Source organism: Molossus molossus, unplaced genomic scaffold (genome assembly GCF_014108415.1).
Source record: "Molossus molossus isolate mMolMol1 unplaced genomic scaffold, mMolMol1.p scaffold_m16_p_18, whole genome shotgun sequence".
Lineage (NCBI taxonomy): Eukaryota > Metazoa > Chordata > Mammalia > Chiroptera > Molossidae > Molossus > Molossus molossus.
In genome coordinates, this window is record NW_023425353.1 from 32,875,689 (window position 1) to 33,164,046 (window position 288,358).

A 288,358-nucleotide genomic window follows, 5' to 3' on the forward strand; every position below is an offset into this window, starting at 1 on the left:
AACGCTGCCCTCCAATTTTCATGAAAATGCATTAGGTTTGTACAATACAATAAAGAGAATGAACGCATTCTGAATAAGAGATAAAGGACTACCAAGAGGGAATTTAAACTTTATGAGAGAACCTGGTGAATCTTCATATCTTCTTCCCCACAAAGAAAGTGCTAATTCAGCAAAATAAACCATTAACAAAATGGAAGGGGAACCCACTGAATGGGAGAACATATTTGCCAATGATACAGCTGATAAGAGGTTAATTTCCAAAACATATAAAGAACTTATATTAAAAATGAAACTACACCATACCATCAACTTACACCACATACAAGAATAAACTAAAAATGGATAAAAGACTTAAATGTGACTCATGAATCCATAAAAATCCTAGAAGAAAATGTAGGCAACAAAATTTCAGACATCATACACAGCAGAATTTTTACTGATACATCACCTAAGGCAACAGAAACAGAAAATGAACACATGGGACTACATCAAACTCAAAAACTTCTGCACAGCAAAAGAAACAATCATCAAAATGGAAAAGCAACCCACTGTATGGGAGAGCATAATTGCCAATGATTTATCAGATAAGGGGTTAATTTCCAATATATATAGAGTGCTCATACAACTCAACAAAAGGAAGACAAAGAACCCAATTAAAAAATGGGCAGAGGACCTAAAGAGACACCTCTCCAAAAAGGACATACAAATGGCTAAGAGACATATGAAGAAATGCTCAACATCACTAATCATCAGAGAGATGCAACTTAAAACAATAATTAAGTATCACCTCACACCTGTCAGAATAGCCACCATCAACAAATCATCAAACAGCGAGTGTTGGCGAGGGTGTGGAGAAAAGGGGACTCTAATACACTGCTGGGGGGAATGCAGACTGGTGCAGCCACTATGGAAAACAATATTGTGTTACCTCAAAAATTTAAAAATTGAACTTCCATTTGACCCAGTGATCCCACTTCTAGGAATATACCCTAAGAAGCCTGAAACACCAATCAGAAAGAATATATGTATCCCCATGTTCGTAGCAGCACTATTTACAATAGCTAAGATCTGGAAATAGCCCAAATGTCCATCAGTAGACAAATGGATAAAAAGCAGTGGTACATATACATAATGGAGTACTATGCAGCTGTAACAAAGAAATATCTCTTATCCTTGAGATGACATAGAGGGACCTGGAAAGTATCATCCTAAGCAAAACAAGCCAAACAGAGAAAGACAAGTAACACATGATCTCACTTTTTTGTGGAATATAATGAACATAACAGTCTGAGGAATGGGGTAGTCCCAGAGACATGGAAGTGGGGTACAGACTGACAATCCCCAGAAGAGGGGGTGGTGGGGGAGAGTTAAACCACAGAACTTATATGCATGTATGCATGAACAATGGACATGGACAACAAAGCTGGGGACAGGGCAGGGAGGGAGGAGAAGGGGGAAATCAGTGTGGGGAAAGGAGAAACATCTGTAACAAAAATAAATTAATTAATTTTTATAAAGAACTTATATCACTCAACACCAAGAATACAAACAATCCAATTTTTAAAATGGGCAAAGGACCTGAGTAGACACTTTTCCAAAAAGGACATACAGATGCCCAATAGATATGAAAACATGTTCAGTGTCACTAATCATCACATAAATGCTAATTAAAACCACAATGATATATCACCTCACACCTGTCAGAATGGCTGTCATTAATAAATTAATAACAAGTGTTGGCAAAGATGTGGAGAAAAGGAGACCCTTGTGCAGTGTTGGTGAAATGCAGATTGGAGCAGCCACTGCAGAAAGCAATAAGAAGTTTCCTCAGAAAATTAAAAATGGGCTCTGGGTGGATGGTTCAGTTGGTTGGAGCATCATTCCATACACCAAAAGGTTGCCAGTTTGATTCCCAGTCAGGGCATGTAACTAGGTTGTGGGTTTGATCCCCTGTAGGGGCACATATGGGAGGCAATTGATTGATTTCTCACATCTCTCTCTCTTTCTCCCTCTCTCTCAGATCAATAAACATAATCCTCGGGTGAGGATTAAAATAAAATAAAGTTAATTAAACATGGAACACAGACAACAATGTGGCGATAGCCAGAGGGAAAGAGGAGTCAGGGGTAGGTGGAAGTGGGCAAAGGGAGGGGTCATGGGGAGGGAAAGAGACTTTGCTTGGGTGCACAATCAGAGTGCAGATGATGTTTTCTTGGGTTGTACACTAGAAACCTGTATGATTTTGTAAACTAATGTTACCCAATAAACTCTGTTAAAAAAAAAAAAAAAGGAAAAATACGAATTGCTTACCCTTTCTTTTAGCCTCTAAGAAAAATGAGAGAAATGGAAGGAAAGGTGCTGGGCCAATGCGTGAAAGACTTTTCTGTTGTCAGGCTGTGTGAATTTGGACAAATCACTTTACTCCTGTGATCTTTCTTCATTTTCCTCTGTGGCAAAGTGAGCTCTTTAGATCAGTGTTTCCCAAAGTGTATGACTTGAGATGTTATGACTGTTAAAGGAAAAAATTTTTAAATTTTGATTAGTGTTACAAAAAAAGAAACCTGTCACAACAAACTCATGATTCATATAGAATGAGACTAAAGTGAAAAAAGATGAGTCAACTTAAATATATATATGGAGAGAGAGAGAGAGAGAGAGAGAGAGTTATGTGCCCCTGAGTCAGCTCCGACTTCTGGAGACCCTGTGAATAAGTGATGTCCACAATGACCCATCCTCAACAGCCCTGCTCAGCTCCTGTAGACTCATGTCTATGGCTTCTTTCATGGAATCAATCCATCTCATGTTTGGCTTTTACTTTTTGCTGCTGCCTTCTATTTTTCCCACCATTATTGTCTTTTCTAAAGAACCATGCCTTCTTGATTGTGACCAAAATTGTGAAGGTGATATTTAAAAAAGAAATCTTGGCCAACTCTAGCCTTCTGTCCCATATCAAAGGGCAGGAACCAAGACCAGCACTCAGCCTTCTCTTTTATTTTCCTCCTTGACACCCCTCTTCTCTGTCCTCCCAGCCTCCATCAGGGCTTCCCATCAATGTATTGAGAAACCTGCCCAACACAAACATTCCACTGATTTGCAACCCTTAGGTATAAAACTGTAGTTTGCACAGTGATCATGTCATCAATTGCAGCTCACAGATAAAATTCTTAGTAAGGTAATTTAGCATTTCAAATCTCCTTTAAAATTTTTTACAAAATTATCAAATCTTGCTCACAAGTTTTTGTCCCTTAGCTCTTCACTGATTTGTGATTAGTTAGGAACAATCTATATTCAAACTGAGGGTGGGTTCTAAAGTTAGAAGAAGAAAGAGGAAAGGAGTAAATTTTTGAGCAGTTCTATAAAAGTTGTACCTAAAGTAGGGACTGGGAAACTGAAAGGCGTTGGAATATCCTGGTATTGCCTTAAACATAAATATTGTGAGCAGTAACTTTTTGTTTAGGTAAAGCTTTGATTTTCCCAGAAAGATGTGACAAATGCAAACTATTATTAATAAGCTAATGCAAAGCCACTTGGTATACTGTGATTGATATGCAAGCATTCCATGTAGAATGAGCAAGCAAAAACCATTGTTCTCATCTTAAAGCAAAGACACAGAAGCTGGGAAGATTGAAAGAATCTGGCCGAGGAATTCAGGAAGACAATAAGGGTAACAGATTTACTAAATCTGACAAGGGGCAGGAGAATGAGAAAAAGGATTTGGGAAATAGTTCTCCTTTCCCTTTCCAACACATTATACCTTCAATTGCTAAGCTCCCTGGCATAGGAGGCCCTGCAGAGTGAGCATCATGAAATAAGCCTGGAAAGGAGCTCATCTGGTTGGCTATGCAGGAACTCTGTGTCTGCGAATGTGCCCCCTCCAAATCTGTAATGATTCAGGATTAGCTCGGTGATGTCCTGGTCCCTGGCTGTTGTCTGTAAGACTTAGAAGCAGCCTGTGAAACTTGGGCCAATAAGGCTGAAGCTGTGTTTGCTCAAGTAGTAAGAGGACTCTGTCCACAGTGACAGAAGATGCTGACTGGTTTAGATTCCAAATATTCTATGCATCTACCTAAGAAAGGGGAAATATTGCAACTACTCCACGTTACCCTGATATTCTACGTTTTCATTTTCTCTTCTTCCCTGGTCTTGTCCCCAGCTGTAAATTCTGTGGGTCCTCTGTTTCCTCCTTTATACACCTCCAGTGAGTGCTTGACTTTACAGATAGTAGTGGGCAGACAGTGAACATGGGTACAGCAGTTCTACTGTGAGGGCTGTGAGCCCTTGGATGAGTCAATGTCTCTGAGCCTCAGTTTCCTTCCATGTGAAATGGGGTAACAGCAGTACCTACGTCCTGGTGCTTTGGGGAGAATTTAACAAGATGGAGTACCTAGGGCACCTCACATGCTTCTTTGCACTGAAAGCTCAGTTAACATTCATCTAATAAGCAATTATGGTTTCCTCTTACTGTGAACAGAGTACATCTCTCCAGGGAAGATGGAGACAAATTTTCAGAGTCCTGGAAAGAAAATGCATTCAATTAAAACATATCCCTAAAACACATTTACTGAAAGAAAAAGGAATCTCATTTAATTCACTAGCTGAGATGGTTCCTAAACATGGTTGACAATGTTGGTTTTCCTCTCAGTCACTGATTTCAAAAAAATAAAAATTTTACCTATTTGCATCCACCAATCCAGGCACAGGCAATGCCCCCCAGAATAAAATACGAGTTTCCTGACTTCTTTTTTTGCATGTAAGCCAATGACTTCATTAAATAAATGGTCTGAGGCTTGGTACTCAGGCTCCGGTTTCCATGACAGGCTAGTCTTCCAGGCTCATCCGATCATACTCCAGATTTTGCTTCTTTCAGTGTCTTGGGTTTCTCCTAGTAAGACAGTCAGAGCGTCTGATTCTGCCAGGGGCAAGAGTATATGAGTGAGCTTGATACCATCAGTAGGGAACTAAAGTGTAATTATGAGGACTCTCATGATTAATCATGCCACTCCCTTTATCGTCTCTTTCCCACCATGTTCCACTGGTGGTGGTGTGGAACCTTAGCGAAAGGGGTCTAGTTTCCCCTGGGTGCTGACAATTAGCTGCCTGTTCAGAAAAGTAAGGAAGCCGAACTATAAAGTTGTTGACAAATACATTCGTGACTTAAAGTCGTTTCAATGTTTCCCCATTTCAAGCTAAAGAAATGCTGTTTTTTTTTGACATCTAGTTGAAATTCAGAGGATGACCAGAAGACAGAAAAATAATACATATCCCTTTGGGTCTCAATTCAAATAACTTTTTTCTTTCTGAGTTTGTCCTATTTTTGAGCCCTCCCCAAGTAAAAAGGGTGAAATCATAATAGTAATTTTCTTTTTGGTAATAGTTTGACACAAATCAAGTTTCCCTCTTTGCCTCCAGATTATCTCATAAAGGGACGAGGGCTCCTTCTCTCAGCGGGCTTGGTCATTCAGATGTTCATTGATCGCATTACACTTTGGTGGATCGTAGAGATAATCTAATTTCTGTTTTCATTTTTTTTTTAATGGAGGACAAGAACAAAATGTCCCTGTTCTCTGAGAGTTTACATGGAAGATCGAGAGACAGACATTCTTGGTATGCTAGTAAAGCTCCAGAAGAGGCCACTTGCAGAAGGATGGGGCTGTGGCAGAGGGAGACCTAATCACAAGACTTGTCTTCAGATTTGCTGTTGAAATTTCTCTTCCTAAAATAAAATACCCAAACCCACTTTCATTATCACTCGTGTCACCTGTTTATGGTAAAAGATGTTTTCTAGAAATGTTGGAGCATCTTCAACCATCTGCAAAGAAGCCGGGGTTGTTAATTTGACAGCAGAATGACCTCCTGATGCCAATCCTATCTACCTTTCATAGTGGCCATGAACACTGCGATAGCTGTGTGGTATACTTTGAGTTTTGCCAAGTCTATGGCAACAAGGCAGAGCTGCCACAGCAGCTGATGGGGAGTCATTTGTATTTGTTTGTGCTCACATTAGCTAAGGGTGTAACCTGTTTATACAAATACATAAATGGCTCATTGAAAACCATGAGTATATTTGGATAGAGAAAAGTTCAGCTCACCTCTTCTACAGATGACACACCTTCAGGCCTTCAGCTTTTTTTCTTCTCAATTTCATTCTCAAAGACAACTCAAAGCAAGCAGATTCTTCTTATTAGGTGTAAGTATCACAGACACTCCAGAGAATCCAGGAAGGAAAAAGCAGTGGTAAAGAGAAATTCTAAAATGTCTACCAGGTGTCCTCTCATTCAGCTGATTTATACCATAAACATTCACTACAAATATTCTGTACAGTTTGCGGTAAGAAATGTACACGAGGCAGTTCAACTTCTGACTACACTGTTAATCCTTTACCCTCATACTCAATTTGTTTGATTAAAAATTAAATGAATGACAACATGCATTACCACAGTGTAAGGGAGACCAGAAAGAAACCAAAATGACAAAGAACGATGCTGATAATTTATGAAGACCTATGAAGGAAATTTCTGATCTGACAATAATGTTCACATTTTATAAAGGAAAACTAAACATGAGAAGAAGAAGGAATAAGAAAGGGAAAGAAATTAGTCTTCAGTGTGGAGAAGCTCCATCCTGTGGGAATGCATTTTTTTTTTCTTACTTGTGGAAATCATCACCAGATGTTGTTGGTTAATATTGTCCTTGCTTAGGTCTGTAGATTTCCAATCACCCATTTGAATGACATTAAAACAGGAGTTGACACTACATCACCCCTTTATTTGGGTGAATATGGAAAAAGTGTCTGTCATTCTGGTCACCCCTTTATTTCAAGAAAAGTAAAACCTAGTTTAAAGTAATCTTCTCCACTTGGAAGTCCCCAAATGACAGTACCTCTCATTTCTTACTTCATATGTGTTTATTTTACTACACAATTATTTAGAACTGGCAACGTTTAACACAAAAGAGTTGATACTGCTCCTACCTTGACTGAGCAGAAAATCCTGAGGGAAATGTGAACTTGTTCATACCCATAACAGCTATTTTAATGAAACAATGCATTATTGACCCGACATCTAACTATACATAAGAATTCCTCCTTTGGTACATTTCTATGTTACAGAAAGGTTTTCAACTGATAAATGTCTTTCTCTGGCATGCATATTTTACAGAAAAATAATTGCATATCCTCTGCATATAATCTTTTAGGCATGCTGTTTGTGCTCAAACTGCAGCAAGAATGAAAGGTGAATATGGTTAAAATTTTGCCCTAAAATAATAATGTTAAATTGTCAGGGATACCTAAAAACAACAAAACCTTCTTCTTTACCTATCTTTGCCTATTTTGTCTCAATCGCACATTATTTTAAAGAAAGAAAACTTCATTGCATATTCTAGCAAAGTGTATTGGTAGGAGAAGGTTTAACAGAGCCAGAGAGAATGTGCAAGGAGTGAGAAAGTGAGTTGATGGATGGATGGTTAAATGAATATAAATGAACTGACACCTTTACAGGAAAATAACATTTCTTTTCTTTTTTTATTCTATAGATCAGTGGGTTTTGTATCTGTAATTCTTTCATATCAGCAAAGAGGAAATAAACTCTCATGTAAATCATTTTCTCCCCATCTGGAGCATATTAAAACCATGCCTTTTTTTTTTCTTCTTTTAAGCAGACTCCTTTTTCCCTATTTGCTTATCAGTTCATCCACCATTACATTTTAAATGAAATTGCAAGACCCTTGTCCCTCCCCCAAATTTCAGCCTGATGTAGGAAAGTGGGAAGCAGACTTTTCTTGCTTTAGAATAGTGACCTAGATTCAATTACAGATAGATCCAGAAGAGAGAAGTGACACCTCACAATTTTCTTAGAGGTCTTGCAAAAATTAGAAATCCCAAAACAATGCTTAATAAAAAAGAATCTGTTTGTTTTCCCATTATTCCGTCCTACTTTTTCTCTGCCTTCATTGCACTGTCTTGGTAAATTTAATTCTTTCTGCTATAACATCACAGTAGGTTTCCCAAGGGATATTTACAATAATAAAAACAGGCATTTCAGAGAAATTTCTGAATTTGGTTTTTGAGAGTGGGTGTCTACATATGGAGTGTGGGTAATCCTGCAAACTGAACCCAAACAGATGAACAAAAAATAATGGCATAAGGCTATTTTTTCATAGATCCTTAAAAAAAAAAAAAAAAGGCAAACTACATTACAAAAGCACCCTTATTACAATTGCATTGCGGACAAAGCATTGAACAAGGAGAAAAAAACAGGGACACATATATTTTACTGTTTTCCCAATTACTGTGGGAAAATGTGATCAAAATAAATAGAAGAGAGAATCCTGTGATTCTGCTTATTGAGTTTTATCACTAAATTAAGCATATAAATGACCTGAACGGGTGGCTTGGTATATTAAATTAAAAAAAGAAGAACAATGATTCTCTCTTCCTTTTCCCTCCCTCTCTGATCTCAGCCTGAAAGGAGTCTCGGAGAGATAAGAACGGCGGGATTCGGTCCCCGCTGCCCAGGTCGGTCCTGCTTATCCCGTGGCAGGGAGGCAGTTGCCTTCCGCGCAGCATTTCTGTTCGGGGCTCACAATAGCTCTCTCTGGGGTGGGTACATCCCCCTCTATCTCCTCCGCTCCCCAAACAAAGAAGGCAAAATAGACTGTCCCAAGACCAGTGCGTTTGGGAAGATTTGAGGTGCGTTAGGGAGAAGCAGGTTGCTGTGGGCGGGAGTGGCCACCTCAACCCTCGCCGCGGGTTTGGAGCTTCCCACCGTAGGAAGAGGGCAGAAGTGGGCTCGCGTCTATGCGGGTCTCCAGTATCACGAAGAAATGCAAACTGCGCAGAAGTCCGGGGTAAGGTGCTGAAAACAGAACAGGGTGCCGCCTGGGTTCTGAAACACCTCTTGGTGGATGGGTTTTTCCGCAGAGATGATTTCAGACCTGGGAGATAGGGTTCCGCTGGCCGCTGGCCGCTGGCGGAGGCCCTGGGGACGTGAGTGCGCGCACCGCCCTACAGAAAGGGTCTCCCCGGCCGCTCGGGTAAGCGCAGCCGGCTACCAGTCCGGGGGGAGCCGGCGGAGGATTGTTTCATTTCAAAGTGAAAATCTGCAGGCTTTGGGAAACGATATTCAAAAAAGTATATAATCTCCATATGCCGCTCAATGGAGGATCCTCATAATTTACAGCGGGAGATAAGGCTAGAGGGTGTAATAAAAAATCTGAAGCCCTCCCCTCCCCCTCGCCGCCTCCTCGGAATTGCACCTTGGGCAGCGGAGCAGAATCCGGAATGTGAACTTCTCCCGACATATGTTTCCCGCAGATAAGTAAACAATCTGGACGTGAAATGGAAATGGTAATTAATGCAGTAATGCTGTTACACCTCGAGTGTGCAAATCCCATTGACTCGCCGCGCCACGGGGGGTGCTGGGCGAAAGGGGACCAGCGACGTGCGCCTGGGCCACCGGCTCCCTCCCTCCCCTCTCCCGCCTCCCTCGGTCCTCGGGCGGGGCGGCCGGAGAACCCACCCGGGCTTGGCTCTACTGCAGGCAGTCGGGAACCGCTTAGCGGCTCTCGGGACTCCCGGGTCTCCGCCCTCGCCAGCCAGGCCGGTGCACTGCGCTCCCCTCTTCCGCGGTAGCCAGCGCGTGCCTCACACCCACTTTCCCTCACTCTCGGCGCGGCAGAGCCTCGGGACTCAGGTGCGGCCGGGCGCGGAGGCATCCAGGAGAGGTTGAGCTCTCCAACAGGGAGCAGCTAGCAGGTGGAGCCGATAGGGATCCCCTAGAGGCCGAAGGGGATCCCCGCAACCATAGGGCGGTGGGTCGCTCGGCAAGCGTAGGTCGGTTCTGTCTTCAGTTTCCTCCCTGCTCCCGACTGAATGCAGCCCGGACAGCTGTCAGAGTTTTTCTGAAGTTCCTTCCATCCCCGGCCCAAGGCATGGATCCCGTTTGAATTGCTTCTCTTCCCGACCCAAGAATGAAAAAGTTTGGAAATGGCTACTGGCCATCGGAGTAGCGCAACTTTTTCACTTTGTAGGAAAGAGAAAACTTTCAGACTCCTTTCGCTCTCTGTCCTTCCTGGGCACCCGCTCTCTTCCCCAAATCCGACCAAACTTGGGGCCTTTTGGGGGTCTGAGGGGATACTCGGAGCGGGGATCTGAGAGAGGAGGGTGGAGAATCTGTGGGAGCCGCCCAAGAATGTCCTGGGCCAAGGCCCTTCCTGCTTTCGGAAAGCTTGGTTCCCACAACCTGGCCCCGGGGACTGGCCAGGAGTCCGCGGGTGACTGTTAGCGGGACGAAGAGCTGGGGGGGGGGGCGGCGAGAAGGGGGTGTCAAGGCTCTCTCTTTTCACCATCAGCCCCCTGCCCAGTACCAGGGCAGACATTAACAAGCTGTGGGCCCCAGGCGCGCACAGCCAGGGTTAGGCAGGGCGACCTCGAGTCTCCAGTAATGTCGACACCCCAGGATTTCCAGTGGTCCCCATTCACCGTCATTTTCATTATTTTCTTAATTACTCTGTAGCGGCCCAGTGCCAACTCGTCTTGTTACAGGACAAGGCTTATCCCATAGCGCCAAGAAAGAAACCAGCCTAAGTAGAACTCTCAAAGCCGGTTCTGCGAGGGTCTCCGAGGACAGAGGCTAGGAGGGTGCGCCCATCTGGAGAGGCAAAAAGCCTTGGCATCTCCTGCACTCAAACCTAATGTGCCCCTTCTGCCTATGTCTTTCTTCCTCTCTCACACTCGTACACACACACACACACACACACACACACACACACAATCCACTCAGCAAATAAAGAGATGAAATTCTTAACAGGAATTTTGTGAATTACGTGATATTCAAATTCAAATGATTTGAAATTCATTGTCCGCTTGAACAATGGTAACAAGGCCTGAACTGGGGAGGAGCGGAAGGAATTGAGAGTCCTCCAGGGCAGTGCTGGCACCATCGCTTGCCAAGTTTTCCAGGTCCTGGCAGTCTTAGATCTCCAGAGAAGCTGCCCGCGCGGGAGAAGCGTCCCTAGAGGGTGCGACGTAACCCAAGTCCCCAAGGGTCTACCCTGACTGAAATACCACCCTGATTTAGATGACCAGAGATTTCTGGAGGTTATCTAGATTCTGTTTTAAAATGCAAATGTTAATGGTCTCAGATGTCAGTCACTCACACCTCAGTATAATTTAGTCTAAGTTTTAAGTTAGTGGTTCTAAGAACATTGATATTTAAATGGGAAAACCCGGAAACTGGAAGGAAATCAAAGGTTTTTGGGGAAGCGCATGAAAGGCTGCAGAGGCCCTCAATGAAAGGTCTGGGGGGGGGGGGGAGTTAAGGATTCCGCATCTCCCAGATGTGACCAGTGTGCCCCTGAGCCAATGGTTGCCAAGGTTTAAGAAAGAAAACCTAAAACCCAAACAACTCTGCCCCTGCCGCGCCAGCGCCGCCCGCTGCCACCCCGAGCAGCGTGTTGGTTAGGTCTCGGTGGTCCTAAAGTACTCAGGAAAGGAGAGTCGGGGACAAATGCGGCACGTATTTAGGTAAATTTTTTTTGTCCCGGTAGGCGAGAGGCCCGGGCCCTTCAAGCAGCCCCTGCTCCAGGGAGACCCAGGCTGCAGGCAGAAGTCCGGGACCTCTGGCTGCGGGACGCGCGAAAAGGGCAGAGGTGTAGACAGAAGCGCCTCCTGCAGGGTCCCCGGCGCCCCGCGTGGAGCGGGAGTTCGCGTTCTCCCGACCACGCCACGTCTGTCGAAGGGCACTCTTGGCTGCTCTGGGCGGCGCGGCGCGCGCTGGGGAGAAGCGGTTCTCCTCGACTCCAGGCGGGCGGGGCGCTCCTCTCCCTATAGGTTTGCTTTAATGATTTTCTTGAAAGAAAGAGACAGTTGTGAGCAAACAGGTTTGACAGGGACTGCTCCCCCCCCCCCCCTCCACACACACACCCCAGGGGATTTCTTTTTGTCTGCGCCTGACTTCAAAGTCAGTAATAGGCCCCTGTCATCGGCTTGACGGGCAGGATTTGGGCTGTTTGTTAGGGCGAGTCTCGGCCGCGCACGTCGGCAGGGGCTCTGCGGCCCCGGGGAGCAGGAGGCTAGGCTGAGGCAGGCCCTTAGGGGCCGAGGCGGGGGCCAGGCCTAACGAGGGCAGACAGCCGGACAAAGCCCGATTGGGATGGAAGAAGACGAGGTGAGCTAGACAGAAACGGCCCAAGCCAGGTCCGCGGCGTTAGGTCTCGGGACCTTTGCTGGGTCTCCTGCTCTCTGTTGGCTGGAAAGAAGTCTCAGATGCCCAGCCGTGGGCGCACGACGCCTCCTTGCTACAGTGCACCCCAGTTTCCTAGAACTCTCTTCCGAGTTCCCAGGGCCAGGCACAAGCTAGAACCCTCGTTTCAGTTTTTCAGCTTCCGCCGCTGCCCAAAGCCTTCCCCAGTAGGACACACCTGGTGCCCCTAAGCCTGCCTCGCAGTCGCCTGGGTGCCCTGGTGGAGCCGAGCGCTCGGGGTTCCTCCCGGGCTGGAGCACTCTGTGCTTCCCGGGCGCTGGAGCGCCGGCCTCCGCAGGGAGACACCAAGACCCCTGTAAGCTTCATCTCAGGAGATGTTAAGGGACACTGAGCTATGAGGGAGCTCAGAGCGGCTGACAGCACTGTCAGTTGGGGTTATATCAGACAGCAAAACCGCGGCGCCTCCGCCCTAGGCCTCCTGGGCTTCTAGAGAGCCGGAGGAGGAGCCTTCCCTAAGCTCCCAGAGCCCCCAGACGGGACTGCCACCAGAGGCAAGTCACTTCCTAATTGTCTCGATTTGTAAGAGGGTTTTGTAATGCTAAGTAAGCGTGGCTCAGCCCGCCCGGCCGCCCCCAACCCCCCACCCCCTTTCCCCAGCCCGCCTTTGTTTACCTTCTCCTGATCGCTCATTTATTTATCTATCTATTATTTATAGGCGTCCCCTCTTATTCAGCGCCCGTGTATGTTAATTGTGTTATACCATTTAATTCTAACATCGGTCTCAAAAGAGCTCTTAATGAGAAAAGCATATACAACACGGATCACTTTGCTATTCAGCTCAGCCAGATGGACAACTGCTAACTTTCTTTTTTTTTTTTAAATAATGAAAATCCCCCTTTGACAAAGGGGCTCGGATGAATAGGCTCCAAATAACACCTCAAACACTTCTAATTGTTTTGAGGACAATATGCTAATCCATGGGTTTTGGCTTTAGAGTCTGTTGACAACGTTTCCCGTGCACTTCCAGCCACTGGCTCCTTTGGAAACGGCAGAGGCAAGCGCACAAATCCCTCAGCAGCAGCAGAAAGCAGACGCGCCACTAGGATGCCCCCCCCCCCGCCCCTTCCGCACCATATCAAAGCCAGTGGGAAAAGCACCGGACCTATAGGAAAACCCGCGTGAGCAACGGATGAGACTGGGGGAACACGAGGGCTGAGGGGAGCACCCTTTGATTTGGAGAACAAGTTCCAAAGAGTTGTGCTGAAGGCATCAGAAGGTTCTTCCTCCCACGAAAAACAGCAATGTTCAAGCTAACATTCACCCAGTGGGGAAAGAAAGAGGTTCTTTTCCTTATTTGTTAAACTTCGAGGGATACGAGTTACGATTTTTATGATTTTGAGCGTGTCACTAAGGCCTTCCTTTTCCCCTTTGCCCCCGCAGGGTCTTAGCAAAAAGTCTCCTACTGCGTTTCTTAGAGTTTTAATTTTTAACTTAGGAACCAGTATTGAGTCCCAAATCCCCACAAGAGCCAGCAGCAGCATTTTCAAACACCTTTCAAAAAAATCGTTTCCACCGGTCTTCCCCTAATCATTGAACTTAAACACCCACCGCATGACGCGATGCTCCTGCGCAACTGGTTTCCCGGTAGAGTCGCGCTTCTCTCCATTCCTTTGGAGTTGGGTTTAAAAAAGGAAAATGCACCCAGATTTCAGAGGTCTGGGTTGGCCTTTGTCTTAGCTCATTCGCTCCCTGAAGTGGTTTGACCACTTTGTGAAGAACACAGGGAAGGAGTGAGGTCCCAGGGACCAATACCTTTGTCCAGCCTCTAAAGGCAAAAAGCGGATCCAGAGGATATGATCCGGGCAAATTACAGACTCTAGCTCCCTTTGCACCTGGCCTGAAGGCTACCACGATTGGCCAATGCAGGCCAGCCGCCAGCTGCCACTGCTAAAGTTGTTCTGTGCGCTCTCAGCCTCCCAGTGACCCAACTCCCAGCCCAGACCTTGCCTCCTGACTTCAGAGTTTATGCACATCAAAGGTTACTTTTTGCAATGACAGATTGTCTTTATTCAAAACGTCTTTGTTCAACAAATGAACAGAATAAAGAGATGAAATCCTTCTAGGTACATTTCCAAGACATCGTCAAAACATTTACGATCGTTTAGGATGTTTTTATTTTTTTTTAAATTTTGTTCACTTTCTACTTCCTGACTTCATAACCCGACATTCTGTCTAAAAGTAAACTTAGGTCTCTAGGAGCACTGCTTTATACAAAGTAAATAACCATGTGGGTCCTTTGTATTACCTTTAAAGAAGCAAACACTATCATAGCATGATTTTAAATTGAAATGTTTTCCTTCTGTAGTTTTAAACTTTTAAGCCTTTTCCCACACATGAAGAGCAAATGGCACCTAGTTGTGTCTGATGGCAAAACACAGAGCTAACTCTTTTCTTCAGGGTGCAAAAGAAAAAAAAAATGCGTATTCTAGATATAATACTGGGATCTGAGAGTTCTGGAGTCCAAAGCCCATCAGAGGAAAGAGAAGAGGACATAAATAAAGCAAACTGCCTCCTTTTTTGTCCAAAGGGGGTACAGATGGAGATTTGATTTGGGACAGTTGGGGAGGGGCAACTGTATATCGGTCATAGTGTTCGAAAGTTTCTGGCACCTGTCTGCGTCTTGGGTCGGGTAGGACGCCCCTATCTGGGGTAGGGTAGCGGCCGCTGGCAGGGCTGGCCCCGAGGCATCTCCAGGCCCGGGCTAGGCGCAGAGGACAGGGTGCAAACCCCGATTCCAGGCCACCCTCCAGGTCTGGCCGGGTTGGGGGTTACATGGCTGTGGCGTGGGCTGACGAATAAGGGTCTATGCCAGTCTTGGTCATGCCCGGGAAGAGGATGTAGGCGACAGGGGGCTGCAGGGTGGAGGCAGACCAGGCGGTACAGTTACAGGGCACCACGTAGCCCGGGTTGGTGGGGGACGGGTGCGTGTGCGTGTGCTGGCTGGGGCAGCTGAGGCTGCCGAAGGCGCCGTTCTGGTAGCCCAGGGTGGAGGCGTAGGGCAGCGCGCCGGTGGCCAAGGTGTGGGGCACTTCACCCATCTTCTGGATGGCGCTCGAGCTAAACTGCGCGGGGTCCAGCAGGGAGTAGGGCGCCGAGGCAGGCGGCAAGAAGGCCCGGGCTTTCTCGGGCGCGCTCAGGAGGCCGTCGGAGGCCCCCACTGGCAGGCCGGCTGCCTTGAGCGGGTCCGTGTCGCCCAGGTAGGGCAGGGGGAAGACATACCTGTCCTTCTTGAGTAGGTTCTTGGGCTTGCGACGTGGCCGGTACTTGTAGTCGGGATGCTCCTTCATGTGCTGGGCGCGTAGCCTCTTGGCTTCGTCGATGTACGGCCGCTTCTCTGCTTCGGACAGAAGCTTCCATTCGGCGCCTAGGCGTTTGCTGATCTCTGAGTTGTGCATCTTGGGGTTTTCCTGGGCCATTTTGCGCCGCTGGCCTCGGGACCATACCATGAAGGCATTCATGGGTCGTTTGATGTGGTCTGATGGTTTAGACATGATCCCGGAGGCTAGGCAGGTGGGGGTGGGGAGTGCAGGGGTTCTGCCAGCGAGCTGGGCGAGGTTGTCTGTCTGCCTGTCTGTCGGTCCTGGGCCGGGACTCTGCGCTCCCCTCGCCTCCGCACCGCTGAGGGGATGCCAGAGAGAAGCGCTAACCCCGCAAAGTTCAGCTGATCATGCCAGTCTCCGCACTCAGGCAGGCCCCGAGGGGCAAGCGGGGGTAGGAAGGGCGGGGGAGGAGAGGGTGGCTGGCTGGGGTGCTGCCGACTCTAGCTGGGGCCCAAGTACCAGAGTCTCTGGGATTAAGTGGCCAGGTAATTTGTTGGAGAAGGCGGGAAGCTCCTTTCTCCCGTTCTCCACCTTCGCCTTCTCTGGTTCTCTTCTCTCCTGTGTCTAAGGCCGTGGCTCCCTCCCCCCTCCTGTGGCTTTCCCGGAGCTGCCTTGCCTAGCGCAGCACCTGGCTGAGAATGCAGGGAGGATGGTGAACGAGAGCCAAAAGCGGCGAAGTTCAAAGGCGAGGTGGGCCGGACCACACGCACTCTGACATAAGCGCGGGGCGGTGACTCCCCAACCTGGGCTCCAATCAGCAGCGGAGAAGGCGAGGGGGCGCACCTGCCAGCGCGCCAGCGGAGGCCGGAGGGAGCGCGACTGGTGGGGGCGGGGAGAGGTGCGAGGGAGAGACTGAGGTGGGGAGGAGAAGACAGGGACCAGCTCAGGACTGGGGACTTGGATTCCACATTGTTTCTGGCACTGTCAACAAATAAAACTCTTCGTATCTGTTTCCTTTCCGGTGTGCAAAGGAGAATTAAGGCTTCGAATACAAAGACCCGGGGAGGGACAGCAAAGGGATTCAGCCGAGAGCGCAGGTTGATAAATAGGACAGCCTCGTCACGAAATGCAAGGACAGCACTTTACCCCCCTTGTCAAAGATCCTTGGAAGAGAAAAAGAATATATCAAACTCGGGTTAAAAGCGATATAAACTTTTCGCGCCTTATCCTCGGCAGTCCTTGGGCTGTGTTTTCACGGGATGCCCCTGCGGGCCGCCTCCACCCCTGCCCCGGGATGCGGCGGTGCGTTCCCAGACCTTGCCGGAAGGCCTCCAGTCCCGCAGTGCAGAGGTTACAAACCCTGGGTGGTGAGCCTTGTGGAGCAACACGATCTGCTCTTCACTTTCTGGGAGGGGGCAGGAATGGGATTTCCATTACGATTCCTATTTATGTTATTATTATTTAGTGTTTATTTAAATCTTTAACTTGCTCTCCACACCTGCCCGCACCGGAAAGGCAGCATGGAAGCCGGCAGGCGCCCAGCGCAGTGTGGGGCTTTCCCGTTGCCCCTTCTGCAGCGTCCCTGAAGCGGAGTCTCTAGGTTTGTCCCTGGGTGCCTCTGCCCAAGAAGCGAGAATGTGAGACTCGTTTCTTGCGTCAGATGAGCATTTTCGGGTAAAGAGGACGAAATAACCCGCAGAGCAGACCTGCGCGCCTGTTTCCTTTGAATAATTGCCTGCCCAACGTGAAATGCCCTTGGGGGAAATATTTATTAAATGGAAACCATTGTCCCAGGCCCAGCAGGACCTGCGTGTGTTCCAGGCTTATTGGCTTTTACACTAGCCTCTCTCGGGAGGACCAACCAGAACGTGCACCGCTCCGCAGGCTTGGAGGGGTCGGGGGTGGGGGAGAACCAGGCAGAGAAAGAAGAGGAAGGGAGAGAGGGTCTTTCTTTAATATGTAGCGCATCAAGTTGGAGGCGAAGACTTTGCTCTTCTTTCCATGGTCAGAAAGATGCGTGGTATTTCTCATCTCAGTGTGCTCTTCAGAGAGGTGGACACTATGCCCATTTTACAGATTAGGAAACTGAGGTTAAAAATCGAAGTGATTTGCAGAAAGTGACTCCAGTGGGAAGTGGTGACACCGGGTGTGCAGGATTTGAAAACCCTAATTTTTTCCTACCCTACACGGTGTCACTTTGGATTTGCTGGTGCTGCAGTCAAACGCGGGACTCTCAGCGAGACCATTGGAGCCATGAAATCAGCCACACAGATAAACCGCACTGGAAGGATAATTGTCATGCCAGCTCTTGATTCACTTAGGCTCTGGTCAGACCCTGGCCACCTTGACTGCACACCTGGGCATGGGCTCCTGAATAGGTGCACGGTCTTTACCTTGCTCTCAGCCCCAGCCCTAACCTCCATCCTGATCTATATCCTTGTTTTTTTCTGCAGGTTTGATTTAGATGCACTTTTCAGCCCAGTCCCGGGAGGGTTTCCAGGAATCACAGACACCCCTTACTGAGGTTGAACTAGTTTGCAGACTGAGCCCTGCTTTCAGAGCTTGGAGATCTCCTTGGTTTGGGGAAGGAATGACCTATCTGCAGAGAGGTCCAGCATCTGGCGAGGATCCACTAAACTCTCACACCAGAACCTTCTGGGGACACTAAGCCCACACACAGAGGTTTGGGTTAATGCAAACCAACCTCTTGGAACTGCTCAAGGAGGGGATCTGGCACAGAGTCATAGACCCTTTGTCTCTTCTCAGCTTCCAGGCCAACTCATTCTGATTGCTCTGAGGCAGCTCGAGCAGGTGTGCGCTCCTTCAGTCCCCCAGTTCTTCCTCTTCCTATTGCGGGGGCTTCACTCCAAACATCTCATGCTCAGCCCTAGTTCTCAATCCAAGCTCTGGAGTAGATTAGTATCAAGGGCTTGAAATGGTGCGGTGGCAGTTTTTGAACGGGCACTGCCTGAACTCCTAGGGTTCTGGAGCCCCAGGGTGCCTGGGTCAGATCCCCCTGCACTTCTTGGCTTTGAGACTTGAATTTAGCTGCTAGGCGTTTCCTAGGCGAACATCGCAGCCACATACACCCCTTACACAGTGCTGATTGGCCACGGGTTTATTCAGGACTCCTTAGAGTTGGGCCCCACACAGGGGTTCTCTTGATCCCTGGGTCTGACCTGGTGCTGTCTCCAGCCCAGGCCTCTATCTTCTTTTGCGTTGCGGTCCCTCTGAGCTCTGCCTCCGCAACAAGCTTAGGCATTGAGGCGGGCATCCCGGAGAGGAGACCCCTGGGGAGAAGCAGCAGTTTTGGTCAAGGCTGGAACAAGCCTTAGGACAGAAGTCGCCTACGTGCGTCTCCTACTAAATCAACAGCCCGAAGTGCGGGCTTTTGGACACCAGGCCACCCTCCAGGGCTGGGAGGTCCCTGGGATACGGCCTTTCCAATGCTGCACTTGTCTGGAGAATTCGTGGACAGCGTCAGCACCCGCGTCTTTACGTGCTCAGTGTCAAGGCACTCAGAGTGCTCGCCCAAGCCTAACGTCTGTACTGCTGAGCTACGGAGATTCTGAACCCACAGGGTTCCAATAGGAAGATGTTAAGAGGAGGTCACAACCTCGAAGGTCACGATCCTATCTACTTCTTGCCCCTGCTCGCTGTCCCAGGAGCCCCAGTAAGGTCCTTGATGCACGTTCCTCTTTTGGCTCGGGGCCTTTGTATGGAGCCTTCCCCTCTCCTCCTGCCCAACCTCAAGTCTCTTTAAAGACTTCACCTCCTCTGCGGAGCCTTCTTTGATTCCCAGGCTGGGCTAAGGCTCTTCTATGCTCTCACTCGCTCTCACACCCTCTCCTCCTCACGCCCCCTTCCCCAGACTCGAGTCGGAGCCATGTCGCAGGCGGTGCAGTCCACCAGACGTGGCGCTCCTCGAAGGCAATAGCGGCGTGCTATTAATCTGAGTGCCCAGTGTCAGCACAACTCCGAGGAGCGCAGAGAAGACGCTAGGTAGTTTCCTTCTGCTTAGGCTTAAACTTTCCAACAGGCCTTTCCCTGCCTTGTAGCTGTGGGGACAGAACCCCAGATGCAGCCTGGTAGAGCCAAGTGCGAAAGTGCCCGGCTCCCAGGCCAGACCCACCTCTTGGCATCAACACTCTGCCCGCCCTCCAGCCACCACCCGCTCCTCTATAGTGGACCGAAGGTCACTGCCCAGCGCGTAGAGGAAGGTACGCAGACCTTGGCTTTGGGAACATGGGGTGGGGGGAGGGGAACTTGACATGTGGGTCGCACCCAGTGGTGTATCAGAAGAGAGCAAGAGAGTTGCCTGCGTCTTGACCAGCCAAGGTGCTGGGCACTGGCGACGCCAGTCCTCCCAGCTCACTGTCGCCCCTCAGGGATTCCGGAAAGGACCTGAGCAAAGTTCCAGGTGGGGCTTCTGGGAGCCTCCGCGTGCAGCCCCGACTTCGGCTCTCTGCTGCCGAGTGTGAACGCGAGACACACTGATTGATGTTTAGCTGCGGAGCACTAATCCGGTCCACCTCTGAGCGTTTACAACCCAGAAGCCAACACAGAGTGATCAAATAACCTTGGATAATAATGCACTTTGGTTAAATCATAAACTTTAAATGTTCTTATTAGCGGAAGTATTTTAATATTTGACAATCTTGCTTTTTCCTTTTTTTAAAATTCAGAGCCCTCATATATTCCATCTCTCTAGAGTGCCAGAGAGGACCCAGGGCTGTGGTACTATTAAGGCGTTTCCTGGCCATTGCTCTAGGATCTTCCCTCCAGAACCCAGCCCAACCCACTAGGAGAGTTTTTGTGTAAGACTCCACGGGCCCTCCTACAGATCGCTCAGGAGAGCTGGCTTCCAGCATGAAACAATAGTAAATGGAAAAAAACTGGTCCCAGAACAGACGCCTGCAGAGCCTGCAACAGAGCGCATTTGCCTACACCAGGCTAGCAGACCTCCTGGCTGGGCTGAAGGACACTTCTGTCTCCACACCCCGATGGCAGCCCAGGTAAGGAGACTTTTTCATACTTCCAACAGCCTTAACTTGAGTAGCTGGAGTCTCTTTTGCAGCTGAGATCACGTGATCACCAAAGTGGTACAAGTTAATAGATGATTGCATAACATCTATACACAATCCCAGAGAATGGAGGGGATGAAGCAGCGGTAGGGCTATGAAATCTTTTTTATTCATCGGTTGAAACAGCTACTTATTGAGCACCTACAATGTGCCAGGCTGGGTGCTAGCATACAGCAGTGAACAAAACCGGCAAGGTCGTTCTCCCTTGGTGCTTACAGCCTAATGGGAGGACAGAAAAACAAAACAAAAACAAATAAACAAACAAAAAAGAAGAAACAAATCCTGTGGCGATTCCTGGCTCTACCACCAAGTAGTTCCATCACTTCAGGTACTTACTTAACTTGTCCTGTCTTGGTTTCCTTGTCTGTAATGGGTGAAATGGATCATTATCAGGACTAAATGAGTTGCTATGAGGAAAGCCCTTAGAACAGTGCCTGGCATGTGAAACTGCTCAATAAATGGTCAGGTTATATTATGTTATCATTAAATAAAGAAGGAGTCAATTTTTGATGGTGATAAGTGGTCAACAGTGAATCAGGTTGATGAGACAGTGTTGAGATAAGAAGGCTGTTTACTTTACATTGATGGTGGTCAGGAACCTGGACACAGCAAAGAGCCAGCCTTGTGGAGGAAGCCGGGTAAAACAGGAGAAGCAGGAAATGCCACCACTTGGAGAAGAGACTAACTGAGGGTATGGTACATGAAGGAGCTAGTGCCATTGAAACCTGGCCATGACCCCAGTGAGAGTATAAGGAAAAACCTGGGTGAGGTTGGCAAGGCTCAGATTATTTAGAGTCTTGTAGATTCCATCAGCATTTGTTTTATTCACACGTACCAGGAAGTCATTGGAATGAGACATACCAGAATTATTTAACAGCAATCCCAGCTACAATGCACAAAAAATTATTAGTTTTCAGACACTATACTTGTGGAGGTCTCTCACCTCCAATTATGGGCCAGAAACCTTATAAATGGACAGATTTTTATTGGCCCTGGGGTCAGCTGCTTGACCATACCTTTTAGCAGTTCTCAACTTGTGGGTCGCAACCCCTTTGGGGGTCACAAGGGTCGCCTAAGACATAACAGTAGCAAAATTACAGTTATGAAGTAGCAATGAAAATAATTTTATGGTGGGGGGTTACCACAACATGAGGACCTGTATTAAAGGGTCGTGGCATTAGGGCGGTTGAGAACCACTGCTTAGAGAATAATGCCACCCTACTGAATGCTTTGGGCTCCTATCTCCTTTACCTTCAGGAAGCTGAGGACTAAAAGAAGAGGTAGTCATTCATAGCTGTTCATGATCCTAAAGCCATAGCCACTGATACTACGGTAGATGTTAGCAGCCCCATGGGTCCCTGACTTACTCTTCCCACTTCCCACCAAGTGGAGTTCTCCTACTTCCCTGTGGAGGGCCCCAAGTCTCTAGGTTGGCCCTATCTGGAGAAACTGAATCTATATATAGTCATCTGGAATATCTTTACTTTAGAAATATAGGATCTGTATATGAGCAAATGATGTTTCTTAGTCTTAAAAATAAATCCCAGTGGTTATAAGAACAGGAAAGACATTTTGTATCTAAGAATAAAAGCCAGAAGAATACCAGCATTGTATGCCTCTGCCTTGGGTTTTATTGTGCTCAGGTTTTTCACATGCATTAGGGATCCCCCACCCCCATTCTTCGAATGTAAGAATCCTTGGTCAGCTTTTATCATAAATAATACTCTTTAAAGCTCTGTGTTTGCTAATGCAATTGGCCAACTTATTGGAGCATACATTCTCTTGCCAATTTTATCACAAATTATACATTGCAGAGGATAAGACCAAATTCTGGCAACAAGCCCCAATCAAGGATCAGAATAACACTTCCTCTTTTTGTGGCATCTACCTTTGCCCACAACCTAAATAACAGGAAATATTAGGGCACCCAACAGTTGTAAACGATACCACATTAAATGCTTATTTTCATGTACCCAGTGTTTCTTTAAAGCATTATTTTTACATGTTCTGAAGCTCAACAACCCTTAACATTTTATTTAATAAGAAAGTTGTTGAAATATTTGTTAAGTGAATTGATGGATAAGTAGAAAGAGCTCTAAAAATAAAATTCAAGACGTAGGGCTTCTAATTATCCTGAGTCCTTGGGCAAATTACTTGACTTATCTTGGCCCCCAGTGTAACAATTGATCTTGAAACTTAGTGACTTAAAATAATAAACTTTTATTATCTCATATGGTTTCTGAGGGTCAAGAATCCAGGAGTGCATAGCTGGTTGGTTGTGACCCAGGCTCTCTTATGAGAGGGCACTCAAGATGTTGTTGGAGCTGCAGTCATCTGAAGGCTTGATTGAGATGGAGCATCTGCTTTCAGATTTATGTAGCATTTGGCAAGAGGCCTCTAGTTTCTCACCACATGGGCCTTTCCACAAGGACAGCTCACAATATAGTAGTTTGATTCCCCCTGTGCAAATGATCTGAGAGGGACTGAGACAGAAGCCTGGTATAGTGTGGGAGGAGACTAAACAAGAGTGTGAATAACCAGGAGGAGGGATCTTAGGGGGCTGTGCTGAGGGCTTTCTACCATAGGCTCCAACTGGTTAACAGAGGAGAAGAGCTTTGTAGGCAGCAAAATACCATCAGCCTAAGTTGCTGTCATTGATGCCATTTCTTCTAGACACAATCACAGCTAGCTAGCTGTTGGCAGAATTGTGCAGAGAACTTCATTTTGTCCTACATTCTACCACTTCCCCCTGTTAGCACATTTAGCCCTACTGGGTCTGGCTCTTTCCCTTCCCCAAATTTCTTTAACACCATTGTGTCCCTTAAAATTCTCATCCCCAAACTATGTCCTATTAAATTCTCTCAGTTGAATCTCAGCTAAGGAACCCGCTAATTATTAGCATGTCAAAGAAGGCTTGGGAAGCTGGGTTTTGAAAAGGACTGCTAAAGACCCCCAGGTCAGTGTGACCAGGATAGGAAATTATAGGCAGTGTTGCCAATACTCTGGGGCAGGGAGTTCCTGGCAGCAACTCTGGAATGACATCACTTCACTCTCATCTGCTTTTTAGCTAACCCTGATATCTACAGTTATAAGAAATGTAATAATAGGGGAAAGGACAGTCTCTTCAATAAATTGTCCTGGGATGCCCTGGCCAGTTTGGCTGAGCAGTTGGAGCATCAGCCTGCGGATTAGATAGTCCCGGGTTCAGTTCCCACTAGGGGCACATACAAAAAAGAAAAAAAAAATTGTCCTGGGGAAACTGAACAACCACATGGAAAAGAATGAAACTCAACCACTGTCTTGCATCATAAACAAAAAATAACTCAAATGGATTAAAGACTTTAATGTAAGATCTGAAACAATAAATCTCACAGAAGAAAACATAGGGAGTAAGCTCCTTTACATAGGTCTTGGTGATTATTTTTTAAAACCTGACACCAAGCCCTGGACGGTTGGCTTAGCGGTTGGAGCGTTGGCCTACGGGCTGGAGAGTCCTAGGTTTGGTTCCCACTAGGGGCACATACTAAATAAATAAATAAATAAATAAATAAAACCTGACACCAAAACCAAAAGCAACAACAAAAAAATAAATAAGTGGGACAACATTATACTAAACAGCTCTGCACAGCAAAAGAAACCATCAACAAAATGAAAACTCACTGAATGGGAGAAAATATTTGCTAATCATATATACTTGATAAGGGGCTAATATCCAAAATATTTAAAGAACTCACATAACACAATAACAAAAAACAAACAATCTGATTAAAAAACGGGAAGAAGATCTGAATGGACATTTTTCCTAAGAAGACATACAGAAAGCCAACAGATACATGAAAAGATGCTCAACATCATTAATTATCAGAGAAATGCAAATGAAAACCACAGTGAGATATCATCTCACACCTTTTCTCTACTTCCTTACCAACACTTATTTCTTATCAAAGATGATCTTGATAAGGATGCGGAGAAAAGGGCAGCCTTGTGTACTGTTCGTGGGAATGTAAATTGATGCAGACACTATGAAAAATAATTCAAAAAAATTCAAAAGAGAACTACGATATGACCCAGAAATTCTACTTGGGTATTTATTCCAAGAAAATGAAAACACTAACTTGAAATAATATATGTGTATACCTCATGTTCGTTGCAGTATTGTTTACAATAGCCAAGTTATGGACACAATGTAAGTGTACATAGATGGATGAATGGATGAAGAAATTATGGTGTGTGTGTATGTGTGTGTGTGTGTAAAGTGGAATAAAGAATAAAATCTTGCCATTTGTGACAACATGGATGGACCTTGAACTAACTCAGGCAGAGAAAGACAAATATCATATAATCTCTCTTATATGTGGAAGCTAAAATCCAAAACAAATAAAAACAAAAGCCAAACTCAGACAACAGATTGGTGGGCAAAAGGTAAAAAGAAAGACAAACAAAACCCTCCCAGTTAAACAAACAGGTGAAATAATAATAAAAAACAAACAGGGAAAGTATCTGTAAGTAAAACATTTATTAGCAATCAATTAATGAGGAGCCAGTGCATTGACTTAGAATATGCTGAGCAATATGACCTTTTGCTTTTTTGTTATTTAATTTTTTTAAATTGAAATGATACAGTCATACATTTTACTTACTTATTTTTTCGTGATCTGAGGATATTTTTTCATTGCTTTTCAGATAGAGTAGAAGGAGAGAGAGACATCAGTGTGAAAGAGACACCTTGACTGGTTGCCCCCCAACTCCACCTGGGGCTAGGGATCAAACCTGCAACCCAGGTACATGCCCTTGACCAGGATTCAAACCCATGTCCCTTTGGTTCACTGGCCAATGCTCTAACCGTTGAGCCAAACCAGCTAGAGCCATTCATACATTTTAAAACGTTAGAGAGTACCAAGGCCTGGTAAGTCTCTTGCCCCAGGACACTCCTGCTTTTCAGTATCCCCCAAAGAGCTTCTCTCCAGAGATAATCAGTTTTCATTCTTTCAAAATCTCTTCACATCTTCATATTTCTAAAGAATGTGCAGACTGTTATTTAGTGGTTCAATAGGTGAGGAGTTAGTTCTCTGACCCTGCCCTTGCCTCCCCTGCTTCCCCTCTTCCAGCCTCCCAATGTAGTTCTGTTATAGTTTTTCTTGTTAAATTAGCAGCATTTACATTATTATGCCTATGCAAATACTCTCAGTTGATCATTGCAGTGCATTATGACTGTTTCCATTTCTTACTTCCTACTAATTGTTCTATTTCCCACTTACTTGGTTTGCTTTGTAACTGTCACTGATTCTCCCCAATCTTCCCGTAGCCTCTCCTAATTTCCCGCAAGGTCAGGTAGTCTACACTTCTCCTCTCTTTCTTGGAGACATCCTTTCTGGATGTTACCTATTTCTAGGTTGACTTTCCTATTTTCCATTTCTCATATCTCCCCTTTTTATGTTCACTCCATGTTTTGTTGGAGTGTAATTTTCAGGATTTTTATCAGGATGAAGAGATGGCATAACAATGGCAATCGTCAACAAGAGCCTCATGAAATCCCGCTGCTCCAGTATGGAATTTTACTACTCTGCCTGGTGCCTGGGGTCTTCCTTCATCTCCATCCAGAACATTCCTTTCACTTCTGTGCTGGAGCTTCTTTTTTGTGTGTCTTGTCTCCCCCCTCAGATTTCCTCTTTCATGCTTTTGAGTTGTAGGAATGGCTTGTCCTTGCTTTTGTTCCTCTCTTTGGCTCTGGCCCCCTACCTCTAACTTTTGGAGCTCCTGTCTGTCTTACCTCTTGTCATTCTTTCTCCCCTGTGTCCAGGGGCCAGTGCCCTGACGCTGCCCTATGGCAGTCCTGTCCTCTTTGAAATAGCACATGCCACTGTGCTCTTATTAGAACTCTCCCTAAAACATACAAGGGAACAGTTATATCTGGGACAGCCCTGACCCAGGGTTCTGGAAGAGCTGACATATCTTTTTCGTTTTCTTTTCTTTTTTTTTCTATTTTAGTGCTTTATTTATTTATTTTATTTATTAATTTGTTTTTGTTACAGATGTTTCTAATTTTTCCCACATTGACACCCTCCTCCCCTTCCCCTCAACCCCATCCCCAGCATTGTTGTCTATGTTCATTGGTCATACACACATGCATGTAAGTTCTGTGGTTTATCTCTTCCCCCCTCCTCTGAGGCTTGTCAGTCTGTACCCCACCTCTATGTCTCTGGGTCAATTTTGTTCAGCAGTTTGTTTAGTTCATTATGCTCCACAAATAAATGATATCATGTGATATTTGTCTTTCTCTGCTTGACTTGTTTCACTTAGCATAATGCTCTCCAGGTCCTTCCATGCCATCTTGAAGGATAAGAGATCATTCTTTCTTGCAGCTGCATAGTATTCCATTGTGTACATGTACCACAGATTTTTAATCCACTCATCTACTGATGGACACTTGGGTTGTTTCCAGATCTTAGCTATTGTAAATAGTGCTGCTATGAACATAGGGGTACATAAATTTTTTCTGATTGGTGTTTCAGGTTTCTTAGGGTATATTCCTACAAGTGGGATCACTGGGACAAACGGCAGTTCAATTTTTAACTTTTTGAGGTAACACCATAGCATTTTCCACAGTGGCTACACCAGTCTGCATTCCCACCAGCAGTTACCAGAGTCCCCTTTTCTCCACACCCTCGCCAACACTTGTTGTTTGATGATTTGTTGATGGCAGCCATTCTGACAGGTGTGAGGTGATACCTCATTGTTGTTTTAATTTGCATCTCTCTGATGATTAGTGATGTCGAGCATTTCTTCATATGTCTCTTAGCCATTTGTATGTCCTGTTTGGAGAGGTGTCTCTTTAGGTCCTCTGCCCATTTTTTAATTGGGTTCTTTGTCTTCCTTTTGTTGAGTTGTATGAGCACTCTGTATATTTTGGAAATTAACCCCTTATCTGATGCATCATTGGCGATTATGGTCTCCCATATAGTGGGATCCCATTCCCTTTTGATGGTTGTTTCTTTTGCTGTGCAGAAGCTTTTGAGTTTGATGTAGTCCCATGTGTTCATTTTTTCTTTGTTTCTGTTGCCTTAGGTATTGTATCAGTGAAAATTCTGCTGCATATGATGGCTGAGATTTTGTTGCCTACATTTTCTTCTAGAATTTTTATGGATTCACGAGTTACCTTTAAATCTTTTATCCATTTTGAGTTTATTCTCATGTATGGTGTAAACTGGTGTTCTAGCTTCATTGTTTTGCAAGTAGCTGTCCAATTTTCCCAACACCATTTATTGAAGAGACTGTCTTGACTCCACTGTATGCTCTTGCCACCTTTGTCAAATATTAATTCAGCATATTGTCTTGAGTCAATTTCTGGGTTCTCTATTCTGTTCCATTGATCTATCTGCCTGTTCTTGTGCCAGTACCAGGCTGTTTTGATTACAGTGGCTTTGTAGTATAACCTGAGATCTGGTAATGTGATTCCTCCTACTTTGTTCTTCTTTTTCAAGATTTCTGTGGCTATTCAGGGTCTTTTTTGGCTCCATATAAACTTTTGGAGTGTTTGTTCTAGTTCTTTGAAGTATGTCATTGGTATTTTGATGGGGATTGCATTTGGGTAGTAGGAACATTTTAATGATGTTGATTCTTCCAATCCATGAACAAGGTATGTGCTTCCACTTCTTTATATCTTTCTTTATTTCTTTTTTCAATGACCTGTAGTTTTCCATGAAGAGGTCCTTTACTTCTTTGGTTAAGTTTATTCCTAGGTATCTTAATTTTTTTGCTGTGATGGTAAATGGGATTGTTTTTTTAGTTTCTCTTTCTGTGATTTCATCATTGGTGTATAAGAATGCCGTTGATTTCTTGACATTAATTTTGTATCCTGCTACTTTGCCAAATTCATTTATTAAGTCCAGTAAATTTTTGATGGAGTCTTTGGGGTTTTCTACATATAGTATCATGTCATCTGCGGATAATGACAGTTTCACTTCCTCCTTTCCAATTTGGATCTCTTTTATTTTTTCTTTCTTTCTAATTGCTGTGGCTAAGACTTCCAGTACTATGTTAAATAAGAGTGGTGAAAATGGGCATCCCTGTCTTTTTCCCATTCTTAAGGGGAATACTTTTAGTTTTTGCCCATTGAGTATGATGTTGGGTATAGGTTTTTCATATATGGCCTTTATTATGTTGAGTTATGATCCCTCTTTTCCCACATTGCTGAGCGTTTTTATCAAAAATGGGTGCTGGATTTTGTCGAATGCTTTTTCAGCATCTATTGATATGATCACATTTATTGATTTGCAAATATTGTATCATCCTTGCATGCCTGGGATGAAACCCACTTGGTTATGATGAATAATTTTTTAGATGTATTGCTGAATATGATTTGCTGACATCTCTTTTTCTTATGTGAGTTAGTGGCAAGAGGGAAAGTTTGGTCATGATCTAAAGCTGGTAGAGCCTCCTCGGACTATGTGTTGAGGGCCCAACAATACTTGATGAAGGAGTTGGGCAGAGGAGGAGCTCTGTTCTTCCAGGTCATTGTCCACAGGAATGTCAGTTAGATCAGTGAGGCAAGACAGACTCAGAATGTAATTTGAGAGCAGAAAACTGTAGCAGGTAGCAGCCAACAGTTACTGAATTTTTCTTTTCTCATCCCATGTACCGGGTGCTATGCAAAAACTTTTTACATGTATTATTTTATTTAATACTCAATAAGCCTAGGTGGAGAAATATATTGTTATCCCCATTTTGAAGATAAGGAAACTGAGGACCTCCCAAAATTTAGATAAAACTGCCTCAAGTCGCCCTAGCTTGTTTTCTCAGTGGTTAGAGCACTGGCCTGTGGACTGGAGAGTCCCGGGTTCAGTTCCCACTAAGGGCACGTGCCTCAGTTGCAGTTTGTCCCCAGCCCCAGTTGGGGTCATGTGGGTGGCAACCACCTGATGTGACTCTCTTACATCGATGTTTTTCTCTCTCTCTTCCTCCCTCTCTCTCATGCTCTATCTGAAAGATAAGTGCAAAAATGTCCTTGGGTGAAGATAACAAACAAACAAACAAACAAACAAAAACTGCCCAAGTCAAAGAGCTAGTAAGTGCTAGATCTAGGATTTGAACTTAGCTGTTGTCTGACTCAATTGCCCTTATTTTGCTATCCCAACTCCCCTTAGTGTGACCCAGTGTGAACTTGTATGGAACCTAAGCCTGGTACAAAGCAGAGGAGGACAGCACAGATCTTTGAGGGTACGATCTTAAAAGAAGGCTCCTTGAGCAGGGGCCTTGACCCTCCTCCTTCATGAAAGAATGGGAAGGTTTATATAAACTAAGAGGAGAAAAGAAGACACTTCAGGTTGGGAGTTGTGTACATTGGGGCAGGTAGAGAGATGGGATGAAGGACTCATTGTGACCTGGGAAAAGGTGAAAGGTAAGATGAACCAGATATCAATAGCATTCAATGCCAAAATGAAGGGCTGGCAATGTATTAGATGGACAACCAAACCAGTATGTTTTGGAGGTAAGGAGTGAGTGATTAAAAATGGAACTTCATGAAGTTCAGAATGAGTGTTATATAGATGAATGGAAAAAGGAAGCATTTGGAAGTTACCCTGTACTTATTTACTGTCCCTATTTATTCTGAGTAAGCATTTGCAATGTCTCTGCTAATGCAACATTTTTTTCCCCCAATAAATTCCCCTAAATTCTTACTTATATCAGAAAGCAGAATGTCCAGTTTGCTGATGAGGACTTATTTTGGTCTGTTATTATGGTTTTAACCAAATATATCTTGCAGCAATTCTTTGCTAAAAATATTTTTAGGTTTTTACTTACTATGCTAGAGTGGATTGATCCCCTTATCAACCTATGTTCAACAGCTACATTCAGTAGGATAATTTTAGCAATGATTAGTTTTGACTATGAATCAGGACAGTCCATTTATAATCCTTGACTTACCATTTAAAAGATAATCTCAATCCTTGTATTTCACAGTGCTTATTACATACAGAGATTCTTTGTTTATTAATCTCCACAATAGATACAGATTATGAGAGAAAGAAGCCAGCTTGGAATGATGTGGCAAGGGTCACTCATGTGCGTGCACGTTATGGGGCTAAGATTGGTACCTAGGTCTGTCTGATCCTATTCTACCAGACTGCCTCACTAAAATACTTGTTTAAAGATGTCCAAATGTAATGCATGTTTATTGGACATGTAAAGATGGTCTTGAGCTGAGTAAGTAGGTTTTACCTTGAAGTTCTTTCATGGTTCTGGCTGGTGGCAGACACCCCTCCTCATTTGTGATCCATCCTACTGTGATTCTCTGACTTGTGATAGGCAATGTGGAGGGTCCAGCTAATGTTCATTTCCCATATTCTCTCTTGTTCATCAGATCTTGATTTTTAAAAATATCCAGTATTTTTACTGAATTATCCATGGATTCCTTAATTAAACCTATAATAGGCTCTCCATCTGCTTGCCAGTGAGTGATTGATTTAACAGTGCACATGTAACCCAGTTTGGCCAATGAACAAAGTCTGCACTGGTGTGGGGTCCTGGGAGAAGTTTTCCTCACTCTTCAAAAGAATTGTGCAGGAGGAAATGATCCCAAGTTTTCCTGTTTGGGGATGTTGTTGTCTGCATGTCACCACTTCACCATTGGAAATAGGGTGGCCTTCTTGGGACTTTGAAGAGATGGCTGAAGAGAAAATGTCAAGAAGATGGAATATGGTAAAAGGGGTGGAGTCCCTCAATGACTTTGTCGAGTTGCTGAATAACCAACTTTGAGACCCAACTTTGAAACTTCTTGATATCTGAGATAATTCATTTTTCTTATTGGGCAAGTCCTTTCTGGCTGGGTTTTATGTTGGTGCAGTCAAAAGCTCCCTATGTGATTGCAAAGCCTCCCTTCTTCACCATCTCAGGTTTTGTCTAGAATTGGACTTAGCTGAATTTACACAACCATGGCTCAGCTTTTACACATAGAGTTTGAAGCTCTTTTGGTATGCACATCTGAATCTCCTTTTTATGGATTTTCTGTTCAGTTATACTCTATTTTCACATACTTTAATGTAGTAAAATTGTGATTATTTTTACTGACCAGTTTATTTGGGTTGGCATCTGCTCGCTGTATAAATAACCACTCAGTTTTGCAATCCAGGAGGAATAGAAATAAGCTGGGCTGAGTTTCTCCCTGTAACGATCTTAGAACAGTAGATACTTTCTACTTTACAGCTGCTAGGAAACATGGTGTGGTCCCAGCTTGACTGAGATTCTGGAGACCTCCCTCCACATACATTGTAGCTTCTCAGGTTCTATCCTGAGTCTTATGATTGTGCTGATTTTGCCAGTCCTATTGCAGTTGCATGACTGCTTAGGAGTCCCTCTATTCATGTATTGTCTGACTGCACTCCCTTTAGTGAGACTGCACTAAAGATTCATCAGACTCTAGCCATTTCCCTTGTGAGGTCTCTCTTATCATCTTTCCATATTCAAACTTGGCTGTTTCTTTCCCATCTTTCCTTTCCTCCCAGTCTCAGAAAAAGAGGTGCCCTTCCTTTTCTCCAAAGTTCCCATTACCACTGCATCGTTCCTCTATCTTCTTCCTGCTCTAGGGCCTGGGCCCTTCATATTAACAGGTTTCTGCAGAAATATTATCCTTTTTTGCCTAAAGATGGACTCTAGTTTCTCTTCTCCTGGGACAAAAGACAAGCCGACCGTGCTGCTCCCTCAATGTGCCATCCTGTGGTCCCTCTTCCTTCCACAAAATCTTTCTTGCTTTTGCATTCCAGGAGAAATAGGGGCGAGCCATGCTGAGTTTCTCCCTGTAATGATCTTGGAATAGTAGGTACTGCTCCAGATTGCTAGAGTGGAGAGTTCATGCCTTTGGTTCCATGTCTTTCCTGCACCTCTGGTCCTTAATACCCTCCTTTCTGTTCCCTGATTCCACAAATGACCAGAAGTGCAGAGCAAAGGCAGCCAGGCTCTCCTAATTACAAATGCACTATCTTTGCTGAGCCCTGCTTTCCCTTGACCATTTGTAGCAGTTGGCGATACAGTCCAGCCTCTAAACTTTTCTGTCCAAAAGGTTCTAACTTCAGTCCTTTGCCTCCTCTCTTCACTTTCTCTCTGAGAGAACCCCGTCATGTATTGGAAACACATCAGCTGAGTTCAGATGAGCTTCTCACCAAGAACATTCTGGTTAATCTTATACCCAGGATGCTTCAAGGTCTTGTATCTAATAGCACAACAGATGTCTACTCAATGGACTCAGACCTTTCTTCTGCTCTGACCTCTTTACCAAATTCTAGTCCTGCTTCTGATTCCTCTCTCCAAAACAGAAGGCATCTATTTTCCCTTCCATGCTAACTCCCCACTCTTCTTCCTGGTTTATTTCTGCCTGCATGGCATTATTCATTGGGACAGGGAAAGTTGGGGTTCTCACGAACTCTTCTTTTTCCTTTTTCTCTCACGTGCTGCCAACCACAATCCCTTGTCTAATCCTTCTTCTTAACACCTGCCCATTCATTCCTCCTTTTCTTTTCCCATCTTTAGCTTCCTTTTCTTCCAACAAGTGCACACAATAACCACCTTTCTATTTTAAAACCTTGTTTTTTTCCTGTACCAAGATGCCGTAGATAACATGGATGAGGTATCCGCTGCTTTCCTGGGTCATAGGGGAAAATCCAATTGGTTTATCTCAGACCCTCTTTGACTAGAGAGAACCTTTCCCTTCTGTCCATCTGCCACCCCAAGGGGTTGGGGCAGTTAAATGGCTGATTTTATGTAGATGATGGGGTCAATTGGAGCATGAAGGACCTTGGCAGTGTCCTCAGGTTGGTGACACTGAGCATGATTCAGCTTGCTCTTAGCTCCCTGGTCATCAAGGTGCAATGACTCTACCAATTCTTCTTAGAGTAGGACTGAATTTCCCCTTCCTTCCCATGTGTCTCAGTTGCCCCATGCTTCCTCCTTCTCCCCTTTCTCCCACTGGGTCTAACTTTTATTTGGGTAGCAGAAAAACCTCCCTGGGCAAACAAGCACCCAAATCCTCTGCGTTTGCTTTGAGGCACTTGGTCTTAGTTGCTTCCTAAGTGAGTGACTCTCACAACTATGGGAGTGGTTGGGGAGAGGAAAAGACCATCTGGACACTTGTGAGGGAGGAGCAGGAGGGCAACATGCTGAAACACAGTTATGAAAGAAAATCACTTTGCCACTCTTATATGATCTCCTCTGTCTTCAAATAAAATTTCAAATGTTTATTTGAGTTTCAGTTTCTTAAACAATAAAAACAGAGGCAATAATGCCTTCCCCACAGGTTTACGTGAGAATCAAAAATGAAATCCCATCTAAGCAACAGTCCAGGCTTGGAACAAATAGGAGCAGAATAAAGTGTTATCACTTCATTATCCTTTTTCCTCATCATGGTTCCAAACAGCCTCTCACTTTCACCCTGAAGTTACCTACATCACATCTGCTCCATTTCATTGTCCAGACCTGAGTCACATGACCAACATGGCTATCAAGGAGGCTGGGAATTGCAGTCTTTGTTTGGGGCAGACATATGCTGTCCTAAGTATTTTGTTGCTATGGAGAAGAAAGGATGTTGGGGGACAACCTGGGGTCTCTGCTATATCATCCTAGCTTTCTTTCTTTTTGTTGTTGTTCTTCTCCTCTCTTTTCCTTGGGCACAGAATTCTGACAAGGAATTCATAAGAATAACTTACATGAAAAGAGAAATACATATTCCATCCTCTTGTGTCTTGCTGACAAAGTTCACTTTTTTTTTTTTTTTAAACCTCACTTGAGGATACTTTTCCATTTATCTTCATATGGGAGTGGGGAGAGAAACATTGATTGGTTGCCTCCTGCATGACCCTGACAAGGGCTGGGACCAAACCACAACCAAGGTTTGTGCCCTTGACCAGAATCAAACCCTCAGTTCTTTGCTCTGTGGGCCGATTCTCTAACCACTGAGCCAAACCAGCCACAGCACAAAGCTCACTTTTTATTCTAAAGGCTAAAAATGGCAAATATGCTCATTTATAGCTTCCTTTGCATTTATGGGTGAGCATGACACCCAGTTGTGAATAGTAAAACCATGAGACAGCACATGGGGGCATCTGCTGAGGACTCTGATGAATAATTTTCCTCCCTCAGGTAAAGAGAACCTGCATTGGACACCTCTGGTGCACCACTGCAGCATCCCCTCGGCCCCTCTGCTGGGGCCACTGCCTCTGTGGGAGCCGGAGGCTGTCGGTGAAGGTACAGTCTGATGGGGCTGCACCTGGGCCCAGGCAGTGTGATTCTCACTTCCTGTTCTGGGGCTTCTCTGAAGAAAACCTGGTCTCTTTCCTCATGCAAACATAACCTAGAGGCGTGCGGAGCTTAATGCCTGAGAGGCAAATCTTGACTACTGGAAGGTTATAGGTGATAAATGCTTTCTCCTTTTGTTTCCTGAGTGGACAGGTATGAGATGCATTTTATATGCCTCCTCAGAAAGTCCCAATACATTTGAGCACCAGTTTTCCACAGTGGTGACAACATCAATAATGCATTCTGTATTGACTGTCTGTCCATTTCTATTTCATTGCCCATATCCTAAACTATTCTTTATTAGGGAATTACACTCCCTAACCAACTACTTGCACACAAATCTCTGTCTCAGGCTCTTCATTTAGAAATGCCTAGACAGAGAATCCTTTGAAGAGAATTGCCATCCCTTCCCCTTTCCTTCTCCCCCTGCCTGTCCTCCCATCCCCCTCTTCTCTTTCCTTCCTGTTGTCCTGTGGGGATGAAATATGTGGAGCCATAGCAACCACCTTGTAACTATGAGGAGAAAGTCAAGAGAATGGATGAGAAGCTGATCCATAGTCCTTACATTGGTAAGCCACTGAACAAATCCTGGAATGATCTACCTAAGATGTTTCTGTTATATATAAAAAGTAAATTACAATAGTTTAACTCATTTTTACCTGAATATTATGGAACTTGCATCTGAAAATTTTTTTTAACAACATCGGGTCCATATATTCATTTAGCTGTAGATTACTATATAATACAACCACTTATTTATTCATTCATTTTTCAAATGTATGTTAGTGAATTTCAAATTCATTTAAAAGTATGTAGTAGGCATCATTGTTTGCTTGCCCAATATGCATTTCTCCCGTCTTCTTTAAGACAGAACCCTGATCCACCCCTGGTACCCAGGTATGAAAAACCGACCACACTCCTAGCTCCAAAAGTGCACCTGAGCTGTTTCAGTTAATCCTACCTTTTGCTCATAATTTGTGCAGAAATGGGCATGTGTACATATTTAGGCCAATGAAAATTGAGGGGAAAGTTTCTAGGAGGCTTCCGGGGACAATTCGCTTTTTACAAGAGATAATGATGAGAAGACATGAACTTTCTTGCTTTTATGATGTATGTCTGAATGTGACAGCTGGAGTGCCCCAGCCACTGTGCTGCCAGTCTGGAGACAAAACCCACAGTGAAGCTGCAGCGTGGTGGATGGGAAGACCTGGGTCCAGGACAACAAAGCTGATCTGGTGAGTCAACCCTCTCTGAAGTCCTTCCTCTGGACTTTCTGTTGTATGAGATAAAAAATCTAACACCTGTATTGTCAAAGCCAGGTTAAGTCTGGATTTCTGTCTTGACATTGAAAGCTTCCAGTTTCACATTGTTACTGAATTTAGTGTTCCACATTTTCTCAGTTAACAAGTACCCAAAGCATATCCCCAATCATGCCAAGCCCTATGAAATATTTAGAAAGAGGTCTGTATCTGCAAAGAGTTTGGAACAGCTGTTCTAGAATATCTTTCAAGCCTATTTTACCCTTCGTTTTTTGGTTCTTATTTTCTTCTCTTTCCTTTCTGTTCCTCCAAGGGCTCGGAGAGTATTCAGGGTAAAGAAATAAGAAGAAATTAGCAAGGGCACTGTCAGGCTACTTTTGCCAATAAGAGGGGCAGGGCTTATCCAGAAGAGGGCAGAGTGGACACAGCATAAAGCAGAGCTTGGCTCTTGATGACCACTCAGTAATTAGCTGTTGAATTTAATGAGTTCTTAGAGTAAGGACAAGAGGGAGCCTGTGTAACTGCTTAGTGAAAAGAAAAACTAGCCCCAAAGATGAGGAGTAAACTGTTCATGGTGGAAAAATTCAAGTCAGTTACACTCAATTCAGTGAATTTGTTCTGAGATCTAATATGTACAAAGCATCATAGTTGGTGTGGCATGAGCTGCCACAGTATGTAGTTCATACTCTTGCCATCAAAGTCAAACAAGAGGTATGTCATGTACAAGATACCACATGCCACATGCTACTAATCCAGTTGATGAGTAAGATCTCAGCATCTGAAAAGCAATAAACTAGTGGTTCTTCAGACTGTATTGAAACCTTATTTCTACCTGGAGGAACTTTTGCTCAGTTGTCACCCTGTGGACTGACTAATAGAACTGAGAAGATCTCCAGATGAGGTGAAAATGGAATGAATGGCAGATATGGTCCTTAGCCCAGGTTTTCCAAAGTGAGTAGACACTGGCATCCATTAGATGTTACTAAGTGTTAAAAAAAATAAGGGTCCTGAAGTCCAATTCTCTTAAGAAACTCTATGTTAAAAGTAAATTTAAGGTTCCTTTACTGCGGGCTTTCTATGGCTTTTAGTGTGCCAACGGGCATTGTGAAACTTTAAGAGAATAATGCTGTATGAATCATTTCCCAAATTGATTTGACCAAGGAATTCTTTCTTCAGTGGTCTGATCTAGTAGAATATGTTTTGGGTATGACTGCTCCAGCCTAATGGAATCTAATGATAAGATCCATGAAAAACGAAGCACCTGCAACTGGAAATGATGGATTCTCTCTTGATAATGTAAAATTCCCATGTAAATGGAATTATGATCAACCTACTCTGTCCTCTCACATTTCTGATATTGTGCCTTGTTTAGAACTGACATCTCTCTTTTGGGAAAAGAGCTAACAATGGGATCACTTTACCTTGGGAGTAACACTTCAGCCAACCCTCCCTCTGTGTATGACCAGTGTGCTTTCTCCAGTGGCACTCTACAACTGAAAACCTATTTGTGGTTTCCCCAGTACAGTATCTGACACCCAACAGGAATGAATGTTCCTTTTGAGAAGGTCCAGACTTTTCTCCTTTAACATTGTCTTCTGATCACTAGAGGTCAAAGAAGACCTTCCCTCTAGATTCTCAGAGATTATGCCCCAAAGTGTGAGAAGTCTGGGTGTTCTGAGGATAGTGGTGAAACTCTGATTTATGTGGATGAAAAGCACATGATAAGAATGCAGATACCTAAACTCACCAACAAGTGTTTGGGCTAAATGAAACCACTGATTACACAATATACCTGCCCAAGTCAAGAAAGCACATAGAGTTATTGAATTCCAGGCAGGCAGATTTTGTGTAGTTACTTATAACCAACATAGCTGCCTTCTCCACGTTTTATGGGTGAGTGGAGGAAGCAAGGCATTGCCTGGGGAGTGAGGCAAAGCTGTCTTGCAGTCAGTGACTGTATGTATACTCAGCAGACCCACTCACCAGGAAATCAACCTCTAGGAGGATAGACCATGCAGAGGACAAGGGACTGTGATATGCCAGCTGATGTCTAGTCACAACAGTGGGTGTCATCACATTGGATGAAGAGAAGAGAAGGTAACGGAAGACAAGAGAAGGGGAGGGAAGGGAAGGGGAGGGGCTAGAAAAGAAGAAACAGTTATTCATGTTACCTAAAGTAATAGTTCCCAAACACAAACCAGATTTTTCTCTTGTGGGAAAATAAAAGAACTAGCAACAAAAAGGTTATGTGGTGAATTTCATATTTAAAATTTAAAGTATGAGCTTAAGCTTTTCATAATTTTTAAAAGCATATATATCCCAGTTAGGGAATGATAGTTAGTAGGTAGTAACTCTTTTTACTTTTAATATACTTGGCAAAATAAAAAGCTATTAAAGTAATGGCTTTAAATTTTTGTGTGTGATATTTTTCTTGTGCTTTGTTTACAATTATACTGCTCCAGATGTGGGAAACCACTGCGTTGCAGCATGCCGAAGGCTTAGTCAGGAGTTTCATGTTAGGTTGCAAGGTGATGACAATGGGGAAGAAAAAGCAATGACTTGGAGGATGTGAAAGTAAAGAAGAGTCCAACAAGGACTCTCAATGCATATTTGAACTATAATTTGTATTAAGACAATGTGTTTTAGGTAAGTTAGTCATCCAAAAATAATAATGATACAACTATGATGACTATTTCAGGGCAGCTATGATGGCCCAACTCCCTCAGGGATAGTTCTGGTGTACTAGCCTGACCAGATCCATGCTTACTGGCTTAAGGGCAAGAAGCCAGCTCCTATGAGTCACTAGAGACTTCTGAAAAATATCCAGGAATGTTACTAAGAAGATGATTACAGAATGAATTGCTTCTCTTTTAAGCACACAATTTTAGGTTGTTTATAAAATATTATTTTGAAAGTTGCCTATGATTCTACTTCCTAAGTGCCAGTTACAAGTTATAAAATCATATACTTTATTCCTGATAAAAAATTTATCTAAAATAGTGAGATGTATCTTTTAAAATCACAAGATAAGAGACTGCTGGGTTCAAGCTGTCAAAGTTTCATAAGCCATATTCACTGACAATACTAAAATACTTCATATATAAATGAGGTTTAATTATAAGAGAATGGGATTGATTTATATGTATAGTTGATGAAATTGCCTCATTTCTCTATAGTGGTACTTAAAAGACAGGAAGCAGAGTATAGTAACTTTGGAATCAAATTGGTTTTAATCTTTCAAGCTTAGGCAAGTCACTAAACTTTTCAGAGCCTCAGATTCTTTAACTATAAAATGTGGACAATAAAAGTTCCAACCTGAGGAAATCATATTCAATATGATGGGTTGAGGAAACACTAAAATCTTCCACTCATACACCAAGTCACCAAAATGAAATACATAGCCACGTTTTGAAACAACACAGGGGACTGTCTGTGTACTAGAAATGGAAAGTCCTTCTTAATGGAAAAAACAGAACAGGAACAAGATCAGTAAGCAGAGGCCACCATACTGCTGCTTATGGGCCCATGTGGCCTCTGGGCTTTGTAAATCTCTGTGAGTCTGAAATGGCTACCACTGTCCCACCCACCAAAAGGGGACAAACTATATGGCCGAACCACAAATAAACTAACCAGTAACTCAGGAAGGCCACCATAAAAAAGAGAGACAATGTGATAGGTTTTATTTCTAATTGGCTACAAAAGCATCTCCCATTCCACATTCTCTACTTATAACGTGACTTTGACACACCTTTCACTGAGAGTTGGAATCTATATTACTATCCCTTAAATTTGGGCAGGTTTATGACTGTGGCCAAAGTGGTTATGGGGACTTTCAAGGATAAGTCATAAAAGGTAATACAGCTTCCACATGGGTCTCTCAGACTCCGGCTCTTGAAACGAAAGCACGCCACAAGGGAACTCAAGCACTCCTCATTGAAGTCCACATGAAGAGAAACCAAAGTCCCTGATTCTCAGCCCAGGCTGAGCTCCCAGCTGATAGCAAACACCAACTGGTTAGTCATATCAGTCTATATTATCTATCTATCATCTATCTATCTAAACTATTGAAAAAAAGAGTTCTCAACTTATGATCTGAATAGCATATTGAACTAGAGGAAGAGTGAGTCTGTGAGTCAAAAAGTTGAGCTGAGCAGTTCTTCCAGAATGTTATACAAAGAGAACAAGTGATAAAAAATAAAGAATGGCAATGAGGGGGATGGTGCAGTCCTAGCTTACCTGAGGCGGAGATGCCAGCAGGACAACAGCAACCCTTACCTGTGGATGAGCATTCTGTGGGTGCGATCACAAGGTTTTATGGAAAATCTGTAAGTAACTTGAGCTTTCTCTCTGACTCCTACATAAGTGTACTTCAGGCTATACAGTTTTAGCCAAACATTTACCATGGACATAAAAATAAGTCTCACTTTTCTACAAAATGTGCTTGTATTTTCTATAAACCCTGTCTCACCTTTGTTCTATGAAAATCAATTTATATATGTTTAGTGTTCCTCTTATGTAAGTACCTTTCAGCTGTACTTTGAACTAAACTACGTATTTATTATTTGTCTAAAGTATGGAAAAAAAGTAAAGAAAAAATGGAAATATATAAGGAAATTAAAACATCTTTATATGAGTTCTAGGAAGAAAAAAATGAAGAGAATGTAATAAAGGCAATATAAAAAATAATTTAAAATTTCCCAATACCTGAGATGGTCATAAGGTTTTAGATTTATATAGCCCATAAAGTGCAGAACAAGACAAATAAAAAGAAACCCATACTTAGAGATATTGTGTGAAATGTCAGAACACTAAGGGAAAACAGAAATTCTAGATAATTACTAAAAGCATACTAACTACAATATGAATGACACCAGACTTCTATTTAACCACACTGAATTTAAGAAGACAATAGAGAAGTAGCTTTGAAACACTGGTGGAAAATAATTTTGAACTCATTTTTATACCCAGTCCAACTGTAATTCAAGTGGGCATGGTCAATAAGTAAATTTTCAGGCAATAAGGAGTCAGACATTTTACTACTACAGATCCTCACCAAAAGAACTTCTAAAAGATGTACTCCCCAAATAAGATGATTAAGTAAGATAGAAAGTTTTAGCTGATGTTAAATCTGATCTTTTTGCCTACAATTAAAAGGAATAGAAATTCATATCACCATTCTTCTTTTCACATTATTCATGTCTTAAATATAAATGTGATATGTGGAACTGCAGGAAGCATTTTATGACGTGAAGCTATGGGAAGAAAAGAAAGACCAAAAGAACCCAGGAAATGTAGATACTGATATCTTCAGTCAATTGTATCATCTCCAGCCAATCACCCACCTTCTTGTTATGTAAGAAAAATAAATTCCTATTCATTTAGGCCATTGTTCATTGAGTTTACTGCTACTTCACCTAATACATTCCTAAGTGACTTACTTTCTATTTTTCTTATCTTTAAAATATGAACTATTAGGATTAAATGGGAGAGTAGGTTAAAAATTTCAGTACCTGATACACTATCCAGTAAATATTGAGCCTGTTTTTAATCCTCCAAATTGTAAGCCTAAGAGACTATACTATTTTCATTATATTTGCATTCTGAATACTTAAGCAATTTAGACTAGTTCATTGGCTACTTATTGAATACCAATTTACAGGCTGCATAGATGAATAAAAGCTGCAAAAAGGTCAACAGGAATTAGTACTGATTGTTGCCTTAAATATTGTCAAATCAACCATCTACCTCTTCTATTTTTCTCTCGTGTGCCAACACAATGTCAGAAATATTCAAAAAAGTGCTTCTTACCATCTTTTGCCATCTTCCTAGCTTATTTGACTCTTAACATTCAACATAATTTTTAATTCATTCTGAAGAGAGCTATAAGTGGAGGGGAAGAGGGACTTTTATTATCCTCTTTTTACTGACCCAGATTTTGTCGATTTAAACTTGTTTCAAGAGTTGTGAACCCCTTGAATTCTCAAACAAATAACCAAAGGCAGCATATACAGAATGGAGGAGGTTTTTTTTTATTGAAATAATTCATACACAGGGACACAAAATGTTATGAGTGTTAGTCTTTGAAAAAGAAGTGTCAGGGAAAAGGAAAAGGAAAGGACGAAGGCTGAAAATCTATAAAAATACCCAAGAACATTATACACAAAGAAATGTCAAAGGGGAACCATACCCATAAAATAGAAATTGATGGAGGAGTAGATGAGGCTATTAAAAGAGGTTTGTAGAGGCTGCAGGAAATAGAATAATTTGGTCAAGTAGAGAAGTCTTACAGACTATTTCACATGAAAAACATCTGGAAATAAAAACAGAACTAAGCCTCAGGTTTCATATAAGAAAGGGACATGTGCCTAAAGCACAGGTATGGAGAAGAACAGACATGTCGACACTCAGTCTGTGACTGGCAATATAGCAGAAGATTTGGAAGTTGGCTGCCCATTAATATGGAAAGAAAATGAAGGTTTATTGGAAAAGAAACAGGACAAGGAGAAGTTTATAATTCCACTGACAGATGGACTGCCTGGGAGAGCTAGAAAGTCAAAATACGTACATTCATAATAAAGACTCAGGTGAGAAATGATCAGAGGCACTTGGTGTGTGAGCAGGGTACTGGACCTACGGTCAGATCCAGGCATGAACCTCCTAGGTCCCCTTACTAGTTGTGTGACCTTGGACAGGTCACTTACTCCTAAATTGATCTATAAATTGGTAATAAAAGTTGGTTATTGTGAGAATCTAGAGACAATAAATGTAAAAGATTTTTAAAATGATAAAGGTAAGTAGACTATGGAAAAGAGATGCTTGGAGAATATAAAAAATATTATTTTGTTAAGATAATGCTCAGAGTTTTGTTGGTGCCAGGAAAAAGCTGTATATACCAAAAACATTTTAAGAAACTTTTCTGTCCTGGCCAGTTTGGCTCAGCTGTTAGAGCATCAGCCCGCCGACCAGAGAGTCCTGGGTTCGATTCCTGCTAAGGGCACGTACCTTGGTTGCAGTTTGTCCCCAGTCCCTGTTGGGGTTGTGTGGGTGGCAACCAGTTAATGTGTCTCTCTCACATTGATGTTTCCCTCTCTCTCTTCCTCCCTCTCTCCCTCCCGCTCTATCTGAAGATGAATGCAAAAATGTCCTCGGGTGAGGATTAAAAAAAAAAAAGAAACTTTTCTGAGTGCTTACCACATATTAGAAATGATACCTAATGATTCTAATATAAAAGACAATCACTTGAAATTCCACATTTGGCATGGAAATTACCACATAGATGGTAAAGGATAATTAAATAACACGTGTAAAGTTCTATCATCTATGATAAATATAGTGTATGATATATGGATAGGTAACTGTAAGTAATTTGGATTAAGGAGTGGGAAGGTAGTTAGATGTATTAGTCAGCTATTGTTGAAATAATGATGTGTAACAAATCATTCTCAAAAGTCAGTGGCTTACAACAATTAGCACATAATTTTCTCATTCATAGGTCTGCAATTGGCAGACTCAATGCTGGGTTCAGCTGAGATTAGTTGCATTTAGCTTCAAAGGCTGGAGATTGAGGTCAGATCTTTCCCACATGTCTTCTTACTTAGGAACCAGAAGCTACCTGGGAGCATGTTCTTCTCATGGCAAATGGCAGGAATTTAAGGGGGATGAGAGGACACTTGTCATACCACTTAACATCTCAACTTGGAACCATCATACCATCACTTCTGCTAATAATCCATTGGTAAAAATAACTCATATGGCCAAGCCCAACATTAATAGGGTGGGAGGAGTATACTCTGCTACAAGGGGAGACACTGAAAGGTTGCACAGCAAAAGATGCCATTCTCTTAGTGTAAGTGAATGGAGAGTTGGAAGCAGTAATATCAACCTGTCCTATGTCCACGAAAAGACATGTATGCAGCATTATTCACAAGAACAAACACTAGAAACAACCAAAATATCCATCAGCCAGAGACTAGATAAACAAAATGTAGTATATCCATAGAATGGAATTCTATTCAATAATAATAAGGAATAGAATTTTGATACATTCAAACCTCAAAAATATGTTAAGTAAAAGAAGCCAGACACACACAAAACCACACAGTGAATGATTCCATTTATAAAAAATGTTCAGAAGGAAAAAACAGATAGAAAATAGATTAGTGGTTTTCTGGGGTTGAGTTTGGGAATAGGGAGTGAGGGCAAATGGGGATAAAGGGTCTTTTACTGAGGTGATGGAAATGTTCTACAATGACATTGTAGTGATGATTGCTGAACTCTAATTTTACTAACAGTTATTGGATTGCACACTTAAAATGAGTGAATTTCACAGTGTGTAAATTATACCTAATAAAAGTATAAAAAAAGAAAGACAATAGATTCATTCTTGGGTTATATGAAATAGTCTCTTATTCTATCTCAAGGATTCTCTTGAGGATCAAGTGAGGTAATGCTTAAGAAGCGGCTGACATAAGGGTTGGCATATAGCAGGTGCACAATAAATGATGGTCGTTATCATCATCGTTTTAGGTAGATGGGCCAACAATGAGTAAAGACTTACATGTGGAACAAGTCAGTGATTTGGAGTACCTGTGAGGTAGATCAGATGTGGAAGGGTAGAGGAAGCTGCCCCAGGTCACCAAGCGGGGAGGTGGGGGAGCCTTTAATGGTGACTTGGCTCAGTCTCAGTCTCACAGCAGAGTAAATGTCTGCCTCCTGGAGCATGTGTCATACGAAGTGCAGTTTGGGGAAGGCACCAGGTTGTAAGTCTTAATTATTGATCACTAAGAGAAAACAAAAGAATTTTATTTGTGGATGTTTGAATTTGTTTACAAACAACACGGAAACACTGTTTAACTCTGGAGGGAAATTGCAATGTCCTCATGACATTCAGAGAGAGAGGGAGCTAAAAGGACAAGCACAGACAGTACCACCTGTGATCACTGGCTGGAAATACCAATGTGGATTTTCTTGGAGGGGGCTAAAAGAAATTCTAAGATATTATGGTCCTCTGATTGCTACGGGCTGATTGCTAGGGGCTAAAGACAAAGGGTACACTGCCCATTGCCAGGTACACCCCTGCTCCGCCATGGACAAACAAGGCTGGGATATGGGAGAAACCAACATGTGCTCTAGAAGTGACTCATGATGTCATCTATGTTCAAATGGGACCCAAGCAGTGTTGTGCAGTATGGAAGCAGGGCCATAGCTTTCTGCCAAAAAGTGACATAATGACGGGAGGATAAGGCCACCTCTGCATGCTGCTCAAGGTCCCCTTGAAGCTTAAAAAAGATCATGTAGATCAATAGGTACTGATGAGGAAAGACACCCTTTTTATACAGTAGGGTGAAAGAAAGCAAGTTACAGAATCATGACTAGTATGATCTAATTTATGTACTAATGTGCATAGGTATGTGTAAATGTACCTTACCTCTGGCATACATGTTTACTTCTTCCCTAATTGTGTGCTCCCCAAATAGAATGTATATTCCAAGAGAGCTGGGACTGTGTTTTGTGCCTAGGGCATGGTGGGCACTCAATGAATAATTGCTGATTGAACCAACAATATTTATAAGAGCATACAGCACACTATTGTGTTATCTGTGGGGAGTGTGGTTATGCACATCACAAATATTTGTGTGTATTTGTATTGGGGAAGACTTTGGGATCAGCTGGCAAAGATTATGGGGAAGAGAATTCCCTGAGTCTGTGTCAACACTGAGAACTCAGGGGTTCAAAGGAACAAAGGAAGCAGAAGCAATACAGGATCATGAGCTGGGCATTTGGGAACAGTGGGACAGGGGAATTGCATTAGGGAAGAATCAGGCAAAAGAAAACTTACTCTGTTGATTAAACACACTGGGAACTGAAAGAGAAGAATGGAATGAAGGAAATAAATTAAATCAGAGAATATGTCCTGCATCCTCCTGCCTCTAGTCCTTAGAACATACTGTTTTCTTTTCCAGGACACTCTTCACCCTTATCTGTACTTCACCAACATCTGCTCTTCCTTCCACTGTCTGCTTAGATGTTTTCTCCAAAAAGTCTCTTCTGATCCCCCCTACCCACTTCCTTGACTGCATCTGGGCTTGGTCTCCTCCTATGTGTTCCTATAGCACCTCCCATGACTTCTCTGTAGTTCATGTCTCAGGGCATTGTAACCGCCAGCTGGACTTGTCTGTCTTGTTGACTATACTGTGAGCTCCTTGAGAGTAGGACCATGCTTTATTAATCTTGGTGTTCTAGAATCTGAACAGTGGCTGGTTCATAGTAGGTACTTCATAAATGTTGGAGAATAAATGAGTGAATGAATGAGTGGTATGAATTTGTGATGTATTAAACTGAGATGTAACTCTGGAAATAGAAAAGTTTTGCTTAAATCTTGACCCCTCCAACTTCTAACTCTATGACCACAGATAAGTCACTTAACCTGTCTGGGGCTTTGTCTTCTCAATTGTGAAAGATACTAAATTTTGCCAGCCACATCATCCTGAACATACCTAATTTTGTCCGACCATGGGTTCTTATGGAGATGAAATAATATTATGGGTGGGGAAGCTCTTTGCAAAATAAAAAGTGATTTTCAAATATGTCATTATTAGAATTTGGAATGTGTATATACACATCTCTCTGTGTGTATGTATTAATAGAATTTAGAATGTATGTATACCTGTCTCTATGTGTGTATGTGTATATCTCTCTCTCTCTTTCCTTCACTGTGTATGTGTGTGTATAGTTGGTAAAGAGATAAATTTTAATAATGTAAAAATATTTGTAATAAATAAAGGTAGCATCTCTGCCTCTGAATATTTTTAAGTGTTTTTGATAGTTTAGAACAGCACTGTCCATAGAATTTTCTGCGATGATGAGATGGTTCTACATTTGTAGCCCACACGGGGTAGAAAATGGAAGGTTTCAGGAACATAGGGACTTCAGTATATGATAGAAGCAGGGAGAAGATTGTATTGGTCATCAAGGCCCCACAGCTCTGACACCAACTCCGAGAACACTGGCAGCAAGGGTTTTCTGCCCCAGCCAGAGATTAGAGGACAGCAACATGCCCAGGAGTAAAGATGCACAGACATTGACAACTGGGAGTTCTCCTGCCCCTGCACAAGCACAGCCCACTCACACAGGGCTTCCTATTATATTTCAGTGCCTCAATCTTGAATATAAGAACATAGCCAAGGATCATCAGACATTTGAGGAAAACCTTTCATGTGAAGTAGGAAGATCAAAATGAAGAAATAGAAAAAGGGAAGTATAGAACATAGAGACAATGCAGAGTGAGTCAAAGAAAATGGACCAATAAAACCATGTGGCTAGCCTGGCTGTTGTGGCTCAGTGGTTGAGCATTGACCCATGCACCAAGAGGTTGCCGGTTCATTTCCCAGTTATGGCACATGCCCAGGTTGTGGGCTCAATCCCCGGGGGGGGGGAGGCATGCAGGAGGCAGCCAATCGACATTTTCTCTCATTGCTGATTCTATTTCGCTCTCCCTCTCCCTTTCTTGCTCTAAAAATTAATAAAGAAAATATATTTAAAAAACAAACAAAAAACCATGTGGCTAAATATATTCAAAAAGGTAAGGGAGATAGTGAATTTATGACACTAGAACAGATAAGGACAGGAAACTTATAAAAAGGGAACATTCAGAGAAGAAAAAATTCTTGGAAATTATATATGAAAGCAGAAATGAAAAACTAAATAAAGGAGTTGAAAGATAAAATAGTATAAATTGGCACAGGAGGGAAATAGAAAAAAAATAGAAGAAAAGTTAAAACAGAAAAAAAAAAGAGGAATAGGCCAAGAATCCAATATCCAAAGAAAAAGTCCTCCAGAAAGAGAGCAGAAAAATCAGATATGAGCAAATTATCGAAGAAATAATTAAGAACAATTTTTTATGACCACAGGGCATAAGTTTCTTGGTCAAAAGGATCCTTTGAGAACCTAGTTTAGTGAAAGAAAGAAAAAAAATACAAAGCTGATACAAAGTTGTATTATCATAAAAGTTCAAAACCCTGGAGACAAGGTAGCTTAAAAACTTCTGAAGAAGATAAATGGGTCCTGTAGAAAGGATCACAAATCAGAAGGATTACTTCTCAACAGCAACAAGATAAGCTAAAAACCAGTAGAGCAAAATGTTTTCCAATCTAAATTCCTATACTTAGCCAAATTTTCAAAAGTGTGAGAGTAGAACAAAAATTGTTTTCGTATTCAGGTCTCCACGTACCGTTCATGTGCTGTGCCACTGGAGGATGGGTTCTTCCAAAATGGGAGACAGGACCAAGAAAGCTGAAGACACAAGCTTCGGGAAAGTGAGAATCAACCTAGGTGAGAAGGGAAAGGAATTTTCAGGACAATGGTCCCACGACGATGGCTGTGTGGCAGGTGTAGAGAGCAAACAGCTCAGATTAGACAAAAATCCAGATGGCTTCAGGAGAGATGGGAAGAAAAGGTATTGCTGAAGTTCTGATTCTGTCTCAGTCTACTGAGACAAATTAGTGATGGTACATAGAAAACTAATCAGAAGAGAAAACAAGACAATTGTGTAAAGAGAAAAGAAATGACAATACATTTCTTAACTATGTACAATATTAATATCAGCATAATGATGTACATTCAGCCAAAATTTGTGATATTACCATAAAGAAAGGTTAGGAACAGGCCAATGGATTATGCATTGTGAATCTAATATACAGCATGATGACTGTAGTGAACAATACTGTGTTGTGTATTTCAAATTTGCTAAGTGTAGATAAGTGCACTCATCAAAAAAAAAAAAAGTAATCATGTGAGGTGATGGATGTGTTAATTAACTTGATTGTGGTAATCATTTCACAATATATACATATATCAAATCATCACATTGTATACTTTAAATGCATATAATTTTATTTGTCAATTAAACCTCAATAAGGCTGGGGAGAGAGGACTCTTCTCTGTCTTTAGGTACTCTGAATTTTCATAAAAGTGGCAGTCTATCTAAAACTTCATCAGTTCCTGCTTTCTTTCCCTGCCCACCATCTCTAGCCTCTTCTCTACCCTCTTCCCAACTCCTCTCTGTTGTTCCTACTTCCAAATCTATTCTGTCTCCAGTTCTGGATTATTTAGGTATTTACCTAAATCCTCCTGCTTGGTTGTAAGTTACTGTGTCTTCTAAAATTTAAGAAAGATAATATGGCTTAATATTTAATCTTCCATAGTAACCTAGTAACTCCTTTGTCTCTTAGAACACATCTCTTTTTAATTTGGAGATTATGTAATTTATAATTACTGGTATAAGTGAATTCTGAATCCTTAAAGAACATTTGTTTAAATCCACACCAGGTCTGTTCTCCACCTTCTCTCTTTAAATGCACTTCCCATGTGGTTTTATTTGTGTGCACGAATGTGTTTCTTAGGGCAGGAATATCCCTGAATTTTCTGGTTCCTGAGAACTGCAGGGAATTCTAGTTTGGTAATCCTCTCCAGAACATGCTATCTCCTTTTGCTGAGTCCAGGGCTGCAGGGCCCTGTGGTAAGGCTATTAAGGGAAGTCCATAGAGAATTAAACTGAAGGAGGTGCTGGTTAATGGGCCTGACCCTGAGACTCTGCAGGTCTTCCTCACCAGTACCTCATGGATGGCAATTGATGGATGGGGTGAAGATACCAGAGGTCTGTTTTGCTAAGCTTAAAGAAGTGCAATTGATTTACAACAGGACTGAAGTCTCTAGGAAAACTATATAACTCTTCTGGGGATAACATATCTATTAGGAATTTCTAATTAATTAGTAAGGGCAGAGGTCTGACATACAGTCTGGATTAGGAGCAAGAGTTAAAGGGGCCAGTAATATGTATGAAATAGCTGTAAGCGAGGCCAGCCTTCCTCAAGATTGCAGAGCATTGGTCTGTAATGGGAGACCGCTACTTCTTCTAGTATTATGACTTTATTATCATCAGCTTCTCTTTCCTCTCTTTTCAATCACATTTTGGCCCACCCCTTACATGTCAGCATCCCCGAGGTGTTCTTCTCAGAGCACCTCTTTTCTCAATCTGCAATCTCTTCAGTGGCTCTTACACATTTCGTTCCCAGAGCATGCTGATAACTGTATATTCAGCTGTCTGCCAGACTTCTCTTCTGATTTGCTCCAGCACCTTGACCTTAGTACATCAAAAGCTAAACACATTATCTGCTCTTCTCCTGACCTCAAACCTCTGTTCCTCCTGCATTTCCTATCTTGGATAATGACACTATCCTTTACTTGGTTGCCTAAGCAAAGATCTTTAGTGTCATTCTTGACTCTTCTCCCCAAGCTCTGTGTATTTTGCCTCCTGTTTCACTGCTATTCACTGACTTTCACAACTACTGTTATAGACCATGCCATTATTGTCTCCTACCTGGCCTGCCCTAATCCACCCTTACCATAGCTGAAAATCATCCAGTGGCTCATTATCATCACTACGATCAAGTATTTACCCCTTAACTTGGTATATAGGCTATTTATGATCTACATTCTGCTTATATTTCTAGCTTTATTTTTCCCAATGTCTTATACTCCAGCTCCATTTGCCATTTTTAGAACATATCATGATGTGTGTCATACTCATCTACCCCTGCACATCCCTTTGACATGTCCTCTTTCTATATCTATCTGTAAAGTACTATCTTTCAACACTCAACCTTCAAATCACCTCTTCTATGAAGAATTCCTGGATTACTGTTCCTCTCAGAGTTCATTGCTTTCTGCTCTGTACTACTGGTATGCCTTGTGCATATTTTTATTATACAATTAGTTACATTATATTGATATTGCCTACTTACTCTTTTGTTTCCTCCATAAACTTTGAGCTTCACAGAAGAGATCTTGCTGATTTAGTTTTGATATTCCAAATTGCATAGGTTCAGAGGAGGTCTCAGGGAGGCCAACCTAAAAAAGCATTAGCAGGAAGCCATAAAAACTGAACAGAGATATATCAACTCTAGTGCAGAGTAGGGGATACAAAGTTTTCAATTTGAGTCCAGGACTGTTAATTGAATAGTGGGAAAAAATATATACATTTCCCTTCTATTTACTCTTTTTAAAAGTTATGTGTCTTTGTTTTGTTTGTGTGTGAGTATGTGCGTGCGTGTGTATGTGTGTTTACCATTAGGTTAATGAAAAATAAAGTTTGATATATACAGTAGTCCTTTCTCTTTTGAACACATTAAATTGATTTCACTCATATGTGGGATATAAAACTAAAACTTATAGATATAGACAACAGTATTGTGGTTAAGGGGGCTTGGGGGCAATAAAGGGGGCTAAATATATGGTGATGGAAGATGATTTGACATTGGGTGATAGGCACGCAGTGCAATATGCAGATCATTTATCATAGAAATATATACTTGAAATCTATAAAATCTTATTAATCAATGTTGCCCCAATAATTTAAAAAATAAGAAAATGTTTTTAATGAAAGAAATATAATAATTTCTAAACTCAACCAAATCCAGAGTTGCTAGAGTATATTATTTACAACATCCAGTTTTCATCCAAAATTGTGGAGATGCAAAGAAGTAGGAAAGTGTGGTCCATACTGAGAAATATTCAGTAAATAGAAACTGTCTCTAAGAAAGACTAAATCTTAGATCTACTATGACTCCAAACAGCAATTATAAATATATTCCAATAATCAAGAAAAAATATGTTTAAAAAATTAAAGAAAAATAGTTATAATAAATGAAAATATAGGAATCTCATTAGGGAAGCGGAATATATTTAAAAATATGGGAGCTAAAAGTGCATCATTAAAATAAAAAGTTCACCAAATGAGCTCAAATGAAAATTGGAGATGGCAAAAAAACCCAAAAAATAAAAAGTGAAAAACCCAAAAAACCACCCAAAAAAGAAAAGAATCAGTGAACTTGAAGATGGATAAATAGAAATGACCTAATCCAAAATAAGAGAAAAAAGACTGAAGAAAAGTGAACAGAACTTCAGAGAGTGGTGTGAGGATGTGAAGTGGCCCAGGCCATGTCATTGCCACCCCAGAATGAAAGGTGAGAAAGAGACAAAAAATATTTCAGAAACAATGGCTGAAAACTCCCCAGAAGTGATGGAAAATACTGATTCACAGATGCAAGAATTTTAACAAACCACTAGGAGGATAAATATAAAGAAAACTATTCCTAGTAAACTACCTAGAAAACTACTTTGAAGTACATACTGGTTAAACTGCAAAGATAAAACAGAAATTTTTTTTTTATATGAATTTTTATTTATTTTTTTGTTACAGATATTTTACCTTTTTACCCCATTGGCACCCTCCTCTCCTCCCCACCACCGCCCCATCCCCGGCTTAGTTGTCCCTGTCCATTGGTCATGCATACATGCAAATAAGTTCTGTGGTTTATCTCTTCCCACCCCCCCACCCCCCCATCCCCTCTTCTGAGGGATGTCAGTCTGTGCCCTACTTCCATGTGTCTGGGTCTACTGTATTCCTCAGACTGTTATGTTCATAATATTCCGTATATAAGTGAGATCATGTGGTATTTGTCTTTTTCTGCTTGGCTTCTTTCACTTAGGATAATACTTTCCAGGTCCCTCCATGTCGTCTCAAAGGATAAGAGATCTTTCATTCTTACCGCTGCATAGTACTCCATTATGTATATGTACCACAGCTTTTTGATCCATTCGTCTACTGGTGGACACTTGGGCTGTTTCCAGATCTTAGCTATTGTAAATAGTGCTGCTATGAACATGGGGGTATATATATTCTTCCTGATTGGCGTTTCAGGCTTCTTAGGGTATATTCCCAGCAGTGGGATCACTGGGTCATATGGAAGTTCAATTTTTAATTTTTTGAGGTAGCACCATATTGTTTTCCATAGCGGCTGCACCAGTCTGCATTCCCACCAGCAGTGTATTAGAGTTCCCTTTTCTCCACACCCTCGCCAACACTTGTTGTTTGATGATTTGTTGATGGCGGCCATTCTGACAGGTGTGAGGTGATCCTCATTGTTGTTTTAATTTGCATCTCTCTGATGATTAGTGATGTTGAGCATTTCTTCATATGTCTTTTGGCCATTTGTATGTCCTGTTTGGAGAGGTGTCTATTCAGCTCCTCTGCCCATTTTTTAATTGGGTTCTTTGTCTTCCTTTTGTGGAGTTGTATGAGCACTCTATATATATTGGAAATTAACCCCTTATCTGATACATCATTGGCAATGATGTTCTCCCATACAGTGGGTTGCCTTTCCATTTTGATGATTGTTTCTTTTGCTGTGCAGAAGCTTTTTAGTTTGATGTAGTCCCATGTGTTCATTTTCTCCTTTATTTCTGTTGCCTTAGGTGATGTATCAGTGAAAATTCTGCTCCGTATGATGTCCGAAATTTTGTTGCCTACATTTTCTTCTAGAATTTTTATGGATTCACGGGTCACATTTAAGTCTTTTATCCATTTTGAGTTTATTTTTGTGTATGGTGTAAGTTGATGGTCTAGTTTCATTTTTTTGCATGTAGCTGTCCAATTTTCCCAACACCATTTATTAAAGAGGCTGTCTTTACTCCACTGTATGCTCTTGCCACCTTTGTCAAATATTAATTGAGCGTATTGCCTTGGGTCCATTTCTGGGTTTTCAGTTCTGTTCCACTGGTCTATATGCCTGTTCTTGTGCCAGTACCAGGCTGTTTTGGTTACAGTCGCTTTGTAGTATAACCTGATATCTGGTATTGTGATCCCACCTACTTTGTTCTTCTTTTTCAAGATTGCTGTGGCTATTCGGGGTCTTTTTTGGTTTCACATGAACTTTTGAAGTATTTGTTCTAGTTCTATGAAATATGTCATTGGTATTTTGATGGGGATTGCATTGAATCTATAGATTGCTTTGGGTAGTATGGACATTTTAATTATGTTAATTCTTCCAATCCATGAACAGGGTATGTGCTTCCACTTTTTTATATCTTCCTCTATTTCTTTTTTCAATGACCTGTAGTTTTCTGCAAATAGGTCCTTTACTTCTTTGGTTAAGTTTATTCCTAGGTATCGTAATTTTTTTGGCGCGATGGTAAATGGGATTGTTTTTTCAGTTTCTCTTTCTGTGAGTTCATCATTGGTGTACAAGAATGCCGTCGATTTCTTGACGTTAATTTTGTATCCTGCTACTTTGCCAAATTCATTTATTAAGTCTAATAGATTTTTGATGGAGTCTTTAGGGTTTTCTATGTACAATATCATGTCATCTGCAAATAATGACAGTTTCACTTCCTCCTTTCCAATTTGGATCCCTTTTATTTTTTCTTCATGTCTGATTGCTGTGGCTAAGACTTCCAGTACAATGTTAAATAAGAGTGGCGAAAGTGGACATCCCTGTCTTGTTCCTGTTCTTAATGGAAATGTTTTTAGTTTCTGTCCATTGAGTATGATGTTGGCTGTAGGTCTTTCATATATGGCCTTTATTATGTCGAGATATGATCCCTCTATTCCTACATTGCTGAGCGTTTTTATCAGAAATGGATGCTGGATTTTGTCGAATGCTTTTTCAGCATCTATTGATATGATCATGTGGTTTTTATTCTTCATTTTGTTTATGTGGTGTATCACGTTTATTGATTTGCGAATATTGTACCAGCCTTGCATCCCTGGAATGAATCCCACTTGGTCATGGTGAATAATTTTTTTGATGTATTTCTGGATCCGATTTGCTAATATTTTGTTCAGGATTTTGGCGTCTATGTTCATCAGGGATATTGGCCTGTAGTTTTCTTTCTTCGTAGTGTCTTTTTCTGGTTTTGGAATTAGAATTATGCTGGCTTCATAGAACGTGTTTGGAAGTCTTCCTTCTTCTTGAATTTTTTGAAAGAGTTTGAGGAGAATGGGTGTTAGTTCTTTTTTGAATGTTCGGTAAAACTCCCCCGTGAAGCCATCTGGGCCTGGGCTTTTGTTTGCTGGGAGAGTCTTGATTACCTGTTCAATTTCCTTAGTTGTTATTGGTCTGTTCAAGTTTTCTATCTCTTCCGGGAATAGTTTTGGGAGACTGTGTGTTTCTAGAAATTTGTCCATTTCGCTTAGATTGTCGAATTTGTTGCCATATAGTTGTTCATAGTAGTTGTTAACGATCTTTTGTATTTCCGTGGTGTTGGTTGTTACTTCTCCTCTTTCATTTCTGATTTTGTGTATTTGGGTTCTCTCTCTTTGTTTCTTGGTGAGTCTAGCTAAGGGTCCATCAATCTTGTTTATCTTTTCGAAAAACCAGCTCTTTGTTTCATTGATCCTTTGAATTGTTTTTTTGGTCTCTATGTCATTTATTTCTGCTCTGATCTTTACTATTTCCTTCCTTCTACTTGCTCTGGGGTTTTCTTTTTGTTTGCTTTCTAATTCTTTAAGTTGTGAGGTTAGACAGTCAATTAGAAATTTTTCTTGTTTTTTGAGGTAGGCCTGTAGTGCTATGAACTTCCCTCTCAGAACTGCTTTCGCTGCATCCCATAGAGTTTGTGCTGTTGTGTCTTCATTTTCATTGGTTTCCAGGAAGTTTTTAATTTCTTCCTTGATCTCCTTGGTGACCCATTCATTGTTTAATAACATGCTATTTAGCCTCCATGTGTTGAAATGTCTTTGCATGTTCTTGTTGCAATTGATTTCTAGTTTCATGCCATTGTGATCTGAGAAGATGCTTGATATGATTTCAATCTTCTTGAACTTGTAGAGATTTAGTTTGTGTCCTATCATGTGGTCTATCTTTGAGAATGTCCCATGTGCACTTGAGAAGAATGTGTATTCTGTAGTTTTGGGGTGTAATTCTCTGTAGATATCTATTAAATCCATTTGGTCTAGTGCTTCATTTAGAGTCTCTGTTTCCTTGCTAATTTTTTGCCTAGAGGATCTATCCAGTGCTGTCAACGGGGTGTTGAAGTCCCCTGCTATGATTGTATTGTTGTCGATTTCTCCTTGGAAGTCCTCCAGAAGATTTTTAATATATTTTGGTGCTCCTATATTGGGTGCATATATGTTTATCAAGGTTATATCTTCCTGTTGGATAGATCCTTTCAATATTATATAGTGGCCATCTTTGTCTCTAGTTATGGTCTTCATTTTGAAATCTATTTTATCAGATATGAGAATTGCTACCCCAGCTTTTTTTTGCTTTCCATTTGCTTGGAAAATTTTTTTCCATCCCTTCACTTTCAACCTATGTGAGTCTTTTGTTGAGAAGTGGGTCTCTTGTAAACAACATATAGATGAGTCATGCTTTCTTATCCAATCAGCTACTCTGTGTCTTTTTATGGGAGCATTCAGTCCATTTACGTTTAAGGTGATTATTGATATGTACTTATTTATTGCCATTTTTGTTTAGTGTGGTTCTATTTTTCTTCCCATTTCTACTGCTAATTACAGCAGTCCTTTTAACATTGCTTGCAGTGCTGGTTTGGTGCTAATGTATTCCCTTAGCCTTTTTTTGTCTGGGAAGCTCTTTATTTGATCTTCTATTTTGAATGATAGCCTTGCTGGGTAGAGTAGTCTTGGATTCAGATTCTTGTTTTTCATGACTTTGATTACTTCATGCCATTCTCTTCTGGCCTGTAGTGTTTCTTGTGAGAAGTCAGCTGAGAGCCTTATGGGGTTCCCTTTGTAGGTAACCTGTGCTTATCTCTTGCTGCTTTTAGGATTCTCTCTTTGTCTTTAATTTGTGGCATTTTAATTACTATGTGTCTTGGTGTGGGCCTGTTTGGGTTCTTCTTACTTGGGACTCTCTGTGCTTCTTGAACTTGAATGCCTTCTTCCTTCACCAAATTAGGGAAGTTTTCTCTCACTATTTTTTTGAATATATTCTCTATCCCTTGCTCATTTTCTTCTTCTTCGGGGACTCCTATGATGCGAATATTATTACGTTTCCAGTTGTCCCATAGTTCTCTTAAGCTGTCTTCCTGTTTTTTAATAGTTTTTTCCTTTTGTTTTTCTGATTGGTTGATTTTTTTCTACCCTGTCTTCTAATTCACTGATCCGGTCCTCAGCTTCCTCTACTCTGCTTTTTAAACCTTCCAATGTGTTTTTCATTTCTGATATGTCATTTTTTATCTGTTCTTGTTGGTTTTTAATTTCCAATTGGCTTATTTTCAGTGTCTCTATGTCCTTACTCATGCTGTTCAGCTTCCTCAAGATCATGGCTCTGAATTCTAGCTCTGTTAACATGCCTAATTGCTCCACATTGATCTCATTTTCGGTGGAGGTGTCTTGCTCTTTCATTTGGCTTCTGTTTCTGTGTTTCACCATTTTGGCTATCACTGTGGGCTTTGGAGCCTGTCAAGTTCTCCCTGTGGGTGTTGGTGTTCTGCTGTTTGTGGCTCCCTCTCCTGTGTTTATTTTATTTTATTTTTTTTATTGATTAATTTTTGTTACAAATGATTCTCCTTTTTTCCCCCAGTGATTCCCCCCCCCCTTCCCTCCCCTGACCCTTTCCCCCGATTTGTCCTGTCCATGTTCAGCCTACATGCATATAAATTCTGGTTCATCCCTCTCCAGCCCGCCACTCCTTAGGGGGATGTCCTCAAACTGTTATGTTCATTTATTCCAGAATCAGTGAGATCAATGAAATGTCTTTCTCTGCTTGGCTTGTTTCACTTAGGATGATACGTTCCAGGTTCCTCAGTAGTCCAAAGGATAGAGATTTTCTTTCTTACCGCGCGTAGTACTCCATGTGTTATGTACCACAGCTTTAATCATTCGTCTATGATGGGCACTTGGGCTGTTTCGATTAGCGATTGTAATAGTGCTGCTACAAAGATGGGGGGTACAATTTCTTTTGATGGTGTGTTCCGGGTCTTAGGGTTATTCCTAGAAGTGGATCACTGGGTCAAATGGGAGTCAATTTTAATTTTTGAGGTGACACCATATGTTTTCTATAGTGGCCTGCACCAGTTGGCATCCCCCACAGTTGTACTAGAGTCCCTTTTCTCAGACCCGCCAATACTTGTTGTTGATGATTGTGATGGCGGCCTTTGACGGGTGAGGTGCTACCTCATTGTGTTTTGATTTGAATTCTCTGAGATTAGTGATGATGAACATTTCTTAGAGTCTCTTTCGATTTGTATGTCTGTTGGAGAGGTGCTATTTAGTTCTTGCCCTTTTTAATTGGTCTTTGTCTTCCTTTTGGGAGGTTGAGCATCTAATGTATTGGAAATAACCCTTATCTGATTTATCATGGCAATTATGCTCTCCATACAGTGGTAGCCTTTCCGTTTTGAGATGTATCTTTCGCGTGCAGACGCTTTGAGTTTGTGTAGCCCATGTGTTCATTTCTCCTTGTTCATTGCCTTAGTGGTGGTCAGTAAAAATTCGCTGCATATGATGTCTATATTTTGTTACCTACAGTTTCTTGTAGGATTTTTCTGGATTCATGAGTCACGTTTAAGTCTTTTATCCATTTTGAATTTATTCTTGTGTATGGTGTAAGTTGACGGTCTAGTTTCATTTATTTGCATGTAGCTGTCCAATTTTCCCAGCCCCATTTATAAGAGGCTGTCTTTACTCCACTGTATGCTCTTGCCACCTTTGTCAAATATTAATTGAGCATATTGCCTTGGGTCCATTCCTGGGTTCTCTGTTCTGTTCCACTGGTCTTTATGCCTGTTCTTTTGCCAGTACCAGGCTGTATTGATTACAGTGGCTTTGTAGTATAACCTGAAATTGGTAATGTAATCCCTCCAACTTTGTTCTTCTTTCTCAAGAATGCTGAGGTTATCTGGGGTCTTTTTTGGTTCTGTATGATCTTGTGAAGTATTTGTTCTAATTCTGTGAAGTATGCCTTTCGTATTTTGATGAGGATTGCATTGAATCTACAAATTGCTTTGGGTAGTATGGGCATTTTAATGATGTTAATTATTCCAGTCCATGAACAGGTATGTTCTTAGTTTTTACATCTTGCTCTATTCATTTTTCAACGTCTGTAGTTTTCTGCGGAAAGGTCCTATCTCTTTGGTTAAGTTATTCTCGGTATTTAATTTTTTTGCGAATGGTTAAATGGTTGTTTTCCCAGTTTCTCTTTCTGTAGTTCCTTGTGTATAAGAATGCCATCGATTTCTGCGTTAATTGTTTCCTGCTACTTTGCCAATTATTTCTTAAGTTAGTAAGCTTTTGTGGAGTTTTGGGTTTTCTATGACAGTATCATGTCATCTGCAAATAAGACATTTTTCTTCCTCCTTCCAATTTGGATCCCTTTTTTTTTTCTTCCTGTCGATTGCTGTGCTAAGACTTCCAGTACTAGTTAGTAGGAGTGGGAAAAGTGGGCATCCTGCTTGTTCCTGTTTTAAGGGAATGCTTTAGTTTTGCCATTGAGTATGATGTGGCGTAGGTCTTCTATCTGGCCTTTATATGTCTAGGTATGATCCTCATTCCACACTGCTCGAGCGTTTTATCAGAAATGGATGCTGGATGTGTCAAAGCTTTTTCAGCACTATTGCTATGATCATGTGTGTTTTGTCTTCAATTGTTTATGTGGTGGTCACATTATGTATTGCGAATATTGTACCAGCCTTGTCCGGGGATGATCCCACTGTCCTGTGGATAATTTTTGTGTATTGCTGATCGATTTGTAGATTTTGTCAGGATTTTGGCATCTCGTTCATCAGGATATTGGCTGAGTTTCTTCTCTGTTGTGTTTTTTTTGGTTTGGAATTTGAGTTAGCTGGCTTCATAAAAGGATTTGGCAGTCTCCTTCTTCTGATTTTTTGAAATAGTTGAGTAGAATGGGTTATAATCTCTTGAATGTTCGGTAAAACTCCCTGTGAAGCCATCTGGGCCTGGGTTTTGTTGCTGGAGAGTCTGTTACATCTTCAATTTCTGTTTTATGGTCTGTTCAAGTTTTCACTCTCTATCTGATCCAATTTTGGAGGCTATGGTTTCTAAAAATTTGTCCATTTCGCTTAGATTTCGAATTGTTGCCGTATATTTTATATAGTGTTACGATCTTTGTATTCTGGGGTCAGTTGTTATCTCTCTGTTCATTTTTGCTTTAGTATTTGGTTCTTCCTTGTTTTTGGTGAGTCTAGTTTATGGTCCATCATCTTGTTTTCTTTTCGAAAAACCCGCTCTTTGTTTATTGTCTCGGATTGTTTTTTGGTTCTATGTCGTTTGTTCTGCTTGATCCTACTATTTCTTTTCTTTACTCTCTGGGGTTTCTTGGTGTTTACTCTCTAGTTTTTAGTTGTGAGGTTAGGTAGTCTATTAGAAATTTTTTCCTTTTGAGGTAGGCTGTGTGCTATTAAATTCCCTTCAGAAATGCTTGCTGCATCCCATAGATTTGTATTGTTGTGTCCTCATTTCATGGTTTCAGGAGTTTTGTTTCTTCCTTGAGTCCTCGGTGCCCCATTCATTGTTTAATTACATTCTATTTAGTTCCAGTGTTCCAAATGCTTGTATGTTTTCTTGCAATGATTTTCTAGTTCATACATGTGGTCTGAGAAGATGCTTGTTATATTTCAATTTCGAAACTTGTGAGACTAGTTTGTGGCCTAACATGTGGTCTATCTTTGAGAATGTTCCCTGGCACTTGAGAAGAAGTGTTCTGAGTTTTGGGTTGTAGTTCTCTGTAGATGTCTATTTCCATTGGTTAGTGTTCATAGGTTCTGTTTCCTGCTAATTTTTGTCTAGAGGATTATCCAGTGATGTGAGCGGGTGTTTGAAGTCCCTGTTCTGATTGTATTGCTATCGATTTCCTTTGAAGTCTCCAGACGATTTTTACTATATTTTGTGTCCTATATTGGTGCATATATGTTATCAAGGTTATATCTCCTGTGGATCGATCCTTTCACGATTATGTAGTGGTTCTTGTCTCTAGTTTGGCCTCCATCTGAAGTTGTTTTATAATACAGTGTGACCCGCTTTTTTTCTTTCCATTGCTTGGATAGTTAAAGATTGTTTTCCAATCCCTTCACTTTCAATAATAGATGGTAGAGTCTTTTGTAAGTGAGGTGGGTTTATTGTAAAACAGCATATAGATGAGTCTTGCTTTCTTATCAAATCAGCTATGCTGTGTCTTTTAATGGGAGAGTTCAGTCCATGACATTTAAGGGGTTAGGGTATGTGGACTATTTTGGCCATTTTTTGTTTAGGTGGGTCTTTTTTCTTTCCCCTTTCTCATGTAAATTACAGCAGTCCTTTAACATTTCTTGCAGTGTGGTGGTGCTAAGTACCCCGTAGCCTTATTTTGTCTGGGAAGCTCTTTATTTGCCTTCTATTTTGAACGATAGCCGTCGATGGGTATAGTAGTCTTGGATTCAGATCCTTGTTTTTCATGACCTTGATTACTTCATGCCATTCCTGCGAGACTGTTGAATGTTGCTTGTGAGAAGTCAGCTGAGATGCCTTAGGGGTTCCTTTGTAGTTAACTGTGCCTTATCTCTGGCTGCTTTTAGGATTCTCTCTTGTCTTGGGAATTGGCGTGTGATACTATGTGTCTTGGTGTGGCCGGTTTGGGGTCTTCTTAATGGGGTCTTGAAGCTTCTTGACTTGACTGCTCTTCGCACCAAATTTAGGAAAGTTTTCTGTCATATTCTTTGAAATATCTCTAGCCCTCGCTTACTTCTTCTTCTTCAGGGACTCCTATGATACGCATATTATTAGTTTCCAGGTGTTCCCACAATTCTCTTAAGCTTATTCTGTTTTTTATCTTTTTCCTTTTGGTTTTATGATGGTTGATTCTGCTAGCTGTTTTAATTCCTGATCCGGTCCTCAGTGGCCTACTTGCTTTTGACCTTCCAGTGTGTTTTTCATTCTGGTTATCATTCTCATTTCTTCCGTTGTTTTTCATTCAGATGGTTTATTTTCAACATTTCTATGTCTTTACTAATGTTGCTATGTCCTTACACATGCTGTGAGCTTCCGCAACCTCAGGGCCTAAATTCTAGTCTGTTAACTTGCTTAACTGCCTCATTTATTCATCTTTAGAGGTCTCTTGATCTTTCATGGCTTTGTTTTCTTTTTTCACCATTTTGTTTCACAGTGGGCTTTGGAGTCTGCCAAGTTGTTTCCAGTGGGTGTTGGTGTTTTGCTGTTTGTGGCTTCCTCTCCTGGTTTGGATGTACCAGGGAGGACCCACTTTAATCCTGCCAATGGCCCCGTTGTCCGGGAGTCTGTGTGGCTCAGCGGCGAGGTTTAGCAGGCTATAGCGTTAGGAGGGCCCATGCAGGTGGCAAGGGAACGGTGGGATTATTTGCGAGCGAGTTCCCTGGTCCCGCCCGTTTCCCCTTGGGGCCAGGAGTTGTGGGGCTTCAGCGTCTGCGGGCTTTCCGGGCCTTGCACGGCGGGGGGAGGCAGTTAGAATTAACTTTCCGCTAGTTCCCGGTCCCTCCGAGTTCCCTGGTCCCGGCCAGGTTGCCTGGGTGGCGGCGTTCTGCGGTAGAGGGCCTAGCCTAGCCGGTCTACAGGGTTTCCAGGCCGTGCACCGCGGGGCGGGAGGGGTAGTAGTCTTATCTCCCGCGGCGCGTTCCCGGGTCCCGACGAGTTCGCTGGGGGCCAGGAGTCTGTGCGGCTTCAGCGGCTACAGTGCCTTGCCTGGAGGCTGTGCATGGCCGCAGGAGTGGACGGCCGTGGCATAGAGTTGAACTTTCCGCCTAGTTCCCCAGTCCTCCGAGTTCCCTGGTCCGCCCAGTTCCCTGGGGGCCAGGAGTCTGTTGGCTTCCGCGTGAGAGCCTAGCCTAGCCGCTACAGGGTTTCCAGGGCGTGCACGGTGGGAAGAAAGGCGGTAGAGTTAACTTCCCCTCTAGTTCCCTGGCCCTGCGGACCCTGGGGGCTCTCGGTCCCTCTCCGGTCATCGCAAGCCTACCAGGACTGAGTGGGTGTGTTCTGGTTAAGTGGTCCTCCAAGGTGTCCTTCGGCTGCCCTTTCCTGACGGTTTGCCTTTGTTTTCGTTGTAAATCCAGTTTAGTCTTGGGAGACGGTCTGGGTCCCTCCATTCACTTCGCCGCCATTTTCTGTTCCGCCCCTCTCCTGTGTTTAGATGAGCGAGGGAGGACCCACGTTGAACACCACTGTCAAGTCTTACTTTCCTGGTTAAAGTTGCCAGCCCAGGAAACGTACTGTTATCCTCTAGCTTTTTGCCTGGAGGCTAGCAGTCTAGGTTATGATGAGTTTTGGGTTGTCAGTTGATTGAAAACTCCTCTGGTGCTCAGCAAGGGCTTTCAGGAGGGTGGGCAGATGCTGGTGTTAGTGAGCCTCAATTAGCATTTCATTGGCCCACAGGGTGGGGTTGGATCTCCGAGGGAGGGGCTGCTGCCTCTCCTCAGAGCCCTGGGAAGGAGCAATGTGGCTGCCGTCCTGGGTGGCAGCAACTCAGCCAAAGCTCTGAGTGCCCTCCAGATCCCGAGTGTCCCCACACAGTTCCAGTCCAGTCCGCCCTCCCTCTGCCGGAGCCCAAGGTGAGTGGCTGTGGCTGTTTGCTGCCGGCTGCCTGTGGCCGCCTGCGCGTGTGGAGCCGCCTGGTTGAGTGTAACCCGAGGGCGCTGCTCCCAGCTGAGGCCGCTGCCGAGCTGCCGACCGTGGGCTCCCAGCCCCCGTCTCGCGCCTTCGCAAGCCTACCGGGATGGAGTCAGTGTCCCTCGTTGTATGGTCCTCCAAGCTCCTTTTCTGTTGGTTTTTCTCGTCAATTTGTCTGTGTTATAGTTGTAATTCCAGTTTGGTTCTGGGAGACGGTCTGTGTAGCTCCGTTCACTCCGCCGCCATTTTTCGGTTAAAACAGAAAATTTTTATGACAACTAGACAAAGTGGTACATTCATAAAGGGGAATATTAATATGATTAAGGGCTGATTTCTCATCAGAAACAGTGGCATCCAGAAGATAGAACAACAAATTCCAAGTACTGAGAGCAAAAATTATCAATTAAGAATTACATATCCAATAAAACTATTGTAAAATAAAGACATTTTAAATATATAAACAAAAACTGAGAGAATTTACTGCCAGTATACCTGTGCCATAAGAAAAAAGGAAATAACACTAAATCTATAGGAAGTACTAAAGAAGGGAAAGGGTGGGGCAAAAGGTTTACAGTTGTTCCCATGGAAAATAATATAATAATTAATAAATAGTAATACAAGAATAAACTGTTTTTGTACTCATAACTGTAAACCTTCTTTTGCTTCACTATATTTATAATTATATATGTTATGTAATATATTCTATAATACTATAACTATTTAAAGCAAAAGTTATTACACTGTATTGTTCTGTTTATGAAGTTACACAACTGTATATGCCAACAACTGCACTAAGGATGGAGGATGTGAATGGAAACATAGTGTTGCAAAATTTCTAAATTATGTGAACTAATTCAATATTATCTCTAAACATATTGTGATAAGTTATAGACATAACTATTAAAAATAATAAAAATCAATATATTTAGAAAGTCAATAAAAATATATGGAACACTAAAAGGTTTTGGTTAACACAACAGAATACAGGAAAAGAGGAACAGAGAAATAAAAAATAAAAAAAATAAAAGAGAGCCCTGGCCGGTTTGGCTCAGCGGTTAGAGCGTCAGCCTGTGGACCAGAGAGGCCTGGGTTCGGTTCCCAGTAAGGGCATGTATGGTTGCAGTTTGCTCCCGGCCCTGGTTGGGGTCACGTGGGTGGCAACCACTTGATGTGTCTCTCTCACGTCGATGTTCCTCTTTCTCTCTTCCTCCCTCTCTCCTTCCCGCTCTATCTGAAGATAAATGCAAAGAAAAATGTCCTCGGGTGAGGATAAAAAAAAAAAAAAAAAATGAGACAGCCGTGGCCATGTGGGTCAGTTGGTTGGACCACTGTGCCATACACCAAAAGGTTATGGGTTTGATTCTCGGTCAGGGCACATACCTAGGTTGCGGGTTCCATCAGCAGTTGGGGCATGTATGGGAGGCAACCGATTTATGTTTCTCTCTCTCCCTCTCTCTCTAAAAAATCAATAAGAACATATCATCAGGTGATGAAAAGAAATGAAATAGATAAATAAATGGGACAAATAGAAAAACAGCAAAATGGCAGACTAAATACAACCGATAATTATGTTAAGCACAATTGAACTAAATATTCCAATCAAAGGGCTGGGTATGTTATGCAAGATTAAAATAAGTAAAAGCCAAATATATTCTGTCTACAAATGACAATCTTTAAATACAAAGATACATATAGGTTAAAAGAAAAAATATGAAAGATGATATTCCATGCAAACAATAAACAAAATAAAGCTAGAATGGTATTTATGTCTGACAAAATAGATATCAAGACAAGAAGGTCACTTTAAACTGGTAATAGGATTAATTCTTCAGGAAGATTTGACAACTATAAATGTATATACACTTAATAAAAATACAGAAGTAATAATAACTATTAGGAGCTTATCAGTTTTCAAAATTAAGATACTTTTTCAAAAGTGATTAAAGAGTATATAAAAAGCATAGGTAGTTAAATATTGTGGTGATATAAGGAACCTGTGTTATCTGGGCATAGACTCACTTGACCATTTCAACACAAGGAAAGTTCAAATCATCCTTCTAATGATTTCAGTAAAAACCATTCCTTATAAATCCATTACATTTAACATGCTTTTTCAATGTTTTTACATATTTTACTTATTTCTTAAAGCTTATTATTTATAGGTATTCGAAACCCAGGCAAATAAAGTTTATTTCTGTCATCTTTGTGATCTTTCATGCTCTGGTACAACCAGCTGGTTATTTCATAAGACAAAATTATTCTCTCCCTTTTATTTTATTTTATTTTTTTATAAACAGAAAGCATCAATTATCTCAAATATATATCTCCTTACCAGTACATTCATTCTTTTACATTTCTTCAAAAATGAATGTGAGCCCAGCTGGTGTGGCTCAGTGGATTGAGCATTGCCCCATGGACTGAGAGGTCCCAGTTAGATTCCTGATCAAGGCACAGGTGAGGGTTGTGGGCTCCATCTCCAGTAGGGGGCGTGCAGGAGGCAGCCAATCAATGTTTCTCTCTCACATCGATGTTTCTATCTCTTCCTTCCTCTCTCTCTAAAAAAATCAATGAAAAAACATTTAAAAAATGAACATTTATAAATATTAATAAAACTCAAAGGTATTTGTGCATTCTTTTTTGACATATTAACTGATGCCTACTTTAAAAACATGCAGAAAAAAGCTCAGCTGGTGTGGCTCAGTGGTTGAGCATAAACCCATGCACCAAGAGGTCGCTGGTTCGATTCCTGGTTAGGATACATGCCCATGTTGTGGGCCAAATCCCCAATGGGGGAGGGGGCATGCAGGAGGTGGCCAATTGATGTTCTCTCTCACTGATGTTTCTCTCTCTCTCTTCCTCTTTCTTACTCTCTCTCTAAAATCAATAAAGAAAAAAATAAATTAATATTAATTCAAAATCTTAAAGTTAACCATAAATATGAAAATTATAGGATTGAGTTCACATATAATATTAAAAAACTTGTATTAGCATAACTTTTTTTAATCCTCACCTGAGGATATTTTTCTATTTATCTTCAGATAGAGTAAGAGGGCGGGAGAGAGAGGGAGGGAGAGAGAAACATCAATGTGAGAGACACATCAACTGGTTGCCTCTTGAATGCCCCAACCAGGGCCGGGGACGAACCATAACCCTTGACCGGAATCAAACCTGCTACCGGTGGGTCTGCTGGTGGATGCTGTAATTGCTGAGCCAAACCAGCCAGGGCACATAACACTTCTAAGAGACATCTATTATTACAACTTCATTTAATTAAACATATTTTTATTATACCAATTTATGAAAGCAATGGTAATTTTGACTCATAAAACCAATATAGGTAATTTAGAAAAAGTTAGTCATGAGAAAATAAATTCTCCCTTGCATAATCTAGGGTATTGTACTTACATTGTTTCTTATAAGGTGGTATAAACAGGAGACACTGAGTTAGTTTTAAATTAAAATTATTAAATTAGTCTAATTTGTCCAAAGCATCTCAATAAAACTGTTACATTTAAAATACAATTCAAATATATTTGAATTTATAAACCAAGTTTTAATGATTCTTTAAATCATGTTAAAAAGCTCTTTCTTGTCTTGTATCCTAGTAACCAAGGCTATTAACTTAATTCACAGATAAACTTATTATTTTTCAGAGTTATAGAAGAAATAGAAATAGAATTTTTTCTTTTAGAAGAGCCCAAATAAACTAAATGTTGAGTTAAGTTTTTTTCTTTGGAAAACTCTTCAATTTTTAAAATTTATATAAGTATTTAATAAAATTTTCTGAAGACTAAAAGGGCAAGCAGGGATAGACAGAGAGTCTTTAGACTGCAGTGTAGGTTTGATACCTGTGAAAGGAGGGTGGGAAGGTGAGAGAATTCTGTATAAAGAGCCCTAGCTTACAGTACAACTCTAAAAAAGTGTCAGCCAGGCAATGGGCGAGTCCCAGAGCAAGACTTCCTGTCAGTGGAGTCCAGTGTTGGGCAAGAATTTCCAGGTACCCCCGCAGCACCACCTAGGGAAGGCATGGCCTTGACATAAGTGTGGTGGATCCTAAAAGTGGGACAGGTCAGCTGACTGTATTCCTTTCAATTCTTTCTAAAGAGAGATCTGAGCAGCTCAGTCTCATGGCTGCCAAAAAACCTCTCTAATGAATAGTTTTGGTTGCCATGGTAATTCCACATTGTCCTTGGTGAAGTTATGACATTTTTATTTTATTTATTTATTTAAATGTTTTTCTTTATTTATTTTTAGAGAGAGAGGGAGAGGGAGAGAAAGATAGAAACATTGATGAGAGAGATCATTGGCCGCCTCCTGCATGCCCCCCGGGGGTTTGGCCCACAACCTGGGCATGTGCCTCTTGTGCATGGGTTGATGCTCAACCACTGAGCAACACCAGCGAGGCAAGTTACGACATTTTAAAAGATAAGTGCAAGAATAAAAATGTGTAAGCCAAAGTTCTTCCGAAAGTTAGCACAACCGACATGGCTAACAGTTGGTTTGATCTTAAGGTCACGCTCATTTTAACTTCTGACTCAAGAAATCAGAAGCCTTTTGCAGGTAGAGTGTATGGAGAGAGGAACTCCCCTAAAGCCAAATTCTCATACTCAGACCAGTCTGAGAAATGTTCTACATAGGTTTTGGTGGTGACCCAAGGCAAATTTTATCTTTAAAAAAATGCCAGTTTATCAACACCTTTTCCTCAATCGTTTTCAAGGCTAGATTGAATGACAGAATTATGAAATCTATATCCATCTTCTCTCTGGATTTTTTTGTAAGACACACAATAAGAAGGTAATAGATAGGCATCTGGATGGTAAGTGGCAAATCATGGTTTTGGCTGACCTTCATATACTAAAAAGAAAGTCAAATCTTTTCTTTACACTTTTTCTAAAAGTTTTCAAGATCTTTTTATCTTTAATTCACTTTGAATTTTTGTGTGTGGGTAGATAGGAATTGAATGGTACTTCCTTTTCCTGGTAATAGTCATGGCCATCTTTATCATATACCAAGTTTCCAAGTATGCATTGGTCTGTCTTGCTCTCTTTTTCTTTTTGTTCTACTTACATATTTGGCAATTTCTGCACCAATGTCTATTCTTTCAATAATTCTAGTTTTAGCATCTTGAAATTCTGATAGAGCAAGTCATTCTGCATTGTTGGTTTTTTTGAAATGCCTTGGCCATTTGTCATGATCATTTGCTCTTCTATATAAATTTTCAAATGAGACTGTCAAGTTCAAAAAAGACTCTTGGGATTTAATTTGAAATTTAATTGAATCTATAGATCAATTTTGGGAGAACTGAAATATTTACAATATTTGATCTTCCTATTCATGAACATAGTACAACTCTACATCTCTTATAATGCCTTTCAATGTCATTTTATAGTTATCTATGGACCAATTAATTATACACATCTTTTATTAGATTTACCACTCATCTCTCTCATCTTCTCTCTCTCATTCTCTCTCTCTCTCTCTCTCTCTCATTTTTGTTTCTTATATTTTCTTTGGTTGATTTTAACATCAAGGTTATAATAATCTCACAAACTGAGGTAGGAAGTATTTCTTCTTTTTCCAGTCTCTGAAACAATTTGTGTAATTAATCTGTTCTTTAGAAGCTTGGTAGGGTAAACTGTAAAATTATCGTATCTGGTGTTTTATTTGTGGGGAGATTTTAAACTACTGATTTAATTTCTTTAAGAGATAATTATAAAGTCTAGTCAGGCTTTTTAGTTCTTGTGGAAACTGCTTTTGAAAGTTAAAGTTTTGAAAAATGTATACATTTTAGTTAAGCTTACAAATTTATTGGCATAAAAGTATCAGTGGTATATTCTCATTATTTTAAATCTCTGCTGATTCTGTGGTTTTTCCTTTGTTATTTTTAATATTGAATATTTGTGCTTTCCTTCTCTCCCCACCCTAGATTAATTTTACCATAAATTTGTTTTGTGTTAGTATCTTCAAAGAACAAATTTTGGGCTTTTTTCATTTTCTATGTTTTACTTTTGTTTTGTATTTCATTATTTTTGCTGTTATTATAGCACTCCTATTTGGATTTATCTGGATGTTCTTTTTCAAAGAACTAATTTAAATTTCCTTTTAGTACTTCTTTAGCTTCTCGCAAGTTTTATATGTAGTTTTTACATTATTATTCAGTTATAAATGTTTCACACTTTCATTATGATTTTTTTTTTTTTAACCAAGGAGTTATTTACAAGAATCTTTTAACATTTTCAAGTGTATTTTCTTTTGGTAAACTGTCTTCTGTTATTGCTTTCTAAATTACTTGCATTGTGGCACACAATGTGGTTAAATAATACTGATTTTTAAAAATTAGTTGAGCCCTGGCTGGTTTGGCTCAGTGGTTAGAGTGTCTGCCTGTGGTCCAGAGAGACACGGGTTCGGTTCCCGCTGGGGGCACGTGCTTCGTTGCGGTTTGTCCACGGCCCTGGTTGGGTCGTGCGGTTGGTGGCCACTCGATGTGTCCCTTCACGTCGATGTTTCTCTCTTTCTCTCTCTCCCTCCCAGTCTATCTGAAGAAAATATGGAAAGGAGTCCTCGGCTGAGGATTAAAAAAAAAAAAAATTAGTTGAGAAATTTTATTGCCTAGTATATAGTTTATATATATTCTATATGTTACTAAAAAGAATGGGTAGTTGTTGGGTACAGGGTTCTATATATGTTGAATATTAATTTGTTAATTGTGTAGTTTGTATTTTTTATGTATTTACAAATGTCTTAATCTGCTTGACTTTTCTTTAATCAATAGATGTGTAACAAAGTCTTAACCTATGATAGTATAGTATATTTGTCAATTTCCTTTTCTAGTTCCATCTGTTTTTGATTTATATGATTTGAGCATATTATTCAAAATGTATATAAGTTAGAATTGTTATATCTTTGAACTTTTCATCATTATATAGCAATATATGACTATTAAATTGGGGGGGTTAAAGTCTATTTTGTTTGATATTACTATAACTACTCTGACTTGCATTTGTTTTGAATTTTCTTATAATGCCCTTTCCCATCCTTTTACTTTCAGCCTTTTGAGCTATATGTACTGTTTCTTCTCTTGTAAATAATGATGGTAGATTTTTTTTTAGTGTAATGTGGTAATCTTTGTATTTAACTGATAAATTTATTTATTGTGGTTACTAATATACTTGGACGTACTTATGCTGGGAGACAGTTCTATATCTGTTTCTTCTGTTTCTGCATATCTTTCAAGAGAGGCACTGAATGCCTTTTGTTCCAAAAGATCTTTTCAAGGATGTTTGTCTAGTGAACATTTCAGAAGAGAGAGATAGTCTCTCCCTCTGGAGATAAAGATGGTATCTTTATCTTAAAGCCTTGGAAGATAAAGATGGTGTGTCTCTCCAGAGCAAAGAAAAAGAATGCTTACTGTCATCATAAAAGATTCAGGTTTCCTAAACTCAAGGTTTCTCTTCTGTGACAACCCTTTCTGTGTGTAAGTGCCACCTGGCCATCTTCCTGTTACACTTTGGCAGTTGTAGGTTGGAGAATAGACACAAACGTGCTGACACACTGGCTACTACACTGCTGTGAATACTAAATTGTCTATTGTCTTTGAGCCAGGAGTCGTGTGTCTTCCACCTGTGTTCATAAAATTGTGGCAGGCTAACTTGTTAGCTTACATGTAGGGGCAAATCTCAGACTTTTCACAATCCTGGACAATTTCTGCTATATTGCTTAGTTTTTTTTTCTTTTTTTCTTCTCTTTATTGATTTTAGAGAGAGAGAAAGTGAGAGGGAGAGAGAGATAGAAACATCGATGAGAGAGAACATTGATTGGCTACCTCCTGCATGCCCGCTGCTGGGGACTGGGCCCACAACCTGGACATGTGCCCTGACCGGGAATCGAACTGGCAACTTCTTGGTGCATGGGTCGACGCTCAACCACTGAGCCACACTGGCCGGACTGCTTAGGTTTTTGTTTTTTAACATTAGTTTTTCTTATCCTTTTTTCTTCCTTCTTTTCTTTAGGATCAAAGCATTCTCTATTCCCCTTCTTTTCTTCTCCACTGGTTTGAAAGTTAAATATTCCATTTCTATTTAATACTTTTCTCTTGGTACGTAGAACAATAAATCTGCTCACCCACTTCTGACATATAGGCAATTAATGTTAAATATTTGACTGTTTTGTGTTTTTTCTTAACCTCACATATTAAACATCTTTATCATCGTCATTTCAAAGAGTCAATGTTTGTTTAGGTTTATTTACAAAGTAACTAATTTGTTCACTCAACATTTTTTACATATCAGGTCTTCCTTTCTACCTTCACTTCTTAGTGAAATCACAAAATATCAGTGATAAGGAGAAGAGTTGAAAACCAGCCACAGAAAAATGGAAGGTCACTTTCAAGTGAATGAAAATTAGATGTGAATCCACATACACAGGAAACCCAACATATACTAAGTCATACAAATAAAAAAAAAAATCCATCCTTAGACATAGATCTGAAAATATCTTTTCAAAATGTCTTTATTTGATCCTCATTTTTGAAAGTTTTTCTAAGTATTCATTTCTAGATTGATAAATATATACATTTTTTTTTATCCTCACCCGAGGACATTTTTTGATATTTTGTTCAGATAGAGTGGGAGGGAAAGAGAGAGAGAAAAACATCGATGTGAAAGGGACACATTGAGTGGTTGCCACCCGCACGACCCAACCAGGGCCAGGGACAAACTGCAACTGAGGTACATGCCTTAAGCGGGAACCGAACCCAGGTGTCTCTGGAATGCAGGCTGACGCTCTAACCGCTGAGCCAAACTGGCCAGGACGATAAATATTTTTTGAACACATTGAAAGTATGGTTTCACTGCTTTCTGGGGTTAATAGTTGATGTTTAGGAGTGTGCTATTTGTTGTCATTTTTTTGAAGGTGATTTCTTTTCTTCTGTTGCTGCTTTTAAGATCTCTTTATCTTTGGTGTTTTGTAATTTCACTCTAATGTGTCTAAGCATGAACTTCTTTTTATTTATATGCCTTGTTATATGTTGGGCTTCATATAACTAGAGATTCATATTTTACAATAGGTCTGTAAAATTCATGTCTTTGATTTTTGCCTTTCATTTTTTTTTTTTTAATTCTGGAATTCTGATTAAACATACTGTCTTTCATACCTTTTAACCTCTCTTTTATCAGTTCTACTTCTTTTGTTTCTCTGTGCTACAAACTGGATAATTTCTTTAGATCCATCTTCCAATTTATTTTCTTTTCAACTGTTTCTTTTTTTTAAATATATTTTTAAACTTTCTTTTATCCTCACCTGAGGACATTTTTCGATACTTTGTTCAGATAGAGTGGGAGGGAGAGAGAGAGTGAGAAACATCGATGTGAAAGGGACACATCAAGTGGTTGCCACCCATACAACCCAACCAGGGCTGGGGACAAACTGCAACTGAGGCACGTGCCCCTAGCAGGAACTGAACCCGGGTCTCTCTGGACCGCAGGTCGACGCTCTAACCACTGAGCCAAACCGGCCAGGGCTTAATTTTAATTTTTAAAATATAATTAATTTATTTTTGTTACAGATGTTTCTTCTTTTATCCTCATTGTCACCTTCCTCCCATACCCCCAACCCCAGCACTGTTGTCTATGTCCATTGGTTATGCTCATATACATAAATTCTTTGGTTTATCTCTCCCCGATCCCCTGTGGGAATTTTATCAGTCTGAACCCTACTTTTATGTCTCTGGGTCTATTTTGTTCATTATATTTCACAAATAAATGAGATTATGTGATATTTCTTTCTCTGACGGGTTTATTAATCTGCTTTATAAATCCATCCAGTGAGTTTTAAAAATTGATTGTATTCCAATTTTAATGTTTTATTTGATTCCTTTATCAAATATTTTTATAATTTCTTAATCTTTGATTATTTAAAAGTTTTTAAATTTTAAAACATTTTATACAAGATCATTTATAAACTGTACCCAAAAATTCAATAATTGAAGTTCTTGAGGGGAGGTAGAATGTTTAAATCTGTGGTTTGTTATTGTGCTGAATTTCCCTCATGGTGGCTCGTGTCCTTGTGTTATTTTTTCATTTTTAATTGTAAATTCATGTTTGGTCTAACTAAATCTGTGTGAAACCTGAAAAGTTAGAGAGTGTTTCCTTTTGTTTTCATTTTTTCAGTGGTTGCACCACTTTGCAATCCTACCAACAAAGCACAAGATCCCACATCCTCACCGACACTTGTTGTTTTCTGTTGTTCTCTTGTACCCAGAACCATCGGAGAAAACAGTTTTTCCAGGCTCCCTTTGCAGACAGGTGAGTAACTTTGCCCCTTGTTTCACCAATGGCACCGCTCCTTTCAAAGATTTTTTGGCAGGCCGTGAAAATCGCGGGCATATTTCTCACATATTTCTTGAGCTGAAGGTTTATATTTTTCATTTCCCTGTACAATAGGTAACCCCAAAGCTTTGGTTCCTGAACTGGCATTTTTCTCTTTGGGCTTCACCAGATTTTACTCTTGGTTTATACAGTTTTTTGTTTGTTTTTAAATTTAGCTTGTGTTGTTTTAACTTTGGAAGGAATTTCTCTCATTTTGAGCTCAGTTATATGTTTCAATGTATATTTGTTGTAACATATTTAGGATCTAGTCATAATATAAATGAGAAGGAATTTTTGAATTTCTGGTCTGCTGGGTTGTCAGAAGGAAAGTCTGTGGCTTTATATTTTTTCATTTAATAAATCATGTCTTCTGTGTTAGTTTCTTTTTTGAATAACAATCTAGGATGAAATCATTTCAAAATCACTGATTTACAGTTTCCAGAATCTACCTTTATCGTCAAAAGTGAGACCATATAATTCCATTTCTAATCTCTTGATAACCTACCTGTTCTCCACAATTCCATAAAAATTGCCAGTTGGTAAAATTGGCATTTAACTCTCTGTTTTCTTATGCCTCTTCTATGTAATATGTTTGGATCTGGAAGTGTTCTCATGTTATCCCCTTGTCTGTCTTGGAATTCAGTTTTGTTTTACAACCTACTTGAAGATTATTTGTCTTAATAGAGAAGGTAGAAGTCTTGTTAATACATAAATTGTGAAAGAATTGGCAGTTGAAGCATTACTTTATGAGCGACTTATCTTGTCAAGATAAGAGAAATCCAAAGGTCTTATGCTCAGGACTCTAAATCATTTAACTTGGTGCATGTCCATTCTAACTTGACCTTCTACATGATGTTGACATTTGGGTGGTTTTCTGGGGCACCCGCAGCTCCCAGGCCTCCTTTTCTAGGCTGTCCCTGCTACTTCTTCGTGACTTTCTCCTAAAGGACAGGATTTTCCCAAAGCCTGGGCTCCATTGTCAAGCTCTCTGTTTTGCTACTGGAGTCTTGGGGGCTCTTGGACCTGGTCTATGGACTGGGGCTCCTGATAAGTGTTACAAAATCGTGGTCTGGGCCACAAGAATTAAAGCTTTAGGAGTAAAACATCTGTGTGGGGAAGCAGCCTTGGGCAAGCCCTGTAACACTGGGCAGCAGAGTAAGTTCAGAGTGGATCCTGGACTCTGAGACTGAGCCCCACCAAATTTCAGGTAGAGCCAGCCGCAGAGGTGCCTGGATACCACAGTGATGCCCAGAATCAGAAGTGATAGCACAACATCCAAGGCAGGAACTTCTTTGTTGCTTGACACCTGCTGTAGCTTTTAAGCTCATGATTTTTTAAAGTTTTAAAATAACTAATGCCTCTAGTTTGAAGCAGTGGCCACACTGGTTTCCTGGTGGTCATTATTCTTTAGCAGAGGCATCCTCTGTGGACTGAAGGGCGGATCAAGAGGTCTGGTCACTCCAGGAACCCTGGCTTCCTCTTGTCATCTTGTTATTACTGCCACAGAGAATTGGGCAGGGATTCTGCTCACAAGACCCCCAAAGGGCACAGTAAGGTAATGGAGGGAGCGTTTTCTTGAATTCTGCTGGGAAGGGATGACACTGGTAAATGGAAGGAAAAGAAGAGGAAGTGTTTTATACCACTGTGGTTTCTGTAGCTGTAACAGTAGATGTGTGCTGGTGTCTGGGCACAGCTCACATGTCCAGCAGAAAACATGGTATCAAGATTTTTGTGTGCTTGTCTGCCTTTATCTACTAGAATAAGAGTACTTTTAGAGCAGTGAGACTTTCTTCATCTTAAAGCCCTGACTATCCTACTCAAGGCAATTTCCTAAACCATCCCAAGTCTCAGTTTCCTTATCTGTAAAATTGGAACGAATACAACAGTCCTGACCTCATAATGTTGTTTTAGAGATCAGTGTACGTTGAATGAATCACACAGTGAATAAAGTGAGTTTTCCTTTCATTTTTATTCCCTTTCAAGAAGTTCAAGCTGGATAGATGGTTTTAATGTCATCAAACTGTGTGGGACTGTGTGCAATGGTCTGAGTTCTCTGGTCAGGAGAGGTTTGGAGAGAAGCTTGTGGCCCACACTTCCTTGACCTCCCCGACTCCCCCAGTGTTGGGAGTTGGGTGGGGTGGGGAAATCCCATCTGCAAAACTGCCTTTAAAATCTTCGGAACCAAAGGCAGGGAGCCAGAATCAAAGATTACCTTGTTTTTTGGAATATATCACTGGGTATTGTCCCCATCAAACAAAGCCCTTTCATCAGAGGTTCTTTAAAACACTTTTTCCCCCTCCTTTATTTTGCTTTGAAATAAGCTGGGCAACAATTAATTTCAGAGAGAGAGAGAAAGATAATTCAACAAGGATCTATTACTACTCTCAGCTTCTATTGCTGTAATGAAAATCTATTTCCTTTCCCTTTTGTGTTCCATATAATTTAATGCCCATTTTATTAATGGTCTGAAATAATTACCGAACCCTTTGTGATTCTCAAGTATGTTTCATTTAATTGTGCAATAAATGCCTAATCTCTTCCTCCATCTGAAGCTATTATGGCGTTAAAATTAACAATTATGCAGCAATGCGCCGGGGTCCATAGAAATCACTCCAGATAACTAGACATATATAAATCATTCATGAGAACAATTTCTGAAAAGAGACGGAGGGGAAAAAAATTGTGTTGAAAATGACATTGGGAAGCCAAGGGCCCAGCCTGTAAGAAGATAGTAACACCTTTAAAAAATCTTTCTCTTTCCTTTTTTTGTTATTATTATTTTATTAATTGTGTATGTGGCATAGCCCTCTCCTCCACCCCCACTTCTATTAGCCTGACAGATATTTTCAGAATTAATTAACTGTTCGCTCTGAGGATAAATTGTTCATTATCAATGTCCTCCCCTCTTTCTTTCTATTTCTTTCTTTCTTTCCTTTTATAGTTTTTCTTTTTCTTTCAGGCCAGCAATTACACTCCCTGCCTTTCTCCAGCAGCTCCTGTTCTGCACAGCTATCCAAATGGGGAAAGTGCTTTTTCTTTCAGCCCTATTCACTTATCCTCTTCTCCCTTTTGTGGGATTTAATAACCATGGCTGATAGGCTCACGCTGGACAGAGAGGTTAAGTTTGTTGTCTCAGCACTTTGCTGACAGGGGACAGCGCAAGAATTCTGTAACTTCTAACCAGCCATGTGGGACTGCCTATGGCCTGGCCCACACAGGCACAGCCTGTAAATAGTGTTCAGAAACCTGCAGCCCCAGACATCCTGCTTACCTAGGAGCACTTGCATTGCTGCTGCTAAAGCCCGCCTCTGTCTTTTAAAACATTCCTGAGTCCCAAGAGATTCCCAGCAAATATCTTCCAGCTCACACCCTCCCCCAGCATAGGCATGCGCGTGCACACACACACACACACACACACACACACACACACACACTGCATGCTATTGAGCAGTGGAACAGAGTCAGAAAACCAAGTGCCCACAGGACCAGGCAGGAAATCGAGATGAGTGAAGTGGACGGGATGGAGACTGTGGCAAACTGGAAATCCCATGCCCTGCCTGAAGGGGGCAGCTGTTACCCAGCTTGCAGGCATTGCTGTCTTTTGGGTATTTGGGCCCAAAATAACACAACTTTTGTGTTATTTCAAGAGAAGCCTGAAATTTTAATTCAGAACCTACCAAGTCATTGTTGATAATCAATTTAGAAAAATGTAAAACAGCATGGGTTAAATGGGCAGAACGGATTCTGGCTGGGGCTGCTACTTTTGGGCCCCTGTTCTAAAGGATTATTTATTTCAGGAATTTGGTCCAGCAGACGGTTCCTAGAAGGGACAGGCTTAGCACTCTGTCCCTTGGCTGTCCATGCTTTGCAGACTTCAGGCTTGGGTCTTTCGGTCTGAGGAAACCTGAGGTTGTTCTGAAGGCTGAGCTCCATAATGAAGGGGGAGGGGGAAGTCACATTTGATTTCCTGTCAAGTGTCACCACCTCCAAATCAACACTTTAAACACCGAAGAATCATCAGGATTGCAGTAAAGGGTGACTAGTTTATCTGTTCTCATGTTCCTGGTGACTCACAAGTGGTTTGACTAAGGGTTAATTGAGGGCTTATGGTGTATAGAGTCCAAATGTGCTTGTTATAATAATGCCAGAAATATGGGCTCTATTGACAATAGTTAACATAAATTGAGAGCATACTAAATATTAGGGCCTGACTCATGTAACTGATGATATTAGATTAATTCACTTAATTTTCTTCATGACCTTATTAGGTAAGTATTATATTCATTCCCATTTTGCAGGGGAAGAAACTGAGAAGTTAAGGAACATGTACCAGACAATTTATCATAAAAAGCAAAAGCAAGATTCAAACCCATGGCCATCTGACCCCAGAGCTTGAGCTCTTAACCACCATGTAAAAATACCTCTTTGTTTGGCCTTGGTAGAAATGAGCAAGATTAAACACAAAGGTAGAACATGACTGGAGAAAATTTAGTAAATGATAGCAATAAAAGTACATCCATACAAAACTAAACATTTTATAACATATTTTAATGTCCATTTTCTAACTAGGAGGTGTTTTAACTACTACAAATAAGACACTGATAAACATTTCAATAGAATTGCACTTCTATTTTTATACACTAAGATTTTTTTCTTAAAATTAAGTAATGGAGATGAAATTCTTTCATCAAATGATGTCCAAATTTATAAGAACTTCTAAAATATATTGTTGAATTGCCCTCAAGATAATTTATATTTCATATGTACACATTTATATAAATGTAAATAATTTATGTGTACATCCCCACCAAAAGGCCTGCCATAATTTTTAGTGGCTACATAGTATTCCTTCACTAAGTGGAGGTATACTAATGTCAAATTTCAAGGTTTCCATGTAGTTTTTATTTAAACCTTTCTTCTAAAACTAACTCCCACTCTTCTTCCCAAGTTTAAGTGAAAAGTAACCTTGGTTCATACTGACACTTTGCAAAAGAATAAAAGCATTTACAGGGCTGGCACTTTGGAACACAGAGGAAGTTTGACATCCAAATCCCTTATGAGTCTTTCAATATTCTTTAGTTACCTGCTTATATGAGTAAAAGAGTAGGAGTTAGGCTGCTTTCTTAATGCTTCTATCTAGTTATTTTACAATAGTCTTTGTCTTTTTTGTAAGTATCATTCCCAGTTCTCTTGGCCAGCAAGAAAGGAGCCTCTGCCTGTACGCTTGCATGTATGTAGCCTAGAACCACCTGTGGTAACATTTCAACTCAGAATTGTGTGATTTTTTTTTTCCTGGTCAATTGGATCTAAACTATTCCCAAAACAGCTTTATTCAATTTTGTTACAAAACTCCTGACCCAAATTCCAAGCTCTGTAAGTTTTAGTTAAAGATAAAATACCTTTTAAAGAAACACATTAAATGTTTAAACAGAATATTCACTTCTAAACAATAAATCACATCGAACCTGCTTTAGGTCGTAGAATATCTATCTCACCCCTGAAGACCTTTAAAAAGAGGATAATAATAAAAGCTGACACTTACGAGCACTTATGTTCTGTGAGGCCTGGTCTTTGCACTAATCTATTTGCTTTCATAATAGTCCTAGGAGGCAGTTTTTTTTTTTTTCTTTTTTCTTTTTCTTTTCTTTCTTCTTGTCTTTTTTTTTTTTTATTTATTTTTTTATCCTATTTAACAGATAAGGAACCAAAGCTTAGAGAGTTTAGGTAATTTGCCCAAGGTCACACAGGTAGTAAATGGAAGAGCCTGTATCCCCCACAAGCTGTCTCCTAATCGCTGTCAGAGCACAGTGTCCTGACTGGTGTGCAAACAGTCCCAGGGACAAAGGCATGGTGACTCCAGGCCACAGAGAATCCCACAGTGAGTGTACAGGCCCTTACCTAAGTGTAGCCCATGTATTTTGGGGAGTAGATTTGTGGTTTTGAGACCCATTTAACAGCCTGGCAAGCCACCAGCAAATGGATAGGAGCCCCTGGGCGGCCCATCCTAACGCAGCACAGACCTGGTGTCCACCGGGGGTTCTCCGAGCCGAGGCGATCTTGGGAATGGTAATACATTCCTCTCAGAGGCAGAATTCAGGGGCAACACGTTATTACCTTTCCTAGCGATTGTTTTGTTTAATTTCCATTTTAAAATTTATTTCCTGTGAGAACAAACTGACTGGAATTCATTTGTGCCAGGGAGGAAAGGTGAATTTCTTATTAACTCTCCCAGGTAATGGGCAGCTGCAGCTTGGGCTGTGGGAAGGACTTGAATTACTCAGGGCTGGGGAGGGCAAAGGGACCCTCAGAGAGGGCGTGATTGATGCGTGGGCAGCCTGGAGGGAAGCAGTGTGCGGTGGGCCTGGGCGAAGTGTTTGGAGGGCAGCATGCTGGTTGAAGTCATACAAAAATCTAGACGAGGCAATTTCTTGCAGTGGGAAAAGAATCCTGTCTTTTCTCCTGGCTGGAACAAAGACCATATTAAGGGGACAAAAAGATTTTGAGCAATTGTAAAAATCCTTTGTTTGGAAACAAAGTTTATCTCCCTTTCTGTGGTTGGCTGATGGGAAGCTGGTGTCGATTGCAAGTTGAGAGTTTTATAAAGGGGCGAAGCTGTGGAAGATGCCAGGACATCTTGCTCATCCCTCTGCTTCTGAACAAACGTGAGTGTAACCCTGGCCAACTGGACCTGTATTCTGCTGTGGCTTTGGCACTTCTTTCCCTAATATTCTTATTCTTGCTTAAGCTGGATGGCTCAGATCTAGTGGATTTAAAACCTCAGCACCTACCCTCTCAGCCCTGCCTTCCAGTGAGGGGTCAAGTGTTGTTCACCCTCCCTCACAGAGTACCTGATGTCCATTTACTCTCTGCAACTGTTTTAAGGTCTCATCTCCTCCTTCAAGAGACCTCTTTGTGAGTCCCCTGCCTCCAGCTTATGGCCGCTGAGGCTACCTTACCTGATAGCACCAGATTCATCTTCCCGAAGCACTGCTTTGATGGTATCTCACTTTTTAAAACCTTCTATGGCTTCCCTTGGGGTAAGACAGATAGCTTGGTATCTAATGATGTTTCAGCAACATTTTCCCATGATCTAGACTCACCTGACTCAAGGCAGCTGTTCCTTTTGCCAGTGTTCCTACAAATGTCCATAGCCTTCATCTTCCTAAACTCGGAGGCAGGAATGAAATATTTTCAGGGGCCAGGTAGACCCTATGAATGAAGGAAAAATGATAAATGGTATCCAACACTTGGTTGTAATTTAGGGGAGAAAAAGAAACGCTGTTGTGGACTCTGGAGAATTATACAACACATATCTCAGTAAGGGGGAGACCCAACTAGTGTTTCCAAGCAGGTATTCTTTTCCAGCATTCCTTAGAAAATGTATACGTTTCTCTGTATCCTGAATCCAGAAAAAATTAGTCAAGAAATCAGGCAAACAGGGACAAATATTACAATTTTGGGGGCAAGAATTACATTTAACAATTAAAATTGAGGCATAACTGATTCAAAGGGATCCACTGATGTCAAGCAGGAAATGCTGGCATGTGAAATAGAAGATTCAGGTTGACTTTTTAGGACATGAGCATATAGGAGAGAAGTGGTCAAGGTCTAATTAATCCTTATCATTTAATCAGTTACTCTTGCTTATACCTTGTGACTACCTTATAAGTTTGTGTTTGTGGCCCAGATTGCTGCTTATAGTGAATCAATTTTGCAAATAAAATAAATATTAAATTTTTATAAATAATATATTTAATATAAATTTTATGCATGATCAAAAAAAAAATCTTTGGAAGCAAAGTTGGTCCTTAGGTTGGCAATTTTGACATATGACTGTGTAGTGTTACTAACCTTGCTAGGAGATCTATTTGAATATTACCAATGATCTTCCCTGGTCTTTTCTAGTGTTTACTATGGCCTAAATTTATTTGTAAATACTGCTAAGTTTAATATTTATTATTTATTAAACAAAATATTTAAAAAATCCACAATAAAAAGTAATGATTATGATGAATTTTGAAGATATTTTAAAAGTAGCTTATGATTAAAAAAAAAAACAAAAAAGAAAAAACAACTAAAGCCCTGGCCAGTTTGGCTCAGCGGTTAGAGCGTCGGCCTGCGGTCCGGAGAGACCTGGGTTCGGTTCCTGCTAAGGGCACATACTTCGGTTGCAGTTTGTCCCTGGCCCTGGTTGGTCATGCGGGTGGCAGCCACTCGATGTGTCCCTTCACATCGATGTTTCTCTCTCTCTCTCCCTCCCACTCTATCTGTACAAAAAATGGAAAAATGTCCTCGGGTGAGGATAAAAAAAAAAAAAGTAGCTTATGATTTGGGGGGAATTTCTGATAATTCCCAGGAATTTCAATTTCTCTGTTTCATGAATCTCAAAGATTAATAATATGTAAGGGGAAATTTGAAACCTAGACTCGATTGTTGCCAGAAGGAATGAGGGTGGGCTTAGTACTGTTGGATATCCTAAATTTACAAGGGAAGTTAGAAATATGGACATTTACACGAATATCTGCAGAGTTTAAATTGGAATATTTAACTTTCATGCTCTCTAAACTGTTGATCTTAACTTTTCCTCTACTGAGAACACCTTTCCTCACTCTACACTTCTATCCCTACCAATAAAATCCTTCCCATCGTTCCTTCTTCAGGAGGCTCCCACTTTCCCCTCCACCCTCATCCTTTAGCGAGCCCTGGGCCATTCTCATGGTCCTACTAGGCATTTCTAATATCTGGGTTTACATCTAATGCAGAATTTACATTCTCACCTGGCTGGAAATGTGCTGTATTCACAGACCCAAACGCTGCAAGGACTCAGTAAATATTTGAGCAAACAAGTAAAAGAAAGTACCAGGTTTCTGGATTATAAACTCACACATTCTAGATTCTGACCCCCCAGGGTTTATCATCAGACAACATATAACATTTCAATCAGTGGCCACTTCCAGAGAATGAAGGTTGGCCAAAGGCCAAGCAGGGAATTGTAATTAGCAAATTCATGAATATCTTGTTTACATTTCAAACACGCTCATAGCATGATTTCTGTATTTAAAAGACTATGCTTTATTTATAGACCACTAATGACTATTAATAAGTGGAATTGTGGTTGAATTTCACAAATGTTACAATTGAAGAACAAACACAATCTACCTTCTTATATGGAAATTACTCTGATTAGAGCATAATGAGTAACTAAAGAGTTATTTGTCTATTTAGTTGCAGAGCAGAGAAGGGTAATGAGTTTACTGACTCAGGCTCCATTCTTCTAGGAGTCAGTAGGAGGGAACTTTGGTCCTTAGACACAAAGGTCCAGTTCTTAAGAAGTCTCAGCTGACTTCCCAAGAATCCACTCCCTGGACCCTCGCCCTATAAGAACAGGAAGTTAATCATCCTTGTTTTTCCCCCATATCCACCTCAGAGTGTTGAACTTAGTGGTTGTTTAAAAAACGTTAAAAAGAATCCTTCCATTTTTTATCCTCACTCCGTTATTTATTTATTTTTTCTTTTTTTAAATTATTTTTTATTTAATTTGTTTTTGTTACAGATGTTTCTCCTTTTCCCCCATTGTATTTTCAATAAAGTTCACTTTACTATATTGAAAAAAACAACAACAAAACACTATATGACATTGTTCAAGGGAGAAAGTTAATTCTATTAACAAAATAACTTATTTCAATTAATCCATTGTTGATATTTTCCAATTCAAATCTTCAGCATAGCAAAGTCTGGTACAGCCTAAGTGCCAGATAGTTGCCCAAATCTCTACTCAGGCCTTTCATCCTAATCCTGGAACTTTTTTCTTTTTATTAATTAATTAATTTTTGTTACAGATGTTTCTCCTTTTCCCCCCACTGATTCCCCCTTCCCCCTCCCTCCCTGCCCTGTCCCCAGCTTTGTTGTTCATGTCCATTGTTCATGCATACATGCATATAAGTTCTGTGGTTCATCTCTTCCCCACCACCCCCTCTTCTGGGGATTGTCAGTCTGTACCCCACTTCCACGTCTCTGGGACTACCCCATTCCTCAGACTGTTATGTTCATTATATTCCACAAATAAGTGTCACTCCCAGTTATTTAGATCAAGTCCTTACTGTGTCCATATTGAGTCTTACGTGCTAGGGATACCGAGAGAAATAGGATGTGGTCCCTACCCTTGAAAAGCTCACATTCTCATAAGGGAACAGGTGAACATATGGTGATACAAAACACAAAGCTCAGTGTGGTAAAGGTTAGAATGGCCCAGAACCTCATCTTGTTGAGCATCTCCCACTCTATCTTGTATTTGACTTTAATAAGACCTTCAGCTGCTCTGTATTGGAGTTTATTGTTTTCTCATTGGTTTCCCTCACAGTTGTAGTCAGATAAGGATTTCTATAAGGGTTGAATGAATGAATAAACGAGTGGAATGTTACACGTCTCTGACATTGCAAGCTCATGCTGCTTTCAGAGAATGGAAGTCTGCCAGGGATGGGGGCTGTATCCAAAAAGCATGCAAAGCCTTACAGGGAAACTTCAGTCAGAGAAGTGGACACGGTCTATGGCTTGAAGCAAGGTATGTGTCTCTAGACTGGGCATCTTGATCTGAAATGTTCATTTTAAATTAATATACCAACACCCTAGTGACTCTGGGGAGGTTGTGTTGTTGGCATAATTGGCTTCCCTGAAGCCCATCAATTCCTGCTCCTGGCAGATCAACTAGACAAGTCTACAAAGCTGACGACCAGGTTTTGGAGCCAAAAGGATCATGTGAGTTAGAGCTGCTTGTATTTCATCTTCCATTGCTGCCTGATGAAAGCCATTTGCAAGGGACAAGGCTGACAAACAAATAAAAGCAGAGTTAAAAGCTGGCTCCTTGATAACACTGTTTCTGGACCTAGTTGTCCATGAAAATAGCTATCCTTTGGACTCTTCAGTTATGGCAACCAGTAAATCCCTTCTCCTCCTTTTATTTTTTTTTTAGTTTAAGTTGAGTTTTTATCACTTGGCATCCAAAAGAAACTTGAATAATAAACTTCTTTATTCCTACTTCTAAGAACTTCTTCAACATCTTAGAAAATACCAGTATAGATTAAGACCTGTGCTTTGGAGTGAGACAAATCTGGTTTTAAACTCTGACCACAGCATTGTTGAGCCTGTCCATTACAGGAGCTTAGACTCTTACCCTAACTAATACATCAAGTAAAAAATGATTCTGAAGTGAGATGGTGGTATGTGAGAACAGAAAGGAGCCAGATTTAAGTACATTTAAGGAGCTAGAATGACAGAATATGATAGTTTATTCTAGGAGTGAGAGTGTGGCGGTGCGGGTTGGAGAGGGAGGAGTTGAGAAGTCTTGGTTTCTGGCAGACATTGGTACCCAAGGCCAATGTCATGGTCATGAACCCTCCTATACCTCCATCCCAGCTAAGTTCCAAATGGATTTCTCTGCTCCTTCCATTCTACAAAGACAGAGTGAACTTGAAATGTCAGAATTCTGGAAGACTCGTGACACTCCTGCTCTTTTATTCAGTCATCCATTCAATTCTTTTTTTTTTTTTTTAATCCTCACTAAAGGACATTTTTTTTTTTTTTTTTGCATTTATCTTCAGACAGAGCAGGAAGGAGAGAGGAAGGGAGAGAGAGAGAAACATCGATGTGAGAGAGACACATTGAGTGGTTGCCACCCACACGACCCCAATGGGGCTGGGGACAAACTGCAACCAAGGTACATGCCCTTAGCGGGAACCGAACCCGGGACTTTCTGGTCCGCAGGCCGACGCTCTAACTGCTGAGCCAAACTGGCCAGGGAAATCCATTTAATTCTTAATGAAAGGCTACTGGACACATTCTCTGCCTTCAATTTAATCACAGTGTAGTAGGGGCAACTGATGAGAAGACAATAAACTCCAATAACAGGGAAGATCTTAAAGTCACACAGGTCCTCACACTTGGTTTAATATTCTGCTATTGCTGTCTTAAAGTTCCTCACAGTTTTTGAACATGGGGTCCTACATTTTCATTTTGTACCAGGCTCCACAAATTATTTAGCCAGTTTTGTGTAGCATTTACTTAGAAAGGGCACAATGGCAGAAGTTTGGGGTGAAATATATTAGATTAGGTTTGGAAGTCTAAAGGTGGGAGGCTGACAGGTGTGGTCTGGGATGACTGGGTGATGACAGCAGTGGGATAGTCAGACTTCTAGGGTTTGGGATTAAGATTTGTGAATTTCTTGTGGACCAAGAGAATGTGGACCATTTGAGCTGTTGTAATGGAAACATGGGGATCACAATGCCCTTGTCCCCTGGGAGTGCTTCCTCTAGTTTCAGAAGACTGTATTGACATATAACTAGACGTGTTTACGGAGGCAGAGCAAGACAGGTAGGTCAAAAACGAAGCTCCTTTCTGGATGGAGGTTTTTAGAATGAAGGTTAATATTTTCAATATCTTGCACATAGAGATGCTGTGAAAAGAACAGAAATGACTGTCCTTAATCTGCTGCTATATCCTTTGGCAGATAATATTTTGTTTATTTGTTTTTTTTCCAGCACTTTGACAGTTTCACTGTGGACATTATATTGTACCAGCAACAGGACTCAAAGCAGTTCTATGCAGCTCTTTGGGGGGGGGGGGTGTCCAATATTTTATCTTGAGAATGAAAAAAACGACTTCTGATTGGTTTAATTTGTGAGGCAAAACATATTGGGGCATAGTGCAAAGGGTACTGGCTTTGAAGTCAGACATCTCAGGTTAAAATACAAATTCCACCAGTTGCAAGTGGAGTGATCTTGGACAAATCTCTGAGTCTGTTCCCTTACCTGTAAAGAATACTCACCTTGCAGAGTGTGGTGAAGTGAGAGCTGCAGGATGTTGAATGGTTGACAAAGCTGGTGAAAAATGAGTTGACGTATTTTAAGAGATCTGAGATGGTCTTGCTAAAAGGTAGCCAAACTGATATAAACATCTCCAACAGCCTATAAAATAGAAGTGTAGAGGGTGCCTTAAGGAATAATCTTGGATTGGAATTTGTAGGCAGAGAGGAAGCAAAGGGGGGGGGGGTCATGAATGCTTTTCTCCCACCTCAGCCAAGTGAGGAGTGACCCCCAAAATATTAGAGATATTGGGGGTACTAAAGAGGAAGGAACACCCTCATTTCGCTCATTGTGCTACTGGCAAAGTGTGGTGTGAGAGGGTTCTTGGAAGATCCTCATTGGTCATTTGAAGTTCAAGGGGCTTGAAAATACCGCTCAGAGAAATGAAAGGGAAGTCTAGCTGGAGACAGGGCAGCTGAAGGAGTGACTTTCACGTCATTCGATGGCCAAAGGTTAGTGAGCTTCCTTATGAGCTGCAAGAATGCCTTGGGAGGTGACCAAGCAAGACTCATCCTAAAAAGACCACTAGAAGGGGGCTATTTTGTGAACAGGAAGTTTGTTGAACACTACTGCTTTGTAATTGAAGCAAGAGCTTAGAATGTATTGCAAGAGGTCATCTAAAGAGAATATCATCTTCATTAGGAAATGAAGCTGCACAAGTCCTCACCTGTGTGTTGGGCACTCTGTGAAAGAGAAGGACAGGGTTTGGGCTCCTGCACTGACAAGGACATTGAACAACCTAAGGAGATTTACCAACAGCCCCATCTAAGTTAGAAAGGTATTTGCCTAATTAAAGCCACAATCAGATACCACCTCACACCTGTCAGAATGCTATCTTCAATAAATTAACAAACAAGTGTTGGGGAGGATATGGAGAAAAGGGAACCTTCGACCACTATTGGTGGGAGTGGAGCATTATGGAAAACAGTATGGAGGTTCCTCCAAAAATTAAAAATGGAACTGCCTTATGACCCAGCAATTCTACTTCTGGGTATTCACCTGAAGAAACCCAAAACACTAATTTGAAGGAATATGTGCACCCTATGTTCACTGCAGTGTTATTTACAATAGCTAAGATATGGAAGCAACCCAAGTGCCCATCAATAGATGAGTGAATAAAGAAGTAGTGGTACATATATACAATGGAATATTACTCAGCCATAAAAAAAGAATGAAATCTTAATATTTTGACAGCATGGATGGACCTAGAAGGTATTAAGCTAAGTAAAATAAGTCAGACATAGAAAAATAAATACTATATGATTTCACTTATACGTGGAATCTAAAGAGAAAAATAAATGAACAAACAAAATACAAACAGACTCATAGATACAGCGAACAGACTGATGGTTGCCAGAGGAGTGCGTGAAAAGGTGAAGGTTTTAAGAACTTCAGATTGGTAGTTACAAAATAGTCATGGGGCGACTATGTTTGGGGCCAGGTGGGTACTTGAAATATCAGAGGGACTTAGTAAAGTATATGATTGTCTAACTAGTATGCTGTATACTCGAAACTAATATGAAATAATATTGAATGTAAAAAAATAAAGAAAGGTATTTGTGTACTTCCCCTCTAATTCCTGATCTGACTCCAGGAAGGTTAGAAAGTGCAAGAAATTTTTAAAATTAAAAAAAAAATCAGATCTTAGACCTGAGCTCGCAGGTGGGGGACAGGGAGGTAGAGGAAAATATATAAATGAAATAATATTTAAAATGCACTAAAGATTTGATTAAAATTTGACTTCACTTTTTACTTTTAATTGTGGAAAATTTCAAATATATACAAAAGTAGAGCAAAGATGATAATAAACTCTCAAATACCTATCACCCAGCTTCAATAATTATTAATTTGTGGCCAATTTTGTTTCCTAACCACTCCCCATCTCCTGTATTATTTTGAAGCAAATCCTAGACATCATACCATTTCACCTTACGAAGTTTTCAAGTATGTCTAAGATATAAGAACTTTTTAATTTAAGCATTACTACAATATTGTTATGACACTAAAATATTTGACAATTCCTTAAAACAACAAATATCCAGTCAGTGTTTACATTTAGCCATTTGTCTTATAATTTTTTTATAGTGAGTTTGTTTGAATTAGGATCCAAATCCACATAGTGTAATTGGTTTATGGATTTTTGTATTAGTATCCTAGATCTGCTGTAGCAAAGTGCCACAAATTGGGTGGCTTAAACAACAGGAATTTACTTCCTCACAATTATGTAGGCTAAAAGTACAAATTCAAGATGTTAGCAGGGCCCTGCTCCCTCCAAAGCCTTTAGGGGAGGATCCTTCCTTGCCTCTTCCAGCTTCCTTGGCTTTGGCAACTTAAATTCAAAATCTACCTCTATCTTCATATGTCTGTCTTTCCTCTGTATGTCTCTGTCTTCTTATCTCTTCTTATAGGAACACAGATTGGATTAGGGGCCCACCATAATGACATCTTAACTTGATTCCATTGCAAAGACCCTATTTCTTAATAAGGTCACATAGGTAAGTACTTCAATATATCTTTTTTTTTGGGGGGGGGGGGGGAGACACAATTCAACCCAAAACAAGTCTTTTAAGATGTTTTTATCTATTGATTTCCTATCCTTTTTTCCCCCCTTTTGAACTACGTCTGTTAAAGAAACTGAGTGAGCCCAGCCGGTGAATTGAGAGTCATCCCATGGACTGAGAGGTCCGGGTCCCACTGAGGGGTCCCTATCGATTCCCAGTCAGGGCACATGCTCAGGTTGTAGGCTCCATCCCCAGCAGGGAGAGTGAAGGAGGCAGCCTATTGATATTTCTCTCTCACATAGATGTTTCTATCCCTCTCTCCTTCTCTCTTCTCTTTCTAAAAAAATCAATAAAAACATATTTAAAAAAAAGAGAAACTGAGTCATATGTTCCACTGAGCTTCTCACTGTCCGAATTTTCCTATGCATTCCCATAGTGCCATTTAGCACATTTCTCTAGAAACTAGTAGTTAGATCCAGAAGCTTGATCTGATTTAGGCTTGATTTTTCCCAAGAAGTTTGATTTTCCCTATATTGCACATCAGGAGACATGTGTAGTCTGCACTGGACTTTCCAATATCAAAATATATGCATTTTAATAGATGAAAGTCACTAGTGAACTGTGGAATCTGCCAGCGATGTTACAGAGGCTGAGAAGGAAGTTCTAACATGGAGTGTTTGAGGGAAGTGGTACAAAAGGGAAGAAAGTTGTTTCTGGACCATACCTTAATCATAGTATAGATAGTATAGAGCAAAGGCTCTACCACCAGCATGCTTGGGTTCAAATTTCAAAGCTCCATTATTTACTAATGTGTAATCTTCTGTAAATATTTTAACCTCTCTGTATTTCACTTTTCTCATCTGTGAGATGGAGATAATTATGGGGTTATTGGCAGGGTTGAGTGAATTAATATAAAACCTTTAGGACAGGGCCCAGCACATAGTAAGTACTATATGTGTTTGCTGTTGCTATTTGTAGTATTGTGGTAGCTCTTGTTAATGTGCCTGGGGGTGGTAGGTGTTCACAAATGATAGCTATTATATAACGATTTTTATAAAGTTTCATGTAAAATGATATTGGCAGCTCCTGTAAGACCCAAGGTGATTTGTACTCATCAATACTAAGTAACAAAGTAGAAGAGTTACAGAAGTTTATCTCTTTAACTTTCCCATCTTTCTTTCTTCCCCTCCCTCCTTCCTCCAACATCTTTTCTAATTACTAACATTCTTGGGCAGGATCTGAAGTACAATGTTTTATCTAAAAACATTATATAAACAACAAATTGATAAATACTATATAAAAAGGAACTTGGCTAAGGCCTGGCTGATGGGATTGCAGGTAGCAGAAGTGGATTTATAGAGAGTTGTTTACTAAATACCTGTGAATTATTTATTTCTAAGAGAAACGGATCCATTAAGTACTTTTCAATGTAGTACATTCCCTAGAGATTCTTTCAAAACCCAGACTCCTTGGTGATCTGTCCTTTATCAGCTTAGTTTTTAACTCCTGCTGCCCTTTTATTGATTCTGGGCATGTGTTATCTTATAGTAAGAGTTGGTTTCTGTCAATGTCCTCTCACTCATTGTTACTGGGACTATGTTTAAGTCCCAGGACTTAAGGACTGTGGGCCTGTTTGGAACCCACCGACAAATTCATAGAATAATTATACCTTCCTTGAAACCTCTGTTGCTAAGTGCCTAACAGAGAAAGGTAAGTGTTCTCTGTCTCAAAAGGCAGGTAAATCGCCACTGTTCATTATTGCATTTTTTGGGGACCCTTGATCTCATATTATAGTTTAGTATCAAAAACGGTCCCTGACAGAAGTGCAGGCCTCTGTTTGCAAAGTCCTGCAAAGCAAGGATATGGAAGAAATTCAAGTTAACTTAAGAGGAAAGAAATAAATGGTAGGTAAAGAGAGGATTTGAGAAAAACATATCAAGGATGAACTGCTGTATTCCCACAGCACAGGTTAAGTTATAGGACCCTAAGCAAGAATACAGAAAGGGTCCCCTGTGCCTTGGCAAAGAGGTGGCAATGGCAGAGCCGTGCTATCTGTAAAGATCGAGCATCGAGTGAACGTGAGCTACTCCTCCTGCCTTGGGCTCACTCTTTCACTAGTTTCTCACCTTACTAGTTTTTCATTTGTTAATATATAAGGTATAGTGCTAAATTCAGAATATAGTGATGAAGAAGACATGGCTCCTGCCCTCACAGAGCTCATGGTTTGCTTCTTGCATTTTTCTGTTTGCTTATGCATGGCAGAAAAAAGCTGTCTAAGAGTTGTTCTAAAGAATCCTACCATCAGGCTAGATAATTTAGCTGAAGTATTATATACATAGATAATATGCAGGGTGGGGACAATACAGGTTTATAGTTGTGAGCATGTAAAACATAGAGTTTATTCTTGTATTATTATTTATTAATTATTGTACTATTTTCCATACGAACAACTGTAAACTTACTTTTGCCCCATCCGGTATATAGACATATATTACTTATAACATATAAATATACTTTATAGCGCCTTATGACACTATAACCCTATAATTGTCTTTTATTGAATTATTGTCTCCACCTGCTCCCCATTAATTTACTCTGTTAATCTCCTGTGATATGACCACTGGAAGGTCATGGCTAATCTCCCAGATGTCAAATTCAATGACCTTTTCCAGTTCTCTATTGTCCTTGAATTACTCAGAGGACATGTTCTCGAAGCAGTGACTGTTGAACAGCCACTTCTTCCTAACCCTTTCTCCTTCCTGGCACTCCCATCCTGGTTAATTAACACCAGGGGCTTTAGCATCAGGCCAAACTCACTTTGAATCCCTGCTCTGCCACTTTCTGGCTTTATGACGCTGGAAGTAGTCACTTCAACTCTTGTGCCTCCATTTACTCATCCATAAAGTAGAAATAACATTGCTTTTTATCTCACAGGGCTTTACAGGGTGAGGAGTAAATGTGATAACATATGTGAAACAAGGTAATGAGCCCTCTGCTCAACCCCTTTTTCTTTCTTTCAAGTGTGTCCTATGTCCAGATCCCTGAATTTGAACCTCTGTCATCTCAGTCAATGCCCTGTCATTTGGATCTCATCCTTTTCTGTTGCTTTGTTTCCCCCTCTACGTGAATGAGGATGCCTCTCCAATCATTATCTCTAATTCTGACCTCTCACCCAAGAGCCTGTCCCACCTCACTACCCAGAGAGCTCAGTCTCAAACACAAGAACACAACTTTATTTTTCAGGAACAACCTAGGATACTGTTAATGGTTCACTCCCATTGTACAATGGTAGGGGAGGAAAAACCAGGCTGGGTAAGATGGGCTAGAGCTAGGGTGACCATCTGTCCCCATTTGTTCAGAGCAGTCCTGGATAATATATGTTGCACTAGTGTCCTGTCCAGTGAGTGACCCTTTTCACTCTCAATAGGATCACAGTTAGGAGCATAAGTTATTTGATCACTTTAGTTAAGGCTCACGTTTAAACATAGATGACTAGTTGAGTTAGTTTATTTATGTGTTTATGCATTTGGTCATTTAACAAATACTAAACTTTTCCTCTGGGTCAGGCCCTGAAGCCACAGAACTAAATGACATGTGATTCCCACTCAAGAAATTCACAGTCTAATTTATGAGACATATAGTAAACCAATGATTATAGAATAGTGTATCAGTGCTGTAAAGGGTTAGCCCAGGATGCCACAGCGATGCAAAGAAAGTGGGGGGGGGGGGGTAAGGAGGGAGAGAAGGAGAGGGAGAGGGAGAGGGAGGGGGGGGAGAGAGAGAGAGAGAGAGAGAGAAGAGAGAGAGATTGCCTGAGGGTGTGTGTGAAGGGACTGAAGGGTGCAGATGGATTTGTGGAGGACGCAGAAAGTTTTCCAGAAGAGGCTCTAGAAAACACTGTCATTATGAGGTCAATGTATTAGAGTAATGGTTTGGGGAAGAGGGAAAAAATTTGGGCATTTACAACAATTGGGTTTTTTTTTTTAAATGATTTTTTAGAGAGAGAAGAAGGGAGTGGGGAGGGGGGAGAGAAGCATCAACTGGCTGCCTCCTGCACACCTCCTACATGATATTGAGCCTGAAACCCAGGCATGTGCCCTGACTGGGAATCGAACCAGCAACTGTTTGGTGCATGGGTCAATGTCCAACCAATTGAGCCACTTTGGCCTGGGCACAACAATTGGCATTTTACCTACATCACATCCCAGGCTACAGAGAATCCCTTCGCAAAAGGAAAACAAAAAAACCCAAAAAAACCACAACCCATAACTCTAGGGGTATTTCCTTCTCTTACAAGGCTCTTCACCTCCTCCTACTTGATATTAATGCCCCCAAAGTTTTATAAAGAGACATTTAAAATGGCCTTCCAATTAAGACATATTTTCCACACCATTTGGAAATTTCATTAATTTTTTAATGTGGTTTATCATTTAAGGAGTTTTATTTTGCTGATTTCCTCTTCAGGGAGAATAGTTAAAATGAAATGTCTGCAGCAATTCTGGGTGATTATTGGAGGATAGATCCACAAATGGGGTTTTGTGTTCCAAATTAGCCAATATCTCACTCGTGGGTAGAACCCATGAACTGGTGGGGCAGAGACCTTCTGTCAGCACTCCTTCAACAGCCTTTACCCACCACCCCTCAGACAATCTTCCTGTTAGCTGTCTCCAGCTACAGAGAAATTTAGGGAAATGTTTGTAGGATGCTTAATCCCAGTTAATGAGGCTATGTATAACTCAAGCTTTCAGAGGGCATGTAGTTTTCTTGACTGACATTTTGTGGAGTTTTGAGTTTGTTGATTTTACCAGACAGAGTTCTTGATCTCAAATAAAACCGAAGCTAACTTAAGCAAAAAAAGAAGAAAAGGGAATTTATTGGAAGAATATTCGGTAGATCACAAAATCTACAGAAGGGCTAGAGAACTATACTTGAAAACTTGGCAACCAAGACCACTCTACTGAGTCTGCTGAGGACATCACTCTGGCATTACGGCTAACAGGGAGCGGTCTCTGACATTGGAATGCCCTCCTTCTGAAACTCACCTCTGTGATTCTGGACCCTGAGCTCAGGGTCCCAGTGAACTCATCCTTATTCTCCCTGTGCTTTTGTGGAACTCACTGTTAATTCAGCTCAGGCCAGCTCATCTGATGGTTGTCCATGAGTTACCTGTAGGCAAGCTGGTAGAGGAAACATCTTCTCTCTCTTAGGGTCTGTCTCCACTTGTCTTGGGGTCTCCCCCCAAAAAGAGGCCTATTTTTTTTTTTTATCCTCACCCGAGGATATTTTCCATTTTTTTGTACAGATAGAGTGGGAGGGAGAGAGAGAGGAAGGGAGAGAGTGAGAGAAACATTGACGTGAAAGGGACACATCGAGTGGCTGCCACCCACACGACCAACCAGGGCCGGGGACACACTGCAACTGAAGTACGTGCCCTTATCGGAAACCGAGGGTCTCTCCGGACCGCAGGCCGACGCTCTAACCGCTGAGCAAAACTGGCCAGGGCAAAAAAAAGAGGCCTATTTTGATGCAGTGGAAAGAAAAAGAAAAAAAGATAATTCAGATGTATGATAGACCTAAATATGAAAGGTAGGGCAATAAAGCTCCCAGAGAACTTATTTGTAAAAGTATCCTCATGACCTTGGCGTTAATAACGATTCCAAAAGAGAACACACAAAAAAGCAGTAACCATACAAATAGACTGATAAATTTTCAATAAAATTAAAAACTTCTGTTCACCAAAAGACATTATAATGAGACTGAGAAGATAAGCCACAAAGCAGGAGAGGTAGGATAAAATAGTTGAGATATTTGCTATACATATATTCAACATATATAAAGAACAAGTAAAAAGAGACAAACCACCCGCCCTGGTTGGGGTCATGTGGGTAGTAACCAGTTGATGTGTCTCTCTCACATTGATGTTTCTCTCTCTCTCTTTCTCTTCCTCTATGCAAAAATGTCCTTGGGTGAGGGGAAAAAAAGAGAGAGACAAACCAATTTTTAAAAATATGGTCAAAGACTTGAATAGGTACTTCACAAAAGGCAATATCCGAGTGTCTAGTAACATATAAAAAGATGCCCAACCTCATTAGTTGTCAGAGAAATACCAGTTTAAACCACAATGAAATACCACAATATATATCAGAATGGCTAAAATATAAAAGACTGAGAGCAGTAAGTGTTGGTGAGGATGTTGAGCAACTGGAATACTTACATTGCTGATGGGATTAATACAACCATGGTGAAAACAGTTTTACAGAACCTAATATACACCTACCTTATAACTCAGCAATTGCAGTCTTTTTTGTTTTGTTTTGTGTTTTTGGTACGTGCCCCTAGCGGGAACCAAACCCAGGACTAATTGGTCTGCAGGCTGACACTCCAACCACTGAGCCAAACCAGCCAGGGCAGCAATTACACTCTTAGGGTTATAGTCAATGTGTGCAAATGTCCATTGAAGACAAGTGTGCAAATGATTAGAGCAGCTTTAGCAGCTTTATTCATTAGAGTCCCAAACTGGAAGCAACCTAATGTTCATCAACAAAACGTGGAAATAAAATTTGGTACATTTATACAATATAGTACTACTACCTGGCAATAGGTAAACATACACAACATGACTTAATCTTACAGACGTAATATTGAGCAAAAAAAAAAAAAAAAAAAAAAAGCCAGAAATAAGTGTGAATACTGTATGATTTTAGTAATAATAGTTTTCAAAAACAAAACTGAACTGTAGTGGTGAAGGTTAGAATAGTGGTTACCTTTTGGGTATTGGGAGAGGCCAAAGGGAACTTTGTAGGATGTTGAAAATGTTCTCTCTCTTTACCAGATTTCAGGTTATACTACAAAGCCACTGTAATCAAAACAGCCTGGTACTGGCACAAGAACAGGCATATAGATCAGTGGAACAGGACAGAGAACCCAGAAATGGACCCAAGACATTATGCTCAATTAATATTTGACAAAGGGGGCAAGAGCATACCGTGGAGTAAAGACAGCCTCTTTAATAAATGGTGTTGGGAAAATTGGACAGCTACATGCAAAAAAATGAAACCAGACCATCAACTTATACCATACACAAGAATAAACTCAAAATGGATAGAAGACTTAAATGTGACTCATGAATCTATAAAAATCCTAGAAGAAAATGTAGGCAACAAAATTTCAGACATCATACACAGCAAAATTTTCGCTGATATATCACCTAATGCAACATAAACAAAGGAGAAAATGAACACATAGGACCACATCAAACTCAAAAGCTTCTGCACAGCAAAAGATACAATCATCAAAATGGAAAGGCAACCCACTGTATGGGAGAACATAATTGCCAATGATATATCAGATAAGGGGTAATTTCCAATATATATAGAGTGCTCATACAACTCAACAAAAGGAAGACAAAGAACCCAATTAAATAATGGGCAGAGGAACTAAATAGAAACCTCTCCAAACAGGACATGCAAATGGCCAAGAGACATATGAAGAAATGTTCAATATCACTAATCATCAGAGATATGCAAATTAAAATAACAATGAGGTATCACCTCACCTGTCAGAATGGCTGCCATCAACAAATCATCAAACAAGTGTTGGCGAGGGTGTGGAGAAAAAGGGACTCTAGTACACTGCTGGTGGGAATGCAGACTGGTGCAGCCACTATGGAAAACAATATGGTGTTACCTCAAAAAATTAAAAATTGAACTTCCATTTGACCCAGTGATCCCACTTCTAGGAATATACACTAAGAAGCCTGAAACACCAATCAGAAAGAATATATGTACCCCCCATGTTCATAGCAGCACTATTTACAATCTCTAAGATCTGGAAACAGCCCAAATACCCATCAGTAAATGAATGGATAAAAAAGCAGGGGTACATATACACAATGGAGTACTATGCAGCTATAAGAAAGAAAGATCTCTTATCCTTTGAGACGACATAGAGGAACCTGGAAAGTATTATCCTAAGCGAAACAAGCCAAACAGAGAAAGACAAGTATCATATGATCTCACTTTTTTGTGGAATATAATGAACATAACAGTCTGAGGAATGGAGTGGATGTGGGGTACAGACTGACAATCCCCAGAAGAGGGAGTGGTGGGGGAGAGATAAACCACAGAACTTATATGCATGTATGCATGAACAATGGACATGGACAACAAAGCTGGGGATGGGGCTTGGAAGGAGGGGCGGGGGGAATCAGTGGGGGAAAAAAGAGAAACATCTGTAACAAAAATAAATTAATTAAGGAAAAAAAAAAAGAAAGAAATTGTTCTCTCTTTATTTTATTTTATATCCTCACCCGAGGACATTTTTCCATATTTTGTTCAGGTAGAGTGGGACGAAGAGAGAGGAACAGAGAGAGAGAGAGAAACATCGATGTGAAAGGAACACGTTGAGTGGCTGCCACCCGCACGACCGACCAGGGCTGGGGACAAACTGCAACCGAGGTACGTGCTCTTAGCGGGAACCGAACCCGGTCTCTCTGGACTGCAGGCCGACGCTCTAACCGCTGAGCCAAACCGGCCAGGGCAATGTTCTTACTCTTGATCTTGAGCTGTGTAGTTGAGATTCGTGCACTTGATGGTATGTTTATTACATTTCAATAAAATATTTTAAAAGATTGCTCACAAAAATGATAAGTGCTCTATTTGTTTGGTTTTCATTAAATAAATATATCCACAAGGTAATAGTTAGAATAGTACAGAAAAATTTATGATGAAAGTTGTCAGTCTCTTGTTTTAACTCTCCTTATTTTTAGTATTAATTGCTGGATTTAATTTTTAAAATAATTTCTTCCTTTAATTCTCCTGTCATGACTCTAAATAATATGTTTACATTTTAATTTCTTGATCTACTTAAAATATATGGATTTTTCACTATGAATACAATATTTGGATCACATAGACAATTTCCCCCTTCACTGTACCCAACATTTTATAATTTTAATATCTTTCATGTCTTATAACTTGAAATAATAAGATAAACTGTTATATTTTGTCTTGTCAACATTTGACAGTAGTATTTCTCTACTATCAACTTTATAAAATAAGGATAATAACAACCCTACACTTTCTCCCCAATTCTGCTTCATTTCATCAGCTCACTCTTTCTTTTTTAATTTTTTTTTCTTTATTGATTTTAGAGAGAGAGAAAGGAAGGGAGAGGGAGAGAAAGATGGAAACATTGATAAGGGAAAACATCAATTGGCTACCTTCTGCATGCCCCCCACTGGGGATTTGGCCCACAACTTGGTCATGTGCCCTGACCAGGAATCAAACCAGTGACCTCTTGCTGCAATGGGTCAATGCTCAAACACTGAGCCACACCAGCCAGGCCATTCTTTCTTTTTTATTGCCAAGTTTACTAGTGTTTACATTTTGTCCTATAACCACAAGCAAGTCTTCTGTGCTTTGTCCAGGGAGTGACTCTAAAACATTAAGTAATAAACATTGTTTATATTATTACTGCATAAATATTGAATTTCAGGGGGCCAATCAGTGAGCTAGGATTTTATTTCCTTCTCTATAGATTCAATGCAATCATCACTGAGCTGTTAGATGAAGGCTACTTCTAGCATTAAAGTAAAAAAACAATAATTACATGCTGTCAATTGCTTTAAAACATGCTTCTTCTTTCAGAGACCTGTGAGCTAAAAAGAGAGTATGTCCCCTTCTATACCCAATTAACAATGGTGGAACACAAACAGAACAACCAAATACAAACTGTCCTTCAGTGAGGGGAAAACTGGGAGACAGCACAGACATGGGCCCATATGGAAATCCTGAAATCTTGTTGGTAGATGCTGCATGGGACCAGACTCCTGGGGCTGAGGAATGGTCCTGATTCTGTGCTCCCCACCCATTGTCCTCTATGGTTCTTTCTTTCCTCCATCCTTCTTGGTCACATCTGAAATGAGCATTGGAGAGTAGGTCCTCCTGCCCTCCTAGTGTTTCTGCATGTTTGCAACCCACTTCGTTTCTGTACACTATTGGAAATGATTAATTTAGGCCTTTAGTAACTCTCAATATTTTGGTCCAGGCACTCAGAGGCAGCCTACCTCTACCAGGGCAGTCCCCAGGTTCTGCCACCCTGGGGTCTCAGAATGTAGTGAGCTATATAACCTGTTACTAAAGCAAATTGCTGATGGGACATTCCTGTGGCTGTCATGGGACATGTTGGTGTGAAGAGGGTGGCTGCTCTTCCTCCCCAGATTCCTCAGACCACCTACAAGGACTTCTCTTGGGTGGAAGACAGGGAACCTGTACCGGCCAACAGAATGTGTGTTCTGTTCCTGGATGTACCACCTCTTCTTTCCGCACTGAATGGAATACTGAGTCAACATAGGGAAGAGCGAGGTGAGGAACTTGATGGGGAGGGGGAATAAGAAGTGAAGGCACAGTCACCTAAGGAAGAAATCCGGGAGAGAGAGGGCAAGCAGAGGAAAGCGTGGGTAGGAGGGGCAGTCCTACGGTCCTTATGGGGGTGTAAGACCCCTCTGTGCATTTCCTGTGGGTTGTCCTTGGGCAAACCCAGTAGCTTCAGGGCCTAATTTCTATAGCAGTTGAGCTGCCTGGAGCCGCTGTTGCTATTTATTTCCTCTGAGCCTTGTGTTTAAGGCGCAATGAAAAACAACCTCACAGCTGAGCACAACTGCCCCATATGAGAGACCATTAAGATAAAGTCCCGCGTAAGTGGCCCTCATAAAAGAAATTTATCACAGGACATGGAGAGGAAGGTGTCTTTATTCACTGGGTGAATAACACCAGGCATTGTCATCGTAGTTTTTCAAGGCTCAGAAATTATCATTCATTCTCCAAATTACCAACTGCACAAAAATTACTAAATGGTGCGTTATCACTCCCTCTCAGCGAGAGAATGTCTTTGTTTAACGTTGGATTACAAATGGCTTCCCTGTGATTATCATCAATAAATCACAGGTAAGTGTAGCCATGGCTGGGACCGACGCAGAAAGACTTCAGGAGCTGCTGGGAAAAGGAACAACAAAAAGCCTGAGATAGCCGACAGTTCAGGGAGGGCTGGACTTTTAGGACTCACTTTGTTGGGGCCTTGTGGGGATTTCTCAGAAGGAGAGCATCGCCTGTGTCCATTCACAGCAGGTGGGAGTTCTGTGGAGGCCCGATGATGTGCCTGCCTTCCCCCGCAACGTTTGCAGATAGTTTCATCTCTCTGAGGAGAGGAAATGTGTGATGAAGAAAGTGCATATAAGAGGGAGAAAGGTATTGGTATAAACAAGAAAGGGGACTTAGTGTAAGACAACACGTGGGAAGAGAAAGAGGAGGAAGGAGGGAGAGAAGAGGGGATGGGAGGAAACGGAAGGTATAGAAGTCAGAGGAAGAGGGATGAACGGGGTGGGAGAAAGGACAGAGGGAGGAGCGCTCTTTATACCTGACTTAACTCTGTATCCCAGGCCCATCTGTCTGCTGCCCTCATGCCCACTCCCTATTGACTCTTAACCCTCAGGTGCTTTTGCTTGTCTCCTTGGCTTGCCAGTTCCCGTCACCAGGCCCAGGCTTTGAAGATCTCCTTGTGTCTCCTCCACTTCTAGTCTCTTTTATTTATTTATTTTTTTCTTCCTTTTCAGTGATTCCTACTCCTCCTTCCCACGACCCTTCCTTTCCCCACACATTTTTCTTAAGTCTTCAGACATCTCTGCAGCTTCAGGTGAGAAATTCTCTCCTATAGCCTGTTCCCAAGAAACCCCAGAGGTCGCACTAATGCAGCTTGTAGTACAACTGGGTGCGAGGTTGAGTTGGTTGTGAGTTCAATTCCATGACTTGTGTAGTCCCCATAGGTGAGCCAAGGGCATTCTTGTGTGAAGACTGTGATGCCGGAGGAGAGCAAGCTCTAAGGATCCAGGCAAGCAGCGATGCCGATTACCGGAACACAGGAACCCTGTCTGCTGTGGAGGATAATGCATGGCTTGCTCTCAGCATGCTGACATCCTGGGAAGAGGAAGAACAGTTTGAGCAGAGGTGAGAACACATAAGGCATGTAGGAGAGTATGAGTCCAGAGGGTTCACTGTGGAAAATCTTGAGAAACAGATTGACAAGACTGGCTAAGGAAATTGGGATAACATTTTAGGAGGCCTTGAAGGAGAAATTCAGAAGATTGGATCTGATTACATGGGTCACTAAGAATCTTTGAGAAGAGAGAAAATTAAAGTAATGGGATTATGATGACTATTGTTAGAAATTCGGAAGATTAAAGGATGGTCTCCCTATTCTTTGGTCCATATTTTATTAATTCCTTCATTCATCCATTATTTCATTCAACAGATGCTTACTGAAGACTTACTTTGTGCCAAGTACTGTAATGGGGACATCATGGGGAAATAAAGAGGCATTCCCTGCCTTCATGAATCTTATGTTTCTGGAGGGAAACAAACAAACAAATGACATGACTACAGTTTGTAGTAAGTGCTATAGAGAAAATGAACAGATTAAGGACAGAGAGTAATAATAATTAAGAACAGACAGTGTGTGGAGAGCTACTAATACTTTGTTTAGAGTGGGCAGGGTGTCACCTTTCTAGAGAGGTATAATTTTGAACTGAGACCCTAAGGGTGAGAGCAACAAACCTCCCAATACAACATTTCCAAGGAGTTTGAAAGAAGAGTAAGGAACTGATGATGCTTTAGACTCAGGGCCAACAGTGTCATTCAAGTGGCAACCCACTATTTTGGAGGCAAAATTGAAAACTGGCTGGAATAGAATGAAGGAGTGCCCATCTGGCTACTGCTTTCTACCCAGATCTCTCCAGATATTCCTGGAACTAGGACATTACCCGTGTGGTCTGGCACAGGTATTTAACAGAAGGGCTTCATCCCAATTCACTGGTGCCTGCTGTTTATCTGGCTCTGCTATAAACATGCTCCCAGGCCCGGTTCAAATTGTGCTGCAGAGAGTACCAACCAGGACACTAGCTAAGGTGAGACAATTATTTTGCCAAATTAGCAAAATATAAACTCAAGGGGAAAAAAAGTCACTCTCCATTTGCTACAAACATTTATCTTAACCCTTTAAGTGTGAAAATTTGCCAAAGTGTTATCTGACTTTCTTAATGATTTCAGAGATTGTTGACATTGAATGAATAACTACCCATATATTAAGATTAAATTGTGGCCTAAACTCTCTGAGAACTCTTGAGGATTTAAGTTTGATGAGTGTTTATGAGAGAGACAGAAGAGGAATGGAAGAATGGAGAGTGAGATCCAAGACCCTACAAAGAGTGAAAGAAGGAAAGAACCAGGCTGTGAAAGAGAGACAAAGAGTGATGGCAATAGAAAAATGCAAAAATGGTACAAGAAGGGGTGAGAATGGAGGGAAAAGAGATTGAGTGAGAGACAGAGCCAAGGATGGGGAAGGGGGGAGTGGGAAGCAGGCCTGCTGCCAGTGTAGGGGACATCGTGGAGATTAAGATCTTTATCAGAGCTTGTGGCTGGAGCGATTACAGTGTATTAGGGTCCTGTCAGTGTTGACAAACACAGCCCCAATTAGGAATTAGTTCCACAAGGCATCAGATAGCCAGGCTGCTGTTGACCTGTAAATAGATGGGCCCTACCTTCCCTCTCTTTTATTCAAATAGTCACAGCTATTTTCTAGAATAGCCCAGGAAGCCCAGCCCTCTGTGGTTCATTCTACAGCAGTCACCAGGGAACAGAAGTGAATACCAATTACCTGGTACTCAGTTAAAAAAAAAAAAAAAAAAGAACTCCAGTATTCTGCTATATGTTCAACAAGCATAAGAGTTCATTCTCCCCACACTTCACCCAGCATCAATCTCAAATACATCTTTTTGCCATTATTTCAAAGACATGTAAGTACTGTCTACAGGAGGTTCCCAGTTAATGGCAGTCAGTAAGCAGTTTAACATTAATTTCTAGAGAGTAGATCAAGATAGCAGCTGAGTACACACTGTGAAGCCATCTCTCCCAAATCTGTGGGAATGATAGAAAAGGAGTAATTTCCAAAGAGAAAAATAAGAGTTGTCACTGATATATCCAAAACTATGGGGAATCTCAGAGAGATGAAAGACAGATGAAATCAGACAGAGCCAGAAATGTCTCCAAAAGTATACATGGAACCATAAAAGACCCTGAATAGCCACAGCAATCTTGAAAAAGAAGAACAAAGATTGAGGGAATCACAATTCCAGATTTCAGGTTATAAACAAAGCCATTGTGATAAAAACAACCTGGCACGGGCACAAAAACAGGCATATAGATCAATGAAACAGAACAGAGAACCCAGAAATCAACCCAAGACATTATGTCTAATTAATATTTGACAAAAGGGGCAAGAGCATAAAATGGAGTAAAGACAGTCTCTTCAATAAATGGTATTGGGAAAATTGGACAGCTACATGCAAAAAAACGAAATTAAACCACCAACTTACACCATACACAAGAATAAACTCAAAATGGGTAAGACTTTAATGTCACTCGTGAAACCATAAAAATCCTAGAAGAAAATGTAGACAGTAAAATCTCAGATATCACATGCAGCATAATTTTCATTGATACATTGCCTAGGGCAAGAGAAACAAAATAAAAAATTAATAAATGGGACTACATCACACTAAAAAGCTCCCGTACAGCAGAAGAAACTAGTATCAAAATGAAAAGGGAACCCACTCTCTGGGAGAACGTATTTGCCAGTGATACACCAGATAAGGGGTTAATTTTCAAAATATATAGAGTATTCATACAACACAACAAAAGAAAGACAAACATTCTAATTAAAAAATGTGCGAAGGACCTGAATAAATAGTTCTTCAAACAGGACATATGAATGGCCAAGAGACATCAAAAAATGCTCAGCATCACTGATCATCAGAGAGAGGCAAAATAAAACAACTATGAGGTATCACCTCACACCTGCCAGACTGGCTGCCATCAACAAATCATCAAACAACAAGTGCTGGCAAGGATTTGGAGAAAAAGGACTCTAGTACACTGCTGGTAGGAATGCGGACTGGTGTAGCCACTATGGAAAACAATATGGTGTTTTCTCAAAAAATTAAAAATTGAACTGCCATTTGAGCCCCTTCTAGGAGTATATCTTAAGAAGCCAGAAACACCAATCAGAAAGAATATATGCACCTCTATGTTCATAGCAGCGCTATTTACAATAGCTAAGATTGGGAAACAGCCCAAGTGTCCACCAGTAGATGAGTGGATAAAAAAGCTGTGGTACATTTACACAGTAGAATACTATGCAACTGTAAGAAAGAAAGATCTCTTACCCTTTGAGACAGACAACATGGAGAAACCTGGAGAATATTATGCTAAGTGAAATAAGTCAATCAGAGAAAGACAAATATCACATGATCTCACTTATTTATGGAATATAATGAACAAAATAAGCTGATGAACAAAATAGATCCAGAGACATGAAAATAGGAAACAGACTGACAAACCTCAGAGGGAAGGGGTAGAGTTAGGAAGAGACAAACCAAAGAACTTATATGCATATATGCATAACAAAGGGACACAGACAACAGTGTGGTGAAAAGGAGGGACATCTGTAATTTAAAAAAATAATAAATTATTTAAAAAAGAAAAAGAAAGCCCTATCATCAGGGCATTGGTCAAAAAATCAATCACAATCTTTAAAAATTGCAGTCATCTGAGATGGCAATACCCATTGGGGCAAACAAAAGACTTGCTAAAATCTTAAAAAGAAAATTTGGGAATGTCTATTGGGGACTTTGAAAAACTTTTTTCTGGGGGTCTAGAAGGCAACATATATATGTATGGGGCTGCACATCTCTCCCCTCTGGCTGACATTGAGGCTCTGTGCAAGCAGAAAGTGAAGGGTAAGCCAGAGTTATAAACTGCTGGCATATGGAAGGCATGCCGCCACACACACACACACACACACACACACACACACACTAAAATGCTCCAAAACCAGATATATTATTTTAGCATATTAACCAGTAAAAGCCTTAATTCGTCATTAGATTAGTAATTATATTACATGACTAGTAAGTTTTGAAAAGTTACAAGTTTGTTATTACTTTAAAACCTTATCTTGCATGTTAGGCAAACAGAACAAATATTATCTCTACTTCAGTGTTGGAGCAACTGATCTGCTCCCTCAAGTTCACACAGTCCACTTCTCACTAGTTTAGGGAAGGTGCTCTCATTCTTGACTCTAAACTCAAGGTTCATGTGAATTTCATCATTAAGTTACAATATAAAATTTGTTGACAGAATCAAACTTGTCTGTCACAAATGTGGAGTTGGTGGAATTCCTAGAGACAAAGAAAAACATTTTTTCTCCTCCCTAAATAATTTATCTGTGTGAAGATGGAGGGCTGTTGCCTAAATTTTATACCTTTTCTCTTCTTACTCATTTTTTTTTTTTTTTTTAAACGACCGTTTACTGTTGTAGACCTAGCCTGGCAAAGCTTCCTTTCTGAGAAGCACGTCATTCTCCGCGTGGGGTGAAAGCCAGGCTGTGTCATCCCTGCCCGTAGTCCTGGCGGATACAGACAATTTCTGGGCCAGGCTTTGTCACCAGTGGATGAATCATTCACTAGAAGTTGCTAATAGCCTGGGAAATAGCAATCGGATCGCGGTAAACGGTTGAGTGGTGTTATTTGCGAGTTGTTTACACTAGACTGTAGAATAACTCAAGGGCCGAATGGCCTTAAGTGAATTACTGACACAGCCAGCGTTAGGCCGGAGGGAGCTGCAATTAATGCATTAATCACACGCAGCCCCCAGAGGAGCCCCGCGTGTTAACACAGGGGATTTAGCAGCACTCCACTAAGTTGTTGATGAGGCCTGTGGCGGGATGAAAATCCTTAGAATACAAATGTGACATCCCATGCCCCTTTATTTGTTAGTCAATAATCTGAATAACCCCAGTTTCACAGCTTCTGTGTCGGATTTGCTGTTCCTTTCTCTCCTGCGCTAATCGCCAGCGAGGTGCGATAGGGTAGAGACTTTAACTTTGATTTGAAACCTCCTCCCCCTCCCCCTAAATAAAAGCACAGGTTTTTATCCACATGCGTATATTGCACAGACATCAAAGGGAGAAAAAAAGCCTCATGCATTTCCATTAAAGCCGCATGGACCAAGGGGAGGCACCAAGCTGGGTGCGGGCTTTTGAGGCGGTGGAAATTGATAAGGTTCATCTGCATACAAAAGGCTGAATGGAGAGGCAGCAGGGTGAGCGAGGTCGGACACCCAGATGGATTTTTTAATTCTGGGGAAAATAACACCACGCTCACAAGTGATAACTGAGCCTTTCTTCCCAACTCAGACCAAAATATGATTTCCATTTGTGCATTGGAGGAGAAGAAAATTATACAGAATTTCATTCTGCAGCATAATAAGGCTTCACACTGAATAATGCTACCATAAGGCAGTGTAATTACTGAGGGCAGAAAATACACTTTCAGTTTATATCTAATCACAATACCACATTGTCTGCTTTGGAAAAAAGTCTGGGGTGGAGGTTCAGCATGTTGCTAGACTGTGAGTGGGCCTGTGGGGAGTTTGTTGGTCCTGGGCTTATCAGAGTCCTGAGGAAAGGTGATGGTGTGGGTGACTTGGCGGTCTTATATGAAACTGGATGCATCAGGGAAGTATGGCTTCCTTCCTCTGAGGATCTGTAGATGTTTCTGCTCTTCTAAAATGACTTGTCCTTCTCTATACTGACCCATTAAAATCATGTTTCCTGCACACAATGATCAAATAAAGAGATGAGACTCTTCAGAGATGGAAAGAAAAATAATCAGCCAAATTAACAGTATTGTTTGATTGGCCTGACTATTGAAATGGCTGAAGACAATTTTTGGTATTTTCTTGAATGTTTGTACTTAGACTACAAATTATTCCTTCCATTTTGTGATCTATTTCCTATCCGGTCTAAAATAATATATGTTTATTACAAAATATTTGGAAACATAGCAAAGTCCAGTGAGAAAAAAACACTAATTTTTATATCATCCAGAAAAAAAACCAACTTAATATTTTGGTGACTTTTTCCTTGTGGTGTGTTTCCTTGGTTTTATTCCATTTCTTCCCGGATATTAAAATGGAGTTTCCACAATGCCAGAACTTGTTTGCATAGTAGATATTACAAATAATTTTTATCTAAAAGCAATATATTTTAGAGTTATATTTTAGTGTAAGGAGGCTCTAGACTTAATAGTTTCTAGCCCAATGGTTCTCAAACATGTATGTGCATCAGAATCACCAAAAAGGCTTGGTGCAACAGGTTGCCAAGCCCCACCCCTAGAGCTTCTGAATTTGTAGGTCTAGGGTGGGACCAAGATTCCAAATGGATAACAAGTTCCCAGGCGATGCCCATACTGGTTTGGATACCACACTTTGAGAACCACTGCCTTTGAGTGCTGGGTGACATGGTTGAGAAAAGCACAACAAAATGTAGGCTCCTAGGGCACCAGAAGAGAAATGCACAGATTTTGGGGAGGTCTTGAGAATAGTATTATTTAACTGCTTATGGAGCAAATTTATTGAGATAATTTCACCAGTAGGATGGTAGACAGAATAATGGTGCCCCATTATTGGTGCCCCAATATGTTCACTCCCTACCTCCAGAACTTTGATTGGTAAAAGAGAATTTGAGGTTGAAAATGGAAGTAAAATTGCTTATTAGCTGACTGTGAGATGGGGAGATAATCTTTGATTATGTGGATGGACCCAATGCAATCACAGGGTCCTTATAAATAAAAGAGGAAGATAAGACAGTGTTGGAGATTTGGAGATGCTAGAGATTCTGGCTTTAAATATGGAAGAAGGGGCCATAAGCCAAATAATGCAGGTGGCCTCTGGAGGCTGAAAAAGGAGAGGAAATGGATTCTCTCCGAGAATATCCAGAAAGGATGAAGCCCTGCTGACATCTTGATTTTAGCCCAGTGAGACTTATTTATGATTTTTGACCTCCAGAATTATATGTTAAGTCACTTAAATTTGAAGTAATTTGTTACAGTAACAATAGCAGACATACAAATAGCTAGCTAATCACTAACATACATACAATGTGGGTGATTAGGGAGGGGTATTCAGTGTTCAGGTGCAGAAGTCTTTGGCTTTGCTACCAGTTCTGTAGAATGAAAAATACAAACTCACCAAGATTTTGTTTTATAAAATAATAATAATAATAATAAATAAATAAAAATAAAAACAATGGACCCCATTATTGTTTCCTGAGCAACTTTCTTCATCAATTGGCATTGTTAAGTTCACCTAGTACCTAGTCCAGCCAGACCTGGGGAATAAACATTGGCTCATACATGTTATAAGAGAGGTGCTGAATGAGTAGGCCAAGCCAGAGACCCTCACTGAGACCTGGCATTTTTGGTGAGACCCCTGGGTAGGTCCAATGATGGGCTCAAAGGGTGGTGGCCCCTCTATCATCACCAGGAATGAGTAAAGTTGTTCATGAATATTTTCTTACTTAAGGGACACAAATGTCAGTAGGAGAAGATTTCTGCTTAAATCCTGGCGATCATAGTGCAGATGATACATTAAGAAACCTGGGCCAGAGTATACAGTTTGCCAAGGATTAGGGGAAGGAGAGGAAGGAGACAGTGTCATTTATTTTGGTCTCAGATGTCCCTAGAGACCTTCTCCAACATTGTTTGTAGTAAATAAACTTTGCAGATCTCATTGATCTATGTGTCTACCTCTCTGCCAATACCAATCTTGATTACTGTAACTACATAATGTCTTGAAATTCGATAGAGTAGTTTCTCCCACTTCATTCTTCTTTTTCAAAACTGTTTTAGCTATCCTCGTTTCTTTTCTTTTCCACATAAATTCTAGAATAATTTTGTTTATATCTACAAAAACTCTGGCGTGTATTTTGATAGGAATTACAATAAAACTATATATCATTTGAGGAGGATTGATATCCTTACTGTGTTGAATCTTCTAATCCATAAACTGATTAGTCTCTCCATTTATTTATCTATCTTTATTTTTTAATTTTATTTTTTTTACCAGCATACAAGCCATCTATGTATTTTGTTAGATTTACACTTATGGATTTCCTTTTATTTTGAGTGATTATAAATGGTATTGTATTTTTAATTTTGGTTTTCACATGTTCATTGCTTGTGTATAGAAATACAATTGATTTTTGAATCCTGCAACTTTCCTGAACTCACACTTATTAGATCTACAATTTGGGAGGAGTAGATTGTGTGTGTGTGTGTGTTTGTGTGTGTGTGTGATTTTCTATGTTGATGTCTATCCATGTCAGCTGCATGCAGGAAATTTTATTTCTTCATTTCCTGTTCACAGGTGTTCCATGTTGAATTGCAGTGGTGAGAATAGACATCTTGCCTTGTTTCTGATTTGGGGGAGAGCATTCAGTCATTCATCATTAAATGTGAAGTTAGTGGTGATTTTTTTGTAGGTACTCCTGGTGCTTTGGCTAGAGAGAGTGGGCTTTTATTGTCATCATGTTTTGTCTGTGCCCATTAGCATTTTCAGATTGTTGGCTCCTCTAATGCCCAGTGGGAAATGAGGCAAAAGGAAAACCCAAGGAACTTAGGTCCCAAGGTCTCTAGCCAATTTTCTTTCTTCTCTGCACCTTTCAGTCTACTTAAGGTTGTTTTATATAATATCCAGGGTGTTTTTGCTATACTTAATGGAGGGAACAGGAGGGAGTACATCTACTTCATCTTCCCAGAAGTAGAAGTCTTGGTGCGTTAGTATAAGTCATGGACAGAAAATTCCAATTTCTGTGTCATCTTAGCATTGGTGTCTTGATTTTCTTTTTCCATGTGAGTTGAGATTTTCCTGGTTCTTCTCGTATATCCTGGACATTTTATGCTTTGAGATACTGCATTTTGTGTATATCATGTGGAAAATGTTGATAATTTTGTATTAACAGGTATTTGACCTGTTAAGTTGAGGCCAGAACTTTAGATCTGCCTTCTGCGTGTATGATTTCAATGTCGGTTCAATTTACAAAGCCTTTACTGTACTCTTCAGATCTGTCCTGTGTGGCCAGTCTGGGGGTCTATCCTGCAATTCAGTTGTCAAAGTCTAGGTTTGCTGTTTAGGGTCAAATCAATACATACATCAATCATAGATAAGACCAGGATTTTATAAACAACTTTAAGGAGTCAATTTCCTGAGCTTCCCACTCTCTGTGATCTCCCTTGTTAGGAAATACAGAAAACTCTTCCTTCGGTCCAACCTCTACGGGCAATGCACATTTGGTTATTGAAAAAAAGACTAAGTTTTGGACATTTGCAAAATTAAAAAGAAAATTATTATTTTTTTATCAAAGAAAATCAGGTGGAAACAAGCGGATTGTTTTGTTTTTTGTTTTTCTTTCATTCTTTATCATGAACTAGGAAATGCATAGACAAATATTTCAGATTACAATGACAATTATATTGATAGTATAGAAACCATTTTAAGTTTATGTTTAAGGTAAAAAATGTATTGATTAGAAATGTGTTCAATTGCAAATATAAAAAAGCTCATTACTGTAGCTGAAACAAAAATAACTTTAAGGAAGAAAAATGGCGGCGGAGTGAATAGAGCTACACAGACCATCTCCCAGGATCAAATTGGATTTACAATGAAAATGAAGGCAAATTGTCAGGAAGGGGCAACCAAAAGACACCTTGGAAGACCACATAACCAAGGACACCGACTCAATCCTGGTAGGCTTGCGAGGATGCCAGAGGGGGCTGGGAGCCCAGGGTCCAAAGCGGCCTGGGCTGGGACCAGGGGGCTCGGCGGGAAGTTGCTGCTGAACTCTGCTGCCTGCTAAGCCCTCGGCTGGTGCCGCATGGACTGGCATGGTCTGGCTGTGACCAGGGGACTCGGCAGGACGCTGCTACCGAGGCTGAGTCCTGTGAACTCTGCGTGCTAAGCCCTCGGCTGGTGCCGCTAAGGCTCACGGGGACCAGGGGACTCTGCTGGAAGCTGCTGCCACCTCGGCAGTGTCCCGCTACCGCGGCTCAGTCCTGGGGTTTCTGCTGAGTGCAACGCCCTCTGCTGGTGCCACAGCTGCAGCCGCCCTTGGATGGAAGCAGCACCCTCGGGTTAAAAGTCCCAGGCGGCTCCACGACGCAGAGTCTAGACAGAGACTAAATTGGCAGCAGCCACTCACCTTGGGCTCCGACAGAGGGAAGGCAGACTGGACTGGAACTGTGTGGGGACACTCAGGTTTTGGAGGGTGCTAAGAGCTTTCGCTGAGTGTAGCCACGCAGGACTATGGTCATTTTGCTCCTTCCCAGGGCCCTGGGGAGAGGCAAAGGCCCCTCCCTCAGAGATTCAAACCCACCTGGTGGCCATTGAAATGCTAATTGAGGCCCATTAACAACCAGCAGCTGCCCCCTCCCTCAGGAAATCCTCTTACACTGAGCACCTGAGGGAGTTTTTCAGGCAACTCAGAAACCAAGGGTCTTCAGGTGACCTCTACTAATAGCCTCCAGGCAAAAAAAGCTAGAGGATAACTACCATTCCCTGGGTTAGCAACACAAACCAGAAAAACTAAGACTTGACTGTGGTGTTTAAAGTGGGTCCTCCCTGGCTCATCCAAACCCAGGAGAGGGAGCCACAAACAGCAGAACACCAACACCCACAGGAAAAATTTGGCAGACTCCAAAGCCCTCTGTGATAGCCAAAATGGTGAAAAACAGGGACAAAAGCCAAATGAAAGAACAAGAGACCTCTATGGAAGATGAGATAAATGAGGTGCAGTTAAGCAAGTTAACAGAACTAGAATTTAGAGCCATGATGTTGAGGAAGCTCAACAGCATGTGTAAGGATATGAGCACCATGAGTAAAGACAGAGAAATGTTGAAAATCAACCAGTTGGAAATTAGAAACCAACAGCAACAGGAAGAAATGAAGAATGACATATCAGAAATGAAAAACACATTGGAAGGTCTAAAAAGCAGAGTAGGGGAAGCTGAGGACCGGATTGGTGAATTAGAAGACAGGATAGAAAAATTCAACCAATCAGAAAACCAAAAGGAAAAAATGATTAAAAAGCAGGAAGACAGCTTAAGAGAACTGTGGGGCAACTGGAAATGGAATAATATTTGCATCATAGGAGTCCTTGAAGAAGAAGAAAATAAGCAAGGGTTAGAGAATATATTCAAAGCAATAGTGACAGAAAACTTCCCTAATTTGGTGAAGGAAGAAAGCATTCAAATTCAAGAAGCACAGAGAGCCCCAAGTAAGAAGAACCCAAACAGGCCCACACCAAGACACATACTAATCAAACTGCCAAAAATTAAAGACTAAGAGAGAATCCTAAAAGCAGCAAAAGATAAGCAACAGGTTACCTACAAAGGAAACCCCATAAGGCTCTCAGCTGACTTCTCACAAGAAACACTACAGGCCAGAAGGGAATGGCATGAAGTAATCAAGGTCATGAAAAACAAGGATCTGAATCCAAGACTACTCTACCCAGCAAGGCTATCATTCAAAATAGAAGGTCAAATAAAGAGCTTCCCAGACAAAAAAAAAAAGGCTAAGGGAATATATTAGCACCAAACCAGCACTGCAAGAAATGTTAAAAGGACTGCTGTAATTACCAGGAGAAATGGGAAGGAAAATAGAACCACACTAAACAAAAATGGCAATAAATAAGTACATATCAATAATCACCTTAAATGTAAATGGACTGAATGCTCCCATAAAAAGACACAGAGTAGCTGATTGGATAAGAAAGCATGACACATATATTTGTTGTTTACAAGAGACTCCCCTCACAACCAAAGACTCACATAGATTGAAAGTGAAGGGATGGAAAAAAATCTTCCAAGCAAACGGAAAAGAAAAAAAAGCTGGAGTAGCAATACTCATATCTGATAAAATAGATTTCAGAATGAAGGTCATAACTAGAGACAAAGAAGGCCACTACATAATATTGAAAGGATCTATCCAACAGGAAGATATAACCTTGACAAACATATATGCACCCAATATAGGAGCACAAAAATATATTTAAAAACTTCTGGAGGACTTCAAAGGAGAAATCAATAGCAATACAATCATAGCAGGGGACTTCAACACCCCGCTGACATCACTGGATAGATCGTCTAGACAAAAAATTAGCAAGGAAAGAGACTCTAAATGAAGCACTAGACCAAATGGATTTAATAGATATCTATAGAGAACTACACCCCAAAACTACAGAATTCACATTCTTCTCAAGTGCACATGGGACATTCTCAAAGATAGACCACATGTTAGGGCACAAACTAAGTCTCTACAAGTTCAAGAAGACTGAAATCATATCAAGCATCTTCTCAGATCACAATGGCATAAAACTAGAAATCAATTGCAAGAAGAACATACAAAGACATTTGAACACATGGAAGCTAAATAGCATGTTATTAAACAATGAATGGGTCACCGAGGACATCAAGGAAGAAATAAAAACTTTCTGGAAACCAATGAAAATGAAGACAAAACAACACAAAATCTATGGGATGCAGCGAAAGCAGTTCTGAGAGGGAAGTTCATAGCACTACAGGCCTACCTCAAAAAACAAGAAAAATCTCTAATAGACTATCTAACCTCACAACTTAAAGAACTAGAGAGCAAACAAAAAGAAAACCCCAGAGCAAGTAGAAGGAAGGAAATAGTAAAGATCAGACCAGAAATAAATGACATAGAGACCAAAAAAAAACAATTCAAAGGATCAATAAAACAAAGAGCTGGTTTTTTGAAAAGATAAACAAGATTGATGGACTCTTAGCTAGACTCGCCAAGAAACAAAGAGAGAGAACCCAAATATGCAAAATCAGAAATGAAAGAGGAGAGATAACTGACACCACAGAAATACAAAAGCTCGTTAACAACTACTATGAAAAATTATATGGCAACAAATTTGACAATCTAAGTGAAATGGACAAATTTCTAGAAACACATAGTCTCCCAAAGCTGGATCAGGAAGAGACAGAAAACTTGAAAAGACCAATAACAACAGAAGAAATTGAAGATGTAATCAAGACTCTCCCAGCAAACAAAAGCCCAGGCCCGGATGACTTCACGGGGGAGTTTTACCGAACATTCAAATGAGAACTAATACCCATTCTCCTCAAACTATTTCAAAAAATTCAAGAAGAAGGAAGACTTCCAAACTCGTTTCATGAGGCCAGCATAATTCTAATTCCAAAACCAGAAAGAGACACAACAAAGAAAGAAAACTACAGGCCAATATCCCTGATGTACATAGATGCCAAAGTCCTGAACAAAATACTAGCAAATCAGATCCAGCAATACACCAAAAAAATTATGCTCAATTAATATTTGACAAAGGTGGCAAGAGCATACAGTGGAGTAGGACAGCATATTTAATAAATGGTGCTGGGAAAATTGTACAGCTACTTGCAGAAAAATGAAACTAGACCATCAATTTACACCCTACATGAGAATAAACTCAAAATAGATAAAAGACTTAAATGTAACTCATGAATCCATAAAAATCCTAGAAGAAACTTTAGGCAACAAAATTTCAGACATCATACACAGCAGAATTTTTACTGATACATCACCCACGGCAATAGAAACAAAGGAGAAAATGAACACATGGGACTACATCAAACTCAAAAGCTTCTGCACAGCACAAGATACAATCATCAAAACGGAAAGGCTACCCACTGTATGGGAGAGCATAATTGCCAATGATATATCAGATAAGGGGTTAATTTTCGATACATATAGAGTGCTCATACAACTCAACAAAAGGAAGACAAAGAATCCAATTAAAAAATAGGCAGAGGAACTAAATAGACACCTCTCCTAAGAGGACATACAAATGGCTAAGTGACTACATGGAGGGACTTGGAAAGTATCATCCTAAGTGAAACAAGCCAAACAGAGAAAGACAAGTTTCATATGATCTCACTTATTTGTGGAATATAATTAACATAATAGTGTGAGGAATGGGGTAGTCCCAGAGATGCGGAAGTGGGGTACAGACTGACAATCCCCTAAAGAGGGTGGTGGTGGGGGAGAGATAAACCACAGAACTTATATGCATGTATACATGAACAGTGGACATGGACAACAAACTGGGGAAAGGGCAGGGAGGGAGGGGGAGGGGGAAATCAGTGGGGGAAAAAGGAGAAACATCTGTAACAAAAATTAATTAATAAAAAAAAAGATGAAAACAAAAATAACCTTAATCTTCTCATCAAATATTAAATATGGAGGTGGGTGGCTGTTGGCATTTGTCATGCTGCTAAATAATCCCAATGTGAATTGGGAACATATCCAAACCTTCCTAGTTTTATTAGGTTGACTTTTATTTCCATGCATATAACTTCCTGGTAGCAAGGTGGTTGCTAAAGATCCAGAGAGCTAGTCTGTCTTCAAGGCAGGAAGATGGGAGAAGGACAAAGCACAGCACCAGCTGCATCTGAAGTCTTTTCCATCTTAAAAAAAAAAAGTCGGAATGAAAGCTTTTAAAAAAAATACCTGTAGGAGTCTTTATTGTCATTGGCCAGAATTGTGTTACATGGCTACTCCTACATACAAGGAAGATTGAGAAAGTTATCTCACTTAGGACTGAAAGCATGGCTACCCCAAACCAAGCTGAGATTTGTCAACAAGGAATAAGTGGGGATAGCTATCAAGAAAGCAAGTAAATGTCTAGAGTAAGCATTCTATTTAGTTAAGATATATTTTAAGTTTTCTCCTATTTCTTTTAAAAGTCCTTCTTTGTTTCTAATTTATTTATTTATTTATTTTTTTTTGAAATTTTTATTTATTTATTTTTTTGTTACAGATATTTTACCTTTTTACCCCATTGGCACCCCCCACCCCACCCTCCCTCTACCCTGTCCCCGGCTTAGTTGTCCATGTCCATTGGTCATGCATACATGCATATAAGTTCTGTGGTTTATCCCTTCCCACCCCCCCACCCCCCATCCCCTCTTCTGAGGGATGTCAGTCTGTGCCCCACTTCCATGTGTCTGGGTCTACTGTATTCCTCAGACTGTTATGTTCATTATATTCCGTATATAAGTGAGATCATGTGGTATTTGTCCTTCTCTGCTTGGCTTCTTTCACTTAGGATAATACTTTCCAGGTCCCTCCATGTCGTCTCAAAGGATAAGAGATCTTTCTTTCTTACCGCTGCATAGTATTCCATTGTGTATATGTACCACAGCTTTTTGATCCATTCGTCTACTGGTGGACACTTGGGCTGTTTCCAGATCTTAGCTATTGTAAATAGTGCTGCTATGAACATGGGGGTACATATATTCTTCCTGCTTGGTGTTTCAGGCTTCCTAGGGTATATTCCCAGCAGTGGGATCACTGGGTCAAATGGAAGTTCAATATTTAATTTTTTGAGGTAGCACCATATTGTTTTCCATAGCGGCTGCACCAGTCTGCATTCCCACCAGCAGTGTATTAGAGTCCCCTTTTCTCCACACCCTCGCCAACACTTGTTTGATGATTTGTTGATGGCGGCCATTCTGACAGGTGTGAGGTGATACCTCATTGTTGTTTTAATTTGCATCTCTCTGATGATTAGTGATGTTGAGCATTTCTTCATATGTCTCTTGGCCATTTGTATGTCCTGTTTGGAAAGGTGTCTATTCAGCTCCTCTGCCCATTTTTTAATTGGGTTCTTTGTCTTCCTTTTGTGGAGTTGTATGAGCTCTCTGTATATATTGGAAATTAACCCCTTATCTGATACATCATTGGCAATGATGTTCTCCCATACAGTGGGTTGCCTTTCCATTTTGATGATTGTTTCTTTTGCTGTGCAGAAGCTTTTTAGTTTGATGTAGTCCCATGTGTTCATTTTCTCCTTTATTTCTGTTGCCTTAGGTGATGTATCAGTGAAAATTCTGCTCCGTATGATGTCCGAAATTTTGTTGCCTACATTTTCTTCTAGAATTTTATGGATTCACGGGTCACACTTAAGTCTTTTATCCATTTTGAGTTTATTTTTGTGTATGGTGTAAGTTGATGGTCTAGTTTCATTTTTTTGCATGTAGCTGTCCAATTTTCCCAACACCATTTATTAAAGAGGCTGTCTTTACTCCACTGTATGCTCTTGCCACCTTTGTCAAATATTAATTGAGCGTATTGCCTTGGGTCCATTTCTGGGCTTTCAGTTCTGTTCCACTGGTCTATATGCCTGTTCTTGTGCCAGTACCAGGCTGTTTTGGTTACAGTCGCTTTGTAGTATAACCTGATATCTGGTATTGTGATCCCTCCAACTTTGTTCTTCTTTTTCAAGATTGCTGTGGCTATTCGGGGTCTTTTTTGGTTCCATATGAACTTTTGAAGTATTTGTTCTAGTTCTATGAAATATGTCGTTGGTATTTTGATGGGGATTGCATTGAATCTATAGATTGCTTTGGGTAGTATGGACATTTTAATTATGTTAATTCTTCCAATCCATGAACAGGGTATGTGCTTCCACTTTTTTATATCTTCCTCTATTTCTTTTTTCAATGACCTGTAGTTTTCTGCAAATAGGTCCTTTACTTCTTTGGTTAAGTTTATTCCTAGGTATCGTAATTTTTTTGGAGCGATGGTAAATGGGATTGTTTTTTCCGTTTCTCTTTCTGTGAGCTCATCATTGATGTACAAGAATGCCGTCGATTTCTTGACGTTAATTTTGTATCCTGCTACTTTGCCAAATTCATTTATTAAGTCTAATAGATTTTTGATGGATTCTTTAGGGTTTTCTATGTATAATATCATGTCATCTGCAAATAATGACAGTTTCACTTCCTCCTTTCCAATTTGGATCCCTTTTATTTTTTCTTCACGTCTGATTGCTGTGGCTAAGACTTCCAGTACAATGTTAAATAAGAGTGGCGAAAGTGGACATCCCTGTCTTGTTCCTGTTCTTAATGGAAATGTTTTTAGTTTCTGTCCATTGAGTATGATGTTGGCTGTAGGTCTTTCATATATGGCCTTTATTATGTTGAGATATGATCCCTCTATTCCTACATTGCTGAGTGTTTTTATCAGAAATGGATGCTGGATTTTGTCGAATGCTTTTTCAGCATCTATTGATATGATCATGTGGTTTTTATTCTTCATTTTGTTTATATGGTGTATCACGTTTATTGATTTGCGAATATTGTACCAGCCTTGCATCCCTGGAATGAATCCCACTTGGTCGTGGTGAATAATTTTTTGATGTATTTCTGGATCCGATTTGCTAGTATTTTGTTCAGGATTTTGGCGTCTATGTTCATCAGGGATATTGGCCTGTAGTTTTCTTTCTTCGTAGTGTCTTTTTCTGGTTTTGGAATTAGAATTATGCTGGCCTCATAGAATGTGGTTGGAAGTCTTCCTTCTTCTTGAATTTTTTGAAATAGTTTGAGGAGAATGGGTGTTAGTTCTTTTTTGAATGTTCGGTAAAACTCCCCTGTGAAACCATCTGGGCCTGGGCTTTTGTTTGCTGGGAGAGTCTTGATTACCTCTTCAATTTCCTTAGTTGTTATTGGTCTGTTCAAGTTTTCTATCTCTTCCGGGAATAGTTTTGGGAGACTGTGTGTTTCTAGAAATTTGTCCATTTCGCTGAGATTGTTGAATTTGTTGCCATATAGTTGTTCATAGTAGTTGTTAACGATCTTTTGTATTTCCGTGGTGTTGGTTGTTACTTCTCCTCTTTCATTTCTGATTTTGTGTATTTGGGTTCTCTCTCTTTGTTTCTTGGTGAGTCTAGCTAAGGGTCCATCTATCTTGTTTTTCTTTTCGAAAAACCAGCTCTTTGTTTCATTGATCCTTTGAATTGTTTTTTTGGTCTCTATGTCATTTATTTCTGCTCTGATCTTTACTATTTCCTTCCTTCTACTTGCTCTGGGGTTTTCTTTTTGTTTGCTTTCTAATTCTTTAAGCTGTGAGGTTAGACAGTCAATTAGAAATTTTTCTTGTTTTTTGAGGTAGGCCTGTAGTGCTATGAACTTCCCTCTCAGAACTGCTTTCGCTGCATCCCATAGATTTTGTGTTGTTGTGTGTTCATTTTCATTGGTTTCCAGGAAGTTTTTAATTTCTTCCTTGATCTCCTCGGTGACCCATTCATTGTTTAATAACATGCTATTTAGCCTCCATGTGTTGAAATGTCTTTGCATGTTCTTGTTGCAATTGATTTCTAGTTTCATGCCATTGTGATCTGAGAAGATGCTTGATATGATTTCAATCTTCTTGAACTTGTAGAGATTTAGTTTGTGTCCTATCATGTGGTCTATCTTTGAGAATGTCCCATGTGCACTTGAGAAGAATGTGTATTCTGTAGTTTTGGGGTGTAATTCTCTGTAGATATCTATTAAATCCATTTGGTCTAGTGCTTCATTTAGAGTCTCTGTTTCCTTGCTAATTTTTTGCCTAGAGGATCTATCCAGTGCTGTCAACGGGGTGTTGAAGTCCCCTGCTATGATTGTATTGTTGTCGATTTCTCCTTGGAAGTCCTCCAGAAGATTTTTAATATATTTAGGTGCTCCTATATTGGGTGCATATATGTTTATCAAGGTTATATCTTCCTGTTGGATAGATCCTTTCAATATTATGTAGTGGCCATCTTTGTCTCTAGTTATGGTCTTCATTTTGAAATTTATTTTATCAGATATGAGAATTGCTACCCCAGCTTTTTTTTGCTTTCCATTTGCTTGGAAAATTTTTTTCCATCCCTTCACTTTCAACCTATGTGAGTCTTTTGTTGAGAGGTGGGTCTCTTGTAAACAACATATAGATGAGTCATGCTTTCTTATCCAATCAGCTACTCTGTGTCTCTTTATGGGAGCATTCAATCCATTTACATTTAAGGTGATTATTGATATGTACTTATTTATTGCCATTTTTGTTTAGTGTGGTTCTATTTTTCTTCCCATTTCTACTGCTAATTACAGGAGTCCTTTTAACATTTCTTGCAGTGCTGGTTTGGTGCTAATGTATTCCCTTAGCTTTTTTTTTGTCTGGGAAGCTCTTTATTTGATCTTCTATTTTGAATGATAGCCTTGCTGGGTAGAGTAGTCTTGGATTCAGATTCTTGGTTTTCATGACTTTGATTACTTCATGCCATTCTCTTCTGGCCTGTAGTGTTTCTTGTGAGAAGTCAGCTGAGAGCCTTATGGGGTTCCCTTTGTAGGTAACCTGTTGCTTATCTCTTGCTGCTTTTAGGATTCTCTCTTTGTCTTTAATTTGTGGCATTTTAATTACTATGTGTCTTGGTGTGGGCCTGTTTGGGTTCTTCTTACTTGGGACTCTGTGTGCTTCTTGAACTTGAATGCCTTCTTCCTTCACCAAATTAGGGAAGTTTTCTCTCACTATTTTTTTGAATATATTCTCTATCCCTTGCTCCTTTTCTTCTTCTTCGGGGACTCCTATGATGCGAATATTATTACGTTTCCAGGTGTCCCATAGTTCTCTTAAGCTGTCTTCCTGTTTTTTAATAGTTTTTTCCTTTTGTTTTTCTGATTGGTTGATTTTTTCTACCCTGTCTTCTAATTCACTGATCCGGTCCTCAGCTTCCCCTACTCTGCTTTTTAAACCTTCCAAGGTGTTTTTCATTTCGGATATGTCATTTTTATCTCTTCTTGTTGGTTTTTAATTTCCATTTGGCTTATTTTCAGTGTCTCTATGTCCTTACTCATGCTGTTCAGCTTCCTCAAGATCATGGCTCTGAATTCTAGCTCTGTTAACATGCCTAATTGCTCCACATTGATCTCATCTTCGGTGGAGGTGTCTTGCTCTTTCATTTGGCTTCTGTTTCTGTGTTTCACCATTTTAGCTATTACTGTGGGCTTTGGAGCCTGTCAAGTTCTCCCTGTGGGTGTTGGTGTTCTGCTGTTTGTGGCTCCCTCTCCTGTGTTTAGATGAGCGAGGAGGACCCGCGTTGAACACCACTGTCAAGTCTTACTTTCCTGGTTAAAGTTGCCAGCCCAGGAAACATACTGTTATCCTCTAGCTTTTTGCCTGGAGGCTAGCAGTCTAGGTTAATTGATCAGTTTTGGGTTGTCAGTTGATTGAAAAACTCCCTCTGGTGCTCAGCCAAGGGGCTTTCAGGAGGGTGGGGCAGATGCTGGTTGTTAGTGAGCCTCAATTAGCACTTCAATGGCCCACAGGGTGGGGTTGGATCTCCGAGGGAGGGGCTGCTGCCTCTCTCAGAGCCCTGGGAAGGAGCAATGTGGAGAGGTCCCGAGTGGCTGCACTCAGCCAAAGCTCCGAGCGCCCTCCAAACCCCGAGTGTCCCGACACAGTTCCAGTCCAGTCCGCCCTCCCTCCGCCGGAGCCCAAGGTGAGTGGCTGTGGCTGTTTCAGCCTCTGTCCCGGCTGCGCTGCGGGGCCGCCTGGGAGTGTAACCCACGGGCGCCGCTTATAGCTCAGGCCGCTGCCGAGCTGCCGACCGTGCGCTCCCAGCCCCCGTCTCGCGCCTTCGCAAGCCTACCGGGATGGAGTCAGTCAGTGTCCCTCGTTGTATGGTCCTCGCAAGCTGCTTTTCTGTTGTTTTTTCCCGTCGATTTGTCTGTGTTATAGTTGTAATTCCAGTTTGGTTCTGGGAGACGGTCTGTGTAGCTCCGTTCACTCCGCCGCCATTTTTCGGTCTCTCTAATTTTTTATTCTCCACCAAACTTTGAAAGGTTAAAATTCATTGAAATGATCCTAGCCCTTCTTATTTTTAAAATTTTATGCTTTACTTATACAGTAGCATTCACTCCGATAATCTTAATTACCCTATAACTTAATGACTCCCAAATTTATATCCTCTTCCAAGAACTATCCTATAAGCCCCAGGATTTTAAAATATTATTACAAATGATTGAACAGCATGGATGGCATGGTGAGCAATGCCAGTTGATTTCTGCAGGTGCCAGTCAAGTCTTGAGTACTAGAGTCATGCCACTTGGAAAGGGGAGAGAAAAACACCCATGAGTCCTTTGATGGCTACTCCATACTACTTGAAAAACAGATCTCTGGAGAAACAGCTCTTGCCATATCTTTTATGGCCTATTATTTCTTCAGGTGTTATAATGAAATTCCAGAAAATAAAAATGTTCATAATGTCTGAGACTAAAATAATAGAAACCAGTTCCTCTGAAACTATAACAGAGACCATTTGCATTCACAATGCTGGACAAACATAAATCTTCCTTTTCAATGAGACTGGGCAAACCAATGTCACCAGAGTTATGAAAAGACCTGTAATCACAGAGAAAGAGGACCAGAGCAAAAGTATAATTGACATTTATTAGTACCAAGACATTGGAGTAAATATAAGAAAATCTTTATTTTAAATTGCAGTGAGATCAGAGAGAGCATGTGTTTATAAAAAGAGAACAATATGAAGTCTTTCTCATTATTAAAATTCAAAAGTTCTGGTAAAATTTGTAAAATATCAAGAATAAAAATCCACTCTCTAACATAGTCAGAAAAATAATACTTAAAAAGGAAAATGAAATCTTAACATTGAGCTTTTCATATGAAAGACTAAATGCCAGTAAATGATAGAGCAGTATCTAAAAAGTTTTGAGAGAGTTTGTAACCCAAGGATTTTCTATACCCCCAAATAAGAAAGCAATAGGAAAAGGATTCTTAGACCAATAATGAAGATTCTCAAACCAGACACTTAGATAGCCTGAAAAGAAGTGTTGCCATGTCCCTGGCTGGTTAACTCAGTGGTTAGAGCATCGGCCCTTGGACCAAGGGTTATGAGTTAGATTCCTAGTCAAAGGCATATACCTGAGTTGCAGGTTTGATCCCTGGTCTGGGTTGTGTGGGAGGCAACCCGTGTGTCTCTTTCACATTGATCTTTCTTTCTCTCTCCCTAGCATACTTACACTCTACATAAAAAAAAAATCAGTGGAAAATATCCTTGGGAATTAACAACAACAAAAAAAGTGTTGCCATAAAATAAGAAGCGATTCAAAATCAAGGTCTCGAGTATGGGGAAACATTTACCCATGTACCCTTTCTCCTACCCCATCTCCCTTCCAAACAGATATCTATAAAATTTTAATTTTCTTGCCTTAGGATTCTTCAGGCATTTTGTAACTCTTCCAAAGTTAATTCTGTGCAATGTATTTAGGAGTTAGAAACAATGAGACTATTGAAAATTAAAATCTATGGGACATGGCCAAATCTGAACCTAAGGCAAATCTACAGACCTAAAGAGAACTAGAAATGTTTTAGAGCATGAGAATATTTGAAAATAACGTTAGTTTCAAATTTAGAAATTAGAAAAGGGGCTAAAAAAATTAATTGGAAGAAAGAAAAAAATAATGGCAAAAATTTAAAAATACAACCATTAAAAATAAGAAAAAGACAGAAATTAGTTTTCTTCAAAATATTAGTTTATATAAACCCAACTAGTTATACAAATTTATTTTTTTATTTATTTTTATTAATTTATTTTTGTTACAGATGTTTCTCCTTTCCCCCACACTGATTCCCCTCTCCCCCTCCCTCCCTGCCCTGTCCCCAGCTTTGTTGTCCATGTCCATTGTTCATACATACAGGCATATAAGTTCTGTGGTTTATCTCTCCCCGAACACCCCCTCTTCTGGGGATTGTCAGTCTGTACCCCACTTCCACGTCTCTGGGACTACCCCATTTCTCAGATTGTTATGCTCATTATATTCCACAAATAAGTGAGATCATATGATACTTGTCTTTCTTTGTTTGGCTTGTTTCGCTTAGGATAATACTTTCCAGGTCCATCCAGAGAGTCTCAAAGGATAAGAGATCTTTCTTTCTTACAGCTGCATAGTACTCCATTGTGTATATGTATCACTGTTTTTTGATCCATTCGTCTATTGATGGACACTTGGGCTGTTTCCAGATCTTAGCTATTGTAAATAGTGCTGCTACAAACATGGGGGTACATATATTCTTTCTGATTGGTGTTTTAGGCTTCTTAGAGTATATTCCTAGAAGTGGGATCACTGGGTCAAATGGAAGTTCAATTTTTAATTTTTTGAGGTAACACCATATTGTTTTCCATAGTGGCTGCACCAGTCTGCATTCCCACCAGCAGTGTACTAGAGTCCCCTTTTCTCCACACCCTCGCCAACACTTGTTGTTTGATGATGTGTTGATGGCGGCCATTCTGAGGTGTAAGGTGATACCTCATTGTTGTATTAATTTGCATCTCTCTGATGATTAGTGATGTTGAGCATTTCTTCATATGTCTCTTAGCCATTTGTATGTTCTATTTGGAGAGATGTCTATTTAGTTCCTCTGCCCATTTTTTAATTGGATTCTTTGTTTTCCTTTTGTTGAGTTGTATGAGCACTCTCTATATATTGGAAATTAATCCCTTATCTGATATATCATTGGCAATTATGCTCACCCATACAGTGGGTAGCCTTTCCGTTTTGATGATTGTATCTTGTGCTGTGCAGAAGCTTTTGAGTTTGATGTAGTCCCATGTGTTCATTTTCTCCTTTGTTTCTATTGCCGTAGGTGATGTATCAGTGAAAATTCTGCTGCGTATGATGTCTGAAATTTTGTTGCCTACAGTCTCTTCTAGGATTTTTATGAATTCATGAGTTACATTTAAGTCTTTTATTCATTTTGAGTTTATCTTGTGTTTGGTATAAGTTGATGGTCTAGTTTCATTTTTTTTTTTTTTTGCATGTAGCTGTCCAATTTTCCAACACCATTTATTAAAGAGGCTATTCTTACTCCACTATATGCTCTTGTCAAATATTAATTGAGCATATTGCCTTGGGTCCATTTCTGGGTTTTCTGTTCTGTTCCACTGGTCTATATGCCTGTTCTTGTGCCAGTACCAGGCTGTTTTGATTATAGTGGCTTTGTAGTATAACCTGAAATCTGGTAATGTGATTCCTCCAACTTTGTTCTTCTTTTTCAAAATTGCTGTGGCTATTCGAGGTCTTTTTTGGTTCCATATGAACTTTTGCAGTATTTGTTCTAATTCTGTGAAATATGTCCTTAGTATTTTGATGGGGATTGCATTGAATCTATGGATTACTTTTGGTAATATGGACATTTCGATGATGTTAATTCTCCCAATCCATGAACAGGGTATGTGCTTCCACTTTTTTATATCTTCCTCTATTTCTTTTTTCAATGACCTGTAGTTTTCTGCAAATAGGTCCTTTATTTATTTGGTTAAGTTTATTCCTAGGTATCTTAATTTTTTTTGCCACAATGGTAAATGGAATTGTTTTCTTAGTTTCTCTTTCTGTGAGTTCATCGTTGGTATATAAGAATGCCATCGATTTCTTGACATTAATTTTGTATCCTGCTACTTTTCCAAATTCATTTATTAAGTCTAGTAAATTTTTGATGGAGTCTTTGGGGTTTTCTACGTATAGTATCATATCATCTGTGAATAATGACAGTTTCCCTTCCTCCTTTCCCATTTAGATCCCTTTTATTTTTTCTTCCTGAGTGATTGCTGCAGCTAAGACTTCCAGTACTATGTTAAATAGGTGTGGTGATAGTGGGCATCCTTGCCTTGTTCCTGTTCTTAAGGGAAATGCTTTTAGTTTTTTCCCATTGAGTATGATGTTGGCTGTAGGTCTTTCCTATATGGCCTTTATTATGTTGAGATATGATCCCTCTATTCCCACATTGCTGAGCGTTTTTATCAGAAATGGATGCTGGATTTTGTCGAAGGCTTTTTTGGCATCTATTGATATGATCATGTGGTTTTTATTCTTCATTTTATTTATGTGGTGTATCTCGTTTATTGATTTGTGAATATTGTACCAGCCTTGCATCCCTGGGATGAATCCCACTTGGTCATGGTGAATAATTTTTTTGGTGTATTGCTGGATCCGATTTGCTAGTATTTTGTTCAGGACTTTGGCATCTATGTTCATCAGGGATATTGGCCTGTAGTTTTCTTTCTTTGTAGTGTCTTTTTCTGGTTTTGGAATTAGAATTATGCTGGCTTCATAAAACGAGTTTGGAAGTCTTCTTTCTTCTTGAATTTTTTGAAATAGTTCGAGGAGAATGGGTATTAGTTCTTCTTTGAATGTTCGGTAAAACTCCCCCGTGAAGCCATCTGGGCCTGGGCATTTTGTTTGCTGTGGAGTCTTGATTACATCTTCAATTTCTTCTGTTGTTATTGGTCTGTTCAAGTTTTCTATCTCTTCCTGGTCCAGTTGTGGGAGACTATGTGTTCTAGGTATTTGTCCATTTTGCTTAGATTGTCAAATTTGTTGCCATATAATTGTTCATAGTAGTTGTTAACGATCTTTTGTATTTCTGTGGTGTCACCAACTAGTTATACAAATTTAACTAGATATACAAACCTGTGATTGTGTTGTAGAGTGAAGAGAGAGTTCACACAAACACAATGTTAGGGGATATCAAGGATGGATTTTAAAGAAAATGTTATGTACAACTTGACTCTAAAAACATTCTAAGTAAAATGGGAAAATAAAAAATAACAAAACTGACCCCAAAAAGATAAAAACCTGAGTGAAAAAGTAACTATAGAAGAAATAAGAATAATAATTTTAAAAACATCACAGGGGTTTCACAATAAGCATGCTAGGCCCAGATCATTTTTAAAGAAAATCTCAGCTCACTTGAAAGAAACATATATTACTTTCTTTGTGATTTAAACTGCCCCAAGCAAAGAAAAAGCTTCCAATTAATTTTATAGGATTAACATAAATCCAATGCTAAAGCCTAATGCTAAAACTAGCATACATACATACAAAAACTACAGAACAATAGCGGTTAACAGTGTATAAACAAACCATCGGCAGATAAATATGGGAGTGTATTAAAAGGACCATAGAGTATTACCGTCATATTTAGAAAAAAATATCTCTTAGAGCCAGCCATGTTAACTTCTAAGGAAGTATCAATAATGTTTTTTAAAACCTTCAATAAAGGAATGTTATGATATTAAAAAAATAAAAATAAAAATAAAAGGACCATAGACCTTGTATTAGTCAGATTTCTCCAAAAAAAAAAAGAACCTGTAGGACACACGCACACACATACACACACACTGAGTTTTATCATAAGGGATTGGTTCACGTAATCATGGAGGATAACAAATCCCAAATCCCAAGAACTACAGGTGGCAAACTGGAGACCCAGGAGAGCCGATGGTATAGTTTCAGTTGGAGTCTGAAGGCTGGAGACCCAGGAAAAGCCAATGTTTCCGTTGGAGTCCAGTGGCTGGAAAAGACTGATATCCAAGCTCAAAGCAGTCAGGCAGGAGAAGTTCTGTTTTAGCTCAGGCTGCCAGAACAAAATACCATAGACTGGGTAACAGAAATTTATTTTCACACAGTTCTAGAGTAAGGCTAAGATCATGGTCTGTTTCTAGTGAGAGCTCTCTTGCTGTCACAGATGGCCACCTTCTTGCTTTCTCACATGGCAAAGCGAAAGAGGGCAAACTCTCTGGTATCTTTTCTTATAAGGTTACTTATCTCATTATAAAAATTCACCCTCATGATCTCATCTATATCTAATCAGATCCCAAAGGACTCATTTTGAAATACCATCACATTGGAGGCTAGGTCTTCAACATATGAATTTTGAAAGGATGTAATTCAGTCCATAGCACAGTTTAAGTAGGATTTATACTAGGAATATAAAGTTGATTCAATAGTTGGAATATTTTTACTAAATTCATCAAGTTAAAAGTTTAAAGTAGATCATCTCAATTAATACAAAAGACATGTTAAACTTCAACATCTATTTCTTCTAAAAGACGATAGAGAATCTGAAACCAAAAGCACTTATTATCTTTTATTCATTAATTATTTTATATTAATGTTTTTGTTACAGATGTTTCTCCTTTTTCCCCCATTGACACCCTCCTCCCCATTCCCCCCACCTTATCCCCAGCTTTGTTGTCTATGTCTGTTGGTTATGCATACATGCATATAAGTTCTGTAGTTTATCTATTCTCCCCCAACATCACCTCTTCTGAGGTTTGTCAGTCTGTACCCTACCTCTATGTCTCTGAGTCAACACTTGTTATCTTAAGAGTGCAATACTATCTGCAAAGAATAATGAAAAGGATACTCACTATCATTGCTATTATTCAATTTTTTTTAATGTTGCAGCCAGAGTAATAAGAAAAGAAAAAACAAGAGAGATAACAAATACAAAGTTATCATTTATGTGGATTATATAATTATCTAACAGAAAAACACTATACATTCAACTAAAAATCTTTTAAAACAATATGAGTTTAGTAAGTGACCAGTATATAGATAAATGGAAACAAAAATTAATAGTTTTCTTACACCAATGGTAACCAGAAAATATGAGAAAAAAGAATTCAATTTATAATAGCAACAAAAATATAAACCATCTAGGAATAAACTTAGCAGGAAATATGCAAGACCTACATAAGAACACTTCAGTCCTACCGGTGTGGCTCAGTTGTTGAGCATCGACCCATGCACCAAGAGGTCGCCGGTTTGATTCCTGGTCAGGGATATGCCCAGGTTGTGGCCTGATCCTTAGTGGGGCCATGTAGGAGGTGGCCAATTGATGTTCTCTCTCATCGACATTTCTTTCTCTCTCTCCCTCTCACTTTCTCTCTCTCTAAAATCAATAAAGGAAAAAAAAAAAAAAAAAAGAACACTTCAGAACTACTGAGGGCATAAAAAGAGATCATGTTTCCCCAAGGAAAGACTCAACACGGAAACTTTGAGTTATATGTAGAAGCTGCTCTCCAGGATAACACATTTTACAGCAAACCATCTTATGCAGTTTTTAAGATCTCTTTCCCTTGGCATTCTGAAATTTTACAAGGAAGAGTCTAGGTTTAATTTATCTTGCTCAGCACTAGGTATGCTCTTTCAATTTAAAGGTTTTTGTCTCTTCAGCTTTTAGAAATTTTATTCTTTGATAATTTTCTCTCTCCTGTTATCTCTGTTTTCATTATTGAGGACTCCTATTATTTGGTTGCTGAACCACCTGGATTAATATTATGTGTCTCACCATATATAACAGCAACACAATATATAAACTACCCGGGAATAAATCTAACAGAAGATGTATATAAGATATTAACATTGGGGGAAAGCCAATGTGCGAGACAAACCCTTTGTATTATCCGTGCTACTTTTCTGTGAATATAAAATTATTCCAAAATAAAAAGCTTAATAAAAAAGGTGTAAAAGAACTCTATGAAGAAAATATAACACTTTGTTTTTTTGTTTTTTATCCTCACCCAAGGACATTTTTGCATTTATCTTCAGATAGAGCAGGAGGGAGAAAGGGAGGAAGAGAGAGAGAGAAACATCGATGTGAGAGGGACACATTGAGTGCTTGCTACTCACACGACCCCAACCAGGGCCAGGAACAAACTGAAACAGAGGTATGTGTCCCTAGCAGGAACCAAACCCTGGACTCTTCGGTCCACGGGTTGGTGCTCTAACCGCTGAGCCAAAACGGCCAGGGCATAACACTTCATTAAGAGACATTAAAGGAAGCTGAAACAAAGGGAGAGATATATCATCTTTGTGAATTGGAGGACCTAATAATGTAAATATATTAGTTCCCCCCGATTTTTAATAGATTCAGTGCATTTCAATAAAATTCCCACCAGAATTTTAAAAAGGAATTTGAAAACTTGATGCTTAAACTTGTATAGGTGAGCAAAGCCCCAAGAATAGCAAAGACACTCTAGAAGAAGGAAAAGAGAGTCTTGCTTTTCAGATATCAATAATTATTATAAAAGTATTAAAGCATCTGAAATTAAGACAGTGTGGTATTTAAGGATAACAAAATAAGTGAATAGACAAGAACAAAGGGCCCGGAACTAGACACTTCATTATATGGAAACTTTATACAGACCCAAGGTAGTAAGTTGACTAGTGTCCTCTTCAAAATTTATGTCTACCAGGAATCTCAGAATGTGACCTTATTTGGAAATAGGGTTTTCAGATGTAATTAGTTAAGGATATAAAGATGAAAACGTCCTGGGACTAGGGTATACCCTAAATCTAATACTGGTGTCCTTACAAGAAGAGGAGAGGACACAGATATAAAAAAGAGGGTGAAGGCAGATATTGTAGTGATTCATGTATAAGCTAAGAACACCAAGAATTGTGGGCAACCACCAGATATTAGAAAAGAGTCAAAAAATTACTTCTCCCAGAAGGAACCAACCCTGACAACATCTTGATTTCAAACTTTTAGCTTTTAGAACTGAGACAATACATTTCTGTTGTTTTAAGCTACCAGGTTTGTGGTAATAGATTACAGCAGCTTAAGAATCTAATACATTCATATTGCAAAGTGATAGAGAGAGGAGACCTATTTGATAAATGATATTGAGATATATAAGAAGAATATAAAAAATGGAATTAGATATCTAAATTACACTATATACGTATATATGTAAAGTTTCTGATGGAGTAGACTTAAATGTGATGGCGAAACTTTAAAACTTTTATCAGAATTGCAGGAGATACATTTTTACTTCAAGATAGAGAAAATTCTAATTTAAAAAATTGATAAAGTTGATCATTTTCAATTTGAGAGTCTCTGTTCATCAAAATACACTATTAATAAAGTGAAAAGATTAGCCTAAACCTGAAAAACATACTCACATAGCATATTATTGACAAAGTGTCATTTTCTAGAATATATAGAGAACCCTTACAAATCAATAAGATTAGTAAACCAAAACCCAAAGGAAAAATGAACAAATCATAAAAGCAGGATTTTACAAAATAGGAGGCATAAATGATAAATATATTAAAAGATATTAAACCTCAATAAAATATAGAAATGCAAATTAAGATAATGAAGTATTATTTTATCCCTATTAAAGAAAAAAAGTAGGAAGTCTAGCAATACCAATCTAACCTTATGACAATCTATCCTTCTCTATTAATCTGTCAGTATGGTGCCATTTTCAGGTTTAAGGATACATTCATATGGGCAAAAAATAAAATTTCTAAAACAAGGTCATAATTAACAATTAACACAAAATTCAAAATTGTACTTACCTCTGGTTGAGAGGCAGGAGAAGGAACGTTGGAGATCCCCCCGCCCCTTTTTTTTTTAGTTTTATTGAGAAATAATTGACATATACCACAGTATAAGTTTAAGGTACATAGCATGATGGTTTGATTACATATATTGTGAAATGATTACCAAGCTAGGTTTAGCTAACATCTATTGTCTCATATAGATACAATAAAAAGAAAAGAAAGAAGAAAAAAAAAGATTTCTCATTGTAATAAGGACTCTTAGGATTTACTCTCTTAACAACCTTCCTATATATCATACAGCAGTGTGAACTATAGTCATCATGTTGTACATTACACACCTAGTACTTATTTATCTTAAAACTGGAAGTTTGTACATTTTGATCACCTTTCTTCAGTTGCCCCTCTCCCACCCTTCACTTCTGATACCCACAAGTCTGGACTCTTTTTTTGTGAAATTTTTTTAAGATTCCACATATAAATGAGATCATACTGCATTTGTATTTCTCTGTCTGACTTATTTCACTTAGCACAAGGCCTTCAAGTTTCATCCATTTGTTACAAATCGTAGGATTTCTTTATTTTTATAGCTACATAATGTCTGTCTCTGTGTGTGTGTGTGTGTGTGTGTGTGTGTGTGTGAATCTCACAACTTCTTTATCCATTCATTTAAGTGTTTATTAAAGCTCTGTTTCTTAAATTGGGTGGTGGGCTCACTGGTGCTCATTTGATAATTCTAATTTATACCTATGTTACATATATTCTTTCAGATATTATACAATAAAACTTATAAAAATAGTTTTTATTGGCTTTGCCCTCATATTTTCAATGTCTATCTTTTTATTCTACTTTGCAGAATTTTTTTTTTTTTTGGTCCTTCAGCTCTTCTGTAGCACTTTTAATTTTGCAATCATATAAATATATATATATATATATATATATATATATATATATATATATATAATATCCTCACCTAAGGATATGTTTTTATTGATCTTTTTTAGAGAGAGAGAGAAACATTGATCAGTTGCCTCCTGTATGTGCCCTGACTGGGGATCAAACCTGCAACCTAGGTATGTGCCCTGACCAGGAATCGAACCCACAACCTTTTGGTGAATGGGATGACACTTCAATCAACTGAGCCACCTGACCACAGCTTGACAATCTTATTTTGAATTTCCAATATTTTTTTTGTTTCCTAGTTGTTTCTTCAACATAGCAGCCTAAACTTACTTTGCAGCTGCAGCATCTTCTCAAATTTTCCTCAGAACATTGGGATTTTCTAGCTCTCTACTGTTTTCTGAATTTTTGCTACTTTCTTTGGAACCAGTTGCTTTATTTGTCATCTTGATTTTCTCTCATGGATGCCATTGTTTTCTTCATAGGTCTGGTGAAATTGGTTATGAAAAAAATTAGGTGATGCATGAGGACCTGTTGTAGGCCATTCTTCTTGGAGGTAAATTGCTTAGGGCAGAATCCTGGGCTCACGAGTGTCCCTTTTCAAGGACAAGACAGCTCTTTTTTGAGGACAGCTCTATTTTGAGACCTCTGGTCTAATCTACCTTCCCCAGGCATGCCCAAATCCCAGACCCAAAAGTGAGTATAAACTTTTATTTTCTTGTCATACATGACCTGTTGGAATTCCTATTTTTCTCTATTTCTTTTGAGATTAGCTATGAATTTTAAAGTTTTCTAAAAAAAATTTTGTATCAGCTGTATCTGTGGTGGTAGAGATTCTCTTATATAAGCTCAGTAGACTATTTTTCAGGAAATTACACTGTGTGTTCTATAATCCTTTTAGGAAACACCTTTACTGAGATGATACTGAGTCTATCTCCACGTACAAGGAACAGAATGTGGGGTTAAGGAACACAAGCCAGTATGTTTATCCATTGATAGAGATTTTTAGGCCACTTAAAATAAAAAATAGATTAAAATAAGAATTCCAAAGAAATTTAAGGCATAAAACATTCTCTTTTTTTTTTATTGAATTTGTTGGGGTGATATTGGCTAATAATACTATACAGTTTTCAAGTGTACAACTCTGCAACACATCATCTGCATACTGCATCATGTGCTCACTACCCAAAGTCAAGTCTCTTTCCACCACCATTTATCACCCCTTTGCCCTCTTCCACCTTCCCTGACTCTCCCTTTTCCCTCTGGGAATCACCATATTGTTGTCTGGATCTGATTTTGATTTTTTGCTTAATTCCTAAAATATTAGGTGAGAAGTTAGGCATATTTTCTTTTTTAAAAAATGCTCCTATTACACAGTATAAGAGAAGTCTTTGTTCGCAGACAATATGATTATCTATATTCCAGGCTGAGTAGCTCCGTTGGTTAGAGTGTCTTCCTGATACGCCAAGGTTGTGGGTTCAATCCCTGGTCAGGACACACACAAGAATCAACCAATGAATGCATAAATAAGTGGAATAATAAAAGTTTATGTTTCTCTCTCTCAAATCAATCAATAAATTTTTTAAAAAATTACCTGCACAAAATCTGCAAACTTACAAACTGTTGGACTTAAAAGAGAATTCCTTAAATTTTTTGGATATAAGATCAATACACACAAATCATTTCTGTTCTTAACTGTCAGTTACAAAAATATATAATGGGTTTTTAAAAGTGTAATGTTAATAAAATAGCAAAACAAAAATGCCAATAAAATAATTCAGAATTTATGTAGCAAAAGTTGTGTAGGGCCTGTATGTATAACATTATTAAATTTACCCAAAGGACATAAAGGGTCTAAACAAAAGAGATAAATCATGTTCAGTCCATTATTGGAAAGACTCTTGTAAAGATGACAATTGTCCTGAAATTAATCTATTAATTCAATACAAATTAATCTATTAACTCAATTAAAGTAAATACTCCATCAGATATGTGTGTATGTATGTGTAACTTTACAAAGGGCCAATAATAGCCAAGACAATTTTGAATTAAAAGAATATTAGAGTATGTTGTCTTACTCTTTATAAAGCTATAATAATTAAGATAAGGCAATATTGGCTCAGGGATGAACAAATAAACCAATGGAACAGAATAGAAATCCTAAAAATGTATATATGGAGAATTGATATGTGGCAGATGTTGTATTATAATTACAAATCTTTTGTGACATAGTTTACTATTTATTTGTAATAATGGTTATCCACATGGAAAAAACAATACATTCCTACCTCACACCATATATAAAGCTAGATATTGATTATAAACCTAAGTTAGAAAAACAAAATATTTTTAAAAGATATAATTATGTAAATATACTTATTCTAGCTTCACTCTTGATTGATACTTTCGCTGGGTATAGAATTTTATGTTGAAAGCCATATTTATTTGCTGTTGAAAAGGCCCATAGGGTTTTTATGCTTGATTCTTTGTAGCTAATCTGTGCTTACTCTTTAGAAACTCTTTGGGCCTTTATGTTCTTTCTTTTTTTTTTTTTTATCCTCACCTGAGGACATTTTTCCATTTTTTTGTTCAGATAGAGTGGGAGGGAAAGAGAAGAAGAGAGAGAGAAACATCGATGTGAAAGAGAAACATTGAGTGGCTGCCTCCAGCGTGACCCAACCAGGGCCGGGGACAAACTGCAAGTGAGGTATGTGCCCTTAGTGGGAACTGAACCCAGGTCTCTCTGAACCACAGGCTGACGCTCTAACCGCTGAGCAAAACCGGTCAGGGCAGGCCTTTATGTTCTTAAATTTTATGATAATTTGCTCTGGCATGGATCTTATTTTGTTCATTGGACAAGTGCTGAGTAGGCTCTTTTAATCTAAAAACTCATGTTCTTTAGTTCTTGAATATTTTGTGGCATTGTAAAAAAATAATTTTCTTTTCACCATCTTGTCTGTTCTCGCCTTCTAATATTTTTCTTAGTTGTATGTTGGACCTCTAGAAATAATTTTCCAATTTTCTTATCTTTTTAAATATATTTTTCCTTTTTGATTCTATTGATCATTTTATTAAATTTTTAATTTGAGTTAATCCTATGTGTAATTTCTAAGCACTCTCCTTCTCTGATTATTTTTGTCTAAAATATGTTAGTCTCATTTCATGGATGCAATATTTTCTCTTTAAGGACATTAATTATGGTTCTTTGGGAGTTTTCTTTTGTTCTTAACATTGTCTATTTCCTTCAAATCATTTTTGTTTTTTGTTTTTGTATTTGGTCCATGCTTTCATGGTTAAATGTTGGTATCCATTTGTATTTAAAAGTAAAGAAAGAATGTTTTGAAAGTTCTGTGTACGTGGGTGAGGCCTTGCCTCCAGGGGAGTTTACTTTGTCATAGGAGTCCTTCTGTCTTTTGCCTGCATGTATGAGCCTGGCTGATAGTATTCTGAAAATGCATGAAAAAGAATGTTGGCCAGGGTTTCTCTACTCAGTGGTTTCCATTTAATCCTCCCTTCCTGTGTTCAATTTGTCATCTCACCCTCTACCTCCTTCATTCTAGCTGACCAAAGTTTGAAGTTCTATTATTCACTTTTTCTGGAGACTATACTTCCAGTACCCCAGTGGTGGGCAATTAATCATTTGACTCTGCTATGAAGCAATATGAGCTTGGAGGGTCTAATTGTCTCTCATACAGACTAAACAATCCATTTGTATACAGATCTCCATCTGCTCTGTTTTCTGAAGTGCATGATACTTACTGAGCCTTTCTGGTGTTCTACGGTTGCACTGACTTCCTTCTCACTGGTTACCCTCTGTAAGTAGTTAGATTTACCTTTCCATTCCTCTAAATATTTTACTTTACTTATCTATCTGCTTCCTACTCTTTCTATCTTCTACCTCAAGTGTCAATAAAAATGAAGTTTGTTTGCTTGTTTTTTTCTCCTCAGTATTTGAGCAGAGAGAGAAGTGAAAAGATCTTAATGTGACGTTTAAAGGTAAGCAGCTACAGTTAGCTAGCCTCTTTTCTTCATGCCTCCTGCATTTCCATGGGGGCAGTAGAGGATCAGCTAGTTCAGGGTGAAAAAAGGAGAACGAGGGCCAGCTCTGCGCTGACATATTCCTAGACTCAGTGAGAATATGTATCTGGTGTTGGACAAACTCTATGCTTCTTTTTTCTCTCTCCTTTTTTAAACCCTCAAATTCAGACATTTTTGTCATAGGTTTGTATGAGCCCTACATTGTACAACTGATTCTGTTTGGGATGATTCTTGTAAATAAAGTAAATAGGACAAGCAAAGTGATTTTTGTGGATGAATTAGCATTTTTAGATGTCCAAGGAAGCTTGCTTTAAGAGGAATACAGTAGTAAATTTTTTGCACAGTATAGATAGAAGGGAAACATTTCCTTATTATACACCACATTCACACAGGTACAGAGGAAATATCCAGTAGCCATTCTACTTCATAACAAAATTCCAAGCTGGGATTTCTCTTCGGTTCTAAAACAAACAGTGTTCATTAATACAATGGACATTTGTGCCACATGGGAGATCTCCCTCAGGCAGACACTTCCTAGTGACTGTCCTTTGTGAATGCTGCAGTCTGGATGTACCACATGACTTTTTCATATGAATATTGAATAGCAGTTTCATATCTGTGTTGGGGGTGGAGATTCTTTATTCTCAACAATCTTGAAACAGTTTGTAATATGAGACCAGCAGAACATATTATAGCTCCTAAGCCCTTTCACATTGATCTGGAACTCAAAATACAAATATTAAAAGAGACTTTACTGTCTTAATTTTCTTCTTATTTTTATACATGCGTCCTGGCTTTCTTGTCTGTATGATGGAGACATTGAAATAAAAGATCTGTTTCAACTCCTGTACTATTCAAATACATCCTTCTTGCTGGAGAAATTCCCATCAGAAAGAATATGGCAAATTTTGGGAGTCCTTAACTTTCTGAAGATGTATTCATTTCCCCCCCTCAGAGTTGAATAATAGTTTGAATGGGTGCAATATTCTATATACAGAGTATTTTCTTCAGAACTTTGAAGATATTGATTTATTGTCTTCCTCTATATAGTATTACTGATTTCAGTTTTATCTAACACACATTTATATAGAATATACTATGTGTCAGATTTTTTTCTATGTGCTTTCCAAATATTAACTCATTTATTCCTTTAGCCACTTTATCTCTTAACCAGTATATTCTGGTGACTCTTTTATTCTTGTTCCTTTGTAAATGTTTTTATTTTTATATAAACAGTTTTCTTTTTGTCCTCACCCGAGGACATTTTTTTTTGCATTTATCTTCAGACAGAGCGGGAGGGAGAGAGAGAGGAAGAGAGAGAGAGAGAGAAACATTGATGTGAGAGGGACACATCAACTAGTTGCCACCCACACGACCCCAACCGGGGCCGGGGAAGAACTGCAGCTGAGTTACATGTCCTTAGCCGGAACGCACCTGGGATTCTCTGGTCCGCAGGCTGATGCTCTAACCACTGAGAAAAACTGGCCAGGGCTATGTAAACACTTTTAGAATCTTCTCTTTTACCTCGGTGTTTTGAAATGTTACCAAGATGTGAATAGCAGGTGTATACGTATGTGCACATATGTATAATCTTTTAAAAAATATGTTCTTACTTATTTTTTTTAAGAGACAGAGGAAGGGTGAGAGAGAGAGAGAGAGAAAGAGAGAGAGAGAGAGAGAGAGAGAGAGAGAGAGAGAGAGAGAGAGAGAGAAACATCGATGTGATACAGAAACATCAATTGGCCACCTCCTGCATGCTCCCCACTGGGGATCAAGCTCACAACCCAGGTATGTGCCCTGACTGGGAATCAAACTGGGACCTCTCAGTCCATGGGAGGATGCTCAATCCACCGAGCCACACCGGCTGTGCTTGTGTGTGTAATCGTTATTCTACTTGATACTTGCTAAACTCTTTTAGTCAGGTGGGATTATGTCATATTTTTTTACAATTTTTGAAAATTTGATCTATACACTCATGTATTTACTCTGTTATATTCTCTTTATTTTCTTTTTCTGAACTCTTTTTAAAAATTTTTTTTTTTGGTGTGTTGACACTGTTATAGATCTCTCCCTCCCCCACCCCTTTGCCCTCACAAACTCTTTTTAATCAGATAATAAAACTTTTGAATTTTTTAGCCCTGCATCTTCATATTCTTATATTCTTATTCATTTTTGCTGCATTCTGGTAAGATTCTTCCACTTAAACTTCAGCTCATTAATCATTGTTCTGCCAAGGGTATTTTGCTTTGTAGACTATCTATTGAATTTCTTTAATGATCTAATTTTTAATATTATGACCTCTAATTATTTCACATATATACACATGCGTATACATCTGTACACATACACAAGCACTATATTTTTACCTATTATCTTTGAGGAAATTAATTGAAGTTACTACAATGTCCTGCTCTACTAATTCTATTAATTATGCTTTCTTAGGTAACATTCTCTTAATTTGTTGAAGTTACTGGCTCACATGGTATAGGGCTTTACCAAATGTTTGATGATTATCATTTGAGAACACATTTTTGTATTAAAATGACATGTTAATAAAGTATTTTCTAATAACCACATTGGAAAAAATAAAAAAATTCTTTGGTACATTAAAAACTATGAGAGCCTGGCCGGTGTGGCTCAGTGGATTGAGCACGGTCCCTTAGACTGAGAGGTCCTGGTTCAATTCCTGGTCAGGGCACATGCCCAGGTTGTGGGCTCTATCCCCAGTAGAGGGTGTGCAGAAGGCAGACGATTGATGTTTCTTTCTCACATCAATGTTTCTGTCTCTCTCTCCCTTCTTCTGACTCTAAAAAATCAATAAAAAACATATTTTTAAAAAAACTATGAGCGATTTTCTAAAAGATACAAAGCCCACAAAATCATATTGAAAATGGAATCACACTCCAAAAATATGCACAGAAAAAACAGCTGCAAAAGATGGGAGGGGCAGGCACTAAGAGTGCCCCCTCATGCAGCTGGGAACAAGGGGGATTCCAGGGAAAAGGGGCAGGTGAATTTCCTCATGGTGGTTCTTACCCTCCTGGAATCTTAGGATAACATTTTAATGATGACATCAGTGCTCTATGCTATCTTGCCCTTGGACCCTGACTTAGTTCTTGATTATGTTTATTGCTTCTTCTTTCCAAAGATTCTGTTTTAAATCTCTCTTGTTCTTCTTAGTGCTTGACCCATATCCCTCAGCCCATACCCTCAATGATGTGTATTTCACTATTTGATAATTTTTAGGGCAGCTTCAATTTAATCAGAGTAAATGCAGAAGTGTGTGACAGGAAGAAGAGAGAATTAGGCTGAGACCCACAAGACCTAGTTGTCAGTCTCAAGACTGAATTGAATTTTTGTTAGGCTATGAGTCTCTGATTCTTTTTTTTTTTGCATTGAATGTAATAAATATACTTGGAAGATGAGAGTTTATATAAATTTTATGTTCAGAAATTTTGAAAAATGTAATTGTATGTTGTCAAAATTCCCTACTTTATTCCAGCAATGTGAGACTTAAAATATATGTTTTGCTCAATTGGAACATTAATATCTTTAATCCAACATGTATAACGAGATAAATGTAAGTGTGATATTGGAAAAAATGAGCTATACATTCAAATTAATTATAGCTTCTTTAGAAACATGCTATTTAAACTGTCAAATTATCAGTAAGAATTAATCACATATGAGCTAAAAAATGCAAAAGAAAACTAAGTTATTACAAGTAAAATTATGAAGATAATAAAATAATAGTCTTTAATGGGAAAAGTCACTCCAACTCCAGATTTTGAATTTACAAACAGCACAGATTCAGGTCAAGTCCTCTGAAGAGAGCAATGAAGGGAATGATGAGCTTGGGGAGAATCTGTTAGAGGGGAGAAAGCAGAGACCCTAAACCCTTTACAGAAGAATCTGCCTGTGACTTGGTGGAGCTGATTTCTGCTTCGTTTCCCAGCCTTACACCCATAAAGGACAGAAGCTTTCCTAGGATGTTATACCAAGAAACTAGTTATGTCCTGAAGAGCATAGGACACAGATTCAGGAGCTAAGATTCTATTCCTCCACATGGTTGTAGACAGAGCTTGAATACATCATCTTGGGACTTCTGTTACCTTAAGCATAGAATGAGAAGACAGGGCCATGTGACTTTCCTCTACGCTAGATTCTAGAATTGGTAAGCCTAGGATTACCAATGGAAGCATACCTAAACATTTTACAGAATTTATATCTACTTTTTATTTCCTTTAGTTTAAGTGAAATTACCAATGAAAAGAAGTCAGTCAGTATTCCAGAAACACAAAAATTATTTCAACTGTCGTTCCACAGCTCTGTCAGTGTGCCGTGTTGTATTTCAAATCCCAGATCATTTTTGGTAACCCCTGGGAGAAGGGATTAAAACTTTTCTCTAATCTAATACTGAAGGAGAAGGTACAATTTAAGCTTTCAATTATAATAAGAAACCCATCCGAAGTTGATTATATGTAGAGTAGTAAGCTATATAAAGCATGAAAGTGATTATAAATACTTTGGGTGATAATGACGACCGTTCTTTCTTTCCAGTGTTTTCAGGCCTCTCTCTCGTGTCTCCACCTGATAATTCTTCTCTGTCTTCCCCAAGACATATCTTTCCACCTCACCTCACCTTCATTTAATTCTACCTCCCTTTCTGACGGGTCCCAAATTTTCAACAAACACGTTCTGCCAGGATCAAAGGCAAACACATTTCCGCACCAGCCAAACCCCGCTCAGAGAACTTCAGAGTGTATCCAAGTTGTCTCGTTGGAGTGGAGCTCTGTAATGAGCATACTGCTGGAGATCTCAGTCTTCTTGTGTAAAAGAGGGCACTGTGAGCTGACAGTGGTACAACTCTCATTGAAATGGCACATTTTAAAGGGCGCTTTGAAGCTACTAGAAGAAATGAAGAAACAGTACACACGTGCTGCCTTTCTACATTTCACCTCAAAACATTAGATAGCATTTAGTTGGGTTCGCAAGGAGAGAGAGAGAGACAGGGAGGGGGTGATGGGGGTATCTAATGGAAGGAATTTAGATATTCTATGAGTTAAGACAGGAGGGGATTACAGAGTTCCAAGATTCTCTGCACGAGGACTATAGCTCTATTTTAGCTTCCTAGCTTTCCCTCTACTCTCCTTTCCTCCTTCCCGTGTGAAATACAATAAGTGCACACTGGGCTGGTTTTGTTTTGTTTTATTTTTTTTTTAGTAGCTTTGACTGCAAATGGCTAACAAATGTATGAAAACAGATTCAACTTCAATCTACTGTTTCACTAATCAGGTTGGCATAAATTTAAAAAATTGTTACCCAGTGCGCATGAGGTATAAGAAAATAGGCATTTTTCATTCAGTGCTAGTGGAATTCCAAATTGTTATAACCTTTCTGAAGGGCAATTTTGCAGTTTATGTCAAAAGCCTTAAAAATACTCCTATAATTTGACTCAGCAATTGTAATAAAATAAACGTGTAAATGTGCACAAAGATTTAACCTTAAGGATGCTTATCACACCATTGTTTATAAAATTTAAGCACTAGAAAACAATTTGAATATTCGGCAAAAAGGGAAAACTTGAATATTCAGCAAAAGGGAACTGATTAAATAAATATATCTCATCCACATGAGGAAATGCTGCACTGTTTTAAAATAGGGTGATGAGCCCTGGCCAGTTCAGAGCATCGCCCTGAGGACCAACATCTTGGGTTCGATTCCAGTCAAGGGTACATACCTCGGTTGTGGTTCGGTCCTCGGCCCTGGTGGGGGTTGTGCGGGAGGCAATCAATCAATGTGCCTCTCTCACATCGATGTTCCTGTCTCTCTCTGTCTCTCCCACTCTATCTGAAGATAAATGGAAAAAAAAATAACCTTGGGTGAGGATTAAAAAAAAAAAAGTAAAATAGTGTGATGCTGAGATGGATTCTGGTTGACATTGAAAATATTTGCTCTGGCCGGTTTGGCTCAGCTGCTAGAGCGTCGACTTGCGAGTCCAGAGAGGCCGGGTTCGGTTCTGCTAAGGGCGCGTACCTGGGTTGCAGTTTGTCCCCGGCCCTGGTTGGTCGTGCGGGTGGCAGCCACTCGATGTGTCCCTTTCACGTCGATGTTTCTCTTTCTCTCTCTCTTCCTCTCTTCCCCTCCCATTCTATCGAAACAAAAAAATGGAAAAATATCCTCGGGTGAGGATAAAAAAAAAAAAAAGAAAATACTCATGATTCATATTTAAGTTTTAGATACAGCATACAATGCCATTTTGTAAAAAGTTTAAAAGGTATGTATTAAAAACATTAGAAGGATAAGACATAAAATATTGACAGTAATTATATCTGATGTTAGGCTTATAAGTGGTATTTACTGTTTTATTTTTTATAGCTTAATTTTCTAAATTTCTAAAAACTGCATTAATTCAGCAATAAAATAAACTATTTTATAAAGGAAAGATTGAGCTGGGCAGGAATATAGAATAAATCAGAGAGAATAGAAGTGAGGGAATTTAGTTAAGATGATGTTACAAAATCAAAACATGCTGATGGCCTGGGCTAGTCTGGAAATAGTGATGAAGGGATGGTGTGAGACATTTTTCAAAGGTGGAATCAAAAATACTTGATGACAACAAGAAACGGTGATGAGGGAGGGTGACTTATGATAACTGTGTGTGTTTATATGTGTGTTCTCTTGTGAGAAACAATAATTTGGTGTTATCAATTTCAGCTGGTAGAGAATATCTAAGGAGATGTCCTACAGATAGCGAAGGAAATGGGATGGGTGTCAGAGACACTATCAAAGGAGAAGGAGGATTTATTTTATCTGCACAGTTGGAAAGGTACAAATTAATTAACAAAGAAAAAAACTGTAGCAATTACATACCAGTGTATAAGAAGATTAGTGAATATGGCAGTGAAGAACCAGTAAAGACAATAGAGGACTGGCTAAATAAATATAAAGACAACAAAATAAGTAATGCGGCATAATGGAAGGTTGGGGAAGAGATTGTTAAGAAAAATGAGGTAGAAATCGGAATACGTTATTGGAGAAAGATCAAGGAAAATGGTGACAGAGAAAAGAGCACTGAATTTGAAAAAAGACTCTTATTAGTCATTAGAGGAGAAACAATCCATTTCTGGAGATTGATGGGAATAGAAATAAAATTGTAGACAATCATTCATTCAAACACTGTGCCAGTGGTAGAAAAGAGAGAATTAGGGAGGTGTTTAGAAAGGTGAGCAGAGCCAGGCAAAGCTGAGTTAGATATTCTATGAGTTAAGAGAGGAGGGGATCAGAGGGGAGATCTCTGTGTCTTTGAAGGAAAGAAACCTGCAAAGAGAGACTGCAAATAACAAGGGAGGATAATTTGGAAACAAGGTTCCTAAAGAGGAGGGAATATTTGGGCTTCAGAGTATAGATTTCATAATACAAACAATAGTGAAGAGACCATTTCTTTTTCTCAGAGATCAAGAAAAAGATAAGAAAATAAATGTAGACAACCACAGTTGTTAAGGGATAAAAACAATGGATGAATTAGTGCAACTTGGATATCCTCAAACTTGGATTTTGGGTCCTTTATGCTTCTATAGTAGAGGCTTGAAATGTGGGCCCAGGAAAGCAACAGGAGCTTAGAATGTTAATTTTAGGAAGTAGAGAAAAATTAGGAGATGAAGACAATTTTTGCTAAACATCACATATTAGAAGAGCATGGCTGGTGTTTGACTTCATCAGGTGGGGAACCTTTTTTTCTGCCAAGGGCCATTGGGTATGTAGAACATCATTCACAGACCATACAAAATTATCAACTTAAAAATTAGCCTGCTAGCCATGGCCGGTTTGGCTCAGTGGCTGGAGCATTAGCCTGCAGTTCGGAGAGACCCGGGTTTGGTTCCCGCTAAGGGCACGTACCTCGGTTGCAGTTTGTCCCCGACCCTGGTTGGGTTGTGCAGGTGGCAACCACTCGATGTGTCCCTTTCACATTGATGTTTCTCTCTCCTTCCCACTCTATCTGAACAAAAAATGGGAAAATGTCCTCGGGTGAGGATTTAAAAAAATTAGCCTGCTATATAAGGTTAGGCTAATTTGGTGAGGCTATATTAGTGTGATGTCAGCTGGTATTGATTTCACTGGACTTATATGACCTGCGGGCCAGACAGTCCCCACTCCATGGAAGCAGACATTTGTCTGTATCCAGCAGCAGCATCTAGAACAGGAGGAGGGAAGAGGGCTGTGAACTGTGGTTTTGGAGGAGGGAATCTGGGAATTTGGGGTCACTGAAGGCCATGTTAAAATAGATGACCCAAGAGGTAAGACTAAGTGTTGCCAGAAGGGGGTTCATGAAGTTGGTGAAGTCAAATGAGTTGATGGTGAATCAAATGAATAAAGATCAGGGAGGGACATTGGAGGAAATAAATGGACAGAGAGGTTTGGTAGGAATGAGGAGATAGGAAAGGTGAGAAGGCTACGGCCAAAGAGCACTAATTTAACAACTGCAGGAAGGAGTAAGGGAAAGAGATGTGCTCATATTGGTAAACACATACACGTGCAGAGATGCAGAAGGGCTGATTTGAGCAGAAAGCAGATATGAAACTGGGAGATAAACGAACCGAAAGCTCATGACGGTGAATGTGGACATGGATATGAATATTGATGTCAGGGATCTAACTCAGGGAATATTAGACCTCATGAGGAGAAAACTCTCTGTCTGGAGATTCACATAACTAGGAGACTAGGAGTAGTGTAGCTTAATGATAAGGAGCATGGGCTTTTCACACCTCCATAATGTCCAAGTTATGTGACCTGGTAAGATGTTCCAAACCCCTCTAAACCTCAGTTCTGTCATCTTCAAAATAATACTACCAATTTCACAACAATTAATGTTGTGAGGATTGAATAAAAAAGTAAAATATCTGGAATAAATGTTAAGTGTAATGATGGCAATGATGATAGTGGCAGTGAAAATCTTTTGATGAATCCCAAATACTGACACCATTGAAGACTCATGGTAAAGGGTCTAAGTCATTTAAGAGTTTCTAGGATGTATGGCTGATTATCTTATTCCTCAGCCACTTAAGAAAAATGTGGCCTCAGCCCAGGTCCCAGTGGTTTTTGGTATAAATGAGGCAGAGAAGGAGCTGTCCATTGTCCTGAGAAAACCTTGGCCTGGACTCTAACCACAGTCCAATTATTCTCTGTCCCATTTCCCATGGCTATATTCAACTTAACCTGGCTGAAGATTTCTAGTTCCTGCCTTCATTATGTCTTCAAAATGTGGCTTCTTTGACTGGCTCTATGAGTTTATCCCCATATCATTATCTTTGTTCTGGCCTTAATGCATGAGAAATTTAAATGCATTTATCTTTTCTTTTTAGTTTTTAAAAATAAATACTGCAACTATAATAATAATAATAGTAGTAGTCTTGAATGTTTTAGATATTTTTATGTTCACTTCTTAAATTATTTGATACTGAAATTACTATGATTCAATAATTCTGAAAATTGCTTAATAATTATAGATAGAAAAAAAGGCGTTGTATAACTGTACTCATAAATTAGGCTCTTATTGTATTACGTTTTAATTTATTAGCTTAATCATAATCACACATTTTTTAAAGATTTTTGTAAAAACTATCTGGAGTGATGATCCAGGTAAGAAATAGAAATTCTGTGCCATTCACCCACAAATATAAATTCAAATACTTTATTTCTAATAATCATTACTTCCTAGCAGTAATAGATGATGGGGACCACACCTCAGAATACATGAATTTTAAAGTGTAAAGAAGATAAATCAAGTCTCTTATTTTTTTCAGTCACAGATATAATTCTGGTTCCTATATACATGTACCTTATCATTAGCCATGGTGTGTATGTGCATGTGTTGAGGCTGCTTACTCATAGGAGGGTCTTGGCATTAAGTTTGAGGCTGTAAGAACAAAAAAGAAAGAGTTCTGAAGAATACAAAATGTTCATATGGTTGGATAGGAGGTAAAGATACAAATCAAATGGAAAAGCTGCTCAGCATTAAGATCAGGTTGACTTATTAGATGGGGGAACAATAATGAGTGGATACTCTTTCCCTTTCTGCCTCTCACTCCCCCTACATATTAGATAAATTATTTATAGAACTAAGTAGCTAAGATCAGTTAGTGTAGAAATGAATAAAAATGTAAACATTAATGGCTTATGCCTTTGTGTTCACTTTGATCCACAAAGTTTCTTATCAGTCTTCTTAGTTAATGCCTTTGTTTGATTGGAGACATCGTCACAGAAAAGTATCTGAGGAGTCTGGCTTCCTGATATTAAATGAGACACTTTAAAATATGTGGAAACATAACTATAATTTGTGAATTTATTAGCTCATTCTGATGGAGCTAGTTTTATACTCTCAAGAGCATTACTGATAAATGAGGACTTAAATATGTCCATGATGCTTAATGTTCATGATTCAAGGTACAAGAAATGGTTGAAAAGCCATTACCAGAACAAAGCATTTGTTAAAAAATGACAACATATTTATTTTATGAACTTAAAATACTTTGGAATGCAAATAAAAGTTTAGGAGCCACCATTAAAGCAAGAGTATTATTGATAAATGAAAATATAACCATTTAAAGTCCTTTTGGTTCAAAGACAATGAGTTTGCTATCTCTCTTGGAATGTGTGTGAAATTGCTGGAACTGGAGGAAAAATTATTAAAGAAATGGAAACATATCTAACTTATTCCTTGATGTTTCTATTCTGTCAGCCCATTTGGGGTGTGTGTTGATTTTCTCTGGAACCTGTACAAATGGAAATATATGTGTGCACCAATGTACTTTTGGGTGATTTGAAGTCTTTCATTTTTTGAATTCCCATTACCGCACCGCCCAAACATCCATACTTACCTTTATCATATCTGCTGCCTGTATTTGGCTAACCCCTAACTACTAACCATTTTCAACTGAAGTGCATCTGCTTGGTACTAAGCAGCTCGCTGAGAAGATTCTTCCCTCCCAATCAACACAACCATAGCATGAAATGAAGACACGGAATGAGGTAGAAAGAGAGAGGAAGAGAAGGGGAGGGGGCACTATTTCTATTTAAAAATCCTCTGACTTCTTATGTGTTCTGGAAGGACTATTAATATTTCTTCCTAACTCCTCCTGCACTGCTAGGCTTTCCTTTCTCTGCCACCCTCACACCTCCCCATGCAGGCAAAGTCTTGAATCAGCAGATTCTGAGCTCGGAGCAGTAAAGAGCTATTGAGGGGCAGACTCTGATAGCATTACGGCCAAACATGGAACCATTTTCTGTGGCGAATCGCTGAGTTCTACCTGGTTATCTCTTGCCTTGCACATCACTTCCAAATGACATGCTCTCAGTCTGGGCAAAAATGAGAGTTTTTTTAAGAACTGGGATTTCAATAATATGTGACGAAAGGATGAGATTACTTTCTGAGGTAGGGGAAGGCAAGGAGGAATAAGGGAGGGAGAGGAAGAGGGAGAGGAAAGGAGGTGGGGAAGGGAAAGAGAGGTAGAATTGTGTGTTCCTTAGGGCACTTAATTACATGTATTTCTCCACTTGCAACCAGTCTTTCTCTACCTCCAGGAAATAAAAATGAACAGGTGATTTTAATTTCTTTTATTTGTCTTCTTTTTTCCTCCTGCTTCTCTCACTGGTGGCAACTGAATGTTGTAGATACTCAAACTATTCTTGAGTTATTCATAGAAATTTGACTGTAATTTGACTGCTGTAGAGTTCAGTAAGGTGGAGATTAATACTATTATGCATTCTTCTGAACATAGAGAGTCAAATAGGCAGTGGAGGCCTTCAGGGAAGTGTATTCATCTGTGTCTGCAATTGGCAAATTTGGAAACCAGCAGTTTGGGAAATGGAAAATTAGTAGCCAGCTCTCCTGTCTGCCTACAAGAGAAGGCAGTCCTACAGCTCCCAACATCCTCCACTGTCCTGAACACCTGCCACCTCCTTCCAAGGGTTCCTAGAATAATGGGGACACATTTGAATGCTTCATATCTATAATTAGCTGGCATTATTATGATGTGGATTTCTGTTCATTTTAATCAGGAAACACAAAGAGATGACAAATGAAAGAAACATTTTTGAGCACCCTAATGAGATTTTTAAAAAATCAAATATGAAAAAGGCAGTCTTTTGACCATAAAATGTCAGTAGTTGCCTCCACATATTTCCTGCAAGAGAAGATACGTTTTCACTTGAATTTGACAGTAACATTTATTTCTCTCAGCTAGGGGTATAGTACAGTTTTAAAGATTTATTAAGTTATAATTGCCATACAATAAACTGCACAGATTTAAAGCATACAACTTGATGAGTTTTGACATATGTGTATACATCTAAGAAACTATTACCACAATTAAGATAATGAATATAATTATCACTCCCCAAGGTATTTTTTTTTATAACTTTTTTAATCCCTTCACACTCCTTTTCTTTCCTTCAGCTCCAACCTCAGTCCAAAACTGCTCTGCTTCCTTTTACTGTATATTAGTTTTCATTTTCTAGAATTTTGCATACATATAAAAATATACTGTGCACTCTTTTTTGATGGAGATTGGCTTTTCCATTCAGACTATTTTGAGATTATTTATGTTATTGCATGTATCAATAGTTTATTCCTTTTACTGCTTGAGTAGTATTCCATCATGTGAATATACATACCACAATTATCCATTCACCTGTTGAAAGACATTTGGATTGTTTCTGGTTTGGGGATATTACAAATAAAGCTGATATGAACCATTATATACAAGTCTTTGTGTAGACATGTGTTTTCACTTCTCTTGGGTAAATATGTAAGAGTGTGATGGGCCATGTGGTAGGGACATATTTAACTTCTTAAAACACTGCCAAACTCTTTTTTTCAAAATGGTTGTACCATGTTATATTTCCAACAGAAATGTGTGAGAATTCCCATAACTCCACATCACTGCCAACACTTGGTATGATTAGTTTTTTTCATTTTAGACACTCTAAAAGGTAAGAAGAATATCTTGTAAAGGTAGGTATCTTCACTTCCCTAATGATAAATGACCCTAAGAACCTTTGTATATGCTTTTTGCCATCTGTGCATCTTCTTACGTTATGTGTCTGTTCAAATCTATAGTTTATGTTTTCACTGGACATTTATGTTTCTTTGTGTGAGTTGGATGATTGTTTTTAACAGATTGATCATCTTATTGACTTGTGGGAATTTTAAAATGTGTTATGAATAGTAATTCTTGTTGTGCTTCACACATTTCATGGATCATTTTCTCCTCTGCTACTTATACTTACCTTTTTACATGTAGAAACTTTTATTTTTATGTGGACAGATCTGTTCATTTTTTTTCTTTAAACTTCTGGAATTTTTTTATATGCATAAAAGTCTCCATAATCCCAGAATTTAAAAAAATATCCTTCTATATTTTCTTCTTATACTCTTTAATATAAAAAAAATTAGATCATTAATCCATCACTGGTATGATTTTATATAAGATTTCAGGCCTTGTATTTTCCTAAAGGCAACATATTTTTTATATTTCCAGTATGGAAATGCAGGTTTTGCAAACTTTACCTAACCTGAAATAGAAGCCGAAAATCAATCCAGAGTCGGTAATGCCCCTGATTGCATCTCTTTAGGAGAAGTTTTCTAAGTGAAGTGATGTGCAGGGATGGGGATGGGGGGTGTCTCTTTGATGCAGATACCTGGGATGCATTGCAGAGCCCTGGCTTGAAGAAGAACTGTGAAGGACTGGGCATGCTCATCTCAGGCAGGTAGGTATGGCATGTACCAAAACCTTTCCTGGGTCTGTCTTTCAGTGACTGCCTCTCTTCTGCCCACGGGAGAAGAGGGCAGCACAAAGACCAAAGACTGTGCCTGAGGTGAGGATCTGGGCAGCACCCAAGACATGCAAAGTGGATCAAGAGTGGCTGGGACTCAGCAGGGCAGTGTGGGTGGTGTCTGGAGGAAAGATTGAGGATTCTCTAGTATCAGAAGGACTAGAGAAACTCAGATACAGGACAGGGACAAGGCCATCCTCAGGAGACTGTGGTGCTGGATGGCAGGAGTCAGTCACAGCAGAGCAGTCTGAACTTCAGAGGCTGGAATGGGCATTCAAGGCCAGTGAACCAAGTTGAGTTTTGGGCTCATTTAGCAGGAGCAGCTGAACATGAGATTTAGACTAAGGGAAAAATGGGCCTCCCAGATGTCAACCACAGATATCCCCTTGTCTCTGTTTGCCAAACTCCTTTATTCCCATTTCCTCTCAGTGCTACTTGTTGGAGAAAGAAACTTCTAAGTCTGTTATCTAGTATGTGGTATGCATTCTTTTTTATTTGTTCTAAATTCTCTTTTTTTCAAGTTTCAAAGGGATGCCTCTTCATGCTAACACTTGTGGGAAGGGTACCTGGCAGAGGCATGGGCTCAGACTGCAGACACGTCCCCTGGTGATCAGCCAGGCAGCCCACGTTTGTGCCTTCTACCCCAGTTCCCTAATCTACGAAGGATGTGAGCAACGGCCCACCGGCTGGTTTCAGGATGCAACAGAACACTGGATATGAATACGATTTGTAAATGCTAAGCACTCCACAGAGGTGCACCAGGCTGCCGTTGAAACAGACTGTGCCCCAAACAGCCAGCCTTTCTGTCCCAGCAGCTCTGAAACGTCATCCTGTGAAAAACAGCCTCGCTCCTTGTGAACTGCCTCAGTGATCAGGCGACTTGCAGGAAAGGGTTTGGGTGCACAGTTAAGAAGAGTGTTATTTTGTTTGGAATATTTCTTAAATCAGAGCTCTTCTTTTGTTAGGAAAATTTATCTTATTGATGCCTACAGGTATTGCTCACTTAATATTTTTCTCTCTACTCACATCCTCTAAAATACTTTATAGAATTTGTATTCATCAGTATGTCTCTTTAATAATAAGAATTAAACCACAAGGCCTAGAACCAATCTCTGGTACACAGCGTTTTTAAACTTCTTCTGCCTAAAATAGTCACCCTGTAGTCCTCTTCCACAAACTTAATTCAATTAAGAACATATATCCTTGGTTAACCATTTTTTAAAAAATATTTTTCATTGACTTTTTAGAGAAAAAGGAAGGGAGAGAGAGATAGAAACATTAATGGGAGAGAGATACATCAATCGGCTACCTCCTGCATGCCCCCTACTGGGAAGCAGCCTGGGCTTGTGCCCTGACCAGGATTCAAACTGGGACCTCTCAGTCCATGAGAGTACGCTCAATCCACTGAGCCACACTAGCCGGGCATGGTTAACCATTTTTAACATGTGTATCTGTTACTGTCATACATATCTAACATAAAAAATGGCAGCATATTAATTTGTCCATTCATAAAATGGCAGCATATTGATTTGTCCATATTCTCTTCCCTTCTTTTAAAAATAAAAAAAGACCCGCCTGGCCAGTGTGGCTCAGTGGGTGAGTGTTGACCCATGCACCAAAAAGTCGCCAGTTCAATTCCCGGTCAGGACACATGCTCAGGTTGTGGGCCAAATCCCTAGTGGGGGGCATGCAAGAGGCAGCCAATGTTCTCTCTCATTGATATTTTTCTCTCTCCTTCTCCCTTCCTCTCTCTAAAATCAATAAAGAAGAAAAATAAATTAAAAAAAAAAGATCCAATGTGTCTCTCTTTAATTATAGTCCTGTTGCCTTGTCAGACAAAAAAATGGGTCTTAATATTTCTAGGACAGAGGTCATCTATAATGACACTACAGATACAACACTATAACTAAAAATTGCTTTATTCCTTCTTTGAGTTTTTTACCCCCAAATTCTCCAAATTATCTTCATGTGTTTTGGTACTTTACCTTATTATTCTGCTTTAAGATCACTGTTTAGAGCAGTCTCAATTCTTATCTGGGTTTTAATGGATATTTTAGTAGCGGGATCTCTGAAACTCGAGACAAATACTTCATCTGCCTTTTGTTATCTCTTTCCTTTTGCTTGACTTTGGTGCCATTATTTTAAAGAGATTTCATTGTTTCTCAAGCTGCTTTTCTTCTTTTGACAGATTTTAAGATTTTCTTCCCAATTCTTTTGGAAACCTCTCTAAGGTACATGGTATTTTTTTTGTTTTGGGGGGATTTATCTGATTTTGAAGTTATTCCTCATCTGTCATGTTTTGTAAGTTTACATGTTTCCTTTCCTTGCTGCCCTTTCTGCGTTATGAAAACATCACCCTTCCCCTGCTCCCAGAAGTTACGTTTCTGTCTCTGCCAACTAGCCACTGAGGATCATTTTTGTTTTTTATTTTTTTGGTATGTACCCCTACCAGGAATCGAACCCGGGACTCTATGGTCCGCAGGCTGACGCTCCAACCTCTGAGCCAAACCGGCCAGGGCGCCATGGAGGATTACTACACCTCCCTGCATGTTTTCCTGGGTTGCTGATAAATTGCTGTGAAAATATTCTTTTGGTTTCTTTCTTGTTTGTTAGGGAGTTTTTAAATTTTTTCATTTTTGTCATAGGACACTTTCTCATATTAAATAGACATGTAGTGGCTTTTAGTTTGCCCACAAGGCTGTGGAATTAAATTGTGCAGTGGACACTGTTAATGATTTTGCATCCTCTTGCAGACCAATTTCCATTCACTGTCACAGACTTCAGTCTGGTATATTTCCCATCTGCACAGGCTCCTTCTCTACCTTTGCTGGGAAGCAGTAATTTCTTTTTATCTAAAAATCTCACTTCCAACCCTTGTCCCAGTGAGGCATTTTGCCAATCTATGATTGAGTAATTAAAGACTCCCATTATTACTACCTGGCCTAATTTCGCAGCTTCCACAATCTCAATTAACATTTCTATCTCAGTTTCCCGGTCAGGTGGGTTGTAACATATCCCTATTATGACTTTTTAATTATGTGAGAATGGAATTTCTACCCACAGAGATTCTACAGAAGTCCCTTTTTCTGATAAGATTTTATCCTACTGCTTTGTAGAACTATCCTTCACACAGCACTATTATAGAAATGTATTTATTTATGTCCGTCCTCTTTGAAAGATGTATTTAAAGCAGCATACAAAAATATACACAAAGATAAGAAAACAAAACAGTAGTCAGTGAGAAAACAGGGGCAAGGTAAAATAAGGGTAGAAAAATAAGATGCGACCCGAATGCGCTCATACGTCGTAAGTGTTGGGTACTAGACAGAGTATGCTATAAACCTGCCTCAGTCTCTTCATAACTGCTATGGAGAAGGAAATAGGATCAATTGCATGGTTTTGAGCATTTCTGAGGTAGAATTAAACCAGTTGCTTAAGAAAGACACAAACATTTCTTTTTCAAAGATTCAAACTTTCTCCTCTTGGTCCTGATAACAACCTTAATAATATTTTTACAGTAAATGTAACATTCACCATTTAACTTTCTAGTGTTTCCCAATTAATGCAAAAATAGAACTGAATAGTTTGGTAAGACCAGTTCTCTGCTTGACTCAAATGAGCTTCTAGTAAGTACTGAGCAGTAATGTATTCAAAAGTATCCTCCCTGACAAATAACCGGTTTGCAGATAATCTATGTAGTCAGTTAAATGCAGAGCCCCGTGTTTTAACAGTCTACTGAGTAAGAGTTGATGTTCAGTCATGGTTGTGGAGGAACTCTACTGGAACCTCAAATGAAAGCAACCATTTGTCCTTCACACGAAATGCCCACAAGTGCAGTCAAGGCTTTACACAGAAGCAAATTTGAGATCACAGTCAATATCCAGGTAGGCAAGTGATCATGGCCATACCAGTTTGGCTTGTGAATGTCTCTTGTTGATGAATACAGGCCTCAAACAGTAAAGCACTCCTAACTTTAAACAACATACTTCCAGGTCATCTCTCCAAGATAAGTTGGTGGTGAATATATTTGCTCTAATACGTTACAAAATCATTTACAAAAATATTAAATTGAACTGCTAGGCCTGAAACCTATCCCTGATACAGGCTTTTTGCGTATGCATTTTGTTACAGAACAGTTAAAAGATAAAAAATTTTTACCAAAATTAATTTCTTTAATTTTGGAAAAATTGATCTTGTTATTCTCCTGGTAGTAGTTAGACAGCAAGGACAACAGTCTACAGAGGACTTTTCTGTTCATGGTAATAAAATAATACCTGCACATAGGCTTTTGCCAATTTGTCTGCCTCCTATAATGGAGTGTTGGGTGGAGAATGGATAGGGGAGGCAGCTATAGTCTCAAGTCATAAAGGCAATAGTTAAAAATAAAGTGGTGATGGGGTGTAGAGTCCAAACCTGCTTTATTCCACTGGAAATGATCTGCTCTGTCAAGCAACTGTCTGACCTTCTCAGAGTCTAATGGGAATATTATATGCAGATTTAGCATCGGTAAGTAGCATCAATACAGGCATATATAATTCACATACCATAAAGTTCACTTTTTTAAAAGTGTGCATATCAGCTCATAGCTAATTTTTCCCACAGAGCTAATTGAAAGATTGCCAGAACTGTGCATCTAACTGATGACAAGGTCACAAAGATGCTTTTAAGTCTATCAATGGCCAATAATGGAGCAGGCACTTGAAAGGACTACCTACTTTTTTTTTTTTTTATCCTCACCCGAGGACATTTTTTTTCCATTTTTTGCACAGATAGAGTGGGAGGGAGAGAGAAGAAGAGAGAGAGAGAGAGAAACATCGATGTGAAAGGGACACATCGAGTGGCTGCCACCCGCACGACCAACCAGGGCTGGGGACAAACTGCAACCGAGGTACATGCCCTTAGCGGGAACCGAACCCAGGTCTCTCCGGACCGCAGGCTGATGCTCTAACCGCTGAGTCAAACCGGCCAGGGCAGGACTACCTACTTTTTATGGAGAACGCTAGCTGACAATAAGCCTGGAAGGAAACCATGCACCAAAAAATCTGGAGCTTGAGAATATAAAGAGCTATGCTTTAAGATGTGAAAAATTCTAAACATTGGTCACACCATAAAGAAGTATAGCTGAAGAGATGGTAACAAGGAAATACATGGTCTGGAACTGGAGTCCCCCTTTAGTGTGGCCCTTGACCAGTGATTGGAGGCAACCTTATTTCCAGCAGGTGCCAAATTAGGCACAGATTTCTAATCCACTCTACTATCTAAGGAAGAGTCCTAAGTCTAGCATGCAATGGCTCAATTAAATGTGATGTTAGAAGAACAAAGGCCAGATTTACCCAAATGTTGGTAAAATAGTCCAGGTAAACTTAACAGAAGATAAGATTGAAAAATGTTTCTAGAACTGCAATCAGAGAATAACTTCAAAACAATCTCTGATCACAAACAGCAGGTGGGTAGAGTTGGAGAGATTATTTTTAAGTTAATGCTTCATACGCCACAAAACCTGTGCATGTGCCCCTCTATCATTTCTTTTTTTAAAAAATACTAACTGTATTGAGATACCATATCATAAAAGTATGCAATTCTGTGGTTTTTAGACTATTCACAAAGTTGTACATTGATCACCACCTAACTTAATTCTAGCACATTTTCATCACCCTAAAAATAAATTCTATACACATTAGTAGTCACTCACCAGCCTCTGGCAACAACCAATATATACTCCTTCTCAATAGATTTGCCTATTTTGGATATTTCATATATTTAGAAGCATAAAATAAATGGTCTTCTGTGTCTAGCTTCTTTCATTTTTTCCATTGCTTTCAAATCTTATCCATGTAATATCATGTATCAAAATTATGAGTAAATAATACTCCATTGTATGGATATACCATATTTTGTTTATCAGTTCATCAATCGATGGGCATTTTATTTCTATTTTTTATATTATGAATAATGCTGCTATGAATATTCAGGTACAAGTTTTTATGTGGACATACATTCTCATTTTTGGAAATACACTGAGAAGTAGATTGCTTTCACTTAAAATGCATTTAAGAATCATTTATGCTGTTAGATGAATCCGTAGTTTATGCCTTTTTATTTCTGAATAATATTCTGTTGTCTGGATGTACCACAGTTTATTTATTCATTTATTTACTAAAGGGCATCTTGGTTGTTTCCAAATCTTGGCAATTATACATAGAGCTACTATAAACTTCTGTGTGCAGATTTTTGTGTGGACATAACTTTTGAATTCCTTTGGGTGAATACCAAGGAGTGCAATTGTTGAGTCGTATGGTAAGAGTATGCTTTGTCTCATAAGAAACTGCCAAACTGTCTTCCAAATTAACTGTATCATGTTGAATTTCCACCAGTAATGAATGAGAGTTTCTATTGCTACACATCCTCATTAGAATTTGGTATTGTCAGTATTTTGGATTTTGACCATTCTATTAGGTGTTTTTTAAATCAGATAGGTAACTTTTAAAACATTTAAATGTATGAATCCTCCGACTTGGTTCTACTTTATCAAGAATGTTTTAACTATTCTGGATCTCTAACATTTTTTAATGAATCTTAGAATTAGTTTGTCATTTTATGCTAGTGATAGACTTTCCCCACTTTTATTTATCTGGAAATGTCTTAATTTCTCCTTTATTTTTGAAGTATAATTTTGCTGGATGTACAATTTTGGTTGACAATCTTTTGCTTTCAGTACTTCGAATATGTCATCCCACTACCTTTTGGTCTTAATGCTTTAATGAGAAGCTGGCTGTTAATCTTTTTGAGAATTCTTTAGGTCTGATGAGTCACTTTCCTCTTGCTGTTTTCCAGATTCTTTATGTCATTAGCTTTTGACATGTTTATTATGATATGTCTAGATGTGGATATCTCTGAGTTTATCCTATTTGGATAATTAAACTTTTTAGATGTGCAGATTAATAATTTCCATCAGATTTGGGAAATTTTGGGTGATAATTTATTTAAATATTTTTGTTCTTGTCTCTCTACCCTTTTTCTGGGACATCCATTAGGTGCATATTGGCATGCTTAGTGGTGTCCCAGAGGTCTCTGATCATCTCTTCATTTTACTTTCTTTTTCTTTTTTTTTTGTTACCCAGATTGTATATACTCAGTAGGCCTGTATAAAGTTTGCTAATTCTTTCTTCTGTTTGTTTAAATCTGTTGTTGAGCCTCTTAGGTCAATATTTAAATTTTAGTTATTGTACTTTTCAACTTCAGAATTTTTATTTGGTCCATCTCTCCTTCTTCATCAAATAATTTTTCTATCCTTATTGATATTCTCTATTTGGTGAAACATCATTTTTATACTTTCTTTAATTGTTTAGACATGGTTGCCTTTAGGTCTTTAAACATATTTATGATAGCTGATTCTAAATCTTTGTCCTGTGAGTCAACGTCTGGTCTTCCTTAGAGATTATTTCTATTGATTATTTCTCCTCACCACACCCCCAGTTTCTTTGCATGTCTTGTACATGTTTTGTAGAAAACTGTACATTTTAAATAATATGTGTAAACTCTGAAAATCAGACTTTCCTTCTGCTGTTGACTTTCCAGGATTTGCTGTTGTTGCTATTTATTATTATTGTTGTTGTTGTTTTGGTGATTTCCCTGGATATATTCTGAAAGTCTGTGTTTGTTGTTGGTGTTATTTATGTCCATCAGTTTGTTTAGTTGTCAGGTAATCATTGATTGGACAGAGATTTTTAAAAATGCTTTGAATCTATAAGCCTCTGAGCTATTGCTAAGGGGTTTTGTGTATGTGCTGGGCATGCTTTCAGTGCTGTAGTGGAGCTAGAATATGTGCAGAGCCTCAAGATCAACCATAGGTGAGAGATTAGGGCCTCATATTTTCCCTGTGCTTGCACACAACCTCATACATGCAGAATGTCCTGTGCATGCTTGTCACAGCCTCAGGCAGCTGTGATTTAAACAATTACAACTGTTTGTTTTTGTCAAATGCTCTGTGGGTAGGGCTGTTTACATAGAGTGAGCTTTGGAGAAAAATAAAGACAAGCCCTGAGAATGTAAGTTTTCAATAGCTGCTGATAGGTCAAACAGTGACAAGTCTCTAGGGATGGGATTTTTGGAAAGCTGTAAACCAATTTTTGGCCCCATTCCCCAGGGGTGGCTAGGCAGCTGGTTCTCACAGTTGCTACTGTATTTGTGAGTTTGTTTGCTTTTGTAGCTACTACAGAGCAGAGGAGAGGGGGTATTCTTGCAGACACTCAGCCATTTTTCTTGAATTAACACTCTTTAGATTGTCCCAAGCCTTTACTTAATTTTCAGAGATTTAAAAAGTTGATTTTGACAGTTTTTGCCAGTGTTCTTATTGCTTTGATGGTAGAATGGAATTTTGGAGGTCCCTGTTCTACCATTCCTGAGGTTCAGTCCTATATTCTTTTTTTTCTTTATTGATTTTTAGAGAGAAAGTAAGGGAGAAGGAGAGAGAGAGAGTCACATTGATGAGAGAGAACATCGCTTGTTCACCTCCTGCATGTCCCCCACTGGGGATTTGGCCCATAACCTGGACATGTGCCCTGACCGGGAATAGAACCACGACCTGTTGGTGCATGGGTCGATGCTCAACAACTGAGTCATGCTGGCCAGGCTATATTATTTTCTTTTGATATAGCTCATCAACATTATAAATAGCCAAGTGTATTGTTGACTAGAATACTTTCATGAGTAATCTCTTATTTTTCTCTATTTTTGGAGCAAATACAATTTTCAAGCTACCTCTCTTCTCAGGCTTAGAGAGAACACAAGGGATTATGAAGGGAGCTATTGATTCCTTCAAAGCCATGGATACTATATATTTGGAGAAATGCATGATTCCATGGTGATGGTAAGAAGTAAGATTTTTAACATATGAGGAAGGTAGTCACTCTGGATAAAAAGGAAAAATAAAAGAAACATGGGTTAATAAGCCCTTCATGATTTTGATACTTTTCTCAAGTAGTTGCAATATTATCAGATTGCATGAGTTTTAGACAAATTATTGATTGTCAAAGCAGAATTAAATATTAGCTAAATAGTGGCTTCTGGATTCTACTCTCAAAAATACTGGTAAACTAAAAAAATACTTAAAATATGCAAAACAACAATCAACAGAGTGATAAAGCATTAACAACATCTACAAAAGCACAAACAGCATGATTAAAATATGGGCAAAGGATTTGAATATATGTTTGTCCTAAAAAGGTGTACAAATATCCAATAAGTACATAAAATGATGCTCAACATTACTAATCATTAGTGAAATGCAAATCAGAACCACAATGTGATACCATCTCACACTCGTTAAGAATGCTACTGTTGCCCTGGCCATTTGGCTCAGCAGTTGGAGCATCGACCTGTGAACCAGAGAGTCCCGGGTTCAGTTCCTGCTAGGGGCAAGTACCAAAAAAAAAAAAGAATGCTACTGTTGTGGACTAAATTGTGTTACCCCTAAAACCCAAGTTCATATGTTGAAGTTCTAACCCACAGTTCCTTAGAATGTGATTATATTTGGAGGTAGAGTCATTAATGAGATGATTAGGATTAAATGAGGTTATAAGGCCGAGGCTCTACCTAATTCAGGAGGATTGGTATCCTTGTAAGAAGAAAATCAGCTACCACAGGTGTGCATGCACAGAAAAAAAAAAGCCACATGATGGCACAATGAGAAGGTGACCATCTGCAAGCCAAATACAGAGACCTCAGGAGAAACCAAAACTCCTGAGACTTTGCTCTTGGATTTCAGCCTCCAGAATTGTGAAAGAATAAATTTCTGTTGCTTAAACCATCTAGTCTGTGATATTTTGTTATAGCAGCCCTAGGAAACTAATATAGCTAATATCAAAAATTTTAAAAAAATGCATAGAAAATAAGTGTTGGTGAGGATGTGGTGAAACTGAAATTCTTATGTACTGTTGGTGGAAATGTACACTAGTACAGCCGCTATGGAAAATAGTATGGTGGTTCCTCAAAAAATCAAAAATAGAACTTTTATATGATCCCACAATTCCACTTTGAGCATATAGCCACACTCATTTTTATGACAGCATTATTCAAAATGGCCAAAAAGGTAGAAGCAACCAGATGTTCATTGACAGATGAATGGATAAGCAAAATGTAGTATACAGATATAATAGACTATTATTTATACTTAAAAGAAAGAAAATATTTTGACATGTGCCACAACATGGATAAACCTTGAGGACATTATACTAAGTGATATAAGCCAGTCACAGAAAGACAAATGCTATTATGATTCCAGTTATGTGAGGTAAATAGAGTAGTCACATTCATAGAGATAAGAAGTAGAATTGCAGTTACCAGAGGTCAGGGATGGGAGATGGGGAGTGTTGTTTCATGGGCATAGAGTTTCAGTTTTTTAGTGTGGAAGGAGTTCTGGAGATTGGTTGTACAAGAATGTGAATGTTCTTAACACTACTGAACAGAGCACCTAAGAATGGCTAAGGTAGTAAAGTTTACTTACCATGTATTATAGCACTAAGTATATGTGTGTGTAATTATAGAAGTATGTAAATGAAACAGTGCATTGGGGGAGTACTTTAACTATTTATTCAGGGACCAATGGCCAAGGTGAGTGGGAAGGCTTATAAGAGATGACTTTGAAGGGCATGTGTAATCTTGACCTGTGGTTTAAAGAGGAAGCCTTGTACACATGGCTATGAAAATGGTGCAGTGTAGGGATCTAAGGGAGGAACTTATGCACTCTGGGTGCATGGGTTCATGTGCACTGCATGGCAGTGCCTTTTAGCAGCAGGAAGACGATAAAAGCAGACTATGGGGTTTGGATTTTCTCAGTGAGCTGCCAGCTGGTTTCATGAATCAGAGAACTAAAGGCTGGCTTCTGAACTAGGTGGGTAGCACTTTCAAAATCGGTCATTTATATTGTCCGTTTACTCTTGTCACTTGGGAAAAACACCCAAGAAGGTGAAAAAAAATGTGAGCCCTTGTCTAGGCAGGAAGACCAAGCATTAATGGAGGTTCTTTCACAGAGAGACTACTCTTTTCAGCAAGATTTTAATTACATGAGTTTATTGATCACACATATTCTTCTATCCACATCTACTCATTTGCACGCTTCAAATGAAGAAGAGAGTAGCCGGGGAACTCTGTCCAGGACAATGAAAAAAACCACTGTCATGACACTCAGATAGTATCTCACACTTGTCATCAGGAGACTTCTGCCATCTGTCCACGAGAACAATCTGACAGAGCATACAGGATGAAATTTTGCTAGCTTCTGTCTTTAGATAAGGATGCTATCACTCGCTGAACATATTTTATGTATAACCTACCAGCTGCAAGGACTACTCAAGCATCATGTTTAAATATATTTGATAGTATCTGGAATTCCTGTTAACTCTTGCCAGGGTGTGTGGGCTTTAAACAGCATATAACAATATTCATTAGCTGCTCAGATTAAAAACACAATCATATGCAAAAAATGACTGTGGTCTATTCCCAAATGGAAGGGGTATGTATTTATGTGAGGGGGGTGGGGAGTGGACCTCTATTTGAGTAAGACGATGTGGGTTGAGGTGGATGGTGGTTGTGGAGAGTGTCCAGAGTCTGTTAAGGGAAGATATTGTAATTCATCTCTTTTCTCTATCTCCTGATTTCAAGTGGGACTTAATATGGGGATGCCTCATTATTATAAAGCTTTTCCTTCCCTTGTAGGTCAACTAGCCTCTCACTGTTGGCTAAGTTCAAGTCTAATTCTTATAGGTTAGACTATTTTGAATTAGACTGGAATCAATGTTTAGAGAAATTAGAATGTAAATTCAGGCTTATCTGTAACATTATTATTATCCTCAAGAATTTGTACAAATTAATGGTAAATTTTGTGTCTCACATATCTCAACCTACTGCCTTTGAAATGTCAAGATCCTCTAAGGGCAATAGCATAGTGTAACTTTGTCCTGAAATCACACTGGGTCTATCAATAATAATAACAACAACAAAATAGTGGTTCTTCACCACTGATGTGGTATCCCTCTTCCCTTTTTTTAACCTAAATTCTTAAGTGTGTGTTTTCTTGGAACAAGAAAAAATTCTTTTATATAACTATAATAGTTATTAAAGTCAGGAAATCTAACACTGATACACTATTATATAATCCATGGTTTATATTCAAATTTAATCGTTGTCCCAAAATGTCCATTTGTCTAAAAATGTCCAAGTATTTGTCACATCTTCTTAGGTTCTTTTAATATGGAATAGTTCCTCAGAGTTCCTTTGTTTTCTTGACCTTCATTTTATTGTGAAGAGTCCTGTTAGTTATGTTTTAGAGTATTCCTCAGTTTGGGTGGGTCTTGCGTTTCCTTAGGAAGCACATGATTTCAGTTTGTTTCAATATTGGTGATGTTGGCCTTAATCATACTGTTCATGTTGTGTCTCTCTACTTAAAATTACCATTCTTCTTTTGTAAATAATACGTAACTTATAGGGAGATATTTGGAAATTATGTATCTCATCCTCATCAAACTTTCACCCATTACTTTTACTATCCATCGATGATTTCCTAATTTATCAATGATGAAATAATCATTAGTTGGAATTCTATTGAAAAAGGAAGAGTTTCCCATTCTCCCCTTTATTTACTTTTTATGTGAGTTTATATAACAATGATTCATGGATTATTATTCTATTCTGTAAAATATAATCCACTGCTACCAATATTTATTTTGATACTCAAATTTCCCCAGATTTGGCCAGTGGGAAATTATTCAACATGCCCCTATATCTTTAAGGAATGTCTCAATTTTTTTTTTGAGCATTAACCTTGGATCCAATAAATTGTATCAGGCTTATTTTGTATTTTACATGCCCTAGTGTTGGAATTATTTTATTTAACATTTCAGACACTGTGTTTTTCAGCTTCAAAAGTTCAATTTGGTACTTTTTAACTTCTTTCATTTCTCTCTTCATTATGTTATTTTCTTTCCTTTTTAAGTCCTTCATTGTATTTATAATAGTATATTTACAATAAATATAGTAAAGTCTTTTTCTGTTATTTCATGGTCTATTTACAAATTTTTTTCTCCCTCTTTTGGATGATGTTTTCCTGCTTCATCATACATCTGGCAATTTTATACTAGATGATGGACATTAGGAATGTTATTTTGTTTTAAGTCTGGATTTTATTGTCTTTCTTTAAAGAGGATTGATTTATGTTTTAGCAGGCATTTGATTTCATTGTGATTTCACTTAATCTTTTTGAAGTCTGTTTAAGTATTTTGGGGTAGTTATAGAATGGTCTTCACTCCAGGACTAGTTTAACCCTATTAATAAGATATGATCTTTCTGGAGTGTGAATGCCTTGGGTGTTCAACAGAGTTTCTTCACTTTGGCTGGTCAAAACTTGTAACTCCCAGCCCTAAGTGAGCTCCAGGAATTGTTCAGCTGATAGTTTTTAGCTCAGCTTCATTGAGTTTCATTCTGTGTCTGACAGCTCATTATTAAGCAACATTAAAGGTGACCCACTATGGTGACTTTTGGAGTTCTTTCTTTGTATTTTCCATTTCTCAAATACTCTTCCTCACACATTTCAATTGTCTCAGCCTTTCCCAACTCCAATCGTTGTCTTCTTAAATCAGAGTAATCACTGTGTTCTGTTGTATTCCCTTTCCCTGCATTACATTCTAGAAAGTTCCTCCAAGGTGATCATAAAGATCATATTATACCTTTTCTTTCAGGGAGTAGAATCCTGTATTACTTGTGCAAAGTCTGAAACAATGTTGTGTTTTGTTCTGTTTTTTTACCTTAAGAGGGAATGTTTGTGCTAATTAATTTGTTATGTTGAGAATCAGAAAGGTACACAAATGTTTTTTATTATAAAATTAAATTTATTAATAGAAATAGGTATATTCAAATTTTCTATTTATTGTTAAGCCAGTTTTATTCATAGTAGTTTCCTAAATGGCATTTTTACTTCTGACTTTTATCTATTTAGTTTATTCTTTACATCAGTTCCAGATTATTCTTCTGAAATCTTGGTTTTCATTTGTTATTGCCAAAGCCTTCAATGTCTTTCCTTTGCTGAGTGTAATCATCTATTGCCTCAGCTTCTATTCAATACCTTCTATACCTTCTATAATCTGGTCCCAAATGTTGGCTTAAGTATTACCATGTAGAGATGGTTTTTGAAATGTTTTTAAATAAAAATGCATCTGTCAGAATCATATCGATAAATTACTTCTCTATGCTTCAGTAACTTTTGGACATGTATGTGTATTTTATATATGGTGTATCTTATATAGTGTATCTCTTCTAACATAATCAATCTTTCTTATTTTTTTATGGAAGCCTAGTATCTTGTATAATACCTTCATAGGGTAGGTATTCCATGAATGTTTTCTTGTTCTCTGAGAGAAGGGATCCTGGACTCTTGAAACATTAAAATGTTTATAAAGAAGAAAGGACATTAGAAAGTTTAGAATGGAGGAAATAACTGCAAGCAAGGGTTGGAGATACCCTATTTTCTCTTTACAGTTTTTCCAAAGGTCAACATTTCTGTACTGGGCTGTGCATCTTCAGTAGTTCATTATTTAATGCCATTATAGAGTGCACTAAGTTGGACAATATGAAGAGGGTGAAAAACAAACAATAATTTTGATCACTTACAGTCTGATTGAGAGTCTAGACACACACATATAAAACAAAAATATGACATTTATTTTGTTCAACTCCCTTCATTTTCTTTCTTCCTCTTCTCATAGGTTGCTTTTAATTTTGGTAGAGTGCTGAGTTAAATATCATCTACCTGACTACACAAGACCATTTATCTTAGACATCAAAAGAATGATGAGAAAGTTATTTAACCTTTCATAAGAAGGTTTTGCATAAAAAGAGTCATCTTACTTAATATGGAAACTTTTCACTAAATTTAATAAATTGGTTTATAGTCTCAATAATTTAGGAAACTTCAGCGACATCATCCAAATCATTATAAAAAAGAGGCATTTTAGTGTTTTGTTGACTAAGTGCCATGAGCCGTATGATTTAAAACTCATATATCAAGTTCAATGACATGCAAGTGAAGTGTTAATCAATTTTGTGTAAATTTACCCAGAAGGTGAGCACATATTATGCCTTGGAGACTTTGTAATGAGGAGTAGCCCTAGTCACAGGATGAGAGGAAACCAAAGAACTGCTCTTGGTCCAAGTTCATCTTTTTTATTTTTAATTAAATTTATTGGGGTGACAATGGTTAATAAGATTATATAGGTTTCGAGTGTATAATAATGCAATATACAGATACATTATCTGTATATTGCATTGCGTGCCCACCACCCAAAGTCGAATCTTCTTCCATCACCATATATTTTATCTCATTTACCCTTTACTGCACCCCATCCCCACCCTTCCCTCTGGTAACCACCATACTGTTGTCTGTATCTATGAGTTTTTGTTTGTTTTTCTTGTTTGCTCATTTGTTGCTTGCTTTCAGTTTTATATGCCACATATGAATGAAATCATGTGGTTCTTGACTTTTTCTGTCTGACTTATTTCACTTAGCATGATGTTCCAAGTCAATCTTCATGAAGAACTATTAAATTAAGCCATCTGCACAAATAAGACACTGTCTTGTATCACCTCTATTATCCTAAAGTGGACTAGGAGAGAAGCAGGGCAGTGCTTTTGGCATGTAATCTTTTTAACTCAGAGACTTTGTTCAACCAGGAGGCCAAGTCAAACTGGAGCCAGAAGTTGAGGTTAAGATGAAAGGAAGATAATGCATTTTATTTTCTATTTAATCTCATATGCCAACCTACTTGGGTATACACCTTCTCTCCCCACTAAATTGTCAGTTCTGAATGTTCAGGAAACAAGCGTGGGCTATGCACAGAGAAGAGATGTCTAGTACATGCTTGTTAGATAACTTAGAGTTATCAGAAGTATCACTTTTGTTAAGTGGGTTTAACTGAAGCTCCATTTTCTCTATCTACTCATAGACATAAAGAACGTTTTTAAATTTCATACTTGCTGACTTTTGACAATAACATTCACACATAAGCTCACTTGCATAACTGTTTTGAAAATAATGATAAATTTAATCAAACAATAATTTTTTTGGTGATTGGCTCTCTGGAAATTTACATAATTAGATTCTTATATTTTAAAAATAATTAGTGTTTGAACTAGGAGGCTGAGTTTCTCTTTATTTTATTTGGTAAAATAGTGTGCACTATATGTATGTACAGTGCTCGAACAACCATCTTTGCAGATGTTTCATGGCAAGACAAGCAGACAAAAAATCAAAGTGATTTTTTTTGGAGTCAAAGGTGACTTTTAATTTTTAGTCCTTAAATATTAAACTTGACATCACCTCTTAGTAATAAAATGTTTAATACAAATATGTATGTTTGAAATTAGAAATACCATGTCTCATGGAGAGACTCAGAGAGAAAAAGAGAGAGACAATGTACATTAACACTAAGAAGGTCATCTAACCTATACCCATTCATCTAATAAAAAGTGTACTGAGGACCTACTGTGTTCCAGGCACTGTTGTAGTTCACTGCAAACAAAACAAGTTCCAGCCATAGGAATTTTGGTGCTGGGATGGGAGGGGAAGAGAGAAGAAAGAAAGAAAGAGAAAGAAAGAAAGAAGAAGAAAGAAAGAAAGAAAGAAAGAAGAAAGAAAGAAAAAGAAGAAAGGAAGGAGGAAGGAAGGAAGGAAGAAGGAGGAAAAGAAAGAAAGAAAAAGAAAGGAAAAGAAAGAAAGAAAGAAAGAAAGAAGAAAGAAAGAAAAGAGAGAGAAAGAAAAAATGAAAGAAAATGAAAGAAAAAATGAAAGAGAGGGAGGGAGGGAGGGAGGGAGGAAGGAAGGAAGGAAGGAAGGAAGGAAGGAAGGAAGGAAGGAAGGAAGGAAGGAAGGAAGGAACTATGTAGCATGTTACTTGGTGATAAATGCCAGAAAAAAAATCAAAGCAGGGCAATAGGGATGAGACGTACCAGACATTTTTAGGCAAAGTATCACTATATGGAATGATTAAGGTGGGCACCATTGACAGTGTGACATCTGAGCTGAGACTTGAAGAAGTGAAAGAGAGAGCCTTAAAGATATCTGGAGGAAAGAAATTTGATAAAGGAAGCAGCAATTATAAAAACCTAAGCTGTAATTTGTTATAATCAATGAGCCAACATTTATACACCATTATCAAGCAAAGTTCATAGTTTATACCCCGTTCACTCTGTATACTGTAAATTCTATGGGTTTTTGACAAATGTATAATGTCATGTATCCACCATTATAGTATCATAGAGAGTAGTTTCACTGCCCTAAAAATCCTCTGTGCTTTACTTATTCATGCCCTCCACCTATTCATGCCCCTAAAGTCCTGGCAACTACTGATCTTTTTACTGTCTCCACAGTTTTGCCTTTTCCAGAATGTATTATAATTAAAATAGAGTATGTAGCTTTTTAAGATTGTCTTCTTTCCCTTAGTAATATGCATTTAAGTTTCCTCCATGTCATTTCATGATTTGATCATTTCATGATTTGATCATTTCATTTCAGATAGAATAAAATAATATTTTATTGCCTGGACGTACCACAATTTACTTAAACCACTGGTTTGGCTCAGCGGTTAGAGTGTCGCCCCCCTCCCCCCCAACCTTGCCCTCGAGAGTCCCACTTTGTTTCCTGCTAAGGGCGCGTGACTTGATTGAGGTTAGTCCCAGCCCTGGTTGGGGTTGTGTGTGTGGCAACCAATTGATGTGTGTCTCTCACATCAATGTTTCTCTCTCTCTCTTCCACCCTCTCTTCCTCCTGCTCTATCTGAGGCACACAAAAAAAAGTGTCCTCGGTAAGGATAAAAAAAATTATACACTCACTTACTGAAAGACTTTTTGATTGCTTCCAAATTTTGACAATTACGAAAAATAATTCATGTACAAGTTTTTTTGTATAGACATATGCTTTTAGTTCATTTAGATAAATTAGTTCATTTGGGCTGGATCATATGATAGCAATATATTTAGTTTTTTAAGAAACCACCAAACTATCTTCCAGAGTGACTGTACTATTTTGTATTCCCACCATCAATGAATGAGAATTCCTATTGCTCCACAACCTCACCAGCATTTGGTATTGTCAGTGTTTTTTATTTCTGCTCTTCTAAAAGGTGTATAGTGGTATCTCATTATTTTTAATTTTCAATTCTTTAATGATATATGATGTTGAACATATTTTCATATGCTAATTTGACATGTGTATTTGCCAAAGTATATCTTCTTTGGTCAAGTGTCTATTCAAAATTTCTACCAAGTTTTTAAAAATGTTCATTTTATTATTGTTAAGTTATGAGTTCTTCGTGTATTTCATGTAATAGTTTTTTTAATCAGATATGAGTTTTGCAAATATTTTCTATCAGTGTGTGGCTTATCTTCTCATTCTCTTGACAGTGTCTTTCATCACCTAACATTTTTGCATCTAATTATTTATGTACATATTTTATAGTTTTTTCAACTAGAATATAATTTACATGACAACAGACCCTTTGTTTATACCTGGAAAATAGTAGGTAGTCAATAAATATGATTAAGGGGAAACAGGGTATTAGTCAAAGGATGCAAAGTTTCAGTTACACAAGATGAATAAGTCCTAGAGTTCCACTTTATAGCATAGAGCCTATAGTTGACAATACTGTATTGTACAGTTAAAAATGTGGTGAGGGTGATCTTATGTTAAGTGTTCTTATCCCCCCCACCCCACACACACAAAACAATAATAAATAAAGAGGGCATGTAGAAACTTTTAGAGGTGCTTCAAATTTATGATACAAACAATAGTAATGGTTTCACGGATGCATACTCAACTCCAAACTTATCAAATTGTATACATTAAGTATTTACAGCTTTTTGTATGTCAGTCACACACCAATAAAATAGTTTAAATAAATAAATAATTGTTGAATTGTTTAGATGTATTTCAGTGGTTTTTATATTTTTCCTTTTTTAAAATCTAGCTTACAAAAAGCTTTTGGTTTTGTTTTTACAGAGGTAATAGCAATAAAAACACACCTATCTACATACACATGGAAAAATGTTTATAAACTATATTCCTGTAAATTAGTATTTTACTCCATTAGCAATTTATTTTTTAGAACAGTGGTTATGCATGTACTTATTTATAAATTGTCAGATTTCAGAGCATTTCAATTCATTCAAATAGAATTAATGGGTATATAAGGCACTAATTAAAAGAGTAAAATAGCAAGCTGCAGAGTTGGAGAATATATTTGCACTGTACATATTTGACAAAGGGCTCATATGCAGATTATAAAACAAATTGCTACAAATGAATAATAAAAATTCAGATAACTCAATAGAAAAATTGGCAAAAAGCCTGAACAGGCACTTTACTAAAAAGATACCCATTAGTCCTCAAAGAAATGCAAATTAGAAGTACAATGTGATAGTTTTGTACTTACTTATCAGTATGGGTAAATATGAGATTGGTCATACAAAAATGAGAGTGAGGCTATGGTACAAACATTTTATAAAACCGGTTAATAATTCTACTCAAATGTTTACATACTTTATGACCCAGAACCTTCCATCTTAAGGTATAAACCCAACAGAAATGTGCACATTTGTTCAACCAGAGGTTACAAGAACATTCAGAGCAGCACCATTTATTATAGCCAAAGCTAGAAACAATGAACACTCGTCAACATGAGTGAATGGTACGTTACACAATGGCACACTACACAGGAATGATAGAACAGTATGCAACAACACTAATCTGTAAGATTTTGGATTGTTTCCAATTTTTTTGCTGTTTAAACAACATTGCGATGATTACTTAGGGCATGTCTCATTTTGTGGATGTATATTTGCAGGTTATTTGGATAATAAATCTCCAGAATCAGAACTTCTGCATCAATTTAATTGTATTATTAATCAATTCTATCAAATGGTCCTTCGTATGAATGTAATCAATTTTTACTCTCACAAGAAACAACTGTACTCCCACTAGAGACTCATTAGCACAATGGGCTATTAAACTTTTAAATCTCTATCAATCAGATAAGGAAAAATGGTATTTTGGATTTTCCTTGTGATGAGTGGGGTTGTGTCTCTTCACACATTTAAGATCCGTTTGTACCTCCTTTTCTAGGAGCTTTTTAAATCATTTGTCCATTTTTAAATTTTTCATTGCTATTCTTTTTCCTGTTAAACTATAGGTGTTCTTCATGTATTAGGGATTCTTTTTTTCAGTTATTTGATAGATATTTCTCAATTTATTATTTGTCTTTTGATATCATTTTTTCCCTTTCAGACATTTTTTTATTTTATTTTTTATTTTTATTTTTTTATTTATTTTTTATCCTCACCCGAGGACGCTTTTTCAATCTTTGTTCAGATAGAGCAGGAGGGAGAGAGAGAGAGAGAAACATTGATGTGAAAGGGACACATCGAGTGGCTGCCACCCGCACGACCAACCAGGGCCGGGGACAAACTGCAACCGAGGTACATGCCCTTAGCGGGAACCGAACCTGGGTCTCTCCGGACCGCAGGCCAACGCTTTAACCGCTGAGCCAAACCGGCCAGGGCCATTTTTTTATTTTTATATGGTCTGATTTATCAATCATATATTTTATGGATTCTAGGCTTTGTATTATATTTGAAAAAGTCTTCAAAAAAAAAGAAAGAGAGAGACTTTCCCATTGCAGTGTTTAGTTTATTAACTAATTAGTCCATATTATTGGTGTGTTCTTATGGTTTTGTTTTCATGTCTAAGATTTTCTTCATCTACAATTAATTTTGGTAAAAAGTTTGAGGTAGAAAACCAACTAAATTTTCAGTTGGGCTTCCCAGTTATTCTAACACCATTCATTGAACAATCCATTTTTCTCTCACTAATTGGAAATGCCATGTTATCAAATACTAAATTTCTGTGTGTATTTGAGTCTCTTTCTAGATCCAACAATATGTTTGTTTTTGTTTTTTTGTTTTCTTTTGTTTTTGCATTTATCTTCAGATAAAGTGGGAGGAAGAGAAGAAGGAAGAGAGAGAGAGAAACATCGATGTGAGAGAGACACATCAAATGGCCACCACTCACACGGCCCCAACCAGGATGGGGACAAACTGCAACCAAGGTATGTGCCCTTAGCGGGAACCGAACCCAGGACTCTCCAGTTCACAGGCTGACACTCTAACCACTGAGCCAAACTGGCCAGGGCTGGTATGTTTTAATTATTATAATATTTAAATGTTTGGTTATGATAGTAACATTTCTTAAGATGTTGGGGATGCCTGTTCTCATTTACTTATATATATCCAATTTAGAGGCAATTTATCTACTCCCAGAAAAAAATTTTGGGCAGTTTTATTGATATACATTACATTCAATATAAACTTTAAGAGAAGTGATTTTATAATTTTGAGTCTTTCTAAGCAAGAATATGGTACAGTAGTCACCCTTTATTCATGGCTTTGCTTTCCGTGGTTTCAATCACCCACAGTCAACCACAGTCTAAAAATATTAAATGGAAAATTTCATAAATAAACAGTTCATAACTTTCAAATTGCACACCGTTCCTGAGTAGTGTGATCAAATCTCACTAGTCCCACTCCATTCCACCCAGGACATGAATCATCCCTTTGACCAATATCTCTGCGCTGTATCTACTGGCCTATTAGTCACTTAGTAGTCATGTGGATTATCAGATCAACTGTCATAGTATCACAGTGTTTGTGTTCAAGTCACCTCTATTTGACTTAATGTTCCCAAAGTGTAAGAGTAGTTGTGCTGCCAAATTGGATATACCAAAGAGAAGCCATAAAGTGCTTCCTTTAAGTGAAAAGGTGAAAGTTCTCGGCTTAATAAGAAATTTTGTCATCTCACATCATCACAAGAAGAAGGGTGAATACAGTACAATAGCATATTTTGAGAGAGGGAAACCACATTCACATGAATTGTATTATAGTATATTATAATTGTTCTATTTTATTATTAGTTATTATTGTGAATCTCCTCCTGTGCCTAATTTATAAATTAAATTTTATCATAGATATGTCCGCATAGGAAAAAACATGGTATATATAGGGTTTAGTAGTAGCTGCTGTTTCAGGCATCCATTAGAGGTCTTGAAATGTATCCCCATGAATAAGGGTGACTGCTGTATATCTTTCTTTTAAAACCTTTTTTGTGTCCCTCAGTAGCACTTGTTTTTTCCCTTATTGTAATCTTCCACATTTCCTCCTTTATTTCTAGATATTTTTTCTTTTCTTTTTTTATTTTTTAATTAATTAATTAATTTTTGTTACAGATGTTTCTCCTTTTCCCCCACTGATTCCCCCCTCTCCCTACCCACCCCGTCCCCAGCTTTGTTGTCCATTGTTCATACATACTTAAGTTCTGTGGTTTATCTCTCCTCCACCACTCCCTCTTCTGAAGATTGTTAGTCTGTACCCCTCCTCCATGTCTCTGAGACTACCCCATTCCTCAGACTGTTATGTTCACTATATTCCACAAATAGGTGAGATCATATATTTGTTTTTCTCTGCTTGGCTTGTTTCACTTAGGATAATACTTTCCAGGTCCCTCCATGTCGTCTCAAAGGATAAGAGATCTTTCTTTCTTAGAGCTGCATAGTACTCCATTGTGTATATGTACCACTGCTTTTTTTATCTATTCATCTACTGATGGACATTTGGGCTGTTTCCAGATCTTAGCTATTGTAAATAGTGCTACTACGAACATGGGGGTTTATATATTCTTTCTGATTGGTGTTTCAGGCTTCTTAGGGTATGTTCCTGTGGGTGTTGGTGTTCTGCTGTTTATGGCTCCCTCTACCGGGTTTGGATGATCCTGGGTGGGCCCATGTTAAACACCACTGTCAAGTCTTACTTTCCTGAACTTGTTATCCTCTAGTTTTTTTCCTGGAGACTAGTAGTTTCAGTTATTCAGTGCCTTGGAATGTAGCCCTGGTGTTTTGCATAAGAGGATTTCCAGAGGGTGGGATGGATACTGGTTGTTAATGAGCCTCAATTTGCATTTCTTTGCCTCACCTGGGAAAGGCTGCATCTCTGGGGGGGTGGGGGGTGCTGCTTTTCCTCACGACTCTGGGAAGGAGCACACTGGCCACCGTCCTTTGTGGCCACAACTCAGCAAAAAGTCTGAGTGCCCTCCAAATCCTGGGTGTTCCCATAGAGTTCCAGCCCAGTCTGCCGCCCTCCCTCTGCCATAGCCCCCAGGTGAGTGGCTGTGGCTGTTGTAGCACTCTGTCCTGGCTCTCTGTGCTGTGGAGCAGGCTTGGTCTTTATTCCCCAAGGGCGGTGCTCACAGCTAAGACTGCTGCTGTCTGTGAGCTCCCAGCCCGCCACCCTCTCGCGTCTTGTCTTCGCAGATCCTACCAGTGTCCCTGGTTATATGGTCCTGTACTACTGATTTTCTGTTGCCTTTTTCTGAGGATTTGTCTTTATTTTAGTTGTAATTCCCGTTTGGTCCTGGGAGATCATCTGTGTAGCTTCCATTCACTCCACCTCCATTTTCACATCCTCTATGCCTATCTTGTGGGCAGCTGGGTCTCACAGGCCTTCCTGGTGCCCCTGAACCCTGCAGGTCCCACGGGTAACTAGATCGCACAGTCCCTTTGGGGACCCTGCACTATGCCTATGTTATGGGCTTCTGGGTCACACAATCCCCTCTGGTGCTTCAGCACCCCACAAGCCCGTGGGTAACTGGATCACACAGTCCTTGCTGGGTCACACAGTCCTCTCTGGTGCTTCACCACCCTGCAGATCCCGCGGGTAATTGGATCGCACAGTCCCTTTGGAGACCCGGCTCTATGCCTATGTTATGGGCTTTTGGGTCGAACAGGCCTTTCTGGTGCTTCAGCACCCTGCAAGTCCTGTGGGTAACTGGATCGTACAGTTCCTGCTGGGTCACACAGGACTCTTTGGTGCCCTCGCACCCTGCAGGACTCATGGGCAGCTGGATTGTACCAGTCTCTCTCGGGTTGAGGCTTCCAACTGCTCTTGTGGGCTGCCTGGTCGCACAGGCCTCTGTGGAGCCCCAGGTCCTGCTGCTGGCAGCTGGGGAGTGCTACTGCCCCGTGGGACTCAACCCCTGCTCAGCTTTTGCTGTAGTTTTTGGGGATGGTCTGTGCTTCACAGCTGCTGGTCTGTGCTTCTGTTGCCTGGGGATGGATGTCTGCTCCCCAGCCTCTTTTGCTGGAGGTATATCTTGACTCTGATAGTGCTGCTACTATGGGGGATGGTGCTGGGCTCCGGGCTGTCTGCGGCTTCTGTGACCAGCACCTTGGGAGCTCCACTACTGTGCACCGGTCTGTGTTGACACAGAGTGTCCACTGGTCTGATGGTGCCAGGTGTGCTGGTGGGCTCAGGTTGCTGGGCTCTAGCCGCTCCTACTGCCTCCTCCCAGGGAAGACTGGGATCTTCCAAAATAGTGGGACCTCCCCAGGGCGCAGGGAGAAGCACCCTGAAGGGCCGCTTACCATGGTAGCCGGCAGCTCCTGTCCACAGCACAGGAACCTTCTGCTCCGTGGCTCTGCCTTCACATCCACTCACAGGCTCTCACACACTTGCTCTCCCTCCGGTCCTGCCCACTGCCATCTTCTCTCTATTTTTTCTTTTAAAGATGTTATTATAAAATGGGGCCTATCTACCTCAGGATTTTCTAAGTGGTTATAGTTTGTATCCATCATGACTTTTGATTTCCAGATACCAATTTTCTGCCTAGTTACTTCACTCAACTTTTTTATTATTTGTAATAGTTTTACTGCAGTCTCTTTTTTAGGTATACAATTTTATCTGCAAATAATAATTATTTTATCTCTTCCTTTTCAATTTTTATATTAAAAATTTTTTTCTTACCTAATTATACTGGCTAATACCTCCAGAACAATATGAAAAAACAGTGGTGAAGAGGACATCTCTGACTTGTTTCTTTAATGTGTTTAAGTGTTCATTCTTTAAGACTAAGGTTTGCTTTTAGGTTGACTATATATATATATATATATATATACACACACACACACACACAAATATATACACACACACACACATACATATACATATATATACACATAAATACATATTTCTAATAATGTCAATGAAGGAATCATCTACTATTATACCAAAGTTTTTTGTGTTTTTTTTAAATCACGAATGGTGTGGCTCAGTGGATTGAGCATTGTTTCATGGACTGAGAGGCCCTGGTTCAATTCCACATCAGGGTACATGGCTGGGTTTTGGGCTCCATCCCCAGTGGGGAGCATTCAGGAGGCAGCCAATTGATGTTTCTCTCTCACATTGATGGTTCTATCTCTCTCTCCCTTTCTCTCTCTCAAAAAAAATCAATAAGTAAAATATATTTAAAAAATAAAAATCATGAATGGATTATAAATATTATTAAATGCTTTCTCAGCAGTTATCAATGCTTATATGGTTTTTAAAGCTTTTTTATAGTATGTGGTTAAATTATTGTTTTTTATCTAAATATTTCTAATATAGGCAAAAACACAGAGAATAGTTTAATTGAGCCTCACATACCCATCACCTAGCTTTATGTTACATTAAACACACAATAATCAGAGGGTAACATTACTAACAGTACTCCTCCAAATGTGATTAGTTTTAAAAGTTAAAATTTATTTTAGTTCTTTTTATAATGAGGGGATATTTCCAAAAAGATAAACAGAAACATTGTGGTGTTTTAAAGTCCGTTGGAATTATTTATTTCTGGTGGTATTTTTTCTCTTTTAATCAGTTAATATAGTGAATGATACTTTTAGATATTCTAATATGGAGCTGTCTTTGCATTTCTAAAATGACCCTATATGAAGAATCCTATGTAAGATTTTTGCATAAATATTCAGTGAAATTGGTCTGTGGTACGTTTTGAGGGCTGTGTTTGGTGGTTATGCTATCAGTGCTATGATAGCTTTATAAAATTAATTTGCAAGTTCTTTTTCTGTGCTTAGGAACAGTTTAAATAACATCAGAAAAAGATGCAAAGGCAATTCAATGGAGAAAATGGACAGAGACGTGGCTGGGGTTGTTGAACACACAATACAGTGCACAGATGATGTGTTGCAGAATTGTGCACCTGAAACCTATATAATTTTGTTAACCACTATCCCCCAATAAATTCAATAAAAAAAGAAAAAAGGAAAAGACAGTCTTTTCAACAAATGTGCTGTAAAAAAATTGAATTTCAATATACAAGAAATGAACACACCATTGATCCCATTGATCACAACATTTATAAAAATTAGCAAGTAGTGAATAATAGAATGAAATGTAAAACTTAACACTATGAAACTTCTAAAAGGGGATAGTAGAAAACCTTAGTGAACTGGAGTTAGGCAAAGATTTTCAAGTTCTCTTTATATCATTACTCATCTTAAATATGAAGACTTTTCCACACCAGCTATTTGCCAGAGTTTTCCATAAGGAAAGTTCTGGGCTGTTTTCTAGGTATGTATGAATTACCCTAAGGGGCAAGTTTTGGTCTGAGAGTTGTTTTGCCCTTTACTCCTCCCCAGCCAAGTAAGATTGGTATGGATAGACTGTTCGTGAGTTTCTCTCCTTTGCCTCAATTCACTGACAATTTGCATCTTGCAAATATAGCTTGCCTACACAGTCCTTTCTCTGCTTCTAGAGAACTTAAGGCTAAACGTGACTCAGGAAAGCCCTGCCACTACTATGAATACCCATCTCTATTTAAGCAAGGGCTTGTGATATAGGGTATGCTGTCTACTTTGGAGAAATGGCCTCTGGCATTTTTGTCTGGGGCCCACAACCATCAGAATCCTCTCTTGGTATCTTTCTACATCTGCATGTGACATTTATGGCTTTGGCATTATTTCCAACATATCATAATTGGAGATGTCAGTTGTTTTCTAATTGCATTAAAATGGATTTGTGTTTTTCAATTTCCTATTTTCCTACCACTTCTAGGTAATTTTCTACATTTTAAAACTAGAATTTCTCTTTTCCTTTTCTTGCTCCACCCTGGCATTGTCTTTTCCATACAATGTGTTCTATGTAATAAGCCAGTATATGGACTATCTTTTGCTGTTGAGTCACTTTTCTAAAATAAACAACCTTGCATATTTGATAGGTTATGTTCCTAGAAAGTTTTACCAATTAGATCATGACAAGGATCCCCAGATGGCCCTCCTAGAAGTACTATATGATCAGAGATTTTATTCTTAACCATGCTTTGCCTCTTAGCTTTTGCTGGGAACGTTAGATTTGACCAACATTGAGCACTACCATGTATAGATAGCTATATAACAACAATGAAACAAGTGTAGATGAAGTGACTAAATAAGGATATGACAGTGACTCTTCTTAGTAAGTGTTGAGTAGATACATACATGAAGGAATGGATATGAATATATAAAAAAATTAGCATTGGAGTTGGTTGCCACCAAATGGTCAATGTATCTGACTGGTAACCAGTTAACCAGTAACTGATGCCACAATAATGTTTTCTAAAACACATAATGGAGGAGACTAGTGCAGGACACAAGAAGGAGATGCAGGTGCAGTGCTGTCTGGGTGAAGAATGTGGTCACACTTCCCTTTCTCTATTAACAATTACCATGGCCACCTTATGGTTCTCATAGCAGTTTCCTTTAGTCATTGCCAAGGCAACCTCACCTGCCACCCTCCTCTGGTCTCTGTGCTCTAGCAGTACCTGTCTGCTCTCAGTTCCTCAAATTAACTAAACTCATGTCCAGCTCTGGAGCTATATGAATGTTGTTGCCTTTGTGTGGCCTGCTCTTCCTCTGCTTCCTCTGGTCAGCTTCCATTCCTTTCTTAAATGATCCCTCTTCCATGAAGCATCCTCAGTGCTCCATGGAACGTTTATTTGCCTTGTCAGTCTGCCTTGAAAATGACTATGTCCCTCAATCCAATGCAAGTTTCCTAAGGCAGGGACCCTGTCTTGGTTCTCTTTATACATGTTTATTATATCTTTACTTAGTTTTAATTGACCTGGTTATTTAACATTTTTTTTTGAGGAAGCATTAGATTCCAAAAATATTCCCATGAGTGATAAGTGTCATGGTTAAAACAGAGCTAAAAGAATGGTCATAAACCATATAGAATAGGTGGGAAAAATTGTGCCTGGGGTGAAATAATTCCTAAAAGTAAATTATTTACCTTTGTCTTCAGTACACCATTAGTACAGGGTCTTACACCGACTGAACATTAATTAATAAGATTTTAACTGAGTGGTCTATCTAAGAGAAACTAACTCACCAGCACAGAAGCTAAATGTTGTGAAATTCGATACCTGGTTTAGTTGCTTGAATTTTTCATTTTCAGAGTTCTCATCTGGAAGCTGCTCCTGAGACAAAAGTGAGAAATCTGTGGTAAAAGAGAGCCTAGGAAAGGCTACCTGGGGCTTCCAGGGTCCCAAACTCCCCACACCAGGCTCACAGGTGCAGTGTGGGGGCTTCAGTACCTCCTTTCAGACCTCTGTGGGGCTGCTAGCCAGCCCAGGCTCTGCTGGTCTCTCTGTGGTCAGCCTGTGCTCTCCAACTTGTACCACCTTGCTCCTTCCCTGAACTATCATGGCTTTTCTACATTTCTTATCAGAACCATCCTGGGAGCAGTGCCTTTTTTTAAATCTGCCACCCTTAAGTATTTGAATAATCAATGCACTTTTTTTCTCTTAATCTGTCCGCTACTCCCCCCGTTTTCCCTCCTACATGCTTTGTTTCACCCACTGTTTTCTGTTTTGTTCCCAGGAGGTGATCCGGTCAGAAAAGTCAGCCGTGATGCCACCTGCATAGGTGTGGTCACCTGTGGGAAGCTGAGACCGTCTACACTGACCCTTTGTCCACTTACAGCATATGACAGATAATGATGAAGGAGGTTTATAGAGACAAAAAAAAACCTGTTTACACTTCCATTAAAGATGTTGGCATAGGAAAACATGGTACCTCCTCCCACAAACACATCAAAATTAAACTAAACTACAGAGCAACCACCATTGAAAACCACCTGACATCGAGCTGAATGGAAGTCCTACAACTATGAAATTAAAGAAGAAGCTACATGGAGACTGGTAGGAGGGGCGGAGAGGTGGACAGGCTGGTCCCATAACCACATGTGATAGATAAAAATCAGGAGGATACCTCGGCTGTGAAGGTCTTCCCTGAGGAGTAAGGGGTCCCCTTCCCACAGCAGGCTCTGCAGCTCAGGGTTCCATTACGAGAAAGAGAAGTCCCCTCAACTTCTGGCTGTAAAAACCACAGGAATTGAGGCTGAAGGAGGCTGAGGCTTCTAGAGTCCCAGGCAGCTCCTCTTAAAGGGCCCGTGTATGGACTTATTCTGACTCACTTCCTCCAGGCTCCAGTGCTGGGAAGGCAGCTTGAAAGGCACTAGAGATATACGGGGAAGTACTGAGTTGTTTGGTATTGGGGCAAGAGCTTCAGAGGCAGACTTGCCAGTGGAGGCTTTTGTTCCTTTGGTGAGCCCTTCCCCCACAGGGCAGGCATATCTGAGTCTCCATCAACCTGGCTCACACTGTTTGCTCTGCCCTGGTGATTCCCTGAGACCCTGCCCCACCCAACTTTTGGGTCCACCCTAACTGTTTCCAGTGGCTTTACCATAGGATTAGGCCTGTCTTGCCTCCTCCTTCAGATTTTTCTAAACTCTCAAGCAAGCAGCACCTGGCCTCAGTAAGTCTCGTACCTCCCGCTAAGTGGCTCCAGGCCTGGCACTAGAAGCAGCCAGTCTTGGTTACAGCTTGGCTTTGCCGGGGCACCTCCAAGCCCAGCACAAGCAGCAGCTATCTGCAGATCACTTTGTAGCTTATGCCTGGTGGCCCCAGGTAGAACACGGGCAGTGGCTAACCTTGCCCCAGAGCCAGCACACCCATTGGACAACTTCAGACCACATCGAAGCACTACCACCCAACCACCTCCATAAGTGACACACTCAAGGAGTGAACTCAGTGGGTACCAGAGCCCTGCTGAAGTAAGTCTTGCACTGTGTAGTGGGCCCCTACACAATTGATCCTCTAAGGTAGTCAGAGGTCAGTAGGCAGTGGGCACAGCCAGTCCTTGCAGCTGATCAGCCTGAGTAAATCCCTCCCATTGACATGCCAACAGCAATCAAGACTCAATTACAACAGAAAGATGTACAGTCTCCACAAAGGGTGCAACTCAAGGGCCCAGCTGGGGTGATCAGGGAGGCTGTGCCCTGGACCCTACAGGACATCTACTATAATAGGCCATTCTACAAAGCCTAGAAGACATAGCAACTCTACCTAATGCATAGAACAAACACAGGGAGGCAGCCAAAATGAAGAAACAAAGAAACATGTCCCAAATGAAAGAACAGAACAAAACTCAAGGAAAAGAACTAAATGAAATAGCGACAAGCAATCTAACAGATGCAGAGTTCAAAACACTGGTTATAAGGATGCTCAAGGAACTTAGTGAGAATCTCAACAACATAAAAAAAGACCAGTCAGAGATGAAGGATGCACTAACTGAAATAAAAAATTAATTTACAAGGAATCAATAATAAAGTTGGTGAAGCCAAGAAGCAAACCATCAATTTGAAATATAAGGAACAGCAATCAGAACAGCAAAAAGAAAAAAGAATCCAAAAAAGTGAGGATTGTGTTAGGAGTCTCTGGGACAACTTCAAGCGTACCAACATTCGCATCATGGGGTTGCCAGCAGAAGAAGAGAGAGAGCAAAAAATTAAAAACCTGTTTGAAAAAATAATGACAGAAAATTTTCCTAATTTTTTTTTTTTTTTTTTATCCTCACCCGAGGACATTTTTCCATTTTTTGTACAGATAGAGTGGGAGGGAGAGAGAGGAAGAGAGAGAGAGAGAGAAACATCGACATGAAAGGGACACATCGAGTGGCTGCCACCCACACGACCAGCCAGAGCCGGGGACAAACTGCAACCGAAGTACATGCCCTTAGCGGGAACCGAACCCGGGTCTCTCCAGACCGCAGGCCGATGCTCTAACCGCTGAGCCAAACTGGCCAGGGCAAATTTTCCTAATTTGTTGAAGGAAACAGACATACAAGTCCAGGAAGCACAGAGAGTCTCAAATAAGACAAACTCCAAGAGACCCACAGCAAGACACATCATAATCAAAATGCAAAAGGTTAAAAACAAAGAGAGAATATTAAAAGCAACAATGGACATGGACAACAAAGCTGGGGACAGGGTGGGGAGGGAGGAAGAGGGGGAATCAGTGGAGGGGAAAGGAGAAACATCTGTAACAAAAATAAATTAATCACTTAAATAAAAATAAATAAATAAAAGCAGCAAGAGAAAAGCAGTTAGTTACCTACAAGGTAGCTCACATAAGACTGTCAGCTGATTTCTCAAAAGACACTGCAGGTCAGAGGGAGTGGCAAGAAATATTCACAGTGATGAAAAGCAAGGACCTACAACCAAGATTACTCTATCCTGCAAGGCTATCATTTAGAATTGATGGACATATAAAGAGTTTCCCAGACAAAAAAAAGTTAAAGGATTTTATCACCACTAAACCAGTATTATATGAAATGTTGAGGGGTCTTCTTGAAGAAGAAGAAGAAGAAGAAGAAGAAGAAGAAGAAGAAGAAGAAGAAGAAGAAGAAGAAGAAGAAGGAGGAGGAGGAGGAGGAGGGGAGGGGGAGGGGAGGGGGAGGGGGAGGGGGAGGGGGAGGGGGGAGGGGAGGGGGAAGGAAGGGGAGGAGGAGGAGAAGGAACAGGAGGAAGAGGAGGGGGAGGAGGAAGTGGAGGAAGAGGAGGTAGAGAAGGAAGTGGAGGAGAAGGAAGAAAAGAAGAAGAAGAAGAAGAAGAAGAAGAAGAACAACAACAACAACAACAACAACAATAAAATGGCAATAAATACACATCTATCAACAATTCAATCTACAAACAAAATGAACAAGCAGAACAGAAACAGACTCATAGGTATAGAGAAGTTTTTGTTGACTGTGGGACGGGAGGAGGTTGCGGGGTTGGGAAATGGGTGGAAAGAGTGAAGGGATTAAGAAGTACAAATTGGTTGTTAGATTGAGGATCCTCAAAGGGATGGGGGGAGGGAAGCAGGAAGAGATAAACCAAAGAACTTATATGCATATATGCATAACCAATGGACATAGACAATAGTGTGAGGAAGGCAGGAGGGGGGCAGGAGTGGGGAGGAAGGGGTCAATAGGGGGAAAGAGGTGGAACATCTGTAATACATTCAACAATACAGATAAGGTGTTTTTTTTAAAAATAAAGAGAATGGAAACTGAAAAGAAAAAACAACCATTTAACATTATTTTGAATCCCCCTGCTTCGTGGGCTAGGGTGCTTCCTGGTGATAGGAAAGCCCGTTCTAAGCTAAATAAATGCCCTCAACAGTAGAGGTTGCAAGGTTAGACACAGAGAAGTTGAGGCTGAGTTATACTAATCTCCCTGATAAAGGGGTCAGAGTAAATGAGATGGGAATAGGGAAATCTGGGAGGAAGGAGACAGGGATGACCGAAGCCAGACCCTGTGATGTATGGGGGACAAGAAAGAGAGAAGAGAGGGTATGGGACCTCCTCAAGCCCTCCTCTAACAGAGATATATGCAAAGGTGATTTTTCAGGGAAATGCCACATATTATGCAGCCATATTCTAGGAATTTTCATCCAAACTATTGAAAGCACTGTATACTTGTAGAGTTACAATTTTTGTGGAAGATAGCGCATGGGTTTTCTGTCTAGCTGGGAGTGATGGGATAGAAAAAAATCAGTGTGCTCAAACCTTGATTCTGACTTTGACTAATATTTTTTATGTATGATGTTTACTCCAACTACTACCCCATATCTCCCAGGCATGATTGTTCTACATGGTAAAGTGCTGAAATCTCCAACTCAAGACACCTTTCATTTGGAGAAAAACACTTTCCACAACTTCTATGACCCAAAGTCAAAAGATTGAAAATTATTTGTTTCAAGTAGAAATGTAGAATAATTAACAACAATTACTATTCTATTTTACAGCACTAAAGTCAGATTGCTACTTTATGAATGATATATATTATAGATTTTATATGTATTAACCTGATGTACTCATAAAATTATCATATATTTTATAATTTTAAATTTGTTTATTCAGCCAGTTATCCCAAATGCATTAATTAGAGTTTAAGTGTTTGTTTGAAATGAAATTGCAAGCTGCTGAGTGCAAATAAATACAGCAGTATCTCTTTTCTTTTCTCCAGTTTATATAAAACACTATAGTAAGCATAGGAAGCTATAACAGTTTTCAAGACTGCATCCTTCATGATTTTCAGCAGATGACATAAAAAATTAGCCACTTTTGAATTTAAACTGCTTGTATAGGTTTCTGTAGACCTATAGAAATTCTAGGCCTACACAGCAGAGACTCTTAGCATAGGTTCATGGAACCCATGAAGCTTCTCCAACATAGAATTTACTTCATATCTTTATGGTAAGAGGATGCTCACTCCAGCTGTCTATCAGAGGGATTTAGGACAGAATTAAGGAAATATTTTTCAGGAAAATAAGATTTTCTGTTTCTGAGTGATTCAGAATGCATTCTTTATTATACCATAAAACAAGTATGGTGTTCAGGTCCATGAAACCAGAAGATGATGCTCCATATTCACGAGGAGAGAAAATGTGGGGAGACCAAAGGACAATCAAAGTGGAGGGACTCCAAACTGCAGATAAGAGTACCTGTGGTGTTCTGCCAGAGCCTAAAAGAATCCCTCATTTGCCTCACCTTGTAGGGTAGGGTCTACGAAAAATTACACTGTAAAACAGGATCGTTATATTATAGCTGGCATACCTATAATAACAGGGAGAAAGTTTGTAATAGACATACTTGGATCATCTTTAGAGGAAGATAAATTTCCATTAAAATAAATAAATGGCTCTGCCTAGTCTCCGAGGAAGGGTGATGCTTTTACAATATTTAGATGTACTAGTTTGGGGCTAGGGCAGGTGCAAGAGGGGAGTAACTGGATTTGTTCATCCTGTCAATTAATTAATTGTTGCATTTCAAAATACATAACAAATGAAACTTATTTTTAATTAAATTTACATAAGTGGATTTGAAGGAGGAGCTGGAGTTCTGTAGGTGGATACTGATAAATGGGGGGGGGGGGGGGGCTAACATTCCCAGGAAGAAAAGCAAAATGAGCAAAAAGGTAGGGGTGGGAATGGGTGTGATGATGGACAAAGCAAGATATAATATTGGAGCAAGAAGGAAGAAGATCTTCAGATGGTTCTTGAAGTTAAATTCAGAAGGACGAACTGGAAGGAGCAGAGAGATTGGAATGGATGGAGCCAGGGAGCTCCACAAAGAAGCCTTTTCAATCGAGGCCCGAGGTGGTGCAAGCTTGGGCAATGGCGCCATAGAGTAAGGGGTACATCCAAAGGGCATTTCAGAAGAGGAATGGTGAGATTTTGCGACAAATTGGTTATAGGGGCAGAATGAAAAGACTGAAGTGAAAGGTGTCTAAAATTTTTCTCAGCTGGGTGATCAAAATGGTGCTGGTGCCCTTGAGTAAAATGGTAAAATTGGAAGGGAATTCAGTTTGAAAGAAAATTAAGAAAAGGGGTAAGGCTGTGTTTTGACCTCACTGGGTTTGGTGTGACAGTTGAGCACTGAAGTGGAAAGTATTCCGAGGCCTTAAAATGGGGGTGTTCTGTGAAGGTGAGAGGTCAGGATAGAAGTTGTAGATCTAAACATCATCACCATCAAATCCATACAGATAAAAGTAGATGAAATCTCAGAGTGAAAATAAAAGCATAAATTCTGACTCTAAGAATTGGGAATTGGTGCTACATGAGTTTTTTTATGTAGTTATTTTCGGCAGCCAGTACTACATTTCATTCTATTGATGATAACAGTCTAAGATTGGGGAAACATATTTCCTGTTTTTGTATAGGTTTTCCATTATTTCTCTAGTCAAATTTATCCATTACCATCAAGAAGCTAGATTTGTTTTAGTGATGAACTTTTCTCTAGCAAGCATTAAAAAGAATCTTTTCTGGCTGCAGATTTTTTTTAATGACACAAACACAACCCATCTCCCCCCTTAATTTTCAGTTCTGAGCTTCCTGACGATGAACTGCACTGTGGTAGAAGAAGGCAGTGGGAAGAAACAGATCTTTTTTATAAAGATCAGCAATTCTCTGTGCTTTTATCCCAGGCAAAGATTACATTTAACACCCAGGGGTCTCGGCTTCCTTAGATCCCTTTCAGAAGGGTAGCTGTGGCACTGCAGATAGTTTGGGGTGTCCTTTCATTTTTTGACAGTATTAAATATATATCCCAGTGCGCCATAAATCAGTGATTTATCTAAGAATAAATCATATCTCTAATAAGGGACCACTTCTTTCAAATTGAACAGTGCATTATATTAAACAGATGAACTTCCTCAAAAATACAAACTATGTCAGCCAGCCATTTTTAATGAATATAACTTGAAATTCTTCTTTCTTTAGGAGAAAGCAATTTCTCTTCAAAAGGGCAAAACTGGGGGATTTGCTGAGTTTTGTTGGCTATTGTGTATACTTTATTTGATCTTTCAGCTACAGGCAAGTTAAGGTCCCTCTCAGAGGAACCTTTTCACTATCGAGGTTGCTTATTAAGGAAAGGAAAGGAAAAAAAAGAAAAGGAATGGCACTCAGGGGCTAACCCTGGTGAAAGCATAGCAGGACAGGGCCCAACGTGGACTGATTTCGTTTGCACGTATGTTAGTATTTCACAGTGTCATCTCAGAGGTTGGGCGGGCCTCATTTGGTCTGTTATCTTTCATGCTTAGCACAGTAGGTACCTGGTAGGTGCTCAGCAACTGTCTGCTGAATAGATGCATGTGGGTGCTAAAATGGTAATGATTATTTCTTAAGTGTTCAGATTCCATCTTTGGTTATTCTGATTTACCAGGGATATGATCTGTCCATTTATCACCATTGGGCTGGAAACAGAGCTGGAAAAGAGAATAGATTTTAAATATAAAGATGAATCCATTTTTCTTTTCATCCATAGTATCAGGTGTTTTATAAGCATTTACATCTCTCATGGAAGATGTTACTATGTTCTGTTTAGATTTGTTGTAATTAACACATTTCAGTGGTGGTCAGCAAAAAGAAGAAGAATGTGAGCGTGGGCAGGAAGGAAGCTGATTCCTTTCAAGGGCTATATTTTAAGAGACCTGGAACCAATAAAAATGAATAAATGGATCAATCATATACAGATGTGAAATCTGAACAACAAGTGAAGATAGATATAAACATGATGGAGACATCTGTTTCTTGTTAGAGTGAACTAAAATATTTGGGAAACCCCTCTTATTCAAAATACCTGAAACTGCTGAATAAAATGTTTAACTACATGGAGGCTTAATCCATAGCTAAGCTGGGAAATAGTTAAGGCTAAAAATAATAATAAAGCAATACTCCAGAAAGGTAAGTGGGCAATGAGCCAATGGCTTCCCAGGGATATCTGTTTTCCAGGCAAATTAAAGCTTCAATTTCCAAGGGCAGATCTGGGAACATAGACAAAGCTTAAGGTCAATCCAAGTTGGGAAGTCATATCAGAACTTCCTGCCTAAATCTGTGTCTCCCAGAAAATGGCATAAGGTAAAAGATACTTTTGGGGGCTGGGAGAGAACTTGCCCTACAAAGGGAGATGAAAAGAAAACTTTCCTTAGCTCTAAATGAAGAGAAAATGATGCCTACCTTGGAGATTTATAAGCAAAACTGTCCCATTTATGAATCAAAATTTACATTACATGTGTGTGCCCCCCAAAACAAACTAGGCGTTTAATTGAAAGTGCTCTCTGGTTGATGATTGTCCAGTCACTCTGTCAAAGAACATACCTTAAACCCAAACCTCAAATAACTCTGTATAAAATTCAATAAATAGAAACAAACAATTAAACTCTTAGGAGAAGACAAGACACCATGAGTGAGAGGTTCCTCACTTCATCCACAAATACCAGATTTCTTAATTATCATGCACAAAATATAAAATAAGCATGTATAAATATTTAAAGAAATGAAAGAGGAAATTTAACCTATATCTATCAAAGAGAAGACCAAGAAGGAAGCAGGTTTAAAAGAGAACAAAATAGAGCCTCCAGAAATAGAAATATAATAATTGAGGTTAAATAATAATGATTGAATTGCTTAAAAGACCAATTAGACATAGTTGGATAAAGAATTGATGAATTGGATGATGAATCTGGAAAAATTATCCAAAACGCAGTGCAGGGAAGCAAAGAGAAGAAGTAACAGAGTACTAGAAAGGGAGAACCAAGGTAATGAAGTAGAAGCAATATTTAAAGGGATAATAGATGCAAATTTTTCTGCATTGATAAGAGATAAGAACTATGATATTCAGAATAAATATGTTTAGACATATTACAGTGAAACTACAGAATATCTAAGAAGAAGATAGAATTTTTTAAATAGCCAGAAAAAAATAGTTACTTACAAAGGAATGACAATTAATTAGACAGGACTTGGATTAAGGTGAGACAAGTGAAGTACCTAGCCAGAAAATTTAAGGAGACACTCTCCAGTTCAACAGCAATAATGGCTGAAAATACTTTATAGGAAAGGAATGCTTTAAGAACAAGAGATTACTCCATTTTAATTTTAAAATGACACAACAACTGGCATTGCCAAAGATCTATAGTACATTGTCCCTTATAGCTTCTGCCAAGTTGTGCTTAAGGGAAAGGGGCTAAAATCCTCTGGAGAAGTACATTTATAGTTGTAGGATTGAAAAGATAAGATATGCAGCAACTGGTATAAAGGAAGCTGGAAAGTCTATAGTTCTAAATTTAATACAAATGTGTTAAATATCCCAGAGTCAGAAAAATTTCAGCAAGTCACAAAAAGAAATTCTCAAAGTAAAATAGAAAGATATATTCTACTCCAACCCAGAAATAAAATAAGTGTTGTTTTAAGGTAGAGATAACAAATATGACACATATGCTACCATGTTCAAATTCTCTGTGCATGCCTGATGCCATTAATTAACTGCAACACTCCATTTCTCAGCTCAGATTTGGTTTAAAGGTCTTTAAAACAGGGTTCTTGATGGAAGTTACTAAAGGATTCAAGTTCACTGATGCATCTCTAGTACCTGGGGCAGTACCTCTGTGTTCAGTAAATATTTATAAGGCAGATTAACAAATTAGAGTTGAAGAACAAGATTAAACCTATTTGTTATCACTATCAGAGCAGTGATTATAATAACAAAATGTTATCCAGAAAAGTAATTTTTTTTTTTTGTTCACTCTACCTCCCCGGAACAGGTGGGTTCTGAGAAGTTAAAACTCCTGGTCTGGGAATGTGATGTCTCATTGAAACAATCTGAACCTAAAGGAATGGCCTTGTGTGTTGGTTGTGCATGGAACTGAGAAGTAATTCTTAAAGGTGAAGTCTGTAGATAATTTTGGTTGGCCTTTCTTCCTAACTTCAACTTATCCACCAGTTTTTTCCTTTAAGAATCATACTATAGCCCGGCTGGTGTGGTTCAGTAGTTGAGCATTGACCCATGCACCAAGAGGTCTCTGGTTCAATTCCCAATCAGGGCACATGCCCAGATTTTGGGCCTGATCCCCAGTGTGGGGCATGCAGGAGGTGGCCAGTCCACATTCTCTCTCATCAATGCTTCTATCTCTCTCTCTCCCTCTCCTTTCCTCTCTCTCTAAAAATGAATTTTAAAAAATTAAAAAAGAAAATAATCAGACTATAAGGCCCTGCACATAGATGAAGAATAATGAATATGAACCAGGTTCAGGTTCTACCAGGCCAATTGGAGTGCACCAGTAGAACTTTTTTTCTCTGTAGGCTTAGTAAGAAAGAGGTAAGAACTAGTGATGAAGGAGTCATGAGTTGAGAATCAGAGAAGAGCTATAACCCTTAGAAATCCACATATCCTCTCAAGGAAGGACAGCATCAGCTTTTGTGAGTATTTCTGGAAAGATCTACTCATCTCCATGGCAAAAGTGGCTAAGAGCTCCCTGAAGCTGAAGAACTCTAGTCTTTGAGCTGAGTTGGCCAGAAAGAAGAAAGGTCTCATCTTGGTACTTCAACCAGAGCCTGGCCACTTGCTTTATTATATACCATTAGGCCATCATTCTTGAAATTGGTCATAATTTAAGGTCACCAGCTGCATCTGAGTTCCAAAGACTAGAAGAAAAAAAACTAACAATACACTTAGGTAGACTCAGGAGACAGAGGGATAAAAAACAGGACAAAAACCCAAAACAGGAAGTCCTAGTTAGATAGAACTGCTGGATGAGTCAAGTGCCACTGCCACAAAAGTATACAGCAATTAGTGAGGTTTATTTACAGCAGTGAAATAAACTTCTAGATGTGAGGTATTAATTAAAGGTAGTAAGATTAACTGAGTTCAGAGTGTGTCACAATTGATACCCAAATTAGTAGTCTAGAAGATCAAATGAAAGGAGTATTTCACACAGAGTAAAAATACAAAGAGGGAAATGATAAGGACTCAGAGTATAGACCAGAAGCCTTAACATAAAAATAATAAGAGTTCTGGAAGGATAAAAGAGAATACACAGAGACATGGTAACTAAATAAATAATAGAAAATATATTCCTGAGCTGAAGACAGACCAAAAGCTATAGACTGAATGCAGAAATTCAAGTTTTACGCAGGATTAATGAGGAATTATACACTCAGGCACATTCTGTAAAAAATCCTAAACATCAAGGAGAATTAGAAAATCTTACAAACTTTCAAACAGAGCAAATTTCTTACAATGGAAAAAGAATCAGAGTGGATCAGACTGGAAGACAGAGACAGGTATATAATGTCTGTAGGTCATGAGAGAAAATGGCTGCAACCCAGGGTTTCTATCTTCAGCCAAGGTATCATTTACCTGTTGGTGTGAAAGAAAAATATTTGCGTAAATGCAAGACTTCAAAGTATCTACCACCTGCATACCAATCTGAAGAAAACATTTGAGGAAGAATTCCAGCCAAACAAATGAATGAGGCAGAGACTTACAATAAGGGAAAATGAAGAAGGAAGACAAAATTGGTAAACAATGAACAATGTGTATAAATTAAATGAACCATGTGTATAAATTAAACAATCTTGTCTCCCTTCTTCATTTTCCCTTTTTGTAAGTCTCTGCTCCATTCATTTGTTTGGCTAGAATTCTTCCTCAAATATTTTCTTTGGATTGGTATGCAGGTGGTAGATACCTTGAATTCTTGCATTTATGCAAATATTTTTCTTTCACCCTAGCAGCCACTATGGAAAACAATTTAGTGCTTCCTCAAAAAATTAAAAATGGAATTGCCATTTGACTCAGTGATTCCACGTCTAGGAATATATCCTAAGAAACCTGAAACACCAATTAGAAAGAATATATGCACCCCTATGTTCATAGCAGTGCTATTTGCAATAGCTAAGATCTGGAAACAACCCAAGCATCCATCAGTAGATGAGTGGGTAAAAAAAGCTGTGGTACATTTACACAATAGAACCCTATGCAGCTGTAAGAAAGAAAGATCTCTTACCCTTTGAGACGACATGAGGAACCTGGAGAGTATTATGCTGAGCCAGTCAGAGAAAGACAAGTACCACATGATCTCACTTATTTAAATGGAACATCATGAACAAAATAAGCTGCTGACCAAAATAGATCCAGAGTCATGGAAGTAGGGAACAGACTAACAAACCTCAGAGGGATGCGGGGTGGGAGGGATGGAAGAGATAAACCAAATCATTTATATGCATATATGCACAACCAATGGACACAGACATTACATTAGGGAAGGCAGGAGGGGTTGGGAGTAGGGAGGCAGGGGTCAATGGGGAAAAAGGGAGAACATCTGTAATACTTTCAACAATAAAAAATTAATTAATTTTAAAAAATAAAATAAGTGGAGCATAATAGAGTGACTGTTAATGTTTTTAATATAACCACAAAATTAGGATTTTCCAAATGAAAAAGATAAATAGTAAGAGAAAATATAATTAAAATCTGGAGCTAAAAGTTTTAAACTATCTCAGCAAATTAAGAATTTTGAGGTTCAAGTGTAGGAATAAAAGCACTCTAATTGACCTCATCTGGAAGGGGGAGGTAAAGAGTAAAACTTATTTGAAGGGTCTCTTTCTACTGGGGAAGAGGACAGAGGGAGAAATAAACATATTGGTAGAAAGAGTTATCACTAATAGAACAGAATAGAGAAATATATGTTTTATTATGAGTATCAGAGAAGTGCAATCAAAGTGTATGATAGAATTAACAAATTAATAGACAAAAAGAATAAATGGTAATCTGACAAAATTAAAATTAATAACAAATAATAAAAAGAGAAAACAAGTAAATAGAGTATATGTAAGCTGGAAGGAATAAAGTTAGTACATTAGTTTTTACTCCAAATGTGAATGAGCAAAATTTTCCTTTTATGAGATATATAGTACCAGATTGGGTTTCAAAAACAAAGCCCCATACATTTTTTGTTTTGTTTTGATTTACTTATAATTTTACAATTTAAAAATAACTTTACCTTATTACATTTCAAGTAATAAGAAACACTTGGGTGGGGGAAGAGAAAGGAGGTGAAAACCACTCAGGGAAAATGAAAACAAATATTAAGACCAGATAAGGTTGAATATAAGAATAATTACATTAAACACTATTATAAAAACACCACGTTATTTTAAAATGTATACACAAAGGCGCAGGCCCTAGTATAGCTAAAACAATGTTGACATAGAAGAGAAAACTGGGAGTAACCACTCTACCCAATAATAATACCTATAATGTAACTGCAGTGATAAAGGCTTGTGCACAGATGTTCATAGAAACTTTATTCTTTATAGCCAAACACTAAATACAAACCAGATGTTTTCCACCAGGGCAATGGTTAAACAAGTTATGGGACATACATACCACAGAATCCCACCCAGTAATAACAACAAAAAATGATACATGCAACAACTTGGATGACTCTCAAGAGCATGCTAGATAAAAAAAAAAAAAAAAAAAAAAAACTCCAAAGGCATGGCTTTATTTATATAACTTTGAAATGGCAAAATTATAGAAATGGAGAACAAATTAGAGTTTGTCAAGAGTTAGGGACCAAGGTGGGAGGAAAGGGAAGGAAGTGGATATGTTTATTAAAAGGCAACATGAGGTATCCTTATTATGATAGAACTATTCTGTATATTACCTGTGGTGGTGTACTCAAGAACCAGCGTATGTGATACAGTTATATAGAAATAAAATATACATACAAATGACTACAAGTAAACCTTGAAAATTTGCAATAGGTTAACTGTATCAATATCAATATCCTATTTGTGATATTGTACTATAGTCTTGCAAAATGTTACCACTGGGGGAAATGGTAAAGTGTACAGGGAATATCTGTATTCTTTTTACAACTGCATGTGAATACACAATTATCTTAATAAAAATAGCTATTAAAAAAACAAAAAACAAAGAAAAACAAGGGCCCTGGCCAGTTTGGCTCAGTGGTTGGAGCATCGGCCTGCAGACCAGAGAGTCCTGGGTTCAGTTCCCTCTAGCAGCACGTACCAGAAACAAAAAAAACAACAACAAAAAACAAACAAAAAAGGGAAAAAAAAAATATAATAATAAAGGTAGAATTTTCAAAAGCCATAAAGATCCCTAAAGCTATATACACTAAACAATGCATCAGCTAGATACACATATAAGTTTTTACTTATTTTGTTTTTAACATTTTAGTTTGAAAATATTTAGTCTTACAGAGGAACTACAAACATAGTATACATCTAGCCTTCATCCAATTTTCTTTACATGACCCCGGTACAACTATCAGAAATAAGAAATTAACCTTGGCACAATACTATTAACTAAAATACAGACTTAATTTAGATTCCCCAGTCTATCCTCTAATGTCCCTTTTCGTTGTTTCATCATCTAATCCAGAAAACTACACTGCATTTAGTTGCTGGATTTTCTTAGTCTTCTCGAGTTTGTGATAGTTTCTCAGTCAGTCATTCCTTGTCTTTTTTTACCTTCACACTTTTGAGGAGTACTGGTCAGGTATTTTGTAGAATCTTTCCCAGTTTGGGTTTGTCCGATGTTTTCTCCTGATTGGGTTGAAGCTATGGATTTTGGGGACGGCTACCACAGAGGTGATGTGCACCACTCAGTGGATCATATCAGTGGATACATGATACTGATGTCTTGTTATTGGGGATGTTAATCCTGATCATTTGGCCTGACAGGTTTCTCCAAAATAACGTTACTGTTTTTCCCTTTAAAATTAATAAATATTTGGCAAGGGAGATACTTTAAGTCTATGCAACAATTTCGTTTTGCCTTAAACTTTCACCCACTAATTTCAGCATTCATTAGAAGATGCTTGTGGCAATTACTGGGGTGATTTTCTATTTATCTCATTCCTTTTACATTTATTAATTGGAATTCTTTTATAAAGAAAAGTAGTACTTTCTTCCTCATTTATTTAGTCAATCTTTTATTTTTATCAGTATGGCCTACTGGCTATTTATTTCATTCTCTGAGTTATAATCTATTAATATCATGTTTGCTCAAATTTTTTCATTTTCGGTCATGAGGGACCTTCCACATTGGCTTCCATGTCCTTTTGACATGAATCTACTGAAAAAAATTTTAGCACTTCCTTAATTTCTGGCATAACAAGATAGTCACCCTGTATTTTCTCTACCCACCCCTTGGACTTGACCACTTCTCTAAGGAGCCCTGGTTCCTTTTGTTTGAAATGGCACCTGAAAATCAAGATATGAAAACTAGATTGCATTCATTGCTGCTGGGGTGTCTCTGCTTCTAGACAGAGCTAGAAAATATATAAACATATACTAACTAAACCCTCACACCCATATTTAAAGATGGATAGATAGATAGATGATAGATAGATAGATAGATGATAGATAGATAGATAGATAGATAGATAGATAGATAGATAGATAGACTTCTTGATGGACCACTGGGTTGTTTTCAGTTTTTAGTGATTATATATAAAGCTTTTATAAGCATTTACCTATAGGCTTTTATGTGAACATAAGTTTTCATTTCACTGGATATGTATACACACACGTATACATACATACATATATTTTTTAAAAAACTATATGAGTTTATTCTAAAACCCTCAACTTTAATCCAGTACCAGAAGGTTCATTCTAGCATTCCCAATTTGCTTAAAACTTCTTTCTCCAACGTGAGAAAATTCTATCTTTTATTATCTACAGTAAATTTACTTGTTATACATGTAAAATAGATTCAGAATTGCTCACCCATATTGCTGTGAAAAACAAATTTAATGTGTGGTATTTTGGATTTAACTTCTTTCACTTAACAAAATGCAGTTAATAATCATTCATGCTGTTAGATGAATCAGTAGTTTATGCTTTTTTATTTCTAAATAATATTCTATTATATGGATGTACCACAATTTTTTTATGCATTCCCCTGTTTGCATGGACACCTGGGTTGTTTTCTCTTTTGGGTAATTATGAATAAAGCTATTATAAACATTTGCATACAGGTTTTTTGTGAACATAAGGTTTGATTACTCTGGATAAATACCTAGGAGTGCAATTATTGGCACAAATGGTAAGCGTGTGCTTAACATTATGAAAAACAACCCCCAACTCAGTTCCACAGTGACTGTTATCATTTTCCGTGTCCACTAGCAATGTGTTTTAGTTGTTTTGAATCTTTGCAAGCAATTTGCATTGTGAGTTTTTCTTTTGTTTTAATTTTTAGCTATTCTATTATATGTATAATAGTATCTCATTGTGGTTTTAATTTACATTTGTCTGATGGCAAAGGTTGTTGAATATTTTTTTAAGTTTATTTTTTATTGTTGACATCACAGTTGTCCCATATGTGGTGGAAGTGGCCCTCTTCTTTCCCCCTCCACCCAGCTCCCACCCGACCCCAGGCCTTCACCACACTATTATATTTTTATGTGTTTATTTCCCATCATATGTCTTTGGTGAAGTGTCTATTCAATTGTTTTACCCATTTTAAAAATTGGGTTGTTTACTTACTGTTGAAGTTTGAGAGTTCTTATATAGTCTATATATATATAATTCCCTTGTAAGATATATAATTTGAAGATATTTTCTCCCATTGTGTGTCTCATCCTTTCAGTTTCTTAGCATTGTCTTTTGCAGAGCAAAAGTTTTTAATTTTGATAGTTAATTTTTTAATGGATCCTGCTTTTGATGTCGTATTTATTTTATTTATTATTTTTATTAATTTATTTTTGTTACAGATGTTTCTCCTTTTTTTCCCCATTGACACCCTCCTCCCAACCCCCACCCCGTTTCCAGCTTTGTTGTCCATGTCCATCAGTTATGCGAACATATATATAAATTCTGTGGTTTATTTTCTCCTTCCCCCCACGACCCCCTCTTCAGAGGGTTGTTAGTCTGTACCCTACTTCCATATCTCTGGGTCTACCCTGTTCCTCAGACTGTTATGTTCATTATATTCCACAAATAAGTGAGATTATGTGATATTTGTCTTTCTCTGCTTGGCTTGTTTCGCTTAGGATAATACTCTCCAGGTTCCTCCTTTGTCTCCAAGGATAACAGATCTGTCTTTCTTACAACTGCATAGTACTCCATTGTATATATGGACAACTGCCTTATTATCCATTTGTCTACTGATGGACACTTGGGCTGTTTCCAGATCTTAGCTATTGTAAATAGTGTTGCTATGAACATGGGGGTACATGTATTCTTTCTGATTGGTGTTTCAGGCTTCTTAGGGTATATTCCTAGAAGGGGGATCACTGGGTCAAATGGCAATTCAATTTTTAATTTTTTAAGGTAACACCAAAGTGTTGTCCACAGTGGTTGCACCAATCTGCATTCCCACCAGCAGTTACCAGAGTCCCCTTTTCTCCACAACCTTGCCAACACTTGTTGTTTGATGATTTGTTGATGGCGGCCATTCTGACAGGTGTGAGGTGATACCTCGTAGTTGTTTTAATTTGCATCTCTCTGATGATTAGTGATGTTGAGCATTTCTTCATATGTCTCTAGGCCATTTATATGTCTTATTTGGAGAGGTGTCTATTTAGCTCCTCTGTCCATTTTTTAATTGGGTTCTTTGTCTTCCTTTTGTTGAGTTGTATGAGTATTCTATATATTTTGGAAATTCACCCCTTATCTGATGTATCATTGGCAATTATGCTCTCCCATACAGTGGGTTCCTTTTTTCATTTTGATGGTTATTTCTTTTTTTTTTTTTAATTTTTTTAATCCTCACCCAAGGACATTTTTTTATTTTTTGTTCAGATAGAGTAGGAGGGAGAGAGAGAGAGAGAGAAACCTAGATATGAAAGGAATACACCAAGCGGCTGCCTCCTGCAAGACCCAACGAGGGCCAGGGACAAACTGCAACCGAAGTACATGCCTTTAGCGGGAACCAAACCTAGGTCTCCCTGGACGACAGGCCAACACTCTAACCGCTGAGCCAAACCGGCCAGGGCAATGGTTGTTTCTTTTGCTTGTGCAGAAACTTTTTAGTTTGATGTAGTCCCATGTGTTCATTTTTTCCTTTGTTTCTGTTGCCTTCGGTGATGTATCAGTGAAAATTCTGCTGCATATGATGTCTGAAATTTTGTTGCCTACATCTTCTCTTAGGATTTTTATGGATTCAGGAGTCACATTTAAGTCTTTTATTCATTTTGATTTTATTCTACTGTATGGTGTAAGTTGATGATCTAGTTTCATTTTTTTTGCATGTAGCTGTCCAAATTTCTCAACACCATTAATTGAAAAGGTTGTCTTTACTCTATTGTATGCTCTTGCCACCTTTGTGAAATATTAATTGAGCATAATGTCTTGGGTCCATTTCTGGGTTCTCTGTTCTCTTCCACTGGTTTATATGCCTGTTTTTGTTTCAGTACCAGGCTTTTTTGATTACTGTAGCTTTGTATTATAACCTGATATCTGGTATTGTGATCCCACCTACTTTGTCCTTTTTCAAGATTGGTGTGGCTATTTGGGACGTTTTTTGGTTTCATATGAACTTTTGAAGTATTTGTTCTAGTTCTGTGAAATGTGTTGTTGGTATTTTGATAGGGATTACATTGAATCTATAGATTGCTTTGGGTATATGGACATTTTAATGATGTTAATTCTTCTAATCCATGAACAAGGTATGTGCTTCCACTTTTTTATATCTTCCTCTATTTATTTTTTCAATATCTTGTAGTTTTCTGCAAATAGGTCCTTTACTTCTTTGGTTAAGTTTATTCCTAGGTATCCTAATCTTTTTGCCATGATAGTAAATGGAATTTTTTTTTTTTTAGTTTCTCTTTCTGTGAGTTCATCACTGGTGTATAAGAATGCTGTCGAGCCCTGGCCAGTTTGGCTCAGCGGTTAGAGCGTCGGCCTGCGGTCCAGAGAGACCCGGGTTCGGTTCCCGCTAAGGGCAAGTACTTCGGTTGCAGTTTGTCCCCGGCCCTGGTTGGTCGTGCGGGTGGCAGCCACTCGATGTGTCCCTTCACGTCGATGTTTCTCTCTCTTTCTCCCTTCCTCTCTCTCCCTCCCACTCTATCTGTACAAAGAAATGGAAAAATATCCTCGGGTGAGGATAAAAAAAAAAAAAAAAAAAAAGAATGCTGTCGATTTCTTGATGTTAATTTTGTATCCTGCTACTTTGCCAAATTCATTTATTATGCCTAGTAAATTTTTGATGAAGCCTTTAGGGTTTTCTATGTGTAATATTATGTCATCTGCGAATAATGACAATTTCACTTCCTCCTTTCCAATTTGGATCCCTTTTATTTATTTATTTTTTCATGTCTGATTGCTGTGGCTAAGACTTCCAGTACTATGTTAAATAAGAGTGGCGAAAGTGGGCATCTTGTCTTGTTCTTGTTCTTAGGGAAATGCTTTTAGTTTTTGCACATTGAGTGTGATGTTGGCTGTAGGTCTTTTATATATGGCCTTTATTATGTTGTGATATGATTCCTCTATTTACACGTTGCTGAGCATTTTTATTAGAAGTGGGGGCTGAATTTTGTTAAAAGCTTTTTCAGCATCTATTGATATGATCATGTGGTTTTTATCCTTCATTTTATTTATGTGGTGCATCATATTTATTTATTTGCAAATACTGTGCCATCCTTGCATCCCTGGGATGAATCCCACTTGGTCATGGTGAATAATTTCTTTGATCTATTGCTGGGTCTGATTTGCTAGTATTTTGTTCAGGATTTTGGCATCTATGTTCATTAGGGATATTGGCCTGTAGTTTTCTTTCTTTGTAGTGTACTTTTCTGGTTTTGGAATTAGAATTATGCTGACTTCATAAAACGAGTTTGGAAGTCTACCTTCTTGAATTTTTTGAAATAGTTTGAGGAGAATGGGTGTTAGTTCTTCTTTGCATGTTCAGTAACACTCCCCCAGGAAGCCATCTGGGCCTGGGCTTTTGTTTGCTGGGAGAGTCATGATTACCTCTTCAATTTCCTTAGTTGTTATTAGTCTGTTCAAGTTTTCCATCTCTTCCCGGTACAGTTTTGAGAGACTATGTGTTTCTAGAAATTTGTCCATTTTGTTTAGATTGTCAAATTTGTTGCCATATAATTGTTCATAGTATTTGTTAATGATTCGTTGTATTTCTGTGGTGTCAGTTGTTACTTCTCTTTCATTTCTGATTTTGTGTATCTGGGTTCTCTCTCTTTGTTTCTTGGTGAGTCTAGCTAAGGTTCCATCAATCCTGTCTATCTTTTCGAAAAACTGCTCTTTGTTTCATTGATCCTTTGAATTGTTTTCTTGGTCTCTATGTCATTTATTTCTGCTCTGATCTTTACTATTTCCTTCCTTCTACTTGCTCTGGGGTTTTCTTTTTGTTTGCTTTCTAGTTCTTTAAGTTGTGAGATTAGATAATCTATTAGAAATTTTTCTTGTGTCTTGAGGTAGGCCTGTAATGCTATAACTTCCCTCTCAGAACTGTTTTCACTGCATCCCACAGATTTTGTGTTGTTGTGTATTCATTTTCACTGGTTTCCAGGAAGTTTTTAATTTCTTCCTTGATCTCCTCAGTAACCCATTCGTTGTTTAATAACATGCTATTTAGCTTCCATGTGTTGAAATGTCTTTGCATGTTCTTGTTGCAATTGATTTCTAGTTTCATGCCATTGTGATCTGAGAAGGTGTTTGATATGATTTCAATCTTCTTGAACTTGTAGAGACTTAGTTTGTGTCCTAACATTTGGTCCATCTTTGAGAATGTCCCATGTGCCCTTGAGAAGAATGTGAATTTTGTAGTTTTGGGGTGTAATTCTCTGTAGATATCTATTAAATCCATTTGATCTAGTGATTCATTTAGAGTCTCTGTTTCCTTGCTAATTTTTTGTCTAGAGGATCTATCCAATGATATCAGCGAGGTGTTGAAGTCCCCTGCTATGATTGTATTGTTGTCGATTTCTCCTTTGAATTCCTCCAGAAGATTTTTAATATATTTTGGTGCTCCTATATTGGGTGCATATATGTTTACCAAGGTTATATTTTCCTGTTGGATAGATCCTTTCGATATTATGTAGTGACTTTCTTTGTCTCTAGTTATTGCCTTCATTTTGAAATCTATTTATCAGATATGAGTATTGCCACTCAAGCTTTTTTTCCTTTCTGTTTGCTTGGAAGATTTTTTTCCATCCCTTCACTTTCAACCTATGTGAGTCTTTTGTTGTGAGGTGGGTCTCTTGTAAACAACATATACATGAGTCATGCTTTCTTATCCAATCAGCTACTCTGTGTCTTTTGATTGGAGCATTCAATTCATTTACATTTAAGGTGATTATTGATATGTACTTATTTATTGCCATTTTTGTTTAGTGTGGTTCTATTTGTTTTTCCTATTTCTCCTGCTAATTACAGCTATCAGTCCTTTTAACATTTCTTGTAGTGCTGGTTTGGTGCTAATGTATTTCCTTAGCCTTTTTTTTGTCTGGGGAGCTCTTTGTTTGAGCTTCTATTTTGAATGATAGCCTTGCTGGGTAGAGTAGTCTTGGATTCAGATCCTTGTTTTTCATGACCTTGATTACTTCATGCCATTCCCTTCTGTACTGTGGTGTTTCTGTCGAGAAGTCAGCTGATAGACTTATGAGGGTTCCTTTGTAGATAACCTGTTGCTTATCTCTTGCTGCCTTTAGGATTCTTTCTTTGTCTTTAATTTTTGGCATTTTAATTACTATGTGTCTTGGTGTGGGCCAGTTTGGGTTCTTCTTACTTGAGGCTCTCTGATTTTATATTTAAAAATTCTTTACTAAATCAAGATCATGCATATTTTAGTCTATAATGTGTCCTAAAAGTTACAAAGTTTTACCATTCATATTTAGGTCTAGATTCATTTAGAATTTATTTTTATAAAATGTTTGTAAGATTTAGGTCAAGGTTCATTGTTCCTTAGAGATATTCAATTTTTTGGTAGCATTTACTGAGACTATTATTCTTTTTTTATTAAATTGCCTTAGTACCTTTGTCAAAAATCAATGGACTATATTTATATAAGTCTATTTATAGGCTCTTTGTTAGTTCCATTGATATATGTGTCTGTCTTTCACCAATACTACACTGATTTAATAGCTATAGCTTTATAGTTAAGTCAAAGTTGAATAGCGTGAGTTCTCCAACTTTTATGGTGCTATTGCAAGTAATATTTTTTTATTTTAAATTTTTATTATTTATTATTAGTGTATAGAAATATAACTGAGTTCTGTTTATGAACCCATATCTTGGAAAAATCAATTAACTTTTAAGAGGTGTTTTTTATAGATTTTTTGAGATTTTCTACATAAGAAATCTTAGGATCTGTGTTTATAGACAACTTTTGTTCTTTCTAATCTGTATACTTCCCCCACATTCTTTTCTTGCCTTACTAACTAAAACTTCAAAACGGTGTTGTGTATGAATGATGAGAGAAGACATTTTTGCCTTGCTTCTGTTCTTGAAGTGGAAACACTATTTCTCTGTTAATGTGGGGTTTATGTAAGTTTTCTTCAGTGAGTTATGTAAGTTTTTTTTTAATCCAAGTTTAGTTAGAATTTTTATCATGAATAGATGTTGAATTTCTTATAATGCTTTTTCTGCATATATTGAGATAGTTATGATTTTTTAAAGTCTGTTAATGTAATAAACCATTTTTTCATTCCTGAGATAACCCCACTTGGAGAAGTTCCTGAGCCCAGAAAAGGACACAACTAGAACTAAACCTAGAAGCACTGAAAAATAATTTTTGTTTTAATGTTAGTCTTGACATTACTGGGGGTGAAGGCAACTACCACGAATGGGGAAACTGTTTTCTAAGCTCCAAATTAGACTTAAGTCATTGTTTGGTTTCTCTATCTTGAACATAAAAACAAAGCAAAATAATACCCAAACTTTACAATACAGTTCCAATTCTGGGGCTGAAGATAGGAAATATTTTAAAGAGCAAAATTTTTCAATTTACTCTCCAGTTTTTAGATAAAATGTGATTCAGAAGGAGAAACCAGAAGATGGACTACTTTGTTTCCATTCAAGAGGGAAAGAAAGATTTAAACTAGTCATCATCTTGTCACAAAATGACTTCAGACTCTGTCTTTCCAATAGGACCAGTGCCATCAGTGAGAAAGGCTTGATCAGTTTCCCAGAGATTGTGTCAAAGAAAAGTTGTACTCTTACATTCTGCAAGAATTGTTGCATTGAGATGGTTTTCAAAGAAATCCCCAAGAAAGGAAAATTACAGCATTCTGTCTTCCAGGTGATAAAAACCTGCGTCCCTAACCTGAACCCTGGCTTTGGAATCAGGTACTCAAACAGCACAATTTTTATCTAAAACCTATTTTCACTTATCAAGTTAAGTTATGCAAGCTTTTCATTCTCTCTGACTTAGTTTTTTCATCTACAGAATGGGAGTGCTGATAACAATGTAGAAAAGAATACTTACTTGATTTATTTTATGTCAGTAGCATAATTCAAATGCAAGCATAATTATGAAAATGTTCATTTGAATGGGTAAAGCACACAATTGCCACACCAAAGTAGCTTAAGTAAAAGTGGGTAGTTTTTTTGTCCTCCAAAGCCATAATTGTAAGCTGTTTGAGATCACTTAGGAGGCTTATGAGAGTAAATAGCAGCAGAGAAGTTTTTAAACATGGACTCTTAAATCATAAAACACAGAGAAATGTCAAAAATAATCTAGTCCAATATGTTTGTCTAGTCAAGACAACTAGGCTCCAAGTTAGTTAAGTGAGTAGATCAAGGTTGCATGGCTTCTCAGTGATAGTTTGGGGACTAAAATTCCCTTGACTTTCCACCTAGTATTTTTGTCCTCAAAATGAGAATGATTCATTTTTTTATTAGAGACCCCTACTTGCAAGATACTAGCTTATAAAAACTTTATTGACCACTGCCAACTACTTCCTTATCCATAGAAATGACCTCTTTTGTGATCATCTTGCTTTTTCCTATATATACCTTTGTAACATTGCAATACAAAGACTGTTGCATTTGTCTGTCTTTTTTACTAGTCTGATTGTTCATTAGGAGCAAGAGCTATAATGTATCCTTCCTTTCTTCCTTCCTCCCTCCCTTTCTCTCTCTCTCTCTCTCTTTCCTTCCTTCTTTCTTTCTTCCTGTCTATTTTGGTACCTCAGCCTTCACTTATAAGGCCTTCCACTGATTAGATGAGGCCCACTCATATTGTGGGGGGTAATCTGATTTACTCAGTGTCTACTGATTTAAGTGTTACATCTAAAAATACTTTACAGCAACATCTAAACAGGTGTTTGAGCAAACAACTGGGCACCATAGCCTAACCAAACTGATACATAAAATTAACCATCACAAATGGTGATGAAAGGAGAGGAGATTGTGGTCAGAAAGCTAGGTGCTTGAATTAGTAAATTTGGAGGTAGAGCAATATGACAAAGTCCATGGAGTGATCATAGATGTGGATAATTATGGTGAAGAGAAGACAGTCATTGGAGATGTGAAGGTCAAGGAATAGAGAGACCAGTATAATGACTAAATTAATCTACTTAGTCAATGAAATAATCTAGGATGCTGTTAGATAAAATAGAGAGGAAGAATTTGAGCTATAAATGAAAGTATTTACTGAACGATGGGTAATAATCAGGAAGAAGAAAGATGACCAAGAAAGGGGAGAGAGGGTGATGTAATCAAATGGCATAAATCTCATTGAAGAACATTCTAACACTCAGCTCTGCCATTGGGTGGTTTTAAGCAAATCACTTAATCTCTGTGTGTCTGTGCTTCTTTGTTTCTCAAGCAAAAATTCTAATCCTACTTTTATATTAAAAGACTGTTGTAGTCATCAAGTATCATGGTAAATGGAAAAGTAGTTTGAAAAAGTAAAAGGTAGCAAAACTGATTAGAGAAAAGGTAGGTAGAATTTCTTGATAATGATCATTATTAAGCACTGGGGTATGTTTCCAAACAAAGCTAAGGAATGTCTGGTTTTGATTCAAAGGAATTGTGGTAGCCAGCCTCCATGAAGACAAATAGTCTCACTTGCTGGCACTCACACTCCTGTGTAGGCCCCTCTCATATTTAATAGGATTGACTTGTGACTCCCAAGGCTAAATCACAATAAGCACTGTGGCTTCTACCTTTTCCGCCTTATTCTTGGATCACTTGCTCTGGCAGAAACCAATTTCCATGTCATGAGACATGGTAACCCTATGCACGAGGAACTGAAGCCTCCTGCCAACAGCCATGTGAGTGAGTCATGTTGGAGCAAATCTTCTAGTTCCAGTTAAGTTTTCAAAAGAATGCAGCCCCGGCCAATATCTTGACTGCAAGATGAGAGACCCTGAGCCAGGAACACCCATCTGAGATGCTCTCAAATTCCTGACCGACAGAAATTGTGAGCGAAAAATGTTTCTTGTTTTAAACTACTAAGCTTTAAGGTAATTTGTTATGCAGCAATTAATAAATAATACAAAAGGTATTTGGTTCAATTGAATCTTAAACCTCTTCTTTATTCATGCGTTCCTACCTTTGTGTAGAAATGAAAGTAGATATTAAAAAAATTCATACTGATAGAAGTCAGGAGGCGTTTCTTTCTTTTTATTTTTCTTTATATACTTTTTTTTTTTCTGTGTGAGGCATTGTGTGAGTCTCTTTTGCTCCATGGACCTAGGTGCAAAATGAAGGGTTGCCTTGACCCTCTCCAGGCCCCCTCTAGCTCACAACTCTGTGAGCCACCTCTTGAATGAAATGGTTGGTTCACAAAACACACATGATCTTACCATGATGCCAAATAAAACTCAACGGACCACTTTCATTGACTGAATTTTTATAAAACTATTTTTCAGAGAGAAGGCACACTAAAGTAAGTCCAAGGAAATGTGGCTGGAGGGCAGACATCAGGTTGAGGCAGAAGAATGGAAAAAAAAGAAAAAGAAAAGAATGTGAGCAATTCTAAATTCAATCTTTATAAAGCAGTTTTTCATGAGGACACCAAAAATGTGTTGCATACAGTTCTGCCTTACTGATGTACCTGGCTATATATTTATATGTTTCTGTTCCTTCTAGATTTGTTTTGCTTTATACAAAATGTTACATTTCACTAAATTAAATTTTTGGAGTTTATTCTATGACTATATCTCTCCAATAGCAAAATGATTTGAAAATTGAAAAAAAAAATAGAATAGTTTAGATATCTATAATATTTACACAGTGATTTTTTTTTTAGGCCATGATTAAATCCATCAACTTCCTCCATTTGCCCATTTTAAAAAGTAGGAGATTCAGTCATATTAAGTCAGTTAAATTGGTTCATTTTTTAAAATCCACTGACCTAGGCTTTAATTTTAGACACTCTTGTAATGCAAATTCAATCTGGTTAGGGTAATTTAATGTAGCTAGTTAGTGTTTCCAAGAGAGTACCCAATCCACATCATTCTCTTTTATTTTCTTAGTTATAATTTAGGTGCTTCTTTTCCCAATCCATCTTTCCCTCCCCTCACCTTTGTCACAAAACGTGCATATATGCATAAAACTAATCTCCTACACAATTTATCCCAAACTTAAGGGAAACAGGGCTTCTGTCTTAGTTGCTTTTAGGGTTGTGTAAGCATTTGTTCTTGATAACTATCACTATTAACGGACTGTATCAGACACATCTTATGTGCTTTCTCAGATCCCATCAGCATTGCCACCTCTGGGCCCTCAGCTACTTGCTCTGCTCAGCTGCTCCTGTCCACCAACCCCACTCAGACCCCATGTATTCTACTGCCTGGGGCCTACTGGTTGCTTGTGGGAATCCTAACCCTTCCCTCTTGGTGGCTGCAGTGCAGCTAGGCTATCCAGATACAGGTCTGGTGTGTCTCTTTCTGCCACGTCTAGACCATAAGGAGCTGTCACACCACAGGCATGGGAACCGACAGGAAAGCCAGGCTTCACCTCCTGGAAGTCCCAGGTTGGGGGGCAGGGGAATGGGTGGTGGTAGTGATGGTTATCTATCTGGTGGATGAAACTTAACCAGTGGAAAACAAGTGAGGGCGAGGAACCCACCAATTAAATGTCCTTTTCTTTCTCCCCCATGGACTGGGCCAACCACAGCTTCTGAAGTTGCCTTGCAGGCCCTACAGGGGCCCCTGCAAGGACACCTGCTTGTCTCTTCCGGGCTCCGTGAGGCAGTGACCAGAGAAGTCATGCATCATCTTGCCCTATTCCCTTCCTCCCTGCTCACTGCTCTTTAATGATTTCTGCATCCTGGGTTTTACCTCCCAGATGAAGACTCAGCTCTTAATTCTTGCCTTAGACTTTGTTTTCTAGAGAACCTGGGCTAAAACATCAACTATTCCTGTATTGTTTTTATAGTAACACATTTATACTCCTGTCCTGTCTTTCTACTCAAAATCCATGAATGGCCTTTGGAGATCTGCCTGCCCATGTTTGTCTATATCAGAGATTTTCCATCTTTTTTCATCTCATGGCGCACATAATTGCTAATATTCTGCGGCACACCAAAAAGTATATATTTTTTGCCAATCTGACAAAAAATATTTATAATTTTTATTCATTCATACGGGGTGGCTATTGTTGTGTTGGCTGTTGTCATTTTAAAAATTTGACAGTCTAAGGAAGAAGAGGTCAGTGCCCCTGACTAAATAGTCAGGTATTGCATGTTTTAAAAATTCATAGCACACCAGTTGAAAATCACTGGTTTATATTAAACTTTTGCCAATGTTTACATATATATATATTTTTAGAAAATATAATTTTTCTTCTATGATTAGAGGTAAGTGAGCTACTCTGACCTCCTTGCTGGTTCTTGCACATTTCAGGCACATGACCACCTTTGTATTTGCTTTTCCTGTGGCCTGGACTATATTGACCCAGATATCCACATTCCTTTCCCTTCTTTCTGTCTGTGCTCAGTGAGTTTTTCCCTGATCATCCTATTTAAAATTGTAGTCCCTTCTCCTCCTTTGCCAACTCTTTATCTCCTGTCCTGCTTTATCTTTCTGTATAGTTTTATCACCACCTAACATACATTTTACTTACCTATTTTGTTGCTCTGTGTCTCCCAACTAGAATATGGGCAACACAGTGAGAGAACAGATTTTCTGTATATTTTCTTTACTGCTATATCCCCCAGTGTTTAGAACAGTGTCTGGCACATAAAAGTGGTCAATAAGTGTTTATAAAATGGATGAATCAATCAATTGCTCAATTGATAGTATATATTAGATAGCAACTTTTTAGTGTGCCAACTTTGACCCACTGAGTTCAATTTTGAAGAAAAGCAGCATAATGTGTATCTATAGAAGACCTTAGTTGGATTTACAAGGTGATTGAGTGCATACAGTGAAAATGATCAAGCTCATAGGAAAAACCCATTCCTTTATCATTAAGTGTGCACTGAGAACCTACGTTATACCTGTTCTAATTTTTCATCCTCACCCAAGGAGACACACACACACACACACACACACACACACACTGCATTTATCTTCAGACAGAGTGAGAGGAAGAGAGGGAGGGAGAGAGAGAAACATCAACATGAGAGAAACACATCAATTGGTTGCCACCCACACAACCCCAACTGGGGCCGGGGACAAACTGCAACGGAGGTATGTGCCCTTAGCGGGAATCGAACCCAGGACTCCCTGGTACATCAGCCGACGCTCTAACCACTGAGCAAAATGGGCCAGGGCTGTACCTGTTCTAAATGAGATCCTGGGGAGATACAAACAAATGTAAGATATGGTTGTCCTCTTCACAAAGTTTGTCAATTTGCTTAAGAAAATTGATGTTGCCCTATGAAATAATTAGAGAACTTTACAAGATTAAACTGTAGGTTTTGACTTTAAATATGTTCGCAGATCAGGCCTGGCTGGTGTGGCTCAGTGGATTGAGCATCAGTCCCATGGACTGACTGGTCTGGTTAGATTCCCTGTCAGGCCACATGCCCGGGTTGTAGGCTCGATCTCCAGTAGGGGGCGTGCTGGAGGCAGACTATCAATGTTTCTCACATAGATGTTTCTATCTCCTTCTCCCTTCCTCTCTCTAAAAAAGAAATCAATACGAACATATTTAAAAATAAATAAATAAGTTCGCAGTTTGGGGACAAGAGAGGAGGCAGATGTTAGAACCCTACCTCCAGCTCTTCCACTCAAGAGTCATCATTTTGACAACTGCCTTAACCTTTTTGTAGTCTCAGACCTCTCCCATGAGGTTGGGATAATCTCCTAGGGATTACTGAGAGGACTAAATGATACAATGCAAGTAAATTGCCTACCATACCAAAATTGCTCAATACTCACAGTTAAAATGTTTCATTATTACCACAATTTTTAACAAGCTATATAAAGATACTTTTATGGAGAAGGTGGGACTTGAAGAATAAATAGGATTTGAGGGAAGAGGAAAAGTAGAAGTAGAAGAAATTAGGGCAAAGCAAGTCCAGAAACACAGAGGCAGGGATGCACAGGTGTACGGAAGGGAGCAGTGCCTTAGGTGATGGAATGGGGAAGGGAGGGGGCGGGGGAGCTGATGTCGGGAGCTTGGACTTTAAATACAGCTCTCATCACTGGATTTTGGAGTGGAGACAAGAGGAGAGAGAAGACAGGTAGAATAAAGGGAAGGAAGAAGGAAAGACAGAAAAAAGTTGAGAAGCAAAAGTAAAGCCCAGTCACTGGCCAGAAATAGCCTTCTCATGTGTAATATTCTCTTAGAATTTATTTAAAGCATTAAGATGAGAGAACAGTTCAGAGCACTGGATTAATTCCCCTTTCTCTCTCTCCCTCTCTTTCTCTCACCCTTTTATTAAGAAAATAAAAGAGACTTTGAAATATTAAGAGATAGTGGGATTAGAACCTTCTCCTGCCAGCCCCAGTCTTTCCTCCCTGTTAATTTCCACTTGATTAGAATTCTTTTTGAAGTATTTAAATATGGACAATAGGAAATAGAAGGGTGAGTTATTGAATATCAGTTAGACAGCATTAATATAATCACGGTTCCCATTTTTATATAGACACTTCATCTATATGTATAGTTTCCATTAGGAATAAAGTAGACACCTCCTCTCCCCTACCTCAAGTAATTATGATTTTTTAAAAACTATAATGAAATTCTGAAAAGTTAATAGCTGATTTGAAAATCCTCAGCTTAAAATATTTAATTTTTAAAATGAGTTTTAGAACCCTAGGAAACTGAGAATTATTTTTTCTTGCTTGCTTTTTATTTTATTTTATTTCATTTCATTATTTTTTAGACATTGCAAGACTTCCCTAACACTAGGCTATTAAATCAGTGAGAGCTTTTGGCACATGCACACTCTTTGGATGGAAGCTGTGGAACTCTGAGAAACTCTCTCACTTAGGGGCTCTGTGGGAAAAGCAGCTGTCTAGTCTTCCTTTAATAACATAGGCCTCACCACTTCGAGTCCTGACCTTGGCCTTCATGCTGGAGGCTTGATGTAAAGACCCACGAGGAACAAAACAGCATTTATTTAATGCATGGAGTTGTGGCTTTCTGAGATGATCATTATGAAATTCCTGGGGTTTTCCAGCATTAAGGACACACGACTCTTTAAAAATAAGTTATTCGATAAACAGCAATTCATAAATATTTTTTCTTAAACCTAGAAATGGAATTGAATTTATAAATCTTGTCTTTTAAAGTTAGCATTAACTACATGAGGTCCCAAACGTTTAAATGACTTACAAATAAATATCTTATTTTAAAAAATAATTTTTAAATTGACTTTAGAGACAGAAGAAGGGAAAGGGAGACAGATAGAGACATCCATGAAACAGAACATCGATTGGCCACCTTCTACACGCCCCGTACTGGGGATCAGTCCCACAACCTGGGCATGTGCTCTGACCGGGAATCGAACCAGTGACCTCTTGGTGCATGGGTTGACACTCAACCACTGAGCCACACCAGCCAGGCAAATAAAATATTCTCTATACACCATTCCACCCAAGCTACGCAAATCAATTCTGTTATTTTAAACATGCTGATTTGTATATTTCTTTTTGCACATTATGACATCTGAGTCTCAGTCACTATTGTGGGAAAGGACATAGACACAAGTCTTATTTTGGAAGAGTTCAGACTCCTCAGGAATGTTAGCAATAGTGGGAAAATATAAACCAACTGGTGAGATGGGGAACCAGGGTATGAAAATAGCTCTTGGTGTCAGACCAATTAGGAGATTACCAGTTTGAATAAGTAAAAATATTTGATTCACATTTATTCCTTCTCATTTTGGAAGAGTAAATTCTAAGTCCCTCATGAATCACCCACCCTGTAAATACTGCTGCACCATGAACTACATAGGTAATGATAAATGAAGAGATCGAAAGCCACAACCAAAGGTGGATGTGATCAAGTGGTCAGGATAACTGTCTGGCTCCTCTACCCTTCCTGCAGCTCCTGATTTAATTTGTGCCTGAGCAAAACATCTTTGCATCACTGTTAAATTACCAAACTCCTGAATGCTAAGCCTGAAAATGTCACAGGTCTGATTCACAAACTATCGTTAAGAAAGCCCATTTTGTTGTGTCTAGATACATAAAGCTGCACCTTCTGAAGGCTGACGAAGACTCCCTATGGAGAGGTCCTTCTGGGCCGCTTTGATGAATGAATGATCACCATCATTCCTTGGAGGCCAGGGCAATGTCCTCCATACTCCTGGCATCTCATAGTGCAACACGGAATATCAATCAATACAAAGGTTTTTGTATTGAAATAAAGTAACCAAATTTTATGAACATATTTTGCATATTGATACTGCACTTTCTGAGCAACAAAATAATAATAATAAAAAAAACCAAAAAAACAGTGAAACATAGTCAGACAATGGGTAGTAATACAGAATGGTTTAAATTACATCACATAGAAAATGTTAGTCTTATATGCAATCTGTGTTTAGAACCCAGTTAATTGGATGCTATGCTGGTCACACAAAGTAAGCAAAATGACCTCTCTGGACTTTTCTCATTCTGCTAAACCAGTGGTCAGCCGTCTCACCTCTTCTGGGGGAGTGTTCAGCAGGGCAACTTCATGGGGTGTGACCTGAGACAGGGTCCATGATCAAAGGCCCATGCTTGGTTTAATGCTCACTATTGCTAATTGAGATTCTTAACAATTTTTGAACAAGGACTCCACATCTTCCTTCTGCATTGGGCTTCACAAATTACAGAGCTGGTCTAAGCCCCAGGTCTGTCACTTGAGTTGATTGTTCTCAAATGAATTAAAGCTATAGTTTTTGTTTGTTTGTTTTGCCTAATTCTCCTGGACTTTCTCCTGTGTTGCCCCAAACCCCTGAATTTAAACCATAGGAATTCTATTCTAGGGCTCTAGCCCCATATTTTCCCTTCATGTGAGGCTATACATGACAGAACCACACCCACTGAAATAATGCTTATGATTCTCCCTTAGAATCTTGTTGCTATTTTCTATGACTAGAAATCTCTAGTCCTAGGTGCCTGCTTGGCCATTACCTACTGGCCACACCGGAAATGAAGGTTTGAAAATCCTGCTGGATCTTTGTGCATCTCAGGAGGGAGTGTTTGTAGTTACTAACTACTCAACACCATAAGCTGTCCTGGGGCAATTAAACATGGCTGGCCTCTAGCACCTGGCCACCAGCCTCTGAATCTTCAGAAGATATGAGGGAACAGGAGATCAGAGATAGGAAAGGAGGTTGGTGCTGGTGATTTACATACAGTGAGGACTCTTCACCCATATTGGAGCCTTAGTTGTGTAGAGCTGGTCTGACATCATTCCCCTGATAATGGGAGTGGGTCAGAATCCATCAGAAGTAAAGTAATGTCAGATCCAATGCCCTCTGTTCTGGGCAAGTATTCATGGAGATTCAAAATAGGACCTGGGAGCTAGAATCATAGACCCATGTATGTTCACCTCCCTGTACAGCAGACCAGGCATTACCTAATCATGGAGACACCCATTAAGGGAAGACTGAAAGTACATGGCTTCTCTTTAGATGACCATGGTCAAGAACAGATCTTTTAAAGGCCCAGATAAGTTTCACTTTGTCTTCAGTGATGATCCCAACTACCCAAGCCCTCATCCTTTTCCTGATTCTGTGGGTTTCACCGGCATCTAGTATCTATACCATATGATCCAGACTTGACTATTATATTCTTGTGTTATTAATACATTATAGATCTATCTATGTTAATTTTGGCACAAGCTCATGCTCTTTGGGGTCAGCAATCAGTTCTTGAATCATCTTCTTATTAATTTCATTCACCCATAGAAATGGCTTCAAACAGTGGGTGAGGGAAGTGAATGACTGAAAAACAGCCTGGAGACTGATGCTGTGCCCCTTCCCCTGCTCACACACACGTACACACTTGGAAGGAATTCGACAGGGCTCAGATTCTCAGTCAGAGCTCTTAGCCCTTACCTGTGCGACATCTACTGGAGTCCAGAAGTGAGGGGGGAAATAGAGGAATTATAACTGTGTTGTCACAGTCCCCAAACCATTTCACTGCACCTATTCTGATTCTGCCTTGACCAGTGGGAAATCTGGGCTTCTAGCCACACTAAGAAAGGAAAACTAGCAAAACTGCTCCTATATCCCTGCTCCCTGATGTCTCCAGGTTGCTTTAAGATAACCCATCTTTGGACTGAATCCACATCTTTTGTCTTTGAAATTGTGATTGCTGAAATGACCTGAATTTCTAAATTTAATTAACCCTGAAAATTTTCTTTCCTCAAATCCTAGCTGAGAGAGAGAGAGAGAGAGAGAGAGAGAGAGAGAGAGAGATCCCTAAAGACAACAGACCACAGGCAAGGAAATAAAAAAAGAAATAAAAAATACCATGAAAGAATGGCTGTGGGTTTTTGGGTTTTTTGTTTTTGTAAAAGGTTTTGAAAACCAAAAATAAAGTAAGGTAGAAAAATCTGTGGGACAACCATACAACTGAAAAAAAAGGAAGGGACAAAATGCAATTGTTCCCTCTCTGGTTTTCTCAATAGAAAACAGTTAAAAAATAAAAAACTGAACAAGAAAAGCAGAATTATTCTCAAAACCTCTCCCGATAAATACACACACACACACACACACACACACACACACACACACATCAGTTGGTGAGGAGTATTACTAGCTTGGAGCTAGAAAAAAAAATCATTTCTAAAGTGCATGTTTAGAGAGTGATTTTTTTAATGCAATAAAAATGGAAAAGAATTTGAGGGTGGGATAGGGGGAGGCTGCTTCTGTCTTCAGGCTCTGGGCAACGATGCCTCATCCCATCCTTTCAGCAACCCATTATCAGGCCTCTCTCCTTTGCATTATTCTCCAGCAACCTTATCAAACACAAGCATCGCCTCAGATGCTGCGACTGGAGTCTTGTAATTGTCCCTGGTTAGAGCTCAATAGCACCTTGAACCATCAGAGCAATCTCAGCTTTTAAGAAAAGGTCTCCACAAGGAGATGCAGTAAGAGAATTTGCCTGTGGCTATGTGAGTTCTTTAATAGGGAACTCTCCTCTGCCAGCCCTCGCTGCAGAGCCTGTGGAGAGATGAGAAGTCTCCTTATTTATCACAGGGTTCTTCTGAGTGCCTGTTAGGCAATGATTATATTATTTATTACCAGGTGTGTGGCACTGTTGGGGGCAGGGTGGGAAATGATTTCTATAATGGGACTTTGGCAGACGCCAGGGCTTGGGAGATCAAGGTGGGGAAGGGGAGGAAGAAAATGTGAAGACTCGGGAAGACCAGAAGCAGTTTGCTGTACTGCGTAAAGGTAACACATACTAGCCTGCGTGGTAAAACATAATTTATAGCAAATATATGCTATACAGGATTAATTATGTTAATTGAGGAGTAAAGGGGAGGAAGTATTTATTATTCAGGTGTGTATCTATCTGCAGTCACATCACTAGTCTCATCACAAAAAGTTTAAGGAAGGGTTTTAACACTTAGCAGGTTTACTGTACTCCCCCCACCACCCTGCGCCCTACCACCCAATTCCATAAAAGCAAGATTTTTCAGGGTGACATTGGGGGCCACCGAACTAAAGTTCCAAAAGTCAATAAACCCAGATCTAGGAACCTATGTGATCAGGAAGTATCAGACCCTCAGAGGCTCACACTCTCCACACCAGGAGTTCTTAATTTAAACAAATTAACCAGGTCCTCTCCCACCCCCAATACATAAATAATATCAAGAGACTATGTAACACGCTGACTTTGGAGTCTTGGAGAAAAGGACTGTCAGAATTCCTTCATCAGATTACATGGAAGCTCAGGCCAGTGGTCCCTGGATTAGCTGACTTCTCTGGGCAAAGCAAGAGATGGGAAGCAGGTAGGCGATGAGTTCTGGGTGGAGCTGCCAGGTCAGTATCTGCTTGTTCTACACTGGTTGTCTGGTCCTCCAGACACTGTTTCTCCCAAATTCTTTTCTCCTCCCAGTCCCCCAGGACACCTGAGTTAGGAAGTCCTCATTGAAAACCATGTCATCCATCCATGAGGACTAAATGCAACAGATCTCCAAAAGTGAAGGAGACTCTTCCTATCTGCAGAGGAGTTACCTGGCCTCCCAGGGGAATTAAGAGATCTACCTAAGGTCACCCAGCTATAAAATGGCAGGCAGGCCAGCACTCAAGTATAAGCTGTAGCCTCCAAGTCCATGGTTCTTTCCACTCTTCTGGGGTGGTACGGGTGAGCCCTCAGAAGGTTCGGCACTGGGGTATTGTTGCTGTGTGTCTTGCATCTCTTCCCAAGATGATGGAGTGTTTGCAAGTCACTCCAGGGGCTACCCACATATCCTCCAGCATTTGGTTTGGGGTTTTCTGGGCCACCCTCATTAGGAAAGGGGCTTTTGGCTTTGGGCTCCTAGGAAAAGGGTCTGTTCTGATCTGATGAGCATCTGCCTTGATACCTACTTAGAAGAATATTAAGTGAGAACCACTAAATGGACTAAAAAACTCGTCAATGACCAAATGTATATGTGTGCATGAAAAATGCTTAGAAGACCAGCATTGTATACAATAATATAAGTTTGCCTTCCTGTCAATAATAATAGAAGTTACTTTTTCCCCAAGCCCATTATCTCTACATTATAAATTGAGAAAAGTCTCCACCAATCTGATTTTGTATGATTACACCTGATTTAAGCTCTCTATAAGAACTTAATACTTTAAACAAGTCTTTGAACTTGAAATATCCAAATTGTGCCTTTATATCTGTTCCACTGCTAACTAAATTTCCTGAGGAGACCAAGATTTTCTCTTTTGGCTGACAAAGTAGATAACGTAGAATGAGGATTAACTTGTCTAACACAGAAATGTGGAAAATATTATGAAAACTTAAGTATCAAATAACATTATTATCTTCATGTAAAATTAGTTATTAAGCACTTAAATCTAATACCTTGCATATGTGTAGTACACTACAAGACTCCTTTCCATCTATTATCTCACTCAATCCTCAGCACAACAGAGGTCAGTCTCATTAGCTTCATCTCCCTCATAGAGGAGGAAACTGAGAAATTATGAGTCATGTACTGAAAATTGGGAATCAGCAGAAGTTAGGGCCCAAACTGTGGGGAGGTGTGGAAGGAGTATGTTCAACAACCCCCATGCCTTTCCCTTAACATTGACCCTGCCTCCCTCAGGCTCCATTGGAATCTGGGGACAAAAAAGCTTACCAATGTGGCCAAGATTTAGAATAGTCATCTTAATTCACTTGCTCATCTGTGCTATCAGATCATGAGGTGTACAAAGACAAGGGTGACAGTCCTGTGTCCATTGGTGACCACAATTTTCAGGTTTCCTGGTTACTGCTAAGATTTAAGTCAGCATTCTGCTAAGATTTAAGTCAGCATTCTGAAAGCTTTCAATAAGAATTCAGCCATACAGACTCCCACAATTATTCCTGCCCCTCTTATTCAAAACGATGTAAATCTAACTCATAGTTGAGGATACAGACAATCAGCAATTGTGAAAGCCTCCACCACCTCCCTCAATCGTCTTCTGATGAAAGTGGTCTCCATACAGCTTGAGAGTCATGACATGAAGGCAGAAACACATGAACGGAAGAACACCTCCTTGTATCCCGATATGCCACATCTTCGACAAATGTTCAACATGTTCAAGTGCTCAAACATGCAGTTTCAAACAGCGGGCCCTGCCAATACCACCCCATGATCCCAGTGAACTAGAAAAGTCTCACAGGCTGTGTCCCACTAACGTGAGCCCTCAGCAAACCTGCTCTTGGACTCTAAGCAGGTGAAATTCCTGAGAGAGGACTGATTCCATTGACGGCATCAGCTCAGTCTGGAGCCCAACTATAGCTACAGGAGAAGCATCACACCCAGAACCAGCCCCAAGAATGCAGGTTCCCACAGCTTAGTTGAGGGGCCTGAAATGGGCTGGTGATTCTGTCCTCTTTAAACCCATCCTGGCACAGTTTACTACTCAGAAAACATGGGACTATGCATGTATCCATGCTCAGCGCTTCTCACATCTCTTTCTATCCCAGGTTCCAGGGCTGCCATAAAAATACCTTCTGCCCCCCCCTCCCCTCTAGGCTAGCCCCTTCACAAGGGTGGATTATGGGCTTTTTTTCATGTTCAGTTTCACCCCAGACACAGTCTCTCAGTTTACCATTGGCTCCATGCCCACAGCGAGGGCCAGGTAACCCCAGCCCAACCTAGCCCAGCCCAGGCCCCCAGGGTCAAGACCCAGCCTTATAGACTTAGATAGGTGTTTCAACAGAGTAGAGTTTCAAAGCAAGAAAGCCAGATCAAAAACTAAAATTAATAAAAGTCAAATTGTGAAGTGAAAAAAGTCTCAGAACAAAGGCAGATTAGATAAACTAGAAATGGAAGTCGGATGGCCCAGACAAACGTGGGTAGCAGTGGACATCCAGTATCGGTGGGTGTAGGAAAACTCACAGTGCAATGGTAGAGCCATGGCTCTCAGAGGGAGTCACTGGTGACATGTGGAGGGCTGACTGGAAGCAGCTTCAGGCCATTAGTCTTGTCTACTTTTCTCTTTCTTGGTCCCTGTTAATGTCTGTGACACCCCATGATGGCTCCTATAGTCCCTGTCTGGCCCCTAATACCTGATTCCCTACTGTCATGAAGTGGCATTGCAGTTTCTAACACTCTCTTGGTGGGATTCCTTCTCTCTTCCACCCCTCCACTCCTGTCCTGTTGGACCCAGGGGTACCCATACCCATCAGATGCCCAGCTAGGGTCAGAGGACTGAGTGGTAGAGGTCACTGAAGACCTCCTGACTCCTCGACTCCAGGATCCACCTGCTTTTGACAAGGGAGAACTTCCACTTCCTGATTTTGCCCACTGAACCACGCTGACCAGGCCAGAGTTTATCTTTTAATCCTTATAGCCACCCTGTGACTTCGGCCAGTGTCTTCCATCTGACACCTAAAGGAACTGAGGCTAGAAAGATTAAATAATTTGCACCTTCTCACAAAGGTAGGAAGTAGCCAGGATTCAAACCAAGTTCAGTCTAACTTTAAAAAACAAATGTCCTTTCCATGATTCTTTGTATTCTGTGATACATACGTATCAATTCCAATGACACCCACCCAGATATGTATGCATGCCTGCCTATCTGGAGCATTAGACTGTAAACCACCAGAGGGCAGGGGTCAGTCTCATTTGCCTCTGGGCAATCTACATCTAAGATGTATTTAAGTGTCTGGCACCAGTAGAGCTTAATAAATATTGATTGATATGTGATTATTTACTGGAGACCACATCTGTGACTAGGAGATGATACCCCACTCTCAAGGTCTCCCAAATCAGATCAAGAGCAGGTCCAGAAGAAGCTTAACAATTGCAATTTAATTCCCAAGATCTGCAAAAATCACCATAGAAAACATCTTTTGGGGGAAAACGTATTCTTTTTGTGCAAATGGCTTGCTTTGGAAAGATAATGACTTTTGTGTGCTGATGGTAGTTACCAAAACACTTCTATCCCTTTTGCTAAATTTATGAAAGATCAAAATCTGACTAATGTTCCAATGATGCTCTTCCGATTTTCCAGATTAAAACAGAATAAACATGGTCAGCATTTAAGAAGTCCATGCTTGCCTCAAGCACAGGAATATAGATATTTTAACTCTTCTCATTTCAAAGGAGAACAATTCTTCTGTCCTGTTCTAGAACATGAGATGTGGCTTTCTGAACAAAGAATCTTCTTTCCTATAATAGTGTCACCCTCTGCTGAAAGCTGAGGATGTTTCTGCTCCTGTTTCTTAAAGGCAAGGCACTTGACACTGAGAAAAGTGCAATTACTAGCATTCATATGCAGGAACAAGCCTTCTCTGTTTTTCTTAATCTTTCTCCAGTGGGCTTAGAACGGGGCTGTGCACATGGTGTGCATTTCATAAATGTAGTTAGCTGATTAATTTGGCAATTCTGTGTCCTCATGAAAACTGCTGCCTGGCTGGTAAATGTGCACATCACAGCCTTCGAGCTCTGTGCAGAGCCAGCACCCACTGCCTCACACGTAGAATTCTGGAGGTTGGAAGCAGAGCCAGTTTTTCTTCCATTCTACTTGCCCAATGCCCAGAAAAGCACCTGGCATACAAGAGCCCGCTCTTACATGTTTATGAAGTGGGTTTATAAGTAAATGAGAAATCAGGTTTATAAGTATAGAATTTTTCTAAAATAAAACTATTTCCATCTATATTAATCCGTTAAAATTGCCATAACAAAATACCATAGAATGGGTGGCTTAAATAATAGAGATTTACTTTCTGGATGCCTGAGATGAGGGTGCCATTGTTGTCGGGTTCTGATGAGAACTCTCTTCCTGCCGTGCAGATGGCTACTTCCTTACTGTGTACTCATGTGACCTCATCTCAGTCTTTTCCTCTTAATATAAAACCACCAACCCTAGTGGACCTAAAGGGTTTTATGCTAAGTGAAATAAGTCAAGCAGAGAAAGACAAATACCATATGATTTCACTTATATGTGGAATCTAAAAAACAAAATAAATGAACAAACAAAACAGAAAGAAACTCATAGATACAGAAAACAAATTGATGGTCACCAGATTTTTGGGGGGGGGTGGGGTGGAAAAAGTGAAGGGGATTAAGTACAAATTGCCACTTATAAAAATTGTCATGGGAATGTAAAGTACAGCATGAAAAATATAGTCAATCATATTGTCAAAACTATGTATGGTGTCAGATGGGTACTAGACTTACCAGGGTGATCACTTCACAAGGTTTATAAATGTCTAATCACTATGTTGTATACCTGAAACTAATATATGTCAACTGTAACTGAAAAATATATTTTTTAAAAGCTACCAACTCTGCCCAGCCAGTGTGGCTCAGTGAATTGAGCATTGTCCCATGGACTGAGAGGTCCCAGTTCTATTCCTGGTCAGGGCACATGCAGGGGTTTCAGGCTCCATCCCCAGTAGGGGGCGTGCAGGAGGCAGCCAATCAATGTTTCTCTCTCACATTAATGTTTCTATCTCTCTCTCCTTTCTTCTCTCTCTAAAATATCAATGAAAACATATTTATAAAAAAAAAAAAAGCTACCGCCCTGGCCGGTTTGGCTCAGCGGTTGGAGCATCGGCCTGCGGTACAGAGAGACCTGGGTTCAGTTCCCACTAAGGGCACGTACCTCGGTTGAAGTTTGTCCCCGGCCCTGGTTGGTCGTGAGGGTGGCAGCCACTCGATGTGTCCCTTCACATCGATGTTTCTCTCTCTCTCTCTCTTCCTCTCTCTCCCTCCCGCTCTATCTGAACAAAAAATGGAAAAATGTCCTCGGGTGAGGATAAAAAAAATATAAATAAATAAATAAAAAAAAGCTACCAACCCTATCAGATGTCATACAACCTTAATTATGATGTTGTAATAATGGACTCTACCCTTATGATGTCATACAACCTTAATTATCTCCTAAAAGCATTATCTCCAAATACAGTTGAGTTTAAGCTTCAACATGTGAATTTTGTGAGGGTCACAATTTAATCCACAGGACTGTCTCTCCTGTTTCCAGGCTTGAGCCATTGTCTCTGCCGTATTACTTATTAACCATAATTATTCCAAGACATGCATCAGCAAACAATCTAGCCAGCCACCTATTTTCATATGGCCTACAACCTAAGAATGAATTTAGATTTTTAAGTATTAAAAAAAAGCAAAACCCTAAATTATAATATTTCATAATGTGAAAATTACATGATATTCACGTTTGGTTGCCATTCTCATTCAGTTAAATATTGCCTGTAGCTTTCGCAAATAGCAGAGTTGAGTAGTTGGGACACGTTTTTTGACCCACGAAACCTAAAATATTTACTATCTGGCCCTTTACATGAAAACGTATGGACTCCAGATCTAGACCAGCCTGGGGAACTTGTTAGAAATATAAATTATCTAGACTCACCTACTGAATCAGAAACTGTGGACATAGAACTCAGCAATGTGAGTTTAATATCCTCCCAGGTGACTCTGTTGTACGCTGGAGTTTGAGGACCACTGGTCGGGGCTAGTGACCCGCACCCTGAGACAAAGACAGAAATTGGACTTTACTAAGCACCTACTGCGTGCCTGGTCCCAGGCTCCCAGGCTCCCAGGCTGCGATTTGATTCATAAGAAAGGCAGCATGAGGAGATCCCATGCGCAAAAAGCAAGCATCCCCGGGGGATGGAGGGGGCTCAGGCAAAATGAGTTCTTAAATATTTGATTTTCTCTCCAGTCACTGGCTGCTTTTCTATTTGGTTTGGGGCTGAAATAAGACAGCTTGTAAGTAACTGGAGAGGGTGTTTACCCAGTGAATTAGTTCGGCTTTCATTGTGCAAGGGATTAGCGCCAGCAGTGGATGAGGCTCCGTTTCAGGTTAAAGGGGCTCTCTGTTCGCTAGCTCCAGGCCAGGACTAATTATCATAGGACTGGGGCCATTAAAAGGCTTAACTACCAGTGCCCCCTTCCAGGACTGGATTAGCTGTTCGCCTGCAGCTCTTGGCCGATAACCATTCCCAGGTCTGTCTGCTCTCTGCCGAGATGTGAGCCGGAAAGACGGCAGACTCACAGCTGGGAGCTGCCAGGCACGTGGGCACCCAGCCTGGGAAGCTCTGTGGCTTTGAGGGGCCAAGAATACCCTCACCCTTGGAAAGAGCTGGCGGCTGCCTGAGGTCTCTCTCATAAGGGAGGTTTCTGGGAAGATGTACGGGAGAGCCTGGGCGAGAGAGGGCTGGGAATGAGGCTCCTGCCCTGCTCCAGGAAAGCCCAGGCGCAGGGGTTCGCGGGAGCCCTGAGGGACCGAGGGAGCGGTTCAGGCAGGGTTCCCGGCAGGGTGCGGGGCTGGCCGTGCGGACTCGCAGCACCGCAGCACAAATGCTCCTGGGCGTTCCGGGGCGATCCCAGAGCCACTCCTCCGTTGCGGACTTTTCAGAGCCAAGGTGCTGTCTGCAACTGTGGAGGGACAGTTTTTGTTTTGTTTTCCCCACTCTGTGCAATAGAGCAAGTAAGTCACCTAATCTCCCTAAAACTCGGTTCCCCATCTATAAAATCAAAATAACGTAGTGCCTAGTCAAAGGGCTGTTGGGTGGCTTGCAGCAGGGGAAGCGCTGGTTCACTTCAGAGCTCAATAATCCAGAGCTCTTATGCTAATGAGCGCCGCACCGGGAAGAAAGCAAATAAATACAGAGGTGGAGCTCACCAGACGCTCCGCACACTAACACCACACAAAGATACATATGTGAAGTGATGATGTGTTAGTTAACTTAGATGGGAGGACTTCTTTCTCAATGCACCCATGTATTAAATCATCACGACATACACTTTAAATATCTTACAATTTTGTCAGTTATATCTCAATAAAACTGAAAAAAAAGCACTAACAAAAAGAAGTCTTAAAAAAGGGACCATCTATCTGAAAGAAGTTATGATGTAGCTGCCCAGAGGGCCAAAGCCCACAGGTTTAAAGGGCTGTGTCCAACTCTCCCCGGGTCTTCACAGAAAAGTCAGTTGCTGTTTGCACACCTCCAGAGATGGGGTATTCTGACTCCCATTACAGCTCAATCTATTTCAGGATTGTTCTGGTGAGAGAAAATTCTTGTTTAAAACAGCACATATGTAAGAGTCATCAAAATAATGGTGATTATTTATGTTTGATTGGACTATAAGTGGCTCCCCCCCCCCAAATTTTTCATCTTCCTACAAAAAAGTTCTACATTTACTATTAAAGTCTATGAGCATAATTAAAATTTTAGTCATTGCAGAGCTTATAATAATTCACTATTTGGTAAACTATTAAACCAAGAACTGACCCTTGATTTTACCCTTGGTCTACACAGACAAGTCTAATATTGCTCAGGATGACTCTTCAAGTACGTGAAATCAGCAGCCAGGGAGGAACCTCAACGAGAATATGCTAGTGAAAAATCCGAACAGAAGTGACTGCATTCTTCAGGTATACATGGCTGCTTTGCTTTTCAGTGGGGGGCATTTAGACTGCTTGTGAATACACTTTAATAAGTCACAGCCAACTCTACCCAAGCCACTCGGCCATAAGCATTTCCAAATATATTGGTTGAGGTTTTTGAAAAAAAAATCATTTCAGTAATTATTTAAAAACCAAACAAATGACAATGTTTGAACATTATTTTAATATTAAAGGGGTTTTACAATATATGGGAAATGTGGATTTAAGTTATGGCAGTACAGAACCATGACAATATGTTTCAATTTGTGGTTTAAAGAACTTCTCAGATTTTAAATTTAGCATGGGGTTGATTAGAAATTAGTAGCCCTCTCTGATGATTTGCTGAGTGATTTACTCTTTGTCATAGAGTTTCCTAGGACACACTTGTTTGGATTCTGGTAAATGGGACCAGGAACTAGACTAATTCAACTCACTGTATTAAATATTAATTGAGTGCTAAGTGACAACTGTACCAAGAGCAGATAAGGCAAGGAATTTCCAGAAATCACAGTGAGCAAGAGAAAGCTCTTATGAGCGATTTAAAGCATTTATTTATTTATAAGTCAATAATCTTCATGACTTTACCAAACTCTGCTCACCTCTCACTATTGGACTTTGTGGAGGGTAAGGCTGATTGAATTAAATGCAACTAAAAAGGGCATAGCAACTAGTGGTGTATTTGGAAAGATGCTGAGCTCTGGGATTTATTGTAATTGTGTGCATTGGTGTGTGTGTGTGTGTGTGTGTGTGTGTGTGTGTGTGTGTTTAAATAGAAATTGAAGAATAAAATGTTTTCAGGCTATTATTTTAAAAAGCTAACTGTAATATTAAGCCATGATAGCGAAATCAAAATTGGAATAGGAATTAGTATTCAATATTGAACATATTTGAATCACTTCAACGAATATTTGTTGAGCAAATTCCACATACAGAAAATGGTGCTAGGTGCCAGGAGGAAACCAAAGAAGAGTGAGAGGGAGATCTCTACATATAAGGAACTCACAGGTTAGTTGGAAATGGGCACAAATTACTTTAACAGAAAGCGGCTATGATAAGTACTGAATTATAAGCAAAGTGCTACAGGATTTTGAAGAAAGTAGAAATAAGGGAATCTGAGGTTTCTTGGGGTGAAATGATTTGAATTGGGCCTTAAAGATTTGTTCATACCACCTTATAAACCAAAGCTAATATATTTTCTAAGGCACAGTCATTTGTATCCCTATTCTCCCCTTTCTGGAAGATGCACACAGAGTAAAATGAATGACATCAGAATTTCTCACTGATTAATAACCTGACACAAAGTGTTATTTGACCCAGAAAAATTGTCAAAGAATAATTTCTGAAGCAATATTTGAGAAAGATTCAGAAATGTCATTTTATTAAGAGTTAATTCAATTATAATTTAGGTTATGGTTGGCAGATTGAGTCACAGGTTTAAGAAGAGAAATGGAAATTCTGCCACACCATTTGAGTGCCAGAGAGGTGCATAAATGCTCCAGTAATGACTCAGCAAGAGTCATCCTCATTTGTCCCTAGAACATTCTCAGAGGTGCACCAGCACTCACACTCAGTGACTTATATTCTAACCTGAAAAATGCAGGCACCCCAGGTAATTTTAAACTTCCAGAGCAGAACATCTCCCATATAATTTCACTGCCTGTTTGAAGTTTTTGGACGGTAGTTAATAAACTAATCTTGACTGTGATTCAAATATAGTTCTGTCATATATTGGTTAGGAAAACTTTCATGTCACATAGACTTTTTTTGAGGCTCTGTTTCTTTTTAAAAATGCCTACTTTGTAAACTGTTTGTTGTGAGGAGTAAGGGAGATGTTTATATAAAGCATCTAGTACAGTGCCTTGTATATACTACACACTCAAGACATGATAAACTACTTGGACTATTATTATATCTTGTTATTAAACATTCATTCAAGCTTTGATATTTATTGAGTCCCTCCAAATGAAAGGCCCTTTACTAGATACGAGACTGAGATACTGATAAGTGGCAAGTCAGCTGTCCCCACCCACCCATTCAGATCTCTACTCAGCCAGGTAAGAAGTAATAAAACTCAGATTAGTTACAAATGCAAGTGGTAGTTGGTTCAAATTTTGATCGTGTGAGGACTAAATGAGGATTTGAATAGGATTGCTTGTTAAGGAGGATGGTGTGAGGATTGAGTGAGGTAACATATGTAAAATGCTTAGCATGGTGCCTAGCAAGAGTAAGTAGCAAACAAATGTCAACTATGATCATCCTAGGTATATAATTTCACATTTGTTGTTTGTGTGTGGAGGTAACCAGTCACCCCCCTTTTATGGCTTATTTTGTTTTTATTAAAAGTAGTTCTGAATATCAGTTACAGAAAAAGTACATATTATCATAGTGTATTGATTCTAAGCTTATCATTTTTCACATTTTCACATTGACATCTGAAAATGATGGTGTTCTCATTGCCTGAGCATGTACAAACTTGGAGGATATTCTTGGTGATAGGACTGGATAACTGTAGCCTCTTAACATTTTAATCAGCTAACAGTTTAAGGACCAGTTGAGGAAGGAAAATGAGTCCTTATTGTAATTTGAAGACCTTCCTTTAACAGTTTATGGTCAGATCAAAAAGCATCAGCATAAAAATTCACACAGTGGACAGTAGCAACTTGGAATAAAAAACTAATAATGAAGTGCTTTCCAAAAACTGTTGCATCACCAACTCTCAATAAAATAAAATAATAGCATGAATAAAAACACAAATAACAATAACTATGAGTCAATGGTGATTTAGAAGTATCAGACTCTAAGTGTAAAGCAGTTTTAAGACTGCCTTAACTGATTTTATTTTCCTTATATATATATGTATGCATGAGTGCTAGCTGATAAAATTATATCTCTAAAAAAAAATCTAAATACAGTATAAAAATAGTCTAAGCAACAAGGTAACTTTATGCTATAGTTTAATTGGTAGTGCCATTATTACCTTACCATTCCATCCTTGTGGTTCAAAAAATAACAGTGTGTCTTATAATCAGTAGCAATTTAAATTCAATGAAAACCTTTCCATGGCAAACATCAAGAAATGATGGATAAAATATTCACTTCGTTGTGCAAATGAGTTTGCAGTAAAAAAAAAAAAAAAAAAAAAAAAAGAAATATCTAAGTGCAAGAAACCAAGAAACTTAAAATGAGAGGGATTAGCAGGTGATTTTATATTGGGTTTGCCTTATTTTGAGGGAAGGGGGAGGTCTCAATTTTTTTCTTTTTAATTTTAGGGACTATGTTTTTTAATCCTCACCCATGAATATGTTAGTTTGTTTTTTATTATTGATTCTAGAGAGAGTGGAAGGGAGAGGGAGAGGGAGAGAGAAACATCAATCAATTGCCTCCCTTATGCACCCTGATTGGGGATCAAACCCATAACCTAGGTATGTGCCCTGACTGGGAATCGAACTCTAAACCTTTTTTTTTTATTATACAGGATGATACTTCAACAAACTGAGCCATCCAGCCAGAGCAGGAGGTGTCAGTCTTACATGAACCTTGAAATTTGAGCTTGAACCAATAAGGGACATGAGATAAGACTCAAATGCTATATCAGGTAGAGAGTTAGATCTAAGAACCTCTCATAAACTCAGGATCCAAGAAGCTGTATCATAAGAAAATCAGGAAAATAACCTACCCACTGGTACAGGAAGGTGATAAGGATCTTTTTCTCTTCCTGTGCTCATGCGGGGAATCAGGGACATGAAAATTCCAACACATGGGCTTAACCTCATGTCGCTGTAGGATTTGAATGTGTATTGTCAGCGTTTTCTTGAAACTGACCCTAGAAATTGACATAGAAATTGGTCCTTTGAAACTCTTGAAAAAATCAAATGCAAAACTACTCTGGAGGAAAGTTCCCATGACACAGGCCACTTAGATTTCTCACAGAAAAAAGAAGGTACCATGTTGCAGATTGCAGTACTGTTTTCACTTCCTTACTTCTCCCTACTACTACCACCTTTACAATGTGACTTTACTGTTCCTTCCATTAGAAGTGGATTGTATTTCTTCACCTCTTTGATTGTAGACTTGGTCATGTGACTTGTTTTGACCAATGGATTATTAATGGACATGATGAATTAAGCAAAAACTTAAAATGTGCTTGACCAGCTGGTGTGGCTCTGTTGCTATTCTGTTATCACCATGAAGGGACCATCTCTCAGGTAGCTGCTGCCATTTCAGCTTGGGCCTCAAAATAAACAGTGAGAGCAAAAGTTAATGAAACCAAAAAGAAACGAACAAACAAAAAAATTAGGCAGGATCAATAAAACTGCAAGCAAATTTTTTAAATAGTCTAAAAAAAAAAAAAAAAAAAAAAAACCCTTTCGTAATATCGATAAATTCAGAGAGTAGAGAAATTAAGAGAGAGAGAGACACAATAAACTACATTAGAAGTAACTATGGATACAAAACATAACTAGAACTTCACAGTGCTCTCTTATGGCTTTTAAAATTATTAACTAACTTCATACCAACAAATTTGAAACTTTAAAAAATAGATAATGCTAGAAAAATATGACTTACAAATGGCCAAGAGACATATGAAGAAATGCTCAACATCACTAATCATCAGAGAGATGCAAATTAAAACAACTATGAGGTATCACCTCACACCTGTCAGAATGGCCGCCATCAACAAATCATCAAACAACAAGTGTTGGCGAGGGTGTGGAGAAAAGGGGACTCTAATACACTGCTGGTGGGAATGAAGACTGGTGCAGCCACTATGGAAAACAATATGGTGTTACCTCAAAAAATTAAAAATTGAACTTCCGTTTGACCCAGTGATCCCACTTCTAGGAATATATCCTAAGAAGCCTGAAACTCTAACCAGAAAGAATGTATGTACCCCCATGTTCATAGCAGCACTATTTATAGTTGCTAAGATCTGGAAACAGCCCAAGGGTCCATCAGTAGAAGAATGAATATAAAAGCTTCACGGGGGAGTTTTACTGAACATTCAAAGAAGAACTAATACCCATTCTCCTCAAACTATTTCAAAAAATTCAAGAAGAAGGAAGACTTCCGAACTCGTTTTATGAAGCCAGCATAATTCTAATTCCAAAACCAGAAAAAGACACTACAAAGAAAGAAAACTACAGGCCAATATCCCTGATGAACATAGATGCCAAAATCCTGAACAAAATACTAGCAAATCGGATCCAGCAATACACCAAAAAAATTATCCACCATGACCAAGTGGGATTCATCCCAGGGATGCAAGGCTGGTACAATATTCGCAAATCCATAAATGTGATACACCACATAAATAAAATGAACAATAAAAACCACATGATAATATCAATGGATGCTGAAAAAGCCTTCGACAAAATCCAGCATCCATTTCTGATAAAAACGCTCAGCAGTGTGGGAATAGAGGGATCATATATAGACATAATAAAGGCCATATAAGAAAGACCTACAGCCAACATCATACTCAATGGGCAAAAACTAAAAGCATTTCCCTTAAGAACAGGAACAAGGCAAGGATGCCCACTTTCACCACTCCTATTTAACATAGTACTGGAAGTCTTCGCCACAGCAATCAGACAGGAAGAAAAAATAAAAGGGATCCAAATTGGAAAGGAGGAAGTGAAATTGTCATTATTTGCAGATGACAGGATACTGTACATAGAAAACCCCAAAGACTCCATCAAAAGTTTACTAGACTTAATAAATGAATTTGGCAAAGTAGCAGGATACAAAATTAACAACCAGAAATCGATGGCATTCTTATACACCAATGATGAACTCACAGAAAGAAAAACTAAGAAAACAATCCCATTTACCATTGTGGCAAAAATTTAAGATACCTAGGAATAAACTTAACCAAAGAAATAAAGGACCTATTTGCAGAAAACTACAGGTCATCGAAAAAAGAAATAGAGGAAGATATAAAAAAAGTGGAAGCACATACCCTGTTCATGGATTGGGAGTATTAACATCATTAAAATGTCCATATTACCCAAAGCAATCTATAGATTCAACACAATCCCCATCAAAATACCAACGGCATACTTCACAGAATTAGAACAATTACTTCAAAAGTTCATATGGAACCAAAAAAGGCCTCGAATAGCCACAGCAATCTTGAAAAGGAAGAACAAAGTTGGAGGGATCACAATACCAGATTTCAGATTATACTACAAAGCCACTATAATCAAAACAGCCTGGTACTGGCACAAGAACAGGTATATAGACCAGTGGAACAGAACAGAGAACCCAGAAATGGACCCAAGGCAATATGCTCAATTAATATTTGACAAAGGTGGCAAAAGCATACAGTGGAGTAAGGACAGCCTCTTTAATAAATGCTGCTGGGAAAATTGGACAGCTACTTGCAGAAAAATGAAACTAGACCATCAACTTATACCCTACATGAGAATAAACTCAAAATGGATAAAAGACTTAAATGTAACTCATGAATCCATAAAAGTCCTAGAAGAGACTGTGGGGAACAAAATTTCAGACATCATACGCAGCAGAATTTTTACTGACACATCACCAAAGGCAATAGAAACAAAGGAGAAAATGAACACATGGGACTACATCAAACTCAGAAGCTTCTGCATAGCGAAAGATACAATCATCAAAACGGAAAGGCTACCCACTGTATGGGAGAGCATAATTGCCAATGATATATCAAATAAGGGGTTAATTTCCAATACATATAGAATGCTCATACAACTCCACAAAAGGAAAACAAAGAATCCAATTTAAAAATGGGCAGAGGAACTAAATAGACACCTCTCCAAACAGGACATACAAATGGCTAAGAAACATATGAAGAAATGCTCATCATCACTACTCATCAGAGAGATTCAAATTAAAACAACAATGAGGTATCACCTCACACCTGTCGAATGGCCGCCATCAACAAATCATCAAACAACAAGTGTTGGCGAGGGTGTGGAGAAAAGGGGACTCTAGTGCACTGCTGGTGGGAATGCAGACTGGTGCAGCCACTATGGAAAACAATATGGTGTTACCTCCAAAAATTAAAAAGTGAACTTCCACTTGACCCAGTGATCCCACTTCTAGGAATATACCCTAAGAAGCCTAAAACACCAATCAGAAAGAATATATGTACCCCCATGTTTGTAGCAGCACTATTTACAGTTGCTAAGATCTGGAAACAGCCCAAGTGTCCATCAGTAGACGAACTGATCAAAAAGCAGTGGTACATATACACAATGGAGTACTACGCAGCGGTAAGAAAGAAAGATCTCTTATCCTTGGAGACGACATGGAGGGACCTTGAAAGTATCATCCTAAGTGAAACAAGCCAAACAGAGAAAGACAAGTTTCATATGATCTCACTTATTTGTGGAATATAATGAACATAACAGTCTGAGGAATGGGGTAGTCCCAGAGACGTGGAAGCGGGGTACAGACTGACAATCCCCTAAAGAGGGGGGTGGTGGGGGAGAGATAAACCACAGAACTTATATGCATGTGTGCATGAACAGTGGACATGGACAACAATCTCAGGAAAGGGCAGGGAGGGAGGGGGAGGGGGAATCAGTGGGGGAAAAAGGAGAAACATCTAACAAAAATTAATTAATAAAAAAAATAAAATAAAATAAAACTTCTACTTAGAATACCTAAAAAAAGAGAGAGAGAGAGAGAGAGTCAGAGAAAGAAAAGAGAGAGAGAGAGAGAGAGAGAGAGACACGCAAGGTGAAAATGGAGGCAAGGATTGGAGTGATGCATCTATAAGCCAAGGAATGCTTTCAGCCACCAGAAACTGGCATGTTCAGGGAACAGATTCTCCCGTAGACCCTTCAGAGGGATTGTGTCCCTGCTTACACCTTGATTTTAACCCACTGATACTGATTTCAGATTTCTCATCTTCAGAACTGTGGGAGAAAAATGTCTGTTGTTTTAAGCCACCCAGTTTGGAGCAATTTATTATAGCAACCTCAGAAAACTAATACAGCTACAAAAAAAGGTCTATGGTGAGCAATATATTTAATGATGAAATGTTAGAATCATTCCTTTCAGGAGCAAGACAAAGTTACCCTCTTTTTCAGTATTCTTCTGGAGGTTTTGACCAAGGTACTTAGACAACAAAAGAAAGAAAAGACACAAGCACCAGAAAGAGAGAAATAATTTTATTCACAGGAGAAGTGATTGTCTATGTAGAAAATCCAAGAGCATTTGCAAACTATTAGACCAATAAAGAGGTCAGTGAGGTTGGTTAATTCAAGAATAGCAATATTATTATATATTATCCATTTATACAAGGATAAAAAACTATAGAGTACTCAGGGGTAGATCTAATCAATACATGTAAGACCTATAGAGAGAAAGTTATAATCCTTGATTGAAGCATATAAAAGAAGACTTTAGTAAATGAAAGCAATTACCATGTTCATGAATGAGAAGACATAGTATTGTAAAGATGGCACTTCTCTCAAGTTAATCTACAATCAACTTAGGAGTAGTGCCATCCTACAATACTAATATAATTTTTCATAGACCTATTCTGCAACATATATTTTTATTTAACAAGCACACACACATATAGCACTAAATGTAGTGCTTACTATGTGCCATGAACTTTTCTCAGCAATTCATAAATATTAATTTATTTAATCCTTAAAACAACCCTGTGAGGTAAGTTCTATTATTACCTGTGATGGTTAATTTTATGTGTCATCTTGACTGAGCAAAGGGATTACCAGATGGATGGTAAAACGTCCTTTCTGGGTGTGTCTGTGAGAGTGTCTCTGGAAGAGATTAGTATCTGAATCAGTAGGCTGAGTAAAGAAGATCCACACTCAACAGTGTGAGAGGTCATTATCCCATCAGCTGAGGGCTCAAATAGGATGTCCATCTTCTCTTGCCCTCAGACATCAGACATCTGAACTCCTGGTTCTGGGGACTTCAGAAGGTTCTCTAGCCTTCAGTCTCAGATTGGGAGTCACACCATCAGCATCCCTGATCCGTCCGACCTTTGGGCTAAATTATACAGCCTGCGTTCCTGGTTCTCCGCTTACAGATGGTGGATTGTGGGACTTCTCAGCTTCCAGGAGCACATGAGCCAATTCCTACCAAAAAAAAATCTACCCATGTATATATATCCTATTGTTTCTATTTCTCTGGAAAATCTAATACATTATCCTCATTTCACTGGCGGGATAAAGGAGGCTCAGAGGTTAAGTAATTTGCCCAAGATTATGTAGTTAGTAAGGGATGGAGTTAGAATTTATACTCAGACTGGCTTCAGAGTCCTTGTTCTTAGCTATTGCACCCCATGGAGCCCAAAATAAAACTTACATGAAATTTTAAAATATGACAAAGGTGGCAAAACAAGTCAGAGGGAGAAGAATGGGCTGTCAAATAAAGGGAGCTAAGAAATTTGACTATTCATTTGAAAAAAAAGATAAAATTAGATTTGCACCTCACACCACACACAAATTCTAGATGGATTAAAGGTGTAGGGATAAAAAAACACAAAACAATAAAACTTTCAGGAGAAAGGTGAAAGAATATCTTTAGGATGTTAGGGAAAGAAAGATATCTTAAACAGGACTAAAAAATATAAACCATAAAGAAAAATATTGATAAATTTGAATATGTTAAAATTTGAACATAACTTGTGCGATACAAAAAAACATAAAAGTTTTGAAAAATAAAACATCAGCTAGAGGAAGGTATCTATCATTGATATAGAAATAAATGATAAATTTCCAAAGTATAAAAAGATCTCTTAACAGATCAAGATGGAAAAGGAAAACAACACAAGAGAAAAAGTGAGCAAATAGTATAAAAAAGTAATTGAGAGAGGAAGAAACCCAAATAGCTAAAAAATATGCTCAACTTTACTAGTACTCAGGTAGATGCAAATTAAAACAAAGAGATAGCATTTTACTATCAATGGAATGACAAAAGTCAGTGTGTATAAAATCAAGTATGATAAGAAGGTGAAGAAATAAAGATAACTATTATGTACTACTGGTAGATACATGCCATTCATTCATTCACTCATTTATTCAACTACTGTTTTTTTTTAGTGCATCCTGTTTGTCAGGTACTATTAAAGGCACTGGGGATACATTAAAGAGTCTTGGGGGGTGCAATTTTAAATAGGGTAGTCAGGGCCAGTCTCACCAGTGAGTAACATTTGAGCAAAGATGTAAGGAGAGAAGTAAAGCATGAAAATATGCAGGAGATCAGGGTTTCCAGGGTAGAGGCCTAAGTGAGGCAGGAGTATGGCTAGAATGTTGGCTAAATATCAGGGAGTCTGGTATGGCTGGAGCATAAAATAATATACATAATTAAAGATATACGATGATATGTTTTAATTTATGTACTTAATCACATGATATAACATACTCTATATATCTCTACCTTTCATTTATCTTTTTTTTTTTTTATCCTCACCCGAGGACATTTTTGCATAGAGCAAGAGGAAGAGAGAGAGGAAGACACATCCATGTGAAAGAAACACATAGACTGGTTGCCACCCACATGACCCCAACCGGGGTGGGGACAAACTGCAACCAAGGTACATGCCCTTAGCAGGAACCAAACCCGGGTCTCTCTGGACCTCGGACTGATGCTCTAACCGCTGAGCCAAACCAGCCAGGGCCCTTTCATTTATCTCTCCTTTTTTTTTCTTCTTCTTCTTTTTTTTGTTCAGATAGAGTGGGGAGGGAGAGAGAGAGAAACATAGACGTGAAAGGGACACATCGAGTGGCTGCCACCCGCACAACCCAACCAGGGCTGGGGACAAACTGCAACCGAGGTATGTGCCCTAAGCGGGAACTGAACCCGGGTCTCTGGACCGCAGGCCGACGCTCTACCACTGAGCCAAACAGGCGAGAGCTCATTTATCTCTTAATAAAACTTAAATACTATTGCCTATTAGCACACACAAATCTATTACATTCTTTTTTATGGCTAAATAACATTCCATTGTAGATTTGCCATGCTTTATTTACCAGTCATGGTAAATAAAATTATTTTATTAAATTATTTTCTTTATTAAATTATTAAATTATTTTATTAAATAAATTAAATTATTAAATTATTTAAGAATTATTAAATTATTTAATTATTTTCTGTTTTGTTATTAAATTATTAAATTATTTTCTGTTTTGTTTTTTGCTTTTACTAACAATGCTTAAATACACAATTTTGTATATACATAGTTGTACAATATGCAAGAACATCTGAAAATTAAATTCTTAGACATGGAATTGCTGGGTTAAAATTGCCAGACTTCCCTCAAAAAGCTTGCATTAATTAGTTACCTCACCAATAGGTATGAAAATATTGATTATCTAATGATTCTGCATATTTTAAAATTTTGATCTGATAGAGAAAGCATGATATCTTAGTTTCATTTAAATGCATATTTTCATAATTATTAAGATTGTAGAAGTATTTCAAATAAATTTCCTCCTGTTGTTTGTTATTTTCATGATTTCAGTTTTTTATGTTTAAATTTTTGATGCAACTAATTCCTTTTTGTTGTAATAAATGAGATACTGATCAAGGTTTATTTTGTTCCAAATAGCTAACCAGTTGCCACAACATCATTGTCTGACTTATCTATCATTTTCCAACCAATGGTAATGTCACATTTAATAAATTAAATTCCCATATGAACTTGGATCTGTTTCTGAACTCTTTTTTCCAGTGGTCTGTTTATTTAAGCACCAATATCAGATAGTTTTCATTATTGTAAGTTTATCATATGTTTTAGTATTTTGTATAGTGCCCCCTCATAATTCTTCTCTTCAGCTTTGTTCTGGCTACTCTCAAATAATTATTTTTCATCTGAAATTTGGAATACTCTTGTCTAAAAAAAATTCTTTTGCGTTTTTATTAATATTATAGATTAATTTAGAAATAATTAACATTTAACATATCTAGTCCTTGTAAGCAAGAACACAGTAGATCTCATTTAGTCAAGTCTTCTGTGTCTTTCAGCAAAACTTAAAAGTTTTTTTCATGTAAGTATGGCACATTTCTCAGTTTTTTTTAGTATTTCATATTTCTTGTTGCTATTTTAAGTAACATTTTCCATCAGTATTTAGAGTTTGCTTGTCCACGGAAAAGCTATTTTTGTGTTTAATTTTGTGTTAGGCACCTTATCGAATTCTCTCTTTTCTTCAAAATATTTTTCATTTGATTCTTTTGGATTTTCCAGGTTAAAGAGAATATCATATGCTAAAAAATGATTATTTTGTCTCTTTTTGTTGTTGTTGTTACACCACTTTCTTCTCTTGATAAATTGCAAGAGCAAAATGTTAAATAAGTATTGATGGGGGCATCCTATTCTTGTGTCCTACTCAAATGGAAATGCTTCTAGTGAAATTAAACATAACACTGTACAGTATATACAAAATAAACTACACTATTGTATATGTAAAGTTATAAAGAGAAATTTTCTATTCGTTGTGCTATAGTAAGAAATTTCAGATCAAAAATGTATTTTATTTGTGTGGGTTTTTTTTTAAAAAAATTATTTGATATCTCAAATTTTCTCATTTTGCCTGAAATGTAAATAATTCTATTAAAATGTTTGACAGTAAAATAGTAGTAATAAAATACTCTTGTGTTATAGATAATTCTACTTTTACGGGGCTGTTGAATTGTATTGGCAAGTAGGCAAAACAATATTTTATTTATTATTTTTACAATGATATTCTGGATAAATTGATGTGACATAGTTTTCTATTTATATGCCATCTTAGTCTAATTCTATTGTCAAAATTATCCGTATTTTACAGACAGAATTTGAAAGAGTTATTTCTCTCTTTATGGCTTAAAACAGTTTACATAGTATTGGAGTTTCATTTGTCTTGATTATTTTATTGCACTCACCTCTGAAAGCATTTCAGCTAAAACACGTCCTTTGAGGTAATTTTGGAAATATATGTTTTCATAGAAAAGCCATTATTTCATTCAGGTGTCTTATTTATTTGCATAGTGTCAAAGAAGTACATGTTATATGTCATTGAATTCCTTCATTATTTGAGTTTCTTCCCCATTCTATTTCCAATTTTGCGCTGGCTCCTATTTACCTGACTACAATACCCAGCTTGATCTATTTCAGAGCCTTTTAAAAAGATTGGTTTTTAGATATTTTAATTAGGGCAAAAGCTAAGCCGATATAACAAAAGGACCTCAAAGCACAGTGGCTTAAACCAGGTAGAAGTTTAGTGCTCTTTCCCAGAGCCATCCAGCTGCTCCAGGGTGGTCAGAGCTGTTTCATAAAGTCACCCAAGCACCCAGGTTCTTCCCCTGCAGCTCCACCCACCCTGAGAGTACTTTCTTCATCTGTTTGGCCAAGTGTAATCACTGCCAAATTCTAGAACGGGAAAAGAAAACAGGAGGAAATCCAAAGCAGGACATTTCTTTTAGGATCATTGTTGGAAAATCACTGACTTTAATTTTCTTTTTTTCAGCTAACCGAGATCAGCCACCACAATGTCAACATCACCCGCTATACTTCCTGCAAACACGGTGTGTCTGTGTTTCCTTGTTCAGTCCTGCCTGCACCTCAACCCATGCCTCAGACAGGACCCAGAGAAGCCACTGCAGACTGCTTGCACATCTGAGCTTGTTTTTCCAAGGAAGGGAGTGCATTTTGGTTCTGTGGGATGGGCCACCTCTTTTAAAGAGTCCTGAGTACTGAGGTCTGCAGAAGCATATGTTTATTTTCCTTTACCTGTGTCTAATTTTTTAAGACATTTGGCAGGCACTTTTTATGGCTGTGCTTCAGAGTTGTGCCACTTTGAAACTTTTATCTAACTTGGAGTGTTTTTTTATTTATTCCTCATGTTATTTTCACTTGACTTCTTATAGAAGAGTGAGTCAAAAATACCTTTCCTAGCAGGAAATAAACTCCTAAATATCTTGTTTCCAAGGCCTACTTTCATTCCAAATGTATTTAAATATTTCAATCATTTGGCTCTCCATAAGTATCAGTCAGAGTAGGTTAGGGTATACACCATTACAAACACCCCAACACACACACACTCCAACACACAACACAAATCTCAGGGACTTAAAACAAGTTTTTCTCATGTACTTTACCTGTCAACTATAGATTATCAGGGACCCAGGTTTATGGAACAGCCTCATCTTAAATATTGTTGTTCACCATGCCGGATGGGATAGCAGAAGCACAAACTGATTCTTCAAGTTTCTGCTTACATTTCACTCAGCAAAGCAAATCCCATGGGCATGGCTGACTTCAAGTGGCCAAAGAAGTAAAACCTCATAATATTCCCAAGGGGAGCAGCCCTAATTACTTTCACATGCAGATTTCCCTAAAGCAGATCTTGGTCTCACAGTCAGGGTTCTTGTGAGGATCTAGCTTCATATCTATTTCCATTCTGGAGATTTGTTGTTTAAATCCCTTTACTACTTGCTTCCAAGTTCTCAAGAAGTCCTACAGATTACCAGAATTCTGTTCTATGGCACCTGCTACCCAAGCACACACTGACAGGATGCATATCTATAATTCCAGGTCTCATTCTTTTCTCATACACAAAAATTTTTAGAACTGAATCCAAGTGGTTGTCACAGGGTAAGCAAGAAAACTCTTAGAAGCTTGAAAACAATTCTTTCGGTCTTCTGAGTTTTGCTGCTCCGTGGATAAGTTTAAGATCATGTTCTACATGACCATCTTGCTCTTGCTAGGATAGCTCTTGAAAACATGAATTTACATAGAAATATAAAAAATATTCTGAATTCAGAACTCTTGAAAAATGAATCCACATGGGGGAACTATGGCTGGGGTGGTCTTGTATCCCCGGTATGTGGTCTTGTCTGAAGGAGACCTCCTAAGGGGTCAATTACTCATCAAATGACTTGTCATGTACATGGTTGCCTCTGGGATACATGTGTCAGTCTAGATCATAGCCAGGAGATGTTTCAGTCAGAGAAAGTCAGTCCCAGATTCCTTATCCTCCACTCTTCAAAATATATTTTACCCTGGTTTTATTTTCTATTCATATTTAACCTTGTTACATATAGGCTCTTATCCCATTTTATATTCTGCTCAAAACCCCTAATTCAAATGCCAACTTCCCCTTAACATCTAGGATAAGTCCACTGTAGAGGTTCTGTGTGGTTGACCTTATAAAAGGATAACAATCAGGCCAATAAAGCTGCCTACATGACTTTTAACTTCAGGCCAGTTCAGGAGCATAAATTAATCCTGACCTTGGGTGAAGCAGTGTTTCAGCTGAGACTAAAGAAGCTTCTTGTCCATGCATTTATGTATCTAAGCATTCTTGGCTATTTAAAAAAAAGCAGTCCTTGGCACTATTGAAAAACAAACAAACAAGCAAACAAAACAAGCAGCATGCTAACTTGAAAGCTTACTGTAGAATGTGTGTCCTCACAATCATAGAAATCCTTATGGCAGCAGCAAATGTGTTACTGTTTCTTTGATATATTCTGGCCTATGAGGGCTTGTTTGAAGGCAGAAGAATGCCGCTTTGCACCAGTGGGCCTTTCCCAGTTACCGTGAACAGGAATCACGGGGATCAGTCTGACCCATATGGCTGTCAAAACAATTCTGTGAGCCATGCTACCAATGATAGAGAAACTATCTCAGGCTCCTGTTATTAATGGAAAATAAACTCAGTTTGCATAAAAACCCTGCTTTAAGAATTAGCTGTTTAAATTGCCATCTTTTCTAATAGAAAAGTCAAAGAAAGCTTCAGATGGAGGGGAAATGTTCCATTTTAGGATTTCAAGAAACAAGATTGCATAATGGTCATAAGCCTAGGCTCTGGAACCAGATCTGGGTTCAAATAACAGCAAGGCTCTATAATCTCGGGAAATTCACTTAACTGTCTGTGCCTCAGTTTTCTCATCTATTTAATAGTCCTACCTATATCATAAGATTGTCTTGAGAGTTAAATGAGTTAATATATAGAAAACACTTAAATAGTGTCTGATGAAGTGTTTAATACATGTTAGCCATTATTATTATTATTGTTGTTGTTATTATTATTATTATTAGTTAGCACAAGTAAGGCAAGAAGCAGACTAATGACATGGTCTACAGTTTGCTTTTCTGCTGGGTACTACCTACAATTTACCTTATTTAATTCTTTCAACAACAATATGTCATAAATGTAGTTTATGTGCTTATTTATACTAGTGTGTTTGTTTCAGTCACTTATTCTAACATATTTATTGAGTGCCTATTAAATGCCAGGCACTGAGAATAGAGCAGTAAGGAAAACAGGCCAAAAAGAAAAAGAAAAAGGCTCTGTCTTCATGGAACTTACATTCAAGGAGAGAGACACAGAGGCTAAATGAAAGACAGGTAACAGAATGTGGCGGATCATAATAAGTGCTATGAGAGGCATTAAGCAGGAGAGGTGAGTGGGGAGAGCTAAGGGTGAGGATGTTGCAATTTTAAGTAGCATGGTGAGTGGGGAAGGTGAGGTTTGAGCAGAGACCTGAAGGATGTGATAGCACAAGGCACGAGTCTATCAGTGGTACTGGCATTCCAGCCTGACAGAATGCAGAAATCCAGTGACAGTGGACTTCGAATATTTAAGAAAAACACCAAAGTCAGTGTTGCTGGCATAAAATGAATATAGTATGTGTACATGATGGGGGTGGAGATAGGGGTGCAACAGATTTCGAATGGCCCGGCAGGATTTTGTAACCACTTTGTTCTGAGTGGCTAGAAAACAACTGCCATTCTTTTAGAGGGACTAGATTTGTTTGAGAAAGATTCGAATATATTGTGCAAAAAGATTTGTTTATCAGTTATGAAGCTTTTGTTTCATATATTTTATCTGTTGTGTTTTTTGTTTTGTTTTGGCAAGAGGGTAAATCTGGAACCTATTGCTCCCTTTTGGTTGGAAGCAGATGTTTGCCATTATGGTTTTGCCTTTTTTTAACATTTCATGTAAATGAAATCATGTATGTTGTAGTCTTCTGTATTTTGCTTTTTTCATTCAGCGTAATGCTTTTGAGATTCATTCATATTGTTGTATATATCAGTAATTTGCTCCTTTTAATTGCTGAATAGAATTCCATTGTATGACGCACCACAGTTTTTTTTTATTCTGAGTGACCAATATTTTAAAAACTTTACTATGGTATAACTGACATTCAAAATTGCACATAATTAAAGTTACAAATGTAATATGTTTTAGCATACATACATACCTGAGAAATCATTGCTACAGTCAAGATAATAAACATATCCATCACCCCTAAAAGTTTCCTCATACCTCTTTATACTCTCTCCCTCCCACTCCTCTCTACATTCATCCTCAGGTAACCATTGGTTAGTTTTCTGCATTTTCTAGAATGTTATATAATTCCATCATACAGTATGATGATCTTTTTCTGACTGGCTTCTTTCACTTATATTAAAAACATATGTCCATTCAAAGACCAGTACATGAATTTACATAGTGGCTATATCTGCAATAACCAAAAACTAGAAACAACCCAAATGTCCACCAACAGGAGAATGGAGCGGTATGTCTACACTGTGGGACACTACTCAGCAGTAAAAATGAATGAACTACTGAAACACCTAAAACACAGGTGAATCTCAAGTTAATTATGCTGAGTGAAAAATGCCAAACAAAAAAAGCATATACTTTATAATTCTATTTACATAGAGTTGTAAACTATAGAAAATGCAAATATTACTAAAAACAGTACAAGTTGTCTGGGGATAGAGAGTGGTGAGGAGAGGTAGGAGGGAGGGATTGCAAAGGGACATGCAGACTCTTTCAAGAGTGATAGACATGTTTCCTATCTTGCTTGTGGTGATGGTTTCATAAGTGCATACATGTGTTAAAACTTACTAAATTGTACATTTTAAATATATATGTATTTTATTGTATGTTAATTATATCTCAAAAAATCTGCTAAAACAAAACAATAAAATTGATTGAATGAAGAGAGCTACTAAAACACTTCAAAATTATATTCAGAAATTTTATACACACCACACACAACATTATATATATTCCATGATTGCCAGGGGCCAGGGTGAGGAGTGGAATTAACTGCAAAAGGGCATGAAGGAAGTTGGAGGTGATGGAAATGTTCCATATCATGACTGAGGTAATGGTTACATAACTGTACAGATTTGTCAAATCTCACTGAATTGTATAATTAACATAGGTGAATTTCTTTGCATGTAAATTATACCCACCCCCCAAAAAAACTGATTAAAAGCAATCAAATCACTCAATAGTATGCCAGGTACTAATCTAGGTGTTGGGGACAGTCAACATTCATCTGAGGGTATAAATTCAGTGGAGGAGACAGATGATAAATTTATAGACAAAGAAGATTTGGTCATTTCAACAGGAAATAAACTAAAATCGAAACTGACTCTGTGAGTGAGTGTGTGTGTGTGTGTGTGTGTGTGTGTGTGTGTGTGTACAAGGTCTACTTCAGCCCCAGAGTTCAGAGAAGGCTTCTTTGAGGGGGAGATATTGGAGCTGACACTTGAGGGACATGAAGGAACATATTAAGAACACAGGACAGCCTTCCAGACAGAGTTAGTACAAAGGGCCCCAGGTGGAACCTACTCATCACATTCAAGGAATAGGCTGAAGAACCCTGGGATTGGAGCAAGTGAGTGAGGGAGAGGTTGGCAATGTTGCATTAATTCAGGGCCTTGAGGCCCATGGATGGCCTTATGGTCCTTTCCTCTTTCAAAATTCTACTGCATCCAATTTGTCACTATAATTATATTGCAAAATGTGTGAGGTCAGTGGTTATTGCTTTTGTTTTCCCTAGATTCCAGGTGAGTTTCTATTAGATGTTTGGTTTAGTGTTTGGAATTAATTTATTTGCTCATTATGTGAAGTGTACTTACTCTGCTTGAAAACTACTATATGCTTTCTTAAATCAGACACATTATTCCTTCCCATCACAATAAAAGATCCTTTGACTTACTCTCCTTGAAAACTACTATATGCTTTCTTAAATCAGATACATTATTCCTTCCCATCACAATAAGAGATCTGTTGACTTTAAGGGTTTGATACTATCTGCATCACTTCTACTCTTAAATTCTGGAAGCTTTGCTATGGACTATTTGACAGGCAGAATAATTTTTAGAAAGGACAATTGAGAATTTTGGGGAAAGACCCTCTTGAATAACCAGATCCATATATATATATATATATATATTTTTTTTTTTTCACCATCTCATTGAAATCCATCAGACAGACATGGGGCACCTGCTGTGTGCCAGGCCCTGGGCTAAGCCTTGGTGGCAATATATTGATGAGTTATCAGCACAGCCTATAAAGTCAGACTGCTGGGGCTCAGATCCTGGTTCTGCCAATTTTAAGCTGCAGGATTTGGGACAAATTAACTAACCAGCCTTATCTTATATTTCCTTCTCTGTAAAATGAGAATGATAAAAACTGCTTTATAAATAGTACTAAGGATCAAAAGCAATGACATATGTAAAGCACTTGAAATAATGCCTGACACAATTTTGCATAATCATTCAAAAATTTGGCTGTGGGTGTAAGGATTTGAGATATTTGCATTGAACTCAAGGATCCCAGAAAATGGCAGTGGACCTCCAGGGCCTGCCCTTGTTTGATGTGCTCTGGGGCCCAGGGGCAGGGGGTGGGCGGGCTTTGCAGGATGTCAACCTCAGCTACAGCAGCATAGAAACAACTCTGTACGATGGGACATCTTGGAGTGGCATTGACCTCAGTCCTCATTACTTGCCCATTTTTTCATTTGACATTCGATTAAAGTCATGGCAGGAAAGAACTGGAGATTAGGGTTTGTGTCACTCCTTACTTCTCTATCATTACATTATCCTAGCACCTGGGACTAAAGCAATAGAAAGACAATTTTTATAAAACCAGTAAATAACCTTCAAGCAGATAAAGAATTATTACATAAGGAATGATGCATCATTAATTATTCTCCATCTCTATAGGAGACAGGTGTGGAAGTAGGTTTGGCATTCCTATCAAGAACAGGACAGAGAGAAGTTAGCTACTGGGAAGAACTTCCTGACAAGGGGGTTATTAAATGCTGTAATGTGCCCAGCCAATGTGGCTCAGTAGATTGAGCACTGTCCCACGGACAGAGAGGTCCCGGTGTGATTTCCAGTCAGGGCACATGCATGGGTTTCAGGCTTGATCCCCAGTGGGGGCTGTGCAGGAGGCAGCCGGCTGATGTAGTTCTCTCACATCGATGTTCCTATTTCTTTCTCCCTTCCTCTCTCTAAAAATCAATTTAAAAATATAGTTTTTAAAAATGCTGTAATGTGTTATTAAGGATAGTGGAGAATTCTCTCACTAGAAAAAAGTGTAAAAGAGCAGAGAGAGTTAGTTGCTTATCTGAAATGGGTAAGCCAGTCCTGCTTGGTGGTGGTGGACAAAGAAGAGTTCCCAGCAGCCTGTGGGTGCAGTGAAATGACAGTGGTACTCAAGAGATGTTTCCTGAGCTCTTATTCTGTGCCAGAAGTGCTGGGATACAAAGATGAACCAGAAACAGGTTCTGCCCTCAGTGAGCTCTGAGTATAGAGACCAGTATTCCGGGAAACCGAGGGGTCCTGAGGTGTAGTGAGGTTGAAGACCATGGTGAAGATGACTGACCACTGTTTCTCTTACTAGACCTTAGACACCTGGTATATGTGCCCAAGACTGAGAGCCTAAGCAGGAGCTTCCCACTCAGCATGTCCACGTGAATGAAGCTAATCTTCCTGGTACCAGCTGAATAGGTGGCCATGAGGGTGACCCTTAAGCTAGTCACCTCCAATCTGTGACCTGTGGACCTGCATCACAGCCAGTCTTATCCAGGCAACTCTTTTCCCCATTTCTACATCTCCCAGTCAAGAGAGTCTAAGATCTAAGGCTTTCCACTCCCTCTCATCCCTTTTCAATTCATTGAAAAGAAGTTACTTTGGACAATCTATTTGGCTCTGAGAATGGACAGTCCTAATGACACCAGCCTCTCATCTTGCTGGGGCACAACAATCCTTGTTAGGAGCGCAGGCTTAGAAAAGAGAAAGGATTGTCACTTTCTAGCTGAGTGACTGGGCTGACTTATTTAATTCCTCCAAACATCAACTTATACAACTGTAAGGAAATGAGAGAGTATATGATGGCACTTATTACAGAACTTGGAAAGTAATTTTTAAAAATCAATAAATTGCAATGATGTTTATGTTAGTAATAGTAGCAGTATTCCATTGACTAACCAAGTGAGGCCCATGGAACCCTCCCTTCTATTCGATCTGGCCATGGTGTTTGCTGATTCAGTCTTGGTATGGGAGGAGTGTGACCTGCTGCCCTTAATGTGCCAATGAATTTACATTGTCCAAAGAAACAGGAAGGTTTTGTGGGCACACTCTTCAGTGGTCCTTAGATGTAGGGCCCCCAGGAGAATGAACCCACAGCATGGAAGATCCAGTGAGTGTAAGGAAAGGAAAAAAGTGTGGAGCCCCAGGGATGCCAATATTTTATGGACAAGTTTGGCAATGAAAATGTTTCCTCATGTTGATGTGTGTATTGCTAATAACATTTAGTACCCATCAGTATTTTTTATCTGTACTACAAATTCTGTAATTATTAGAAATACTTCACACCAATAACCCTCTATGTCTGTGTGTGTGTATTTATATACACATACCCTTTGACCATTTAGGGATGCCTTGCTAAAGATGCTTCTAGAAAATGGAGCGGTGTTTAAAACCCCAAATGTAATATTTGGAGTCCCACAGCGGAGTTATGATCTGTTCTTAGTACTCTCTGAGCCATGCAATGCCTAGTTGCAACTTTTCCAGTTCCCTAGGTGTACCCAGAACTTATCAGACAGACAGAACGACAGACGTCCCTCTGGGAATAGCTGCTTGGTTTCAGAAATTTTTTCAAACCACTTTCAATTGCTGAGATGTTTTCCACTTTCCCTCTGGAGGTTTAACCACAGACTTCCTCCTGTTAGACCCCTCTTATCTTTTTCTCTCCCACCACCCTTTCATTCCTGCCTTCACACACAGGCTAGCTTGTCTTCCTGGTCATCATTTTCCTTCTGTTTTCCTGCAGTTCATGTCCTCAGTACCCGAATGTTAGCAGATTGGCTAGGGCGCAAGAAATCAGACATATTTTATCCAGGGATGTGTGTGTGTGTGGAGGGTGTGGAGAAGAGATGGGGATGTAATAAATGGGGGCTCAGCGCCAACCCAGGCAGCAGCCTTAGTGTCACATGCTCAGCCACAGATGGGGCGATGCAGGCTATTTTGTTCTCTTTCCAGCTGCTCCTTCCAGTAACATGTGGAATAAATGTCTCTTTTGGACCATGATGAGGTAGCGTGGATAGGTCTGTAGCATCATTGCATTTGGACTCTCAGCTGGTTTTATTTCCTATTGAACCTTTAATGGAAACGCATACACAGCAAGTCAAGGCCTGTCCCTTTTCCTTTTTTTCTTTTTTCTTTTTTTTATTTCTTCCAGGAGTGCTGATGATAAGGAAAGCGATGTCTAAATCTTCTTAATGGTGTTTATGCAAGCAGTTTTGCTTAGCAGCAGACTGCACACCCCCTCCCCAACCTCACTCCCCTCCCATCTCCCTGCTAATATTGCTGCTTCATTCCTTTCCCTGTTGGCTATTACTATGGACTACAGCAAATCTAAAACTAAATAATCCCCTTAGTGTCAAGTTTTCGGGGCTGAGCAAATAAATCTAACAAAATGCATTATCTAGGCGGAGGAGGCTGTTGTAAGGGGGAAAAGATGAAAGCTATTTTATTTTAAGGCATAGAATAAACTGTTGGATCATTTGGGGCTCAATTGTAATTTTAAGTATTGTTATTTTATTTTACTTAACTACTCTACAAGCCTCCCCCCACTTTTGGTTGTAATTAAAAACCCTGCAAAGCTTCTAACGGCTAGGATTAAAGATAGAAAGAGGGAGTGAGGGTCTAGTGATGGAGTTATGCAAATTCCTTCCGGTCCCAGTAGTTCCAGTATTCTGATCAGGCCAGGGGTTCTGGGAATGAACAATGGCTTCTTCTTTTCTTCTCTTTTGTACTGTCTCCACATCTAGGAAGGGAACAGGGGAAAGAGTAAAGGCACTGGCAGAACAGAGAAATAGAAAGTTTCATTTATTCAAAAGAGAAAATCCCAGTCTCTATTGTCTTTGGGTAAAATAGCTTTCCATGCAGAGAGAATGAAGTAGTGTCCATTTCCTATCTACCCACGTTCAGGGCAGCATCAGGGTCTAGCAGGGCCAACGGTGAGACTCTGAGTGAGCTGGGCTGAGGCCCTATATACCAGGTTGCTCCTAGTTCTTACTTCTGTTGGCTCTTACTAGCTTGGCTTTTTTCTTAAACACCCCCAGAGAGGCCCAGTTCAGTGACGCTTGGTCTTGGAGCTTCATATTCTAGAACCAGAGTTGTACCCAAGTTGTGTAAAACTGGCCAGTCACCAAATGGATGAAGCAACTGAGTCCTTGCAAATAGGATCTTCTAAGGAAAGTAGCCTCAGGACTGCTATGTTAAGTTTTAACAGTTTACTTTTCAACAAGTTTCTAAGTGGTGCTGATGTTACTGTTTGGGAATCACACTTCGAGAACCACTGGTTTAATGTGGTTAACAGGCAGATGTGGGGCAGGCTTTCTCGTTGTGGTCTTTCACTTCTTAATAGGGTGGGAAATCTTTTGGTGTACTTTTAGTGTTTCTTTGTCCAGAACTGGTTCATGTGCCCACCTCAAAGTTAATCATTAGCGTAACCAACCACGATTATTTTCCTAAAGCTGGACAAATGCCAACCCAACCAAAGTCAAATTTCTGTCACAGAATCAGTACATAGGATTTCTGTTTCCATCACTTAGCCGAGTATATCTTCTCTCTTCAAACTCACAACCTGTAAGGTAAGTAGAAGCAGGAATCTTTGCATTAAGAGACCTTTATAGTGTCAACTATGATCTCCCCAATCTCATTGCTCAGTGAAGTCAGCTGGCCTTGTTGTACTACCTGGACTGCAAGGGGGAAGTCATATCTGAACCATCTGAGCAGTTCAATCTACCTTTCTTTAATATTTTTGTCTAACAGGATCTTATTTAATGATGGAGCTCTGTAACAAGGCTTTGTATTCTCTGGAAAGTTTCCTGTGAACATATAGGCACTATTAAGTATTTGATTTCTCCAAATATTAAAACTGAAAGTAGTACAGCCTAAGAACCTCAGTTTCCAAATTAAGAGAGTAATCTGAAATTAGTAATGACAGATTATCTCATTCTTATATTTTTCTCTTTCTTCAACAGGCTTCATGGGCTTCACTAACATTTTTATTAACATTTTTCATATCCTACCTCAGTTGCATTATGTTGGGTCTAACATGGTCAGGTAATTTCCTCAAGGCCACACAATGAAACAAGAGTTATGAAGTTTTAGAATGGCCACCCAAGAAATATTCCACAGGAAATAAACCATGTGTGTCATTACCCAAAGAATCTGAAGATCACTTACTTCCCTAGGAAATAACCACTCCATAAATTAAGAATTAATATTACAGTACTTCTAGCCTCTATACTGTGATTCCAAATATAAACTGAACTCCAAAATTAACACAAAAACAGCATAAAATCCTAAAATGGCTGACCCTACTAAATTATCCTGGTTGCCCTTCCTGTCTCATTCTCTTGGCCTTCTTGAACTTGAAGACAAATAATATCCATTATATCTAGTAAACTGGACTTTGGAAAAGGAATTTTAAAATGTTAAAGATCATGCCATGATGTTCCTCAAAGACAAAGAGATAAAAGAGAGAGGCAGCAAGGATAATAACTACTCATATTTTGAAAAATAGTTTTAGCTATCCTGTATAATAATGAAACAGGCACAAATTCACCCTGATGCCTCTTGAAAAGGGAAAGGTTATATAGTCACAGATTCAGATAAAGGCTTAGATAGCTAGGAAGATGCTTTAGTTAACAAAAATGTGGACTTCAGTTCCATGGAGCAATTATTCTAATGCAGAGAAACTTTCCTTCAAGGGTAGAAAGTTGAATCTACTGAGGAAAACCTACTTCAGTACCCCAAATCCCTAAGCCCTTTTTTTTTTTTAGTACAAAGAACCAAACTTGAAATTAGAGTAAAATGGGAGCCTAGTCACAGTGCTGGCTGAGCCCTAAATCATGCTGTCAAATATAGAGCAGCATGCTTATGGTGTACTTCTAAAGGTTATCCATTGCAGACATTACTAATTGATCAAAGAACTCACAATCCTTCTCAACACAAGTCTCTGTTCAATGTGATAGGCACTAGCTACTTGAAATGTGGCTAGTCTGAAGTGAGCTGTGCTTAAATGTAAAACAAACTTCAGATTTTCAAGACTTAGTTAAAAATGTAAAATATTTCATTAATAATTTAATATCTTGAGATTTCTGATATATTGAGTTAAGTATATAGTAGTTTCATTTCCCACAGTTTCAGTTACCTGCAGTCCACTGTGGTCCAAAATATTAAATAAAAAATTTTAGAAATAAACAATCCACTGGTTTTAACCTGCACGCTGTTCTGAGTAGCATAAGGAGATCTCGCACTGTCCCTCTCCATCCTGCCTAAGACCTCATCATCATTTTGTCTAGGCATATCCATGCTGTGTACCATAACCATCCACAAGCCACTTGGTAGCCAGCTCAGATATCAGATCAACCGTTGTGGTATCATGGTAAATGTATTCAAGTGACCCTAATTTTACTTAATGCCACATTCACATACTTTTGTTACAGCATTTTGTTATAATTGCTCTATTCTATAATTGGTTATCATTTCTAGTCTCTTACTGTGCCTAATTTATAAATTAAACTTTATCCCAGGTATGTGCTTATAGGAAAATGTATATATATATATATATATAGGGTTTAGTACTATCCACCATTACAGGCATACATGTAGGGGCCTTGGAATATAACCCCTGCGGACAGAGGGGACTAGTCTGTGTGTATATACACAGTATAATTAATTGTATCAGTTTCTTTATTTTTTTTAATATGATAACTTCTATAAAATTTTTAACTATATGTGATAAATAAGCTCACATGTATATAGTCAAATGATGTTTGAGAAGGGTGCCAAGGCTATACAATGGGAAAAGGACAGTTTCTTCCACAAATGGTGCTGGGAAAACTGGATAGCCACATGGCAAAAGGATGAAGATGGACCCTTACCTTACACCATATCCAAAAATTAGCTCAGAATGGATTAAAAACCTAAACATAAGATCTGGAACTATAAAACTTGTATACGAAAGCAGAGGGGAAAGCTTTATTACATTGGATGTGCCAGTGATTTCCTAGATATAACACCAAAATCACAGGCAACAAAATAAAAAATAGATAAATGAGACTGTATCCAACTTAAAAATTTCTGCACAGCAAAGGAAACCATAAAGTGAAAAGGCAACCTATGAAATGGGAGAAAGTATTTGCCAATCACATATCTGATAAAGATGCAATATCCAGAATATATAAAGAACTACTACAACTCAACAACCACAAAACAAATAATACAATTAAGAGATAGGCAAAGAATTTGAGTAGATGTTTCTCCAAAGAAGATATATAAATGGCCAACAAGTAGATGAACAGATGTTCAAGTTCCCTAATTATCAAGGAAATGCAAATCAAAACTACAATGAAACAAAACCACCTCACATCTGTTAGGATGGCCAGTGTAAAAAAAACAAAACAGAAAATAACCAATATTGATGATGATGTGTAAAAATTAGAATCCTTGTGCACTGCTGGTAGGAATGTAAAATGGTACAGCCAATATAGAAAACCATGTGGAGGGTCCTCAAAAAATAAAACATAGAACCTCATATGATCCAGCAATCCTACCTCTGGGTATATGTTCAAAAGAATCTAAAGCAGAATCTTGAAGAGATATTTGTATACTCATGTTCATTGCAGCATTATCCACAAGAGCAAGATGTGGAACAACCTAAATGCCCATTGATGGATGAATGGATAAAGAAAAGATATAAAATAGAACATTACACAGCCTTAAAGTAGAAGAAAATCCTGTTACATGCTACAATATTCATGAACATTGAGGATATTATATTAAGTGAAATAAGCCAGTCACAAAAGGACAAATACTGTCTGATTCCATTTATATGAAGTATCTAAAGTAGTCAAAATCATAGAAATAGAAAACAGAAAAGCGGTTGCCAAAAACTAGAAGAGGGGATATGGGTAATTAATGCTTAATGGGTATAAGTTTTAGTTTTCCAAGATGAAAAAATTCTAGAGAGTTATGGCATAACAGTGCATATACTCATAATTTAAAGTGTACTGTACATTTAAAATGGTTAAGATGGTCAATTTTATGTTATGTGTTTTTACCACAATTTTAAAAAATTGCTTATGTGGCTCACCTTTGTCTCCCACATTCCTATCAGACAGCACTGCCCCAGACTGCCACTGCTTGTCACTCAGAGATGGCATACAAGACCAAATGCCTGGGCCAACTCAGGCCTGAGGGGTACTGTCGTGTTTTCCCAGATATGGAGCTAAATTGAGCTTTTCCTTTAGAGAATGTTTTAATTAGAACAAGTTGGTTGTAAAGAATTTTAAAAATCTAAAACCAAAGGACAATAACTATATAGCAAATAAATTTGTAATTTGGGCATCAAATTATAGAGACAATAAAAGAGACTTTAAGGATCATTTGACAGAGACTGCGTACTTGATCAACGTAGTCCTAGTCGATGAGAGAGAGGCTTCCCTGAAGCCCTGCAGGGCTCTTTGAACCTCGAATCCCACTCCCACTACTCCCCAAGCTGTCTCAGCAATGCATCCTTGTTCTGACTCATTCTAATTCCTCGTGGCACTTATAGAGCGAGACCAGGTGGTTTTGCAATAGACTGTGCTTTTCTCAACTTAGAGCTGGAAGTTCTTCCTATCGTTCTTGTTCAACCATCCAGTAGCCCTTTCATTCTCTTAGTCCTTCCCTGAGACCAGAGAACAGAAGCAGTTTATTTTTCTACCACTTCTTTTCCCTCCTGCCTCCCTGGTTATAGTGGAAGAATGAAGTTCACACAGGTGTGTCCTTCTATGGGCTCAGAGTGTGAGCCACCAGGACTGATTTCCCATTACACGCTTTCCTGTGAGTAAATCGTTGCAAACAAAACCAGAAATACACATCCCATTCCTTAACTTTTTCCCCTTGATCAAGGTAAGTTTCTACCCATGGAAATTAATGATCAACTGCAGGGCTTCCAGTGGTTCCCTTGGCAACAAACTTTCTTCAAACACTAACTTCTTTACATTAAAGGGACTATGTCCATTTCTAGTGAAGAAACTTTATAGTAACATTTTAAACAGGTTAGAACAGGTTTGGGACTAGGTTGTTTTGGGTTTTTTGTTTGGTTGGTTGGTTCCTGGTTTCATTCCACTTACTTTGTCAGGACCTGGAGACCTGAAGCTTGGTATTCCTTAGAGGAATACAGACATTTCTCTCACCTTGTTTCCCTTTGGACTAATTATCTAGGAGGGTTCCCTTCTGCGCCCAAGAAGGCTTGATAGGTTTGGCAGGAGACACTTGTGAGAACTGTCAGCTGGGGCTCAGAAATAGAGTTAGGAGTAAGGGTCAAATTTTTTTTAAGGAACAAAGCTTAGGCATTTTTTAAGATGCTGATTTAGTGGGTTATTGAAAATGCTGCCCACATAGCCTTTTAACCCTCAAAGATATCAGATAACTTTTTTCTTGCAGTGAGATGAAGTGGCTGTCATTATCTCCGAAGGTCTGTATCATATTGGAATCTGTCAGTGCAGGTCAGGGAGTCCACGGTGCTCTGGGCCCAGCTCTGGGACTGAATTACATTTCCCCGGCACAATGGCTGCAGAATGGGTGGGTGCTTTGTCATTTAAACTGCATAAAGAGGCAGAAATTGATTTTTATTGTGGATCTTCATATCTAATAAAGCTCCAAGGGGCTCTTTTCTTCTCCGATTGAATAGCCATTGAATGCTTTCAATCTAGTTCTGTGTTTCATGCCTAAACTGAATAGCGGGAAGGCAGAAAATAGATGGGGGAAAAGAGGCCAAGTCACTTTCCAGATTGAAAAGGATATGGCAGAGAAATAAATAAAAAAATAAAATAAAATAAGACTATTTGGAAAAGCATTTAAGTGGAAAGGGGAACTTTCTCGAGGCTCTGGGGGGAAAATTGCTTTCTGAGGTGTATGTGCGTGTGTGTGAGCGCATGTGTCTGCACACATGTGCAAATCTACTTGTAGGTGTGTGTGGGCAATTGGAATACTTTATGTGCTCCTTAAAAATTTATTTATGGACAACTGGCCCAGAGGTAAAGTGCTGACCATAAACTTACCTCTCAGAGCCCACACTGCCTGTCTTGAGGGCCCTGGACCAAAGAAGTCTCAGCCAGAACAGGCTCCTGGAGCAGAGCCTTTGGGGAGAGGAAGAATGTAATATTGTTCCAGATTCTTGTCTGACACATGCAGAAGTCTGGTAATCTCTCAATTGAAGAATCTAGAAGAGAAAAATTCTGCTAAATACCTCCATCTGTTAAATCCTGCCTTCCTTTTCTAAATGGGGCTTTCTAGGACCCACAGTTATGAGGGCTTTTTCACCCCAGTCAATCTTTTAAAAGCAGCCTGATTCTCAGAGCTCTATGAGTATTTGTGCTTTCAACCACAGACCAGGGATGTCCAACTCAATAAAAGTGCACTCGACACCTTCTCTCTGCGCAGCCCTACACTAAAGATATAATCCTCTCTGGTGTAGACATTCAGACTTTTGATGTTTGCCTCCCTAGTATCCATTCTACCTTCTTCTGGTTGTAGCCCCCACTATTTATTCAGGAATCCTCCTCCCACTCTCTCAGGTCAGTCATCTGATGGGATCCACTGTCTCCAACCCTAAGAAAACAAGTCAATCATTTCCCCCTGGTCACCTTGATTAGTCCCCGGGGGCGGGGGTGGGGGGGTGCCAGTGCTCATCTAATCATAATGATACAATTGCAGGACCTGGGAGAAAAGAGACTCTCTTATCCTGGCCTGGAACCTGGGAGGCTGGAACTGCTACCACCAAATTGACCCCAAATGGAGAATAGGACCATCTTTGAGAATAGGACCCTCATATAGAGGAGAGAAGGCCCTAACTGAGAGCTGGAGCAAAATCAGGACTCCCTGGATCCAACTCTACCTGAAGTTAGACCTGTGCCTACATTTTCTATTTAAATATTCCCTTTGCACTCAATTAAATTTGCTTGGGTTTTTGTCCCCTGCAAAGAAAAAAAGACTACTTATACTATTATTTGTAGAAATATTTTTAAGATTATGTTTAGGAAGTTCTTTCATATACATAATCTCATTTAATATAATGATATAAATATTTTCATGGGGTAAAATATATATCTAAGCCTCAAAAAAATATATATCTTTCAGATAAAAATGCCATGTTTAAGAAATGATGAGCCCTGGCCGGTTTGGCTCAGCAGTTAGAGCATTGGCCTGCAGTCCAGAGAGACCTGGGTTCGGTTCCCGCTAAGGGCACGTATCTTGGTTGCAGTTTGCCCCCAGCCCTGGTTGGGTCTTGCGGGTGGCAGCTACTCGATGTGTCCCTTTCATGTCGATGTTTCTCTCTCTCTCTTTTCCTCTCTCTCCCTCCCACTCTATGTGAACAAAAAATGAAAAAATGTCCTCGGGTGAGGATAAAAAGAAAGAAAGAAATGATGAAACTGAGATCTAGAGAGAGGTTAAATGACATCCCAAATTGAAGTACCAAAAAGCAGCACTTCTAAAACCAGTCTCAGTCCCCCTCAGACTTGCCCCTCCTCCTGTAAGCTCTATCTCAGAAGGTGTTGCCCACCCACCTCGAGGTCTAAATCAGAAAACCTCAGGAGTAAACCAAGACTCCTTCTTTTGCAGCATCTTCAAATCCCTAGGTTTTATCTCTGTAACAGCCCTGGAATCTGCACCTCACTTTCATTTTTACCATCACATCAATGCTCCTCTGTTTCTCAAATTCCATAGTGACCTGCTAGCCACTGCCCTCTCTCCACCTCACCCCACTCTGCCCCATCCTGCTCATAGCCTCTGAGGATAGTTTCTGCAACTGAACTCTAGTTAGGTATCTTCTGCATTTGAAATCTTTCCCTGCCATTCCAGGAGGTTTAGGATTCATTTGAAACCTATTCCCTGGCACAATGTTTTTCTAACTATTTTGCCTGTTTTTACATCATGACCTAGCACTTACATACACACACACACACACACACACACTCACACACAGTCATTGAAACAAACTGTTCAATATAGTATTGCTTCCTACATGAGATATTTTTCTGTTATTTTCCATTCTATTCTGTTCCATTCAACTCAATTCTGTATTCCCCTTTAAAAAGTTGGTCATGCCCTGGCCGGTTTGGCTCAGCGGTTGGAGCATCGGCCTGCAGTACAGAGAGACCCGGGTTCGGTTCCCGCTAAGGGCACGTACCTCAGTTGCAGTTTGTCCCCAGCCCTGGTTGGTCGTGAGGGTGGCAGCCACTCGATGTGTCCCTTCACATCGATGTTTCTCCCTCTCTCTCTCTTCCTCTCTCTCCCTCCCGCTCTATCTGAACAAAAAATGGAAAAATGTCCTCGGGTGAGGATAAAAAAATAAAATAAAAATAAAAAAATAAAATAAAAAGTTGGTCATGACTCTCTCAATAGAGTGTTCTTAACATAAGGTCAATGAGTACTTTCATGGGCGTTGTGAATATATATGAGAGGGTTTATAACTTATAGTGGGAAAACTTATATCTTCATTTTCACTAGTTAAAATAAATTCAATAGTTCCTTCTATTATTAATGTAGGTAACAAACTATTGTAGTATCATGAGCACCTGTGATGCTATCACTCATAGAACTCATCAATGTGTTTAGATTATTGAATACATCTTGAAATAGTGTTCATATTCATCACAATTATAAAAGTATGCTCTAGTTTTCCCATGAAATTTTTTCCTCCTCTTTACTTGTTATATTTGCCCTTGGCCTTGCCCTCCCCCATTCTCCGCGTCCTGTGTATTTCTGGACTGTGACACATCTGTGTGTATACTCAAACTCACGCAAACACATAAGAAGCTCATATACATATGGACTTTTGAGCACATCACCGTATATACTCACTCATATTCTTGAGCTCACACACACTCATTCACATATGGTCACACATCCACTTACAAGTGGACATACACATAAACATACCCATACCTCTGCATACATACAATTTTCTAGATACACTTCTTTAAAAGACCATTCAGATAGTTCTCTTTTTGACATGCCCCAGGGTCTTGGGGTCTTTCCAAAGGCATTTCTATATAGAGAGACCTTGACTAGCACCCCCAATGACCACAAATAATGAATGGTCTAGAAAGTCATGTGACAAGTTCAGTGGGGAGGAACCATGGTCCCAACCAGTCAGACCAGCTGAACAAACACTCATTTTTAAAGCTTGATCCTAATTTATTATAACTTTTATGTTGTGGACATCTTTGTAAATAACCTTAGTTTTTCTGGAACAAGATAGAATGAAAATATGTACACTTCAGTAACAGTCATTAACTTTTTTGGAACATGGACTTTTAAAAAAATCTAATAAATGTTATCAACTGTCTCCTCAGCAAAAACAAAAACTTCCTTTTTTTTTTCATATAAAATTTTGCATACAATCTGAGTCTCCTGAAGCTATACCTGAATTCTAGTAAATTATTCTTCACAATCGTATCAAGATTTGTGGATTTAATGGTCATGAATCGGACATGTTGGCTCACCCAAATGTTCGTGGCATCTAGACAAATCGAAGATACTATCTGTAACAGTAAATGCTGTGTGTACAAAGATAGCCTTGGCCAGTCACTAACCCCATGATCACTCAGCTGCTGCCCACATTCACATATCAACAGTCCAGGACACGATAACTCTCAAGAAGTAATTATACACTTTATTTTTTTATGAAGGTGACTCTGAAAAGCAAACTTCTAGAGCTGATGATGGAAATGAATAGATGAGAGGAAATAATAATGTGGTGGGTGCATGTCACAATTGATAGAACTACACACCATAAAATGTGACTGATACTGTATGCTAATTGAGAAAAAATAAGCCAGGATGTTGGCAGACCCCAGGGTAGAATGCAGACTGAGACAAGCAAATCTAACTGTAGTGATCATTGTTAGACATAAGCTCACTGAAGGGGATAAAATAAGAAGGAGCTGACCTAAGTATCTTTGGAAAATGGTGTCTGAGCTGGATACTAAGGTGAGAGACAAGAAGAACTGTACAGCCCTGGCCGGTTTGGCTCAGCGGTTAGAGCGTCGGCCTGCGGTCCTGAGAGACCCGGGTTCGGTTCCCGCTAAGGGCGCGTACCTCGGTTGCAGTTTGTCCCCGGCCCTGGTTGGTTGTGCGGGTGGCAGCCACTCGATGTGTTCCTTTCACATCGATGTTTCTCTCTCTCTCTCTCTCTCTGTTCCTCTCTCTCCCTCCCACTCTACCTGAACAAGAAATGGAAAAATGTCCTCGGGTGAGGATAAAAAAAAAAAAAAGAAAGAAAGAAAGAAGAACTGTACATAAACACTGTACTCTGGTTGATAAATTTATTTCTTATAGGTGTATAGGTTAGCAATCATGAAACTATAGGTATGTCAAGATTGAACAAATAAGTAAATATATTGTAGATAATAGAAGCCAGTTTTCTCGCTGCCATAGGAAGGAGTCACAAATAAGCAAGAAGGGAAGGCTGGAATAGAACCTGTGGTGCTGGGTTAGAGGCAGATTGATCAGTGTGAACCCTTGTTTATTTTAAAATAGAGACAAAAGGAGAGATATGCATTTGTGTAAATATATAAGTTAATATATATACATATACTTTCTAGCTCTGTCAAGCTACTTGGCCTGGGTAGGGGGCAAAGACTGGAGTCCTGTCTACGGACCATGGAGCCAATCAAAAACGTTCCCAGTGGCCAAAGCTGAAATGACAAGCTTCATTTGTTGCTTTGCTTGAGAAACACAATTACCATAGTATTGAATTATAACCCAAGGAATAAAATAAATATCTATGAGTGCATATTGATATAAACTATTTACTGAACAAAGAACAAGTGTCTTACAAAATAATGCCAAGTAGTATGTGTAGATAGTTTCCTCTCCTAGAGTTGGAGATGGACTGAATGACTCGTGTTCAAAGCATAGAGTATGGAAAGGGAAACCTGAAAGACAACAGATATTACCGTAACCAAGAGATCAGTAGTCACCTACCAGGTGCCCTTGATAAGACACAATGAAAATGGCACTTCATCTCTGTGGTATTCTTCCCCCAAACCTCTAACCCCAGTTTAACTATAAGAAAACATCAGGCAGACCTCAGTTGAGGGACATCTTATAAAATATCTAACCAGTACTCTTCAAAAATGTCAAGGTCACAATGAACAAGTAAATATTAAGAACACTGATCAGAGGAAACTAAAGAGACACGACAACTAAATACCTTGTCATATTCTGTGTTAGACCCTAAAGCAGACAAAAGGACGTTAGTGGAAAAACTGATGAAATCTGAATAATAGCCTGTATTTAGTCAATAGCATTGCACCAATGTTAATTTTTTAATTTTGACAAATGTGCTGTGGTTACATTAGACATTATTGTTAAGGGAAGCTGGGTAAACAGTATAATAGGAACTCTGTACTCTCTTTGTAACTCTTTTATAAATCTAAAGTTATTCCAAAATAAAAAGTAAAAATAGTATCTGAAATTGTTATTGATTCACATACATACATATATTGTTTTGATTTTTAAAACATGTAAAAAATGTTAGCTATTTCAAAAAATTAAATTAAAAAATAAAATTAGCACTGCATTCATTACCATATGCTCTTGAAAAGGGGAGGGTTATACATTTGTTGCCTGCCTTATTCTGCATTATTTTAATGCACTGTTTTTGTTTCCATAATTGTTTGGATTTAAATTTGGGAGAATGTCAGTTTGAGTTTTGTGCAAATGCTGTTTCTCTATTTCTCTTTTCTGGTCTTTGGGGTAGAACTTCAATTGGAGCTAGATTCAGAAATAATAGAAATGAATCCTCTCTAATTGAAATGCATTTGCAATGCCTGAATTAGGTCCTCTCCCCTGGGTTTTACTGAGCCCGAAGGCTTCTGCCTGGGCAGAGGAGAGAATAGGAATGAGAAATAAATGTCCCAGATGAACTTGCCACACAGAAACTTTCAGCAAAGAGGCCTGTTTTCACTGTGAAAGGTTAGTCACAGAACTAATTTGGATATCTACATCCTTCCAGATTTGTTTCGTGCCCATTTTCGCTGCAACATACAAATCACTGATGGCAGATAGAGGCATGAGCCGCTCTGCAATAAAAGGTAATTCTAGGTATACAATCAGGTGTTTTGTGGTTGTCACTTAAGCAGTCCCTGACAAACGTCACTGCCAATGAAGCCTGACACAGAAAAATGAGGCGCCTTCTGCCCATGTCTTGTGCCAAAGCACCAGGTGAAACACATCATCGGTGACAGGGCAGCATTAAGCAAATTAATGTCCAGGAGTCTTTAAAATAATATATTTTTTTTAAAGCAAGGAATTTTTTTTTTTAGGCATGATTAGGGAGAAAAATAGTGGCAATCAGTGTGGAGATGGCTCTGAGCGCTGTAAACAGGTTCCACAGGACTCGGCTCACCCCTGCCGAGTCTTTTCATATTCTGGAATTAGGGAAAGAGATCTGGAGTCTGAGCACCATTCTTCCCTTGCAAATTCTGAGACATGCTGTAGAAGGAAGACCCACATCCCTCAGGAATCCCCCAGGCCAGTGAAGGCTGAGGAGAGAGATTTTGAAGGGCAGCAAGGTCCAACCATCCACAATTGCCTCTGGGCCCCCACACTGACCCTGTTCCTTCCTGAGTGGTTTCCCCGCCTTCACCTTTGCCCGCCACAGTCTCTTCTTCCCAGAACAGCCAAATTATCTTTTGAACATGTAAATCAAATTGCATCAATTCTTTGTTTAAAAATCCTCCCATGGCTCTCCATCATATTTGAATTAAAATTCAAAATCCCGATGATGGCCTACAAGATTCTTGTGATCTGCCTCTGCCTTCTCCTTGTCTACAACCACCCACTCCCTCCCTCACTACACTTCAGCCAACTGGTCTCCCCAGCTATTCTTCTAACATGTGAAGCCCATTTTCATCTCAGGACCTTTGCACTTGCTGTTTCCTTCTTCCTAAAATGTTCTTTTCCTAGATCTTGTGGCTCATTTCTTCATTTCAATTACTGACTCAAGTGTTATGTTCTCAAAGAGGTCTTTTCTGACCACTTTACCTGAAAAAACTTTCTCTACCCTTTTGTTCACTGTGTACTCTTCAACTGCTTTAATTTTTCATAGCACTTAATTCCGCTCAAAATTATTCACACATTTATTAGCTGCCTGCCCCACTAGAATAGAGAATTTCCACAGCAAGACTATTCACAAATACTCCAGTTCAAGTGATTTGCTTTAGCCAATGACATATAAGTAGAAGTGACATGAATCATTTCCAAACAGAACCATGAAGAGCCAGTGTGGGATTCATCACATTCCTCTCCCCCTGTTGCAGAGGCCAGGAAAGCACATATCAAGGTGGGATCTGAGCAAAAGCCCCCTGACAATTCACATTGGACATATACCAGAGAGAGAAAAAAACCCTGAGCTTTGGGGAATGGTTTGTTAGTTATTTCAGCATCATCAAACCTATCCTGACTAGCATAGTGCCTGAATGCAAAAACCAAATGAATGCATGCAGTAAACGGTCAGATAACCTGCAGAGTCTGGCAGTATTCCTCTCTGGTATCAACAACCACAGCCCAACTCAGATTTGCCCATAACAAACAGATACTAAGACCAGGGCCAAGGCCAGGACAATGAGCCCAGGAGGGAGAATGTGGGGCAAAGTGAAGGTCTTACTGACTGTATTACAGTCCAGCCTAACTCTGTAGCCAGGGGTCCCAGCATGCTCCTTTTCACATAGGTTATTTGCTTAGAAAATAGATCTCCGAACAGAGCCTTAATAAAGGGATGTCTCCAAACCAGGAGCCTGGATGGGGCAACGTGAAAAAGGAAGCCCAGTGCCTCCTTAGTTCTTCCCAATAGTCAGTTTCCTTTGATAATTCTAAAAGCACAGCCTTTGGCATCTGCTGGGCTTGGGCTCAAGTATACTACTCCCTAGCTATGTGACCTCCATCAGTTTACTTAACCTCTCTGAACTTCAGTTTTCTTATCTGAAAAATGTGGACAGTAATAAGCACTATCTCACAGGGCAGTGAGAATTAAATAACAAAATGCACTTGCAACACTTGATGAAGTATTTGGCACAGAGTATGTGCTTAATAAATGCTAGCTACTAATAGGAATATTTTTCGAAACTAGCAATGTCTCAGGTAAGACCTGCAGGACAAGCCTTAGAAAAAAGAAGCCACTGTCTCAGAATGGATCAAACATGGTGGAAATGAATGAAAAAAAAATTCTTCTAAAACAACCAAAATGGCCCAGAGTCTAAAATAACTTGAATTCAAATGAAGGACACAGAGAGAAGCCCAGCCACTCCACACAGTTCAGCATGCCATTAAGGAACATTCACATTGGTCATGTTTGTTGCTTTTAGTGTTATCATATTTTTGCACAGACCTTTTAATCTCAGAAATTAAATGACTACTCTAAAAGGTTACAGGACTTCTTACCCTCCCTCCTCCTGGTTGTATTTCCTTCTGAGACATTTTAAAAGTTTTCCAAAAAAAAAAAAAAAAAAAAAAGCTGTAAAAAGGCTAGGTTGAATTATGTGATACATAGAAATTAAAATGAAATTTTAAATTATCATGCAGTTTGGGATAATGCAGAATGAGTGATAATAAATTAAGGTTAAAAGGATGATGGCAGATTCTTTTTCATGGTGTTTATTTTTTTCCCTTTCTGTTGTTTATAAAAACCTTCTCAGAAGATTAAAAATAATATTTCTTTCCCTATTGATTTTTTTCTTTTCCCATTTGGCAAACATTAATTTGTGTTTCTAATGGAGCTGATATTAATATAGCTTTATTTACTCATTTTCTCCCCTGGACATTGGCATTATTGATGACAGCCACTCCTGAGGACTGCAGCCAGATAGCTCAAGAGGTGTCAGGGCATTCTTGGGGACAATAGTACAGGATCTTGCTCCCACTATCCTCCCGGCAGTGTCTGCATGGAAAAGCCTCTGCCTACACCACCCAGGTTCAGGGAACTTTCAGCCCACTCCCTGTCCTGTGATGGCTGCTTTGGAACTGGTCCACAGCCCTGTGCACATGGTTCCTTCTGCTTAGAATTTCTCTTCCCTCCTCTCTTGCCTTTAGGCCTCACCTCAAATTCTGTCTTTTGGGATGAAGAGAGTCCTAATTTCTTCTTTATGTGAAACACAAATCTCCCAGAAGAATACATTTCCAATGTATTTAACACACTTTTGGTATATTAGGCCCTGGGCCACATGCTGGATATCCAACAATGAGTAAGACATAGTTCCTGCCCTCAAGGACATCCAGTCCAGCCAGGGAGAGACAGTCATGGTGTTACAGTGCAGTGTTCCTCTGTGGGAGCATGGAGGAGGGGCACGCCTTAACAGTGTACTTAACCCTGACTGGGATCAGGGAAACTTCCAGGAGGAGGTCACATCTGAGTAGAGTCTTGAAGAAAATGAAGGAATGAAAAGAGGAGGTTGGAGAATAGAACACCAAGGACTAACTCAAAGTAATACATCAAGTTGATCAGACCAAACTGAGTTCTCAGACGTGCTTGCTGTACCCAGTCTCCTTCAAGTTCATAAACAGCTTTCTCATAGTGCAGACATTGTGTGTTAGTTAAACCATGCTTTTGGGTTTATTAGTTTGATCATTTTCATCCAATTTAACAGAATCAATGCTAAAGCTCAAAGGAATTACTCTAATAGTAGAGATTTCCAGCAAGGGGCAGAGAAATTGTGAGAGCACAAATGCCCCACATTAAATGTGGCTGTTATCTATTTGCACACTGCCCTCAGCTCACTGTCACTAAGGCATCAAGATTCTCCAGAGAACCTAAGACTCTCTGTTTGCCCAGAAGTAAGTAGAATCGTATTCCTCACCCCAGAGCATCAGCTCTCCAAAGGAGTGGAGTTGGGCTAGCGTTTGAGTATCCAGAAGAGAACTTCTGCTCTCCATCTAGTCCTCCTCTCTTACTATACTTTTTTTTTTTTTAATAGAACCTTCTGCCAAAATCAGCATGAAAATTGTCTCCTCAGAGGGCCTCTTTATCAATTCACCAATACCTTGTCAAAGATATCTGTGTTCATTAAGAAAATGCTGGCTGCTGTAATAATCAAACAAAAAAGAATGATGGCTCACCATGTTAGAAGTGTATTTTCTGTGAAAATAAAGTCCAAAATGGCTGTTCACGATTGGCATCTGACTTCCTCCAAGCAGTGATTTAAGGACCCAGGCTCCTTTCATCCTGTGGCTCTCCTATCCTCAACACATGGCTTCCAATGTCACCAATGCTTGCCTAGTAGGTTTGTAGAAGCAGAAAGAGCAAAAAGAATGTAATAGTCCAGCCTGGATATGGTACACACCACTTCCATTCTAATTTCTTTTCTAGAACTTAGTTATTTGGCCACATCTAACTGTGTATAGTCTGGTTGTGTGCCCAAGAAAACGAGAAAACAGTTATGTTAACAACTAGCCAGTCTCTGTCAAAACATGTGAATTTCAGTCTTAGACCCCATGGGGATTGTTTTTGTTTGTTTGTTTTTAAACTATCATTGTTTGTATACTGAGGGCTTTAAAAGATTGCAAGGGGATGACATGATCCATTTTTGTGGGTTTTTGTGTTTTTTTTCCCACCAGAAAAAAGCAATAGGTTCACACAACAATAAATCATGACACTAACTGTCTGATTCCAAAGCCACTGGCTATATTATGTCAATGAGAAGATTTAGATAAAATCTCTACTTTCAAGGAGCCTACATGTAAAAGGTAATGAAGACTTCCCCTCTCAGACTAGAGACAGCACATTGAAGTTTGAGTCCCAGTAATCAACGAAAAGGAAATAACATAAATGATGACCAGGTGCTGCTAAAGTTAAAAGGAAAGGCCCTATTAACTACTTTTTTTGTTGTTGTTGTTCAGATAGAGTGGGAGGGGGAGAGAGAGAGAGAGAGAAACATCGATGTGAAGGGGACACATCGAGTGGCTGCCACCCACACAACCAACCAGGGCCGGGGACAAACTGCAACTGAGGTACGTGCTCTTAGCGGGAACCGAACCCGGGTCTCTCTGGACCGCAGGCCGACGCTCTAACCGCAGAGCCAAACCGGCCAGGGCCCTATTAACTACTTTTAAACTCAGCATGTTACTACCTCTTTTTGGAGGGAGCAGTAAAAACTGCATGTAGTGCTGGCTTTAGGGGTCAGCTCTCCTTGGGTTAGGATATTTCTCTGTTGGTAAACTTGAGCAAGTTGCTCAACCTCTCTGATCCTCGGTTTCCTTTTCTGTAAAATAAGCTTCATTATACTTCCTCATAGGATTAAATAGGATGAAATGAAGTGTTCTTGCTGGCCAGAGGAGAGACTCTGTACCTTAGAATGATGATAATATGCACCCCCTACAGCATCTGTTTACAAGAGGTGGTGGAGGGCTCTGCATTTGGTTGGCAGATAAAGGAGAAAGAAGATATTTTTCAGTGCAGAGAATCCTAGGGGAGAGAAGACCATAGGGAAGATGGCCTGGGTGGGTGAGTTGAAATGTCATCTGTTCCCTTGCTAATCTAGAGGGTGATGAAAAAAGGGAACTGAAGGAGCTGTTTGTAGAAAATCTATGTAAAACTAGACAGCCCCCATGGTTTGTAGAAAATCTATGTAAAACTGGACAGCCCCCATGGTTCTGCCTCTGGTTTTGGGTGACCCAGTGAAGCCTAGAGTGGAGGCAGGAGTCTCTTCTCTTCCTTGTGCCCTACCATACCCACTTTGCCATATTTGCATTAATAGAATGGCAAACTTGAGCAATTCAGATCACAAAGACAAGATATGTAAATTACTAAGACTGCGATTGCTATAGTACCCTCTCAGTAATTATGTGTTTTATTTCATTAAATCTTCCTTCAAGAGTGTTGGTTTTGAAATCTGGGCTTAGTGCCTCATAAGCAGATTTTAAGTTCTCAAGAATCATTGTTATTTATCTACAAAATAAAAAATGAGTGGATCTTGAGAGCATCCCTAACTACTTTCAGTTTTCTTACCCTGCAACAATTTTAACAGTGGAGAATTGCTACCACAACTTGGTGTTTTCCAAAAGGTCAGTTTACTGCCTCAGAATTACTTGAAAATTTGTCAAATGTAGAAATTCTCAAGCTCTACCTTCAGCAATTCAGATTCAACAGATATAGAAGATTCCACAAGTGATTCTAATATGCATTATGGCTTGAGACCCACTATCTCAAACAATTCCATTGTCCTATGACAACTAGTAGAATTGCAGACATAGAAACAAAAAAGAATAAAATCTGAGGACAAAATCTGAAAATATACTCAATTTCAACACAAAAAAGTTCATAAATGAAAGTTCAAGTGGTTAAAGAGGAAGAAGCTGCCTGTACATGTCTTATTGACTCTTGACCTCTTTCTATCCTTCCTAAGACTTATTGAATGGAACGAAACTCAGTATGTAACAATGCAAGGTAAGCACTAGGGAATCACATATATAATATATTCTTCTGACAGAAAATTAGACCAGCTTATATAGAAACAACTTTCTAAATTTCAAAGGTAGTTTAAAGGAAAACAGTTGCACATTAAGTTCCTATTTTATAATTAACCAAGTACCACATATTTTTATGAAGTATTTATTGAGCATCTATTATGTCTAAACTGTTATAAGTACTAGATATACAACAATGAATGAGACAAAGCTCTCTATTTACAGAACCTACATGTCAGAGGAGGGAGATAGACAATAATCAAAGTAAAATTAATAGTATGTTAAAGACCTTTGAGTGCTATGGAGAAAAATAAAGCAAGGAAGGACAATGGGGCATTCTGAGGAGAGGGTTACAATTTCCATTGAGGTGGTCAAGAATGGCCCATACTGAAAAGGTGAGATTTTAGCAAAATAAAACCTGAAGAAGGTCTGAGAGTAAGCTTTTTGGTATCAGAGGACGAGGATATTAATTTTAATTAATTTATTTATTTTAATTAATTAATTTATTTATTTATTTGTTGTCTATGTCCATCAGTTATGCTTGCATGCATATAAGTTCTGTGGTTTATCTCTTCCCTCCACCCCCACAATCCTCTGAGGATTGTCAGTCTGTACCCTACTTCTGTGACTCTGGGTCTATTTTGTTCATCAGTTTTAGTTCATTATATTCCAGAAATAAGTGAGATCATGTGATATTTGTCTTTCTTTGCTTGGCTTGTTTTTCTTAGGATAATACTTTCCAGGTCCCTCCGTGTCATCTCAAAGGATAAGAGATCTTTCTTTCTTACAACTGCATAGTACTCCATTGTGTATATGTACCACTGCTTTTTTATCCATTCATCTACTGATGAACACTTGTACTGTTTCCAGATCTTAGCTATTGTAAATAGTGCTGCTATGAACATGGGGGTACATATGTTCTTTCTGATTGGTGTTTCAGGCTTCTTAGGGTATATTTCAAGAAGTGGGATCACTGGGTCAAATGGCAGTTCAATTTTTAGTTTTTTGAGGTAACACCATATTGTTTTCCATAGTGGCTGCACCAGTCTGCATTCCCACCAGCAGTGTACTAGGGTCCCCTTTTCTCCACACCCTCACCAGCATATGTTGTTTGATAATTTGTTGATGGTGGCCATTCTGACAGGCATGAAGTGATACCTCATTGTTGTTTTAATTTGCATCTCTCTGATGATTAATGATGTTGAACATTTTTTCTTATGTCTCTTGGCCATTTGTATGTCTTGTAAAAAACAGTGTCCTCTCGTAAATCTCCTATTTGTTACATTTTTCCATTTACAAGTTTTATTCTTTTAACTTGTTCAAACAAATATAATTTCCTTTGTGGTGACTCCTGTCCTCTCTCTTTCCCTCTCACTAACTCTTCCCCACAGCAAGAAGGCATGTCTATCTGATGGACTGGGAGCAGGTACTGCACATGCTCACTCAGCCTCTCAGGGTTACTCCCTCCTTTTTTGTCCTGAGTTTGCCTCAGGACACATGTGTTCTTCTCCAGCAGGACAGGTGCTGCAGCTGCCTGTCCCCGCTTCTTTTGCCAGCTTCAATACCCACTCTTGACATCTAACGTGGAAAAGCTCCCATCTTGTTTTTCTGTTGTTTTATTCCCCATTAAAAATGTGTGTGTGTGTGTGTGTGTGTGTGTGTGTATATATATATATATATATATATATATATATATATATATATATATATATATATTTAATTGACTAGAGAATGTGTTTTATAAGATGGGGGTATTCGAAGCTGTTTCAATGCTTCCTCAGTGCTTAATTTAAATAATACTCTTTGTCATGTTAGGAAAAAAACTTTCTAATATTTCTTACTTTTAATACATAATTTATGTTGAGTTTTATTAACTTTTTCTTCAGCATCTTTTTTTTTTTTTTTTTTATCCTCACCCTGGGACACTTTTGCATTTATCCTCAGACAGAACAGGAGGGAGCGAGGGAGAAAGAGAGAGAGAGAAACATCAATGTGAGAGAGACACATCAAGTGGTCACCACCCACACGATCCTAATCGGGACTGAGGACAAACTGCAACTGAGGTACGTGCCCTTAGCAGGAACCAAACCCGGGTCTCTCTGGTCCGCGGGCCAATGCTCTAACAGCTGAGCCAGATCGGCCAGGGCCCCTTCAACATCTTTTAAGATGACTGTGTAGTTTTTTTTTAATTCTCAAAAACCTTTGAGGGAGTTCCTATCTTGACTTTAATTTTTAAAACCAGGACATCAGGCTCAGAAAAGTAATTTCCTCAAGGTCACATGACACGCAAAAGCCAAAATTATAATTCCAATTTGGAGCTTTCTCAGACTTCACCCTCTTATCCATAATATTGCATTGTAGTTTTGAGTGTGTACACACACACACACATACACATGCACACACACGCATATATTTTTCTTACATTATATTTCCATCTTGATGCAAAGGAGCCTGGAGAGAGGAAGCAGTTGAGGCTTTAGGAGACTGGAAGGACTGTGTTCATATTGAGATTCTTGAGTGGGCAAAAAGAAATGGAACACAGCCCTGGCCGGTTTGGCTCAGCAGTTAGAGCGGTGGCCCACAGACCAATGAGTCACAGGTTTGATCCCAGTCAATGCCACGTATCTTGGTTGCGGTTTGTTCCCAGCCCTTGTCAAGTCTTGCAGGAGGCAACCAGTTGATGTGGCTCTATCACATCGATGTTTCTCTCTGTCTCTGTCTCTCTCTCTCCCTCCCACTCTATCTAATGATAAATAGAAAAATGTCTTCCAGGAAGAATAAAGAAAAAAAGAAATAGAACACAGAGTAATTGTAAGTCCCTATTTTCTCTGCCTAGGATTCTAGTGTGGGAGCTGGGGTGGAGCAAGGATGTGTTTGATTGTCCTAGCTTCTCCAATTGGAGTTTTCTTACTGTTCACCTTGCCTGTTGCTGGTGGCTTCATCCACCAGGGGGCATGGGGTACCCCTGGCGCAGCTCTCATGGTTGGTAGAATTCAGATTCTTCTAAACTTTCTCAACATTATTGTACTGAGATAAATAATGCCCCCACACCGCCAGTTAATGTTCTCCCAGAACCTGTGAAAGTAACATTATTTGAAAATAGGGTCTTTGCAGATGTAATCAGTTAAAATGAAATCATTCTGGATTTGGGTGGACCCTAATCCAATGACTGGTGTCCTTATAAGAAGAGGGAATTTGTACACAGACACATACAGAGGACAGATGGCCATGTGAAGGTGGAGGCAGAGATTGGAGTTATGCTGCCATAAGCCAGGGAACACCAAGGATTGTTGGCTACCACCAGAAGCTGGAAGAGGAAAGGAAGGATTCTTCCCAAGCCTCCAGAAAGAGCATGGCCCCGCTGGCACCTTGATTTCAGACTTCTAGCCTCTAGAACTGTGAGAGAATAGATTTCTGTTGTTTAAGTAACCCAGTGTGTGGGGATTTGTTAAGAAACTAATGCAAGCAGGAAGCTTCCCAGCACCATCACCCCAATACCACCCCACCTACCCTCACCTAGCACAGCTACATGAACCATTTTTTTTTCTCTCTCTAAATATGTGGAAGAGTAAGTGCAACACTTCATTTTTATTTAGGGTTTATGTGTAAACTACTATTCTGCAACCCTCAAAAAGAGCCATTAAATGAGTAAGTGGGGAGATAACTACATTTCAATAATTCCATATTTTGCTTTAAATAAATTTTTCAAACTAGGTACACACACCTGCATGAGTATACATAAACACACACATCGCTTCAAAATCCTTTTCTTCTTCAAAATCTGAGGGTTGAAGTAATAGAGCCATGCCTATTTTTACACTTTGAAATGCCAGTTCTTACAATAAACTTACAAGTTACCTTGCCATTTCTTTCTTGGTAACTTATCTTTGGCTCTAGCGTTTCGAAGAAAGATGGATCTTTCCTTGAGGACTACTCTTCAATGGAATTTTCTGGACCTTTCTAATTTGCATGATGAAGCTTCTTTCATGTAAACAAATTTGTAGTTTCCTTGTGTCCCTGATGCTAGTATAGATAGAAATGGTCTTTCCTGTTTCTTCTAGTGCACCCTTTCTTTATGAATTTCTTCTATGTATTTGGTTTTCTTTCTCTCTTCAGGGATATTTAGACATCCTTGAGTTTCTGGGCTTCTAAACGTGATTTTGCTCTTAGCCTCCTATGACCCTTCTTTACTCTTTACACCACATTTTTTGCAGAGCTTCAGTGTTGCAACTTGTCTCATTTTTTAGCAATCATGGTTTAGTTCTTTTAAACATATCAACTCATTCAAGCCTCCTTCAGGAGTTGTGTTGCCTCTCTGGTAACTTGTTCAGCTGGTGTTACAGAATTGCTTAATTGTATCAGGGTCACTGCATTTACTTAGATTTGTTCATTGTTTTCTAAACTTACACTGGGGGATTATTGATCTTCTTTTTATCAGATGCTGCTATTGCTTTTCTGTTATAGTAACCAGGAGGAGGAATGTGGGCCTGTTTTTAATTCACCTTCTTCAAAGAAGTTCCCTATTATCTTTATACCTTTTGTGCCAGTCAGAACTCTTGCTCTTGACATCTCTTCATTTCCTTAAGATTCTTTTCACACAACAAATGTCTCACTTGCAAGTTTAATTTTGCATGAATCTTGGATCAATTTTTTTGTTCTAAATAAATTATTCAGTGTTATACCAACAAAAATAGTATATTTACTTCTTACAATAGCTAGCACAATATTGTCTATTTTTTTTTCTTTATTGATTTTTAGAAAGGAAAGGAGAGAAAGAGAGAGAGAGAAACATTGATGAGAGAGAACATCAATTGGCCTCCTCCTGCATGCCCCTCACTGGGGATTTGGCCCACAACCTGGGCATATGCCGTGACCAGGAATCAAACTGGCGACCTCTTGGTGCATGGGTTGATGCTCAACCACCGAGCCATACCGGTCAGGCTATCTTGTCTACTTTTATCTAATGTCTTAAAACTTTTCTTCTTAAAGTATTACATTTATTAAAGAAAATTTATATACACTTTTCTATTAGAACTATTAATCTTGTATACACTTTTCTACTAGAATTACTATAAACATTTCTACATGTTATTATAGGTATGTGCATAAACTTTAAATGGCTGGATAATAGTCTTAAAGGCAGTACCTTTCCCCCATAGTTAGACATTTTATTTATAGAGTTAGTGTGTATTGTTTTGGTCTGCTAAGTACCCTTTCCTTCCTCTTCTGCTAATTATACCCCCTCAAACACCTTTCCTTTGGAAAAAAATTCCCTTCTCTCACACGTGGCTCAGGTGGTGTTAATCTCAGTACTTTGCCTCCAGTGTCCCCCAACCTCCAGTCCCAGTGACAGGTGAGTGCATGCCTCAGTCCTGGTTAATCTTAATTCCTGTGCTAGTTTGGACCCAGTCCTAAGGGCACTCTTGTGACTCCAGTCCTTCCCAGGTTATATTACTTGGAATGCATTTGCTGCTAGTGACAAAAGCCTAGCTAACAATGGCTTAAACCTCAAGGACACTTATTATTTCACTTACTTAAGAAGCCTAGAGGTAGAAATTGTTACAGGTTGATTGGTGTCCCCATAAGCATGTTCAAGTCCTAACCCCAGTACCTGTGAATGTCCCCTTATTTGGAAATAGGGTCTCTGCAGACATCATCAAGCTATGATGAGGTCATTAATGTGACTGCTTCCCTTATAAGAAGAGGAAAACCCATGTGAAGACAGGGACACACAGGGAGAGGGCCATGTAACAACAGAGGCAGAGACTGGCGTGATGCAGCTGCAAGCCAACAACAACTAGGATCTATGGCCACCACAAAAAGCTAGAAGAGGCGAGGAAGAATTCTTCCCTATGAGTTTCAGAGGGAGCTTGGCCTTGCCAAAACCTTGATTTTAGATTTCTGGCCTCCAAAACTGTAAGAGAACACATTTCTGTTGTTTTAAGCCACCCAGTTCATGGTAATGTATTATGGCAGTCCCAGGAAATTAACACAGCAATTCATTAAGATCCCAGGAACTACACAAGAAACAAAAAGAAAATCTGTCATCATAAGTACACAGAGATGAGCTGGACAATAAAGTCAGAGGACATGTAAGCTAGTACTCATTCATTCAAATTTTTTTTTTTTTTTACTAAACGCTTACTATGTGCCAAGAACTGCAAAGTGGCAAAAGGATTGACCAAATAATGCAATGCACAAACTTTGCTATGATCACTATTATTATTATTATGGCTCTTAATAGGTGTGACCATTTATTGAATACCTAGTATATCCCCAGCCCTGTGCTTGATGCCTTCAAGACATTATCGCATTCAGTCATCTCAGCAATCTTGTGAAATATTGTCCTGATTTTCTCCATTTCTAACAGAAAACTTGAGCTCTCAACCAATGACACATTTTAGGGACCGTTGAGTTAAAAAGACTGATGCAAGAGAACCTAGCGACAGCCATCTGCACCTCAATCGCTGGAAAAAGCACAAATAGTTCTCTTTATTGTAAATGCATGAAAGACTCACATCAGGTTCATCTGGCAGCTGTGGGTATGGCTCAGGATTTTGGCTTCTGCATGACTTCACACCATGGGATCTTAGTCTGTGTCAACAATCAGACATTCTCATAGTAGCTTCCTTTTGTAGGTCAGCACAAAGACCGCCCTTCATTACCTGAGAGTCTCACAGTTTACACTGACATTTTAAATAGGAGCCTGAAAGTTTCCAGTCCTCAGAGACTGATATAGCCCAATGCAGGTTTTGGTTAACATTGTTTTATATATGAAAGAACCAATTAGAGGTGTTTTTTGAGGTGGAAAATGAGTCAAGGATGTTTATGCTTAAGAGCTGAAGAATGTTTACTGAACTATGGACAAGCACACTGTTAGAGGAGATGTTGATTGGAGCCTCTCCAAAATAGGCCCCTGTTTTAATAAAGGAATAAATGGAACCCTACACAATAGAGACTCTCTGAAGTACTGCTCTCAAGAAACAAATTTAAACAGCATTTTTCATGCTTGTTTGACCTTGTATCTATCCCTTTACTGCTCCTATTAATGTCTTATAGAACAGTGTATGTAGGACATCACTTACAAAATTCTGCATTAAAACACATTGTAAAATTGCCCAGGAGGTGCTCACATGGAAGTAACGAGCGGGATAATGGTGTACAGCATTTCAAGAAGGTTCTAACCACATTTTGCAAAGTTTAGGTGAAGGCTCATTTGTAGAAGGTGGAGTCCTCAATGATGCCAAACAGGTATGACCATATTGTTTATTTAAAAAATATGTTTTTATTGATTTTTTTTTTTTTTTTTTTTAGGGAGAGAGAGATAGAAACATCCATGTGAGAGAGAAACATCAATTGGCTGCCTCCTGTACTCTCCTTACTGAGGACTGAGCCCGCAACCCAGGCATGTACCCTGACGGGGAATTAAACCAAGACCTCTCAGTCCATGGGGTGACACTCAATCTACTGAGCCACACTGGCCAGGCTGACCATATTCTTTTTGTTACAGAATTGTAAATTTAAAAAAAAATTATCTTGTATTGAGACTTTTTTTTATCTTCTGGTTTGGAATTTTAGCAACTCTAAGACTTTTCAAAAGGATAGCATTTATCTCTCAGAAAACAAACTTCTAAAACCAGGCACATCACTATCCCCTGGTGCAGGTGACTCATAGCCATGGGCTTCAAGTGATGAGGCATAAACCAGAGTCCTTAGATAGACATAGCATTTCTTCCCCTTTAAAAGTGAAGATATAAGTCTTAATATAGTTTAGTGAAAACCACTTAACTAGGCCCTTTGGGAAGCACAGTACTAGGCACGAGAAACAGAGGAAGGCAAAAACACAGCCTCTGCCCTTGAGGGCCTCATAAGTACTGGGAAAGACAAGGACATGATGGCCCATGGGATGAGTGGAGTAGTAAAGGGAAGCCAGGAATGGAACAAGCCACACATGGAGTTTCAAGGGAACTCACTAAGGAGGTGCTAATAGAGCTAAACCTAGAAAGATGAGTGATATTTGTCCAATAAGAGATAAGGAGAGAACACATTCAAAGGCACTGAGGTGAGTACCTGGGTGTGGAAGAGAGGGTCCAGAGCTAGGGGAGGGGGGTTTCCAGCACTAGCTGGATCTCAGCTCTGCTGACTTCCCATCTCTAGGGTTTGACCTTCTGTTTTCAGGACAAATCGGGACAAATTGGGAATTCAGGATCTGTTTGATGAGCTCATTTCTCAAGCCCTAGAACCAGGTGGCTCAGGCATTTCATCAATCTGAGAACATGAGTGAAGACAAGGAAGAGACCTCGTTCAGTATCCTCAGAATTTATGATGAACCAGAGGAGAGGAAGTATAAGCCAGAAAGGCCCAGCATCTCCTCCCAGCGTGGGCATCAAGCACAGTCCCAAATGCATGGGGTGTATGGTATTCCCCAGTGACCCCCAGGATCCCTAGTACAGCATGGTCCAGTTTATCAGGAGATGAGCTCCCTGGCCCTGCAGCAGTGGGCTCTGCAGGCCCTAGAAAGGTCTGAGCTCCAGGCCAGCTGGCTCTCTGAAGGGGAGCCAGGCGAAGAAGCAGAGTTCAGCTCCAGCCTACCAGGATCTGAGTTTGGTCAGCCTTGTCCTCCACCTCCTCCCAGTGAAGAAGTCTGGTCCTTCCTCAGAGTAATTCCTGCCATTGCAGATGAAGTGGTGGTCAGGCAGAGGACCCCACCAGCATCCAGGAAGATTGGCATACCCACCACAACAAGAAAGTCTGTGCCATTGCCATCAGCAGCCCTACTCACCATGTGTATATGTGTGGTCACGGCTACATCAGGGTGTGAGATGAGAGTGCTCAGTACACCTGGAACAAGGCCCCTCAGGCTCAGCTGAACTTTCAGGACCATCAGAACTGTGTCTTCACCTGAAAGCAGAGCCTGATCACTGGGGGGTCTGTCCCGGACCCTGATTCTTGGGAATCTGACACCCACACCCAATGTCAGGGCACATCTGGCCTCCACAGGCCCCACATGCTTCTCTCTGGCCATCTTCTCCAATGCCCAGATCTGCTTGTCTTGTTTCAAATGATTCACTGAAATTTGGTATTTGTAGAACCAAATCTTGATCAGGATGCACAAAGTCTCTGAATATGGGTTCCAGTGTGTCATGGGCAATACATTCTGAGCTGGAGGTGAAGACACCAGTCTGTACTTCTGGGACCTGAGGAGCTTACCAGAAGCTGCAGCAACAGAGTTCACACCACGAGATCCTCAACATTACCCATAACCCAAATGAGGAATGGATGTTAGTGGACCTGAGAACGAGTGATATCATAATCCTGTACACGCACCAGAAGAAGTTTAAGGCTGCCGTACCTGAATACGTCTACCACCACCACGATCTCCAGTTTACCACACTGGATGAATCAGTCCACTGCTTAACTGCACCTTCTCTACAAAGGCTGTTCCAGGAAGAGGAGTCTATTGAAATCCTGTGTTGTGATGTGCCCTCTGACAACCAGTATCTAGTCACAAGCTCCAAGAACTGCTAAAGTTTACCAGCTCTTACACTGCAGGTTGCTTGCTATGGTCCTGCTGGTGAAGACTCAGGGACAGCTAGCATGCTGAGAAGGTGACCTTGAGTGCTGAACAACTTCCAGTGCTTCCTATACCTCCACCTTCTCCACAATGGCAGGTCATCTGTCTGTTTCCCTCCCCCTCAAAAACACTCCTAGCCTGCACTCCCTGTTTTTTTATTGCACAGCTTAGGGCTTTTTTACTTTGTTATTGTTTCACCACTAATTGCTAGGTTTTGGTGGGGAAACTTGCCTTTATAATTAATAAAATAGAAAAGCAAAAACAAACAAAACAAAACAAGAAACAAGGGCACAGAGGCCTAAACAGTGATGGCAAGCCCAGAGACCATCTAGCTCTGGGGCTGAGGCAAGGGGTAGTAGGTGTACAGGGTGGGGGCGCAGAGTGAGAATGAGGCTGAAGGGGTAGGTTGAGGCAGGCTTAGAAAGGGTTGTTGAAAGGGTTAAATGTAATGATACATGTGCTTGACATAAAATAAACATAAATCAGTGTTTGTGTTTATTATGCTGTTGTTATTCATATTGCTATCATTATCTTTGCCATCTGGAAGGATATGCTATGATAATGTGTGTGAAAATGCTTGACAAACAGAAAAGCAGACTATAACAGTTATTATTACCATGCCAACTAATCTGCTCATTACCTGTACACCAGCATCCCTTCACCAGGGCTGCCGGCTGGGCCACCACAAATGTCTGCACAGATGGTGCAGTGGCAGCTACAGGGACACCATCCATTTAGATCAGGGTTGATAGAAATGTTCTAAGTGTTGATTGGAGTGTTGCCCACACAGGTATGTACATACATCAGACCAATGAAACTGTTCACTTACTGTCAATCTTTCTGTGTTTTATGGTTTAAATGTGGCTGTTATAAATGGTGTATGTAGAGAGCTTTTAAATTTAGTCTATCTTTTAACACAAGCATTTAGCTAATTTTTATTTAAATATAATTACTTCTATATTTGGGGTAAAAAGATCTATGCATGGTTAAAAATAAATTTTAAATCACAGCTTAGATTTCAGGTCAAAGCGGTCTCTAGATGGCTCTTGCATCTCTGCTCCAGTCCTGGCATAGAGTCATTTTACTGCAGGTGGAAAGACCTCAAATGACATTTCTCTCTCCATTCGACCAGTTCCCTGCCTCCCCAGGTAAAGAAATGAGGCAGGAAAATGCACTTTGCCCCCAGGTGAGATGTTTGGCTCAATCTATTCCTGAGAACCCCTCTCTCCCCTCAGTGGCCGGAGGTGCTTAGCTTGGCTGATTTGCCAAACTGCCCAGGTTTCAGAATACTTTTTTTTTTTTTTGAAAAGACACTTTCTCTTATACAAAACAACACCTTAGAAAATCCAAGCGATTCATTTTTAACAGATGGTTAAAGTGCTCTAAATCACCAATACTTGCCGGCAGGGCACGATGTAAGACTCGGCTATCACTATCAATCAAGGTAACGGGGTCGCAGTGAGCAGAGTGCTGGACAAAGCGAGAGGCACAAATTAAGGACATTTTCTGGGCTAAGCCCCTGGTGGGCAGGGGCCCTGTCTGGCTAAATTGCTTTGTGCCACACAGAAGAGAAGAAACGAGAGGTATTTTTAAAATATTAGTGATGGTTATGTGCTTGCTGGGGGCCAACCCAAGCGAGCAAAGGCAGGAGCTGACTGTGTGTTTGACAGAAGATTTTCTTGGGGGAACACAGGACCTAAATCCTCAAGCAGGTTGAAATCTCCTGGCAAAGGAATCATGAAGAAAAGACAAGATTTGCCTCTGGGCTTTAAGTGCCGCACATTGATTTGTTTATGATTCTTAAAAGATGTCAGCAACTATTAATGGCTCCAGAACAACTCGGGACGAGTGTCTGTTTCAGAGGGGTGCGTGTAAGCAGCCTCCCAAAGCCAAAGCCCCAAGGAGGCTCACTGTCCCTCTGTTCACCTGCCCAGGCCTCCTCCATCCAAACTGCAGTTTTCTGACTCTGCTGGTGCGGGTTTGAAGAGAGATCACCAAGCAAAGCAGCTGTGTGGGTCTTCCTTTCTCCTTTTCTTCTCTCCCTCTTCCCTTCTCCCTCCCTCCCTCTATTCCTCTCTCTCTCCCCTCTCCTCTCCTCTCTCTCTAAACCTTTTACACTGCAGTTGAACAAGCCCCTGGATAAAGACTTTATCCAAAAACCCCCTCTTTAAAGTTATTTCAAATTTCTCTGCAAGGCTTTCAGAAATCTGTTTGTTTGAGGGCAGAATTAGATGTGACCGGCGTTTTATTGTGACATAAAACCATATTTCTTCCCTGGAAGATTAAAAAATAAAATCGGTTAATAAGAAAAGCTGTCAGCAACAGAAAATGGCTGACATAATCCGTTTATCCTCCGAGCAATAAAGATATTGGTCCTTGGGAGTCTATCCTCTCTCTCATGTTATTTCGCCCAAAACATTATCTTCCCAGCATTCTGATGGATTAAGAAGTCATATGGGAGATAGCAGGGAAATGACAGATACAAAAAAATATATAATATCCTTTCATTTCCCCTCCTCCCTCCACACTCACTCATATTCCCCCCTCTCTTCCTCCCTCTCCCTACCCAAAACACACACACACTTTATTTTCTCTCTTTTCCTTCTCCCTGACACCCTCCCATTTTTCTCACCCTTTGGAAAAGAAATAGATCTTCTTTTACCCACAATTCCAATACTCAGATAATCCTAATAGGGGTGATGATGCAAAGTGGCACCAAAGTGAATTCCTGCTCTACGTGTGTGTGTCCATGTCCCTCGCACACATCTGCATAGACACAGATCGCCAGATGAAGAGATGGACCCTTGATAAGGGTGTCGAACACCTAGAGAGAGTTAAGTGTATCAAGCCACACTGCTAGGTTTTAGTCTAGGATTTCTGACAATAGTATACATTTCAGAAACAAGGCTGAAGGCAGCACAAGTGAAAGGATACAAAAGGAGCTTTGGAGAGGCAACAATGAAACACTCTTTGGGTTTTAGGGGATTGAGAAAACCATTTAAACTAAAAAGCAGATTATTGCCAATTTGTTTTCCTCTTGTCTCAGTTAATAGTACCAATCACCATCTTGGGGAAAAGATTTTTGAGCTCACCCCTGAGAACTCTCAGGATGCTTTCCAACTGCTTTTCAAATAATCCCTAGAACCCCTTCCTGAGATTTGAAGGAGGGATAAGGGGCATGCAAATAGAAACTAAGCAATGTCTCTGAAATGCGTTCTTCCATTGGGATGTTACCCTCTTTTCCACCCGAATTTCATCCCTCTCCTTTCTAACTCACCACTCCTCTCGGGTAAATAACTAGCACCTTCGTCAGTTGTATGAATTTTTTTCAAACAGCTAAATGTTTCAAGTCCCTAGTTGTTTTTCTTGGGAATTTGACCAAATGAGTTTGCTGCTGACAACTGTGCTCTCTTAGGCAAGACGACAGTAAGTTGTAGAAGAATAAATAACAGAGATTGACAGTGAACCCAATAAATAGAAGACTTCTGGAAATGGCTTTCACCGTGTTCCTGAAAGTGGACTATCACATATGCATATATGTACATATACACATATGTTTCAATATGTAAATATCACCTAAAATATACTACTCAATTATTAAGTTTACCATTCCATCTTCACCTTAGTTATCAGATACGAAAAATAATAAAATTTACCGTTTTTCTAGTAGCTAATCCTCAAGTGTGTCTGTGACTGCATTATCCTCATGTGGGTGCCGCAGTGAGAATGGGCAGATTAAGGAGAAGAGAAGAGGTGAGATGAGGGAGGACCATGTGGTTTGGGGATTTCATTCCATAAATTACCTTGTTTCCCCCAAAGCATATGACTGTTTGCAAATGATATATAGAAATACCATCAGGGTTCCAAGGAGAAAATAATTTTAATATCTTTCAATTCATATACTCCTATCTATTCACATCTTTCTACAGCAAATGTCTTTTGGGATTGTAACTTTATATACATTTTGAAAGCCAGTTGCTATATACACCTTTAATTGCATTGTACAAGATATACTCCCATAAAACATTACGGTACCCACTCAAGACAAATATATACATTGTATCACAGCAAAACCTATTTATTTAAATAGCTATAAAACCAGATGTTAAATAAATGTCAGCTATTAAAATGGAATAAATCCATAAACCACATTTACTAAAGCTAAAAGTTTAATTGAAGAAAGGGTTGTTCCTCAATTAAAGTTCTTTAGGGAATAAAAGCTGTTTGAATTTTAAATGTTTGAATGCTGTAGCATGATGCTGAGTGCCTAAAATATTTCTATGTGATAGTGTTATTGATAAAAACCAAAACTCTGAAATAAATTAATTTCTAGTTTGACAATTGACCATGCCTAAAATACAATTCATTTATTACTTCATTGAGTATGTTATTGTCATTGTGTTAAGCCAGGCATCATAAATCATTCTTATGCAAGATTTAATATGGCCACTGCTAGAAATTGACTAGAAATTAGCTTGGAGTTGATTACAATCCCTGGATTATACACTTTGCCTATAATATTTGCTCATTCTTCTTTCAACAAACATTTATTGAGTGTTCACTGAATCAGGTGTTATGCCAGGCACTGGGGATTTGCAAATAAATAGGACAAGCTCACTGCCCTCTGGAATGCCTGTCTGGCAGGAGAGGCAGACCAGAGACAGGCAGCGACACCTCACTGTGATGGGTGCTCTAACAGATGGGTGCTCACACTGCTCATCCCACAGAGGCAGGGGCTCCAGCCCAGGCTAGGGGTGGTGCCATGGACATCCCTTCCTCACACACCACTGGCCGGCTCTGATGCCCAGCAGCATCCTAATTTGGGAGACAGATGCCAGTGTCTCATGCCCAAAGCTCTTCCAGGACTTTTCTGCAGGGGAGTTTAAGCGAGTCCTGGTGGTGAACACACACTGTACCTCCAATGTGGACCTGCCCATCACTTATCTAATCTAGTAGCCCTAAAATAATCACAAACTTAAAATTGGACAGGTTCAATGTAGATACGGATGTTTTCTCCATAAGCACTTTAAAAATTGAAAATTTGCCAGATTATCTTTATTACAAAAATTTCAAAAGTCAAGACATTTCTAATAGTATGTTGTCTCCATCATAGCACTTATAACACTATGGAAATTCTAAATGACCCATATGTCTCCCTCATGGCATTGCGGGGTCCTTGAGAACCAGGATGGCTCGTGGTATGAGGTCTATAAATGTCTGTCCAATTCAATCAAATGGAAATATTTTCTAGTTATTGAAAATATAAGTCATCAAAGATGAAAATAATTCAGTTGTTAAATAACAAAGAGTTACTTTTTTCCCAATGGTTGTCACAGCAAGATTTCTAGGTATTTGGTCTATATAAGTCTTTACTTGGTCACGGAATGGGTTGTTCTATTTAAGGTATTCAGTTTTACAGATTATCCAAAATATTTTATTTGGGTTACCAATTTGAAAAAAAAATCTTAGAATAGATCACTGTACACTAAAACTAAATGGACAAGATTAAGTTGAAGATTCAGGAGGCAGATCACTGTGAAGAACCAAGTGCCACTTGCCTAGAGAGTGCAAATGCCAGATAACAGCATTCTTTCAGTGACTTGTCACTGGAGTAAGACTCTATTTTAAAATCAAACCTAGATTTGTTCAGGTCTACCTGTACTCTTCTGGGAGATGGTTGGTGATTTCTTTTCTTAGGGGATTTCATGGTGGTATGAATTTAATCAAGCATACCTAGTAGTTTAGAGTATGTATATGCGTATATGATTTATTTAAATATTACTATATCTAAAAATTCTACTAAGTACTCATTAGTCTTTGCAACAATGCTCTGAGCTGGGCACTATTATTATGCCGGTTCACAAATAAACTGTGACTTAAAGTTCACTTGTTCAAAGTATAAAACTAGGACTTTGCAGAGCCAAAGCTGGGATGCCTATCTGCCTGACTTCAATGTTCTTTTTCTGATTTACTAGGCCAGACTACCTCCACTGAGCTGATTTACAGAAATATTAGGTAAACCATGTAGAATTTAATAGCTCCTTCCTGGTTGAATAAAACTTGAGAGGAAAATTGGGAATGCAATTCTCAGAGTCTTCACCAAGTGATCTGGCCTTAATTCTTCCTCACCTAGACCTTTCAGGATCTTTGTCATTCACTGTCCTGCTAACCTGCCAGTGCCTCCCCCACAACATGTGTGAAGTCTAAGGTCAGAGAAAGGTGAGTCTTTACAATCTAATCAGTCAGCAAGGACCTGCTATATTCTTAGCTCTCCTATGTGGCATTGGGAGTAAATACGAGTGTTTAGAAAAAGTGTACGGGAGATGCAGTTGTTGAAAAACTCTAGGTCATGGAAATAAGCCAAAATGAGATTATGTGCCTTGTTCTACCACTTTTAGTTAGCATCGTCAAGGGCTTGTAATGGCCTCTTCAGCCCACCCTCACTCTATGCCCACAGTTTATAAATGTCCTGGAGTAGGAAGCTATGCAGAACGCCTCCCTCCACATCAGCTGGTTTGCTGAGGGAGCAAGTCGTGACCAGTCCCCGGGTCTGCTTTTTGAAAATTGTTGCCTGGAGTCTTTCACGCTGTAGTGTTGCCCTATCAGTGATGCTCTGATTATCATCATGTTCATTTGCCTTGTAAGTTACTTATCAGAGAGCTGCTTAGGGAGCTTTCCTTCATCCTTAATTGGAAATAAATTAGTGTGAGTGGATAAGATTGCAGAACGCATGTAGGGCTGTATGGGGTGTAACTTTAGAATACCAAGAAGGATCTTCTCATGTACTGCCCTGGAGCAGTCGGTGGCCAACTTCCCAGCCCCCCAGGAACCATACACACAGAAGGGAGATCTGAGGGGTGAGGAGGGGAAAGCCCCATTGAAACTGTTTGAGACTGGACCTCACTTACCAGAATCCAGATTCACTGGGTTAGAAAGAAATATCAGTTGCTTGAAACTTAGAGTCCAAAGTAATAAGATTCTAGACCATTTTCTTATTTGTAAATATGTCCATATATAAATATATAAAATTAACATATGCAAATATACACAAGAATAATACTCTAATATCATTCAGTGATTTTTTTCATTTAACAATATATCTTAGAGCCCTGGTCGGTTTGGCTCAGCGGTTAGAGCGTCGGCCTGCCGTCCTGAGAGACCCAGGTTCGGTTCCCGCTAAGGGCACGTACTTCGGTTGCAGTTTGTCCCCGGCCCTGGTCGGTTGTGCGGGTGGCAGCCACTCGATGTGTTCCTTTCACGTCGATGTTTCTCTCTCTCTCTCTCTCTGTTCCTCTCTCTCCCTCCCACTCTATCTGAACAAAAAATGGAAAAATGTCCTCGGGTGAGGATAAAAAAAAAAAATTAAAAAAAAACAAAACAATATAGTTTAGAGATCTTTACAAGTCAAATTACACACATCTATCTATCTCTTCTTTTTTTTTTTAAAGTCCATGTAGTATTTCATACTATGTGTGAGGGTTAATTTTATGTGTTAACATGCCTGGGCCATGGGATGCTCAGATAACTGATCAAACATTATTATGAGTGTGTCTTTGGGGATGTTTTAGGATAAGATTAACATTTGAATCAGTAGACTGAGTGAAGAAGACTGCCTTCGCCAACACGGGTGGGCCCTATCCAGTCAGTTGGAGGCCTGCATAGAACAAAACAGTAACAGTAACTCTGCCTGTCTGACTCCCTTTGAGCTGGGGCATTGATTTTTTTCCCTACCTTTTTTGAGTCTCAAGCCTGCTGGCTTCCAGCCTGGAACTACACCATCAGGTCTCCTGGATCTCCGGTTTGCTGACTGCAGATCTTGGGACTTGTCAGCCTCATAATCACATGAGCCAGTTCCTTATAATACCTCTAGAAGCAGAGATTTACATTGGTTCTGTTTCTCTGAAGAACTCTGATGAGTACAGTATGGGTAGGCCATCAGTTCTTTGACCACTCCCCAATTATAGGTCATTTATCTTGTTTTCAATTTGCCTATTTTAAATAATGCTAAGCCCATGTTGCTGCAATGGGTTTATCTCTACAGGAGTGAGTCCCAGAAATGGAATAGCTGGGACAAAATATAAAGATTTAAAATTTTACCTTTTAATCTCTATATTGCAAATTTACCTTCTAAAGAAGGCTTTTCTAGCTTTTCTCACCAACAATATATACAGAGGCTACTTGTCTATACCCACATGTACACTGGATATTAAAAATATTTTTAATTTGATAATCAGAAGAGTAGGAAACACCATGTCATTATTACTTTAAATTGCAGTTACTTGCTTGATTTGCATATACTGAATTACCAATGATATGAGTTTTTTTAATGTCTTCAATAGGCATGTGTATTTATTATTCTATGAAATATTTCACCCATTTTTTTTAATCAGGTAATTTGCATTTTCCCTGCTGATTAGTAGTTGTTCTTTATATGTGATTGACATTAATCTTGTATTTGTTATATAAGTTGCAAATATTTACTCCCAGTCTTTCACTTGTTTAATTATTGTTTATAACATCTTCACAGTGGGAAGGTCACAGAAGAGGGTTGTTTGCTCTGGAGTCAGACAGCCTAAGTTCAAACTTTACTTCTACAGTTTACTCACTATATAACCCTGGGAAAATTACTTAAGCTTTCTAAGATTTAGTTTGCCTTCTTAAAGTAGGGATTAAAGATATACCCAAATCACTGAATTATTGTGAGAATTAAATGAGCATATTATCTAGCACCTTGGAAGTGCTAATTAAAGCAACTATTGTGGGATTTATGGTTACTATGTCATATTAAAGAGTACATTTCAATGTAGTTACATCTGTTAAATGTGAGTTAGAGATCACTTTGGTTGAAAGAAACAGAAAACCAAACTAAAAAATGGCCTCAAAATAACCAAGATATATTATTTCAAATAACAAGATGTCCATAGGTAGGGTTGGCTAATGAAAGTGGTTCAACAATATCAGCAAAAGCTTGGGTTTTCTTTTTTTTCCTCTCCACCCTCAGCATGTTGCATTGGCCCATAGTAAGCTTCCCTCACAGGTACAAGTCAACTATCACTTTAGACATATCACATCTGGATACAACATCCAGTTGAGGAAGAGAAACAGTTTCTTCCTCATTGAGGAGAAAACCTTTCTCAAATTAGACCACCCCTCAGGTCTAATTGGCCAGAATTTGGTCACATGCCCATGTCCAAAACAATTACTAATGAGTAGAATGGGGTTAAATTACTGCCATAGATAAATTAGGACTTATCTCTGAAATATGTAGAGGAAGAATGGATATTAAAAAAACAAAACATTAGCAACTATGTCACTATTAGTATTAAGTGCATAAAATAAAACACTTAAATAAAGAGCATTTTTAAAAAGATAGTTTAGTTCTCTCTCATGTAGTACATAGACAGAGTCAGGCATTCAGCACTGGTACAGTGGCTCCTTCCAAGCTCCTACTCCACCATCCTTAGTTCTGACTTCAGTCTCCAAGGTCACCCCATGGTCCAGAATGGCTGCTGGAGTTCTGGTCTTCATGTCCATGTTCTACTCAGGAAGAAAGAGGAGAAGGAAAAATGGTGCCACTTCTAACTGAGTCAGTCCCTTTTAAGAGATTTTTCCAAAAGCTCCATCTAACAATATCAACATTGAACTGTCTACTTCTATCTTCAAAGGAGGCTGAGAATTAGTCTTTTAACCGGGCACATGGCTGCTGGGACTAAAAGTTGGATTGTACAGAAAAGTGAAATGGGAAGAATGGATATAGGATAAACAATGATCAGTATCTGTCATAGCCAGCAAAGAAGGGCACAATGACTTTTGGGTGGGCAATGAAAACTTTCATCTTTACTTTTCCATTGTTATTTGTTAAGAAAATATTTCCACATCTATGGATTAACCATTTCATCCTCTTCCTAGTGTGCCTTCTAGAGGCTGAGAAGCCAAAAACTACATTTGTTAAACTCCTCTGCAACCTGAATTCCGGGAGTGATTTAGGTTCTGCCAATTAGATGTCCTCGTAGAAGATTTGGAATCTGGGCTGTCTGGTCACCACATTTATGAGTATCAGTAGATAGGCATAGGCATCCATCTGTCCACAGAAGTATTGCATTAAAGGCAGTTTTGTTTTGTTTTTGTTTGTTTGGTACTTGCCCCTACTGGGAACCAAACCTGGGACTCTCTGGTCTGCATGCCGGTGCTCCAACTGCTGAGCCAAACCGGCCAGGGCCAAAGGCAGTTTCCTTCACTGTAGGTCACTGCTTAGATGGTGAATTCCTGGAGCTGAGTCCCCATTATCCTGAGTGCACCAGAGGTCGAAGTTTCCCTGAAGGACCAGTTCTGAGTGTCTTTCCAGAAGAACCAACTTAGATCACACCTATCCAACCCTTTTATATATTTTTTAAGCAACTAATTCTCTGCATTAAATATTTTCCTGCTTAAAATAACTGGTGTCATCTCCATATTTTACAAAGGAACTGTGTGCTATACCATTTAAAGATTATAAAAATATTTTTACATATTTTTGAAACCTTACATTTTTGTTTTTGATATGTATTTCTTTAGTTCATCTAGAATTAACTTTGATTATTGTGTGAGGGAGTAATCTAACCTAAAAGTTAATAATCAATTGTCCCAACACCATGGAATAAACAGTCTGTTCTTTCTTCACTCTTTGATTGACAATATTAATCATACACTTACTTCTCTTATGAAAGGGACCTGATAAACTAAAGGATTATTACTGTATTGGAATAAAAATTATAGTAATATGTAGTGAAATGTGTATGATTGTATTTGCATGAAAAGTCTTTCAGCCCTGACCGCTTTGGCTCAGTGGTTAGAGCGTCAGCCTGCGGTCCAGAGAGACCTGGGTTCAGTTCCCACTAAGGGCGCGAACCTCCATTACAGTTTGTCCCCTGGTTGGTCGTGCAGGTGGCAGCCACTCAATGTGTCCCTTTCATGTCGATGTTTCTCTCTCTCTCTCTCCCTCTCTCCCACTCTATCTGAACAAAAAATGGAAAAATGTCCTCGGGTGAGGATAAAAAAAGTCTTTCAGAAAGAGAAAACTCACTTTTTTGGACAGAGTTGCTTTCAATAACTCTGTGTGGTTGTCCTAATATAGTTGATGGACAGAAATAAGATAAAAAGAGAGAAGCACACATGTTGTCATAGTCTTTCAAACACAGAAGACTGAGCTGAAAGCAAAGAATGTCTAGGGAAAATGTCCACTCTCAGGTTCCCTAATTAGAGACACTCTTCTTCATGTTAATTATAATAAGGCCACTAAAAAATTAAGTGAACACTAAAGAAGGACAAATTTCCATATAGTTTAGTCACTTTCACCTTGGGGAAAGCACTAGACACACTTGGGTTGGGCGTAAACAAAAAAAGAATTTATAAGTGGATGGGCTTTGGTGGTATTTAAACCTCTGGGATACGGCACACACCTACTATTTTCCCTCTAATTTTGTCAGTATTTCCAAATTCACATGTTGCCTCATTTGCACTCTCCACCAGCATTTGTTCAAGGAACACAACAGAACTTGTCCTCTAGCTGTGTGCACTGGACAGATTTTAGTGATGGCATCCTGCTTGAATTACTCCATTTTTCTTGCTGCTGACAAGGGGTGTCAAGTTCAATCCAAGGCTCTGGAGACGGCTACAAAAGGCTATTAATTACAGTGTCTCTTATTTTGTTGCTGTGTTCTTTTATTAAGTTGTCTATTTGACTACCGACATCAAAATGTTTACGTTGCTGTGACATTATAAAATGTGTTAGTATCAGGTAGGCAAAAACTCCTTCATTGTTCTCCTTAATTCATTCCTTGGTTCTTTCATGTGCATTTTCTCTGCTAGGTAAACTTTAGAATCACCCTTTCCAGTTTCACAAAGTATCATTTTGGGCTTTTGATTGACATTTATTTGCATTTACAAATTAAATTTCTGGAGAATTGTCATCCTTACAATTTCAAGTCTTTCCTTTCAAATCATGGTATGTCTCTATTTAGCATTTCCTTTTGCCTATTGTTAATTGGGTTATTCACCTTTTCATTATTGAGTTTTGTTATTGATATGTACATATTCTGGATATTATACTCATCAGATACATGATTTGCAAATATTTTCTTTCATTTTGTGGGTTATTTTTTAAGTTACTTGACAGTGTCCTTTGAAGCACAAGTTTTTAATTTTGATGAAATTCAATTTCTTTTTCTTCAGTTGTTTGTGCTTTTGTTGTCATGTCTAAGAAAGTGTTGCCTAATTCAGTCACAAAGATTTACACCTATGATTTCTTTGAATAGTCTTAGAGTTTTAGCTCTTACATTTAGGTCTTTGATCCACTATTAGTTGATTTTTATATGTGGTGTGAGATAGTGGTCCAAATTCACTCTTTTGCATGTGAATATCCAGTTATCCCAGCAATAAATATTGAAAGATGATTTTTCCCCTATTGAGCTGTCTCAGCACTCTTGCTGAAAATCAACTGACCACAGATTCATGAAATTTTTCCCTGGACTTTCACTTCTGTTCCATTTAGCTATATGTCTAGTCTTATGCAGTACTACCTCATCTTGATTACTGTAGCTTTGTAGTAAATTTTGAAACCAGTAAGTATGAGTCCTACAACTTTGTTCTCTCTCAATACTTTTTGGCTAGTCTGGATTTATTTAATTTCCATGGGAATCTCAGGCTTAGCTTGTGTACTTCTTCAAAGTAGTTAGTTGGAATTTTTATAGACATTGTATTGAATCTTTATATCAATTTTGGAGACTATTAGCATCTTAACAATATTGAGTCTTCCAATCTATAAATATAGGACATCTTTCAATTTACTTGTCTGATTTTCAAAGTATAAGTTTTACACTTCTTTTGTTAAATTATTCTAAGTATTTTATTATTTTTCTTTTTCATGTTATTATAAATGAAATTATTTTCTTAATTTAATTATATATATATATATATATATATATATATATATATATATATATATATATTTTATCCTCACCCAAGGACATTTTTTCCATTTTTTGTTTAGATAGAGTGGGAGGGAGAGAGAGAGAAACATTGATGTGAAGGGACTCATTGAGTGGTTGCCACCCACACAACCCAACCAGGGCCAGGAACAAATAGCAACCAAGGTACGTGCCCTTAGCAGGAACCAAACCCAGGTCTCTCTGGACCGCAGGCCAACGCTCTAACTGCTGAGCCAAACCAGCCAGGGCTTAATTTTATTTTTGATTTGCTCATTAACTGTACAGAAATATAGTTGTCCTATGTATATTAATGTATTCCATAACCTTACTAAACTCATTTCTTAGTTCTAGCAGTAGGTTGTATTTTTGTTTTGTTTTGTTTTTAAGGACACTTTAGGGCTTTCTATATATAAGATCTTGTCATCTGCAAATAGAGATAGTTTTACTTCTTCCTTTCCAATCTGGATAACTTTTCTTCTTTCTCTTGAACTTACTAAAACCTCCAGTACCATACTGAATAGAAGTAATAACAGTAGACATCCCTACCTTGTTTTTTTATCCTCACCCGAGGACATTTTTTCATATTTTGTACAGATAGAGTGGGAGGGAGAGAGAGAGAGAGAGAGAGAGAGAAACATCGACGTGAAAAGGACACATCGAGTAGTTGCTACCCGCAAGATCCAACCAGGGCCAGGACAAACTGCAACCGAGGTACGTGTCCTTTGCCGGAACCGAACCCGAGTCTCTCTGGACCACAGGCCGACACTCTAACCACTGAGCCAAACCGGCCAGGGCCCTACCTTGTTTTTGATCTTAGAAGGAAAACAGTTAACCTTTCACCATTAAGTGTGATACTGCTAAAGATTCTATTTATATAGTATATTGTATCAGTTGATTTTCAGATGTTAAATCAACCATGCATTCCTGAGATAAATTCTACTTGGTTATGGTGTACAATTTTTTTTATATTTTCTGGATTAAATTTGATAGCATTTTGTTGAGGGCATTTGCATTTATGTTAAAAGTATTGATATGTAATTTTCTTTTATTGTGATATATTTGTCTGGTTTTTGTTATCAGAGTTACACTGGCCTCATAGAATAAGTTGGAATGTATCCCCACCTTTTCTATTATTTGGAAAATTTAGAGAAAATTTTATATTCTATATTAATTCTTTTTTAAATTTTGGTATAATTGCCCTGTGGTGCCATCTGGTCCTGGATTTTTCTTTGTGAGAAGTTTTTTTTTTTTTAATTCTGAATTCAATCTCTTTACTTTTCATAGGTCTATTGATATTTTCTATTTCTTCTCTAGTCAGTTTCAGTAGTCTGTGCCTTTCTAGAAATTGTCCATTCCATCTAAGTTATCTAATTTGTATTATATAGTTATTTATAGTAATCTCATAATTCTTTTTATTTCTGTAAGGTCAGTAGTAATATCCCCTCTTTCATTCTTCATTTTAGTGATTTGAGACTTACCTCTTTTTTCTTGATCACTTTGCTCTTCTTTTTTTCAGTATCTTAAGATAGAAGTTTAAATTGTTGACTTAAGAGCTTTCTTCTTTTTTAAAGTATGCATATACTTTTAATTGTGATGTCATTTTTATCCATGCATTATTTAGAAATATATTTCTTAATTCTCGAGTAGTGAAAGTAGACATCCTTGGGACAACTGTGGATTTTCTAGTCACATTGTCTTATTAATTTTAAAGCTAATTTAACTGTCTTCAGAAAAGAGATTCTGTATTATTTCAATCCTTTGAAATTTGTTGAGGCTAGTTTTATGGCCCAATATATAGTCAATTTTTATAAGTGTTCATTGGGTGACTGAAAAATATATCTATTTGCAGACAGTGAGTAAAATGTCCATACATGTTCCTATAACTTTACTGAACTTTTGGTCTGTTTTTTAAAATCAGACATTTAGAGATACAAAATAATCATCCATTGTGATCATGGACTTACCCAATTCTCCTTATAGGTCTATGTAATTTTATATGTCTTATTAAGTGTATACAGATTTATAGTTATTACATATTTATTATGATTTAAATTTTTATTATTATAAAATGACTTTTTTCTTTGG

General features: G+C 39.2%; 1 protein-coding gene and 1 pseudogene across 1 annotated transcript; one reads left to right on the forward strand and one right to left on the reverse strand.

Annotated features, from left to right (window-relative positions):
- Positions 1-14,991: 14,991 nt before the first annotated feature.
- On the reverse strand, positions 14,992-16,219 carry SOX14 (SRY-box transcription factor 14). The gene has a single exon (XM_036267480.1). The coding sequence runs from the start codon at positions 15,752-15,754 to the stop codon at positions 15,032-15,034; it is 723 nt and encodes a 240-aa protein (XP_036123373.1). The 5' UTR covers positions 15,755-16,219; the 3' UTR covers positions 14,992-15,031.
- A 255,791-nt stretch (positions 16,220-272,010) lies between these two features.
- Positions 272,011-273,338, forward strand: LOC118633554 (annotated as a pseudogene).
- The last annotated feature ends 15,020 nt before the right edge of the window (positions 273,339-288,358 follow it).

Excerpts from the sequence above, each read along its gene's own strand:
- SOX14 (XM_036267480.1), bottom strand. The coding sequence starts at position 15,754 with ATGTCTAAACCATCAGACCACATCAAACGACCCATGAATGCCTTCATG.